This window comes from Pan troglodytes, chromosome 13 (genome assembly GCF_028858775.2).
Source record: "Pan troglodytes isolate AG18354 chromosome 13, NHGRI_mPanTro3-v2.0_pri, whole genome shotgun sequence".
Taxonomy (NCBI): Eukaryota; Metazoa; Chordata; class Mammalia; order Primates; family Hominidae; genus Pan; species Pan troglodytes.
This window is the reverse complement of record NC_072411.2, coordinates 81,136,454-81,424,811: the sequence shown is the minus strand read 5'-3', so window position 1 is coordinate 81,424,811 and position 288,358 is coordinate 81,136,454. Positions and strand designations below refer to the sequence as shown.

The 288,358-nt window shown below is 37.6% G+C and overlaps 1 protein-coding gene, 1 long non-coding RNA gene and 1 other non-coding gene across 7 annotated transcripts; 2 read left to right on the top strand and 1 right to left on the bottom strand.

Annotated features, from left to right (window-relative positions):
- Positions 1 to 39,358: 39,358 nt before the first annotated feature.
- LOC107973719 (uncharacterized) lies at positions 39,359 to 55,751 on the bottom strand. The gene is made up of 3 exons (XR_001716112.4): positions 55,631 to 55,751; positions 49,101 to 49,160; positions 39,359 to 39,977 (listed from the first exon to the last, which is right to left on the bottom strand). It is a non-coding gene; the product is annotated as an uncharacterized LOC107973719 (long non-coding RNA).
- Positions 55,752 to 125,460: 69,709 nt separating this feature from the next.
- SESTD1 (SEC14 and spectrin domain containing 1) lies at positions 125,461 to 288,116 on the top strand. Of its 5 annotated transcripts, none has more exons than XM_016949355.4 (18): positions 125,461 to 126,116; positions 198,756 to 198,835; positions 207,452 to 207,560; positions 214,091 to 214,181; positions 218,391 to 218,504; positions 239,247 to 239,360; positions 241,251 to 241,348; positions 244,176 to 244,231; positions 246,825 to 247,036; positions 258,224 to 258,346; positions 266,084 to 266,278; positions 266,812 to 266,926; positions 268,715 to 268,874; positions 273,026 to 273,107; positions 273,845 to 273,967; positions 275,377 to 275,568; positions 277,803 to 277,924; positions 280,616 to 288,116. In XM_016949355.4, exons 2-18 carry the CDS (start codon positions 198,781 to 198,783, stop codon positions 280,743 to 280,745), a joined length of 2,091 nt encoding a protein of 696 aa, XP_016804844.1. In that variant the 5' UTR covers positions 125,461 to 126,116; positions 198,756 to 198,780; the 3' UTR covers positions 280,746 to 288,116. The 5 variants fall into 5 exon arrangements, 4 of the variants coding, with proteins under 4 accessions (XP_016804844.1, XP_016804845.1, XP_024210462.1 ...); XR_010149676.1 differs by having other exon boundaries at positions 125,829 to 126,116; positions 273,845 to 274,061; positions 280,616 to 281,838; XM_016949356.3 differs by having other exon boundaries at positions 125,931 to 126,116; positions 207,452 to 207,572; positions 280,616 to 281,338.
- LOC112208523 (small nucleolar RNA U13) lies at positions 265,005 to 265,106 on the top strand. Its single transcript, XR_002942998.1, has one exon. It is a non-coding gene; the product is annotated as a small nucleolar RNA U13 (small nucleolar RNA).
- Positions 288,117 to 288,358: the final 242 nt, after the last annotated feature.

Sequence of the window (288,358 nt, the reverse complement as noted above, 5' to 3'; positions counted from 1 at the left end):
TTGTTCAATTCCCATCTATGAGTGAGAACATGTGGTGTTTGGTTTTTTGTCCTTGCGATAGTTTACTGAGAATGATGATTACCAATTTCATCCATGTCCCTACAAAGGATATGAACTCATCATTTTTTATGGCTGCATAGTATTCCATGGTGTATATGTGCCACATTTTCTTAATCCAGTCTATCATTGTTGCACATTTAGGTTGGTTCCAAGTCTTTGCTATTGTGAATAGTGCCGCAATAAACATACGTGTGCATGTGTCTTTATAGCAGCATGATTTATAGCCCTTCGGGTATATACCCAGTAATGGGATGGCTGGGTCAAATGGTATTTCTAGCTCTAGATCCCTGAGGAATCGCCACACTGACTTCCACAATGGTTGAACTAGTTTACAGTCCCACCAACAGTGTAAAAGTGTTCCTATTTCTCCACATCCTCTCCAGCACCTGTTGTTTCCTGACTTTTTAATGATTGCCATTCTAACTGGTGTGAGATGGTATCTCATTGTGGTTTTGATTGGCATTTCTCTGATGTCCAGTGATGATGAGCATTTTTTCATTTGTCTTTTCGCTGCATAAATGTCTTCTTTTGAGAAGTGTCTGTTCATATCCTTTGCCCACTTTTTGATGGGGTTGTTTGTTTTTTTCTTGTAAATTTGTTTGAGTTCATTGTAGATTCTGGATATTAGCCCTTTGTCAGATGAGTAGGTTGTGAAAATTTTCTCCCATTTTGTAGGTTGCCTGTTCACTCTGATGGTAGTTTCTTTTGCTGTGCAGAAGCTCTTTAGTTTAATTAGATCCCATTTGTCAATTTTGGCTTTTGTTGCCATTGCTTTTGCTGTTTTAGTCATGCAGTCCTTGCCCATGCCTATGCCTGAATGGTAATGCCTAGGTTTTCTTCCAGGGTTTTTATGGTTTTAGGCCAAAGTTTAAGTCTTTAATCCATCTTGAATTGATTTTTGTATAAGGTGTAAGGAAGGGATCCAGTTTCAGCTTTCTACATATGGCTAGCTAGTTTTCCCAGCACATTTATTAAATAGGGAATCCTTTCCCCATTGCTTGTTTTTCTCAGGTTTCTCAAAGATCAGATCATTGTAGATACGTGACGTTATTTCTGAGGGCTCTGTTCTGTTCCATTGATCTATATCTCTGTTTTGGTACGAGTACCACGCTGTTTTGGTTACTGTAGCCTTGTAGTATAGTTTGAAGTCAGGTGGCGTGATGCCTCCAGCTTTGTTCTTTTGGCTTAGGATTGACTTGGCGATGCGGGCTCTTTTTTGGTTCCATATGAACTTTAAAGTAGTTTTTTCCAATTCTGTGAAGAAAGTCATTGGTAGCTTGATGGGGATGGCATTGAATCTATAAGTTACCTTGGGCAATATGGCCATTTTCACGATATTGATTCTTCCTACCCATGAGCATGGAATGTTCTTCCATTTGTTTGTGTCCTCTTTTATTTCATTGAGCCGTGGTTTGTAGTTCTCCTTGAAGAGGTCCTTCACATCCCTTTTAAGTTGGATTCCTAAGTATTTTATTCTCTTTGAAGCAACTGTGAATGGGAGTTCACTCATGATTTGGCTTTCTGTTTGTCTGTTATTGGTGTATAAGAATGCTTGTGATTTTTGTACATTGATTTTGTATCCTGAGACTTTGCTGAAGTTACTTATCAGCTTAAGGAGATTTTGGGCTGAGACAATGGGGTTTTCTAGATATACAATCATGTCATCTGCAAACAGGGACAACTTGACTTCCTCTTTTCCTAATTGAATACCATTTATTTCCTTCTCCTGCCTAATTGCCCTGGCCAGAATTTCCAACACTATGTTGAATAGGAGTGGTGAGAGAGGGCATCCCTGTCTTGTGCCAGTTTTCAAAGGGAATGCTTCCAGTTTTTGCCCATTCAGTATGATATTGGCTGTGGGTTTGTCATAGATAGCTCTTATTATTTTGAGATACGTCCCATCAATACCTAATTTATTGAGAGTTTTTAGCATGAAGGGTTGTTGAATTTTGTCAAAGGCCTTTTCTGCATCTATTGAGATAATCATGTGGTTTTTGTCTTTGGTTCTGTTTATATGCTGGATTACATTTATTGATTTGCATATATTGAACCAGCCTTGCATCCCAGGGATGAAGCCCACTTGATCATGGTGGATAAGCTTTTTGATGTGCTGCTGGATTCAGTTTGCCAGCATTTTATTGAGGATTTTTGCATCAATGTTCATCAAGGATATTGGTCTAAAATTCTCTTGTTTGGTTGTGTCTTTGCCCGGCTTTGGTATCAGGATGATGCTGGTCTCATAAAATGAGTTAGGGAGGATTCCCTCTTTTTCTATTGATTGGAATAGTTTCAGAAGGAATGGTACCAGTTCCTCGTTGTACCTCTGGTAGAATTCGGCTGTGAATCCATCTGGTCCTGCACTCTTTTTGGTTGGTAAGCTATTGATTATTGCCACAATTTCAGATCCTCTTATTGGTCTATTCAGAGATTCAACTTCTTCCTGGTTTAGTCTTGGGAGAGTGTATGTGTTGAGGAATTTATCCATTTCTTCTAGATTTTCTAGTTTATTTGCATAGAGGTGTTTGTAGTATACTCTGATGGTAGTTTGTATTTCTGTGGGATCGGTGGTGATATCCCCTTTATCATTTTTTATTGCGTCTATTTCATTCTTCTCTTTTTTTCTTTATTAGTCTTGCTAGCGGTCTATCAATTTTGTTGATCCTTTCAAAAAACCAGCTTCTGGATTCATTAATTTTTGAAGGGTTTTTTTGTCTCTATTTCCTTCAGTTCTGCTCTGATTTTAGTTATTTCTTGCCTTCTGCTAGCTTTTGAATGTGTTTGCTCTTGCTTTTCTAGTTCTTTTAATTGTGATGTTAGGGTGTCAATTTTGGATCTTTCCTGCTTTCTCTTGTGGGCATTTAGTACTATAAATTTCCCTCTACACACTGCTTTGAATGTGTCCCAGAGATTCTGTTATGTTGTGTCTTTGTTCTCGTTGGTTTCAAAGAACATCTTTATTTCTGCCTTCATTTCATTATGTACCCAGTAGTCATTCAGGAGCAGGTTGTTCAGTTTCCATGTAGTTGAGTGGTTTTGAGTGAGTTTCTTAATCCTGAGTTCTAGTTTGATTGCACTGTGGTCTGAGAGACAGTTTGTTATAATTTCTGTTCTTTTACATTTGCTGAGGAGAGCTGTACTTCCAACTATGTGGTCAATTTGGAATAGGTGTGGTATAGTGCTGAAAAAAATGTATATTCTGTTGATTTGGGGTGGAGAGTTCTGCAGATGTCTATTAGGTCCACTTGATGCAGAGCTGAGTTCAATTCCTGGATATCCTTGTTAACTTTCTCTCTCGTTGATCTGTCTAATGTTGACAGTGGGGTGTTAAAGTCTCCCATTATTATGGTGTGGGAGTCTAAGTCCCTTTGTAGGTCACTCAGTACTTGCTTTATGAATCTGGGTTCTCCTGTATTGGGTGCATATATATTTAGGATAGTTAGCTCTTCTTGTTGAATTGATCCCTTTACCATTATGTAATGGCCTTCTTTGTCTCTTTTGATCTTTGTTGGTTTAAAGTCTGTTTTATCAGAGACTAGGATTGCAACCCCTGCCTTTCTTTGTTTCCCATTTGCTTGGTAGATCTTCCTCCATCCTTTTATTTTGAGCCTATGTGTGTCTCTGCATGTGAGATGGGTCTCCTGAATACAGCACACTGATGGGTCTTGACTCTTTATCCAATTTGCCAGTCTGTGTCTTTTAATTGGAGCATTTAGTCCATTTACATTTAAAGTTAATATTGTTATGTGTGAATTTGATCCTGTCATTATGATGTTAGCTGGTTATTTTGCTCGTTAGTTGATGCAGTTTCTCCCTAGTCTCGATGGTCATTACATTTTGGCATGATTTTGCAGCGGCTGGTACCAGTTTTGCCTTTCCATGTTTAGCGCTTCCTTCAGGAGCTCTTTTAGGGCAGGCCTGGTGGTGACAAAATCTCTCTGCATTTGCTTGTCTGTAAAGTATTTTATTTCTCCTTCACTTAGGAAGATTTGGCTGGATATGAAATTCTGGGTTGAAAGTTCTTTTCTTTAAGAATGTTGAGTATTGTCCCCCACTCTCTTCTGACTTGTAGAGTTTCTGCAGAGAGATCCGCTGTTAGTCTGATGGGCTTCCCTTTGCGGGTAACCTGACCTTTCTGTCTGGCTGCCCTTAACATTTTTTCCTTCATTTCAACTTTGGTGAATCTGACAATTATGTGTCTTGGAGTTGCTCTTCTCGAGGAGTATCTTTGTGGTGTTCTCTGTATTTCCTGAATCTGAATGTTGGCCTGCCTTGCTACACTGGGGAAGTTCTCCTGGATAATATCCTGCAGAGTGTTTTCCAACTTGGTTCCATTCTCCCCGTCACTTTCAGGTACACCAATCAGATGCAGATTTGGTCTTTTCACATAGTCCCATATTTCTTGAAGGCTTTGTCCGTTTATTTTTATTCTTTTTTCTCTAAACTTCCCTTCTCACTTGATTTCATTCATTTCATCTTCCATCACTGATACCCTTTCTTCCAGTTGATCGCATTGGCTCCTGAGGCTTCTGCATTCTTCACGTAGTTCTCAAGCCTTGGCTTTCAGCTCCATCAGCTCCTTTAAGCACTTCTCTATATTGGTTATTCTAGTTATACATTCGTCTAAATTTTTTTCAAAGTTTTTAACTTCTTTGCCTTTGGTTTGAATTTCCTCCTGTAGCTCGGAGTTTGATCATCTGAAGCCTTCTTCTCTCAACTGGTCAAAGTCATTCTCTGTCCAGCTTTGTTCCATTGCTGGTGAGGAACTGCGTTCCTTTGGAGGCGGAGAGGTGCTCTGCTTTTTAGAGTTTCCAGTTTTTCTGCTCTGTTTTTTCCCCATCTTTGTGGTTTTATCTACTTTTGGTCTTTGACGATGGTGATGTACAGATGGGTTTTTGGTGTGGATGTCCTTTCTGTTTGTTAGTTTTCCTTCTAACAGACAGGACCCTCAGCTGCAGGTCTGTTGGAGTTTGTTAGAGGTCCACTCCAGACCCTGTTTGCCTGGGTATCAGCAGCGGTGTCTGCAGAACGGCGGAATTTCGTGATCCGCGAAAGCTGCTGTCTGATTGTTCCTCTGGAAGTTTTGTCTCAGAGGAGTACCCAGCCGTGTGAGGTGTCAGTCTGCCCCTACTGGGGGGTGCCTCCCAGTTAGGCTGCTCGGGTGTCAGGGGTCAGGGACCCACTTGAGGAGGCAGTCTGCCCATTCTCAGATCTCCAGCTGTGTGCTGGGAGAACCACTGCTCTCCTCAAAGCTGTCAGACAGGGACATTTAAGTCTGCAGAGGTTACTGCTGTCTTTTTGTTTGTCTGTGCCCTGCCCCCAGAGGTGGAGCCTACAGAGGCAGGCAGGCCTCCTTGAGCTGTGGTGGGCTCCACCCAGTTTGAGCTTCCTGGCTGCTTTGTTTACCTAAGTGAGCCTGAGCAATGGCGGGCACCCTTCTCCCAGCCTCGCTGCTGCCTTGCAGTTTGATCTTGGACTGCTGTGCTAGCAATCAGCAAGACTCCGTCAGTGTAGGACCCTCTGATCTAGGTGCGGGGTATAATCTCCTGGTGTGCCTTTTCCTGAGCCCGTCGGAAAAGCGCAGTATTCAGGTGGGAGTGGCCCGATTTTCCAGGTGCCGTCTGTCACCCCTTTCCTTGATCAGGAAAGGGAACTCCCTGATCCCTTTTGCTTCCCAAGTGAGGCAATGCCTCGCCCTGCTTCGGCTGGCGCACGGTGCGCTGCACCTACTGTCCTGCACCCACTGTCTGGCACTGCCTAGTGAGATGAACCCAGTATCTCAGATGGAAATGCAGAAATCACCCGTCTTCTCCATCGCTCACGCTGGGAGCTGTAGACCACAGCTCTTCCTATTCGGCCATCTTGGCTCCTCCCCCTCTGGCCTGAAGTTTTCATATGTATATATATATGAAATATATATAAAATCTGCCAGATTTTGGTATCAGGATGATGCTGGCCTCATAGAATAAGTTAGGGAGGAGTCCCTCCTCCTCAATTTTTTGGAATAGTTTTAGTAGGAATGGTACCAGTTCTTTTTTACATGTCTGATAGAATTCAGCTATGAATCTGTCTGATCCTGGGCTTTTTCTGATTGGCAGGCTTCTTATTACTCAACTTTGAAGCTTGTTACTGGTCTGTTCAGATTTTCACTGTCTTTCTGGTTAATCTTGAGAGGTCATGTTTCCAGAAATTTATCTATTTCTTCTAGTTTTCCAGTGTGTGTGCATAGCAGTGTTCATAGTAGTCTCCGAGGGTTTTTTTTATTTCTGTGGGGTCAATGGTAATGTGCCCTTTGTGATTTCTGATTGTGTTTATTTGGATTTTCTCTCCTTTTTTTTTTTCTTTATTAGTCTAGCCTTTTTTTTTTTTTAGAAAAAGTCTTGGCCTGTCACCCAGGCTGGAGTTCAGGGGTGCGATCTCGGCTCACTGCAACCTCCACCTCCCATGTTCAAGCAATTCTCGTGCCTCAGCCTCCTGCTAGCTGGGATTACAGGTGTGCACCACCAAGCCCAGCTAAATTTTTTTGTATTTTTTAGTAGAGATGGAGTTTCACCATGTTGGCCAGGCTGGTCTTAAACTACTGGCCTCAAGTGATCCTCCCTCCTCAGCCTCCCAAAATGCTAGGATTACAAGCATGAGCCACTGCACCTGGCCTATCAGTCTTATTTAATCTTTCAAAGTACCAGCTTCTGGTTTTGTCGATCTTTCTGTATGACTTTTTGCATCTAAATTTCATGCAGTACAGCTCTGGTTTTGGTTATTTCTTGTCTTTTGATAGCTTTGGGGTTGGTTTGCTCTTGTTTCTCTAGTTCCTCTAATTGTGATATCATATTGTTAATTTTAGATCTTTTTAAACTTTTGATGTCAGCATTTAACACTATAAACTTTTAACACTGCTTATCTGTGTCCCAGAGATTCTGGCATGTTGTATCTTTGTTCTCATTAGGCTCAAAGAATTTATTGGTTTCTGCCTTAATTTTATTATTTACCCAGAAGTCCTTTAGGCGGACTTCGGAATGTAATTGTGTGATTTTGTGTGACCTTCTTGGTATTTATTTCTACTTTTATTGCACTGTAGTCTGAGAGCATTGTTAATATGATTTGGTTTGTTTTTTTTTTTAATTTGCTGGGAATTATTTTCTGGCCAATTTTGTGTTCAATTTTGGAGTATGTGCCATGTGCAGATAAGAAGAATGTATTTACTGTTGTTCTGGGATGAAGAGTTCTGAGGGTGTCTATTGTGTACACTTGGTCAAGTGTTGAGTTCAGGTCCTAAATATCTATGTTAGTTTTCTGCCTCAGTCATCTGTCTAATACTGTCAGTGGGGTGTTGAAGACTCCCACTATTATTATGTGGTTATCTAAGTCTCTTCATAGGTCTCTAAGAACTTATTTTATAAATCTGACTGTTCTTCTGTTAGGTGCACCTTGAATTCCTCATGGACAAGTCATTCCCACCACACCCTTACACCCATCCCCTCTGCCCCAAGATTTGGCCAAAGGACCTTCTTTTGTTAAAACAGAGGGGAAAAAAAACACAGGTTTTCTAGTCAATAGGTTATTTCCTCTAAATCTTCAGCACAATATCCAGTTATGAAACTGATACACCAAAATGTTTATAGGGAGTAATAACTGGTTGGTGAAAATTCAGGAGTTTTTTGGGTTTTGGTTTGGTTGTTTTGCTTATTTATGTCTGTCTCATTGTTTTAATTCCTTTTTACAATCAACACAAATTATTTTATAAGAGAAAATAACTTTAAAGCTTTCTAATACTATTAAGACAAAGAATAGAAGGGAGATAGAAAATGGTAAACTTAGACTCAGGAAATCTAACTCCATTATTGCTAAAATAATGCTTTTAATTAATAGGGAAGGTATTAAAATATATTGACTTTATTATAAACCTTCACAACTTTAGGATTGTTCTTTGGCATCTTATTTTGAGGTTGTATTTCCCTGAACATTCTTGGTCCTTCAGAAGTGTGCCAATGCCTGCACAATGAGTAATCAGATATTTATTTTAGCTTTGCAGTCTGGTTTTGTGTGTGCCTATCCTTCTTCACAGGGCCTTCCAGGGATTGTAAGCTAACTCACTACTGTGTTACCTGAGTCTGTGATCACTGCAGCCATCTCAGCACAAGGGGATACTATAAGCCTAGGCTTACCATGAGTGTTGAGAGGGCTCTGAGGTTGATGCAACTTTCTAGCCCAAATGATCCTGGGGAAGACATAAAGGGGATATTGAGACTATGTAGGAACACTGGCCAAGGACCTGAGTCAACAAGAGTGTCCCAGTGTCCCAGATGAGCATGCTTCCCAGCAGTTCTCTGCATAGGTGGGATGGGTCCCCAATTCCAGTGAGAGGAGCTGCATTTGAGACTGGGCCCCATTGGGATTTGCTGTGGGAAAGAGGCTGTTGTGCTTGTCTGACTCAGGTGGGCATGTATCACCATAAGGTCTCTGCACAAGTCAGATAGCTCCTTAACTGGTACAGAAAGGGCCAGAGCTGAGACTGAGCCTTCTGGGACCTGCTGTGGGATGAAGCTTGACAAGACTATCACATTTGCTTGGATAGGTATGAATCTCCTAGCAGGTCCCCACACAAATGGGATAGTGCCCCAACTGCAGCAGGAAGGGCTAGTACTAAGACTTGGCCCCCTTGAGATCTGCTGTGGGACAAAGGCTGGAGAGCCCAGTCTTGGCTTTGATGGGTGCATGTCATCCAGTAAGTTCCCACATAGAAGAATAGCCCACCAATTGTAGCAGGAGGGGCTGGAATTGAGACTGCCCTCCCCCCACCTCTCCAGGATCTGCTAAGAAACAAACGCTAGAGAGCCCATCTTGTTTGCCCAGATGGGTACATGTCTTCCAGCAGGTCTCAGCACAGATGGGATAGCTCCCTGACTACAACAAGAGGGGCCGGAGCTGAGACTGGGGCCTCTTAGCATCTGCTGTAAGGCAGAGCATCTCTGAGCTGGGACCTCAGCTGAGGAGAGCTGGAGCAGCCCACAAGGAAACTTTCAGGTTCACTGTGGAAACCAATATCAATGGGTAGCCAGCCTGTCCACCAAGGTAGCAGTGTGCATAATTCTTTCTGGACCCTTTCACAGATGGTTTTGGTTGCAAGCTCAATGCCAAACAGGGCTGTAGCCTAGCCCTTTGAGGGACTCGACTGTTTCCAGGTTTGAACCTGGAAGCAAACTCAGCAAGGCAGATCAGCCAACTGGGTGTTGGTCTGCACTCTCAAAACAACCCTCTTGTAGATCTTGAGTTCTACTAGGACTTCACCAACTCCCACCTGAATTCTGAGGCTCCTGCACAAAGACTTTTAACTGTGGATGGATGCAGAATTCTTATTGTTGTGGGGGTATATGAACAGGTTAGCTTCTAACCCGCCATCTTAATGACATCAGTCATGTATTTAAAAATAAAATATTGGTGTGATAATAGACAAAGAGTGTGGAAATATTCCAGATTAAAGGAGATTAAAGAGATAAAACTAAATGCAGTTCTGGACTGTTATAGAACCCTGTTCTGAAGAGGAAAAAGTTTTATAAAAGACATTATTGGGTCCATTGGCAAAATTAGAATATGGATCATATATTAGGTAAAAGTATTATATCAATGTTAAATTTACTGATGCTGATAACAATACTGTAGTTATGAAGGAGAATACCTCTAAGAAAATAGACTCTGAAATATTTGAAGGCAAAGAACCATGAGGTAAGCATCTTATTCTTGAATGATTCCAGAAAAAAAGTACATGTACACACATAAACACATACAGTTCTTCCAAGCATACATTATTTTAACATCTCACAATTTATGTAATTATTATTACATAATAACTGTAACGTCAAAAATTTTTGTACGTCTATTTACATGATCTCATGGGTTTTCTTTTTTTAGTTTATTAATATGATAGCTAATCAACATTCAATAATTGATTTTTTGAATGTCAAACCCATATTGCATTCTTGGAATAAGCCTCACTTCATCCTGATGTTTTATCCTTTTTTGTATGTTGGTACAGTTAATTTCTAAAATTTGCTTTAGCATTTTTGCATCTATGTTCTTGAGGGCTATCAATTCATAATTTTTTTCTTGTAATGTCTTGGTATACTTTTAGTCTGAGAATAATGTTGTCCTTAGTGAATGGGTTGGAAAATATTCCTTCTTCAACTTTCTGGAAGAGTTTGGGCAGAATTGGTATTAATTTTTCTTAAATATTTGGAAGAATCTGTGAACAAAGCTATCTTGGCCTGGAGTTTTTCATTTTAGATATGTTTTTAACAAAATATTCTATTTCTTTAATTTATAGAAGGTTTTTCAGGTTATCTATTTTTTTCTTAAGCAAGCTTTCATAGTCTGTGACTTTTGAGAAATGTGCCTATTTCACATAAGTTGTTACATTTATAGGTATGATGTTGTTCATAACATTCCCTCGCCATCCTTTTGCTGTTTGTAAATACTGTAGTGATGTCACATTTCTCTTTCACAAATATTGGTCATTCATTACTTCTCTCTTTTTTCCTAATCAGTGTGGCAGGAATTTTATCAACTTTTTTGACTATCTTTAAGAACCACCTTTGGTTTCATTGATTTTCTCTATTTTTCTGTCTTTTATTTTATTATTTCCACTTTACTCTTTCTATACCTTTTATTTTCTTCCTCCTCTTCTGATTTTCTTAATTCTCTAACTTCAGATTTCATTCACTCTTCCTTCTCTAGTTTCATAAGGTGGAAGCAGAGGTTGATTTGAGACCTTTTTTCTTTTCTAAAATAAGCATATATATATATTTTTTTTTTTTTTTTTTGAGATGGAGTCTCGCTCTGTCACCCAGGCTGGAGTGCAGTGGCACGATCTCGGCTCACTGCAAGCTCCACCTCCCGGGTTCACGCCATTCTCCTGCCTCAGTCTCCCGAGTAGCTGGGACTACAGGCGCCCGCCACCACACCTGGCTAATTTTTTTTTTTTGCATTTTTAGTAGAGACAGGGTTTCACCATGTTAGCCAGGATAGTCTCGATCTCTTGACTTCATGATCTGCCCGCCTTGGCCTCCCAAAGTGCTGAGATTACAGGCGTGAGCCACCGTGCCCGGCCTAAATATATATTATTTTTTAAAGGCCCTATTTAGGTCGAGCATGGTGGCTCATTCCTGTAATCCCAGCACTTTGGGAGCCCGAGGTGGGCAAATCACCTGAGGTCAGGAGTTCGAGACCAAATTAGCTGGCCGTGGTGGCGCACGCCTGTAATCCCAGCTACTCAGGAGGATGAGGCAGGAGAATCGCTTGAACCCGGGAGGCAGAGATGGCAGTGAGCCGAGATCACAGGATTGCACTCCAGCCTGGGCAGCAGAGCAAGACTCCATCTCAAAAAAATAAAATAAAATAGCCATATTTAAAGTATGCTTTAGCAAATTCTGATACATTATATGTACATTTTTATTCAGTTTAAATAATTTCTATTTTCCCTTTTGGTGTTTTAATTCACCTATGTGTTATTTAAAAGTGTTTTCGTTTCTCCCTGTGCCACAGCCCAGAAACTCCCTGGGCAGTAAAACTGGAAGAATTATAAGACTGACTTCTTTTGTTTCCTATCTCTTAAGGACTACTCACTTTCAATGCCTGATGTCCAGTGTCTTAAAAACTGAAAACTATTTTGAATAGATTCTGTTTAGTTTTCTTTCTTTTGCCCTTTTTTCTTTGTTAGTTTGTTTTAGGCAGAAGGTAAATCTGGCAGAAGGTAAAACATAATTCCTCCTTGTCTTTTTGCTTAGGTTTAAATGTCTTATAAGAGATCTCATCAGAATGAGGCGAAGAGCATGTAAGAATAAAAGACTAAGACTGGTAGAATTCTGGGACAATTTACCTGTTCTACATAAACGAAAATGATGCATGCAGTCTTGTGTTTATTAAGTCATCACCCTCTTGGGCTATTTTATCAAGTTATATATAATATAAAATAACCCTGGGTTACAGGCAAGACCCACGTGACTTTAAACTATTTACTCATTCAACAATGAACAATTCACTGAATAAATATGTATTAATCACCTATTATATGATAGGTACCTGGGATAGGGCAAAAAAATAAGGTAGTCTTTGTTCCAGTGTTAGTCAACATTTAAATAAGGAGATACACAGAAAAGAAACACATCAAGAAACAAACAAGATCACTTCAAATAATTTTAAATATCACAGAGAAAACAAAACAGCATCTAGAGGAAGTGGTAAGGAAGAAAGGATGTTCTAGTTTACCTAGCTCCTTAATGGAGTTTTCTCTATAGATCTGGCATTGTGTTTAGACTTGAATAAAGCAAAGAAGAAATGGTATGATAGTATGGGATGGGATGAGGTGGTAGGGAGACAATCCAAGCCAAGGAAATAGCAAATGCAAATATACCAAGAAGAGATAGAGTTTTCTGTAATTGTGGGTTATACAAAAAATCAGAGTGGTTGGAGACTAAAGAAGGTGGAATACTGGTATGGGATGTGGTCTGAGAGCTAGCAGGAACCCCATTATGTAGTCCCTGTTGGACATGGCAAGGCACTTGGAATTTCAATGGGAAACCAGTAGAAATTTGTGCAATGAACTGTTATGATAAGATTTCTGCTTCGAAAAAATAACTCTGCCTGCTATGTAGGATGCATGGGTCTGAGTAAGATAGGATGGAAGTTTGAGCTAGAATTATAGCAGTAGAGTTGATGAGAAGTGATCATGCTTAGAATATAGAGTTGACAGTACTTAATAAAGGATGGATTGTGGAGTATGAAAGAAAGCAAGGAATCAAGGATGTTTGTAGCCTGAGATACTTGCATGGTGGATATAGCATTTTCTTAGAGGAGAAAATCTGGTGGATGAGCAGATTTTTGAAAGTTGTCTGATGCCTGCGTGAGTATGTCAGTCTGGCAGTCAGATACACAAATCTGGAGCTGAGGAGAGGGGCCCAAGCTTGAGACAGAATTTGGGGATCAACTAGCTTATTACAAGATTCACCTAGTGGGTAATAACATAGGATAAGACCTAAGTCATTTAAATTTAGAAATCAAGTAGTTTTTTCTAGTTCTGTGAAAAATGATATTGATAGTTTGATACGAATAGCACTGAATCTGTATATTACTTTGGATAGTATGGATGATTTAACAGTGTTGATTCTTCCAATCCATGAGCATGGAATGTTTTTCCATTTGTGTCATCTATGATTTTTTCAGCAGTGTTTTGCAATTTCTCCTTGTAGAGATATTTCACCTCCCTGGCTAGATATATTCCTAGGTATTTCATTTTTGTATGTATGGCTATTTTAAATAGGATTGCATTCTTTATTTGGCTCCTATATAGAACCAAAAAAGAGCCCAGGTCAGGCACGGGGACTCATGCCTATAATCCTAGCACTTTGGGAGGCCAAGGCGGGTGGATAGCTTGAGGCCAGGAGTTTGAGACCAGCCTGGGCAACATGGTGAAACCCCATCTCTACAAAAAAAGAGAAAAAAAACAATTTGCCGGGCATGGTGGCACGTGCCTGTAGTCCCACCTACACAGGGAGGCTGAAGTCAAGGCTGCAGTGAGCCCAGGAGGCTGAGGCTGCAGTGAGCTATGATCATGCCACTGCACTCTGGCAGGGGTGATAGAGCAAGACCCTGTCTCAAATAAAAAATAAAAAAGCCCAAATTTCCAAAGCAATCCTAAGCAAAAAGAACAAAGCCAGAGGCATCACATTACCCAACTTCAAACTATACTATCAGGCTGCAATAACAAAAATAGCACAGTACTGGTACAAAAACAGACACATAGACCAACGGAACAGAATAGAGAACCCAGAAAGAAAGCCACACACCTACAGCCATCAGACCTTCAAATTCAACAAATTCAACAAAAAATGAGCAATGGGGAAAGGACTCCCTATTCAATAAATGGTGCTGGCATAGCTGGCTAGCCATATTCAGAAGAAAGTAACTGTATCCCCCTATTTCACCATATAAAAATCAATTCAAGATATATTAAAGGTTAAAATGCAAAACCTCAAGGATAAGAATCTTAGAAGAAAACCTAGGAAATATTTGGACATTGGCCTCTGCAAAGAATTTATGACTAAGCTCTCAAAAGCATTTGCAACTAAAACAAAAATTGACAAATGGGATCTAAGAAAACGAAAGAGTGTCTGCACAGCCAAAGAAACTATCAACAGAGTAAACAGACAACCAACAGAATGGGACAAAATATTTGCAAACTATGCATCTGACAAAAGTCTGATATCCAGAATCTATCAGAAATTTAAATAATTGAATGAGCAAAAAACAAATAACCCCATTTAAAAATGGGCAAATGACATGAACAGACACTTCTCAAAGAAGACATGCAACTGGCCAACAAACATATGAAAAAATCCTGCACATCACTGATCATCAGAGAAATGCAAATCAAATCCACAATGAGATACCATCTCACACCAGTCAGAATGGCTATTATTGAAAAGTCAAAAAACCACAGATGCTGTTGAGGCTGTGGAGGAAAGAGAATGTTTATATACTGTTGGTGGGAATGTAAGCTAGTTCAGCCACTGTGGAAAGCAGTTTGGGGATTTCCCAAACCACTTAGAACTACCATTCCACCCCCCAATCCGATTACAGCTATATATCCAAAAGAAAACAAACTGTTCTACCAAAAAGACACATGCACTCACATGTTCATCGCAGGACTATTCACCATAGCATAGACATGGAGTCAACCTAGGTGCCCATTAACGGTGGCCTAGATAAAGAAAATATGATGCATATATACCATAGAGTACTACATAGCCATAAAAAATGAAACCATGTCCTTTGCAGCAACATAAATGCAGCTGGAGATCATTATACTAAGCAAATTAACACAGGAACAGAAAACCAAACACTGCATGTTCTCATTTATGAATGAGAGTTAAATATTGAGTACATACGGACATAAAAATGGCAATAATAGAAACTGGGGACCACTATATAGGGGAGGGAGGAGGGAGGTTAAGGATTAAAAAACTATTCAGTACTGTGCTCAGTGCCTGGGTGACAAGATCATTCATACCCCAAACCTTAGCATCACGCAATATAACTTTGTATATTGTATGCACATGAACCTACTGAATCTAAAGTAAAAGTTATAAACAAATGAATAAATATTTTTTAAAAAAAGAAAAAGAAAATTAGAGGAGAGGTCAGGCTACCAAAGGATACTCAGAAACAGCAGCAGATGAAATAGAAAAAAAATACCCACAAATATGAGAACAAAGTGTTTCCAGAAAGAAGGAGTATTTATGATAAAAACTGCTGAGAAGATAAGATTGAATAACCACTGGACTTGGTAAGATGGAAGTCATTTGTGATATTGATAAAAGCTACTTATTGGAGTAGTGGAAAATCAAGTCCAAGAAGACAGAATGGAAGGGTGAGAAAGCAGAAACAGTAAGTGTAGGAATTCTGTGCTTATAGTATCTGTATTCCTGTACATGAGGATATAGTTGTAGGTACATTTTGTGTTTCTAATAAAGTGCCCTCAAGAAAGTTAAATTAGGCTGTGCCAACCAAGGTCTTTCTCATGTTACTCTGTGCAACCTCTTCGATATGTGTTAAGCTAGAGAAGATTCTAACTTAGATACACGAAGTTGTAGAATTGAGCTGAATCATTTTGCTCTTCCCAACGCCCTTTATTCAATGCACTAGAGTATTTTTCCAAAGGAACTTATTTTATTATTATCCTGTATTTTATTAGGTAATATTTAATATATTCAAAAGGTTATATATTATGAAGGATAATAAGTTATGGGAGAAATAATACCTATGAATCCTCTACCTAACCTAAGAACTATTAATTATTAATATTATTTTGCATCTCACTGTGGGATCCTTCCCTCTGTCATCCTCTTGACTCCAGCTCTCCCCAAGGGTAAAAACTACCCTAAATTTTACTTTCCCCTAGATTAAGAAATAAGTTTTATAATATACATATATATTCCTAAACAACATATTATTTCCTTGTTAGTCAACCTTCGCAGCATATGTGTTACAAGCCTTTTTTCTTTGTAGAAATAGAAACTTAGGTGATTATGATTTACCAAAGGCCAAGAAACCAACTAAAACCAGAGCCAGATGTAGTTATTCCTTCTTTGTTCGGATCATAACTCATGCTAATACTCACAAGAGCTAGTACTAGAAAATAAAGTCACTGTGGAAAAGGCAGTCTTTCCAGCTTAACTCAAACACAATCTCAAATCCTTTATAACAATGCACCAAGCAGTTATTACCCATTGCTTGGCTCTTCTAGAGACATGAACTGGATTTGATGAGAAAGCCCTGTTGGTTGAATAACATGGAATACAGTTGTTATCCCAGTGCTTTTTCTTAAGGATGACAAGATTTCTTTCTCATTTTAATGTTGAAAATGCTTTTTAATAACCTCTACTGTTCGATGTTGGAAAACTCATATTGAGAAACACCAGGAATGATTTCTTTCTACAATTTGAAAATCAGTAGTAACATTTCATATTTTTGTACCAGGAGTTTATGCACCAGGAGCATTTCACTAATGAAAGCACTATTTTAATATTACGTTGTAATAGAATTATAGAATCTCAATATTAAATGTATAAATGTATTACCTCTGCCCTGATATTATCTTCTTTTCATAGATGAGATTACCTGACTCCAGTTAGTAGTCCAGATAGTAGTAGACTTCACCAAACCCAATATTCTTTGACCAATCTGTCCTTCATTTAGAGACAGATTTAGCCCTTCATTTAATAGCTTCATTTAATAGCTCATTTAGAGATTTAGCCCTTCATTTAATAGCTCAGCTGACACATTCATGTTGAACTAAGTCCTTTATTTTGTATATAAACAAAATGTTTCCAGAAAGAAGGAATGTTTATGGTAAAAGCTGCTGAAAAGTCAAATACAATCAGATCGGATAACCACTAGACTTGAGATGATGGAGGTCATTTGTGACTTCCATCAAATATGGTACTGAGTTTCTGCATTATTCTTGAAATTAAGCTGCCACTTTATATCCCAAGTGTAATATGTGCATCCCTGTCTTGCACAGGGACTCATCTTCTTCTTCTGATAATAGTACCCCACTTTCCTATAAATAACCCATTTCATATGATTTAGGTAGAGCACATAATCAGCCATGGTCAATAAGAGAGCCTCTTGCCCCAAGCCAGAGTGATTAGTTCTAAACTGGCTATATGATCCAAGCCTGGCCAACCTGATCTAACCTGAGGACTTTTCTTTGGGGAGGTTTAAACTCATAAGATATATGTCTTGAAGAAGTTAACTGCTTGGATGTAAGTCCTGTAGTGCCAACAGCAATCTTGCCTGCCATTTGAGAGTACATTTTTAAGAAATAATGACATAGAACCTTCGTAATTACTTGGTACACCACCCCCGCCCCCCCGCAATTTTATCCACACATAAAACAATTTATATTAAATGGACTAACAGAAATTGTTAGTCCTGAACTTTTAGTTAAATAAGCTAAAAATAATTTTCCCTTAGGCAGGGCATGGTGGCTCATGCTTGTAATCCCAGCACTATGGGAGACCAAGGCAGGCAGATCACATGATGTCAGGGGTTTGGGACCAGCTGGCCAGCATGGTGAAACCCCATCTCTACTAAAAATACAAAGAAAAAAAATAGCCGGGCATGGTGTCAGATGCCCATAATCCCAGCTACTCGGGAGGCTGAGGCTGGAGAATCAATTGAAAATGGGAGGCGGAGGTTGCAGTGAACAGAGATCATGACACTACACTCCAGCCTGGGCGACAGAGCATCTCCAAAAATAATAATAATAATAATAATAAAAAATTTCCCTTAAATAGTTTGAGTAGAATTTTTAAGATTTCAACTGAAAGAGCCATGGCTAACACATAAATGAGTATATGAAAATGGGATATGGCAGGCAATAAACCTTAAAATGAGGTGTAGGCTGAGTCCAGGTGGAATTTATGTGGTCATGAGACAGCTAATTAAACTATGTGTATTGTGTTTCAGGATACAAATCATGTGCTTACTCAGGCCGTAGCGTTAGTAACTTAGTAAAAAGACATTCAGAGACTTCTGCTTTCAACCAAGGTGGGGCAACAGAGACTAGAATTGCCCTCCTGCCACAAACAACTAAATAATAGGAAAAATATGTAAAAAACAGTGATTTTCAGATTTCGGACAGCAGGCATCACAGGACACTGATTCCTGAAAAAGAAAACTAATGAGGTGAACTCTGGAAACTGCCTGGAGACAGTTTCTAGGATACAGTGCAAAGAGAATGAACCCAGACAGAACCCCACAGTCTCCTGAGTTGGAAAGGTAGAATTAAGGGTTTGCAGAGGCCAAGGAAACTAGAATTTGGGCGAAGAATCAGAGAGGAGGGAACTTCTGGTCTAGAGAGTTCTGGAGGTCTTCAGAGGTCCCCTTTCCCTCAGCATCTCTTCACCTGAGTCCTGATCATTGCATGTATATGAGAAAACAACCCTAGGCCATGGAAAGAACCATCTGAAAGGGGCAGATAGAACAATCCCTGGAGGTCCCACAAGGCCAGTAATAGTTACTGTTTCCCTTTGTCAGAGTAGAAAAATGGCATTATATACGGGGCATTAGGTGGAGCACTCTGAAGGGTATTGACTCACGAGTGGGCAAAATTAGCCCTAAAGGCTAATCTGGTCCCACCTAACAAAAATCTGTTTTGTTAAACTGTTATAAAGTAATTTAACTATGTCCTAGAATAAAGCTCCAGAATATTGTTTTAAATACATGAATATCCAGTAACAGACAAAGTAAAATTATCAATATCTGGCGTGTAATAAAAAATTATTAGGCCTTCAAAGAAGCAGGAAAATAAGACCCTTAGTAAGTAGAAAAATCAATCAAAATAGAAACAGATGATGGAACTAGTAAACATAAACATGCAAGAAGTTATTATAAATTATTCCATATGTTCACAAATGTGGAGCGAAACATGAGCATGATAAGGAGAGACATAAAATATGTAAAAATGATCCAGACTGGTCATCCAGATATGAACAATACAATGTCAGAGATTTAAAATACACCAAAACAAACTGCAACACAAAGGCACCTGACAAATAATGCCTTTGTTTGGAATCAAATTCTGTTCTAGGTGATCCAACTGAGCTCCATTTCATTTGTGAAATGGTGATAATAATAGTATCCATCATACTGGGATATTATAAGGCTTAAATGAGCTAACAAGTACAATTCAGAACAGACCTTGGCACATAAAGAGAATTCATTAATTTAGCTAATAATATTAGCAATATATCTTATTTACACATTTCACCCAGTTTCTCTGCTGTGCTCCAACTCCCTTTTGATTTCCCAGCTGTTAGCTATCTGCTTAGAAGAACCAATTTTCACTATTTTTGTCAACACATCCAGTTTGACTGAACTTTCTTTTGCCATACTCTGCTGACTATGATCCCTCCCCAGAGCCAGCCTAGTTTCTGCTTCTTTTCCCACTTGGTTTAGTCTGTCCTGATGTTTATCAAATTCGCTATTCTCTTTCTGACAACAGGGAACCTTGAAAGTCATCCAGTCCAATCACTAAAACTCCAACAGTGATAGATATTATAAAGAGTTTATTTTGTTTTCCTAGGCTAGAAGTTTATTTCAGACAAGACATAATACACAAACCAGTTTTGCAAAGTTTTTATTACTGAAATAATGAGTTTGACTAAATCTTATTACATAAACTATTCTATTTTAGTTTATATTATATAATATATATGGAATATTATATACCATCATAATATGTAAAATAATAGTGTATTATGTAAGGTAACATTGCATAGTATTCTACCCTGTATTTATAAATGCAATTTCTATACAAATGAAAAGTAGCTAATTATAGCTATAATTCATTTTAGCAACTTTTGTGCCAAGGAAAGTTTTTATATACTATCTCATTTCACTTCACTGCAACTCTATAGGGTATTTACTATTGATATCCCTACTTTACAAATGAGAAAATTGAGCTTCAGAAAGGTCAAGTGACAGAAAGTTGGTGATACTGGATTCTATTCCATGTCCTTCTGAGTTAAAAACCTAAGTTCTTAACTACTCTGCTATACTGGATAAAAATGAGATAAGTGCCTTGAATAGATCTAGCATTTGTTATTCTATTTCAAACAGTAGGTTACTAAAGCACAAAACAGGAAGATTCATAATATTAATGCTGAGAAGCCTCTGGAAATCTACAGATAGAAATAATTCCCGGAGAGAGAGGGCAACCATACTATACTATACCTTGAATCACCCATGAAGTCAAAACAAGTATGATATCTAGCTGTAGTCAGAAATCAATTTTCTTTCTAGCTTTTCATAGCTTCTCTTTCCCCACTCTTTAAACTGTCCTAATCAGCTTTCCTACATGGCTTATTTCCGGTAATGTATAGTTTGGATCACAGCATCCACACACCTGGTGGGCTCTACATAGCTATCCACGCTGTGAATGTTAAGGATTCTAGGAAACTGGGAGGTACAATACAAGCCCTCCTAACTTCAAAATGAAGACGTGAGCTCTGCAGATGATGGGAACTGGCCAAAGACAATAGCATCAAAACCATAGGTGAGCACTCTCACATGCAAAAGCAAAACTCAATCAGAAGCCAAATAGCAGAGCATTTTGATGAAAAGTAACATGTTTTATTATATTCAGTTTCATCTATTTGTTGAACTGTATGCCTTTTATCATAAAATACACATGTATTAACATATCCTGTAAACAGTACTCATTATGGTCAGACACTACATTTGGTATAGGGAATACAAAAAAAAAAAAAGTCCCAGATGTCAAAGTCTTCATATTCACGTAGAAAAATCAAATATGTGAATATGTTGATGCCCACCAGCCAAGCCACCATCAATATACCTGTATTCAAAGTTGGGTTTATTATTTGCTGCAACAAGGGAGACTCCAGGCCATGAGGAACAAAGAGGAGTCTCAGAGGGTTATAGCGAGGACTTGTAGGGTTTGAGTTTGGGTTTGCATTAGGTAATTTAAGAGAAGGTTTAAGGAAAGAGTGGTTTTTGTCCACATCAGGTGCTGTCAGAAAGTGGGAGCAATTCTATGATTGGCTATCTTAAATTTTATTGAGGAGGAGGAAAGAATAAAACGGGGTTAAACTTGCAATTTGTAAGGCAGCAGGAGCTATTAACTGGGAACGGGGCGTATGTGGCCACTATTATGGTTAGCACTGTGTTCTTGTTTTTTTCTGGGCTCTGATGTTAATTATAGAAGGTTCCTGTTTTTGTTTTGATCCATTATGTGGTTTATGCACCCAGTAACATCATATGATTTTGTTTTTCTATAAAATGTATGTTCAGCTATGTTCAGCAGGATAACTATGGCTTGCTTGGGAGCAAAATTGTTTTTTCTTCCTCAGTTGTGAGCTACACTATACCTTGATACGTGCTAAACTACAAGAATACACACAAGTTTGAAAAACTAATAAATTCTGCTTATGAATAGGTGTTCTTTAGAAAAAAGGTTTATGTGAATAGTGTATTGAAGAAACAGAATTTACTGGGCTCAGGAGAGGTCAGAGGACATTTCCAAGCAAAAGCAAAGTGTGCAAGCACACACAGCATCATGGGGAACTTTGAGCGGAGCAGCACTGCTAGAATGAATGAGGGAGCTGAATTGGTGAGGCTGAGGCTGAGTCAGCAGGTCATGGTCAAGTCATGAAGGAGTTTGGACTTCATTCAGCTGGTAAATATGAATCCATCAAAAATAATTTGAATCAGAGTCCATGCACGGTGGTTCATACCTGTAACCCCAGCACTTTGGGAGGCCGAGGCGGGCAGATCACCAGAGAGGTTAGGAGTTCAAGACCAGCATGGCCAACATGGTGAAACCCCATCTCCACTAAAAACACAAAAATTAGCCAGGCATGGTGGACACATGCCTGTAATCCCATCTACTCGGGAGGCTGAGGCAGGAGAATCGCTTGAACTTGGGAGGCAGAGGTTGCAGTGAGCCGAGATCACATCATTGCATTGCACCCTGCACTCCAGCCTGGGCGACAGAGTGTGACTCCATCTCAAAAAAAAAAACAAAAAAAAAAACAAAAAACATTGAATCAGAGAATAACATAATCAAATCAATGTTTTAGAAAGCAGACCTTGGCAACAATATGGAGAAAAAACTAGTCTAAGGAGATTTTTTAAAAAGAGACCAGTTAGTAAATTACTTTAGCCAAGAGACAATTCATGTTTAAACTGAATCAGTAGCAGTGGGGATGGAGGACCGAGGGATGTAAGAGATGCTGCTGGTATGCAATTGACCAGAGTTAGAGATTATATCCTACATTTAAATGTAAGCTGCATCGGGGTAAAATCAGGTGCATTTGCTCACATTGTACACCTAACAAGTACAGTGTCTGGCGTGTGGCAGTTGCTCAATGAATGTTTGTTAAATTAAAAAGTAAATTATGAGGGATGGGTTGAAGAAGATGTGAATGAAGTAGAAATAGTAGATATTTCTAGGTCATGATGCTGGGTGAATGGTGACTAAATAAACTGGGATAAGGGAGCATATTTGTGGAGGAAGAAGTTAGTTTGATTTCAGACAAACCCACAAAACAAAATAGATATTTTTGGCTTTATATATTTAAAATTTTCAGGGGATATTTTTAAAAGACAATATGACAACAACCTGAACTGTGTTGATTAACCAAATAAAAACTCAGAGTCCTGAAATTATTCACATATGTTAAAAGAGGTTAATAAGTTCCTTCAATGCTGAAAACTATCCTATGATAGATAAAAGGCATAGACTTATTAATTATATTTGGTGACTAAAGAGACAGGGCTAAAAACTAAAGTTCTGGAAAATATAATTGGCATATGAAATGAAAAGTTTTCTTGTCTTCACCATAATTTGTTCAGCTTTATTGAGGTATAAGCAACATATAATAAACTGTGTATACTTAAAACATATAATGTGATGAGTTTTGATGTACTTACGCACCTCTGAAATAGTCACCACAATCAAGGTAATGAATATATCCATCAACCCTAAAAGTTTCCTTATGGCTCTTTGAAATCCCTTTCTCCCTCCCTTCCTTTATCACTCTATCGCCCAGCCCCAGTCCCAAGCAACCACTGATCTGGGTTCTATATGTATAGTTTAATGTGTGGCTATATAATTTTATATAAACAAAATCCTACAGTATGTCTTCTTTTTTGTCTGACTTCTTTCACTTGGCATAATTATTTTGAGAATCATCCATGTTATTGCATGTATCAAAACTTTATTCCTTTTTATTGATGAATAGTATTCCATTGTATGAACATGCAAGCAATTTCTTTATGGATTCTCCTATTGATGGACATTTAGGTTGTGTGGCTGTTTCAAAATATGTCCAAGAATATTATTTTGATACTACTTTGACACTTAAGAAATGGAGGCTAATTTCCCTCTCCTTTCCAGTATGGACTGGCTTAGCAACTCATTCCTAATGAATGGAATAAAGTAGAAATGATGATATGCAACTTGTGAAGCTAAGTCATATAAAGATTTTGGATTTCCTCCCTGCTCTTTCGGGTCATCCACTCTGGAGGAGGCCCACTGCCATGCTGTGAGGAAACTCAAATAGCCTCATGTAGAAGGCCATGTAGTGAGAAACCGAGGTCTTCTGTTAGCAGTCATGTGAGTGAGCCAAGTTGAAAGCAGATCTTCTAACATCAGTCCAGACATCAGATGACCACAGGCCCTTGACAGCTTGACTGCAACTTTATGGGAAACCCAGAGCCAGAACCACCTGACTAAGCTGTTCCAGGATTCCCAATCCACAGAAATTATGAGATAATAAATGTTTGCTGTTTTGTCACTAAATTTTGGGTTCGTGTGTTACACAGAAAGAGAAAACTAATATGGGTTATTTCAGATTCAGAGTTATTACAAATAAAGCTGATATTAACATCTGTAAACAAATCTTTGTATGAATATATGCTTTCATTTCTTTAGGTTTACTATATATTTTGACTAAATTTTTATTTTGCCTTATTTTTTTTCCATTCAAGTGTGAAGTTGACCCGACAAGTTTATACGATCCAGGTACTTACTTAATATTCCACACAATGCTCATCCCCATGCTAATTGACTAGTAGATAATCAACATTTTGAATTGAGATAAATTGAGAACAATAATAAGTAGCCAAATGACTTTCAGTAGGCAGCCAAGAGAAGGGAGAAGGTGATTCGGTGTTGCTGTTGAACACACTGACTGACTTCCCCTAGCCCTATCCTGTGAAAAACAATTTGATTTGCTTTAGGCTCAGGAGAGCAATGTAGTTTGGAGTTCATAAAGAAAGTTTTACCCCCAGGTGATGTGAGTTCTCATTTGAACACCACACATAAATGGGTAGAATTAATCCAGCTCCATCGTGGTGAAAATCTGAAGTGACATGCTCCTCAAAATAGAAATAATAGGTATTTGATCACGTCGCCAGACTGGGTCCTCTCTCTTTCAGCTGCTTTTTAACCAATTTAAGCTGTGCTTAGGGGAACAAACTATGGCACTGAGAATTTGAGTGAAATTTCTCTTTCAGCTCTCAGATGTGATTGGAGAGAGCAGGTAGAGAGCATACCGACTGCTTTGCTCAAAGAGTTTCTACTGATTTAGTTCCTTTATCTGGCAGGGGGGACACTGAGCTTTCTAAAGGGATAGAACTATATTAAAGAAGCATTCTGAGCAAAGGGGGTTTACCAAACTGATCCACAATGTACTGAATTTATGTTAAACATAATTATATCCATTAGTATGAGATAGGAATCACTCCATAGCAGTTCTTGAGAGGTAGTAATAACATGAAATTTTCTAAAATATTAATGAAGTTTTCTGTTTTACATTTTCTTATGCTAATCTTGCTTCTATTCTACCAAAAAATGTGCCTAGGGAAGATTTAGCATTGTTAAAACAGGAATGTAAAGAGGAAAAAAAAACAGTGTTAATATTCAGCTCTTGCTATCTGAAATGCAGCAACTTGTTTTAGAGAAAAAGAGAGCAGAAGGATTTTGGAGACTCTTTTATTGCTTCCTTTAGTGAGCCAAGATTTGTAATCTTAGTCATAATGTTTTTTATATAAGGAAGATCCTATCAATTTAGGAAGACTAAGCAAACAAATTCATCCTCAGCCCAGTTAATAGGAAGTGAATAAGGCAGAGTAGAAGGGAGCAGAGGCAGTGAGTAGAGGAAACATCAAGACCGTTGATCCCTTTCATGCCTCCAGTGCCCAATGTGAAAGCACACAGGGGCTTTAGAAATATCCTAATAAATATATTGGCACTTGATTACCTCAGCGCTGTTGGTATGCATCTCTCACTGCAAGCCTAGGAGAAGGCCTGCACCCAACCACTTTCAGTGTAGGAAAGAGCAAAATACTGGAGGTGGAGGCAGAAAGCAAGTAGATATGGAAGCTTGAATATTCATGTCAGAAATCCAGAAAACCCTCCACATCTTGATAAAGGTACGGAGAGGCAGTGAAGACTGCTGAACCAACAGAGAGCTTCAGGTCCAGAACAAATGGCCAAGGCCATAGATGCCAGTGGGAGAGATATCACAAATAATCCCCAAGAGGCCAGTGAGATCTGTGGAGTCCCAACAGTGACCAGATTTAGCAGGTGACTACCGGTCTGACTACTGACCAGGTAAGTGCAGTGTTATACACCCTCTTCTGCCCCTCTTTAAGATGGGATGTGAAGAAAGAGAAAGGATTGTATCTTATGTAGTGTTATGGGGTTTGTTAGAACAGTGCTTGGAAAAATATAGTATCTTCTGAATCATTTTATTTATTTATTTATTTATTTATTTATTTATTTATTTTAATGAGATGGAGTCCTGCTCTGTCACCCAGGCTGGAGTGCAGCGGCATGATCTTGGCTCACTGTGACCTCCGCCTCCTGGGTTCAAGCAATTCTCTGACCTCAGCCTCCCGAGTAGCTGGGATTACAAGCACACACCACCATGCGGGCTAATGTTTTTTTTGTATTTTTAGTAGATACAGGGTTTTGCCATGTTGGCCAGGCTGGTCTGGAACTCCTGACCTCAGGTAATTCACCCACCTCCGCCTCCCAGAGTGCTAGGATTACAGGCGTAAGCCACCATGCCCAGCCATCTTCTGGATTGTTTTAGAGTGACTGGGCAATCCTAGAAAAATACAGGAGCTACTCTTAATTTCTCCATGACAGTTGTGATGACAATACATTTTTGAATGTGCTATAGTAGTTTGTAACTGCATTAGTTTGCTAGGGCTGCTATAACAAAGTACCAGAGACTCGGTAGCTTAAATAACAGAAATTCATTTTGTCACACTTCTGCAGGCTAGAAAGCCAAGATCAAGGTAGTGGCAGTGTTATTTTCTTCTGAGGATTTTCTCTTTGGCTTAGAGAGGGCCATTTTCTTCCTGCCTTTACATGGTCTTTCCTCTCTGCCTGTGTTTATCCTAATCTCCTGTTCTTATCAAGACACCAGTCATATTAACTTAGGGCCTACCCCCAATGACCTCATTTGATCTTAATTACCTCTTTAAAGGCCCTATCTCAAATAGAGTCACATTCTGAGGTACTGGGTTAGGACTTTAACATATGAACTTGGTGGAGGAGTAGGGGACACAATTCAGACCATAATAGTAAACAATCAGAAATTAGTGACTAGGGGCCTGGTGCGGTGGCTCATGCCTATAATCCTAGCACTTTGGAAGGCCGAGGTGGGTGGATCACCTGAGGTCAGGAGTTCAAGACCAGCCTGACCAACATGGTGAAACCCCATTGCTACTAAAAATGCAAAAAAATTAGCTGGGCATGGTGGCAGATGCCTGTAATCCCAGCTCCTTGGGAGGCTGAGGCAAGAGAATTGTTTGAACCCAGTAGGCAGAGGTTGCAGTGAGCTGAGATCACGCCACTGCACTCCAGCCTGGGCAACAAGAGCAAAACTCCATCAGAAAAAAAAAAAAAAAAAGTAGGTGTGATGGCTCATGCCTATAATCCCAACACTTGCGGGAGACCTAGGCGGGAGGATAGCTTGAGGCCGGGAGGATAGCTTGAGGCCAGGAGTTTGAGAGCAGCCTGGGCAACATGGCGAGACACTGTTTCTACAAATAAAAAATAAAAAAAATTAGCTGGTGGCAAATGCCTGTAGTCCTAACTACTGAAGAGACTAAGGTGGGAGGATGACTTGAGTCCAGGAATTCAAAGCTGCAGTGAGTTATGATCACACTCCTGCACTCCGGCCTGGGTGATAAGAGTGAGACTATCTCTAAAAAGAAATACAAATAAGAATTAAAATGTTATAATTCTTAATTATTTTCTAATACAAATAGTCAAGAATATAATTTTAGAGTTTAATAATTCTGCTTCAGAAGTTTTTATGCATAAAAATTTTTATTCTTTGTTACCCTGGTTGATTATTTATTACCCCCAGCTGGAGAGACTTTAAAAAAACAAATTCCCAAACCCCATCCCAGACCTACTGAGTCTGCTCTCTGTGTGGTGGAATTCTCTGTGGCACCAAATAGCAAGAGCTATTCAAAGAAGAAGATATGTTTTCACTGTTCACTATAGGGGATGTATGTTATTTTTTGCTACCCTAGTCTCTATTTTCTTGGTGTCTTTTGGAAAATTACTGACTCCAATGTGCGCAATCCTGGACCCATAAAACAAGATTGTCTGTCTTTCCCTAGCTCAGGGGTGGACCAGGAACCAAAGATGGCTACTTGGCGTCTCTCCTCCAAGACTTTGAACTTTAAGTGGAAGAAAGGAGAATGGTTGGAACAGTATCCTGAAACAATGTGGTATCCTCAGTGCTATCTGATTCCTGGGGATAGCTGTTGCTGTTACTTTTTAAGCCTGGTTCTCTACCTTCTTACTATTATCTTTCCATAGATTGCTTTTCTGTTTTTGTTAGCCAAAGTTGATTCCTCTTGCTTGGACCTCAAGACCTGCAACTAATGTAAACACTTGGAAAGTAAGAGGAATAGCTACTTGGAATAGACAAGGAGATAGGTACAGCCCAGCTTCAGATAAATTATGGTAATTTCTAATTAATGTCTTTTAATTAGTAACTTTTAACAAATTTCTTAGATGTACAATAACTGGTAAGACATTAACTACAGTTTACTAAGAGACTTAACCCTGAGGAACCATGTGTGAATTAACAGACAGTATCTGCCAGAAAAACATTTCTCTTTCTCTAGAAATAGGGGAGCCAGCTGTGAAATCTGATTACCAGAATTTTGGCCATTCCCAATGTTCTGGTTCTCAAAGCCCACATCTAGATGTAAAGACTATATTTAGCCTCAAAATTTTAGAGCTTTAACCTGAGAATCTAAAAATCCATGGAAATAAGCAAAAAGTCTTTGAGGAAGCTAATAAATAGAACATGCTTGGATGCTGAGTTAGTAATTACTGTCAATCTACAGACAACAGCAAGACAGACACCATAGATACCTCAGAAGCGAGATGGAAATTAAATAGAAGAGAAATAGACCAGAGTCTATATGTATCCTCCCTCTTCTAGAGGTTACAGTATGGGAGGTCAGCAGTCTGGAATAAAAACTTGCAATATCCCCACATTCATACTCTTAGTTGGAGCCATATCAGTGTCAAAAATTGTGAAGGGTTAAATTTTTACCCTACTTGCAAGCTGATGAATAAACCTTCCACAGTTTCACAGATACTGGCAGAATACACCAAACTCCTGGGTCAAAAACCAAAGGATTTTATTAATCATAGCAATAGCAGTAGCCACAGGGACAGCATTTGCATAGGTTTCTCAAGCCTGAATTCCCACAGGGTGACATAAAGAAAGCTACTTCACTCCTTTATACATAGTTGATTTCATTGTAAGAGAAACTTTGAGCTTAGGAAACCTGGATCTTTTATGATGGGCAGTGAGTCTACCTGACATTTGTTCCAGAGGCAGACATTGTCTTATTACCCTGGTCAGGAAAAAAAATGTGCTTTCTGTCCCAGAGAGAGTCACTATCTTCCAAGTCTTTCACTGTATACTCAACCTTGAAAAGATAGTCTGGAACAAAGGCATTCAGGGACTCTGTTTACAAGATGTGCAAAAACATGAGACCTATAGAGGACTGTGTTCCAACAATCAATACCTACTAAAAACCTTCAAGGTAGGGATTTTACTTGCTTTTCAGAAAAGGAAAATGAGAGTAAAAGAAGTTAAGGAACTCATACTAGGCCCCACAGTGGTGCAGCTGGAATTTATACCCAAGACTTTGTTTTTCCATGGCCTCTCCCCACTAAACCACTGCCAAGACCCATCCATGTTTATGGTTTATGTTTATGACAAGCCAAAAATCATGACAGACCATTCTAGGAGGAAAATTTCTGTCAGCTTATTATGCCCCCCAGGGTGGCAAATGCTATTTCCTGAAAGATATCCTAGAAAAACTAGAACAAAACTTTATAAACAAGCTTAACATGCCTCCTGCAAAGTGAGATTTGTCTACAGTAGGCCACCAAATTCTAATTGTCAACAAAAGGGGGAGGGGAGAGAAGGAACTATTGTCCAAAGTGAAGGAATAGCCTAGGAACCTGAACGGAGTATCTGTCCTCTTTTGTCCATTTCCAGAAATTGGGCTTCCAGAAACCTGGGAGGGGTGTTGAAATCTATCATAGCAGGGTGGAAAAGAAGAGGGAGAATCTTGTTTAAACCTAGGAAGATTTGGTAGCTTGTTTCCAAGATGGCCACCACCAATTTTCTTCCTTCTTGTATGTACATTTAATCCCCTAAAGAGAGGTAGGGTCTAATCCTCTCCTTCCACCTCCCACACCCCTCACCCCTCACCCCTTGAATCTAGGCTGGATTTGGTAAACTTCTTAAATAACAAAATAAACAGAATTGGTGTTCTGGGACTTGCAGACTTTAAGTCATAAGAAGCCTTGCAGATTTTGTTCAAGTTACTTGAAATGCTTGGCCTGGGGAGAGTATAAAAAGTCTGACTACCAAAACTGCCATGCTGTAAGGAAGCACAAGCTGGCCATATGGAAAGAGATAGATGTCCAACAGCCCCACACTTCCAGCCATCTCAACCCATGCACCAGTCACATAAGCTAAAGAGCCATATTGGACATTCCTGTATCAGCAGATGCCACATGAAAAACAACAACAAAAAAGAAAAGAAAAGAAACTCAACCCATAGGGAGAACAAAGGCCCCATACATATGGCTCAGTGTTGAGCTGTCCTAAGTATCTCAAGCCACCTCTGCTATGCCTTATCCAAATTCCTGACTCACAAAATCATGTATATAATAAAATTGTTGTTCTATGCCCTAAATTTTGAGGTGGTTTGTTAAGAAGCAATAGATAAGAGCAAAAATAGGTATAATTGAAATACATGTTGAGAGAGTGGTTAAAAAATCAGACTGGGACAAATATTAAACAGAAATTGTAAATTCACATTGTGAGCTAATTAGAAGTTTAACAAGCAATTAAAACTTAAAAATAAATGTTTCACAGAGTTAACAGGATAAGATTTTAAAATGATGTTTGAAATCTCTTTCAGATACTGACTGATTGACCCAAAATTGGAAAAGGTATCATTCTGGGGTAGTATATCTCAACCAAGAGCAATTTTGTCCTTCAAGGTACATTTGGCAATGTCCAGAGACATGTTTGGTTACCACATTTGGGGCAGGGGGAGCTGCTGGTATATACTGGAAGTTGCTAAATGTCTTATAATGCAGAAAGCAGCCTCCCATAACAAAGAATTATCCAGCCTAAATTGTCAGTAGTGCCAAGGTTGGGAAACCCTATCCTAGAGTAACTGAGGCAACCATATTAAAGGGATTTGGCAAAGTCATAACTTCTTCCATTTGGAGAGAAGCTTTCGTTATTCAAACTTTCTGCTCCGTAATACAATGTTAAATGTTTATGTGGATCGCAACATGTGGGTTTCAGTCTAAAATATAAAGAAACATTTCTTGAGGTATTTATTTGGTATTTTATTAGCAGTAGGCAATTCACTGGCACTGTGGATTTCACAAGTTTCCTGACTTCTGTGAGCTGTTATGTAACGTGGAGATTGACATGTCAACGATTATAGTACTATGGGATAACAGCAGTACTAGAGACTGGAAAATAGGACAAAGAATACTAAAGTAGGCAGGGGATTTTCAGGAAAGACTTCAAAACGGAGAGGCACTGAATTGAAACTATATGAATAGGTAGATATGTTTCAGACTGGAAGCTGGAGAAAAATAGGCTTGACTGGTATGTAAGCCCAATTAGTTTTATAAAATAAATTGTGCTTTCCTTTAATAGTATATGAAGCAATTAGGAGTTGAATCAGATGTGGAATCATTGGAGGCTTCTGAAAATTTCATTGGAAAAAGTACAATGGCTGGCAATTTAAATCTCCAAAGGAAATGTCAGGAAAACTAAACAAGTTTTCAGAATGTAACTTCTTCATGGTCCAAAGATTAAAAATATAAAACACATGAAACACAAAAACAAATTTGGCCATGGCTGAGAATAAAAGATTTAAAGCCGATAACAGCTTTTTAAGGATACATGGCCAGCATTAAATGTACAGATAAAGAATAAAGAGGCTTTATCACCAGCATATGATGAAAAAACATAAGTTAAACTTTGGAAAATAAGTTTTGCCTTTGTTGTTTTCTAAAATCTTTTTCAGATTGAAACAATCATTTTTTGAAATTCCAGGAGGTCCTTATGATAAACAACTGAAAGTCTCTTATGCTATCACATGCATTCAATTTTCCTACATTTTCCCTGTAGAGACACACAAAAAATCCCGTGGGCTTCAGAATATCTTAAGTACCTTAGTCACACAATGTTCAATTTGAACTGCTATCACTTATAAGCTTTTATGATTCAAACATCATATAGTATGACATTTTCAAATAGCCCAAAGACTATCATAGAATTTCTACAATCATTTGCCACAGTTGTGTGTTCTAACACTCAAGAAAATATACCTGATTTCAAAAGACATGTTTCCCTTGGCAAAACTGCTGTTTCGAAATGGAGCAAATCTTCTTACTTCACAGAATACTCCGAAAGCACAGAACATCACTAAAGCCATGTATGTTAACAGAATGTTGTCAACCAGCAGAAGACCAACACCAGATTCCACTGCACTAGGCCGGCCTGGTTATGCTCAACTAGGTAGAGGCCAGGCTCTCTCCCTGGACATTGGGCAACTCTGGTTTCTAAAAATGAGTTCTTATGTAATTATTTCCAAGTAGGTAAGTGGGACTTACGCTAGCATAGCTAGTGAATGAATGCCCAAATATAAAGTGCATGATGTGATGATTCCTATGCAAAAAGCAAAAACCAGGTTATCCCCAGGGAGGTCATTTAGATTGTTTTCATCCATACATAGCACTTTTCTCAAAATGTAGTTCTTAGACCACTTGCATCAACATAATCTGGGTGTTTACTAAAGAGGCAGTTTCCTGTGTACCCTCAGACCTACTGGAAAAGAATTTTTAGTTTGATTTTTTTAGGCATGCTATAATTTATGAACTGTGTCTTTATGTTAAAAGTCCAGCAAAATTTCGCATAAGAAAATTACTTATTTTTGTGGAATTCACTCCAGTATATAAAATCATACTGAAAAGATAGCTTTTAATTTCTTTAATGGTTTTGAGTGTTCCTGGCCTATGTCTACATGACAGGATATCAACATTTGGGGGTGGGGGAAATCAATTATTGATTCCTTGCTTAAGAAATAAGATATTTCATCACAACATTTGTCAAAGTCAGTGAGCCATCATAGTAAGTGTTGAAACTGTTTCCTCTGTTCCCACTTTAGAAGGATTTGATGGGGTTGTTTCTCCAGATAAAGGAGCCTGACTTAACAGAGCAAATTTCTCTGCAGAAATAATAATAATAAGTTTTAAAGTATGAATATGGCTTAGCCCAGGGAAGGAGAGTTGATTTAACTTGAGAGCCAAGAAAACCTGAGGTAACAATTAGCATTCAAAAGAATAAAGTGTATTGTACTGAAAGGGCATTTTTCTTTTATATTACATGTCATGTAAACACCCCAATCTTAAAACCATATATTCTTATAGGTCTTTAGTCTGCCCCACAACCCCTAGCAAGGTGTTACTAATACTTTGGGAGGGACGGTTGGGCAGTGGAAGAGGTTGACACGCTCATGACTGAATGAATGAAGTGCACTTTCTCTCCACTCAATGTTCTAGGGTGCCAACAGCTCATTCTTTCTGAAGTGCATTCCCAGAGGAGCTTATCTGTTGATTAGCCAGAGACCTTAGACTCCATGAAAATGTATAAGTTGGGATAGATTCCTCTTACTGCCATTTTGGGGTCATGAGCAAGATGACAGAGCAGAGGAAATTGTGATGAGACTGAGCCACAGGAGAGTAGAAACAGGACAGAGACAGAGAAGAGATCACGAAGCCTCTGAAAGACTGAAGTTGGTCTTCTGGTCCTAGTTGACATAAGACCTACTTAGATGCCATTGGGTGTCCTTATAGTTCACAAGACTTCCAAGCACCTGTAATAGCCCTCCTTTCCTTTGATTTGGCTTATTTTAGTGGCACTCTGTTCTTGCATCTTGAAACATACAGTTTCTAAGATAATATGATTAATAATCATGTAAACTTCCATACAAAGCATTTACAATGGGTATCTGCCTTCTCGCTTGGTTTCATCAATAGCCTGGCCTTTCTGAAATAGCTTCTGTATCTTTTATCAGCATTTTAGGTCATATTGTGTGGATAAGAATTACACAGAGAAGAAGGTATTTGGACTCACTTCACCCTGTCTTGACTTAGGTAAACAGAGTCTTTAATCAGCTAAACTCCCTTCTAGGGATTAAAAACTAACATTTATTAAAAGTATTGCGCAGGCAAAGATGTTTATGGTCATTAGCCCTTTAATCTTCACAGCTTTGTAAGATTCAGACTCAGAAAGGTTAATTAACTTGCTCAATGATCAGAGCTAGAAAATAGTAATGTTTATACCATAATCCTGGTCTCTACTTCCTAGTTCGGAACTCTTTCTACTAGGCCAGTATCTCTCAAAATATAGTACATATATCAAATATGGTACCAAAGAGTATTTTAAATAGATTACGAAAAAATGTTTAAAGTTACACATTTATTTAATATACTGGAAATACAATTAAATCCAATTTTATGAATATATATAGTAAATAATAGTACAGATGGCATATAGATACGGTAAAAATATTGAAGATAAATGATTAAAGTTTGAAAAACCCTCACCACACCAAATTCACAACTTGACAATATGTTCAAAAGTGATCCAATGGCCATATTAAGTTTAAAATTTGGATGTAGATAAGGTATTTTGAGGGAAGAATACACCTGTAGTATTTGATCTCCATATTATTTTGAAATTATTCATGTGCAGAAGACATTATTACATTTTAAAATAATCTTATTGTCATTAATATTCAATATAAAAATAATCTTATTGTCATCAATATTCAATATAAAAGTATAATAAATATTTTTCTAGTTTAATACATGTACATTAAAATTGCTGAGTAACAATATAGGTAAACTCTTTTTTTGTTTTGTTTTGTGTTTTTGTTTTTGTTTTCTGAGATAGGGTCTTGCTCTGTTGCCCAGGCTAGTGTGCAGTGGTATGATGTCTGCTCACTGCAACCTCCACCCACCAGGCTCAGGCTGTTCTCCCACCTCAGCCTCCCAAGTAGCTGGGACCACAGGTGGACACCACCATGCCTGATATGGTTTGGCTCTGTGTCCCCACCCAAAATCTCATCTTGAATTGTAATTCCACATGTCAAGGGGGACCAGGTGGAGATAATTGAATCACGTTCTCATGATAGTGAATTCTCACAAGATCTGAGGGTTTTATAAAAGGCTTCCCCCTTCACTCGGCACTCATTCTCTCTCCTGCTGCCCTGTTGAAGAGGTGCTTTCCACCATGATTGTAAGTTTCCTGAGGCCTCCTCAGACATGCTGAACTGTGATCAATTAAACCTCTTTCCTTTATATATTACCCAGTCTTTATTAGCAGCATGAGAACAGACTAACGCCCAACTACTTTTTTTCTATTTTATTACACTCAGGGTCTCACCATGTTGCCCAGGCTGGTCTTGAACTCAGCTCAAGTGATCCGCCCACCTTGGCCTCCCAAAGCTCTGGGATTACAGGCATGAGCCACTGCACCTTGACCAACTCTGTAAACTACTCTAATGCTTTAACAAATGCTAAAAAGGTTTAAGCATGCGCTTGGGAACTTTGTACATCTTGAGAAAGTTTTCCAGGTAATCAGAATAAGACAGGGTAATGTTATAATGAAGGCCAAGAAACTTCAACCACCAAAGAAATATAATGAGCCTTTAGTAATGTACTGCCTTGAGTTTCACACCCATATAATGAAATGGATGTGAGAAAGGAAAATGACCAAGAAATCAAAACTAGGGATGACCGGACACTCTGGGCATAAGTACCAGAACACTCACAGCCAAATAAAAAATCCTTCACATATTAATTCTGAGGTTCTTTCAGAGAGATGTAAATGTGCAATATTTAGGGGATTTCTGACGCTGAATCATCTCTGTTGCATGGGAGCCAGAGAATAGCAGCAATAAGACTACATTAGGAAGGAATCCAAAGCTTCATTCTCCTAGCTCTGTCCTCTATTAACTGGGAGAATTTCGGGAAGGCTTTTTACTTCTCCAAGTCTCTGTTTCCTCACTCAGAAAATATGAATAAAAATACCTACCTGACTAGATTAAAAGAATATTATAAAGGTATATCATAAATTGCTAAGTACTCTGTACCTGTTAAGCAATATTATGCCTAGAAAAATAGTTAATGAAAGGATTAATTTTTTCTCCTTATCATGAGATTTGCTTGCCTTATTTTCTCCTATAGTGCGAAGCTTGGTGTATTTCTTTTAAGAAGTGTAATATTTCTGTAATATAATACATAATAGTATTTGAAAGTTAAAGGTTGGATGCATTTTTATAGTGAGATATGGGAGAAATCCTATATTAAAGAAAGATTTTTTTCATCCAGAAACATTACAGTGGATTCAGTAGCATATTGGATGAGATGCTCCAATTTAAATACACAAAAAAACTGCTCTTTTTAGGATTGGAAGGAAGGACGAATGTGTTTATTTTGCACAACATGGGATCCACTAGTCTGGAGATGTATCTGAAGTAAAGAATTCATGCCCTCTGCATCTGACTCATGCCAATGTCACTGCTGGTTTGAGAATGTTGTCTTTTTCTTTTACTGCCAACTTGGATCTTATTGAGGTTCTAAAATCCTATGTCATCATTTTGTTTTCTAAGACCTTGTTAAGTTTGACTTTTCAGAATAAAATCACTCTAGAAGCAGCTTTAATCAACAGGCTTAATGAGGGAGATGGTTACAGAGTTCCATGTATGTATAAAAGGCTTATTTTTTTGTTTGTTTAATTACTTCAGAAACATTTCTGTATTCCTAGATAAATTCACTTTACTTTTACCCAAGACACACATTGCCCTTGAAAATCACTTGATATCCTTTGCCTTGGCTAGATGTCAAATACGTTGACCATTTCTGAAAGCCATTTCTCTTTCAGATCACCTATTGAGGTTGTTGCAAGTACTGTGATCCTGTATTGCCTTTTATTTCTTGGTAATATTCTTCTGCTCAAATATCTGGAAGAAAGGTTGCTTACTGTACCCTCTAGTGGTGATTGTGACATTCTCTTAGAAATATATGTTTATTTCCATCTTTGGCCTTTTACTAAAAATTTAATGTACAGTATGAAAGAATTGCATCAATCTTTAAGGAGATACAAATGATGAAATTACACCGTGATGGTGTTTGCAATTGCATCACAAATTGTTTCATAGAAAACATCTTATTTTCCTCAAAATTTGTTAACCCAAATTTTATTCAATTAAAATCAAAGTGTTTAAATTCTTTCATTTTAGCGTATTGTCAGTGCTCAGTTATTCACACTCCTGGAGGAAGTATACATAGCACTATGCATCTCCCAAAATATCATTTATATTTGAATTTACAGGACCTTTTCATTCATGTTTAGTCATAGTACATTTCACTTTCTAAGAATTCACAACATTGGAAATAAAACAAAGAGGCCACACATGGAATTTCTGACTCTACAAGAACTAAGAATTTATCCACATGATTCCTCCTCTGGTCTTCTGCCATTTCTTCTTCTCTTTCTCTGCCTTCCCTGCTCTCCATTTTCTCCCCACCCCAAGGTGGATCAAGGCAAGTCTTTAAAATGAGAGGAAGCATGTGCTTTGGAGGAGCTGCTGCCAAGAGTACAGCTGTCGCTCTGTGTCCTTTTTTCTCAGGTAGAAATTTAATTCGATATTTTTATTCTAAAGTTCTTGCTTCCAAACTCTAATGAGTGATAGTTCATATGTAGAGGATGAGAATAAATGCAGTTAAGAAACACAAAGGAGATAATCAAGCTGAACAGGTGGTTCTCAACAAAAACTTTAAATTAAGATTTGTCTTCTACTGAGAATAATCAAGAGATAACCATAAATTAAAATGACTTTAATAAATACATAAAATGTCTTGTTCCTGAATAAGAAGACTGCATATTTTCAGTTGTCAATTTTCCTAAATTAATCTGTAAATTCAATGGCATCCTAATGGAATTTTAATAAACTTGAACAAATGTTTCTGAAGTTTATCTGAGAGAATATTCAAGTGAGAATAGCCAAGAACAACAACAATTTTAATAAGAGTTATAGAGAGAAGGATTAGATTTAATATATGTTTAAAGGTGATACCAAGCCACAATAAATAAAATGACATGTTCTCAGCTCAGTAAAAGAGATGTATTCCAATGGAACAGAAAAAAACAAAAGTAATATACAGTATCTTGTTTCATTTTATTTATTTTTAGAGAAAGGGTCTCACTGTGTTGCCTAGGCTGGAGTACAGTGGTGCTATCATAGCTCACTGTAACCTTTAACTACTGGGCTCAAGCAATCCTCCTGCTTCGGCCTCCTGAGTAGCTAGAACTGTAGGCACACACCATCATACCTAGCTAACTTTTTATTTTTTGTACAGACCGGGTCTCATTATGTTGACCAGGCTAGTCTTGAACACCTGGCCTCAAACTATCCTTCCCCCTCGACTTCCCAAAGTGCTGGGATTACAAGCGTGAGCCACTGTTCCCAGCCCTATCCTACAGATATCTGTACCTTTATGTAAAGCATTTCTGTAGGATATGGCCATTTATATATGGCTATTTTTATATATATATATATATATAGCTATTTTTATATATAGCTATTTATATATATAAATATATATATAGCTATTTTTATATATAGCTATTTATATATATAAATATATATAATACAGATATATAAATATATATAATACAGATATATAAATATATAATACAGATATATATAAATAAAAATATATATATGTATGGCTTTTATTTTATTAAAAATGACTCAAATGCTACTATGGGTAACAATATAGCAGTTCCTTAAAAAATTAAACAGAATCACCATATGATCCAATAATTTCACTTCTGAATATAAACCCCAAAAAATTGAAAGCAGGAATTCAAACAGATATTTGTATACCTACATTCATAGCAGCATCATTCACAATAGTCAAAAGCAACCCAAGTTCCATCAACCAATAAATAAACAAAATGTGGTATATACACATAGTGAAATATTATCAGCCTTAAAAAGGAAGGAAATTATGATACATGCTTACAACATCAGTGGACCTTGAAGAAATCATATGCTAAGTGAAATAAGGCAGTCACAAAAGGAAAAACACTGTATTATTCCACTTATATGAGGTACCTAGCAGCATAAAGTTCTTTGAGACAGAAAATAGAAGAGTGGTTGCAAGGGGCTGCAATGAAGTGGGAATGCAGAGTTAGTCTTTAAGGGTACAAAGTTTCAGCTGGGGAAGATGAAAAAGTCCTGAAGATGAATGGTAGTGATTGTTGCACACAATGTGAATGTACTTAATACCTCAAAACTCTATACTTTAAAATTGTTAAAATCATAAATTTTATGTTACATATATATTTAACCACAATTTAAAAAGTGTTGTATGGTAAATGTTGGGATACTCACTAGATTTACATCATCTATAAAAGTATTTTGAAATAAATACTTGTGGCAGTATTTGTTTAAACAACCAAAATGTTCATCAACAAACTATAGTATAACCATGCAACTATGGAACAGCATGCAGCTATTAAAAAGCATAAAGTTGACATACATGGAATGATATACAAAATGTATTGTCAAGTGAAAGAGGAAATGGAAAATTGTATTTGAGTTACTTTACATATTTCTTTTGTAAAAACAATATTACATCAAGTTGCCCAAGGGTAAGGCAACTTACCCACATGATAGAAAAAGCATCATCTTTGTTATTTTCTTCTTGGGATCACAGAGCCAGTCTCACTCTTTTATATATTAGTTGGGTTTCCCTATAACAGATAGAAGTTCTCCACTGTCCATTATACTAGGAAGATATTCATCCTGGGACAAAAAATGAGGACTTAGTGAGTAGAAATTAGTCTGAGGTGAGGAGAAATTTTTTCTTTTTTCTCTGGGTTTGAGACTCGGTGACCGTGAGGAGCCAGGTGTCCTGACCTGGGCCTGACAACACAGAGAAAAGCTGATGACAAGTCAGGAAGGTGGCTGGGCCCATAGGTGACCTACAGCAAAATGGACTTGAACTGCAGAAGCAATGTATCTTCCGTGTTGGACTCTCCTTCCATTAGTCTTTGTTCTTCTGTAAGGGGAAATTATGGTAGAGCCCACATCCATATTTGTGGGCAGCGGTCACTGCCAGAGAGCAGCCATGTCCTCCGGAGTAGAGATGGTGAGAGTCATCACTGGAACAAGAGGGATACTAACATGAAGACAGGACCAGAGGAGAGGAATGCCAGGGATGTGTTCCTTAGCACATATTAGGTACCAAAATCCATTAGAAATATCTGAGACACATTCTCTAGAGCAGATTGCATCTTAATCAATAAGACTGGGGGAGCAGTCTCACCATCATGGTTTGGATTAGCGTAATTATAAACAAGATATCTTCTAGGGTCTTTCTGACCCTTAAAGGTAGAAGTGGTTCAACACTGCCAATTCCAGGTCCTATAGAGTCTAAAACGTTTCCAAGTGTTCTGTGAATTTAGGGGGAATCAGGCAGCAAAGAAGTAAGGGGCTGTATCTCCTGGCCACCTCTGTCTCTCAGCCCATGGGCGCCTGCTTCCACACATATGGGCTTTTTTTCCACACCGCTTCAATATGGTCTTGACACTCACCCCTGTTCCCACAGGAAAAGCTCACTCACACCAACTATTCTGTAGATATAAAAGTCTTTACTAAGCCATTAGGGGAATCACGGCACTGCCTGCTGCACTGCTAATGCCATGATGCCCCCATAAGAAATTGCTGGTCTCCAAATGTTTCCTGGGCACCCCAGCACCATGAATTCTTCTCTTTACTCCTCCTCCATACAGTTCCTAGTCTCACAGCCTCCTTTGGCTCCCCTTCCCTCCCTCTCATTTACTTCTCCCTGGATTATTTGTTCTCTACTCTTCTCTGCCCTTTTTTGGAAGGAAAAAAAAAAAAAAAGAACTCTCCTTTTCTCATGCAGAGCAATTCTACCCTGTTCTCTGAAGTTTGTGCATCAACCAATATCTTTTCAACATCTTTAAGGTTTTTCTTTTAACTCAATCATGTATTAGCTTTCCAAACAAAAACTGGCCTCAATCTATAATAAATTTTCAGACCAGTGGTTGAGATAACAAAAAATATTTCCACCTTGATATCTAATATAGATGGATAAATGATAGAAAGAGATTAACCCCCAAAAGTAATTTGGTTTAGTAAATCAAATGCTGATTTACCAAAGAGCCAACAATAAATTACCTATAAGGGAGTGGACCGAATTATTTTCATTTTCTTTATTGAGTATTTTCAATGATTTTTGAATTTTGATAATAAGCATATATCATTTTCCACTGGAACATCAAAGGTGAGACAGACGAAGCCCCTGCCCTCGGAGCACTCCTAGTCCAGTACACACAGCCCAGGCATCATGCCTGGTATGATATGGTTGGTCAGTATGGCTAGTCCCTGGCCATCCAAAGAACTGAAACATCTAATTGCATTATCATTGTCTGTACTTTGTGGAACTCATTTTATATTGTTTTAAAACATTTTCTAAGTGGCAATAGACCCACTTTCTGTCTCCCAGAACCATAAGGTCCCATCAGTTCCTGGTTTTAATGTGTTTCCCTAATGAGTTCCTTCTAATAAAATCAGCATTTGATTTTTCTGTCATTCACACAGCAATTTATCTTTTGTCAGGTTTTAATTGAAAACATCCAAATAATTCCTCTGGACCTCCAATGCCAAGGAGCCAGATTAGGCATACTTTTCTGCTCGTCCTGATAAGAAAGCCAGAGAATTCTAATTCTACCAGTTTTTTTTTCTAGGCTTAGAATTTAAATTATTTCAATATATTTATGAAATGAGACAAGTTTTCAGCAAAAGCAGTACTCAGTAATTGGAAAGTCAGTTACCTTTTATCTCTTGGTTAAAAAGAGGAAGTAGGTCAGTTCCTTGTTAATATTATTAGCAAATACTATTTATAGTATGATATAAATTACTGAGAAAAGACATCCTAATTTTTACTTTTAAGCAGAAGGCAGTAGTTAACTCATTCTTATTCTTAAACATATTAAGGATACAGTGGACTAATTTTTCAGGAAGAGAGAGTGTGTCTTTGCCACCTTACAAACAACAACTAACTAAGACAATTTTCACTACTCATATCATGTATCTGCTGGAAAGATTTGTCACTCATGCACATCTCAGCCACATATCACAGGTCTATGTGATGGAGAGAAAAATATGAACTTGAGAATAAAATATTTATGATATGGAGTTACTCATGCCCCTGTATTTATAGACTTTTCTGTGTGTATTTATATCTCAACTATAAAACTAAAATTCTGGTAGATATATTTGCATTTGAATCTTCTGGTGAGGAGATTTAAATTGCCCAACCACTAAATTGGGTGCATCTGAAATAAATCATGAAGTATTTATAAATACCATCATTTCAAAGGCAAGAAAAGGATATTTATGCATTTGGCTTATTCCTAAACTGAGAATAAGGTTGTCTTGGAGGCAACAAGATTATCAAACAGCCTCTGTGTTTGCACACACCAGAATAAATGACAATCTGGACATAGAATACAAAAGCAAATATTTCTCAGGAAGAACCATGATTTGCTGCTTTTCATCAAAGTCTGGGTGAAATCATTACCAAATATCTACTTTACTGCCTTGTTCCTAAATGACTTGGAAGGATGGTGACATCATCCTTTGATGCTTAGAAAAGAAGGAAACCATATTTCAGCTAGAAAGGATAGGAATATTAAAACTCTTCAGACAGGAAATTTTTGCATCTGACAACACACCAAAAGCCATTGGGATAAATGTGCTCTCAAGGGCTGTCCTACTTTCAGTTTCCTCTCCTTTCTAAAGATTCTTCAGTTCTCAGCTCTGCTTCTGGAGGGATGCTGGCCAGAGTTCCAGCATAAACGATTCCCTGAGAAATGTTTCATGTTGAAGTCCTGCACAAGGCCAGGGAGCTGTGATGAACGGCAGCTCCAAGGGAAGTCGGAAATCTAATCACAGGAGGAGCCTTTGGATCTTTCACATTCATTGACTTCACAGGATTAGTTTTGAGCCTGTAGACTGCGGATTAAAGCAGGAAGACTATAGCTTGTGTCCCTGCCTGGTATCACTTGCAAAATTTAGAACAATCTTCAAAGACGCCAAGAAATGAGATCTGAATTATAATTCTGTCAATTGTTCTTTGCTTGCCGCTTTCCCATTTAGTGCCTCTTCAAGTTCTGCAAATCCCTGGATCATTTTGGTAACTTGAATCATGATTCTGTACTTGGTATTTGGGAAGAATGACCATGAATAGGCTAACCCATCCACCTCCCAAGGGTTTTTGCTCTTAGTTATTGCTGATCAGTTGGGTTTCCATTGCCTTGAAACCCCAGTCTTATATATTCCTGAGGTATTTGAGTTATTTGTATGATCTATTTCTAGAACACTTATTTTCTTCAGCCAATTAAGTCTACAGGTACATATTGGTTTATTATTTTAGTTTTGAAGAGTAGAAAAGAAAGCATTTTCTTCATGATTTCCCCTTCTCCTATCTGTTGAAGCCATTTTGGGGTCACATCAGAAGTTCAATTTTGTTCTCTGATTTTTATCAAGGCAGTGAGGTCCCTTCAGATTTACCCTCTGAGATGCTACCATGCATGTCTTTTAAAATGTTCATGTAGTGCTCAAGAATATAATGAACACCTCACTCATGAAAGAATTGCTTGAGGCTGGGCATGGTGGCTCATGCCTATAATCCCAGCAATTTGGGAGGCCGAGGAGGCCAGATCACTTGAGGTCAGGAGTTCGAGGCTAGCCTGGCCAACATGATGGAACCCCATCTCTACCAAAAATACAAAAATTAGCCAGGCGCAGTGGCGGGCACTTGTAATCCCAGCTATTCAGGGGGCTGAGGCAGGAGAATCGCTTGAACCCAGGAGGCAGAGGTTGCAGTGAGCCGAGATCGCACCACTGCACTCCAGCCTGGGTGACAGAGCAAGACTCTGTCTCAAAAAAAAGAACTGCTTGATAAAGAGACAGACAATTTGAATGGGAGAATTTGAGAGAGAGGCCCTGAAGTCTTCTTTATTATCTAATTTAAGATTTTTTTCCCCACATCTACCTCCTTCACCAGCTACTATGGCTGTCGTAGAGAGCTTACATTGGGCACACATAGTTTTGATGCTATCGTGGGCTATAAAAAAGTTAGAACTAGTATGAATCTTGTCTTTCTTGGTAAAGTGATTTTTCTCCAAAGCATAAAATAAACTAAAACTCACTTTGGATTACATTATGAGTTGAAGTGTGTCGTCCCCACTGCCCCCAAATTCATTAATATATCAAAGTCCTATGAGTGTGACCTTAGTAGGAGATAGAGTCTTTACAGAGATAATCAAGTTAAAATGAAGTCATTAGGGAAGACCTTCATCTACCACAAATGGTGTCCTTATAAAAAGGGAAATTTGGACACAGACACACATAGCAGGATGATGATGTAAAGAGACAAAGGGAGACGGTAGCCATCTACAACCAAAGAGAGAGGCCTGGCACAGATCCTTCCCTTAGGACCCCCAGAAGGAACCAACCCTGCAGACACATTTTGCATTTTGGACTTCTCATCCTTCAGAACTATGAGACCATCAATTTCTGTTGTGAAAGCCATGCATTTTGTGGTCCTTTGTTGCAACAACTCTAGCAAACTAGTACAGAGCCCAGTCGTCGTTATTGTTTAAATAGAAATGGGGATTCCTTATGTTAACCAGGTTGGCCTCATACTCCCAGCCTTGAGCAATCCTTCTGCTTCAGCCTCCCAAAACACTGGGATTACAGGTGTGAGCCACCACTTCACAACCAGTGAGCAACCAGCCCCAGTTATATTTAATTGTTTTCCTCTTTACCTTTCACCCAATATCTTTGTTTTCTATACTGAAGTGTTCATTGGGATAGCCCCCTCCTTCCCTTCTTCCGTGAAGCTTGAGTTGTGAGATGATAACTGTCTTAGAAGCAGGCTGCAACGCTTGGGGTTTGGCACTCAAGATCTAAATTTGGATTGTTGACTGCACAAACTTTGAATTTACACCCCTGGAATATAATTATGACAACAGCTATCACGTGGTATGCCTTTTTTATGTGGTAGCTCTTTAACAAACATCACTTGTCACAAAAACTCTAGGAGAGATGCACCAATATTATACCCACTTGACAGAAGAAACTGATAATCAGCAAAGTTAAATAACTTTACCAATGTCACACAATAGTTTAACTGAGATTTGGACCCAAGCAGTCCAACTGCAGAGAATATCTTTGCAGAAACCAAATGAGGTAGTCCCCTAACCAGAATGTCTACAAAAAAAAAAACCGAAATGCCCAAAATAGTGGAGTGACTAAATAAGTTATGACTTACACATGCAATGAAATATAAAATATAGTATATAAACAGTATAAACAAATCAACATATAACAAATATAACAAAATCATGACTATAAATTATTTTTCATATATTTAATGATATGGAAAAATGTTTATAATATAATATTAAATGAAACAAAGTATATAAAAGCTGTCTGCATAGTAAAACCCCAATTCTGTAGTTAAAAATTAGAAAATGCCAATACTGATTGTCTCCAGTGATTGGATAAAAAGGTGATTTTAATTTTTTTCTTTATGTTTCTATTTTCAATTTGTATGACTATATTCCACCTTTAAAATCCAAAAGTTAAGACACAGTAATGCATAAAAATTCCTAAAGTGAATGCTCTCTAATTTCTAGCATTGAAGAAAAAGTAGTCTGTTTTGTTTTTATTTTCTTCTATAATAATCACAGCCCCCTCTATCTAAAGGTAAGGTAGCCTCCCATCCTGGCCTTGTCTGGATTCGATTCCTTCGTTTTCATATGAAAATGTCAGTTCTACCACCAGCTCAAATGGATGTGTCCTTCATTAACATCACAGATTATCTATACTTGAGCAGCTCTCCAGAGAGGATAACCTTGAACTCAGATGCTCAAAGGAGTTAAAAAGCTTCTTGTAACAAAAAAAAAAGAAAAGAAAGAAAAAAAATCAGGAAAAATTCCCAGATACCCATACAGTAAATCTGTTTCTATGGGACTTAACATTTTTTTACCACCAAATCTTACAGCTAGTATCCTACAACCACACTGTCGAGCTCCTTGCAGGATTACCTTTTCTGAGCTAAATTTGGCCATGAAACCATCAGCTTGCATTGCTGGACCTTATAAGTAACAACCGTATGAAACCCATTACTGCATTATATGTGCAGTGCTACTGAACAGTTGTCCACCACATCATTACACTTTAGGAGGGAATTTCTCTCAGGTCAAAAACTGTTATGATTCTTCTAAAAAACAGATTTGTTTTCTTCTTATGGACACTTCAATTGTATTATCCATTTACAAATTAGAGATCTCGCACACACATCTGTATTAGCTGCTGCAAAGCTCTGGACCAAATATGAGGTGCGCCTCTAGCAAATGTCCAGGTGTATGCATGGTGTGCTAGGCCCAGATTTCCCCCTAGCACTCATTTTCTCCTCTTTAAAATTTTACTATGCTCCTTCAAAGCCTTTGTACAAGAAGAAGGAGGAAGGGAGGAAATGAATGAATTAATGAAGAAAGAAATTTGTGGTGGGAACTTATGGTTATGATTTCAAGTCAACACAATATGAAAGAGGGTTTTATTGCTTTGTCTGTGTTTCTAGAACAATCTACAGTGATTCAGGAGGAGCTGCCCTGAGGAAAACATGACAAATGGAAGATTTTTCTCTACTACTTGGCTTCAAGAAGAATGACAGTGTCCAAGTCCCAAGTACACATACAGCTCTGACAAGACCCACTGTGACCATAGAAACTACCTAAAACAGACTATTTTCTTAGGAAATACGCCAGGTGCATTGGATCCAAATGAACAAGTGAGAGAGGCAGTGAAGAGTGATTTTTCCTTGGTTCCTTTGCAATTTTCTAAGTTCAAATTCTATACTGCATCTTTACACACAAACTTCCAACTTCAGAAAAGTGAGGATAAAGCAGGCATCAGAACAAGGGAGAGTAGGCTCTACCTACCAGCCACAGCAGTGTGATCACCTGATTAGGGCCTCTTTGCTCACGGATACTGAGAGATTTACACACAGCTTTTCAGAACCTGCCCTGTTCATACCTAGGAGAACTTCTGCTCTTCCCTTCTTTAACTTGCCTCACGGGGTTTTCATCATCTGTTGGTTGTTTTTTGTCGTCGTCGTTGTTGTTGTTGTTATTGTTTCCATTTAGCATTTAAGTTTGGTGTTTCAGCTTTCCCTGTAGGCAGGATTTGATCTCTTTCTTTCCTGTAAGCGGCTATGTGGCCTGCCCTAACATTCCCTCCGGAACAATTTTTCTCTGTAAGGTGCTGAGTCACTGAAGAGAGCTACAGACCCTCTGTGAGCAGCCATAGTCAATTGAGAAAACAGAATCATTTTCCAGGATTTAAAAGGTTACTTTTAAGAGAGCAAACTCAGGAGGATCAGGAAAGAGGGTGAGAAGTTCATGCAGGGTAAAAAGCACAAAGTCTATTTCAGAGTTTGAGGAAGATCATATTTCATAAATTAAAATGGTATGAATGGAAAATTCCCTATTTAGCAGCAAGGAGGTAGCTCATCAGCCTTGGGCTGGGACTGCAGAGAGTTCTGTTTGTTCTCATCCTTTCCTACTGGTCTCCACCTTTGAGTTTTTCACCAGTTAAATGGGAAGATGACCTTTGCTCCTCCTGTAATAGAAGGGTACTGAAAGGATGAATGTGTGAAGTTCTGAGCCTCTGAATGCCTTGATTTAGCTCTTGATCTTCAAACAGCTATTGCTTCAAAACCAAAGTCTGGGATTCAAACTTTCCATTTTAAATTTCCCAAAGGTCAATGAATTAAAAGTAAACTTTTTAAGTAAAAGAATGAAGCAGGCTGGACACAGGTGTTCATGCCTGTAATCCCAGAACTTTGGGAGGCCAAGGCAGGAGAATCACCTGCCAGGAGTTCAAGACCAGCCTGGGCAACATAGTGATGAGGCAAGAAAATTGGGTCTGGAGGCAGGGAACAGAAGGCCAATTCACACTTGAGCTATAACAGGAAATATCCTCTCCATAGGGCATACGCCATAAATGACTTTGTAACTTTACTTCATCCTTTTCATTTACATAGGGCGTACCCCAAGTAGAGGGTATTTAAACTCACAAAAACTCTGTAACAGGGCCTTTGAGCCCCTATTCTCAGGCCTACTCCCACACTATGGAGTGTACTTTCATTTTCAATAAATCCCTTCATTCCTTCCTTGCTTTGTTTGTGCGTTTTGCCCAGTTCTTTGCTCAAGACGCCAAGAACCTGGACACCCTCCACTGTTAACAGTGAGACTTTATCTCTACAAAAAAAGTTTAAAATTAGCCAGGCATGGTAGCACATGCCTATCTATAGTCCTAGCTATTTGGGAGGATAAGGTGGGTGGATCGCTTGAGCCCAGGCGGTAGAGGCTATGTGAGGTCAAGGTATTGAGCTATGATCACACCACTGCACTCCAGCCTGGGCAACAGAGCGAGACTCTGTCTCTTGAAAAAAAAAAGAAGAAGTATGGCAGGATATACAGCAAAAGTTTGATACTATAAGCCTTTAAAAATGGGTATTGGTGAAAACTTCCTGTGAATAAACAATATTTCAAAATAAAAAAGGTTTAAAAATGAGTATTCGTCCTACTAAAACACAGGGAGCCTTCCCATAAAATAATGTGTGACTGTGATACATGACAAGACCCTCCTCAAATCCTTGTATTGCAATAATCACACCATCTATCATTCCAATAATATGGTCTCATTATAAATATATAATCTTACCCATCCTGGCAAGAATCATGTGAAGTAAGTATAATTGTCTCTCTCTTTTTTTTTTTTTTTTTTGAGACAGAGTCTCGCTCTGTCGCCCAGGCTGAAGTGCAGTGGCACAATCTCGGCTCACTGCAAATTCCACCAGGTTCAAAGGATTGTCCTGCCTCAGCCTCTCAAGTAGCTAAGATTATAGGCACCCACCACCACACCCAGCTAATTTTTGTATTTTTAGTAGAGACGGGGTTTCACCGTGTTGGCCAGCCTGGTCTCAAACTCCTAACCTCAAGTGATCTGCCCACCTCAGCCTCCCAAAGTGTTGGAATTACAGGCATGAGCCACCACACCTGGCCTAATTATCTCATATTTTAAATAAGAAAACTGAGGTTCAGAGAAATTAAGTAATTTGTCTTATATTATAGTAAGAAGCAAATACTTGGTCTATCTGAACACAAAGCCACTCTACTCACACTTTTCAGCTGATCACTCTGCTACACTGACTTCTATTGAGCTTCATGCTCCCAGCAACTCTATGGAAAAAGCATAAAATTTAGAATCACACTTCTGCTCACTCACCATGAAACTGGACAGGTACACAGCTGTCTGAATCTTAATTTCCTCAGCTCTAAAATTGGGATAATGATGTCCACCAACTGTGTTGGAACATACATGAGATAATGTAGGTAAAACATGGGGTACAGTGCCTGGCTCATACTAGGTGCTTAATAAGTATCAGAACAAAACCATACCATTCTTAACTTACACTGAAATGCACTGATATTTAGCTTTTTTAAAGTGTGTTATGGTTCCCCCAACTAGATTAAAAATCTTTTATATCCTCCTTGTATCTGTTAGAATGCTATTGATTACAAGTTCTGGAAACCAGACTTATGCTGGATTAAACAGAATTAAATCAATCACCTCACATAGGAGGATGACTAGAGCAGGCTTAAGAAGTGGTTGATTCAGCAATCAGCAATGCCATTAAGGACCTAGATTCATTCTCTCTGATCCACCACCTACAGGCTCTGCTTCACCCTAAGGCTTGTTACCCTCCAAGGTAAAGGAGGGCTATGGTGGCCTACAGTAACTATTAGCCATCACACTTCCTTCATGTCTGAGAGGAGAGGAAGGCTACCTCCCTCTGGTTCTAAGGATAAGAAAGCTTATTTCCCACACAGCTATTCAGTCTCCCCTTGCATCTCATTGGCCTGCACTAACTTTAGCTTGCGCATCCTAAACCACTCACTGGTAAAGGGAGATGGATTTTCAGGATTAATTTGATTAATCATCTGAAGAGAAGCAGAATTTGTCCACTACCCTGCTCAAAGCTTTATATATTAGGGCCCAATTCCTACTCCATGAATGGCTGAATGGATTAGAACAAGCTTATTTAAGAATACAAATGGAAACTCTTGCAACACCCAGAAAGTTGACAGTAAATTGGCATAGAAATAAACCCAGTTTGTCCAGTTTCCAAGTGCACAATGCCTCATGTCCAGTGTTTATGCAGAAAGGGGTGGTAAGGGAACCCATGCTTACACACACTTTCACCTTAGACCAATCCTGTTGTGACACTAATTAACTTACATCTATAAATACAATTCTCAAGTACAGATGACATGAATGTGCAGAAGGAAAACAAGACTCTTAACACATTATCTACAGCAGGTTCCTCAAGAGATAATTTAGAGGGTGCATATTCACTGCCTTAAATGACATTAAATTATGTAAGAGTTAATCTCTATTCAGCCCCTTTTCAGTCCTCACGATACTATGAAAATGAAAGCCAGTTCACTGCTGAGTGTTTACTACCCTCTCACACTTGTTAATCTCCCTTTGGAGCTTTGAAGAGCATATATCTGGACTTTTAAACATTGTTTTGCTTGCCTTCAATTATTTTTACACTTATCTTGTATTTGTGATAAGCAGTATTGGTCTTTCCATTTGAAATATCAATATGAAGTTTCATTTGAAAATATATCAATTTAAGAAAAAGAAAGCCAATTAAAATAATTAATTTAGAGAAGAGATTGTACAGGGATATGTTAAAAGTTATGATGGTAATATGTACTGATACGTGAATATGGCAAAAATATGAAAGAAAGTATTATGAGAAGACTACAGTCTGAAAGGCATTTAACTGGGATAATTAAAGAATGCTTTCTGATATTTAAGGATAAGGAAAATGCTAACGCATAGGGCAATTATTTCAGGAACCACATGAGGGCAGCGAATCAGTAACTGTAAAGACAATTTGGGCAGCACAAGGTCTTCTTACTTAATACCATTGTTGCTCAAAATGTGTTCCACAGACCAGCAGCATAAGTATCATTCCAGCAAGATTTCCTAAGCAATTCTCATGCACATTAAAGTTTGAAAAGCTAAAGTTAGTGCCTCAGCCTGCTGAGTAGCTGGGACTAAAGGGCATGCACCACCACACCTGGCTTCATTCAACAAATATTTTTGAGCACCGTCTAAATGCTAGGGATATAGAAGGAACAAGACAAACAAGGTCTCTGCTCTGGGGGAAGTGACTTCTAAAATGTGAGAGAAGACATATACAAACAAACAACAACAACAAAAAGACAAAACAGAATAATATGATTGTGAGTGTGGAAAGTGAACAACCTTAGAGCAAGTCATCAGGGAAAGGCTCTCTGAGAATGAGACATTTGCTCCAAGACCTGAGAATGTGACATTTGCTCAGGGCCTTGCAGGAAGAAACTTCCAATTAGAGGACAGCTAGCAAAAAGACCCCAAAACAAGATCAAGTTTGGCATGCTTGAGGAACAAAAAGAATCAGTGCACCTATATCAAACTAATCAAGGTAGTGATTACTATGTATAAAACTATGTTGGCAAAGATTCGGTGAATGAATGTGTTTCTGTGTGGTGCAGGTCAAGGTGATGTGACAGCACAATGTGATGAGCCCAGAGGCTCCAAGCTCTGCTGTGATATTTGTACATATTTCTACTGCCTGGAGTTACCTAATGGTTGTAGGGGAAGAGAAATGCTTTGCATATTGGGGCTGGGTTGACTTGAGATTCCTGTTGATGCTCAGAAATGGACCTATTTGAATGATTTTTGTCACGGACAGAAATGTATCTGATCCCATCACTTAATGTTGTATATTGCACATTGAGTTATTTTGGAGTGCTTTATCACGGTGGCTCTGGAAGAGAGGCAGAAATCGAACGCACTCATGAAAGAGTCCTGGATATTAAAAAATTTAGACCTATCCGTAACTTTTATAAGAACCTTCTGTTGAGAATCTATTTTTTCCAAAGCATCATCGCTCTTCATAATTAGTTCTATAATTTCCCATAGAATATGATCCATTTCATTTGAAGTGCTAAAACCAAGCACTAGTAGTTTATCACTGTCTGTCTATAATTTGCATTGTTCTTCATCCAGGAAAATATTAGTTCTTATTAGCCAGATAGAGATCTATTATGAATGTCAATGTAACTTAATTAAAGCATAATATTAATCATAATACTATCTTCCGACTCAAATACTTCCCCAATGATGTTTACTTATGTAGATCTTTCCTGAGGAAATACAAAAATAAATTAGATGAAAGCATTTTGGATGAATAGAGAGATTTAACCAAAGCCTTTCTTAATGAAAAAATAATGTACTAGAAAGTATAGAAAGAATTGTATCTGCTAAGTCATATTCAAAAGAGGATCCCAATAAAATAAGAAATGTATTTTACCAACTTTATATCTAAACATTAAGTAATATTTTTTAAACTTCTGAGTGTTTCATGCACTGTGTGTTATAAATATTAGCCAAAAAATCAAGCGCATAACCTCTACTAGTTTCCCAAATTTTATTTATTACTATTTAAAATGCACAATAAAATCTTAGGCCTTAGAAAAAGTTTAGCCACAATCACAGTTTTCTTGTTTAGTATCTACATATATAATAACATTGAAAACCAAAGTGTCCTCTTCATTATTGAGGATGACTGTAATTTCTTTGGGGAAAGTTGCTCATTATTTTGGGAAAATATTCTAATAAATTTTTGGTTAGGCAAGATAAGGCCCAAAACTTGGCACTGGAACAGTGTTTGGGGATGGTGGAGCAGTGGGCAGTGAATACTGAGTCAAAAAGGTGGCAATGGAGGAAAAAGAGGTTCTAAAGTCCAGCCAAAAAATCATGGATTTTTGGAGAGTGGTTTAACTCTCCAAAGTTAAGCGACTCTCCATAAAAGGCTGTCTTCCTCAGTGTAGAGAATGTTGCAATAACTTGTTTAGAACTTTCTGATTGGGGTTGTAGTTGCCCCAGAAACAGCTGAGTTGTCATACAGGAATTAAAGAGGAAAAGAGAATGAGGACTTAGATCTGTATAAGAGTGACCCTAGCCACAAGAGAAAAGGTGAAAGGAGAAAATAAAAAATCCCTCCTTAGCGATCCTCAGAGGACTTGGAACAAGCACCACAGTACTTGCAGCAGTCTCCTGGGATAAGGGCCTTGAATTACAGTACTAAAAGAAAAGAGTCATCCCAGGAGGCTGGGGAAATTTATGGATATTCAGTTTCCACCTTAATTTATTCTGTTGAAATTCTTTTGGATGCAAGTAGCAAAAAAGTATCCTGATTAGATTAAACAATAAATGGGAATTTTTAGTTCAATAGATTAAAAAGTCCAAACATTTTATGGGAGTTAAGGTGAGATGTGGTCAGGTACAGCTCCTTTGGGACATGGGTCTTTGAATCTTCTTCCTGGCGTACATCAGCTTTGCCCTCAGGCTGTCTTCATAAGGTGACTGCAGCATCAACTGAGACCACCTGCACCTCAGTCACATCCAAAAGAAGAGGCTGGATTCCTCCAACCAATGAACAAGGGAAATGTCATGTGTCGATTACTAGGCCTACATTACCTGAGCTAATAAAGGTGTCGAGGGGACTGGGCTACCTGGGTTGGTTTTGATATGTCAGGGCTAAGGACTGCCATAGAAATGGAGTCAAGCATTATGAGGGAAGAAGGGAGAATGCTTGGAAGACAACTTTGATGTCCTTTATGAAAATCTTACTATCGTCCGGGCACGGTGGCTCAGGCCTGTAATTCCAGCACTTTGGGAGCCTGAGGCGGGCAGATTGCCTGAGCTCAGGAGTTCGAGACCAGCCTGGGCAACATGGCGAAACCCCCTCTTTACTAAACATACAAAAAATTAGCCGGGCGCAGTGGTGGGCGCCTGTAATCCCAGCTACTCAGGAGGGTGAGGCAGGAGAATCAATTGAACCCGGGAGGCGTAGGTTGCAGTGAGCCGAGATCGTGCTACTGCACTCCAGCCTGGGCGACAGAGTGAGACTCTTGCTGAACTTTTACATTGGGAAGAGTCTTAGGAATAAGTTTACGGTCCACTAAAATTTCAGTTAACTGCTCAAGAAACTCCAAATTTAATTTTCTTTCCATAGCTGCTACATAATAAAATTATCTTAAATTTAGCAATGCTATTTTTTCAGAGTTAGCCAAAACCCATTTAATCTATAGTATTTTTAGTGAAACTTACCGTACTGAGAACTGAACATTTTAATAAACTGATAGCAATTTGAAAGCTTTTAAGACTCATGCAACTCAAGACTTCTTCTCATGAAGGCAGAAGCTGGATACTGGAGGAACTTGCAGTTCTTGAGACCGCAGAGGGGGATTGGCCTCTGCAACCCCATAGTCAGAAGCCAAGGAAGGCATGCTGCCCAAATATAATGCCAGCTGTGCAGCCTGAAAAAGGAGCCCAGCTGTGAAACTCAAAAGGATTTTTAGGACTCCCTCTGGGCATCCTTGCACCAGCATACGGGGGCTCTCCCAATAAATACCAAAAGTCTGAGTAGCAGGAATTCCTGCCAGCAGCCGCACAGTTGGAGTGATCCTTTAAGCAGCAAACAATATTTTCCAGATGTACAGACTCAGTGTGCTGGGAGATCAGCTTGGGGAAAACAGGCTAGATGTTTATTCCTGCTGACTGAAGAGGGTGTGTGGCTGGTGCCCTTCTAGACATGAATTAAAGAATTCAGTTGTATCTGTTTTACCACAGTGAAGAAAGAACTAAAGAATAATGAAGGTGATGGTTCTAGGAATCAGGAGACCCTGGGGCTCAGCTGCAGGCTAAAGGTTAGAGTACCTCCCTCACTTCCTGAAGGATTTGTCCATTGCTTATTTCTACTTTGCCAGTATGCAACCGTTGAATATTTGTATGGCACTTTCAAAGATCCTGGAGTACTCTGAAGATATGGGAGTCATTTCCTTTTTTATCTCTTTTTGACTCACACTAAATTGATCTGGCAAATGCTTTCCTTCTAAAGGCTTTCGTGAACTTACCAGGTAGAACTTTATCTATTGTCTATTTAGCAAGATCTTTAAAGATTAAAAACAAGACTATTTGCATTTTTAAAAATATTAACTCTTTTGATTATGAACCCAGCCAGGAAAACAGAACAAAGTTGGATGGCAAATGCATTATTTATGTGAGATTTTTTAATTAATTGATTTGAATAATTTTCATCATGCTGGTTTGGATTGACAGATAACGTACGCTGTTCTGTAGCTGCTTCAGACCATGTTAGCTTCTTCTAAAGGAGGACAGTTTTTCATCTGGGCACACTGACCTTGAACAGAACAGATTGTGTGCTATAAACCCCTCTCAGCTGCTACAAAGATTCTCTACTTCAAAAATACCTGCCTTGCAGGTGCTGAAATCCCTACCCCTGTACCTTATAGCTTGGAAGAAGGCACTTCCAGGAGCCCCCTCTTAAAATGTAAATATTACTTGGAAAAGTCATATACTTTGCCAACTCACATCTGGTTTATATAGAATGTCTCCTTGAATTTATAATTCTTTTTCTTGCACATTCCAGTTAGGGGTGGTACCTAACATTTTCTTCCATACTATCTGAATTCTTTATATTTGAATTTTCTTTATTCCTATAGGCTTGACTATGAAATTATTATATACATACACACACACACACACACACACACACACACCCCACCTGTTTATGTAAGCAATTCCCTGAAGCATGTGCCACCAAACAGCATCATACACTGATGTTTCTATGAATGTAATTCTAACCTCATTGATAAGTCATGTATTTCAGCCCTCCTGAGCTCAACGTTGTATTGTATTCTTACTATTCCATTTGCCATTTTCTAACAATGGTAAAAGCTACCCTGTTGCTAGGTAACCTCAGCAATATTACACATAGCCCTCTACTTTCTACATTCTTCTGGATTCCTTCTTGTGGTCTAATTATAATTGTTTTTCTTCTGAAGTCTCTCTCCCCATTCGTGGTTGCCATTGTCATCGGATAGCTGTCAGTGCATTATTGTCACTCTTGAATTCACTGATGATAAGCCACAATTTGCTCACCCTTCACAGAATAGAAAATTGACATGTTCTTATGATACATCTGCATGCTTTCAGAGAAATAGTTCCTCTCTTAGAGGTTACATTCCCAAAGAAGATTTTCAGTATGTGGCAACCCTCCCCCTCTCATTTGCCTCACCTTTCCAACCCCTACAGTAATTCCTTTTCTTCAAAAACCAGGCTTGTATCTTGATGGTAGTCATGTTTTTTGTGCAATGATAAAATTCTTACATAAAGTAAACGATAAACAATGCTCAGCCTATGAACTGGTAAACACCAACAGCCGTAAAAATGACAATAACTGCATTTAGCTGTGGACCTTTCATATGCCAGGCACTGCTAAGTGATTTGCACACATTATCTCATTTGATCTTCATAAACTCTATGAGGTATCATCACTCCAATTTTGTAAATGAGGAATCTGAGGTGAGACCCAGAGAGCCCAGATTATATGGTGAGTGAGTAGCAGAACCAAGATTTCTTCGTTTATGATGTCACTGATTATAAAAAGTAATATCAATTTAATAACAGCTTTACATTAAATGTAAACTTGTAAGATAAAGCTTGAATTCAGAAATATTAAAACAAGGAAAAACAGGTACCTTAGAAACAAAAAAATTACTCTATGTATATAACCTAGTACCATTCTCTTGCTTATGAATAAGAATTGTTCTCTAACATTATTTCTGGTAAATAATGTCATTGGATAAATGCCTTCTAATTCCATTGTTTCCCTCCCCCACACCCCAACTCCTATCTTATCACTACCATTTAATGGGATTCTTTCTAATGCATAAATGGCTATTTTGTAAGTTATGAAGAGGTGCCTTTGAAATCAGAAAGCCTGGAGTCAAAGCTTACCTCCACTGCTTACCAGATAAATCATCTTGAGCCAGATAATTCACTGACTTTGCTTCTCTGGTCATACTTTGTTTATTTTTATTACATTTTTTGATGGAGAGACAGATTTCTAAAAATACCTAAGTTCTCCACTAGCCTGTGACTTCTTTGATAGTAAAGTTAGTCTTTTGTTTATCCTGATATTTCTCTATGGTACTTATAATACCTTGACATACTGAGGTACGTGTTCAGTAAATATCTCTTTAATCAGATTTGTTAATACATGTTTTTTTCCAAATAGCTACAGTGTGCTGGTATTATGAGAACCAATAAAGTAATGTGTGGAGACCTCATTTACATCTGTTCCCTAAGAAATATCATCTCAGAGTTGTGCTTTTACCTACTCTCTGGTGCTTTGCTTAAAGAGGCTAAGATTCTACTCTTTCCACAAGAATGTAACTTCTCAAATACTAAATATGTGCCTTCTTCTTTGAAGAAGAAAGAACTTCCTGTTCTGATGTATAGGTTTCTTCAAAGAAGAAGGCACAAATGAATGGCAGGGAGAAGGGTGAGCACAGAGTTAATTTTACTAGGCTTTAATACAGAATGAATAGAAAAATTTTTGCCCTAGAGATGATTTTAAACTTTTATTTCAACATGTATGGTATAATATGCATGTACTTTTATCATCTCTCCCTCTTGAGAAAATAGCCAGAAATTAGGTGCAGAAATTAAGCCAGAAAACACTGTAAGAACATCTATTTTCTGAACACTTTCACTTGGGTAGTTGTGAAATAAATAGATTAAGCTTAATTGTGGTGCTATTGTGTTGCACCACACTGAACTCTTCATAAATGCATAGATAACCAACTGGAAGAAGAGTAGAGACAGAAGATAAGCCTCTAATTTAATTGGGTGATTAGTCATTTAATTTCCTTTGTCTTTTCTTTCTTTCCTGTTACACTTCATCTCAGAAGTGTTTTATAAAAGAAACTACATTAGAAAGATCTCAGAAGTGTTTTATAAAAGAAACTAAATTAGAAAGAGAGAGGGAGAAAAAGATTCTGATTGGTGAGTTGTGGGTAAAAAGCTCTACTTCGAATCAGCATAAAAACAAAAGAGAAAACGGAAAAGAAGTCTGAACGTTAGATACCTGTTTAAACACTGGGCTTATACTGTTTTTCTCATTCAAGATTCTGAATCTTGGATTTAATGAAAGTTATCCATGTCGTTTGGGTTGCATATGTCTGGATAATAACAATGTGAACTTTTGCTGTTTTTTTAAATGTTATTTTGTTTTAGTTATTTATTTTTTGAGATGGGGTCTCACTAATGTTCTCCAGGCTGATCTTGAACTCCTAGGCTCAAGGGATTGTCCTGCCTCAGCCTCCCGCGTAGCTGGGATTACAGGCATGCACCACCATGCCTGGCAACGTTCCCTGTTTTGATTTATAGGTTTTTCATTACTTATTTGATGATAAGCCTCTTGTATCATCCTATTTCAACTATATCAAAGTACACAAATTCCAAATAATACTAGAGTATGGAATTTGTTTCAAGTGCTATTAATTATCTCTTTCAAGACCAGATTTTATCTTTTATCTAACCAATGCTTTACATATTTTGTGGAGGCCATGAAATTGATATTTCCTTTCATGTTCAGAATTCTTAATTATGTCTTCTCTCCACATGCTTTTTCAGCATTACAGTCACACTGTTACACTCGGGTCAGCAAATACACTGTGTGAGGGCTATCATTCCCCAATTCTACACCCAAGGCAAATATTACTCATTGATCTTTCCTGTTTAGCCTGCGGTTGTACTTGGAATCCTTCTCAATGCCACACACCAGACATCCACTGCTAATGCAAACTCAGCATAAAAGCTTTTTGCCAAACTATGCCAGAGATTAATTCATCCCCTTCATTTTCTTTAATTATTATAACCAAATTGTTTCAGGATGCTTTTCTACCTGATTGGATGTTCTCCTACCTTAACAGATTTTTCTTGTGAATCAGAAAGTGATATTCATTCACTGTGACAAGGGTTCCTTTATAGAGGAAAAAGCTCTCCCAATAGGAATTCTAGTCCTGAGGTTTAGTTTACACATTGTCTGACAAAAATGGACAAAAATTTAATCTAGGCATTTTCTGGGTGAAGACGTGGAATCAAAATCACAAGATAAACATGCAGTCTTACATTTTTATATCTTTATATGCACCTGCCTCATGCATTCTTAGAATATTTTTAAACCAATCAAATCTGAAGTACAGTATTTGTTATCTTTCATGTCCAGAATATATGCTTTCTCTCCCATGTTGCTTAAAATAGATTCAGCTGGTCAGAAGTGATCAGCCTCCAGACACAAATATGAATTTTGGATTCTATTTACAACAGAATGGCATTATCCCTCTGATATATTTTTCTAATGGGTTTATTTGCTTCAGGTTGAAATGTGGAAACTTCTTCAGCATTTGTTCAGCAACAATGTAGACTACATCAATTAATGCATAATAAATTACAGTGATAAAAAGACAAATATTTTTCTTTCTCTTTTCTTTCTTTCTTTCTTTCTTTCTTCTTTCTTTCTTTCTTTCTTTCTTCCTTCCTTTCTTTCTTTCTTTCTATCTTTTTTTTTGTGGGGTGTGTGTGTTTTTTTTGTTTGTTTGTTTTGACAAGGTCTCATTATGTTGCCCAGGCTGGTTTCAATCTCTTGAGCAACTCAAGCAAACCTCCCATCTCAGCCTCCCAAGTAGCTAAGATTACAGGCACACACCACCACACCTGGTTTAGAACATACATCTCTAACATTTAATTAGAAGTCATATGCCTATATGCTATTTTTCTTTAGATTCATTTCACCAAAGTTCTAATTGATGAAACTAATTCTAGTTTCATCGAAGTCAAGCAGACCTTGCTACAATTATTGGAAGCAGCAGATAAAGGATTTAGCACAATGCCTTGACAGTTGTAGATTCTTTGTTGCTTTATTTTGTTTCTTTTCCATTTTATTTTATTTTTCAACTTTTGTTTTAGATTTTGGAGGTACATGTGCAGGTTTGTTATCTGGGCATGTGGCTTGAGGCTGAAGTTTGGGGTATAAATAATCCTATCACCCAGGTACCGAGCATAGTACCCAAAAGATTTTCAACCCTTGACCCTCCCCTCTCTCCCCTCTCTAGTAGTCCCCATTGTCTACTGTTGCCATCTTTATGTCTATGAGTACCCAATGTTCCCACTTATAAGTGAGAAGATGAGGTATTTGGTTTTCTGTTTCTGTGTTAATTCACTTGGGATAATGGCCTTCAACTGCATCCATGTTGCTGCAAAGGACATGATTTCCTTCTTTTTAGGGCTGTGTTGTACTCCATGGTGCATATGTACCATATTTTTTAATCCAGTCCACCGTTGATGGGTACCTAGGTTAAGTCTATGTCTTTGCTATTGTGGTAGTGCTGTGATGCACATGCAAGCCCATGTGTCTTTTTAGCAGAACGATTTGTTTTCTTTTGGATATATACCCAGTAATCGGATTGTTGCGTCAAAAGGTAGTTCTGTTTTAAGTTCTTTCAGAAATCTCCAAACTGCTTTCCACAGTGGTTGAATGAATTTACATTCTAACAACAGTGTGTAAGCATTCCTTTTTCTCCACAGCCTCATCAGTATCTGTTTTTTTTTTTTAATAATAGACATTCTGACTGGTGTGAAATGGTATCTCATTGTGGTTTTGATTTGCATTTTTCTGATGATTAGTGACGTGGAGCATTTTGTTCATGTGTTTTTTTGGCCAATTGTATGTCTCCTTTTGAGAAATGTCTGTTCATGTCCTTTGCCCATTTTTTAAAATTTGGTTGTTTGTTTTTTGCTTGTTAAATTGCTTAAATTGTTTATAGATTCTGGATAGTAGACCTTTGTTGGATGCACAGTTTCTGAATATTTTCTCCCATTCTGTAGGTTGTCTGTTTAGTCTGTTGATAGTTTCTTTTGCTGTGCAGAAGTTCTCTAGTTTAATTAGGTCCCATTTGTCAATTTTTGTTTTTGTTGCAGTTGAGAATTCAGTCAAGAATTACTTGCCAAGGCTGATGTCCGAAATGGTATTTACTAGGTTTTCTTCTAGGAGTTTTATAGTTGTAGGTCTTATATTTAAATCTTTAATCCATGTTGAGTTTTTTTTTTTTTATGGTGATAGTGAAAGGTAGGAGTCCAGTTTCATTCTTCTGTGCATGGCTAGACAGTTATCCCAGCACCATTTATTGAATAGGAAGTCCTTTCCTCATTGCTTGTTTTGTCAAAGATCAGGTGGTTGCAGGTGTGCAGCTTCATTTTAGGGGCCTCTATTCTGTTCCATTAGTCTGTGTGTCTGTTTTTGTACCAGGTTTTGTAACAGTACCATGCTGTTTTGGTTACTTTAGCCTTATAGTATAGTTTGAAGTCAGGTAATGTGATGTCTCTGGTTTTGTTCTTTTGATTGGGATTGCTTTGGCTATTTGAGTTCTTTTTTGGTTCCATGTGGATTTTAGAATCATTTATTTTAGTTCTGTGAAAAATGGCATTGATAGTTTGATAGGAAAAGCATTGAATCTGTAGATTGCTTCAGGCAGTATGGCCATTTTAACAAGGTTGAGTCTTCCAGTTTATGAACTTGGAATGTGTTTCCGTTTGTTTTTGTCACCTGCAACTTCTTTTAGCAGTGTTTTATAGTTCTCCTTGTAGAGATCATTCACTTCCTGGTTATGTGTATTCCTAGTATTTTATTTTTCTTGTGGCTATTTTAAATGGGAATTGCATTCTTGATTTGGCTCTCAGCTTGAATGTTATTGGTGTATAGAGATGCTACTAATTTTTGCACATTGACTTTGTATCCTGAAACTTTACTGAAGTTTTCTGTTGTTGCTGTTGTTTGTTTTTGTTTTTTATTTAGAGGAGGCTGCAAGTACAGTGTGGGGAAAGCTAGAGAAACCAAGGCAGTTTCTCAGCCTTCATGTATTATTCTTAAGAGTCTGGCTTTTGGCCCAAAATTGCACTCCCCAATCAGCAAAACAAAAGCCTAGAATTAAATAATCCATCCTCCTAGAATATAGCTTATCCTGCCAGCTGTTACCCATCACATCACAAACATTACCATCTTATATTCTACTCTCCTTAAGACAAAGTGTGGTAAGTATAATTTTTGACACACATACTTCTCCAACAGAGGTAGCTTCTTCATACGTATCTGCTAATGCGTTTGATGGCAGTGATTGAAAACTGATGTCTGCAGGCAAACCTTGGTGAGGTGTGGTATGAAAATGTTGGTTTGGCCACCCCATCGCCATGTGGTAAGCAGATCGCTCTAATAACCAGGTCTAGTTAGAAACATAAATATGAAGGCCAGGGCTGGACGCGATGGCTCACACCTGTAATCCCAGCACTTTGGGAGACCGAGGCAGGCGGATCATGAGGTCAGGAGATCAAGACCATCCTGGCTGACATGGTGAAACCCAGTCTCTGCTAAAAATACAATAAAAATTAGCTAGGCATGGTGGCAGGTGCCTGTAGTCCCAGCTACTCGGGAGGCTGAGGCAGGAGAATGGCATGAACTTGGGAGGCGGAGGTTGCAGTGAGCCGAGATCGCGCCACTGCACTCCAGTCTGGGCGACAGTGTGAGAATCCGTCTCAAAAAACAGAGAGAAAAAAAAAAAAAAAAGAAGGTCAGATAAAATATGCAAGCTGAAGATATAGTAGTTTCACATCCCCACTAGATATATGGATCACACCTATATAGTGTGATCATACCTATACACACATATAGGTATTATGCAAAGATATGGAATAAATGGGGTTTCCCCAAAGAGAAAGGGTTAAACATTAGAAAAGGCCTAGGATGAAACTCCAGAGTGAAACACAGTTTAAGTAGTAGATAAGCTCAGTGAAGGAGTGTGAGAGAGGTACAAAGAAAACCAGGAGGTAATGGTGATAAAGAACTCAAGAGAAAACATAGTTCCAAGAAGGAGGAACAGCTCTGCTCATTCAACTTTTCTTTTTTTTTTTTTAATAAAATTTAATTTAGCTGGGCATGGTGGCTCAAGCCTGTAATCCCAACACTTTGAGAAGTCAAGCTGGGTGGATCGCTTGAAGCTAGGAGTTCTAGACCAGCCTGGGCAACAAAGCAAGACCCTGTCTCTAGAAAAAATTAAAAATTGGCCAGGAATGGTGGCACGCACTGTAGTTCCAGCTGGGCTGAGGTGGGAGAATCACTTCAGCCCAGAAGTCTGAAGCTGCAGTCAGCCATAATCATGCCATTGCCCTCCAGTGTGGGCAACTGAGTGAGACTTTGTCTCTAAAAAAATATAAAAATTTAAAAAGTTTTACATTATAGTAGATTCCAATTGAGATGACAGAAGAGGGAAGTGTAAGGCAGGTGAAGGAAAGTTTAGAGATAGGATGGTGGGAAGTTGAGGAACTATTTACCAGATAACTTCTGTTTCCATGGCAAGTTGAAGGTAAATTTATTCAATAAATATGAATGGGGTGAGTTATAAAAGTTTGGGCATCTGTTGAGCAAAAATGGAAAAGAGAGGCAACTAAGAAAAGGCAAAAATATTTAGGAGGGCTTGAAAACCCAAGTGAGGCTGGAAGATACACATTGTAATGATATAGTTTATATCACTGCACAAGTTCCTCCAGCAGCCCATGAGCAACTGGAGGCAGGGGAAGATTAGAATGAATTCATTCTTATCCGTCACACAATGACTACAAAAGATGCATCAGAAATCAATGACAGCAAAAATCATACCTGATGTCTGATTCAAAAATATCAAAGTAGTGTGGAATATATTTTAAAACTTGAACTGAGATTCTGGTGATCTGAGTTGCATCTCTGGCTCTGCCCCTAACTAGCTATGTAACTAGATTAAGTGACCAGTTTACCTGTTTTCACTTTTCTGACACTCAGCTCATTTAAGTTATTTCTAAGGTAGGAAAGCCCGAGTGAGAAACAGCTTTCCTAGTGATGGTGGTGGAGGATTGTTTCCAGTATTCTCTTTAGATATGTTGAGTTCAATATGCTTATTGACATCCAAGGGAAGATAGCAGGTGTTCAGTGAACACTACAAATCTGGAACTTGAGGCATAGAGATACATATTTGGAAGTCATCTTCACATAAATGCATTTTAAAGCCATGGAGTAAATGAGATCAAGAGACAGAGAGTAGTGTAGCTAGGGAAGAGAAGACTGAATTCTATCACATTGCAATATTTAGAGAAGAGGCATAGGAGGAGGAACCAGAGGCAGGAACTGTAGAGTTATCAGTGAGGTAGGCATAAATCAGGAAAGTTGGGCTAAAGAGGACAAAAAAAGAGAAGGTTATTGAGTGTGTCAGTCCTGCTGAGAGAAGAGGAGGACAAAGAAGTAATCACTGAATTTGGCGACATGGGGAGCACTGGTAACTTAAAAAGCCATTTTAGTGGAGAAAAAGTCAAAAACCCAATGGCAATGAGATTATGGAGCTAGAAAGTGAGGCATGTCTTTTCAATGTATTTGCTGTGAATCTGAAGCAAAGAAGTGAGGTTGAGGAAGGAAGGGAATATGTAGTCAAAAGAGTTTTATTTTGTTAAGGTGCATGCTCTACAAACTCAACTCGAGCATGCTCCAGCCAAGTTGTTATGAATTGTTATTAATGTTTCTGTCCAGCTCCCAGTCCTCAGGAAAAAATGTTCTTATTTTCTATGTTATTTCCTTTCTTTTTGCTTATCATGGTTTCTTGGTCATTTCAGCCATAGAGCCTGTAGTTGTTTAGTTCATATCAGTTCTGGTACATGATGAATAAACCAACTTCTTCCCATTTTTTAACTCTTGAAGTATATTGTATTATATTCTAGAAAGGATTTTAGAGATTAAAGTCCTTACTTTATAGAGATAAAAATCATCTTATTTTATAGGTGAGAAAACCAAAGCATTGAAAGGATAAGAAAATGCTTCAGTGATGGATCCAGAAATATAATCTAGGAATCGATATATTTGCTATCTGACAAAACACGTTTCTCTCCCTCAGATTTACCTCAATATGTCTGAGCACTTTCCTCATCCCAGAGATAGCTCTCTGCACATCTGAATCCAATAAAGCATCTTACCCTTAACCATTGAGAACCAAAAGTTAGGCCATTTCATACCACACCCAGAGCAATTTCTGTGAACATTCAATACACTTTTACTAATACATTTAAGAAATCCTTTGAAATTTTGAATTGGGCAATGAGAGGTCTTTCATTACAAATGGTAGAAAATGCTTTGTTCTTATGGACTAGGTACTTTGCCCATTAGATCATGAGATCATAGAGGGCAAGAGTCTTTGAATTTTCAGAACATAAAACAACACCTTGCTTATAGTAGATGTCGAAAAAAATCCTTACCTATTGATGGAAAGAATGAACAGAATAGTAGCTGCTTGGTCTACTTCTCAGAAAACTACATTGTAAGTAGCATTCATAATTTTGGTTCTGGAACAGGCCATAGCCTGCCTTTATTTGGTTTAGTCTTCTGATTAACAATTATCATCATATTCTAGGTTATTTTGCTCATCTCCAGTTTCTAGGTTATGTTGTTCATCATCGGTTTCTATATAACAATAGTTTTCTTTCTTCCCTAAGAATTTGTAAAACTAGGTGTCTACTGTATTATCTTCTCTGTTCCTTGACCTAGTAAGAGTCTCAATATCTAATCATTATATGAACCTGGAGACATATGTAGGATGTTAATACTAGTGATAACTTCTGAATTAAAAATTGAAAACCTAGTCTTTCTTATGAGCATTATAGAAACATAGAAAAGTATTCACATAAAGAAAATGATGTTACTATGTACATCATTTTCTATATGCCTTACAGACATTGTATGATTCAATGGTCTAAGCCCTGAATATAAGGAGAACCAACTTTTACGCTGATTTCCAAAGCTCACTCTGAAAAAGTGACTTCATCTGGAAAATGAAAAGTGAGTCCTTTTGAATAGTCAATGGAATAGTGAACCTTTCCAACATCCATCAGAAATGTCATTTTAAATAGATGATAAAGGGGAAAAAAAGTTAAATTCCAATTAGGGAGTATACTTAAAGGGCTATTTTATGTTTTAAGGTTAAAAGTGAAATTGAGTATAAAAACTATAACAGGAAAAAAATTGTGTTATTTCTAATAATGTTTCTTGGAACACTTTATAATGTCCAAAGAGATTTGACTCAACCATAAGAAAATTCTATTTAACGCAAAAGTAGTTTAAGGTGTTTTGTAAAATCTAAGCTGGGAAGCAGCTCAAAAGGATAAGAAAAATATTATAATTCAAGGAACCCAGAATTTCCTGACAATTTTTAGACAAGTGACTTCATTTGCCTGTGGCACTTTCCACATCTGTGAAGTTACTTGCCAGTAAGGATTTTAATAACAGCAAGCCTTACTATCAGATAAAGTGCTGGATGGAAAACTATAGAAATCTGGAATTTGTTCCTTTAGAAAGTAAATTAATATCCCACTTGAGACTATGTGAGTATCATGTTGATATAATCAACATGAAAAAGAAGAATAAAAGGGTCAGACTCAGCAGAGCAAACACAAAATATCTCATTAAAAATGCTTCTAATTTGAATATTGAGATTTATGAAGCTTGAGATTTTTCCACCAGAATAAAACCCTTGAGATATGTGGCAGGCTTTCACTCCAGAACCGCCAAGTCATACCTACTGGCTCCTCTACCACATAAGAACAAGTGGAAGCTGGCCCAAATTCAGACTAGTCACTTCATACTCACGCTCAAAATGTGTAGGAATTTCCACTTTACAATTCGCATTAAAAACATAAAGCAAGAGCAAAGATTTTACCACCACTGAGAAAGCATCTAGTTCCTAGCAAGCACCAACATATGGCATCAAGCAACTGCTGCAACCCTTCTGTTCCCAAAGGCAAAGGGAGCAGATCCATAGCTAGAAGTTCAGTCCCTGGTTGTAATTCGAGCCATGCTCTAAAGGCTTTAAGTTAAAAAGTGGCCGCGGCAGAGTAGAAAGGATAGGAAAGGCTGGTCAAGAAAGCAGACTTAGCAAGTGATGAGAGTAAAAGGATTTTTTAGCATTTTGGAATTTTCTAAATGCAAAAATGCAATATACAAATAAACTATGCTTCATGTATACCAATGGCTTCTTTGATGCATGTCGAAAAATCTTTGTACAGTGACAGCTAGAGGACTTCCAGGGCTCCATTGATCATTCTGAAGTGAGAATGAGATGATACATTCATTGAGGGAACCTTTCATAGATATTTTTGTATCATTTTGCAGTTCTTCACTATATTTAATAGACAAATTGTGGGAAAGCTGTGTGCAAGCCAAATTATATTTTAAATGCATTCATTGAGCTTGCTGAATAGAGAGATGCAATTGTGTATTGTCTGGTAAAGTCAGCAATCACCCTGCAGTCTCCTTTGTGTGTAAATCTAGACATTTATAATTGGGTTTGATGAAAGCCAAGTTCACATGCCTTGTTAAATTCCATACTTATATAGCAATTTTACTTCTTATATGATGTAAAAATCACTAATCACTTCTTCCAATTCCTCTTTGAGGATGAAAGGGAAGAATTATTAATCCAATTTTATTTCTATATACGATTAACTAAACCACTTTGACTCAAATGAAACCTAGTTATTATCTATCATTCTGGTATACAGTATTGGAACATATAAATAAGTGAATTCACTTATTACCTATGAAAATGAATTTCTGGCTCCCACTAACACTGTAATGTTTATTTCTTACCAGCAAAAGTAGGTAGAAGCATCATGTTGAAAATATTTGTGTATATATGAATCTAGCATAGTAGATGGGTTGGCAAACTGGCCCAGTGATCAGATCCAGCCCACCATCTGTTTTTGTATGACCCACAAATGTAGCTTTTAAATTTTTAAATGGTTGAAAACATTCAACAGAGGAACAATATTTTGTGAAGCAAAAAAATGTGAAATTTAAATTCAGTGAACATAAATAAAGGTATATTGGAACATAGCCACACATTCGTTTATATATTATCCACCACTGTTTTCATGCTTTAAAGGCAGAGTTGAATACTTTTGACGGAAACTGTATCACCTGAAAAACCTAAAATATTTACTATCTGGCCCTTTACAGAAAATGTTTACTGATGTTTGGTATATAAGGTATAAGAGAGTTTATATCTTCATAATAAATAGCCTAGCAATAAAGAATAGTATTCATATTTTATTAAAATGAAATACCAAAATATTATAAAGTTGTCTGAGATTGAAATAATGTATAAATTATGTGGACACATAAGGTCTAATATTTGAAATGGAAACTAGTCCTGTTGACATGGTGAATACATCAGTGATTTTTTAAATAAAGTGACATTATTCTTTCAATAAAAGAGAAAAAAATTATAAATAGATGTGGAAACAAATCTATATATCATTTTCATTCTGGAGCACTGTTGTGTATGATACAAAAGTTCTTTTGGCTGTAACTCAAAAAACCAAGGAATAGAAAATAATGAGTAAAGCAGCTGGGCACAGTGGCTCAAGCCTGTAATCCCAGCACTTTGAGGGTCTGAAGTAGAGGATTGCTTCAGTCTAGGACTTCAAGACCTGCCTGGGCAACAGGAGAGACTTCAACTCAAAAAAAAAAAAAAAGAGTAAATTAATAACTAAATTCCGATTATAGAGAGATAAATAGCATAATTAGTAGCACAATTGAGTTATAATTGAAGAAACATGCTTGGTGAAGTTGTGAAACACTTCCTGAATTCCACACACCTGCACCATTTCCAATGGTTAGTTCTAATTTGGAAATGTTGGCATTCCTTCTGATCACAACTTCAGACTGAAGAAATAATTTTGTATTATAGTAGTAAACAATGTAGTAGGTATTTTACAGTTCACAGTGCTACCTGGATAATCAGCATGATTCATTAGCCTGTTTAATAATTCTGACATCAGACTGAAGCCAGACAGACACAGGCTTCTGAGGTAGTTCAGGCTTCTGAAATAGTAGAACCTAGGATTAAATCATATTTTAATGTAAATAAAGCTATTTAATTAGGAGGCAAAATAAAACCACTTCTTGTTCATTAATTATATCTACTTGAAAACAAATCCTAATGCTTTTCAGTCACACCCTGATTGATCCTTCAATTTTAAATTTCTGTACATATTAGCGTCTTCTTTTCTGTCTTTTTTTTTTCTTTCTTTTTTTATACAGGGTCTCACTGTCTTGCCTGGCCTGGAGTGCAGTGGCATAATCACAGCTCACTGCAGCCTTGACCTCTGGGGCTCAAGCACTCCTCCCACCTTTGCCTCTTGAGTAGCTGAGACCACAGGCACACGCCACCATGTCTGGCTAATTTGTTATTTTTCCAGAGATGGGATCTCACCATGCTGCCCAGGCTACATGTTAGGGCTTTTTGCCATACTCAGGTTACCTCCAATAATTTACAGTATGGTACAATGTGGCGATAAAGAAAGCAGAATTCTCTTGGAAGGAATAAGAATTCCATTGCAGATGAGCCTCAAGAACAGAAGAAAGCGGCTTGGGACTAGATCACTGGACAACTCTCAGCATAAGGCAGGATTCATTAGCAAGACCAATTAGCAAGAGTCGCTCCACCTCCCACCTTGGTAGTGGCTTATTTCTCCCCGTCATTGCTTCTGTGGTTCTTACCATGACCTACTAAATTCCCAACAGATATTACTCTTCAAGATTCAGAAACACAAAAAATAAGAATTTCCGAAAATTCTCAGCAATTCCCCAAATTATAAGTAATCTATATTTTTCATAACACTTTCTGTATTGTTAAGAATATATTATCATAGTAATAAGCAGTAAGTCATTTTTCTGTGATAGGCTTATACTAAACCTCTCAGAGTTTTTCTGTAAAAATGTTATAATAATAAATTATGGTTTGTTATTATTATGACCCTAATATATTAGCATGTTATTTTAATAATATGTAAAAAAAACTCTACCTGATAATTTTTTAAAACACTAAAAGAAGGCAAGAATAACACAAATAACATGCAATAAAATAATTTTAAAATTAAAAAATAATACCATAAATATTTAATATTTTAAATTATCGTTCTTACAGTAAAACTTTAAAACACATCTAGAATTAACTGTCTTGTTCAACAGAAAATATTTTTTCCTTTTGCATTGACAGTCAGATTTTTAAGTAGATCCAAAAAAGCATCCTCAAGTCGGGCAGTGAGTACATGTAGCTTCTTATAAGTTTATCTCATTTTTTTTTAATACTTTAAGTTCTAGGGTACATGTGCACAACGTGCAGGTTTGTTGCATACGTATACATGTGCCATGTTGGTGTGCTGCACCTGTTAACTCATTATTTACATTAGGTGTATCTCCTAATGCTATACCTCCTCTGTCCCCTCACCCCACGGCAGGCCTTGGTGTGTGATGTTTCCCACCCTGTCTCCAAGTGTTCTAATTGTTCAATTCCTACCTATGAGTGAGAACATGCAGTGTTTAGTTATCTGTCCTTGTGATTGTTTGCTCAGAATGATGTTTTCCAGTTTCATCCATGTCCCTACAAAGGACATTAACTCATCCTTTTTTATGGCTGCATAGTATTCCATGGTGTGTATGTGCCACATTTTCTTAATCCAATCTATCATTGATGGACATTTTGGTTGGTTCCAAGTCTTTGCTATTGTGAATAGTGCTGCAATAAATATACGTGTGCATGTGTCTTTATAGCAGCATGATTAATAATCCTTTTGGTATATACCTAGTAATGGGATGGCTGGGTCAAATGGTATTTCTAGTTCTAGATCCTTGAGGAATTGCCACACTGACTTCCACAATGGTTGAACTAGTTTACAGTCCCACCAACAGTGTAAAAGTGTTCCTATTTCTCCACATCCTTTCCAGCACCTGTTGTTTCCTGACTTTTTAATGATTGCCATTCTAATTGGTGTCAGATGGTATCTCATTGTGGTTTTGATTTGCATTTCTCTGATGGCCAGTGATGATGAGAATTTTTTCATGTGATACTTGGCTGCATAAATGTCTTCTTTTGAGAAGTGTCTGTTCATATCCTTCACCCACTTTTTGATGGGGTTGTTTGTTTTTTTCTTGTAAATTTGTTTGAGTTCATTGTAGATTCTGGATATTAGCTCTTTGTCAGATGAGTAGATTGTAAAAATTTTCTCCCATTCTGTAGGTTGCCGGTTCACTCTGATGGTAGTTTCTTTTGCTGTGCAGAAGCTCTTTAGTTTAATTAGATCCCATTTGTCAATTTTGGCTTTTGTTGCCATTGCTTTTGGTGTTTTAGTCATGAAGTCCTTGCCCATGCCTATGTCCTGAATGGCATTGCCTAGGTTTTCTTCTGGGGTTTTTATGCTTTTAGATATAACATTTGAGTCTTTAATCCATCTTGAATTAATTTTTGTATAAGGTTTAAGGAAGGGATCCAGTTTCAGCTTTCTACATATGGCCAGCCAGTTTTCCCAGCACCATTTATTAAATAGGGAATCCTTTCCCCATTTCTTGTTTTTGTCAGGTTTGTCAAAGATCTGATGGTTGTAGATGTGTGGTGTTATTTCTGAGGCATCTGTTCTATTCCATTGGTCTATATTTCTCTTTAGCTACCAGTACCATGCTGTTTTGGTTACTATAGACTTGTAGTATAGTTTGAAGTCAGATAGCATGATGCCTCCAGCTTTGTTCTTTCGGCTTAGGATTGTCTTGGCAATGTGGACTCTTTTTTGGTTCCATATGAACTTTAAAGTAGTTTTTTCCAATTCCGTGAAGAAAGTCATTGGTAGCTTGATGGGGATGGCATTGAATCTATAAATTACCTTGGGCAGTATGGCCATTTTCATGATATTGATTCTTCCTATCCATGAGCATGGAATGTTCTTCCATTTGTTTGTGTCCTCTTTTATTTCATTGAGCAGTGGTTTGTAGTTCTCCTTGAAGAGGTCCTTCACATCCCTTGTAAGTTGAATTCCTAGGTATTTTATTCTCTTTGAAACAATTGTGAATGGGAGTTCACTCATGATTTGGCTCTCTGTTTGTCTGTTACTAATGTATAGGAATGCTTATGATTTTTACACATTGATTTTGTATCCTGAGACTTTGCTGAAATTGCTTATCAGCTTAAGGAGATTTTGGGCTCAGACGATGGGGTTTTCTAAAGATACAATCATGTCATCTGCAAACAGGGACAATTTGACTTCCTCTTTTCCTAATTGAATACCCTTTATTTCTTTCTCCTGCCTGATTGCCCTGGCCAGAACTTCCAACACTATGTTGAATAGGAGTGGTGAGAGAGGGCATCCCTGTCTTGTGCCAGTTTTTAAAGGGAATGCTTCCAGTTTTTGCCCATTCAGTATGACATTGGTTGTGGGTTTGTCATAAATAGCTCTTATTGTTTTGAGATACATCCCATCAGTACCTAGTTTATTGAGAGTTTTTAGCATGAAGGGCTGTTGAATTTTGTCGAAGGCCTTTTCCTTATCTATTGAGATAATTATGTGGTTTTTGTCTTTGGTTCTGTTTATACGATGGATTATGTTTTTTGATTTGCATATGTTGAACCAGCCTTGCATCCCAGGGATGAAGCTGATTTGATCATGGTGGATAAGCTTTTTGATGTGCTGCTGGATTCAGTTTGCCAGTATTTTATTGAGGATTTTTGCATCAATGTTCATCAGGGATATTGGTCTAAAATTCTCTTTTTTGGTTGCGTCTCTGCCAGGTTTTGGTATCAGGATGATGCTGGCCTCACAGAATGCGTTAAGGAGGATTCCCTCTTTTTCTATTGATTGGAATAGTTTCAGAAGGAACAGTACCAGCTCCTCTTTGTATCTCTGGTAGAATTCGGCTGTGAATCCATCTGGTCCTGGACTTTCTTTGGATGGTAGGGTATTAATTATTGCCTCAATTTCAGAGCCTGTTATTGGTCTATTCAGGGATTCAACTTCTTCCTGGTTTAGTCTTGGGAGGGTGTATATGTCCAGGAATTTATCCTTTCTTCTAGATTTTCTAGTTTATTTGCATAGAGGTGTTTATAGTATTCTCTGATGGCAGTTTGTATTTCTGTGGGATCAGTGGTGATATCCCCTTTATCACTTTTTATTGCATCTATTTGATTCTTCTCTTTTCTTCTTTATTAGTCTTGCTAGTGGTCTATCAATTTTGTTGATCTTTTAAAAAAAACAGCTCCTGGATTCATTAATTTTTTGAAGGGTTTTGTGTGTCTCTATCTCCTTCAGTTCTGCTCTGATCTTAGTTATTTCTTGCCTTCTGCTAGCTTTTGAACGTGTTTGCTCTTGCTTCTCTAGTTCTTTTAATTGTGATGTTAGGGTGTCAATTTTAGATCTTTCCTGCTTTCTCTTGTGGGCATTTAGTGCTACAAATTTCCCTCTACACACTGCTTTAAATGTGTCCCAGAGATTCTGGTATGTGGTGTCTTTGTTCTCATTGGTTTCAAAGAACATCCTTATTTCTGCCTTCATTTTGTTATGTACCCAGTAGTCATTCCGGAGCAGATTGTTCAGTTTCCATGTAGTTGAGCAGTTTTGAGTGAGTTTCTTCATCCTGAGTTCTAGTTTGATTGCACTGTGGTCTGAGAGACAGTTTGTTGTGTTTTCTATTCTTTTACATTTGCTGCAGAGTGCTTCACTTCCAACTATGTGGTCAATTTTGGAATAAGTGCAATGTGGTGCTGAGAAGAATGTATATTCTGTTGATTTGGGGAGGAGAGTTCTGTAGATGTCTATTAGGTCTGCTTGGTGCAGAGCTGAGTTCAATTCCTGGATATCCTTGTTAACTTTCTGTCTCATTGATCTGTCTAATGTTGACAGTGGGGTGTTAAAGTCTCCCATTATTATTGTGTGGGAGTCTAAGTCTCTTTGTGGGTCTCTAAGGACTTGCTTTATGAATCTGGATGCTCCTGTATTGGGTGCATATATATTTAGGATAGTTAGCTCTTCTTGTTGAATTGACCCCTTTACCATTATGTAATGGCCTTCTTTGTCTGTTTTGATCTTTGTTGGTTTAAAGTCTGTTTTATCAGAGACTAGGATTGCAACCCCTGCTTTTTTTTGCTTTCCATTTGCTTGGTATATCTTCCTCCATCCTTTTATTTTGAGCCTATGTGTGTCTCTGCATGTGAGATGGGTCTCCTGAATACAGCACACTGATGGGTCTTGACTCTTTATCCAATTTGCCAGTCTGTGTCTTTTAATTGGAGCATTTAGTCCATTTACATTTAAAGTTAATATTGTTATGTGTGAATTTGATCCTGTCATTATGATGTTAGCTGGTTATTTTGCTCGTTATTTGATGCAATTTCTTCCCAGCATCAGTGTTCTTTACAATTTGTTATGTTTTTGCAGTAGCTGGTATGAGTTGTTCCTTTCCATGTTTAGTGCTTCCTTCAGGAGCTCTTGTAAGGCAGGCCTGGTGGTGACAAAATCTCTCAGCATTTGCTTGTCTGTAAAGGATTTTATTTCTCCTTCACTTATGAAGCTTAGTTTGGCTGGATATGAAATTCTGGGTTGAAAATTCTTTTCTTTAAGAATGTCGAATATTGGCCCCTACTCTCTTCTGGCTTGTAGAGTTTCTGCCAAGAGATCTGCTGTTAGTCTGATGGGCTTCTCTTTGTGGATAACCCGACCTTTCTCTCTAGCTGCCCTTAATATTTTTTCCTTCATTTCAACTTTGGTGAATCTGACAATTACGTGTCTTGGGGTTGCTCTTCTCAAGGAGTATCTTTGTGGCTTTCTCTGTATTTCCTGAATTTGAATGTTGGCCTGCCTTGCTAGGTTGGGGAAGTTCTTCTGGATAATATCCTGAAGAGTGTTTTCCAACTTGGTTCCATTCTCCCTGTCATTTTCAAGTACACCAATCAGACGTAGATTTGGTCTTTTCACATAGTCTCATATTTCTTGGAGGATCGTTCATTTCTTTTTACTCTTTTTTCTCTAAACTTCTCTTCTTGCTTCATTTCATTCATTTGATCTTCAATCACTGATACCCTTTCTTTCACTGAATCAAATCAGCTGCTGAAGCTTGTGCATGTGTCATGTAGTTCTTGTGCCATGATTTTCAGCTCCATCAGGTCATTTAAGGTCTTCTCTACATTGTTTATTCTAGTTAGCCATTCATCTAATCTTTCTTCAAGGTTTTTAGCTTCTTTGCGATGGGTTCAAACATCCTCTTTTAGCTAGGAGAAGTTTGTTATTACCGATCATCTGAAGCCTTCTTCTCTGAAGTCGTCAAAGTCATTCTCCATCTAGCTTTGTTCTGTTGCTGGTGAGGAGCTGTGTTCCTTTGGAGGAGAAGAGGCACTCTGATTTTTAGAATTTTCAGCTTTTCTGCTATGGTTTCTCCCCATCTTTTTGGTTTTATCTAACTTTGGTCTTTGATGATGGTGACATACAGATGGGGTTTTGGTGAGGTTGTCCTTTCTGTTTGTTAGTTTTCCTTCTAACAGTCAGGACCCTCAGCTGCAGGTCTGTTGGAGTTTGCTGGAGGTCCACTCCAGACCCTGTTTGCCAGTGTATCACCAGCGGAGGCTGCAGAACAGTAAATATTGCAGAACGGCAAATGTTGCTGCCTGATCCTTCCTCTGGAAGCTTTGTCTCAGAGGGGCACCCAGCTGTATGAGGTGTCAGGCGGCCCCTACTGGGAGGTGTCTCCCAGTTAGGCTACTCGGGGGTCAGGGACCCACTTGAGGAAGCAGTCTGTCCGTTCTCAGATCTCAAACTCCGTGCTGGGAGAACCATTACTCTCTTCAAAGCTGTGAGACAGGGACGTTTAAGTCTGCAGAAGTTTCTGCTGCCTTTTGTTCAGCTATGCCCTGCCCCCAGAGGTGGAGTCTACAGAGGCAGGCAGGCCTCTTTGAGCTGTGGTGAGCTCCACCCAGTTCGAGCTTCCTGGCCACTTTGTTTACCTACTCAAGCTTCAGCAATGGCGGATGCCCCTCCCCGAGCCTCACTGCCACCTTGCAGTTCAATCTCAGACTGCTGTCCTAGCAGTGAGCGAGGCTCTGTGGGTGTGGGACCCTCTGAGCTAGGTGCAGGATATAATCTCCTGGTGTGCCATTTGCTAAGACTGTTCGAAACGCACAGTATTAGGGTGGGAGTGTTTTGATTTTCCAGGTACCATCTGTCACGGCTTCCCTTGGCTAGAAAAGGGAATTCCCTGACCCCTTGTGCTTCCTGGGTGAGGTGATGCCTCACTCTGCTTCAGCTCACCGTCCATGGGCTGTACCCACTGTCCTGCACTTACTGTCCAACAAGCCCCAGTGAGATGAACCCGTAACCTCAGTTGGAAATGCAGAAATCACGCATCTTCTGCGTCACTCACACTGGTAGCTGTAGACTGGAGCTGTTCCTACTTGGCCATCTTGGAACCTCCTCATTAAGTTTATGTCATTGTTTAATGATGAAAATATTTTGTCTGTTTGCTCTGGTTTTGGTTTTGCAGCTGAAATCAATATTGCTTTTGATAATTCAGATTTTGGATCTGTTTCCCATTTTATATAGGGAGCATTCACATTTTTTCTCTCTGCCTTTTCCTATTACAGTATTTACAGAGATCTATAGCCTGCAGTGAATATTTAAATGTTGAAAACACCAGCAAACATTATTGGATAATATTCAAGTAATTTCATTCAGTTCTCCTAGCAAGGTTTATAGGATTTTACCAATTTGGCAATTTAAGAACTTATTTTGCTTCCAAAACTTATTTCACTTCCAAAACTTATTTCTTGGAACACCACTCATAAGATTTGTATTAAGTATACTAAGCATATAAACTTTTTTTTTTTTTTTTGCAAGGATAACTCACCATCAAAAAGAGATGGGACCATGAAAATACACTTGTAACATTAACAAATACACTTGTAACAGCGGCAAGCAAGACTGATGGACTGGATTGTGACCACTTCTTTTCCATGTGCTCTTGTCCCATTCCCGGAAATGTCAACTTTAACCTTTGACTCGACATGTCAATGTTTCCTGTTCTTGCTTTAGACTTGACATTAGTGATTTCCATGGATCAATAATGTTTCTATGCTGATTGTTATGCTTTAATTTTCACAGGATAATTTGAATACTTTCCCTGTTTTCCTGATTTCTCAACTGAGTTTTCTAGAGATTCAGCATTCAGGAAAACATAAATTTCCTGAGAAATGGTAGGAAGGAATTTCCATATGAAAATATTATGACCAACCAATCCTCTAATCCCTCTCTCTACCAATGCCACTTTTTAAAAAACCTGTTGCTCAGGCTGGAGTGCAGTGGCACAATCATAGCTTACTGCAGCCCCAAACTCCTGGGCTCAAGTGATCCTCCCTCCTTGGTCTTACAGGTGTGTGCCACCATACCAGGCTAATTTTTTAATTTTTTCTTGGAGACAGGGTCTCACTATGTTGCCCAGGCTGGTCTTACAGGTGTGAGCCACCATACCCGGCCCCACTGATGCATCTTTATTGGGCCTTACAACTCTTCTCACTCAAAGGTTTCTGCTTGCCTTCAGCATATGTCCTCCAGTTGGCCCAGTTCACCTCCATTATCACCTCTTTGGCCTATACTATTCTTTCCAGACAATTCTTGGGCCAGGTACTTATCTCTGGTCCAACCAGCTGTGGTCTGCAGGAAATGGGGGTCAAAGTTCTCTAGGCTGCTCCCTCAGGTCCAGTTTAGGGATAAGGCAGCTTTCCTCAAATGGAGTTTGTGGGCAAGCTGGGCACAATGATTAACTAGTGTAATCCTTTCTCTGTGAGTTGCTAATGCTTCCTTCCAGGGAAAATAATGCCCATAAGTGAAGGTAACAAAATATCATTGCCATTTGAAGAGTGATTGCCCTGTAGGTCTTTTTGTTGTTGAGCACCTGGGTACATACTGATCCCTAAAACAGGCAGAACTGAAAAGAGGGGAGGAGGCATAGAGGGTTTGGGTATTTGGGGAAAGTAACCCAAAAGACAGGAGCTATGGACGGTAAGGACAATGTGAAGAGAAGAGGCCAGGGCAAAGAAACTCCTTTTGGTGGCACTGCCAAGGAAGGGACTTTAGAAACAAACATGAACAAAAGTACAAGATGAGTGTCTTTCCTTCCAATGACATGTCCTCTTTCACTGGTTTATTTATTTCCTTTCTTTCCCCTCTTTCCTTTTTTACATAGTTGTAAAATGATGTTATAATGGAGACTTTTGTTGTCCCCTCAAATCCCTTCTCCCTTCTTCTTTGGTAATGGAGCTCCTGACTTTCGTCTGCACACATGACCATCCAGATTAGAGACTGCCTTTCCTAGTTTGCAGCCATGAGTGGCCACTTGACTGAATTCGGGCCAGAGGGCTCAAAGCAGAAGGGTCATGTGGCAACTTCTGGGAATCATCCTTCAGAGACAGCACATAGACCCTTTGTCTTTATTCCTTCATCCTATGCTGCCTGGAACACAGAAATGCTTCCATCTTCAGCTTCAATGTTCAGTCTGTGCATAGTGGATCAACAAGGTTAATGTCTACGCGCCATCAGCATCCCGGCCCTGGATTGCCAAATGAACTTTCATTTAACAGGGAAATAAGCTTCTATCTACTTTAAGCCATTGTTATTTAGGGCTTTCTTCACACATATGTGAATTTAATCTTTTTTTTTTTTAGAGACAAGGGTCTCGCTGTGTTGCCCAGGCTGTTCTTGAACTCCTGACCTCAAACAATCCTCCCACCTCAGCCTCCCAAATTGTTAATTGTTGAGATTACAGGCATGAGCCACCACACCTGAGTGAACTTAATCTTAAGTAATATAGGTGCATGAATTTTGCTAAAGTCTATCATTTTAACTTATTAGATCATACTTTCAATTGCCAAATAATCTTTGTAACTACAAGTTTTAACGGCAGTTTACAACTTCATCTCATAAATATGCCACAGTTTACAAAAGCAATTCCCTATTATTGAGTGTTTGTGAGTATTTATTTAATTAGCTCTAAATGCTCCCTGGTTTTAATATACCCATCCTTACTAGAATAACTACAATAAAATAATTATTTTTGTGTCTATTCAATTGCCATGACACTATTTATTCAATAACTTTTATTCCTTTTCGATTTGTGCTACTGCCTTTATCTGATTTTAAAGTTTTACACAGTTAATTTCTGGGTTACTTATTATATTTCACTAACCTATCAATTCTTAGGCCAATATTTTGTTTATTTTAATTACCATACCTATAAAATAACCTAACTACAAATATATGTTAAAATACTTATGATTTTAATGTTTTTAACATGGGTCAGTTTATTTTACTCATATATCTTATAACCACAGTTTGGTTTTTAGAGCTGGGTCTGTCGTTTGAAAATAATGCCAATAATAATGATACCCTGCTTTCTCTCTAAACAGTATTTATTTCACAGCTCCATCAAATGTATTGTTTTATTTGAGTCCTAAATGGGGCTATTATGACATTCTTCAGATTAGCCCCATTCAACTACTCAGTCTTCCAAAATTCAAAACCAGAGAATTCTAAAAAGAAGTTACAATCAGGCTCACTAAAATTGCTGTGAAATGCTCTTAAGAAGACAGCTGTCAACTCCTTTGGCTGCAGCCCCAGCATTTCCTTCAGATTATTGATGGAGTTCCGCAGTCAGGTCAAAGCTGGTTAGCCTCTTGCTAACTTTGGTTGCAGCTGTCTGCAGTCATGCTGAGCATGAGAGGTCCAGTAGCACAGGCCATCAAAACACTGTTCTTTGCCTGCTTTAAAAATAAATCCCTATAAAGTAGGACAAGTAATTGAAGCTTTGTAATTTTTGGGCTTGAGGCATCAACTCTGTTCTTAAGATGATGAAGCATTAGCAGATCTGTTTAGAAAAGAGGTGAGAAGCTGCTTGAATAATAAAACATGAGAGAGACATTTTACAGATTTTCAGTTTGTACTGCCGACAACAGAATGATATACCAGTCTCGGTATTCAACTGGCTTCTCAGAATAGAATAATATCTATTTTGTGCAAAGGAATATGGAAAAGATATATTATTCTGTATTTTAAGTGTTTTAACTATCAATAAAGTATAGTTCAAGTGTGATAGGACAAAAATTCAAGTCATTTCCAAGATAATGTATTTTTTTTTTTTTAGAAAAGCTTAAATCCCAACTAGATCAGCTAGAAATTTTCTGTAACGATATATCTATACAAATGTTTTAAAATGTTGTACAGAAAAAGTTATAGCCACTTTAATCAGTAGCAAGAAAGTGAAACGGAAGTCTTCTAAGGTGGTATATAGATACATTTAAGAAATTCCATACAAATTAACTTTGACATGAAGACAGACCAAGACAGAAAAATGAAATAGGTAGAGATCATGATCAGGTTGGAAAGGAATCATCGAGGGCACTTACCAGGCCATGAAACTGTCCTATCTTAAGTCAACCTGCTCATAGGACAAGGAACTTATTTTTTTTTTTAGATGGAGTCTTGCTCTATCACCAGGCTGGAGTGCACTGGTGCAATCTCGGCTCACTGCAATCTCGGCTCAGTGCAACCTCTGCCTCCCAGGTTCAAGCGATTCTCCTGCATCAGCCTCCCAAGTAGCTGGGACTACAGGTGTCTGCCACCATGCCCAGCTAATTTTGGTATTTTTAGTAGAGACGGGGTTTCACCATGTTGTCCAGAATGGTCTCAATCTCTTGACCTCGTGATCCACCTGCCTTGGCCTCCCAAAGTGCTAGGATTACAAGCGTGAGCCACCACTCCTGGCCAGTACAAGGAACTTTAATGAAACAAAAAACTAAAAGGAACAGTTGCTCTAAATCAACTGTTGTCTAAATCAACTGGCTGCTCTAAATCAGCATTTCTCAAACTGGTACCAAAAGAAGAAATTGCCCCAGGATGCAAACATGTGTGCCAAGAGAAAAGTGTTCCGTGTTCACACTGGTTAGGGAGATGCTGGATTAAGCACATTTCTATACTGCAGGACTTCTCTGAGGCTTCTGTGGGCCAAAATAGATTGTGGACCTCCAAGAAAGGCAATCTTCCAAACTTACTTGACCTCTAATGTGGCCACCTATTTCTAGTTCCTGAAACACTGATTTAGAGAACACAGCTCAAAATAAACATGTAGTTATTTAGACGTTTGTTGTTAAAAAGTCAGGTGTGCCAACAGAGCAAATGAATGTTCTCTGATATACTGTGTGCAGAAAGTTTGGGAGCTCTGCTGTGGTACCACCCTGAGGCATTAAACTGGTTCTAGAAAACTATGGCATAGCTTCTTAACATCTAGAGTATATAAAAATTAAGTATTAGAACAGAACAAGAGAATTCAGAGTTCTATTATAAAGCTGTTAATTTGTTCCATTTATGATATGGTTTGGTTCTGTGTCCCCTCTCAAATCTCATCTCCAGCTGTGATCCTCAGTGATGGAGGAGGGGCCTGGTGGGCGGTGATTGGATCATGGGTGCAGACTTCCCCCTTGCTATTCTCATGACAGTGAATATGTTTTCACAAAATCTGGTTGTTTGAAAGTGTGTAGCAGCTCCCCCTTCTCTCTCTCTCTCTCTCTGTCTCTCTGTTTCTCTCTCTCTCTCTCTCTGTCTCTCTCTCTCTCTCCCTCTCCCCTGCTCTGCCATGGTAAGATGTGCCTCCTTCCCCTTCACCTTCTGCCATGATTGTAGTTTCCTGAGGCTTCTCAACCATGCTTCCTGTACAGCCTGTGGAACTAAGTCAATTAAACCTCTTTTCTTTATAAATTACCCAGTCGCAGGTTGTTCTTTATAACAGCGTGAGAATGGACAAATACAATTTAAAAAATAGTAAAATTTTAAACTTTGGAAAGATCTTAATAGAACTTCTCGTTTCATCAATTCTCTAACTTTATAGATGGGGAAATTAAGGCCCAAATCACTTAAGTGGTTTGTGCAAGGTTATTCAATTAGTTAGGAGCCTAATGAGCCCAGTTCTGATCATGCTCATGGCATACTCTCATAATTCCCATATAACAGGCCAGTTGTTTTTCCTTTTTTTTGAGCCAGAGTCTCGCTCTGTCACCCAGGCTGGAGCGCAGTGGTACAATTTCGGCTCACTGCATCCTCTGCCTCCCAGGTTCAAGCAATTCTCCTGCCTCAGCCTCCTGAGTAGCTGGGATTACAGGCATGCACCACCTCGCCCGGCTATTTTTTTTTTTTTTTTTTTTGTATTTTTAGTAGAGACAGGGTTTTACCATGTTGGCCATGCTGGTCTCGAACTCCTGACCTTGCGATCTGCCCGCCTTGGCCTCCCAAAGTGCTGGGATTACAGGCGTGAGCTACTGCGCCCAGCCTTTTAATTTCATTTTATTATTTTATCTTTTTTCTGTAGACATGGAGTTATGTTATGTTGCCCAGGCTGGTTTTGAACTCCTGGCCTTCAGCGATCCTCTTGCCCCAGCTTCCCAAAGTGCTGGCATTACAGGCATGAGCCACTGAGCCTGGCCTCTGTTGTTTTTCTTTTTTTTAAATTAAACACATAAAGAGAAAAATGAAAATTCTTCCCTCACTCAACCCTTTATCTCACAATATTCTCCAGAGTTAAGTTTTTATGTTGCATTTTTATTTTGTGCTCAATATCTGTACCTCTCTAATTTTATTTGAAATTGTATTATTCATCTATTAATTTATACAACAATCATTCAGTGAGCATTGCTCATGTGCCAGCCATCAGAATCTGAGTCTCTGCCCTAAAATTGCTCTGTCTCGTGGGAGAGATAGCATACTCTGTGATAAGTGTTGTGACAGAAATTAGACAGGAAACTCAGGGGCCACATTTCTTGAATTGTGAGAAATCAAAGGAAGTTTCCAGAAAGAATAGAACCTTAACTGACTCTCTCAAAGAGCAAACAGGACAAAGGCAGATGCATAATGGCTTGACATCATGAGAGCAGCACAGCAAATGTCTAGAAGTAGGGGAGGTGTATAGCATTGTGTGGCTTTGATCGGAACAAGGCAGGGAAATACATTTGGAGTCAAAGAGACACACCAGATCATGAAAGGACTTCAATACAGTGCTAAAGATTCTAGATCTCACATGTTAAAAAGACCCAACTGGCAGCAATATAGCAAAGGGATTAGAATGAAAGAAGACAAGAGGCTATGGCAGTGGTCCAAAGGAAAAGTGATGAGGACCCGAAATATGATATGGGAGATGGACAGGGAATCCTAGGGTCAAGAGCTCATAAGGAGCAAGAATAGAAGCAGGGAACCCCCCTCTGGAGAGAGATAAATGCAGCCTGGAACTAAACGAGGAAAATGAGAATGGAGAGTGGGTTGGTTTGAGATGTATTTTGGAAGTAATATCATAGGACTTGCTATTAGACTAGATAGTCTGGGTGTAGACAGGGAGAGAAAGGAATTGAGCACAATGCCAGGTTTCTGGCTTAAACATCTGGGCAGATGATGGTGCTCTTTTCTGTTCTTGCAGAGCTAAAAGACAAGCAGGATTAGGAGAAAACATGTTTTGGACTTGTTCAGTGAGACATTCAAGAGAATGGCACATCGATGATTGGACATACAAGTGTTGAGTGCCAAGGAGAAGTTTGGGCTAGAGATATTAATCTGGAAATGCTCAGCATATAACACAGATGCTGTGTTTAAAGTCAGAAGAGAAGGCTTAAAACACAGAATATCAAGGGCAGGAAACAAAGCAGCAACTAACTAAGGAGAATCTGGAATGGTCCAAGAGGTAGGAGTTAAGTAAGATGAGAACTGAAACGTCTATCTAAGTTATCAGCAACGAGGGCCAGAAACAGGGATTTTTTTATTCTTCTTCAAAAGCCATTTTTTTCTCTATAAAATAGAGGCAAGTTGTTTTCTGAGACAAAGAGGGAGGTAGAGTATTTCAGGGGAGTTAACAAGACTAGTGAAGATTTGCCAACAAATGCTGTGCAGAATAAGTGAGCAAGCCACCAACAGCAGACTCATAATGACTATTGCACGTCATTGATGCCCCAGCTACAATCGGCTCCAAGATGTTGAGGGGGCCTGGTCCATAATGTATGTATTTAAATAGAGTGCTAATTTTTATAGACATTTGATAAGCTTCTGTCTTCCGTCTTAGCTCAGGCTGTTATAACAAAGTACCATAGACTGGGTGGCTTATAAACAACAGCAATGTATTTCTTACAGTTCTGAAGGCTGGGAAGTCCAAGATCAGGGTGCTGGCATGGTTGTGTTCTAGTGAAGACCCTCTTCCAGGTTGCAGACTACCAACTTCTTGTTGTATCTTCACATAGCAAAAAGAGAACAAGTTAGCTCTCTGGCCTCTTCTTGTAAGGGCACTAATCCCATTCATGAAGGTGGCGCTCATGACCTAATTACCTCCCCAAAGGCCTCATATAAAAATACCATCACCTTGCATATTAGATTTCAACATATAAATTTTGGAGGATACAAATATTCAGTGCACAGCATCTTCCTTTTGGTCAATCATTCATTCCTTAAATAATCATGTTCAGTAGAGTTAAGCAATCATAATTTAAAACACCACTATTCACCTAGTTCTATTGACACCTAGATTGCAGTCTGGGTGCAGAGGAGGAAATAAATCATCCCAATCCTTCAAGTCTAAAGATCAAAGTTACCCAAGAGTCATAGTCTCAAGATAATATATTTAATTGCCTTTTGACTTTATCAGATTAAGTGACTGAGATTTTTTACCTCCTTGTTGAATACCATTAACCTAAAATTTACTCATGTGAATATTATTTTCTGATATTTAAGAAAAGTTTCTGTTTGTTTTTTAGCTAAAACTGCCCTCCAAAATATAAAATGGAGACATCAAAGAATGTGATAATGCTATTAGGCATGCCTGACTGCTTCTAGAAGAAAAAAAAGTAATTCAGAGTGAGAAAGCAACTTAAGGGAGAAATTTGATACCAAGTAAAAGGAATCTTTAAAAGAAGAAATTTAATTATATTCCCATTAAAATCAGAATTTATAGTTTATTACTTATTTACATAAACTATATACAAATATATATATGTATATATGCTTATACTTCCTATTACAACTTTGAAAATCATTTTTAATTTTTTTTTTTTTTTTTGAGACAAGAGTCTCACTCTGTCGCCCAGCTGGAGTGCAGTGGTGCGATCTCGGTTCACTGCAATATCTGTCCCCTGGGCTCAGGTGACCCTCCCACCTCAGCCCCCTGAGTAATTGGGATTACAGGTGTGTGCCACCATGCCCCGCTATTTTTTTTTTTGTAGAAACAGGGTTTTCCCATGTTGCCCAGGCTGGTCTCAAACTCCTGGGCTCAAGCGATCCTCTTGCCTGGCTTCCCAAAGTGCTGGGGTTACAGACATGAGCCACTGTACCTGGCCTGAGAATCTTAAGAGTTGGTACTGGAGGTCCACAGCACATAGGGTTATAACACACAGACTTGAAAATCAATAATATCCCTGTACCAGGCGGTATAATATAGCGGTTATAAGCCTAGACTTCTGGATTGCCTGGGTTTAGATTCTGTTCCATCATTCCTAACACAAGAACCTTGAACAAGTTATTAAACATTTTTATTATTTTGTTTTCCAATCTGTAAAATGGGAGTCATTTTAATAGTAATATATCTCTTTTTTATTAGAATTAAATATTAAATATTATTGAAATTAAATATTATATTTAATATTTAAATATATAATTATAAAATTCTATATATAAAACTTATATATAAAAGTAATATTTTCTAAGTGCTCAATAAATGCTGGAATAGATCTTTGAATTTTTTCCCAATTTCTGGATTAAACAATACATAAATTACTATGGGAGAAGCCATGTATTTTGAAACAAAACAGACTGAATTAATTTGAGGAAATGCATTGTGTTGATCAAAGAAAATACATTTTCACTTAGGAACACAGGCAAGTATTCTATGTCAGTTACTCATTCACTAGCCAATGAATATTTGTTGAGCAGCTACTATAAGCCAAACACTATTCCAGGTGCTTGGCACAGAGAATATACCAGGGAACAGAAAAAGACAACAATCTCTACCCTTCTGGAGTTCAAATTCTATCAAGGAAAGATAGATAATAAAAAATAAACAATAAGTAATTTTAGAGTGTGTTAGACAGTGATAAACGCTGTTGTGAAAAAAAGTAGAATGTAGTAAAGGGAAATGGGAGAAGTCGAGATGTTGAGAATGGGGGAGGTTGTAATTTTAAGTGGGACAATCCTGGTAGTATTTTTGAGAAGGTAACATTTTCAAAAACACTTGAAGGAGGTGAGAAGTGAGCTTTGGGGGTTGTGTTAGTTTCCTAAGGCTGCTGCAACAAAGCAGACGTTTATTTTCTCACTCTTCTGGAGGCTAGAAGTCTAAGGTCAAGGTATCAGCAGGATTGATATTTCTGAGACCCCCTCTCGCTTGCATGTGGCCCTCTTCCCCCTATGTCTTTACACAGTCTTTCCTCTGTGTCTGTGACCAGCTTTCCTGTTCTTTTTAAGGACACAATCATATTGGATTAGGGCCCATGTTAATGATCTCATTTTAATACAATACCTCTTTAAAGGCCCTATGTCCAACTAGTCACATTCTGAGGTACTGGGGTTAGGACTTCAGCATATGAATTTTGGGGGAACACAATTCAGCCCATAGCAAGGATATCATATTCCATGTAAAAGGAAAAACTAGTACAAAGGCTCTAAAATGGAAACTAGAGGGCTGGAGAACAGCAGGGAGGTGGGTAAGGTGGAGTGAGTGGGACTGTGGAGAAAGGCAGATTACTAGAGCCTTGTGGGCCATTGTAAGATCTTGGTGTGTTACTGAGTAAAATGGAGAACTGCGTTTGGACTTTCGGGAGAGAGTAACACATTTGCCTTATGTTTTAAAAGAACCATTGGTTACTGTGTTGTGAACAGACTGCCAGGAACAAGGGGAATAGGGAGACCAGTTAGGGGTCCCCTGACTATGATACAAGAGAGATAATGAGGCTCAGATGTGGGCCACAGCTGGGGATAGCAATAGGTGGAAAATGTCAAGATGCATTTTGGTATTTACATATTCATCTGTCAAGCAATTATTGTGTGCCTACTATTTACCAAGCCATGACTTTTAATGAGGGGGAAATAGAAATGTAAATAGATTTGAAGCAAAAATTAGGGATATAGACATAGGGAAATGAGTGAATTGTTTTTCTTCAGAGAAAATAAGATAAAGGCTTACAAAGGTAGTGAAATGTAAAATCATTAAATGACTTAGAAGTAATTTAATTAGAAATCCGTTCACATGTTAAGAACTTTGTTTCTAAGATGAGGAAGAATGCCATCCTAATTTTTTTCAGGTCTAGTACCATCTATTTCCCCTTACCTTTCAGTTTCTCTCTATTGTTTCCATTTGGAATAGACTGACATTTGTTCCCCTTTCATACATTTAAAGACATCTGGTTGCAGCATGTGGATCACTTCCGAAGCCCTGGAAGGGAAAGAGCTGAAGTGAACCAAAGGACAAAATACAAAGCAGGGAGAATGGGTAAGGAGGAAGGAAGCAAGAAATGCTTGGTGAGGGTTCCAGGCAGATAAAATTCACCCAGCCCCCATGCCAAGGTCCACAAAACAAACAGACAAAAACACTTAAATAGCACTTTAATTGGGGACTAAAAGATGATCTGGTCCACAACAGACCACATACAAGAAGGTAGTCCCATAAGATTATGATACCACATTGTTTACTGTACCTCTTCTATGTTTACATATGTTTATATACACACATACTCTTACTATCGTGTTCCAGCTGCTACAGTATTTAGTACAGTGACATACTGTATGGGTGTGTAGCCTAGGAGCAATGGGCTAAAACATATACCTAGGTGTGCAGTAGGCTGTACCATCTAGGTGTGTGTAAGTACAGTCTATGACATTCACACAACTACAAAAAGGCTAACTACAAATTTCTCAGAATGTATCCCTGTGAGTAAGTGATGCATGACTATACCACAGACTGGTGGTTGGAACAGCAAAAATGTATTTTCTCGCACTTCTGGAGGCTGGAAGTTTGAGATCAATGTGTCGGCAGCTGGTTTCTCCTGAGGTCTCTCTCCTCGGCTTGTAGATGGCCACCTTCTCACTGCAGCCTCACACGGTCTTCCCTCTGTACTCAGGAAACCCGGGTGTCTCTCTTTGTGTCCAAATTTCCTTTTCAGATAACGACACCAGTCAGATTGGATTAGAGCCCTTCCTAATGACCTCATTTTAATTAACTACCTCTTTAATGACCCATTCTCCAAATACAGTCACATTCGGAGGTACTGGAGGTTAGGGCTTCAAAATACTAATTTGAGGATGGAGGTAGGACACGGTTTAACCCCTAACAGTGGGTTAACCAGCTTCATTTAATTTTTTTAAAACTCTTCATATTTTCTTTGACTCCATGTTGGAGTTTAATTTATAACTTGTATTAGTCCGTTTTCATGCTGCTGATAAAGACATACCCAACACTAGGCAGTTTACAAAACAGAGAGGTTTAATGGATTTACAGTTCCTCATGGCTGAGGAGGCCTCACAATCATGGTGGAAAGCAAGGAGAAGCAAGTCACATCTTACATGGATGGCAACAGGCAAAAGGAGAGCTTGTGCAGGGAAACTCCTGTTTTTAAAACCATCAGATCTCAGGAAACTCATTCACTACCACGAGAAGAGCACAGGAAGACCCATTTCCATAATTCAGCCACCTCCCATGGGTTCCTCCCATGACACACGGGGATTGTGGGAGTTACAATTCAAGATGAGATTTGGGTGGGGACACAGCCAAACCGTATCATAACTTTAAAGAGAATGCAAACTAACTAATTAAGCATAAAGTAAAATACTTTAGTCTTTAGTAGAATTACTATATGTGTTACAACTATAGGCTTTTTCAGATAAAGTATTTAGATGAATTAACTTCTTCTACTGTTTTATACACAGAACAAAGATATGTGACCTATTTTAACTCAACCATATTGTGTGTGAATCTATGTATAAATCATGGGAAACTAATACTAACTTCTGTCATAATGCAATGTGTTTAATTGGATTTCATTTATTATATTTTCCTTCCTTCCTTCCTTCCTTCCTTCCTTCCTTCCTTCCTCCCTTCCTCCCTTCCTCCCTTCCTTCCTTCTTTCTTTTTCTTCCTTTCTTTCTTTCCTTTCTTTCTTTCAACAGGGTATAGGTCTGTCACCCAGGTTGGAGTGCAACGATGTGATCATGGCTCACTGCAGCCTCAAACTTCTGGGCTCAAATGATCCTCCCACCTCAGCCTCCCAAGTACCTAGGACTACAGGCAGGTGCCACCATGCCTGGCTAATTTTTCTATTTTTTCTTGATACAAGGTTTTGCCATGTTGCCCAAGCTGGTCTTGAACTCCTTGGCTTAAGTGATCTGCTGCCTCAGCCTCCCAAAGTGCTGGGATTATAGGTGTGTGCCACCACGTCTGGCCTACATTTTCTTGGGATAAAATATTTCAGAAATAAAATTAAAGAAAAATTTTCCTCATTCTTTGTTTTAAAAATTCTCCATGGCTGGACAATAATTGTTTGTCCATACTATGGGTTGGCTGATAAAGGGGTTTGAAGGTATATTAATTCTCTGCTAAGCTGGGCGTGGTGGCTCACGCCTGTAATCCCAGCACTTTGGGAGGCTAAGGCGGGCGAATCACGAGATCAAGAGATCGAGACCATCCTGGCCAACTTGGTGAAACTCTGTCTCTACTAAAAATACAAAAATTAGCTGGGTGTGTTGGTGGGCACCTGTAATCCCAGTTACTCAGGAGGCTAAGGCAGGAGAATCAACTGAAGCCGGGAGGCGGAGGTTGTAGTGAGCCAAGATTGTGCCACTGTACTCCAGCCTGTATGACAGAGTGAGACTCCATCTCAAAAAAAAAAAAAAATTATCTACTAAAACCCAAAGCAAAAAAGTTCATTTCAGATACTGTGAGAGACCACTTCATATTTATTATCATACTTTCCTGTTTGTGGAGCACAGCGAACTATAGTTTGAGCTAAGTTCTTAGAAATAGGAGTCAAAGCATCTACTACATTCTATGGAAATGAAAATGTGTGTTTGAGTATCCATTTTATTTTCTAAAAACTTTTCTTTCAAGTGCAAATAAATATTTATCTCTCCAAATGATACTTGTTTCTCTTTCTCTGCCCTTCTATTCAAGAAAATATGGACCACTGAAGATAAAGCAATATCTAATGCTTTGACTTCATAGCTGTTGGAATTTCATTCTCAGAGCTGTCCTGTGTTGCCATTTAAACATTTGCTTATAAAGATGTGTTTAAGATATGGCCGCTACCGTGTATTAAGTTCACAATGCTGTCAGTCAGTTAGATTGCCCCATTTTTTCTAGCCTATTTTTTTCAAGTTGCAAATTCTAAATAAGTAATCTGTTACATTATTTCACATAATATAAAAATAGCACATCATTACCATCAGCCACCAAGTAGAATGATTTAATTTTAAAGTCTTTCTTCACTCTCTTACTGAAGAAATGGTTCTGTGATCAATTTGACCTTTTGCCAGCATAATTGCCAAATAATTAACAATGATAAATGATTATGATCTGGAATATATTTAACTAATTATTAAAGGACAACATATGCTTGAGAACAGGAAGTATGTATTTTCTATAAAATATTAGATATACTCATTTATTTTATCCATTCAACACATACTATGTACCAGAAACTGTCATCATGGAATTTATATTCCTAAAGTAAAGAAAGCAAAGCTGGGCACGGTGGCTCATGCCTGTAATCCCAGAACTTTGGGAGGCTAAGGCAGGCGGATTGCCTGAGCTCAGGAGTTCACGACCAGCCTGGACAACACGATGAAACCCCATCTCTATACTAAAATACAAAAAATTAGCTGAACGTGGCAGCATGCTCCTGTAGTCCCAGCTACTTAGGAGGCTGAGGCAGGAGAATTGCTTGAACCCAGGAGGCAGAGGTTGCAGTGAGCCAAGATTGCACCATTGCACTCCAGCCTGGGTGACAGAACGAGACTCTGTCTCAAAAAAAAAAAGAAAAAGAAAATAAATATATGATATCTATATGATATCCTACATTAGAAGGTACTAATGCTATGGATAAAAATAAAAGCAGGGAAAGAGAGTTGGGATTCTGCATGTGAGGGAAAAGGGGTGCAGTTTTCAAAAGGATGGTCAAGGAAGATAACATCTATGCCAAATGTGGGTATCTGGAAGAGGTGTAGGTGGCCAACCATCCTGGCTTGTTGGGGACTAAGGGGTTTCCTTGGTTGCAAGACTTTCAGTGCTGAAACCAGGGCAGTCTTGGCCCAAGCAAACCGGGACAGTTGGTCACCTGACAAGTGTTCCAGATAGAGGAAACAGGAAGAACAAAGGCTCTGAGGTGGGAGCATGCCTAGCAGTTTCAGGAACTAGTAAGGAGGCCAGTGCAGCTGTAGAGAGGATGAGGTCAGAGATATGAGGGGGTCACATCATGTACGGCCTCATAGTGCATACAATGGAACTCCACCCAAATCCTCTCCCCAGGGCTGATGATCTCTCCTGCGTGCCGCTAGGCTTGCATTATGTCTTGCAGTGGTGCTCGCTCTTGACTTCAGGGAACTTCCTGCTCCAAGATAGCCTAGAAATATGGAAAAAAAATAAGAAAAACTTAGATATGTCATGATGCATAAAATATAGGTAGATATTAGTCTATTATTTTATCATTTACTACCACAAAATATACACAAATCTATTATAAAAAGTTAAAATTTATCAAAACCTACACAAATATTTACAGACCATGCATGGTGCCATGAGGGGCCAAGAGAAATGTAAGCAACCAAAAAGATGCTATTAAGTTATAACTGCAAAAAAGTAACTGTAGTACATACTGCACAACTGTAATTATTTTATAGCTACCTCCTGTTGCTACTGCAGCAAGTTCAAGTGATGCAAGTATCCACTTATAGCACTGTATGAGGCTAATTATCTCTGCATAAGCAGTTCATCTCTCTAGTAAATTGGTTATTGTAGTAAAAGTGATCTCTCCTGGTTCTCACGTATTTTTCATCACATGTAGTGCAATACTGTAAACCTCGAATAACACCATGGGACCCACAGGAAGTGCCACTAGGCACTTGGCGCTGAAACTGCGCCCAAGAAGCAGAGAAGTCATAACATTACAAGAAAAAGTTGAATAGCTTGATATATTCGGTAGATTGAGGTCTACAGCTGTGGTTGCCTACCATGTTAGAGAGATGATTTATCTTGTAAACAGATGATGCAAGCTTACGGTATCAAGAAATATAGTACAGTACTGTAAAGATATTTTCTTTTCCTTATGATTTTATCAATAACATTTTCTTTACTCTAGGTTACTTTATTGTAATAATACAGTATATAATACAGCTAACATACAAAACATGAGTAATTGACTGTTTACGTTATCATTAAGGCTTTTAGTCAGCAGTAGGCTATTAGTAGTTAAGTGTTTGGGGAGAAAGTGGCCCTAACCCCGACGTTGTCCATGGGTCAACTGTGCTCCACACCTCCCTTTTGTGCACACACACACATAGAAATACAGAAATTTCTTAATTGCTTACTTCAGATTGTTTTTCTGAGCTTCATTGCTACTATTGCACAGGTTGGGAGAACTAGGCTATAATCCAACCAGAAAATTTTAGGTCTGCTGAAGAGTTGGCATTTCCCTTTGTGTCTCCAAATGTGGGGAGTAGGTGGACCAACTCTTCAGCTAATTCAAGAAGTTCCTAGGTCTTGGATGGATTATATCATACATCGAATTCCATTGTGTTATTGGGACACCAGTTGTTTTAAATAAAGTAGGTACATCAAAGAGCAACAAGCAAAAGGGAAGTTCTTGCCCTCAAGGGTTTTATTCTACTTGTCTATGAGTCATTTTCCAGAAAATATTCAGTAATAAATGGCTTACTCCAGCATACCTCAGAATCTTAATTTCCAGTGGAGCCAGCATTTGTAGGCAGTGATAAGGGGGTTAAGAAAACATCAAATGGGGAAACAACTATCTCCTTTCTAGTCACACACACCAACCTAAATGTCCAGCTGCCCGGGAAATATACTAACTGCATTTAGTATGTCCAGAATTTTTATATTTCAGGCTTCACTGAAGAGTTTCCAGGAAGACAGTAGACTCCAAATTCATATTCCGTAGGAAAATGATGAATAGGAAAATATTAAGTAGGTGGCAGCTCCACTCTATCATGTGCATGAAGAGGCTCTTTATCCCTCAGTTCTAACTGTTGTTTTTGTTTGTTTGTTTTTTGAGACAGGGTCTCACTCTTTCACCCAGGCTGCAGTGCAGTGCTGTGATTTTGGCTCATTGCAGCCTCAACCTCCTAGGCTCAAGGATCCTCCCACCTCAGCATCCCGAGTAGCTGGGACTACTGGTGTGCACCACCAGGCCTGGCTAATTGTTTGCAGAGACAGGGTTTCACCATGTTGCCCAGGCTGGCCTCAACCTCCTGGACTCAAGTGATTCTCCCATCTCAGCCTCCCAAAGTGCTGGGATTACAAACATGATCTACCACACCCATCCTAAATGTTGTTTTTAGCCAACTCTTTCAATATAAGTTTCCCTGACATATGAGTTTTTTCTGAGTATATATGAATTTTTATGTAATTAAACACCTTTATGTTTATTTATTTATTGAGACAAGGTCTTGGTCTGTTACCCAGGCTTGAGTACAGTGGTGCAATCATAGCTCACTGCAGCATCCCAGACTCAAGTGATGCTCCCACCTCAGCCTCCCAAGTAGCTGGGACCACAGGTGTATCCCACAACACCCAGCTAATTATTTTAACTTTTGTAGCAGCAGAGTCTCACTATGTTGCCCAGGCTGTTCTTGAACTCCTGGGTTCAAATGATTCTCCCACCTCAGCCCCTCAAAATGTTGGGATTATAGGTGTGAGCCATTGCACCTGGCCTCATTAAAAATGTTTGGAAACTAATAAGGTTAGTTGTATTTGTAGTCTACACTGCAACAATGTTAGCTGTACAGAGTCAGAAATGGCATAAAAGGATCCTTTTGTTTTGTAACATGTGGAACGTACAGTGGTTTGAGAGTAAGCAGATCTGAATTTATTCTTGACTCTAAAATTGATTCATGTGTAGACTAGCATGATGGACCTTGGAAGGAATAGATCCTATAACATGATAAGTTTCTAAAAGAGAAGCAAGTTTTGAAAGGTTTTTCTACATAGACTTAATTTAGAAAATGGAAAATGGTGGGGACCTAACTCTGGCCTCCAGGGCTCATTGAGTGGTTTCACAGCCTTCAGTAAATCTCTTAATCTTCAGAGCCTTGGCTTTTTTTTTTTTTTTAATCTATTAGATGGAATTATACCTACTTTGTCTCAGAGAACTGGTTACATGCATTAATAGATGTTGGAGCCAGGCACAGTGGCTCACACCTGTAATTCCAACACTTTGGGAGGCTGAAGAGGGAGAATCACTTGAGGCCAGAAGTTTGAGACCAGCCTGGGGAACATAGCGAGACCCTGTCTCTACAAAAAAATTTAAAAATTAGCCAGGCATGGTGGTTGGAGGCTGAGGCATGTGGATCCCTTGAACCCGGGAGTTTGAGGTTGCCGTGAGCTATGATCACGACACTGTATGCCAGCCTAGGTGACAGAGCGAGACCCTGTCTCTAAAATTAAATAAATAAAAAAGATGGGAGCATGATTTGAGAACTAAAAAGAAAAACAAGGTACTGTTTTTTATTTCTTTTATTTGTAAGTGCAAGTAAAAGCTACATCTTCTCTCTGCACATTAGAACATGGTTTTGAAATTAACTGATGCAATATGTATGTAAAGTCCTTTTAGCTCTGTAGAAAACATTTTATATTCATATAAACCCAAATGCAAATACACACACACATAAATATATCAGCTAACAGAACCCTGTAATGTGCAGAGTATAGCACATTTTGGGTACTTAATCAGTTTTCATTGAAGGAATGAATAAAGCTAAAAGCAACAGAGGATCAACTTCTATTATACTAAATCATGTTTTTAAAAATATATTAAAGCCAGTAATGTCTACAAATGATAAATAAATTTTAAATTTTCATAGTTATATTTAAATTTCAAAGATGTATAGTTTCACAAACAAAAATATAAACTCATCAAGTGATTTCAACCAAATATATTAGTTACTATTTAAATTATCAGATGATAATCTTTTAAAAAGAATTAAAATAATTACTAAATATTAGAATTGCACATTACTTTTGCAATGTAAAAAAACACCCAGTTATGGAATCTGTCATTTTCCTTTTGTTTCAGAGATTATATTTTATGGTTGTCCTTTTACCTATACAAAACCAGACAGGCCTCTGCCTGTGAACTTCAAAATGTATCACAGTTTCCTCTTGCACCTGGGCCATTATCAGACAAGTTCCACTTTATCTTGATTATAAGAACATGTATTCAGTTAATATTTCTGCATTTTATTAAGTATTTTAGGAAATAAAAAATTATGTCAGAGTTGCTTTACATAGTAATAGCTGTTAAAGAACCTTACTATGTACCAGACACTAGTCCAAGAACTTTATATGCAATTAACTTAATATCCACAACAATCCTATCAGATATGTATGATGATTATCCTCATTATACAGACAAGAACATGAGATACAAAGAAGTTTAAAATCTTGCCTAAGGTCACACAGCTAATAAATGATAGAGCCAGGATTTGAACTCAGGCAGGCTAGCTCCAGAGCTAATGCTAAGCAATAGGCTTTATTGCTTCTCATCTAAAGGGCCGCATCTTCTTATTTGAATGTGTCATTCTTCACTTGCTTGGAGCCCCACCCTACAAGGCTGGAATAAAAATCACATTTTACCAAACGCACATTTGGAGACATTCTATACCAGGGGCTGGCAAACTTTTTCTGTAAAGGACCAGACAGTGAATATTTTAGGCCTTGCAGGCCACTAAGTCTCTGTTGCAAGCTCAAATACAGTGTTTTAGCACAAAAGTAGCCATAGACAAAGTAAACAAATGAACGTGGCTTTATTCCAATTAAAACTTTATTTACAAAAGCAGGCCCTGGGTCAGACTTGTTCCATGGACCATAGTTTGCTAACTCCCATTCCACAGTCTTACTCCTTTTTTATTCATCCGAGTTATTTGGAGCTGTTCTGTGCACAGCTTTAGTTTAGCAGGAAATGGCTCCTATTCTTGCCTGCATGCACAGACAACTCTTAGAAGAAAAGACTCCTTTTTGGTATGTTACTTATTCTATAGCTTTTTATTTGCCTTTCTACCCAATTCTCAGACCTGGGTTTAAACCTTGGGTGCCAATTTCTCGTTCTTTTTAGCAAGATCAATACTTTTTTTTGTTACTGGAGCCTCTAAAAGAAATATTTAGATTTTTGTCATACATTTTTGTTTTCCAAATGTGAAACACTGCCATTTGACTACCCTCAGTGTAACAATAATGATTCAGAAAATGATCATTAATTGGACATTAAACCCATCAAATAAAAAGAGATTGGAAAAGAGGATATTCACTGGTCCTGAAGTATGACCCACAAATTAATCTACTTACTACAAAGAGAAAATATACCTGTCAGTAGTAAGAGCTGGAGGACACCACTTTAATGAAATGGTCAAAAGCAAAGTCATCAATAATGGAATAAACTGGAATTATATGCCTCCATTTGTAATATAATGGGAAGGACATGACATGACCTATGTAATATTTTTGCCTGAAATCTTTAAACTAAATCCAATCATGAGGAAATAATCTGACAAATTCAAATTATAGGACATTCTGTCATATAATTGGACCTAGACTTTGAACAAAAAAAAGAAACAAGGTAAAGCCTGTTCTAGATTATAGGAGAAAAATATATGACACCAAAATGAAATGGATGAACCTTAATTGGATCTTGGACCTAAAAAAATTGAAAGATATTTTTGGTACTTGGAATGAATATTAGATAATATTATTGAATCAATATGAAATTTTTTTTGGTGATTACAGAAAACTGAATTGACTATTTCTGCCCTCAAAGAACTCATCATCCTTGGGGAAAAACAGACCGATAAGCAAAGAGTTAAACTAGAACATCTTTGACTTTCTCTCTCTAGATAACAATTATTTAAATTGATACATAAAAACAGACTTCACAGTGAGTTCACACAGTTATTAGACTCCACAATGAGGCACGTAGTTCCCAAAACCCAAGTTTGGACCCAGCTACTATCCATATGAAATAAATATTGTAATAGGAAAGATAAGAAAAATACCAAAATCATACTCTGCCCTGAATTTTACTTAAATTCTATATGGGATTGGAAATGAAATACCAAGGAGATTCCTCCCTGTCACCAAAAATGAACAGAGATAACACAGTTTGATAAAGCTTCAAGGAAGAAAAGACATTTAGAAACAGACCTTGAATAAAAGGAAGGAGGATTTCAATAGGCAGAGATGGAAGGAGAAGAGTTCCAAAAACACAGAGGCAGGAAAGAGGAGACCTGTTCGTGAAAGCATGAGCAATGCAATTTTCTTGAGGCACAAAAGACAGAAAAGTAGGTAAAAGCCACTTATGTGGAGGTCTTTGAATGCCAGGCTGAGAAGCAAACATTCAATTCAATCACCAATGTTTTTAAATGGGGTAATACTTTGAGTTATAAGTTTAAGATAATTAATCTAGAGAAAGTATACTGATGGAAGCAGATAAAAACTAAAAATAGGGGAAAAGTATTAGGCGATGGATTAGTCTTTCTCCTGCTACCATAACAAAATAACCCAGATTGGGCTGCGCAGATTGGCTCATGCCTGCAATCCCAGCAATTTGGGAGGCCAAGGTGGGCAGATCGCTTAAGGTCAGGAGTTCAAGACCAGCTTGGCCAATATGGTGAAACCCCATGCTTCTACTAAAAATACAAAAATTAGACGGGTGTAGTGGCGTGAGCCTGTAATCCCAGCTACTCAGGAGGCTGAGGCAGAAGAATTGCTTGAATCCAGGAGGCAAAGGTTGCTGTAAGCCGAGATTGCACCACTGCATTCCAGCTTGGGTGACAGAGCAAGACTCCATCTCAAAATAAAATAATAAAATAAAATAACCCAGAGTGGGTAGTTTAAAAAAGAGAAATTTATTTTCTCAAAGTTTGGGAGCCTAGAAGTCTGAGATGAGAGTGCCAGCATGGTTGGGTTCTGGCAAGGGCTCTCTTCTTGGCTTGCAAATGGTTGTCTTCTGGCTGTTTCCTCACATGGTGGAAACAGAGCGCTTCTGGTCCTTTTCCTATAAGGACACCAGCCCTACTGGATTAGGGTTTCATCCTTATGACCTCATTTAACTTTAATTGCCCTCATCTTAGTAAAGACTCTACTTCCAACACAGTCACATAGGGGAGTAAGGTTCAACATGTGAACTTTGAGGGGACATAATTTAGTCCATAGCAAGTGGTTACTTTTACTAAATACTACAGAGAAATAAGATTATTCAAATTTGGATGATAACAGTGGGAATAGAAAGAAAAGGCAGATGCTAGAGATAGATTTAAGCCATAGGATTTAGTAAATAGAAGTGAGAGAAGAGGGTGGAACAGCAAGGAAAAGAAGAAAAAGCCAAAACTAACTTCAAAATTCTAAGTTAGCATGACCCCTTGCTACTGGAAACTGAGAATGAAGTAGGAAGAAAGCGAAGCTGGGTGTGTGTAGGGCTGGCTTCATAGGCATAAGACCTGTTCAGTCCAACTGCACCCTGCTCCCAGAAGGGAGCCATGTGTGGTTTAATGCTCTGCTGTCCCTGTCTTGAAATTCTTAATAATTGTATCCTTTAACTTATGTTTTGTAAGTGAAGCTCAATGAGACAATGGAGCATGTGAATGGGCAGACGAGATATGTACAAATATGTGCCTGCTGTTCTTTGCTGCCCTATGTGCCCTTAGCATTCATATGGCCCATGAGCACAGAATTCTGGTGGACCTACAACATGTGAAGGTCAATGAGACTTGAAGCAAGAAAAAGGCAAGCAAATGGCCTGGCGCAGTGGCTCACGCCTGTAATCCCAGCACTTTGGGAGGCCAAGGTGGACGGATCACTTGAGGTCTGGAGTTTGAGACCAGCCTGGCCAGCATGGTGAAACCCCATCTCTACTAAAAATACAAAAAACAAAACAAAAAAAAATTAGCCCGGGTGTGGTGGTGGGCTCCTGTAATCCCAGCTGCTTGGGAGGCTGAGGCAGGAGAATCACTTGAATCCGGCAGGCGGAGGTTGCAGTGAGGAAAGATCGCACCGCTGCATTCCAGACAGAGTGAGGCTCCGTCTCAAAAAAAAAAAAGTCAAGCATATTATGTCTATGCTTGAGTAAGAGAAGGGGCTGACAGCTCTAAGAGGCCAAACCTTCCCTTTGAACCAGAACTTACTTCAAACACAGAAAAAAGACAATGGCATTCTAAGAAACATGAATGACCAAGGAACGCTGTTATATCATTTCCTGTTCATGTTAATTTTCTTACTAGTCACCCACTTAAGCTGAAAATATGAACATAAAAGAAAAGGAGATTATAGAAGCTACTTACAAACAAAAGAAAAAGGGAAAACAGGTAACCCGTAGTTCTTTTTCTTTTCAATCCTTCCTAACTAATCAGCAAGTCAAAGGCACACAGTGCAGGCGGGATGTATGTGTATTAAGAAGTGAAATAGTCCAGGCGCGGTGGCTCACACCTGTAATCTCAGCACTTTGAGAGGCTGAGGCAGGTGGATCACTTGAGGTCAGGAGCTAAGACCAGCTTGGCCAACATGGTGAAACCCCAGTACAAAAATTAGCTGTGCATGGTGGCGTGCACCTGTAATTCCAGCTACTCAGGAGGCTGAGACACGAGAATTGCTTGAACCCAGAAGCCGGGAGGCGGAGGTGGCAGTGAGCAACGATGGTGCCACTGCACTCCAGCCTAAGTGACAGAGTGAGACTCTGTCTCAAAAAAAAAAAAAAAAGTGAAATCAAAATTGAGTTAGGTTTGTGTAATGTTTTCACTGTTCTGGTAATAACAAAGTACATATGTATGTACACTGAAATCGCAAAATTTTTGTGATTCTGCATACATTAAATGTTCTATTTGTGTTTGAAACTGGCACTGCACTCATAAAAGTCAGTGGCAAAATGCTAATCATTAAACATTTTAATTTGTCTTTACCTGGGATGACATTAAATATCAAATTAAAATACCATGACAAGTAGAAAGAGAGACCACAGGAAAAAGGAAAAAGCTTTTTATTTCGATACCTTGAATGGCACTTTTTCCTTGCTTTTCAGCAAGGGTCTCCTCACTTTTCATTTATGTGAGGTTCCACAAATTATGTACCTGGCCCTCAGTGTGTGTATGTCTATGTGAAAGAGAAAAAGAGAGGAGTAGAAAGGGAAGGCACACATGCAAGTGTTTCAACTCAGAAGACATATGTCAACATACCATGTGCCAGGCATGTGGCCCTGTACCAGACCCTGGCAAGATACAAAACTGAAGAAGACAGATTGCACTTTGGCTAGTGGAGAATGATGAATCAAATATGGGATTTGCCGAGTTTAAAATAACAGCAGAACTTTCAGATGAAAATATCTAAAAAATAGCTGAACATGTGTGTGTGGTACATCTAAAAGAAATTTGAAAGTGAATTGCACAGAACTATAATAGTAAATATTTCAATAGCAACAAAAATATGAAAAACATGAGAATGAACTTTAAAATAAATATGCATCATTCATATGAGGAAAATGAAAAGAACTTCTGAAGGACATCAAAGAAGGCTTGAACAAATCAAAAGCATATTATGTTCTTAGACTGGAAGATTCAGCATCATAAGAATGTCAATTCTTCCTAAATTATTCTGTAAATTTAACCTGATCCCCATAAACATAACAATAAGAATTTTTAAAATTTGGAAGTAGACAAGCTGATTCTAAAGTTCATATGTAAAAATATATAAATAATAATCATAAATTTCAAAGGAGAGATGAGGGACTTCCTATTCTATAACAGAAAGGCTACAGTCATTAAAATAGTTTGGAGCATGTTCATTAATAAAACAGAATGTCCAGTAGAAGACCACAAAACATACAAGGAGATGATACAAGTGCTGCTTTTACAGCACTTCAAATTGAGGAAGAAGTAAAATTATTCAGCAAATGATATTCAGACAAGCTGGAAAAAAATTGGATTCCTATGTTACACTTTACATATAAATAAATTCCAGATGGATCAAAGATTTAGACAAAAAAATGAATCCAAAGTACCAGAAAAAAATATAGAATAATTTTATATTAAATCATATCAGCATGGGAAGGGCTTCTAAGGATAACATAAAACTCAGAAGCTATTAAAGATTGGTAAATTTGACTACATAATAATCATAAAAATTCTGCAGGCAAATTAGTGAAATAAAACCATCCTATATAAACTAAAAACTAAGAAATAATATATACACCAAATATCAGAAGCAAATTGCTATAAATTTTATTTTTTGAGATGGAGTCTTGTGCTTATCACCCAGGCTGGAGGGCAATGGCACGATCTCAGCTCACTGCAACCTCTGCCTCCCAGGTCCAAACGATTCTCCTGTCTCAGCCTCCCGAGTAGCTGGGATTACAGGCACCTGCCACCAGGCCTGGCTAATTTTTTGTATTTTTAGTAGAGATGGGGTTTCGCCATGTTGGCCAGGCTGGTCTCAAACTCCTGACCTCAGGTGATCCACCTCCCAAAGTGCTGGGATTACAGGCATGAGCCACCACGCCGGGCCTATAAATTATTTTTAAAAGACCAACTATTCAATGTAAAATATGAGTGAGGAGCTAAAGAATATTTTGAAAATAGTTTATTAAAAAGGAAGTACAGGTGGCTTTTAAACATATATATGAAGATATCAGTCCTCACTATACTACACTGAGATGCTATCTTTCACCTATCAGACTGGCAAAAACTAAAACATTTTATACCACAGTAATCAAGTATTACTGGAGAGGTTGTAAATTGGTACAACCTAAACAAAAGGCAATTTCAAAATAACCAATCAAAATAACAAATGCTCATACTTTTTGAACTAGTAATTCTAGTCCTAAGTACTTATCCTGTAAGTACAAAATGATTGTTTATGATAGATTATAAGAGACTTGAAGCAGAGTAGATGTTTATCATTAGAAGACTGGTTAAAAAAATATGACATGTTCAAACAATGAAATACAATACTAGTAGGAAAAGATCTCCAAAATCTATTGTTTTTCTGGGGTGTTTTGATTTTATTTTTGTGTTTGCTTTTTTTTAAATTGTTTTTTATTTTTGAGACAGAATTTTGCTCTTTTGCCCAGGCTGGAGTGCAGTGGCATGATCATGGCTCACTGTGGCCTCAACCTCTCAGACTCAAGCCATCCTACAACGTCACCCTCTCAAGTAGCTGGGACTAAAAGCACATGCCACCACGCCTGGCTAATTTTTTTTTTTTTCATTTTTTGTAGAGACAAGGTCTCACTACGTTGCCCAGGCTGGTCTTGAACTCCTAGGCTCAAGCGATCCTCCCACCTCAGGCTCCCAAAGTGCTGGGATTATAAGCATGAGCCACCATGCCTGGCCCAAAATCTATTGTTGAGTAAAAAAAGGTAGTGTGTAGAATAGTACATAGTATGGTAATATTTGTGTGGGGAAATTATACACATATACATACTTATGTATGTACTCAGATGTTTGTAAATGGATAGAATATTCTTTTGAAGATTTGGTCTTTATTTTAAAATTGCCAGGAGGGGTAAAATATGTAGACACAGAATTGAAAGAGAGAAAAACAAATTGTTTATGTGATTGCCATAAAAATCAGGGGGTGTTATCTATGGCCATTACAATAATTTATTTCTAGATGTATCCTGCTTTTAAAATACTTCTAATTCTGTTAAATAATATCCTATCTTTTTCAGATGCCATTAATTGAGGATCCAAATATTTTCATTTTACTTTGTAGGTCAATTCGTATTTTCAAACTTGACAATTTAACACATTTTAAACTTAAGAGCTTTTGAAAGAAGGGATTGACTAAATACCTTAAATTTTTTTTTTTTTTTTCTGAGACAAGAGTCTCTCTCTGTTATCCAGGCTGGAGTTCAGTGGTGCGATCTTGGCTCACTGCAACCCCCGCCTCCCAGGTTCAAGTGATCCTCCTGCCTCAGCTTCCTGAGTAGTTGGGATTACAGGCTTGCACAACCTTGCCTGGCTAATTTTTGTATTTTTAGTAGAGACAGAGTTTCATCATGTTGGCCAGAATGGTCTCAAACTCCTGACCTCAAATGATTCACCTGCCTCAGCTTCCCGAAGTGCTGGGATTACAGGCGTGAGCCACTGCACCCGGCCAATATCAGTATTTTCATTTAAGTTAAAGATTAACAAGGTAACAATAAACGTTTTCCATTTTTGTTGGTAGATTCAATGTGGCTCAGAATTTGTATTGTAAAAATTTATTTTTTTAAGTTCAGGGGTTCATGCGCAGGTTTGTTATATAGGTAAACTTTTGTCATGGGGGTTTCTTGTACAGATTATTTCATCACCAAGGTATTAAGTCTAATAGCAATTAGTTATTTATCCTGATTATCCTGATCCTCTCCTTACTCCCACCCTCCACCCTCCACTAGGCCCCGGTGTCTGTTGTTCCCCTCTATGTGCCCATGTGTTCTCATCATTTAGCTCCCACTTCTAAGTGAAAACATGTGGTATTTGGTTTTCTGTCCCTGCATTAGTTTGCTAAGGATAAAGGCCTCCAGCTTCATCCATGTTCCTGCAAAGGACAGGATCTTGTTCTTTTTTATGGCTACATAGTATTCCACAGTGTGTATGTATTATATTTTCTTTATCCAGTCTACCATTGCTGGGCATTTAGGTTGATTCCATGTCTTTGCTATTGTGAATAGTTGTAAATGCATAACTTATTCTTAGATGGTTCCACAAAAGATTGTTACTAATAGTGGTGGTTAGCTCCTAGGAGAGAAACTGGATGGCCCAGGGTCAGGGAGAAAAAAGAGCTTATTTTTCACTGTATATTATTTTTTGGTTTTGAATTTAATATTATGTACATATAGTACTCAAAACAATTAGATTAAGAGACTCAGTATTTAAAAACACTGAGGCATTGAGATAGATTAGGTCTCTGAGTATAAGGATATTGGCAGAAAAGGGCCAAGGACTGACAAATGTCTCTATCTGAAGAAGGAAAAAATGTCAGCTAGACACCATTAACAGGGAAATAGACTGAGAAGTGAAAAACAGGATAAAACAGTGTCATGGACATTGAAAGGAAGAATTTTGAGAAGAAAATCAAGGGTTCCAAAAGAAAAGATAAATACCATTATCTGTAAAATAATTATAAAACTTTGTATATCAATATCTGCAAAAAAGTATGGCAGAATTTTAAAAAAGTCAATCTACTTAGTATAAAAACAACTAATATAAATCAAGGGAAAAAACCCAACATTCTAATAGAAAAATTATCTATGAATAATGAAGGGACAATTCACCAAGAAAATACAATTGCCAATAAACATATTATTTTATCATTCAGGAAATGCAAATTTAAAAAGAAGAAATCTTTGCTTATATATTTAGTAAAAAAAAATTGTAATGAAGTTCTCAATGCCAATGGGAACATGAATTGGGACATATATTTGGAAATTAGTTTGTTAGCATGTATCAAGAGACCTTATAATTGTTCTTTCTTAAACTTTTTTTTTTTTGAGACAGAGTCTCACTCTGTCACCCAGGCTTAAGTGCAGTGGTGCCATCTTGGCTCACTGCAACCATTGCTGGCTGGGTTCAAGCAATTCTCGTGCCTCAGACTTCGCAGTAGCTGAGATTACAGGTGTGTGCCACCACGCCTAGCTAATTTTTGTATTTTTAGTAGAGATGGGGTTTTATTTACTGTGTTGACCAGGCTGGTCTCGAACTCCTGGCCTTAAGTGATCCACCCGTCTCAGCCTCCCAAAGTGCTGGGATCACAGGTGTGAGCCACCGTGCCTGACATGTTTTTTCTTAAATTTGACACTGTATTTTTTATTTCCAGGAATTTGTACCGAGGAAATAATCAAAATTGTCTAATATTATATGCAAAATGTTCATTATAGCATTATATCTGAGAGCAAAACATAAGTCAATTGCAATGTTAATCAATAGGTTAAAAAAAGGTGGTTCATTCATAGGATAAAACACTATATAGTCATTAAAATGATATATCCAAAGATTATCTTATGATGCAGAACGGTGCTCATGGTGCAGATTAAATGTTAAAAGCAGGCTATAACATTCTACATAGGGTAAGAAACAATTTTCTAAAAATGTACATATGTGCATAGTGCACACCTTTTTTTGGTTTTTGTTTTTATAGTCAGAGTCTTGCTCTTTGACCCAGGTTGGAGTGCAGTGGTGTGATCTTTTCAAATATTCCAAAATGTCTGTATTATGAGATCACTGGTGGTTTTTCTTTTCCTTATACTTTTCAGAATGGCTGAAATCATCTGCAATGAAAGGTATGTATTTTATAATGAAGAAAGTGATAAATATTATAGCAACAAAAGGGCAGAAAGAAATACATGGTCACCAATTGGATTAGCCCCCTTTTGGGATGCCCAGTTAGCCCACACTCCTCATCCCTGAGAACATTCTCCCAAACCCTGCTCCTTTGCCTTGTATACCCTCTCTCCTAATGGGACTGTCATTCACTCAGTCCACCACCTCTCACATCTGTCTGCTCCTTCTTAGTTCAGATGCTTATCCTTTCTCACTCAGAAGTTCAAGTTTCCCACATGGTCTTCTACCTTCAGTCTTATAGCCTTCCAATCCAGCTTCCATCTACTTGCAAGTAAGTGTGTTATTTGCAAAATACTAGTGTATTAAGGACAAAAAGGAGAAGGAGAACTTTGTTAGCACCTTGTGTAGTGCCTATAGGTTTAAGTCCAAATTCCTTCGATAAGTTCAATGTCTTCTGTTATTTTGCATTGCCTTTCATTCTAGCTGTGAAGCCCAGCTTGGTTCCTATGTTCTAGACATACTGAGCTATTTGCAGTGCCCTCAGCAGACCTGGATGCTTTATGACCTTTGGTCATGTACTTCCTCTGCCACTAATGATGCCATAGCCTGTTTCCATCCACCTGGTCAACACACACTGTCTTTCTAGAAGACTCAAGTGTAAAGCCATTCATGACTTCCCTGGGTAGAGGTAATTTCTCCCTCATTTGTGGTTCTACTTTTTTCCTTTAGTGCTTTATATCACATGGTTTGTGCACATCTTCTTTGATAAATAGACTGAACAACATTTGACATCAGAGAATGTCCTTTTCATCCCCAGATCCTAGTTTAGAGACTGGTGAAAACCTAATAACTATTTGTTGATTAAAAGAAAAAGGGAATGAGTGGTTAACAGTATCAAGTACTATAAAGAGGGAAGAGAGGGAAAAAATCACTGAATATGATAATTAAGTAGTCATTGTTAACTTTGAAAGAACTATGTCAGTTGATTTAGTGGGGAGGCTGCGAGTAGTGAATGAATGGTGAACAAGTAATCATTTCAATTCTGGATATTTTTCACGCACAAGAAAGCTGTCACTGAATGGAAGGAAAAAGAAGATAATGGCTTGAAAGAATATTTGAATTTTGGTTTTTATAAATAACAGAAACATAAATATTTTGTAGCTACAGAAAAAGAAATTACTCACAGGAGAATTCTGATGTCACATGGCAAGATTAATTTTACAGGAAGATCTTAAAGCATGCACATTGCAAGTGCTTCCACAATTTATGCATTTCATTTATTATTAATAACTAGGATGAGAAACTCCTGCTGGCTCTGCATTTTCCCACCCCCTCCTCCACAGCCCCCAAAGGAAAAAATATTAGTCGGATCAACCTCAGATTTTCTGGTTCAGTATTAGTGTGCATGAGCCTATGGATTTTATCTTCTGCCCACCTGCTTGGTGAGCTGCTGGGCCTTTGAAGCAAATGGGCTTTCTCTTTCTCTCTTCCTATTAATTTGATAAGACTGTTTGCATATTTCTTAACATTTCATATATTTTATCTGCTTGTGTTCTGGGCTGCACTTTGTATCATTTCTTCAGATGGGTCCTCGAATTTGCCAATATTTTTATTTAGCTCTGCCTAATGTGTGCTTTAACCAATCAATTGAAATTTTTTACCTCAGCAATTCTATTTTTTTAACTTCTAAGAGCTTTATTTGGTTTGTCTTCAAATTTGCCTGGTCTTATAGAAGAGCCTCTTATTGCTTACTTAATTTTTGTGTTTCTATCTTTTAAAACATTAAACATTTCATATAATTTGTTTCATATTCTTTGTCTGATCATTCCAGTATGTGAAACTCCGATTGAACTAAATGTGATGTTGGTTATTTCTGATACTTTCATGAATTTGCTTGTTTATATTTTTTATAACCCTTGATTATGAACTCCCATTTAATTGATTTTAATCTGTGGGAATCCTGGAGTCCTAATCTGAAGATGTGTTTCTCCAAAACTCATCTTCTGTGTGGAGCCACATGCCCCACTAGTAATCTGGAACCACCGTAACTCCTCTCCAGGTTTCTGGCTTTGTGAGAGCTGCTCTTCATCAGTTCTCCAACTTGCCCCAGGACTCTTCCTCTGGGTCAGTCTGACCTGGTGACTTATAGCCCACTGCTTTGCTTCATTCCCCCAAATCGTGTAAGCCTAGAAGTGCATGGCATTATCGTTTTGTAGCAAAATAAGACCTTTCTCCCATTTTCTTGTGAACCCCTTTCAATCAAACTTCCTCTCCCATCATTCCATCAAAACTGCTTTTCCTAAGGTCACCAATAATCTCCAAGTGCAAGGGTCACTTTTGCACCTCATCTTACTTCTTGTCTCAGTCTCTTTGTTCTGCCATAATAGAATACCTGACACGGAGTAATTTATAAGTAACAGAAATTTATTTCTCATGGTCCTGGAGACTGGGAAGTCCGAGATCAAGGCACTGACGGGTTCAGTGCCTGATGAAGGCTTATTTCTCATAGGTGACACCAACTATGCCCTTATGCCCTCACAAGGTCAAAGTATGGAAGCACAAAACAGACCAAATTCCCTCCCTTGAGCCCTTTTATAAGGACACTAATCCATTCATGAAGGCAGAGCCCTCATGGGCTGATCGCTTCCTAAAAGTCCCTCCTCTTAATAATGTTGCATAGGAGATTCACTTTCAACATGAGTTTTGGGAGGAACACAAATATTCAAACTATATAGTCCTTGCTGTGATGATATTTTTAATTTTTTTATTTTTAATTTTTGTGGGTACATATAGGTGTATATATTTATGGGGTTCATGAGATGTTTTGATCAAGCATGCAATGCATAATAATCACATAATGAAAAATGGTGTATCTATCCCCTCAAGTATTTATTCTTTGTGTTATAAACCATGCAATTATGCTCTGCTAGTTATTTTAAAATGTAAAACTATTATTGACTGTGCTCACCCTGTTGTGTTATCAAATACTAGGTCTTATTTATTCATTCTATTTTTTTGTATCCATTAACAATCCCCACCTCCCCCCAACCACCCCACTACCCTTCCCAAACTCTGGTAACCATCCTTCTACTCTCTATCTCTATGGATTCAACTATTTTGATTTTTGGATCCCACAAATAAATGAGGACATGCAATGTTTGTCTTTCTGTACTTGGCTTATTTCACTTAACATAATGACCTCCAGTTCCATCCATGTTGCTGCAAATGACTGAATCTCTTTCTTTATATGGCTGAATAGTACTCCATTGTGTATAAATACTACATTTTCTTTATCTATTCATCTGTTGATGGGACACTTCGGTTGCTTCCAAATCTTGGCTATTGTGGACAGTGCCTCAACAAACATGGGAGTGCAGATATCTCTTCAATATACTGAGTCCTTTTCTTATGGGTATATATAGCAGTGGGATTGCTAGATAGTATAGTAGCTCTATTTTTAGTTTTTTGAGGAACCTCCAAACTGTTTTCCATAGTGGTTGTACGAATTTACATTCCCACCAACAGTATACGAGGGTTTCCTTTTCTCCACATCCTCACCAGCATTTGTTATTGCCTATCTTTGGATATAAGCCATTTTAACTGGGACGGGATAACATCTCATTATAGTTTTGATTTGCATTTCTCTGATGATTAATGATGTTGAGCATCTTTTCATATGTCTGTTTGCCATTTGCATGTCTTCTGTTTTACTTAGCTAATCTGGCTAAGGGTTTATCAATTTTGTTTAACTTTTCAAGAAACCAAGTTTTTGTTTCATTAATTTTTTGTGTTGTTTTCTGCATTTTAATTTCATTTATTCTGCTCTGATCTTTATTATTTCTTTTCTTTTGCTTTTTGGGGTTTTGGTTTGTTTTACTTTTCTATTTCTTTAATATGTACCATTCTATTGTTTATTTGAAGTTTTTCTTATTTTTTATGTAGGCATTTATAGCTATAAACTTTCCTCTTAGTAGTGCTTTTGCTGTACCCATAGGTGTTGGTATGTTATGTCTTCATTATCATTTGTCTTAAGAAATGTTTTGATTTCCTTCTTAATTTCTTCATTGACCCACTGGTCATTCAGGCACATACTGTTTAATTTCCATGGAATTGTACAGTTTCCAAATTCATTTTGTTATTGATTTCTAGTTTTATTCCATTGTGATGAGAAAAGGTGCTTGATGTTATTTCAGTGTTATTGAATGTTTTAAGACTTGTTTTGTGATCTATCCTTGAGAATAATCCATGTGCTGAGGAAAAGAATGTGTACTCTGTAGCCATCGGGTGAAATGCTCTGTAAATATCTATTAAGTCCATTTGGTCTGTAGTGCTGATTAAGTCCAATGTTTCTTTGTTGATTTTCTGTCTGGAAGATATGTTCAATGCTGAAAGTGGGGTGTTGAAGTCTCCAGTTATTATTGTATTGGGGTCTATTTGTCTCTTTAGCTCTAATAATATTTGCTTTATATAGCTGGGTGCTTCAGTATTGGGTGCATGTATATTTAAAATGGTTATATCCTCTTGCTGAAGTGACCCTTTTATCATTATACAGTGACCTTCTTTGTCTCTTCTGATAATTTTTGTCTTGAAATCTGTTTTGTCTGATATAAGTATAGTTATTTTATTGGTTTACTGCTCTTTTTTGGTTTCCATTGGCATGGAGTATCTTTTTCTATCCCTTTATTTTCAGTCTGTGTGTGTCTTTATGGGTGAAGTGTGTTTATTATGGATAACAGATCATTGATCTTGTTTTTTAAAAATCCATTCAGCTCATCTATGTCTTTTGATTGGAGAGTTTAATCCATTTACATTCAATGTTATTATTGATAAGTAAGTGATTTGTTTTCTGCTAGTTTCGTGGTCTTCTCTTCCTTCTTTCTTTCCTTTCCGTCTTCCTTTTAGTGAAGGTGATACTCTTTGGTTATATGATTTAGTTTCTTGCTTTTTACTTTTTGTGTATCTGTTGTATGATTTTGGTTTGAAGTTACCATGAGGCTTGCAAATACTATCTTATAACCTATTATTTTAAGCTAACAACAACTTAACACTGTGATATGGTTTGGCTGTGTCCCCACCCAAATCTTATCTTGAACTGTAGGTCCCATAATCCCCACATGTCTTGGGAGGGACCTGGTGGGAGGTAATTGAATCATGGGGGTGGGTTTTTTCGTGCTGTTCTCATGATAGTGAATAAGTCTCATGAGATCTAATGGCGTGCACCATGTAAGATGTGACTTTGCTCCTCCTTCACCTTCCACTATAATTGTGAGGATTCTCCAGCCATGTTTAACTGTGAGTCCATTAAACTTCTTTTTCTCTATAAATTACCCAGTCTCAGGTATTTCTTTACAGCAGTATGAAAATGGACCAATACACAATGTTTGCATAAAAAAACAAACAAAGGAGCAAGCAAAAAGAAGACAACACTCTACACATTAACTTTGTCCCTGCTTTTTAACTTTTTGTTGTTACTGTTTATATCTTATTGTACTCTCTATGTCTTGAAAAGTTGCGGCAGCTCTTATTTTTCACTGGTTCATTGTTTAGTCTTTTTACCTATGATAAAAATATTTTACAGGCCAGACGCGGTGGCTCACGCCTGTAATCCCAGCACTTTGGGAGGCCGAGGCGGGTGGATCACGAGGCCAGGAGATCGAGACCATCCTGAGTAACACAGTGAAACCCTGTCTCTACTAAAAATACAAAAAATTAGCTGAGCGTGGTGGTGGGCGCCTATAGTCCCAGCTACTCAGGAGGCTGAGGCAAGAATGCCGTGAACCCGGGAGGCAGAGCTTGCAGTGAGCCAAGATTGTGCCACTGCATTCCAGCCTGGGCAACAGAGCGAGATTCTGTCTCAAAAAAAAAAAAAAAAAAAAAAAAAAAATTTACACACCACAGTTACAGTGTTACAGTATTTTGTACTTTTCTGTGTACTTACTATTACCACTGAGTTTTGTACTTTCAGATGATTTCTTCTTGCTCATTATTGTCTTTTTCTTTCTGATTAAAAAGCTCCCTTTAGCATTGTTTACAGGACAGGTCTGGTGTTGATGAAATCCCTCAGCTTTTGTTTGTCTGGGAAAGTGTTTATTTCTTCTTCATGTTTGAAGGGTAATTTCAGCAGATGTACTATTCTAGGTTAAAGGATTTTTCCTTTAGCACTTTAAACATGTCATGCCACTCTCTCCTGGCTTATAAGGTTTCCACTGAAAAGTCTGCTGCCAGATATATTGGACCTCCATTGTATGTGATTTGTTTAGTTTCTCTTGTGCCTTTTCGGATCCTTTCTTTATCCTTGACCTTTGGGAGCTTATTTATTAAATGCCTTGAGGTTAAATCTGCTTGGTGTTCTATAACTTCCTTGTGCTTGAATATTGATATCTTTCTCTAGGTTTGAGTTCTCTGTTATTATCCCTTTGAATGAACTTTCTATCCCATCTCTTTTTCTACCTCCTCTTCAAGACCAATACCTCTTAGATTTGCCCTTTTGAGGCTATTTTCTAGATCTTGTAGGTGTGCTTCATTGTTTTGTATTTTTTGTTTGTTTTTGTTTTGAGATGGAGTCTTGCTCTGTCGCCAGGCTGGAGTGCAGTGGCACCATCTCTGCTCACTGCAACCTCTGCCTCCCGGGTTCAAACAATTCTCCTGCCTCAGCTTCCTGAATAGCTGGGACTGCAGGCACATGCCATCACTCCCCGCTAATTTTTTTTTTGTCTTGTATTTTAGTAGAGACAGGGTTTCACCATGTTGCCTAGGCTGGTCTTGAACTCCTGACTCAGGTAATCTGCCTACCTCAGCCTCCCAGGCATGAGCCACCTTACAGGCATGAGCCACCGCACCTGGCCTGTTTTTAATTTTTTATTTTGTCTCCTCTGACTGTGTATTTTCAAATAGCCTGTTTCTAAGCTCATTAATTCTTTCTTCTGCTTGATCAATTCTGCTGTTAAAAGACCCTGATGCATTCTTCAGTATGCCAATTGCATTTTTCAGCTTCAGGATTTCTGTTTGATTCTCTTTAATTATTTTAATCTCTTTGTTAAATTTATCTGTTAGAATTCTGAATTCCTTCTCTGTGTTATCTTGAATTTCTTCTGAGTTTCCTCAAAATAGCTATTTTGAATTCTCTGTCTGAAAGGTCACATATCTCTGTTTCTCCAGGATCGATCCCTGGTGCCTTATTTAGTTCATTTAGTGAGTTCGTGTTTTCCTGGATTGCCTTGATACTTGTAGATGTTCGCTGGTGTCTGGGGACTGAAGAGTTAGGTATTTATGGCAGTATTTGCAGTCTGGGCTTGTTCATACCTGTCTTTCTTTGGAAAGCTTTCCAGCTATTTGAAAGAATGCGGGTACTGCAATTTAAGCTGTATCTGCTTTAAGGGGAACCCCAAGCACCATAGTTCTTGCAGACTCACAGATGTACCATCTTCATGGTCTTGGACAAGGTCTGGAAGAATTCTCTGGATTACAAGGTAGAAACTCTTGTTCTCTGTCCTTACTTTCTCCCAAGCAAATGGAGTTTCTTTTCTGCTCTGAGCCACCTGGAGCTGGAGGTGGAGTGACACAAGCACCCCTATGGCCACTACCCCTATGACTGCACTGGGTCAAACCTGAAGCCAGCACAGCACTGGGTCTTGCCCAAAACCTGCTGTAATCACTTCCTGGCTACACCTATGTTCATGCAAAGCCCCAGGGCTCTACAGTCAGCCAGTGCAAAGCCAGCCAGTCCTATGTTCCTCCCTTCAGGGTGGCAAGTTCCCCCAGGTCCTGGGACAATCCATAGAGGCCATGTGGGAGTAAGGGTCTAAAGTCAAAAACTTTTGAAGTCTACCTGGTGTTCAATTTTTCTGTGGCTGAGCTGGCACTCAAACCACAAGTCACAGTCCTTCCAACTCTTCCTTCTCCTCTCCAAAGGTGGAGGGGCCTCACCCCATGGCCACTGCTACCTCAGGCCCACAAAGAGTACTGCTAGACCACCACTGATGTTTCCTAAGGCCTGAGGGCTCTTAGGTCAGCTTATGGTGATTGCCGCCTGACCTGAGACTCACCCTTCAGGGCAACAGGCTCCCCTCTGGCCCAGAGCCAATCCAAAAATGCCACCCAAAAGCCAAGTACTAGCACTGGGGACCCCAGGAACCCACTTGGTGCTCTACCCACCTGTGGCCGAGCTGGTACCTAAGGTGCAAGACAAAGTCCCCTTCACTTGTCCCTTCACTTTTCTCAAACAGATGGAGTCTCAATCTGTAGCCAACACAACTGGGAATGTGCTGAAGCCAGGAAGTCTCAGAGTCTCACCCAAAGTTCTCTGATGTACCTGGGAATCACTGCTGGTTATTCAGGGCCCAAGGACTCTTCAGTTAGCAGATCATAAATCCTTCCACACAGAATCCCTCTTTTCAAGGCAGTCAGTTCCCTTCTGGCCCAGGATGTATCTAGAAATGTCATCTGGGAGCTAAGGCCTGGAACAGGAGCCTCACAACTCTGACTGGTGCCCTATTCTGCTCTGGCTGAGCTGCTATCCAAAGGGTAAGACAAAGTCCTCCCTACTTTTCTGTCTTCTCTCCTCAAGCAGAAAGAAGAGGTCTCTTTAGAAGCCACAAGCTGTGCAACCTGGGGTTAAGGGAGGGGTGATGCTCGCATTCCCTTAGCTGTCCCAGATGATGTCCCAGTAGCTTGCATGGCCCCCAACCCTCTGCCCCACCAAGTTCACTGGCTCTGGCCCAGTTAAGCACTAGGGCTGTCCTAGGTGTTGCAGTCCTTGTGGCCTACACTGTCTTTCAAGTTTATCTGAAGCACCAGAGCACTTTAGCCTGCAGTGGCAAGCCTTGCAGGAACTCAAGTTCCGACTGCCAGCGTTGCTGAATCTACTCTGGCTAGAGCTATTTTAAATGCACCCTCCATGGGCGGATGTCAGCTGAGTTTGGCCTGATTTTGCTGCTACAGTAAGGGCAACACTGAGTTCAATGCCTCATAGATGCTGGCTCTCCCTCTCCCTAGTGCATAGAAATGTCCTCTGCACCATGCCACTGGTGCCCGGGGGATGGGGGAGGGGTGGCATCAGTGATTCAAAACTGTTTTTCTTACCTCTTCAGTGCCTCTTTCTGCGATATGAAGTTAAAATCAGGTACTATCAGTGCTCACCTAATTTTTGGTTCTTATGAAGGTTCTTAAATGGGTATCCTTGTAGCGGGAAGATTGGTGGAGGCTTGTATTCCACCATCTTGTTCCACCCCTCCTTTATGTGATAAGTATTTTCATGTGTCAACTTGGCTGGGCCATATTGTCCAAATATTTGGACAAACACTTTTTGGATGTTTCTGTGAGCATGGTTTGGTATGAGATTTACACTTAAAACAGTCAATTTTGAGGAAAGCAGATTGCCCTCTGTAACATGGGCGGGCCTCATCCAATCAATTGAAGGCCTCAATAAAACAAAAGACTGACCTTCCTTGAGCAAGAAGGAATTGTGTAGCAGATGACCTTTGGACTTGAATTACATCATGAGCTCTTCCTGGATATCTAGCCTGTCCACCTACCCTATAGATTTTGGACTTGCTAGCCTCCATAATTGCATGAGCTAATTTCCTTTAAAAAAATCTCTATACACACATCCTATTGGTTCTATTTCAGAAAAAGTCTGACTAAAACAGTTGCCCTATTAGTTGCATTTGACCGAGTTGTTCATTCCCTCCTCCTTTGAAAACTTTATTTGCTTGGTTTCCAGGATAACACACTGTCCTGGTTTTTCTCCAACCTCACTGGCTGTTTCTCCTCAGTCTCCTTTGCTGATTCCTCCTCATTTTCCCTGCTTCTAAATGTTAGAGTACTCCAGAGCTGAGCCATTAGACCTCTTCTCTATTCTAGTTAATCTCACCAAGTCTCATGGTTTTAACATTATATATACACTGCTACACCAACACATTCCAAATGTATATTTATAGTCCAGACCTCCTTCTTTAACTCCAGGCTCATCTGTCCAGCTGCTTATTCTAAATGTGTGCTTACTGTCTGATAGGCATCCCAAAGTTAACATTTTCAAAGCCAAATTATTGAGCTCTGCCTCTTTCCCAAACTGTTCCTCCTCATAATCTTCTCCATAGTAAATATAATATTATCATTCTAATAACTCAGGCCAAACACCTCAGAGTTATCCCTGGATTTCTGTTTTAGTGACACCTCCCATCCAATCTGTCAGGAAATTCTGGTGCTCTATCTTTAACATATAACCAGAATCTAACCACTTCCTACTACCCTTGCTGCCACCACACTGGGCCAAGCCACCATCATGTCTGCCCTGTGTAGTAGCTCTCACCTTGCAGCTGGTCTCTGTACTTCCACCCTTCCCCCAAGGGATTCATTCTGGTTGCACGCAGCAGCCAGAGTGAGTCTTTAAAAATACAAACCCCACTTATCACTCCTCTGCTCAAAAGTATTTCAACTTGCTCAGAGCTGAAGCCTTAGTCCTTACAATTCCCTAAAAGGCTCTATACAATCTCTCTTCCCTCCTCCCATTCCCTTTTCCCCCTTGCCCTGGCAGATATGACATCACCTCAGGTCCTTTCATATGCTATTTCCTCTGCTTGAAATGTTCTTCCTACAGATGAACATTCCCATAGTTCCCTCCCCTCACCTTCTCCAGTCTTTGTTCAGTGGCTACCTTCCTGGTGAGACCTTCCAGGTCATCCAATCTAAAACCCAAACTATCTCCCATTCCTTATTACTTCTCCCTCCTTAATTTTTCTCCATAACATTTCTTTGACAAATGCACATTTTACTTCTTTTTCTGTCTCCTCTCTCATTACAATGTAAGTTCCATAAGATAGGAATTTTTGTTTTATTTGCTGTAGCATCCTCAATTCCCAATATAATACTTTAACATAAAAGGCACTCAATAAATGTTTGTTGAATGAATGAATGAAAAAAAAACTGTAAATACTCATTTTTGGAAAGAGTATGGGGAAAAAGACAATCTCTCACATTGTGGGGGGAAAATATAATTTATGCACTATTTTTAGAGGTTTTTGTGTCCTACAGTGAGCTATCAGCTCTGACACACACAGCAAATACATTTTGTGCCTAAAGCTGCTTAACTTACGTCATTTACATTACCTGCCTGGCCTCTGCAGCCTGTTGAGTTTTCCACCCGTGGCCCACAGGTACTTCCCATTTTGATCCTTCTCTTAAATGATCCTCATGCAGCCACAGCAAGAATACTCTAAATTCTCCTCCAAACAGCATGTTGTTTGGTGCTTCTCAACCACTGTATACTTTTTCTTCTGCTTTTTCCCCCCTTTCTCTGCTGAGTTAATGACTTTCTTCTAGACTCAGTTCAAATGTCAAAGGCTCAGTGAACCCTTCACTAAACACCCTGGCAGTGACTCCTATTTGGGTCCTGCTAACGTTTTGTGTAGAATTTAATTACAACTGTGGTATATATCATGTTGCATTGAGTGTTTGCTTGGGTTCTTGTCTCCCAGTTACAATGAGAGCAAACACATGACATCCCCGTCTTTGTCTCCAGGTCTCTAACACAGTGCTGGCCTGACGTTTTTGGTTGCATGAACAAAGAAGTCATTGAATGTCTTTTCCTATGTTTCTTCATGCTTATCTTTTTTCCAAGTAAAATGTTTAAAAGTTGGCCATGTAACATTAGAATGATACATCTTCCCAGATACAACCAAGCTGATGCCTGCACACAGCATCTCTAAATACTTCCAGAGTCAGATACTCTTGCTTGGAAGCATCAAGGCACAGTTTCTGTACAGACAAGACACCCAGGATTGGTAGTCAGGAGGGGAAGCTAAACAGCAGCAATAGCTTCTGCCCCAAATTTGCTACTACTTTAAGTGGAGAAGTCTAGATGACAAATTTTTCCATCATTAGAAATGATGATAGAATATATTCATTGAGTTGTCTACCTTTTTTATACAAAAAGTTATGATTTCATTATAAAATGGTTAACTAGGTAAGATGGTTAACTCGGTGGCTCCCCTTCTTCCAGACCCCAAAGAGAAACCTACTCTTCATTCCTTTTTTCCCCCTAAATCTAAGACAATATTAATGAGGCATAAAGCTAGCTGGTGTCAGATGTTTTGAGCACACTGATCCACAGTGCCGGAATCAAGTAACTCCACACCCTAAGAAGTGGCTTTAACCCAGGATGACACAATCTGTAGTTGTCAAATCGCCAACTTAAGAAAGAAAGAAATTGTTTAAAAGCCCTTTGTTACACAATAATGTTTTATTCAGAAGGAGAGGAAAAGTTAGACTGATACAAAAGGCAATTCTTTCCATTTTCTACTTTATCCCACAACCAAATCAACTCTGCTTCTGTGTTGCTAGTGCCTCCTCCGACTTTATGCAATGGGACTTCTCACGAGCTGCCATTAAGCTGCTCGTTAACAGAAGAGTTGTACACACCTCTCCAGTGCAGCTGGAAGGAGTGACAGAGTGGAAGGAGCCTGGGCATGGGTAGAGATTATTTTTAAATGTGGTTTGTCCCTATTTTGTCCAAAAACACAGGATTAAAAGAAAACAAAAAACTGTAGATAAACAAGAGAACCATTTCTTACCACCAGAGAATTGAAGCTAGGAGGAAAACACTTTAGTCCCTGGCCTAGAGTGTTAGAGTCCAGAGCAGAACACATTACTTGATGGCTAAGATAAATATTGACCTTTGTATTCAATCTGATAACTGGCACACATTAGAAAAACAACAGAGAACCTTATGACTTGGACCAAGCTTGTTTTTAACATTCTTTTCTGTCTTACTAATATCTAGGACCCAGCCCCATATTGAAATATCATGTAACAGAAACCAAAGAGCTTTCTCTGTAACTTAACTAATACTTTTTCAATGAGATCTGAATATTTCACTATGCAGATTGAATTTGACAATCAAGTATTTTTACCTCTTTGGCTCTGAATACCATATTTTTAGATTCAAATTTTCTAATGCAAGCAATAAGTAAAAATGTTCTGATCAAATAAAATTGTGTTTTTCTACCATCATCATGAATAAATTGAAGGATTTTTTCTAGGCTAGGATTTTAAAGGAACATTCACAAACCAGAAAAACGTAATTAAGTATAGGTTTTTAATATAAAATGATGAGACTAGAAGTAATTTACATTATAATTTTAACATTTGAGTGGGTAATAAAATATTTCACAAAAATCACCTTTCCAGTGTGAGGCTTTGAAAAGCACACAACTTGCAATGAATATATTTTTTTTTTTATCTACCTGGTATCCCTTTCTCTCCTTCTTTGGTAATGCCCCATCTTCTTTGGGATAAACTTTCTCCCAAGATTAGAGCTGCCAGTTAGGATACCCAGCTCCCCACATGCCAGGCCAATCTTGTTCTACTGGCCACAGTGTTTGAAATTTCACCTGACACGAAATATCAGCCATTCCTGATATTTTTCTGCATGAGCTATTCAAGCTGGGGGATGTATGTACAGCCAGTGCTATTTGGGCCTCTGCTCCTTGTAGTCTAAAACAGACTGATTTCCTGTTGGACAGATTGAAGACAAGTCCGAGAGGAATGGATTTGATAGAAGGGGCAAAAAGAAAGATGCTAACTTTGCTAGGTCCTCTGATGCTGGTCTCTGAGGTCCCCAGAAATGCAATTCTTCCTCAATGCTCTGAGTTACCTCAGTATTAATCCAGAAAAGCCATCATACCTCCACCTCGATCCAGTTCAAACTGGCTTTGGCACTTGCAACCAAAGAGTTCTGACTCAGGAACGCTCATTTGAGCATATATTGTAGCATTTAAGGGTTCTTATGGAAAAAAAAAATGATTGAAGAGAACTATAAAAATTGGCATAGCCTGTTTACTGTATTCCACTATGTAATATATTGTATATTGCCAGGAGCATTTGAAATGATTTGCCTGAACAATTTGCTTTTCACTTGGCCTCCTTTGTTGACCTCTCTCACAGCGTTCATATTAATTAAGAGTGACAGTAAATTGATCACTGAAATTAGAAGCTTTTCCCTTGTCTGAAATGCTATTTTATTTTCTATAATTCACAATACTTTTAAAGCACATTTAATGCTTAAGACATAAACTTGTATTTTGCCTAAATTATGCACCACATCTATGTACCACACACATACAGATAATACTGCAAATATTCTAATATTTTCCAAGGCTTATATCAACAAGTAGTCAAGAGGCCTGAATTATAGTGTTTGATATTTTGTTAACTAATTCTAGGGCTGGGTATGTTGCTTAACTTCTCTGAGTCTCAGGGAGAAGAGGATGAAATAGATGGGTGTCTTCCAGTTTTAAGATCCTAATTTTACAGCTAGAAAAGAAAATCAGTTTTGTTAAAAAAAAGTTTTGCTGATTTTACAAAAAAGATCAAACACTGCTCTTTATTTTTCCCTTTGGACAGTTTACCAAAAACATTTCTTGAAAGTGTGATCGGGGGGAAGAAAGCCACCTGACCCAAGTGAATGCAAACTCTCTTGGTCTTAGAAAAGGTTCTATTGCCTAAAGCAAGGGTTCCCAACCCCTGGGCTGTGGACAGGTACTGGTCCGTGGCTTGTTAGGAACCGGGTGCACAGCAGGAGGTGAGTGGCTGGCCAGCAAGCATTACCCCCTGAGCTCTGCCTCTGGTCAGATCAGTGGTGGCATCAGATTCCCAGAGGAGCACAAACCCTATTGTGAACTGCACATGCGAGCGATCTAGGTTGCACACTCCAACGGGAATCTAGTGCCTGATGATTTGAGGTGGAACAGTTTCATCTCGCAACCATCCCCCATCCCCTCATCCCATGGAAAAAAATTGTCTTCCATGAATCTGGTCCCTGGAGCCAATAAGGTTGGGGACGGCTGACCTAAAGGATTCAGAATACACTGGCCTAGATAATGAACTAACAGGAGACTAAAACTAAAACAAAAATACTTAAAAATATCATTTGTATAATTTCAGAATCATGAAAGTTTTTTTTTTTTTTTTTTAGGAAACACAAGATCTTTTTAACGGCCTCAGTGAAAGAGAGAAATTTTGAGCTGGGAATTAAAATGTCAAACCAGTCAAAACTGATAAATTGGACACTCAGATTAATTAAATGTACATTATTAAAATAAATGTTATATACCTTTATATAATATGTCAACAATTTTCAAAAATTTATTTTGAAATGTTAAAGAGATAGCCCCAAATTTCAGTTTTGCCCCTAAAGATATGAGTTATAGGATGCTACAGTTTTGGCATCACCATCTCAAGGCTTTGTGACTTTGGTATGTTAGGTGATTGCGGTTGCAAGATATAGAACTCAACCATGTTACTTTGGGGATTAGGGTATTGGTTTCTTTTCATTTAGTTTATAAAGAATACCTATGAAATCTCAGCCATGAAATCAAGTGTTCCATGAACAACAGAAAAGTTGAACAATCAAAGACCCTGATATAGTTTGGCTCTGTGTCCCCACCCAAATCTCATCTGGAATTGTAATCCCCACATGTTGAGGGAGTGAAGTGATTGGATTACGGGCGTGGTTTCCCCCATGCTGTTCTTGTGATAGTGAGTGAATGCTCATGAGATTTGATGGTTTTATAAATGGTAGGTTTTCCTGCACTCACACACGCTCACTCTTCTCTTGCCTGACACCATGTAAGACGTGGCTGCTTCCCCTTCCGCTGCGATTATAAGTTTCCTGAGACCACCACAGCCATGTGGAACTGTGAGTCAATTAAACCTCCTTTGTTTATAAATTACCCAGTCTCAGGTATTATCTATACAGCAGTGTGAGAATGGACTAATATAGACCCTAAGAGGAGAGGAATGCAAATTAAATTGTGCATTCTGGAAGACAGAATTTAACGGGTGTTCAGAACCCAAGGCATCAGTGAGAGTTTGCAGTCTTTTCTTAAGAGCAGGGATTCTCATCCTGGTGGAATGTCCTAATCATCTCAGGAGTGTTTGAAAATACAGACTTTTGAGGTCCCATCTACAAAGTTTCTGGTCTAGTTGACCTGGGGGAAAAGCTCCCAGCTAGATTGTCAATGTCCTGCTCTGTGTATAGTTTGATGTTGTGGCTCCTTATCCTGGTGCCTGCTGCGTGATGACCCGGCCACTAACTGGCTCCCTCAGCTTCTCCCCTACCTTTTTTTCACAGCCTCACTGCCTTGGATCCTTCAAGCCTTATCTGTGACTTCACCTTCTTAGCAAGGCCTTCCCTGATAGTAAAAATTGCACCCCAAACCCCAGCACTCTCTAGTCCCCTTCCCTGCATTATTTTTATCCAGCACTTATCACCTAATACATGATTTAACTTACTTATTTTGTGTTTATTGCCTGTCCCACCCACCAGAATGCAAGATTCATGAGGCAGAATTTTTGTGTATTTTGTCCCAACTCTATCCCCAGCACCTAAATCACAGGAGATGCTTAATCAATACTTGTTGAATGAATATATGAATGGATATTTTCTGCTCAGTCATTGTTTGGTAGACATTAGCTTCTGCTTACTGGTGATCTGTCAGGGCCCTTCCTGCCCATGAACACCCTCTGTGAGTCCTTCTGGATTTCAGCTTCCTCAATTGATTGCCTGATTGGATCAGGGTTTTTTTTTTTTTGGACTGATTTTTTCCCCCCAGGTCATTTTTTGAATGAGTATGACTTGCCTGTGTCTAGGTCAGTGCCCACCCAGGGGCAATCAACAGTGATTCAGGGATTACACACACAACACAAAAGAGTATATTGCCTGGGGCCACCCTTCAGCAAGGGCTGGAGGAGGGGCAGTTTCTCCAAGCCAACTTTGGTGCAGGATGACTGTGTAGCAAATTACCTAACCGAGCTGAGTTTCAGGAAATTGGCAGTAACAATACCAGTTTGAGACAGACTGAGAATTCTTCAGTGGTTCAAGCGAACAATGTATGGAACACACTCATAGAAGGCGTTTTCACTATTAATTTATGATATAAATAAAACAAGATGAGTATGGGAAGTTATCTAATTTTAGATGACATTCAAATGTGGCTTAAAAAAAAAAGCTTGCTGGTATGGTAGCTCACTCCCGTAGTTCCAGCTACTCGGGAGGCTAAGGTGGGAGAATCGCTTGAGGCCTCGAGTTTGAGACCAGCCTCGTCAATACAGGAAGACCTCATCTCTTAAAAATAAATAAATTAGGCCAGGTGCGGTTGTTCATGCCTGTAATCCTAGCACTTTGAGAGGCTGAGGAGGGTGGATCACAAGGTCAAGAGTTCGATACCAGCCTGGCCAACATGGTGAAACCCCGTCTCTACTAAAAATACAAAAATTAGCTGGGCAAGGTGGCACATGCTTGTAGTCCCAACTACTAGGGAGGCTGAGGCAGGAGGATGGTTTGAACCTGGGAGGTGGAGGTTGCAGTGGGCCAAGATCGTGCTGCTGCACTCCAGTCTGGGCGACACGGTGAGACTCCCTCTAAAATAATTAATAATAATAATAATTAATAAATCTAAGAGAAGTAGTAGAGGAGAAATTAAGAATTTAGAAACTTGTTGCTTGAGGTACCTTTGGATTCTTTTTCTCCACCCTTTAATGTTTTTAAAATGTTACTCTCACTTCACATTGATTTCTAGTTGGCAGGGGCTTCTGTACATAACTTCCAAAGTGATATTTAAGAGGAATAAATGCCAAGATCTGCACAGTTTCCAAAAACAAATTGCAAAATACAGGTTGGAGAAGATATGGTTTTATAGCTGTATATATGTTAAAGACTTAAAAAAGATTTGGGGGTAATTTTTGCTTGTTTTTAGTTGGCAATAACATGATATTTATGAACGGTATGGGGTGGTAGAAAAATAATGTGATATCAAACTGAATTTTGAAATATCATCATTAGGATGCAGAAAATTGTACTCCTCTACTCCTTCCTTTATACCTGGAATATTGTATTCAGTTCTAGGTGCCACATTTTAAGAGACACTGGAGAATGTTTAGATAAATGCGTATGGAGACGAATGAGATGTGAATAAAAAGTGGGTGGAGAAGGCACACATTGTGACTGCTGACTTCAAATGTTTACAAGGCTGCATATGGAGAGGGAACCATGCTGTTCTGTATTAAACAATGTTAGTACTAGGTTCAGACTCACTGGACACATTCATACGCATTGCATTCATATTTACAATAATGATTTAAGGTGCTATTATTATCATTTTCTCCTTTTAGAATGGAGCAAACTCATACTTGGAGCAGTTTTGTGCTTTTCTAAGGTCACACAATTAGGAAGTTATAAACCCAGGATTTGACCAACTTCTTTGGAGTCTAAGTCCAGTGGTGTTTCTACCAATACTGTAGCTACTTACCAAATGTATACAGAGACACATTTTAGTTGAACATAGAAACTAGCGGGACTGTTTAAAAATGAAAACTGTTGTGAGGTCATGAATGGTTTCCTATCACTTGGAGTTCAAACATATGCTGGATAGCTACATTGCAAGGATCTAGCATATATATATTTACTTTTATAATAAAATATTAAAAACAAATGCTAATCATAGAGCCAAAGAAACTCCAGAAGTAAAGCCTCATGACTATAAGTGATTGAGCTAAGCTCATTCAGTAGTTACTGGAAAATGTAGCATCCAAATTTCATTCTCTGAATTTACAGTTTAATGTTTTTTCCATTATAGCAGTTACCTCTTATCTAACACCTAGGTAATACAATGTGGAACCAGAAGTACGTAAAGAGGAAGGGCAGGGATATTTTGTGAATTATTATAATGGATTGCTTGGCATGCTCTTGTTTTACTAGGATAAGCAAAGAATGTGAATGGTAGTTGGAGAGAGTTTAAAATGATAAGCAGAGAATGCCACATAGTAGAGAAGGGAAAAACAGAATACCACGGAAGGCTAAAAAAGGCTGGGACTGTGTACTTCCCTGTATTTTCTTTTCGTTGAGTAGATGCTCAACATCTATTTGTTGGGATGGAAAATTATTTCAACGCTTCAGCAAACAGTTAAAGAGAACCTTTTTTGTGCTGATCACTGTGCTATGTTCTGGGGAGCAAAAAAAATGAACTAGACAAAATCCCTGTCCTTTTAAGGAACACACAGTCTAGGAAGAAAAGGCCACCAAGCAAAGCAACAGGAAAAAAGCAAGTATTAAAGATTATCATAGGGAATACTGTAGATAGACGATTTTATGAAAGCAGAGAGAAAAAGAGTATTTAATTCATTGTAAATGTGTGGGGTAAGGATACAGATGTGGTGAAAGGAGACGATGTCAGGGAAGATTCCAAGGAGGAAGGGATACATTATCTTCATTATCTTGAAGGACAATAGGAGTTCAACTGGTTAAATGAGGGATGGATTTCAGGTGGGGGAAAACTACAAGGGCACAAATACAAAGTCTGTTGAATTTGTGTGATACGTAGATACATTAGGAGTTGAAGCTGGAGCCAAGGAGGTCAAGAGATCAGATTTTAAATGGCTTTGTAAACCATAGTAATGAGTTTGAACCTGATTCAACCAGGTGGAGAGACTCTGAATGATTTTAAAGAGGGACGTTTCATGCTTAGCTCTGTCTTTTTGGAGCATTCTCTCTGGCAGTTATATGGAACTGAAGCAGCAGTGAAGTTAAAGGCTTGACCTAGAGTGGCAAAGAGGTGGAAGTCATGGAGACAGACTGATATTCACAGAATTAAGAGGAAGAATTAATCCACGGGATTTTAAGTCAGAAAACTTTAGTGGAGAGAAATTTGGTTGCTTAGTTGTTGGAATAGGAAGATTTTATAAACGGAATTAGGTGATACTGAAGTGAGTGGCTGGGTGAATAATATGGAAGTCTTGAAATTGGGACCACACAGCTGCTCTGATCTGGTGTGAATTTGCTGATGACTCTTTTGAACTGAATTCAGGAAATGACATAAAAATGATTTGCGCAATAAAATGAAAACAAGGACTCTTAAGTCAGTATACTTGGAGAAAAATAACTAGGTTGGTAAAAATGGGGAAGTAGCCATTATCAGGGAGCCCCATTGTGGATTAATTTTGGACTGTCCAATGGAAAGATCCTCAAAGCAAAACAAACGCCCTGAATCCAGCCCTTCCTCACCGCAACCCTTTCCCTTTCATCTGCCTTCATCCTTCAGCCACACCACCGCTTGGCAGTGAGTACTTGGGAGCAGCTCTTGGAGACTTTGTACTCGAACCTTCGAACTCCAGCATGAGGCCAGAGGAAATAAATGACCTGCCAAGGTGTCAAGTAACGGACCCTCTCTTAAGCCCAGACTTCTGACTCCAGATCTAGGTACCCTTCCACTCTCCAAGACTGCCTCCCGCCTGGGGAGCCTGGGCCTCGGCTAGGGGTGGGGACGGCAGGGTCCGTCCGGAGCGCCAGAGTCCCACTCGCGCCCAGCCCTCAGCCCCAGGCCCGGTTGGACGCCCCGCCCCGCCCCGCCTCCTTCCTCCTTCCCGGGCCGGGCGGGTTGCTGTACCGCCGTCACCCGGGCGCGCGCGGGGTCGCGCGGACGCGGCTCGGGCCGCGGGTGCCGAGAGGTCGCCGGGCCACCCGCACCCCCGCTCCCCGCCTGACGCACGGAGGGGCCGGGACGCGATTTGCCGCGAGTGACTGGAGCCGCCGCCGTCGCCGCTGCCGCCGCCGCCGCCGCCGCCGCCCGGGCCCGCTCCGCCCCCAGCCCGCCTTCCTCCCGCCGCGCCCTCCGCCTCCGCCCGCACCTCGCTAGCGTTCCCCTGTCTTCCCCAACGCCCCGGAGCCGCCGGCCGCTAGCGTCAGCGCCAGCCAGGTGAGTGTGGCCGCCGCTCGGCCCGGGCGGGAGAAGCGCGCAGGCCCCGCGGCCGGGTGGCCGGCTTGGGCCGGTGCAGTCGGCGGCGGCGGCGGCGGTAGCGGGCCCGGCTTTCTTCCCCTGCGCGGGCCGCGGGGCGGAGGGGCTACGCAGTGAAGGAGGGGCGCCCCCGCCCCGCCACCGCCTCTGCTCCCAGCGCCCCGACCGCCCCCACCGCCTCTGCCGCCACAGACAAAGCGCCGGAGGTGGGAGCCCCGCGGGCCGCCTTTGCCTCCGTGCCGTCTGCCGGGTGCGGCCGCGGCCCGCAGAGACCGGGCCGCGCGCTTTTCCGTTCCTGAGCGCCCTTGTTCATTTCTGGGTGAAAGGGACCCGAATTGTGCAACAGGTTTGGGCGTTAGTCCTTATTTTCCAGCGGGTCTCTTTTGCCAGCGTGCAGGAACCAGATGTGGCTCCCTGCTCTCGGGCGAGTCCCGCGTCCAGCGCCCGCGGCTGGCTCCTTTGTGTGACCGGTGACCGGCCCTGTCGGGTGGGTGGAGGACACGGGCTTGAGGCCCCAGGGCTGCGCCGAGGCTCCTGGACGCCTCCTCAGGTCGCGGGGCTTGGCTTCCACGGGCCTGCCAGAGGTTAACATCCCTCCAGCGTTTGGGAGAGTCACAAAGGGGAGGAGAGAGAGGGTTGGCCAGGGTCTGTGGTTGTGTTTATTTTTCTATTTTAGGTAGACTCATATTAGAAAAGAGCCGCAGTCTGACCAGCTCTTGAGGGTACGGGTGGGATTTCACCCTGGGATGCACGGTTTGGACTTGGCTGTTGCTCTGACAGCCCCCGTGGTTTTCTTGGTGCTTTGACATCTTTCTCTTATACACAGACATCGCGGGAGAAGTTGGGAGTGCTGCGGAGGGAGTAACTAGATAGCAGCTGTTTGACAGGTCGTCTCTTACTTCACGTTTTGCTTGTGTCAAGCATGCCCACTATGTATCCCAGCATAGCTTGGCAAACCGTCAAATTTAAATTGCCACTCAAAATCCTAATCCTTATACATACCTACATACACAGACACACATATATCTATATACTTTTTCTGTTTTGGCTGGCTAAATCTTATTAATGTGAGAATTTTTCCCCCCAAGGAAGAATGCATAATAAGGTACAATTTATCTTTGTTTACATACCTTGGTTAAGTTATGCCAATACCTAGCCGGTTTCATTGGTATGCTATTTTAGTTTAACAATACTAATTCCTTTAGCTTTGAGCAGTAAAATACGTCTTTGTTCTAGGACCAGGAAGCTTTTATACGTAATACTTTGCCCCATGACTAAATACGTGAAAAAATTCCCGAAGGACCTAGAAAGCATTTCACAACTCTATAGGCTGTTTTTATGTTCCAAATTCCAGGAAATCGTTTTGTTGAATATTTATTCAAACATTCTGGACTAAATTTAACCTTAAAAATTGGGCCCACTCTAGTTTTTCCCCAGCATTAGAAAAATGAATTGATTGCATTTACCAAACATTTTAGCCCCTGTGAATAAGAATTGAATGGAATAATTGATGTAAGAGATTAGGAGCTAGTGATGGACTAGGAATCTGACAACAGAACGCAGAATGTAGAAAGTTGTAAGTAGAGGTCACAAAGTTGCATTTACTTGGGTTTTAATTCATTGCTAGGCATTTAATGACATTTTAAACAGGTAATCTACTAATGATATATCTGAAAATGAAATGTCCAATAATTAAGAAAACAAAGTATTGCATTTTGACCTTTTTAAAAAATGTATTTTTATAAGGACTTGTTGAAGCTTTTCCACTCTCTAAAAATGAACTTGGTATTAATGACATTTCTTTTGAAAAAATGAAATTGTACCAAACTAATCCGATTTTTAGAAAGTTTCTCTGTTATAGTAGTTTTACTTTACTAAAAATACCATTCATCTGTATAGTAGCTAACTTCAAAGATCTTTTAAAGCTGTTACAAGCAACATGAGCAACCTCTTGAGGAAAGTAGAATATTTACTAATAAAAAGTAGCAAGCAGAGAAGTGAGCCATGATTGGACCACTGCATTCCATCCTGGGTGACAGCCAGACTTTGTCTCAAAAGAAAAAAAAGCAGAGACTTAAATTTTTATAATAGTTTTCTTTGAGATATAATTCATATGCCATAGAATTCACTTTTTTAAAGTATGCAATTCAGTGGTTTTAATATATTCACAAAATTATGCAAATGTCGGCACTAATCCAAGAACGTTATTACCCTAAAAAGAACCTTGTACCTGGTAGCTTTTGTTACTATTCCCCCTTCCCCATATTTGACAACCACTAATTTACTTTATGTCTCTATGGATTTGCCTATTTTGGACGTTGCATGTGAATAGAATCATAATATGTGGCTTTTAGTGTCTTTCACTTAGCATAATGCTTTCAGGGTTTATTCATATTATACCATGTATCAATATTTCATTCCTTTTATGGCAGAATATTATTTTGTTATATGGCTATGCCACATTTTGTTTATCCAGTCTTCAACTGATGGGCATTTGGGTTGTTTCTACTTTTTGGCCATAATAAATAATGTTGTGGATACACATTTACAAGTTTTTGTATGGTATATATGCTTTCAGTTTTCTTGGATGTATACCTAGATGTGTAATTGCTGGGTTATATGGTAATTCTGTTTACTTTCTGAGGAACTGCTTGACTGTTTTCCATAGCTGCTGCACTGTTTTACATTCCTTCTAGCAATGTAGGGTTCCATTTTCTAGGGTAACCCTTCTACATTGCTAGAAGGGTTACATTCCTTCTAGCAATGTAGGGTTCTAGCAATGTAGCAATGAGGGTTCCATTTTCTCCACATCCTTGCCAACACTTGTTAATGTTTGTCTTTTTGATGATAGCCATCCTAGTGGCTGTGAAGTGATATCGCATTGTGATTTTCATTTGTATTTCATCTTAACATGTTTTTATTGGCCATTTGTATATAATTTTCTCATTTAATGTTTTAAATGATGCTGTAAGGTAGGTTTATTCCTATTTTACTGCCAGGAAACTAAAGTGCAAAGTTGTTTAATCATTTGCTTGTTTTTTTAACCTTACAGTTAATAAGAGGCAAGGTCTGAATGTAAACTCAGGTCTTCTGACTCTACTTCCTGCACTCAATGAGGCATACAGAAATTAAATTGTGTTTGTGAATGTCTGGTTGATTAGTGACAAAGTGAGGGAAAAATAAAAAAAATCAAACCAAACAATAACAAACCATAAGGTGTTGTGGCAACACTGCCACATATTCATCAGATTTTATTACGCATTTTCAAATAAATTCCTTTTCTTCTGTCATAGGTAGGTCTGCTTTCCACATTTCCAATGGGGAAACAGAGTCAGAGTGATTCAACCTAGTAACAGCTTCTTAATAGCATAGCCGATCCTAGAACCCACTGTTTCAGAATTTGAATAGTATGTATGTGTATATATGTAGAGAGAGTAAAAGCTGAAAATCTCCCTTCACTTTTTGTCTTTTTCCCCTTCTTCACTCCTAAGACCACTTCCATCTTGGAGAAACCGCTGTTGACAGTTTGAGGTTTATATTTCCAAACCTGTATCTTTGCATTTATGTGTGTATTTATCTATAAATACACATTTCCATATTTTACCATACATACAGACATGTTTCTTTTCATAATGTTTTTTCTTTTACAAATGGGATTATACTACACATATTCCTTTGTTTTTCACTTAAATATGTTAAACTTTTCCATCTGTAATTACAAAGGATAAATCTAATATTATGTTTTCATTTAAGTTTGCTATCCATGCCTGGCTTCGGTGTCAAGATGAAGTCAGGATTAAGAATGATTAGGAAACGTTTCACTTTTTTCTGTGCTCTGGAACAGTTTAAAATATCTGCCCTTTAAACGTTTACTAGAAATCATCTGACAACTGTGGGGGCAGAGAGAGATCTGAGATGACCTTTCTAATTTTTTTTTTTCTTTTGAGACAGGGTCTCACTCTGTGGCCCAGGCTGAAGTGCAGTGGTGTGATCACACCTCACTGCAACCTCAACTGCCTGGGCTCAAGTGATTCACCCACCTCAACCTCCCAGGTGGCTGAGAGTATAGGCATATGCCACCATGCCCAGCTAATTTTTGCATTTTTTGTAGAGATGAAGTTTCTCAATGTTGCCAAGGCTGGTCTCAAACTCCTGAGCTCAAGCAATCTGCCTACCTTGGCCTTCTTAAATGCTGGGATTACAGACATGAGCCATTGCACCTGGCCCGTTTTCTTATTTGTCAAATGACAATAACTCCTACCTCATAAGAGTCCTGAAATATTAAATGATATGTGAGCTAATATATGAAAAGGCTCAGTAGTTGCATCTAACAAAAATGAAAAAAATGTAATGAACTGTAACGTGCTATACAAATGTAAATTTGTTACTACAGTTATTATAATTATGTTTTAACCTAATAGGAACAGATTTTTAAGTAGATAGGATGGTGGAGCTAGGGACAGTTTCCACTAATAAATCACAAGTATCTATAAAAATTCACAGGCCATTTGGGATTTGATTCTGGTAGACAATGGTATCTAAATACACTCTTTAAGAAGGATGGTAGGTAAAATCATTGACTAAACAGATCTGGATGAATCTTGTGTTGTCACTTGTTAGCCTTGTGACTGTGGACAAGTTAATTTCTTAGTAACATGAGATAACACTTATAGGGCAGTTATGAAGAAAGACATTAGTTTCTAGCATGTAATAGATGTTCAAAATAGTCAATTTTTTTTTTCTTTGCATGTAGTGAATACCCAACAGTGACAAACCTGAGATGTTGAGTTCTATTAATTTAAGGCTGCTTGGTGAGGTGGAAAGAACATTAAGCCCTAAGTCAGAAGTTTTGTTCTGTCCTATGTTTATTAGCCATTGGCTGTGGATGAGTCGCCTAAGTGCTTAGATCCTTCTGTTTTCCTTACCTATAAAAAAGCTAGAGAACTAAGGCTGGGTGCGGTGGCTCACACCTGTAATCCCAGCACTTTGAGAGGCTGAGGCAGGTGGATCACGAGGCCAGGAGTTCAAGACCAGCCTGGCCAAGATGGTGAAACCCTGTCTCTACTAAAAATACAAAAATTAGTCAGGTGTCGTGGGGGCACCTGTAATCCCAGCTACTCAGGAGGCTGAGGCAGAAAATTGCTTGAACCCAGGAGGTGGAGGTTGCAGTGAGCCGAGATCGCGCCACTGCACTCCAGCCTGGGCGACAGAGTGAGACTCTGTCTCAAAAACAAACAAACAAAAAGCTAGAGAACTAACACTAGGCACTTTACAACCTTATCTCATTTAATCTTTCCAATAATCCTATCAGATAGAGATGATTTCCATTTCCCTTTCTAATAGATAAAGAAACAAAGGTGCAGGAATTGGATTTTCCAAGGTCTACTTGGTGGACTCCCCCAGTCTTGGGAATATTCTTTGGCTCATTACAAGTATTCACTCCTGGGATGATAGGGCGTGCCCCTATGTACAGGGAATACCAAGGGGGGAACCTACTATAAACTGAAATACTAAGTGTATGAATGAACTAAGCCAGTGTTGGATGAGACTACTTATTTATTAATGACTTCCATTAATAAAATACAAATAGAGGATTGTTAATGTGTCCCAATGCCAGTGCTTAAGAGTAGTAATTTAAGATGATACTTCATTTTCCCATAATCACCTTATCTAAATAATTTATTACCTACTCCTAATTTCATTTTCAGTTTGACCAGGTAAAGCACAGAAGTAAATTAGTAAGTTAGTGGTCAGAGCTGGTTTGATAGTGGTGTGTGTGTGTGTGCATGCATGCACGTGCGTGTGCATGTGTGTGTGAGAGCTGAGAAGTACAGTTCTTCAGCAGCTTGGCATATGCAGAAACTGCACATTCTTGGAAAGAAGTAATCTGCGTTATAATTTAATTGCCTTCTAGTAGATTTGCAGAATCATTTAGAAAATGAACCTGCGTTTGTCAATTGGTTTGTAAAGACCTATTGATTATATTCTTGAAAGATAGTAATATTGTCTTTCCTTTAGTGGGTATTGCCAGAGCTTTTGCTTATGAGTTTCATTTTATTTGATCAGGTTCAGTGATATTGATTTGGTATCCTTGCAGGCTTTGTGCTAGGGATGTATGAAACAAAATGCTTTTGAGAGGTCATGAATTGTGATTCAGTAATAGTTTAGAAAGTTTAGGAGTTCTATCTATTGGGGCTTCAGTTAGCATGTTTTTGTAGTAGAAGTGGGAATTACTGAGTTTAGGTTAGATAATTTTTATCAGAAAAGTCTTGAATTGCACTGTGTAAATTCTCACTGACGTTGCGTCTTTTCTGCAGAATACAAAATACTTTGGAGCTATATATAAGAATTAGAAAACATGGTTCTGTTTTCAAAGAGTTTATAATCTGATTAGGGAGGCAATGAAGGAAGAAACTGAGTAAAAGAATAAAGAGCTCTTAAAGCTTGTGTCTTGTCTTTGTAAAATCAATTTTGCCACATTGGGCTTTGGTAAGGTGTCATAGGTCTCTCCTGAGGGACAATATGAGAAACATCTAACCCTTTGAAGACTGGTGGTTAAGTGTCTCCTATATTTTGATCATTCTATGGGGTTCTTTTTGCTATACAAAATTACTGTTTGGTTTAACTACCAAGGTAGCTCCCCTTCTGAGTACTTCTCTGTGTATCTCTTAGATTGCCTGGGTTTTCCTTTTTGTTATGGCTACTAGAAAGCCAGAACTAGATTTGTGGCCCACTCCATACTGTAAATAGGTTTTTATATTATACAATTTTTAGCCTTTTTCTTGGCACCATTTTTGGTTCTTTTCTCTATTCTTTGCCTTTATCTTTAATTTGTTAACTTGTTATAGTTCATTTATTGTGTCTTTAATCCTTTGCAGAACAAAATGGGGTATATACAAATGTAGGCATACCTCTAAGATATTGCCAGTTCAGTTTCAGACCACCACAGTAAAGCAAATATCTCAATAAAGCAAGTCACACAATTTTTTGTTTCTCAGTGCATATAAAAGTTACGTTCACACTGTAGTTTACAAAATGTGTAATAGAATTATGTCTAAAAAATGATCTACGTATATCTTCATTTAAAAATACTTTATTGCTTAACAGTGCTACGGATCCTCTGAGCCTAAGTGAGTTGTAATCTTTTTGCTGGTGGAAGGTCTTACCTTAGTGTTTATAGCTACTGATCAGGATGGTTGTTGCTTGAAGTTTGGGGTAGCTATGGTAATTACTTTCTTGCCTTTTTCTTTTTTTTTTCATAAGGGCAGCCCCCTGAACCAGAATAGGTTCAAGATAGACTCCCTGAGATGTGTCCTGATTTTAAATAAAATTGAAAAAAAAAAAAACAACCCACCAATGAAGTATGCCACATTGATGGACTCTTCTTCTCATGAAAGATTTCTCTGTGGCATGAGATGCTGGGTGGTAGCGTTTGAGCCATAGTAGAACTTTCACAATTTGAGTCAGTCCTCTCAAACCCTGCCACTGCTTTATCAACTAAGTTTATGTAACATTCTAAATCCTTTGTTGTCATTTGAACAATGTTTATGGCACGTTCACTAGGAGTAGATTCCATCTCAAGAAACTACTTTCTTTGCTCCTCTGTAAGAAGCGACTGCTCATCTGTCAGTTTTTTTTTTTTTTTTTTGAGGTGGAGTCTCGCTCTGTCGCCTAGGCTGGAGTTCAGTGGCAGGATCTCAGCTCACTGCAACCTCTGCCTCCTGGGTTCAAGTGATTCTCCTGTCTCAGCTTCCCGAGTAGCTGGGACTACAGGCTCCTGCCACCATGCCCGGCTCATTTTTTGTATTTTGAGTAGAGATGGGGTTTCACCGTGTTAGCCAGGTTGGTCTCGATCTCCTGACCTCGTGATCTGCCTGCCTTGGCCTCCCAAAGTGCTGGGATTACAGGCGTAAGACACTGTGCCCGGCCCCATCTGTTAAAGTTTTATCTTGAGATTGCAGCAGTTCAGTCACATCTTCAGGCTCCACTTCTAATTCTAGTTCTGTTGTTATTTCTACCACATCTGCAGTTACTTCCTACACTGAAATTTTGAACCCCTTAAAGTTATCTATGGAAGTTGGGATCAACTTCTTCCAAACTCCTATTCATGTCAGTATATTTTGACCTCCTGCCATGAATCACAAATGTTCTTAATGGAGTCTAGATTGATGAATCTTTTCTAGAATGTTCTCAATTTACTTTGCCCAAATCCATCAGAGAAATCACTATCTATGGCAGCTATAGCCTTTGAAATGTATTTCTAAAATAATAAGACTTGAAAGTCAAACTTACTCCTTGATCTGTGGGCTACAGAATGACTTTTGTGTCAGCAGGTGTGGAAACATTAATCTCCTTGTACATCTCCATCAGAGTTCTTGGATGACCAGGTGCATTGCCAATGAGCAGCAATATTTTGAAAGGAATCTTTTTTTTTTTTTTTTGTCTGAGCAGCAGGTCTTAATAGTAGGCTTAAAAGATTCAGTAAACCATGCTGTAAGCACATATGCTGTTATCCAGGCTTTGTTATTCCATTTATAGAGAACAGACTGAGTAGATTTCAGTCAGTTCAGAATGGTAAACGAGCATCGGCTTTCACTTAAGGTCACCAGCTGCATTAGCCCCTAACAAGAGAGTTAGCCTGTCCTTTGAAATTTTGAAGCCATTTACTTCTCTCTTGCTATGAAAGTCCTAGATGACATCTTTGTCTAATAGAAGGCTGTTTCATCTACATTGAAAATCTGTTGTTTAATGTAGCCACCTTCATCAATTATCTTAGCTAGATTTTTTTGATAACATACTGTAGCTTCTACATCAGCACTTGCTGCTTCATCTTGCACATTTATGTTATGGAGATGGCTTCTTTCGTTAAACCTCATGAACCAACTCCTACTAGCTTCAAACTTGCCTTCTGGAGCTTCCTCACCTCTCAGCCTTCATAGAATGGACTGGAACTAGTGTCTTGCTCTGAATTAGGCTTTGGCTTAAGGGAATGTTATGGCTGGTTTGGTCTTCTATCCAGACCACTGGACCTTTCTCCATATTAACAATGAGGTTGTTTCACTTTCTTATCATTCGTATGTTTTCTGGAGTGGCACTTTTACTTTCCTTCAATAACTTTTCCTTTGCATTTACAGCTTGACTAACTGTCACAAGAAACCTAGCTTTTGACCTCTGTTGTCTTTAGACATACCTTCCTGAGTAAGCTTAATCATTTCTAGCTTTTCATTTAAAGTGAGAAATGTGACTCGTCCTTTCACTTTAATATTTAGAGGCCATTGTAGGATTATTGATTGGCCTAATTTCAGTATTATTGTGTCTCCTGGGATAGAGAGGCCTGAGGAGAAGGAGAGAGACAGGAGAAGCCCCAGTCAGCGGAGCAGTCAGAATACACACAATATGTATTGATTAAGTTCGCCATCTTATATGGGTTTGATTCATGGTGCCCCCAAACAATTACAGTAGTAACATCAAAGATCACTGATCACAGATCACCATAACAGATATAATAATAATGAAAAAGCTTGAAATGTTGTGAGAATTACCAAAATGTGACACAGAAACACAAAATGAACACATGCTGTTGGAAAAATGAGCTGACAAACTTGCTCCACTTAGGATTATCACCAACCTTCAATCTATGAAAAATACAATATCTGCAAAGCACAATAAAGTGTATTAAAGTGAGATATGCATGTAAATATACCTAAAATTCATGGCAAATATATCGAGGCAAACAGATTAATATAGTGGGGACTAGATATGGCAAGTAGGTTTTATTTCATGGGCTAGCTTTGATTGATAGTGAAGACTGCCTGGAAGACTGCATTGAGAAGTTAGTTGGACGCAGCTTCTGGATTAGTGGGAAAGGATACTGTGATCATTGAGCAGTGTTTATTGTTATGAGTAGGAGTAGTGATGGCGTTAGTGCCTGTATTTGCTGTCCCTGGTGTAGACAGAATATTCAGAATGCTAAATAGCACATAGGTGGGTGGCTTTTAAGTTTAAAGTTAGGTTTTGCAGGGAGAGATGTGGATTTGAGGAAAAATGGCTGGTGACTCTTTGGAATTAGCAGTCAGATTGGTTCAGCTAGACTAAAAAGTCTGTAGTGCGTTAAGGAGAAAGGAGGTTGGTGGAAAAAGTGAGGAAGGGGTTGTAGAAAGCCTTAATGGATACATGGAGTAGATTAGATTTTCTTTTTTAGCTCCTAAATTTTTTTTCTCATTAATCCTCTACATTATTTCCATAGTCTTTGTCTTAGTTCAGTTCCTGGTCATCCTTTTTATTTTAAAAGTTAATTATTTTTTGAATAGATAATACATTAATATGTTTCAAATTTTATTTTTTATTATTTTATTATTTTTTCGAGACAAGGTCTCACTCTGCCACCCAGGCTGAAGTGCAGTGGTACAGTCAGGGTTCTCTGCAGCCTCAACCTTCTGGGCTCAGGTGATCCTCCTGCCTCAGCCTCCTGAGTAGCTGGGACTATAGGTGCATGCCACCACACCTGGTTAATTTTTGTATTTTTTATAGAGTCAGGGTTTTGCCATGTTGCCCAGGCTGGTCTCAAACTCCTGAGCTCAAGCAGATCCGCTTGCTTCAGCCTTCTAAAGTGCTGGGGTTACAGGTGTGAGCCACTGTGCCTGGCCTCAAAATTTAAAAGGTGTAAGAGGACACATTACAAATTCTTCGTTTCGTTCCTACTCAGCTGCTGAGTTCTCTCCTCCACAAAGTCAGTGTCATCAGATTCTTATGTATTCTTTCAGAAATATTTTATATATATGCATATGATTTCCCATCCTTTTTATACAAACAATACTTCAGTACCTATTCCTATATTGCTGCTTCTGTATCACATAGTGTTCTGTACCTTACTTTTTTTACTTCTTGGAAAATTACATTAAAAGCTTTCATCTTTTCTATTTTTAAATATACTTTTTGTTTTAGAATAATTTTGGATTTGCAGAACAGTTGCAAAGTAGTACAACGTCCCAATATACACCTCACCCAGTTTCAGTTTCCACTAACAGTATCCTACTGTGGTTCATTTGTCAAAACTAAGAAACCAGCATCAGTATGTTACTGTTAACTGGAGACTTGCTTTGGATATCACCAGGGTTTCCATTAAAGTTCTTTTCTGGTTCAGGAACCATCTAGAAAACAAGATTGCATTTAGTTGTCATTTCTCCTTAGCCTCCTCTGACAGTTTCTCAGAGGTGTTTTTTTTGTTTGTTTGTTTGTTTTTAATGATAGTTTTAAGAAGTGCTGGTGATTTATTTTAAGACACACACACTAAAAAACAAAAGTGTTGAACCTTACTTTTTGTCAGCTGGATGGGGGTAGTAGTGGTGGTGGTCCTTTGCTCTTTTCCCATGTTTGAGTTTTATGTTTGGAAGTCTGTGAGGTCAGCCTAGCCACCTATGTATTTTATGCCTCTCTTCTCCCCAGACTTTTATAATTCATTTACTTCTCACAGGATGGAGGCTGTATGAACTTTGGGATGGAGAACAGATTCCTGGGGGTTGGAAGGGAGGAAGATATACAAAAATGGTCACCACACTGAAAGAAAGAAAGGGGTATCAAACCAGGAGAGGAAAGGAGACACTATGAAAATAACATCTGGATCTTTGCAGCTTGAGTCTTGGGTTATGAATAATTAAGTTTAAAAGGTGGCAGGGACAAAAGAGAGGTCAAGTCACCTATTAACTTTTTGGGCCAGATTCTCCCAGGTGTGGTATCTGTACTAAAACAATTTTTCTAGTGGACCCAGCAAAATAAAAAGCAAAGCCCCTACTTCCTCAATTTAACCAAGTCAAACCAAAAGGTAAAAATACCTCTTAGCTGCCTTGAAGTGCAAGACAAGCATTTAAAAAGACAGTTCAGTCCTTGTTTAAATCTTTTTCTGATTTGATAGAGGAAGGTGGAAGATAGTGGACTCCTGAGGCAGGAGATAGGAAGGATACTATAGAGAACTTAAGACAAGAGAAAAGGGAGCTTACAGGCAGCTCAGAAGACAAACAGCGATTTTTATAGTTTTTACTAGATCTTGAATTACCTTTACTCACAGCCAGATGAAAGCTCAATACCAGAGATTTCTCCTAGTAGGACAGGCAGCTAACCAGATAATGCTTCTTGAGTTATGGTGAGGCGTAAGCCACTACTACTTTATAATTTAGGATTTATATCCCATTTACTTTCAAAATACCTAAGAACTCCAAGATTAGAAATAGAGCGAGTGGATGCATTAGGGCCTCTGAATTAAGCAGGTGATAGCACTTGGACTACAGTTTAATTCTGTTCTGAACATAACAGTTTCTGTTAAAATGTCATTTGAGCTAAACTGCTTTTGAACCTTGAGAGAATATTTAAGCCTATCAGTTACTCATACCTTAGTGTGAATCATTTAAGCAAATTATTGCTGCTATTCTCCGTAATACTTTGCTGACATCAGATACTGTGGAAATAAGAATGTTGATAGGACAGAGAATTTTATAATTTACATCTGGTCTTAGTCCATTCAGGGTGCTATAACAGAATACCATATTCTGGGTGGCTTATGAGCAACAAAAATTTATTTCTTACAGTTTTGGAGGCTGGGAAATCTAGGATCCAAGCACGGCAGATTTTGTATCTGGTGAGGGCCAGCTTCTTGGTTTGTAGTTGACCATCTTCTTGCTGTGTCTTTATATGGGAAAACGGGCAAGGGAACTCTCCAGATCTCTTTTATAAGGATACTAATCTCATTGATTAGGTCTCTGCCCTCATGAACTAATCACCTACCAAAGGCTTCATCTCCTAATACCCTCACATTAGATGTTAGAATTTTAACGTATGATTTTGTGGGGGAGGACACAAACATTCAGTCTATAGTGCATCTCTTGTGCGGGATCATGCTGGACACTGCAGTTGTTGCTTTGGGTGACATTTAAACATTGAGCATAGACTGGTGATTGGAAGCACTGGTGTTGGAGCAAGGACAGGTCTGGATTAGACAGAACCTGGCCCTCCTTAATCATTCCACATATGGTAACTAATAAATCTTCATCCACCCCTATGTGACCATTGTTATTCTTGTACTTTATTTTAGAACACAGCATTCAAATATTAGAAAGTACAAAAAAGGTTTCAGGTAAGTTTCCCACCCATGTGTAGCAAGATATAAAGAGTTTCTTTCTGTGGCCACACCCAGTTCCTTCTCACCCACTGCTTCCTCCTTAATACCTGGCAGCCATTATTCTCCAATTTCTATAGTTTTGTCATTTCAAGAGTGCTATATAAATGGGATCTTATTGTATATATATTTTTGGGATTGGTTTTTTTAATTCAGCATAATTCATTGGAGATTCATACACAGGTTACTCTGTTTCCATAGTTCCTTTTTAATTGCTGAGTAGTATTCTGTGGTATGGATGTACCACAGTTTATTCACCCATTGAAGGATATCTAGGCTGTTTCTAGCTTTTGACTCTTATGAGTAAAGCTGCTGTAAATGTTCATGTATAGGTTTTTGTGTGAACATGAGTCTTCATTTCTCTGGAATGAATGCCTAAGTGTGCAGTTGCCAAGATGTATGGTAGTTGCATGTTTAGGTTTTTAAAGAGATTACCAAACTGTCTCCCATAGTGTCTGTACTGTTAATATTTTAAATTGCCACTAACTATATGAATGTTAAAGGTGGAATTATATCCCCACAAATTTCATAGGTTGTGTGAAGCTCTAACCCCTAGTACCTCAGAGTGTGATTGTATTTGGAAACAGGTCTTTCCAAAAAGTGATTTTAGTTGAAATTGGGTCTTTAGAGTGGCCCCTAATCCATCTGACTGATGTCCTTAAAAGAAGAAATTTGGACACAGAGAGACACCAGGGATATGTGCACACAAAGGAAAGACCATGAAAGGGCACAGAGAAAAGGCAGTACCTGCAAGCCAAAGTAAGAGGCCTCAGAAGAAACCAAACCTGCTGACACCTTAATCGTGGACTTCTAACCTCCAGAACTGTAAGAAAAGACATTTTGCTGTTTAAACTACCCAGTCTGTAGTATTTTGTTATGATTGCTCTAGGAGAATAATACAATGAGTGATCCAGTGTTTTTGCAATTTGGTTCTTCACTGTTTTTATTTTAGCCATTGTGATAGGTTTGTAGTGATGTCTCACCGTGGTTTTAATTTGCATTTTCCTGGTGGCTGATGATGTTGAACATCTTTTCATGTGCTTGTCATCGGTATATCCTCTTTGATGAGTTGTCTGTTTGTGACTTCTGCCCTTCTGCCCATTTTCTATTTGGATTTTTTTTTAACTGTTGGATTTCAAGCCTTCTCTATGTATTCTAGAAACTAGTTCTTTATTGAATATGTGGTTTGTTAAGTAATTTATTCCACTCTGTAGCTTGTCTTTTCATTGTTTTAACATGGTTGTTCACAGAGCAAATATTTTTAATTTTGATGAAATTTCAGCTCTAGATCCTGAAAATTTTAGAAAACTTTTATTCTAAAAGTTTTACAGTTTTTCACTTTTCATTTAAGTCCATGATCGATTTTGTGTAAGGTGTGAGACTTAGGTCAAGGTTCTTTTTTTTTTTTTTTTTTTTTTTGCCTGTGGATATTCAGTTGCTCTACCACCATTTGTAGGAAAGGCAGTCTTTCTCCATCGAGTTGTTTTTGTACCTTTGTCAAAAAGCAGTTGGGCATATTTGTGTGTTTCTATTTCTGAGTTCTCTCTTCTGTTTTATTCATTTATTGGGTTAACTGATTCCTTCTACTGCATTATTTTCCAAAATTGTTTTAGGTATTCTTTTTTTGCCTCTGTACGTAACTTTTAGGATAATTTTTTTCTGTATTTACAAAGAATTTTGATAGAATTATGCTAGGAATTGCATTTAACTCATATAAATTCAGAGAGAATTGACATGTTTCTATAGTGAGTCTGCAAATCCATGAACATGTTATGTCTCTCAGTGTTTTATAGCTCTTTGATTTCTCTCATCAGTATTTTGTAGTTTCCAGCATACAAGTATTATACATGTTTTGTTAGATTTATAACTAAGTATTTAATTTTTTGGAGTGATTATAAATGGTATTGTTTTTTAAATTTCATTGTTCATATGTTCGTCGCTAGTATGTAGAAATACAATAGGGTTTTATATGTTTGTCTTATATCCTGCAGCCATACAGAACTCACTAGTTCTAGGAATTTTTGCTAGATTTCTTGGGATTTCCTACATAGGCAATTATTTGCAAATAGGGGTAGTCTTCTTCTTCTTTTTTTTTTTTATCTGTATGCCTTTTATTTCCTTTCCTTGTTATTGCACTGATTAGAACTTCCAAAACTGTACTGAAAAGATTGGTGAAAGTAGACATACTTGCCATGCTTTTTTTTTTTTTTTTTTTTCTTAAAGACAGGATCTCACTCTGTCACCCAGGCTGGAGTGCAGTGATGCGATCATGGCTCAGTGCAGCCTTGACCTCCTGGGCTCAAGTGATCCTTCCACCTCAGCCTCCTGAGTAGCTAGGACCACAGGTGGGCACCACCACACCCAGCTAATTTTTTTGTTCTTTTTTTTTTTGTACAGACAGGGTTTCCCTACGTTGACCAGGTTGGTCTTGAACTCCTGGGCTAAAGCAATTTTCCCACCTTGGCTTCCCAAAGTGCTGAGATTATAAGTCTGAGCCACTGTGCCTGGCTGCCATATTCTTTATCTTAGGAAAAAGTATTCAGTCTTTCACAATTGAGTATAATATTAGCTTTAAGTTTTTAATGCAAACTCTTCATCAAGTTGATGAAGTCTCCTTTATTCATATTTTTCTAAGAGGTTTCTTAGGTACTGAATTTTGCCTATTGCTTTTTTTTTTTTTTTTGCAAGAGTTCATGATTATGTGATTGTTACCTCCTTTAGCTTGTTGACATGATTTTCTAATATTCAATCAACTTGCCATCCCTGCAATAAACCCCCCTTGATTACTTTGTATAATCTTGCTGTATATTGCTGAATACTATTTGCTAATATTTAGTTTAGGATTCTTAGGTTTATATTCATGTCTTTGCCTAGTTTTGGCATCGGGGTAATACTAACTTAATAAAATGAAATGGAAAGTGTTTCCTCCTCTTCTGTTTCTGGTGTAGAATTGGTGTTAATTCCTTTTAAAGTATTTTGTTGACTTCTCCACCTGGGCTTGGAGATTTCTTTTTTTCTTTTTTCTTTTCGAGTTTTATAAACTGTGAATTTATTTTACTTGATAACTAAAGAACTATTCAAATTATCTATTTTATATTAGATGGGTTGTGATAGTTTGAGGAAGTGGCCCATTTAGTCTAAAAATGTGTAGAGGTGTTCATAGTACTCTATTTTGCTGTCTGCAGAGTCTGCCATGAGATCTCTGTTGCATTCCAGATACTGGTAATCTGTGTCGTCTCTGTTTTTCTTTGCCTTTTTTCCGCCTTCTGCTTGCTTTGGGTTTATTTTGCTCTTGAGATGGGAGCTTAAATTATTGGTTTGAGATTTTTTCTCTTTTCTAATGTATGCATTTAGTGCTATAAATTTCCCTTCAGCATTGTCTTAGCTATGTTCCATATATTTGGATATATTGTAGTTTCATTTTTCATTCAGTTCAATGTATTTTTTTATTTTCCTTGAGACTTCCTGTTTGGCTCTTAGGTAGTGTAAATTTCTGTTTATTCCTGTATCTGCCGTACATTTAAGTCATTGCTAATTATTTACCATCCTAAATAATATTGTCAGAAATAACATCCTTTAATCAGGCACGGTGGTTCATGCCTATAACCCTAGCCCTTTGGGAGACCAAGGCAGGAGGATCCCTTGAGCCTAGGACTTCAAGACCTGCCTAGGCAACATAATGAGATCTTGTCTCTACAAAAAAAGAAAAAAAAAAAAATTAACAAATTAGCCAGGTGTGGTGGTACATGCCTGTAGTCCTAGCTACTTAGGAGCTGATGTGGGAGGGATTGTGTGAGACAAAGAGTTCTAGGCTGCAGTTAACTAAGAAGGTGCCACTGCATTCCTGCCTGGGTGACAGAGCAAGAAAGACCCTGTCTCTTAAAACAAAAACAAAAACAAACAAAATATTTGGGCAGCTTCCATCTTCTAAAGCTGAGTTTTCTAGATTTTTGTAAATGTTATAAGAACTTATGCTTCATTTATTTATTTTTTAATATGCTTATCCCTCATGCAGCATCTAGACTTAGGCTTTTATTAGATAAAATGGTCTTATATAATGTAAACAACGTTGGAATTAAAAAAAAAAAAAAACTACCCCGATCTGATCAGCATGCATTATATATCAAAACATTACTATGTACTACATGAATATGTACAATTATTTGTCAATTAGAAAAATCAGTAAAATTAATACTTTAAAAATATGTGCCCAGCCTTCACCACTATTGTAGTTATAAATATTACCTGGGTAGGTAATAAAAGAATATATGCCCAAGTGGAATCTGAAAGTGGGAGACCATCCTCAACATGGACAAAGCAGAGAAAAAAATAAAAAATATATATAATGGGAGAATAATTCCTATTTCATAAACTCCTCAAAGTTGGATTTGGTCAGACTGCTGAGTAGATCTTTCCAACAAGTTTTTACCATTAACCTACTTTCACTCTGCCACCGTCTCATGAGATTTTTTAGAAATGTTACTTGGTTACTAAGTGGTTGAAGATTGTTCTTTTATCTTCCTGTTATTGATTTCTAGTTTGAGTCCATATTGGTCGGAGAAGAGATTCTGTATGATTTTGTTATTTTAAATTTGTTGAGATTTGCTTTATTGCTCAGGTCTATCTTGGTATGATCTATCTTAGTCTGTGATCCATGTGCATTTGGGGAGAAATTTATATTCTGCTGTTTTGTGGTAGACTGTTTTATAAATGTTGATTAGATCTGGTTGGTTGATGTAGTGTTGAGTTCTTCTGTATCCTTGTTGATTTTCTGTGTAGTTGTTCGATAGACACTTGTGTGATAAACACTTGAGAGAGAGAGAAAGAGAGCGAGAGATACTGAAGAGATATCTGCAGTTATAACTGTGCATTTGTCTTTTTAGTTCTTTAGTTTTTGCTTCACATATTTTTCAACTTTGTTATTTGGTGCGTACACATTTAGGATTGCTATGTCTTCTTGATGAATTGGCCCTTTTATCATTATAAAATGTACATCTCTGTCTCTGGTATAGCCATTCTCACTTTTCTTTGGTTAATTTTTTTTTTTTTTTTTTGAGCTGGAGTCTCACTCTATCACCCAGGCCGCAGTGCAGTGGCATGATCTTGACTCACTGCAACCTCTGCCTCTTGTGTTCAAGCAATTCTCCTGCCTCAGCCTCCTGAGTATCTGGGATTACAGGCGCACGCCACCACACCCAGCTAATTTTTGTATTTTTAGTAGAGACGGGGTTTCGACACATTGACCAGGCTGGTCTCGAACTCCTGGCCTCATGGTCCGCCCGCCTTGGCCACCCAAAGTGTTGCGATTATAGGCGTGAGCCACTGTGCCCAGCCTGGTTAATGTTTACATGATTTATTTTTTCCATCCTTTTACTTTGAGGTTGCCTTTTTAGTATATTTGAAGTAAGTTTCTTGTAGGGAGCAATTAGTTGGGTCATGTTTTTTAATCTACTCTATTAACATGTTTTTTAATGAATATATTTAGACTAATATATTTACTGTAGTTGTTGCTATGTTAGGGCTTACATCTGCCATTTTATTTTCTGTTCATCCCTGTTTCTCTTTTGTCTGTTTTCTTTTTCCTCCCTTTTTATGGGTTATTTGAGCATATTTTATTTTTTTGAGACAGGGTCTCACTCTGTTGCCCAGGCTGGAGTGCACTGGTGCCATCACAACTCACTGCAGCCTCTGGGCTTGAGTGATCCTCCCACCTCAGCCCCCCCCAAGTAGCTAGGACCATAGGTGTGTGCCACCATATCTGGCTAATTTTTTTTTTTTTTTTTTGAGACAGAGTCTCGCTCTGTCGCCCAGGCTAAAGTGCTGTGGCACAATCTCGGCTCACTGCAACCTCCATCTCCCGGGTTCAAGTGATTCTTCTGCCTTAGCCTCCTGAGTAGCTGGGACTACAGGCATGTGCCACCACACCTGGCTAATTTTTGTATTTTCAATAGAGACAGGGTTTCACCATATTGGCCAGGCTGGTCTCGAACTCCTAACCTCATGATCCGTCCGCCTCAGCCTCCTAAAGTGCTGGGATTACAGGCGTGAGCCAACGTGCCCAGCTCATCTGGCTAATTTTTTAAAATATTTTGTAGAGACAGGGTCTTGCTATGTTGCCAACATGCTGTGTTGCCCAGGCTGGTCTCAAACTCCTGGACAGAAGCAATACTCCTGCCTTAACCTCCCAAAATGCTGGATTACAGGCATGAGCCACCATACCCAGCAAGCGATGTTAGAATTCTATTTTGATTCATGTGTTTCGTTTTTGAGTGTATCTCTTTGTGTATCTTTTTTGGTGGTTGCTCTAGCTATTAATTGTATATACATAATTTATTACAGTCTACTGTTGTCATCATTTAACCAGTTTGAGTGAAGTGTAGAAGCCTTACCTCCTTTATGGCTCTTTACCCCATTTGTAATATAATCATCTTACAGTGTTTCCTGTACACACATTTAGAATCATGTCAGACAGCTATATCCTTGCTTCAGGTGTCAAACATAATTTAGACAACTCAAGACAAGGGAAGCCTATTGTATTTTCCCATATTTTTGCTTAACTACCTTTTTTTGTTTGTTCCTGCTCTTCTGTGGTTTCCTCTTTTACCATTATCTTTCTATTTAGAAAATTTCTTTTAGCCATTCTTTTGAGGTATATATGTTGGACAAAGTTTTGCTTAGTTTTTCTTCATTTGAGAATGTTTTGATTTCTCCCTCTAGCCTATAATATATTTTTACTGAGTAGAGGATTCTGGGTTGATAGTCTTGCTTCATCACTTGAAAAATATTGTACCACTCCCTTCTGGCCTCCATGTTTTTTTTTTTGTTTGTTTTTGTTTTTTTGTTTGTTTGTTTTTTTTGAGACAGTCTCACTGTATCTCCCAGGCTGTAGTGCAGTGGTGTGATCTCGGCTCACTGCAGCCTCCACCTCTTGGGTTCAAGTGATTCTCCTGTCTCAGCCTCCCGAGTAGCTAGGACTACAGGCGTGGGCCATCATGCCTGGCTAATTTTTTGTATTTTTAGTAAGAGACGGGGTTTCACCATGTTGGCCAGGCTGGTTTTGAACTCCTGATCTCAAGCAATTCACCTGCCTTGGCCTCACAAAGTGCTGGGATTACAGGTGTGAGCCACTATATCCAGCTGGTTTTGTTTTATTTAAAAATTAATTAATTCATTCAGTTTTTTAGAGATTTAGAGACAGAGTTTTGTACTGTCACCCAGGCTGTAATGTAGTGGCAAGATCATAGCTCACTGCAGCCCCAAGGTCCTGGGCTTAGTGAGGCTCCTGCTGGAGCCTCCCAAGTAGCTAGGATACAAGTGTACACCACCTCATATGTGTGTGTGTGTGTGTGTGTGTGTGTGTGTGTGTGTGTGTGTGTGTATATACACACACACACACACATATATATATTTTTAATAATTTAAACTTTTATTTTAGATTCATGGGGTACATATGTAGTTTGTTACATGGGTGTAGTGCATGATGCTGAAGTTTGGGGTATGAATGGTCCTGTCACCCAGGTAGTGAGTAAAGTACCCAATAGGTTGTTTTTCAGCCCTTAGCCCCCACCCACCCTCTCCCCTCTAGTAGCCCCAGTGTCTCTTGTTATCTTTATGTCCATGTGTACCCGTAGTTTAGCTCCCACTTACAAGTGAGAACATGCGGTATTTGGTTTTCTGTTTCTTTGTTAATTCACTTACGATGATGTCCTCTAGCTGCATCCATATTGCTGCAAAGGACTTGATTTCCTTCTTTTTTATGGCTACATAGTATTCCATGGTATATTTGTACCACATTTTCTTTATCCAGTCCACCATTGATGGGCGCCTAGATTGATTCCATGTCTTTGCTATTGTGAATAGTGTTGCAATGAACATAAAAGTGCATGTGTCTTTTTGGTAGAACAATTTATTTTCTTTTGGATATATACCCAGTAATGGGATTGCTGGGTCGAATGGTAGTCCTGTTTTAAGTTATTTGAGAAATCTCCAAACTGCTTTCCCCACTGGCTGAACCAGTTTACATTCCCACTAACAGTATATAAACGTTTCCCTTTCTCTGCAGCCTTGCCAGCATCTGTCATTTTTTTTTTGACTTTTTAATAATAGCCATTCTGACAGGTATGTTTGCATTTCTCTGATGACTAGTGATATTGAGCATTTTTTTCAAGTTTGTTGGCTGCTTGTATGTCTGTTCATGTCTATTGCCCACTTTTTAATAGGGTTGTTTTTTGCTTGTTGAATTGATTAAGTTCCTTATAGATTCTGGATATTAGACCTTTGTCAGATACATAATTTGTGAATGTTTTCTTCCATTTTGTAGGTTGTCTGTTTACTGTGTTGATAGTTTCTTTTGCTGTGCAGAAGCTCTTTAGTTTAATTAGGTACCACTTGTCAATTTTTGTTTTTGTTGCAGTTGCTTTTTAGGACTTAGTCATGAATTGTTTGCCAAGGCTGATGTCTAGAATGGTATTTCCTAGGTTTTCTTTTAGGATTTCTATGCTTTTAGGTCTTACATTTAAGTCTTTAATTCATCTTGAGTTAATTTTTGTATGTGGTAAAAGGTACTGTCCGGTTTCATTCTTCTGCACGTGGCTAGCCAATTATCCCAGCACCATTTATTTGAATAGGGAGTCCTTTCCCATTGCTTGTATTGTTGAAGAGCAGATGGCTGAGGTTTGTCTTTATTTTGGGGTTCACTTTTCTGTTCCATTTGTCCATGTGTCTGTTTTTGTACCAGTACCATGCTGTGTTGGTTACTGTAGCCTTATAGTGTTGTTTGAAGTTGAGTAATGTAATACCTCTGGCTTTGTTCTTTTTGCTTAGAATTGCTTTGGGTACTTGGGTCGTTTTTTGGTTCCAGATGAATTTTAGAATAGTTTTTTCTAATTCGGTGAAAAATGACATTGGTTGTTTGATAGGAATTGCATTAAATCTGTAGATTGCTTTGGGCAGTATGGCCATTTTAATGATGTTGATTCTTCCAATTCATGAACATGTAATGTTTTTCCATTAGTTCTCTATAACTTGTTTAAGTAGTGTTTTGTAGTTCTTTTTGTAGGGATCTTTTACCTCCTTGGTTAGATGTATTCCTAGGTATTTTATTTGTGTGTGTGTGGCTATTGTAAATGGGATAGTATTTTTGATTTGGCTCTCACCTGGAATGTTATTGGCATATAGAAGTGCTACTGATTTTTGTACATTGATTTTGTATCCTGAAACTCTACTGAGCCCATTTATCAGTTCTAGGAGCCTTTTGATGAAGGCTTTAGTGTTTTCTAGGTATACAATCATATTATAATGAAAACAGATAATTTGACTTCTTTTCTTACATATATGCCTCTTATTTCTTCCTCTTGCTCAATTGCTCCCTCTAGGCCTTCCTGCCTGTTCTTAATTTTTTTTTTTTTTTTTTTTTTTATGAGACAGAGTCTCGCTCTTTCACCCAGGCTGGAGTGCAATGGCATGATCTCAGCTCACTGCAGGCTCCACCTCCTGGGTTCATGCCATTCTCCTGCCTCAGCCTCTCCAGTAGCTGGGACTACAGGTGCCCACCACCATGCCTGACTAATTTTTTGTATTTTTAGTAGAGACAGGGTTTCACCATGTTAGCCAGGATGGTCTCGATCTCCTGACCTCGTGATCTGCCTGCCTTGGCCTCCCAAAGTGCTGGGATTACATGCGTGAGCCACTGTGCCCGGCCCTAAATTTTTTTTTTAAAAGATGAGAGTCTTGCTATATTGCCAAGACTGGTGTTGAACTGGCCCGAGCAATCTTCCTGCTTGAGCCCCCATCATGAGCCACTTCATTTGGTGGCTTTTGATGAGCAATCTGCTTTCATTTGAATTATTTTTGTTTTCTCTTGTAGATAAGATTTCATTTATTTTCTGAATGCTTTCTTTGTCCTTAGTTTTCAAAAGTTTAATTAGGGTGTAACTTGGCACAGATTTTTTGTGTGTGTGTCCCTCCTCTTTCCACTTCATTCACCTTCTTTATGTTTGGGTTCTTTGCCAAATTGGGGAAGTTTTTAGCCCTTAATTTCTTCAAGTACTTTTTCAGTCCTCCCCTCCCTTTCTCCTCTGCTTCTGGGACTCCAGTGAAACAAATGTTTGATCTTTCATATAGTCTCACTGGTCCTTGAGGATCTGTTCATTTGTTCTTCCACCTGTGTTCTTGATATTATCATGCAACTTCTACTATATTCTATTTTATTGATTTCCTTTGTTTGTGCCCTCATTCTGCTTTTGATCCCATTTACTGCACTTTTATTTAATTATTGTATTTTTTGGTTCTAAAGTTTCCATTTGGTTCACTTATATTTTCTGTTTGTTTGCCAAGATTGTCTGTTTTCTTAGTGAGGGTTTCTGTTGTTTTGTTTTAAACATGTTCATAATTCCTTGTGGAAGCATTTTCATCATGGCTGCTTTAAAATCATTGTCAGATCATTCTAACAGCGCCCCATGTGGGCTCCACTGGACTCCACTCACACAACAGGGATGGGGGATGTTGGAGGTGGGAGATCATTACTAGATGAATGTGTTGGATCCCTACTTGGCTTTCTCTCACTTCACACTCCTGAGGGGTGTTATATGCCTCCTTACAGACTTTCAAGAATGGAAGTCTAGGCCCTCCACTTGACCTTCTGGCATGGGTGAGGGTGAGGCCAGTGTTTTGTGTATTTTGGGCTAGAGTAGCACTTTTTTTGTCTAAAGTTTTTTTTCTTGCTGGACTGCTCCTTCCTGGTCTTTTGACTGGCGGCTTTTGTTGGGGCTTTATTTTTGTCTTCTCCTACTGTTATTTCCAGGTTGCCAGTTTTACAGCTGCAAGTCTGAGATGTAATTAGGCAAAAAGAAAACTCAAGGGAAACTTAATCTTAGGTCCTGAGGCGCCTAGTCAGTCTGCGTTCCTTTCTCTACCGTTCACAGACTTCTTAGGCTTGTTTTATACGTAATGTGTAGCACTTTTATTTGTACTTAGTGAGAGGAATAGGAAAAATTGTATCTACTCCGTCTTCCAGGAAGTAGAACACCAAGTCACTCCTTTTAGAAAACCTCCAGTGACTCTCTGTTGCCTGTAGATCATCATCTAAGTTTCTTCGTCTGTTATTCAGAGAGCTTCTTAATCTGTGAAGAATCTTAGCTTTTCTCTCCTCTTCCAGCTACTCCTGTGTGTCTCTGTTACACCATTTGATGTTCTATAGAATTCTATTCTATAGGATTCTGCGTTTCTACTGTCTGTATACCATGACCTTGATCAATTTGTTCTTCTGTCTGAAATGCCCCAATCGTTCATCTCAAGGCCATGTATCTCATCACCTTGTAATCTGCAAGCTGTTAGGTATTTGACTGGATCATCAGTTGTTTCAGAAGATGTGAAGCTGGAACTATTGAAAAATGTCAAAATAATATGTTCTGCACCAGAATAGTTTGATTGTCCTTCTAAAGTAAGGTAATGATTGTAAATTTGGTTGTTAATATATCGATATCACCAGTCACTGATTGTGGAGCATCTACTCTTTGTTGAGTATTGGACTTAAACATTGGAATAGTAGATAATTTAAGGTTTGCATGTAGTTAAATGGCATTTCTTTAAGAATAAAGCGTTAGTAGTGCTAAATGATGCCTTATTGTTTTAATCTTTCTTAATGATAAAGACTTGGCCAGTGGTTTTGAATCCTAGCTGCATATGTTGTTTACCTGGGGAGCTCTGAAATAATTCCTGTGCCTAGGTCTAAACCCAGAGATTGTCATTCAGTTGATTTGAACTGGGGCTCTCACATTTATATTTTTTAAAAGCTCACCACATGATTCTAATATGTAGCTGGGTTAAAATATAAGTGAATACCAGTGGTTTCAGTCACTTTTAAAGTTCTTTCCCAGAATGCTTCCAGCTGTGCAGCTTTTAACTTTATACTTCAAAGTTTTTACCTTAGCAGATTAAAAAAAAAAACCCTTGTACTTCCTGCAGATGACTCATCCAGGAGAGTCATTATATGAACTATGAGCTGGTTTGCAAAAAGAAGAAAACATTTTGTGGCAATAATTAAATTTCTGTAGACAATATGAAATAACAGAATTCAGGATTATTCTCTCAAAGATTTAAAAAAAATTCTCTATTCATTTTTTTAAAAGGTGGTTGCAGGAACAGTACAGAGCTTATAGCATCCTATATAATCCATTGATACTGTAGAATTTTTTGTTGAATTAATAGTCTTAATCTCACTTCAAGTGTTTACTTTTGTCAGATACTAAGATACATAGTTGGCACAAATATAGATAATAATTTACTGCTACAGCAGAGAAATCAAACATTAGTCGTGATTAATAAATGAGACACTCTTAAATTTCTTATGATAAAACTGGTGTAAACATTTGGCATGTAAGTAGTTAATGTATTTAATTTAAGAGACTGACAGACTTTTAGTTTCTAATAATAAAAGCAGTTAGGGATAAGGAAACAAGGGCAAGGCAGAGGAAGAAAAGAAGGAGAAAAGAGGTCAGTTAATAAAGAACATAGAGAAAAAATAGACTCAAAGATAAGAATTCAATTAACTTTGTGACAACAAGCCTTTCCTCTGAGGAAGAAGAAATTAGGTGCTCTAGTTCATTATTTATTTTAGGGCCATATACTCAATTTGGTTTATTATATTATGACTCCAAAGCACAGAAAGAATTATAAAATAACACTGACCTTTTTCCCTACACATAGTAATTTATTGAGCAATAAGTTTCTAGTTTCTTACAGAAACTGGCATGACTGAGGGGACTACTTTAAAGGGGCTGATGCTTCATATTAGGTTAATCTCTAGGAATGGTAATAAGAACATTATTAGATAATTGTCAAAGTATTTGTCAAATTTTGTTTTTCTAAATGTATAAGCTGTAACTTTTATTTAATATATATTTTTATGGAATCTAAGAATTTTGAAGAAATTTGATCATGACAGGATTTCTAAGGCCATGAGAAGGCGTTAATTTTATTATGCCAACAGTTTTCTGTGGACTTACTAGTATGATTGTACAGTTGATCCTTGAACAATAGGTTTGAACCAGATGGGTTCACTTTATGTGGCTTTTCTTCTATATCTGTCACCCCTGAGACAGCAAGGCCAACCTATCCTCTTCCTCCACTTTCTCAACTGACTCAATGTAAGGACAACAAGGATGATGACATTTTTGATGATCCACTTCCAGTTAATGAATAGTAAATATATGTTCTCTTCTTTTGATTTTCTTAATAAGATTTTATTTTCTCTAGCTTTATTGTAAGAATATTGTATATAGTACATATACAAAATATATGTTAATTGCTTTTATGTTATTGGTAAGGCTCTGGTCAGCAGTAGGCTCTTAGTAGCTGAGTTTTTGGGGAGTCTAAAGTTACATGTGGATTTTTGACTATGTGGAGGGCAGGTGCCCATAATCCCTGTATTGCTCAAAGGTCCACTTACAATTAATACTTACAGTTTCATTTCCAAATTTGTATGCCATGACTGGATCTCCGTTATTCTGGCAAGAGATAAAGATACTGACTCCCATGGAGTCTCTGATGAGCAGGGGTGGGGCAAGTCTCTGTACTCAAACATTGAGGGCAGATTTTGAAGTTACCCTTTATGCTTCTATATTTGGCATATGTGTCATATTACAAGTTTGGAAAATGAGCTTACTGACAGAAGGGACCATGGAAAAAAATCACTTTCCTTATTTCAAAAGAAAATAAATCTTTTAAAAATTAGCCCTTAAAATTATCTCCAAACTTAGCCATTTGTCTTATGTTCACTGACAGTATGCTTGGGACTTGTAGGGAAGGGACACACACACAATGGTAAATAAAAACTGGCTCAGTGCCTGACTTTGTAAAGCACATGTTTTTAATAGATGCTAAATTTTATGCCTGGAAATGTAGGCTACAATGGAAATGTGGGAAGGGCCAGGTAAACAAGGATCAAATTACGCCAAGTCCCCCAAAAAGTCTAACACAAAGTGAACATCAGAAGGTCATCGGAAAAACCAGGAGAATGGGGTATTAAAACACAAGAAGACAGGAAAAGCAGTGCTAATTTCTGTAAGTATGGTTGTGGATATTTGTGTGTCATGGTATTTTTTTTTCACAGAAGCTTTCATATAGATTATCATGTCTTTACTGATTTAAGGATCTCTGTTTTAGGATTAGAAAATAATTTCATTTGTCCCTGTAATAATGTAAATTATTAGAAAATAATTTCATTTGTCCCTTAGAAAGGAGGGCAAGTGCAACATTTGCAATGTTTTCTTTTAAACATTTTTCTGATAGAAGATTATATAATCAGTTTGGTTTTAGATCAAGAAAATACGATTAAGACCTAATTAGATATTTTTATAGACTTGATTTTAAATCAGGAATTACTGCTTTTAAAATGCTTTGACCAAAAAGATGATCCTTGTAATTAAATATAACCAAGTAAAACTACTTGGTAAAATATGGTTTTATATTATTCTATTTACATACATTTATTTTGGTCCCAACTCATGATTGTAAAGCCTGTGAACCACAAAGTGTTCTGGATCATCAAACGATAGCAAATAAAAATTAAAAAAAAAAAACTGCATCAGATTTTTTTTCAAACATGAGTGTAAAATAATTAAGTCTAAGACTTGTTCTTACATATTAAATTACAAGTAAGAGCACGGGTCATCTCCCCTATTTAAATATTTTTCAGACTGAAATTTATTTTTTCATTTTCGTAGATTTTACTTGTCAACATACAGATTGAGGCTTTCTTAACATCTACCCTTTGCTATATGCTCAGGTCATGTGTATGTATATGTACATATAATTTTAAAAAATTACTTTTTAGATACAGGATCTCTCTGTGTTGCCCGGGTTAGAGTGCAGTGGCACGATTGTAGCTAATTGTAACCTCAAACTCCTGGGCTCAAGTGGTCCTCCCACCTCAGCCTCGCAAGTAGCTAGGGCTGTAGACATGTGCTACCATGCCCAGCTTTTTTTTTTTTTTTTTTTTTTTTTTGAGAGATGAGGTCTCACTATTTTGCCCAGGCTGGTCTTGAACTCTTGGGGTCAAGCAATCCTCCTGCCTTAGCTTCCCAAAGTGCTGGGATTACAGGTGTGAGCCACCACACCTGGCTACATATAATTACTCATTGTAATAAACGCTATTTGAGTTCATATTATATCTTAAGTAATTCAACAAGTAAAAATGACATGGTTCCTTCTGTCAGTGAGCTCTTGTGAGAAGGGGAGATGGATAATGATGAATGATAATCATAATAGAGTGGAAGGTAAATGGTAGCACTGAGGAGGGAGAGAATGGGTACTCATCCTCACCTTGAGTGTTGTGTCAGGGAAGGTTTCACAGAGAAGGTGAATCTAAGATAGGGTTAAAGCATGAGTAGGAATTTCATGGACAAAGGATTGTAGTAATGATATTTCAGCGAAGATGACATCATAGGCCAGGGCTCAAACCGTGAAACAGTATTGCAAGTTCAGAGAGTTGCACTTGGTTTCTTGCTAATGAGAAAAACATGAAGTGGAGAGAGAGGCAGGAGGATGATCTGGAAAAGACTTAAGTCTTGTAAAAGAATTGGCTGTGGAGTACCAGTCGGGATTTTCAAATGGAGTGAAAGAATTAATTTTGCAAGTGGGTAAAGGCGGGTGAGTCTGGAGTCAGGAAATGTTTCCAAGGTAATATGGTAATTGAGGCAATAGTGCTGTTGAGAAGAGGGTAGAATCAGCAGGCTACGTGCCATTGCATGTAGAGGGTACAGGAAAAGAATAACTTGAGGGTTTTCTTAAGTGTTTGCCTTTGGTTTTTATAATACGTATGTGGGTTTGGACATATGTTGAGAAATAACGTAGAAAAGCTTGTCACAGATGACTGTAATTTTACCTAAATTTATTTTATTTTGAAATAATTTCAGACTTATAGAAAAATTGCAAAGATAATTCAAAGAATTACTGTATAGGTTTCACTCCACATTCTCCTAATATTAACTTTTTACCATATTTGGTTTCATATTTTCATGAGACAGTATTTGTTTCTGAACCATTTGGGAGTAATTTGTAGACATTATGCCCCTTAGCCCCTAAATACTTATGTCCCTTTATTCCTAAGTATGTCTCCCTAAATAAGGATTTTTAAAAAATATATAACCACAATATAATCGTCAATATCAGGAAGTTAACATTGATGCAGTACTCTATAGACTTTATTTAAATTTTGCAGTATTTCCTAATTTCCTTTTAAGTGAAAGAGAAACTGTTTCCCCTGGTTTAGGTTCCAGTTCAGGATTATATGTGTTACTTTTGGTTTTTCATGTCTCTTTAGATTCCTTAATACAGAACACTTCCTCAGTCTTCCTTTGTGTTTCATAATATGACTTTTTTTTTTTTTTTTTTTTTAAAGAGATGAGATCTCACTATGTTGCCAAGGCTGGCCTTGAACTCCTGGCCTCAAGCAGTCCTCCCACCTCAGCCTTCCAAAGTGCTGGGATTACAGACAAAAGCCACGTGCCCAGCTGATAAACGACATTTTTTAAAGAATTCCAGTCAGTTATTTTTTAGAAATATTTTTGCCATTTGAGTTTGTCTGCTATTTCCTCATGATTAGATTCAGGTTATGCATTTCTGGCTGGAATACTACAGAAGTGATGTGTCTTCAGAATCTCTTGTCAGGACACCCATACTATTGTTTTGTTCCTTTACTGGTGATGTATACTCATACTATTTTTAGTAGAGACGGGGTTTCACCATGTTGACCAGGCTGGTCTCAAACTCCTGACCCCAAGTGATCTACCCGCCTCAGCCCCACAAAGTGCTGGGATTGCAGGTGTGAGCCACTGCGTCCGGCCTGAGCCTTTTCTTATATTCTGGCAACAAGTGTTTCAGAATCATCTTGTACTTACCTTATCCAGCCTTGAAATCTGTCATATTTTCAAGCAGCCCTAATTCTTTTTAGTGCGAATGTTATTTAGAAATCAAGATCTGGGCACTCATGTTACTGAGAGATGTCTATTTATTTATTTATTTAAAGGGATTTGCTTACATGATCATGGAGGCTGGTAAGTCTAATCTGCAGAGTCAGCAAGCAGGCTGGAGACCCAGAGAGAGCCGATGTTCTAGTTTGAAGGCCATCAGGCAGGAAGAGCTGATGTTGTGGAAGAGCTGATGTTGTAAATGAAGTCTGAAGGCAGTCCTGCTGGAGGAATGCCTCTTACTGAGAGTCAGTCTTTTTGTTCTATTCATGCTTTCAACTGATTTGATGAGGCCCACCTACATTACGGAGGGCAAACTGATTTACTCTACCAGTTAAAATGTAAATCTTATCCAGAACACCCTTACAGAAAACAAGAAAATGTTTAACCAAATATCTGGACACACTGTGGCCCAGTCAAGTCAACACCTGAAATTACTGAAATTAACCATCAGAGCCCTCCAAGTGTACAGAGCCAGGGTATGCATACACACATGCACACATGCCAGGCCATGTGCACACACACGCATGCATGCATGCATGTATCCCTGTATCTATCTCTGTATAAAAACTATGAATACGCTGGATGTGGTGGCTCATGCCTGTGATCCCAGCACTTTCAGATGCTGAGGCAGGTGGAGTAGTTGAGGTCAAGAGTTTGAGACCAGCCTGGCCAACATGGTGAAACCCTGTCTCTACTAAAAATACAAAAATTAGCTGGGCACTGTGGTATGCGCCTCTAACCCCAGCTACTTGGGAGACTGAGGCAGGAGAATTGCTTGAATCCAGGAGGCAGAGGTTGCTGTGAGCTGAGATCCTGCCACTGCACTCCAGCCTGGGTGACAGAGCAAGACTCCATCTTAAAAAACAAAAGCAAAAGCAAAAAAAAACTATGAAGACATATTCCTGTGCCAGCCATCATTACCGGTTTCATTCTAGCCTCCTTCTGCACTTTCTGTATTTGTAACTACCTTTAACAGTAGGAAGTCTGGTTTCTGTTGTTCACAGTATACTTACTTATTTGCTCAATCTTAGAATATACAAAAAGTAGTTTAGAATTGCTAATCCTTAACACTATAAAAAGCAAACCCACTTACTGGAACTCAGTGTTTACTTACGGTTCTCTTTTGTTTACGTCCTGAGAATACGTAGTAAAAATACTGTGTTCAAAAGTTACTTTGGTGGTTAGGTCTTCCTTTCTTCCTAAATTTTCCCTGAGTCATTTGAAATACCAATAGAGACATTTGTTTTGTTTGATTTCCATCTTAGAATTTTTTTGCTTTCTCATCTTTGTGGATCTCCATATTTCTTTGAGTATATTAAGCATTAACATGGTTCCAAAAGTCAGAACCATACAGAAAGCTATACACAGAAAAGTGTTGATCATACCTCCCATCTTTTCTACCACTTCTCCACTCATCTTCTCCATCCCTTATCCTCTGCTTCCTAGGCGATTACCCTGATTAGTTTCTCATGTATATAGTTCTTTTGGTTCTCTGTACACAAAATGGACAGATAAATGTATATCTTCTTTCCTATACAAAAAGTAGAACACTGCATATATTCTTTTGTATTTTGTTTTTCCCACTTAACAGTATATACTGGATATCTATATTTTATAATGATATGGAGATCTCTTTATTAATTTTTAGAGCTGCATAGTACTCCATTGTGTGGATCTACAGCTTGTTTATTCAATCACTTTCCCATTTGTGGACATTCAGGTTATTTGATTGTATTTTCCAATTATAAATAACACTGCAATAAATACTCTTTGTAATACGTGTTTTTATATTGTTGAAATGTGTCGTCTCCCTTGTCGCTTCTTATTTTGAATTTGTGCTTTCTCCTTTTTTTTTTCTGGATTAACCTTGTTCATTTACTTAAAAAAATTCCAGGATTTTGATTTATGATGTGATTTTTCAAATTCTCCACCCAGCTGATTTATTTTGTCTTTATTATTTCTAGTCTCTGTTTTAGTTTAGTTTGTTCTTTTTGAATTATGAATTTACTATTGATATAAATATTCAAGGCTACAGATTTTCCTCTGTTCAGGTTATTAAATGTATAATTTTGTATCTTTTTTTTGGAAAATGTATAATTTTGAGGTAGAATGCCATTTTTGTTTTTGGTTTTGTTAATATCTAGTTTTGTTAGAATTATGATCAGAGTGTTTGCATTATTACTACTTCATAAAATATACTGTTGCTTTTTAAATTACCTAATATGTGTGCACTTTTTTTGGTCAATATTGATGTCCATTTGAGAAGGAGGTACAGTTTTTATTATCAGGGTATGTAGTTTTCAGTTAAGTTTATAAGTGTTTTCAGTCTTACGTATTATTAAAGTTATGTTCCTATGTCTGTACATCCCTGTAGTTTCTGCTTTTTAAAAGTAGTTGCTATGTGATGATAGGCATACACAATGGTTATGTCTTCATGTGAATTGCAGCTTCTAACGTTAAACAGTGTTTCTCTGTGTCATATTTAAGGCTTTTTGACTTGAGTCTTCTTTAGTATCAAGATCATTACTCTTGCTTCCTTACTGTTTCTATTTGCTTTGTATGCCTTTGCTTATCCCTTTTTTTTAAAATTAAAAAAAATTTTTTTTTTTTTAGCTTTTTGGTCTATACTGTTTTAGGTTATCTCTTGAGTAAGCATTTATTAGGTATTTTTTAATAGCCAAATGAAAAAAATTTTTAATGACTTATGTTTGATTTCAACTCTTATGTTATAAATACTGTGTACATTGTTCCATTTTTCTTTATTTCTCTATGATGTGCTTTCTTTGCCTTTTCATCTTTAAATTATTTTTTTTTTTGGATATTTAGGCTTTGCTGTTTGTTGTTGTAGCAGCTACTTGTGTGTTTATGCCTTTTTTAAATGTCCTCATTTCTTTGTTTTCTTATTTAAGTTTATACTATCTATTATGTTGTTTTTAATGGTGTCCTATAATTCTTATCTATTGCTATTTCAACAAAAGTTTATTTTACATTTTTCTTTTTCTCTTTTTCCATTTTCTTCAGTTGCATTATGTTTGTTTCATCCTCAATCCTTAATTGCAACTTCGTTTTGCTCTTAGATCTACAATTAAATATATTAAAATTTCACCACCTGTTCTTTTGCTGAAGTTTACCTATTGGTTAGATATAGCTCAGCTTTTAGTGGATTTCTTAAGAAGAACTCATGGTGACCACAATTTTCCTTGAGTTCCTGCATATTAAAAATTGTTCTCCTGTAGGCTTAATATTGGTAGTACAGGTTGGGTGGAAATAAGTCCTTGGTTCACATTTTCCCTTTTTATAATGTGGCCTTGCTTTCTATATGTTTTGTTGTTTTGAGAAGTCTGATGCCAGTCTTAATTTTCTTGCCCCTGTAAGTTGCTTGAATCTTTTGTTTGGAATTCTTGGATCTTTTCCTTCTCATATTTTTAAAGTCTAATAGTTTTACTATAATGTATTTTAGAATTGATTTTAACAGGTCAATTTTCCTTGCTACATTAGTGGGTTCTCTTAATATGTAGAATCAGATTTTTTTTTTGTTTCTGCAAATTTTGTTTTTGGATTATAGTTTTAAATATTAATTCTGTTCTAATATTTTCTTTTTCTTCTGCAGGGACTTCAGTTACTCATATAATTATACCTTCTCTGTTTAGCTTCCATTTTACCAACTGTTCCTGTGATTATTTTTTTTACCGCGTTATCTCATTTTCATTCTCTTGGTTCTTTTCCTGTTTTCCTCAGTGCCTTTTATTAAGGTTTTACTCTATTTTTGAGCAGGAATTTAGTCCTCACCTTTTCTCTTATTTATTTATTTATTTTTGCCCATTCTATTTTTAGGTTTACATTTCTGATTTATGATGGTTTTCATACTCCTAAGCGCTTGTTTAAAGAGATACAATTCAGGCCGGGTGCAGTGGCTCATGTCTGTAATGCCAGAACTTTGGGAGGCTGAGGTGGGCAGATGACTTGAGCCCAGGGGTTTGAGACCAGCCTGGGCAACATGACAAAACTCATTCTCTACAAAAAATACAAAAATTAGCCGGATATGGTGGTGTGTGCCTGTAGCCCCAGCTACTGAGGAGGTTGAGGTGGGAGGATCACTTGAGAGCCCAGGAGGTGGAGGTTGGGGTGAGCTGAGATCGCGCTACCGCATTCCACCCTGGGTGACAGAGTGAGACCCTGTCTCAAAAAAAAAAAAAAAAAAAAAAAGAGATACAATCCAGTTTGGAATATTTATTAAAATCTTCTACTTTGTTGTTGGTTTTTTGGGGGTGCTTTTCATTAGCTTAATTGTCCTAACGTTATTTTTTATTTTAGAAATTTTATATAGATGAAGATTGCAACAACTATGTGTGACTATGAGCAGGGCTGTTGTTTTAGGGGGTTTTATGAGATTACTAATTCAAGAATGTCCTCCTCTGTCAGTGTAGCACAGTATGGTTTGTTTGTTGGATGGCTTTTTTTCACCTTTTGAGGGAGAGGATTTTGTGTTTCTCAAGTAGGGTTGTGTGTGTGTGTGTGTGTGTGTGTGTATGTATTTGAGTATATATATATATATAAGTTCTTACAAAATCTTAAATTTCTTTATGTATATAAGAACCTTACAGAATCTGAAACTTTCTTTTTCGTTTCTTTTTTCATCATCTAATTTCCAAAAACACACATTCTTTTCTTTTTACCGCCGTCCTTGTTTGTATTACTCAGGGCTCTCCAGAGAAATAGAAACAAAAGGATGGAGAGTTACATAGATATATATCTAAATACATATGTATATCTATATCTAGAACGAGATTTTTTTGTAAGAAACTGGCTCATGTAATCACGGAGGCTGAGAAGTCCCACCATCTGCAAACTGGAGACCTGGGAAGACCTGTGGTGTAAATTCCAGTCAGTCTGAAGGCCTGAGGACTAGGAGCAACAATGGTGTAAGTTCCAGCCCAAGGGTAGGAGAAAACTGATGTTTCAAGCTGTAAGGCAGATAGAGAGAATTCAGTCTTTTTCCCTCCTTTTGTTCTGTTTGGGCTCTTAACAAGTTGAATGATGCTCACTTACATTGGGGAAAGTAATGGCTTTACCTATTCCACAAATTCAAATGCTCGTCTTTTCCATAAACACTGTAATGGACATAACCAGACATAATGTTTAACCAGATATTTGGGCATCTCATGGCCCAGTCAAGTTAACATGTGAAATTTACCATCACACCTTTGATGCATTACCTTATCAAGACTACCTTCTTGAATCCTCCCTGCACTTTTAAATCCCTTCCCTATAATTTTCTCTCATCTATGAGTGGTCTTCTTGAGGATTTTTTCACGTAGACTGGGCTTTCTTTTTCTGTGGATGATTTTAGTTTAATTTTAGGCTTTCTGTCCTCGCCGCCAGCCCCCACTTTCTTTTTGCAAAATTTTTCTCCCCCTAGATCTATCTGTCCTCTCTAATAGGTTAGGGGAAGAGCTTGATTAATATCTCCACTAGAATGGAGTTTATGTTTTCTACTTTACATAATTTGAAGTTAGTTTGTCTTGTATTAAAAGCGTGAAATTTGTATGGTTTTATTTGTTCTTCTTGTTAGTCTTTTTAGCTTTTGAAGGTTATATTGGAGGATTTGTATTTACATGGCCACTAATACCTTGATTAACCCATGAGTTATGAAACTTCATTTCAGTTGATAATTTTTTCCCTACTGAAACTAGAGTAGGTTACTTAGTGTGTCCGTATAATGCCAACGGCCTGGGTTAGCATTCAAGATGAAGCCTGTGTTCTTTCCTGATGTAGGATGAGTCCCTAGTTCTACAGTATGTGCCTTCATTAAAGACAGACCCCATTCCCACCACAGGCTTGTATCTTAAGGCAAAGTCATTGCAACATCATTTCTGCCACTGTATTTGCAAGCCCTAAGATGGAACTCCTTTAACCTTCCATTACACACATGGACATATTTGTTAAAAAGGAGATATATAACTCCCCAAAATGTAAAATGTGTAATCGCGGTAAGAGGTATAATATTCAGGCCGGGAGTAGTGTTGAGGAACTTCCTCATCTGCAACACACACACATACACACATGCATGCACAGACACAGACACATACATCCGTGACATATTTGATGTCTGTCATGTTATAGAGGCCGCCAGGTAACACACTAAATGACACTATACTTACACAGTGTGAGGGTCTGGGGACTCTATACATAGATTATTGTCTCAGTGATTGATAGATGGTAGATTCCTACGAGGGAAGGGATCATAAGGAGGCTGTTCAGGAAGGATGATTGTCTCACTTCTAGTTCTTTAAGCAGTGAGACCAATGTGAGTGGGCTTAAGCTAAAAGGGGGATTTAATGGAATAATTTTGGCATATCACCCCATACCAAATGGCAGCCAGGTCCTCTTAAGGTACTGAAGCCAGGGTGAGTGGTAAAGTAGCTTGCTTAAGGTCACACACCTAATAAGCGGCAGAGTTCACATTTGATCCCAGTTCAGCCTGGTGCTAGCCTTAATCATGACACCCTGCTGCCTCTGCTCATTTTCCCCCAAAAATTTCTAGTAATGTCAAGAGCTCCACAGGCAGTGCAGAAGTCATTGAAAACCGGGAAGCGCTACTTTGGTGCCTCCTACCTAAGCTTTGTACTAAAAGCAGTGAGACTTTAAGAAAGCTCTTTTAACCTTAAATCATTTTTTGTAAAGGAAACAATTATCATAGTTCCGTATTTTTAAATATTAGATTTTGTGTTGTGCTTTTTCTTTCAAAAAATACTATTTGTTCAAATAGCTGTTTTAGAGTAAAGTGATAGTGGATGGCAAAAATTTTGTTACCTTAATTCTTAGAAATACTTGCTAGCAAAAACTCTTATTTTTGACTGTCCAGAGGAATCCCAAAATTTTCTCTGTGCTTCTTTTGTGGATGGTATCAGATAATCTGCCAAGTGAGAGGTTAGTGGCAGTCAGGAGCCATCTAAATATTTTGAGAATGTACTAGGAACTGAAAAGGTTTCATAGATACTAAAGTGAGAAAGTGAGGTGGGGGGTAATAGTGAATATTGTAATAAAAGTTAAGATGTACTTTTATAAAATGGAAACATCTGCATGTTAAATAGTGACTTTTTCCAAGTTTTGAAATATAGATAATGAAAACTCACTTAGGCTGTAAAAGTAGTAAAGTCAAGTAAGCCATTTCTGAGGCCAGAAGTTGGAGTTGACTCAGCATAAAGAAGGCTTTATAAAGTGCCCCTCTTCATTCATGATCCTAATGGGCCAGGTCTCAGAATATTTCAGTAAATGTCCCTGAACTATGTAATTTAACATTCTGCTCAAAGTAGATAATGCTCTATTCATAGTTCTTTGGCAAGTTGAAAATTATCTAAGCTTGTTTTCTCCTTCCTTTTTCTCCTGCTTCCTCTGTATTCTGCTAAGTGGCACCTAACTGAGAAAGCTGGCAGGATCATTATTCAACAAATATTTATTGCGCATTGGCTATCTGCCAGGCGCTGTCCTAGGCAAACAAATAGACACATTCAAATGACATAGCCAACATCTATTTTAGATTTCAGAAATAACTATTTTGGTTTTATTGACTATATATGTAAAATAGATTGTTATTAAATTTGGATATGCTCTTTAGTGTTAATATGCATCATGCCCAAAATCTTTGGAATCTGTTTCTTTTCTGAGTCAAGCAATATGACATTTATTGATTATTAACCTGGAGATCTGCCTGGTCTTCTGACTAACCACTTCTATGCACATATCAGCGTGAGTGGATATTGTGGACATAAATTGTTGTTTTTCATAGTAATTTAATCACTTAACAAAAAGTATAATAATGGTGATAGTGATAGTGAGAAGGAGACTGCTGGGAAAATGACTGCGGTCACAAAAGTGAGAAAGGCCTAACAAGACAAGGAATAAATGTCTCCATTGCCAACAGAGTGGCAGAAGTTGGAGTTCTGCCGGCATGCCTGCCTGCCTCTTTCTATCTTACGGCTGTTGCAGTGATCAGAACTGGTCTCCTGTCTTCTCAGCAGTCTTAAATGGGGTCCAGATACTCAGATTTTTCCCCACACTGGGCTTTAGAATATGTTGGTGAATATGAGAATATTTTAAGAGTATGTGTAGCTTATTTTCTGCCTTTCCTTGAGATTTTGAAATAAAAATATTGCTAAAATGAAAAACTGTTTTAAGAATTATAGCTCCCTCTTATACATTTTTGATATGTTTAGGGATTTAGTTTTCCTAAATTTTTATGGACCTTTTCAAACATACAGAAACATAGGAAATAATAAAAGGTACCACTGTTTACCCATCATCCATTTTTAACAATTATCAATAAGTGGCCAATCCTGTTTTATGCATATTCTTCCTTCTCCATTATTGAAGCAAATCTTAATGGTATGGTCTGAATGTCCCCCAAAATTCATGTGTTGGAACTTAGTTCCAACTGTGGTTGCATTAAGAGGTATATAGCCTTTCGGAGGTGATTGAGTCAGAAGGGCTATGCTCTCGTGAATGGGACTAGCACCCTTATAAAAGGGCTCAAGATTGAAGGGAATGCTCTCTTGCTCTCCCACTTTTCTGTCACATGAAGACACACTATTTGCACCCTTTTTGCCCTCCCATCTTTCTGCAATGTGAGGACGCCTAGACGATACCATCTATGAGGAACAGGGCTTCACCAGGCACTGAACCTGGTGGTGCCTTGATCATGGACTTCTTAACTTCCAGAATTGTGAGAAGTAAATTTCTATTATTTATAAATTACCCAGTCTCAGGTTTTTTTGTTACAGTAGCATGAACAGATTAAAATACCCAGACATATTTCATTAAAGTATATGTCATTTAAAATATAAAGATCTCTTTTTAAAAAATATAACCTTAATGTCATATCTTTAAAAAAATGAATAATTATATTTAAGGGATGTCAAAGACTTTTCTTATTTATATTACAGTAAAGGTTACTACATTAATTACCACGAGCATGAGAATTAATATAACTTAGAGCTTAAGAGTAGGGCTTCTGTAGGAGATACGGGAAAAAAACCCTAAGTTGTTTTTTTCATCTCTGACACAGTCAACATAGAACGCGTCACTTCTGGTCACCAAAATGTGTGGAAATTTTCCCCCACCAGCAACCAATCAGTTTGCCAGCTGACACCAACTGGGTATCCTGTAATTTAACTCAATTCTAACACTGCCTACCTGGAGACAGCATCAGATCCCTCAGGTTGAGGGTGAGTCCCACAAGACTACCCTTCTACTTCAGATACTGATTGCAAGCCCCAGGTTGTGACCTGTGTTACTGACTGACTGGCTATAAATTGGGGTTCCCGTGACCCCCTCCTCAGTTTTGATTTGCTAGGATGGCTCACAGAACTCAGGGAAACATGTACATTTACCCATTTATTACAGAGGATATTACAAAACATACAGATGAACAGCCACATGGAAGAGATACACAGGGCAAGGTGTATGGGAAGGGGCATAGAGCTTCTATGACCTCTGGTCGACATTCCGCCCTCCAGAAACCTCCATGTGTTCAACAATATGGAAGATCCCTGAATCCAGTCCTGTAGGGTTTTTGTGGAGGTTCCATTATATAAGCATGATTGATTACATCATTGGCCATTGGTGATCAACACAACCTTCAGCTCTTCTTTCCTTCTCAGAGTTAGTGGGGGTAGGGGGAGGTTGGACTGAAAGTTCCAACTCTTTATTCACAGGGTTGATTTCCCTGGCAACCAGCCCCCATCCTTCAAAAGAGCCTTCAGCAATCAGTCATTTCATTAGCATACAAAAGACACTTAGCACTTTAGAGATTGCAAGAGTTGTATGAGCTTTGTGCCAAGAATCAGGAGCAGAGACAAAATACAGAGTATATTTCTTATGTCACAATATTGTATCCTTGGACTTAGCCTTAGGTTTAAATACCAGTTTTGCTGCATAACGTTGGGCAGGTTAACCTCTCTCCATCTCACTAGGCTGCTGTTTTCCTCTGCTGTTAAATGGTGACAGTAATAGTTTTAACTAAGTAGGATAGTTGTGAGTTATAAATGAAACAATGCACAGAAAGCGATTAGGATCGTGTTTATATGTAAAACATGCTCAATAATGTTAGCATTATTGTTGTTTTTATTTGGAGGTGTGAGGAAATACACATAATTAATTTGAGATCCCATTTTTTAGATTAGGCCATGTTTCAAAGTGATTTGTGTTTAATCATGCTCTTCAGAGTTTATTTTTAGGGAATACAAAATAATATCATTTTAATCCATAGGCACATTTATCCTTTTCTCAAAAGCAAATTTGATTTGTTTTAAAACATGTAATAGCATTGAAAGAAATAAATTTAACCTTTACTCAAACCTTGGATGTCTTTATGTGTGTTGATGTGAAAACTTTGAGATACCCTAAGATATAAGACCTTTATAATTTTCCCTTGAGATTAAAAATAAAATGCAAATCTTAGTTCCTTTTGTAGTTCCAATATAGAGTAATAGATAGTTTGGACAATCTATGAACATAAATGTTATCAACAATACTGCTTATACTCTCCTTTCTTCCCTTCATTTAATCCATTTAGTCTTTTATTGTCATTGTTTTATACCATCCAGAATGTACAATGTTGGAAGAAATTTGTCTTTGCAAAAGTGAAGTTTCTCATGGCAATATGTTCTGATTATAGTACCACTTGGGGATAAATTGCTTACCATATGCAGTTCATTTTACAGACTTTCTAGAGAATATTGCTTACTTTTTTTTTTTTTTAGTTTTTATATCTTAATAAAGTGTACATCATTTTCATCCAGATTATCCTGATTTACAAAATGACCAATTCAGTTGTTTATTTTTTAAATTATTTTTGATGGCTTTACTAAGGTGAAATTTACGTATCATGAATTTCACCTATTTTAATTATACAGATTGATTTTTAGTAGATTTCAGAGCTGTGCAGCCATTACCACAATTTAATTTTACACTATTTCCATCACCCCAAAAAGAAACTTAGTGTCTATTACCAGTCACTCTCCATACCCACCCCAGCCCTAGGCAACCACTGGCCTACTACTTTCTTTCTGTTTGGATTTGCCTATTCTGAATTTTTTTTATACAAAAGGAATCATACAATATATGTTTGTTTCTGGCTTTTTTCACTTAGTATGTTTTCTAAGTTTATCCTCGTTATATCGTATATCAGCGTTTTCATTCATTTGTATTGCCTAATGATATCCTATTATATGGATGTGTCATGTTTTGTTTATCCATATAGAATTGATGAACATTTGGGTTGCTTTCATGTCTTGGCTGTTATATGAACAGTGCTGCTGTGAACATTCGTGTACAAGTCTTTGGGTGGATATATTTTTTGTTTATTTAAAATTAATGAATAGAATAATAGTTATCTGCTATTTATGTATTTTTAATTTTGATTTTATTATGTGACAATGTAATATAGTGGAGAGAAGCACTGGACAGAGTTGCAGGAGCCTAGGTTTCACAGGCTACTTTCTTGTTTTGTGGCCTTAGGATGGCAAATCTGTGTCTCCAGATTTTAGTTTCCTTATCTACAACATGGAAAGGTTAGACTAAATGATCTCTTACGATTTATAAATCTGTTAATTTCTATATTATTTTGAGCAGATTACTTCTCTGTGCCTCAGCTTTTTCATGTGAAAACATTGGGTTATTAATAGAATCATATATAAGTATTAATATGAGGATGAAAGAATATTCTTGGAATATAAAAAAGTATCAGGATAAGGCTGGGACTGTTATTTTTCTGGATCAAGAATGCCTTAGTGGGAATGCTTTCACTGTGGCCTCAGTGGAATTACTGGTAGTAAACTGGTAAACCAGTAATTAGTGGAGGAAGGAAGATTTAGCTGCTAGTAATAAATGCCATTTATTGGGTGCTTATCCTGAGTATACTAAACTATATATACAAATTTGCTCACTTAAGTCCCAGTCCTGTGAGTTAGGTTCAGTGATTTGCTCATAAAAGAAATTAAAGGAATTGCCAAAACCACATAGCTAGTAAGTGGCTGGCCGGGAGTCACACCCTGGCTCCAAGGCCATGTTTTTTGCCACTGCACTAAACTTTATTTCAGGGAGAACAACTCTTTGGAACAGAATCCCATAGTAGAGAGATCTTTGGTGGGGGAAGTCTTTTTTTGGGATAGATAGCTAATATCGCTTACAGTCCTTATGAGAGAGAAAAGAGGTGGTCACTCTATAAATACTTGGTTTTCCATGTGTCCTATGTTTGTTCCAAAATGACATTTTAATAATTGAACAAGTTTAATAGTTGACCAGATTGAAAATTTGCAGAATGTTCTATTGTTTCAGTAGTTTTACTACAAAAAATACAGTATATGTTGTTTTTTGTTTTTTAATTTTTTTTTTTTTGAGACAGGGTCTAACTCCGTCACCCAGGCTGGAGTACAGTAGCACAATCATGGCTCACTGCAGCCTTGACCTCCTGGGCTCAAGGGATCCTCTCACCTCAGACTCCTGAGTAGCTGGGACCACACAGGTGCACACCACCATGCCTGGCTAATTTTTTTATTTTTTGTGGAGATGGGGTCACACTGTGTTGCCCAGGCTGGTCTCAAACTCGTAGGCTCATACAGTCCTCTCACCTTGGTCTTCCGAAGTGCTGAGATTACAGGCATGAGCCACCATGCCTGGGGCATTTTTTTTTTTTTCCTTAACAGTCTCACTCTGTCACCCAGGCTGGAGTGCAGTGGCGCAATCTTGGCTCACTGCAACCTCTGCCTTTGCCTCCCGGCTTCAAGCGATTCTCCTGCCTCAGCCTCCCGAGTAGCTGGGGTTACAGGCATGCACCTCCACGCCTGGCTAATTTTTGTATTTTTAGTAGAGATGGGGTTTCACTATGTTGGCCAGGCTGGTCTTGAACGCCTGACCTCAGGTGATCCACCTGCCTCGGCCTCCCAAAGTGCTAGGATTACAGGTGTGAGCCACTGCACCCAGCCCCATTTTTTTTTTTAAATGGGACTTTCACTCTGATGAAAGCAACTCATACATCTCACTGGCTTTTTTCTGCCTTGGTAACACTATTATAATTTCCATTTTAAAGCAATATTCCATTTTTTAAGTTAAAACTTTTTTAACCTTTTTTAAAAACTATTTTGACATTTCCTCCCCTCCCCAATGTAGTGTTTGGTACATACCAAATATTTACATTATACAAACAAAAAAATTTAGTGCCAAAATCTCAATTCATGATACAGGTATATTATTTCATTTGAACAAAAGTATTATTTTATGTATTTGTGGTATTGAACATATAAACATTTGGGCACTAAAAATTAATTTGTTATGCCAATTATGTGGAATTAGGGGCCCTGTAATACATCTGAACCTCTGTTCCAAATGCATTTAAATCTTATATATCTGGAATATTACATTTAGTCTTAACTCAATGGAAGGCATGTGTGTTTTTAACCAAGGAGAGAGGAAGAACACTTCTTTCTAGGAGGAAGATTGGGAGAGAATGAGGTTTTGTAATGACCCAGAGAAATTCTGAGTTGAAGAAGAGGAGAGGAAACACCTACAGTAGGTGAAGAGGGGTTGGAATCTGGAAATTAGATGCTGGAATTTGTGAAGTTATTGTGGCTGTATCCATTTCCTCTTCTGGTGATGGAAGGAGACCTCACCCAGCTAGGTGAATTTAGTGGACACATGCATGCCTTGGAAAAGGAAATGGTTCAGGTTTCTAGAGCTCAACACAAGGCTTAGATGCAGAAAATGTACAGGTAGAGAGCTCATCTAAGGGAACTGTGGCAGTAGATAATGAGGTCCTAGCCATAGGGGATACTCTAAAGCTGGGGGTTCCAGGAATATCTTGACCCTCCTGGAATTCCACAAGTGTGATTTGCTCCTCTAGTGCAATGTTCCTTTTTCCTTTTGCTGCTCCTATTTTGGTGAAGAAGCAGTCAAACTAAGGATTTATCTGTAAATTAAGAAGAGCCAAAGATTTTAAATTTTTATCATATATTAATATGAAAGTTAAGGAACTTTAAATCTGGACCTTCAAAAATGGAGGTTTGCTGTTGATAAGGGTTTGGTAGAATGCCTAGAGGGGTGGAGAAGGGACAGAGTGAGGAGGATGGTCTAGGGGTAGTGGCTTATATTGTAGTTTTTGAAAAGGGTTTTTAAGTGGTGGGCTGTCATTACCATTTTCAGTAGACTTTTGAATTTTAAATATAGTATAGGACTTTTAATGTTCCACTAGACTTCTTAATGTAGATTTTTTTGTCTCTTAAGGTGGATTAGCAGTAGTTTTATAGAAAACTTGAAATCTCAGAGGCTTTCTTTTCCTTTTCTCCATTTCTTACTGAATAAACTAGTTCTTGATTCATATGGTAAAAATGATATTATTTGGTGAAACTTTAACTTTCAAATTAATTTAGAGGAGCTATACATTTGGATAAATCTGTATTTTGGTGAAAGCCCTTTTAAAAAATAACTTTCATTTTAGGTCTACTCAAAGGATTGTTGTTCTTTCCTGTACAACTGTCAATATTGTTGCAAAACCAGATTAGTAATCATGCACTGGCACCTGCAATAACACACAAATTACATAAAATTTCCATTGTTGACTTGCTTCACCAATTTATTATCCTAAAGTTGAATAATGTTTATTTCTGTATAATTTTATATATGAATATGTGGAATGATAGAGCACTGAGTACTTGTATGTGTTAATTTCTAAAATTGCTCTTACTTTGTAACAACAGTTGAAAATATTTCTAATCTCAACTTAAGGATAGTTATAACTATAGTATTTCCTCTGGAAATGCAAGGCCAAAGAGCCTGCATTCTAATTTTGTTCATTGCCATTTTGTGTCTACGTGATGTAGACTTACTAGAGATGATTTAGTTACCCCTACGCTATCCTAATGGGTTTTCACTGGTTGTTAAGAAATGCTCCTTGAAGAATTTAACTAAATTTTCCAAATAAACTGGTTGATTTATATTTATTGAGAGGGGAGTTCTAGTGTACCCACTCACATCATCAATTACAGTCTCTCATAAAGTGCAGTTTGCCCGGTCTTGATTAAAAGGCCTGCAATTCTGTTTTCTGCTGCTGAATACATCCTCTGCTGCCCTCTAATGGCAGCTCATTGATGGCACCCACTGATGTCCATCTTAACCACCAAGAACTTGCTGTTCTTGGCATCCAGCAACTTATGTAGCTGCGGGATCTTGGGTGGCTCTCCCAGTAGATAGACAGCTGGTGGGAGCTCCTTTGAAGGAAAAGCATGCACATGTGAATCCTGTGATTTCCCCTCAAGGTGTTGGCATTCAGGTAGTTGTGACAATGTTAGGATTCTTAGAGTAAGTGTTTTGCTTTACCATTTGTTCATTTTATTGTTCATTTATCCATTAATTCATCAGATGTTTGGGAATGCCAGAAATGTCCACCACCTGGACTTCTGTCAGTCTGTTAGGTTCTAAGTATAGATTTGTTGAGTGAGCAAATAAATACAAAAATAAATGACGTGGTCTCTGCCCTTGGGGAGACAAAATACAAACTTAAATACACCTTGGTTGCCTTTATTTTCCTCTTTAAATCTCCACAATACTGGGAAAGATAGTTAAACTAGGAAATGGATACAAATATCCATGGGAACCTAGTCTCCCTGTATTTCTAGTTCTCAGAATTCATTGTCCCTAACTGTAGGAGGGCTTTGTTCTAAGAAGTACTTATTTTGCACCTAGAAATGATATTAGTTTTTTTTGGTGCTTCTTGCTTTTGGTTGAAGGTAACACAAAATCATGGTTGCATTTTCCTTTATATTTACCAGTCTCTAAGGCATTTAATTTGTCATAAAGTGTGGCTTTCTGCCTCTTTTCTATTTAATGAACTATGACTTAAAATAGGTGCTGCTTTAAATGACCATATAAATAGGATAAGTGAAGTGCTGTGTATTTTTTTGGTTACGAATGTTGTGAATTACTTAATTCTTTCATTTCTTAGCCTGCTTTACAAGACAAGTTTTTTTTTTAAGGTATTTTCCTTTCTACTCTTTATTATTTCATATTAGGTGAATGTCTGTTATTGGCTTCATTCCTTGTTTGAGAGTATAATCCACTCAGATGTTTTAGGTCAGATATCCCATTGTAGAAGAATGTGGACTAGTATGTTTATGTTATTTTTTAAATTTATTTTTAAATTATACTTTAAGTTCTAGGGTACATGTGCACAACGTGCAGGTTTGTTACATAGGTATACATGTGCCATATTGGTTTGCTGCACCCATCAACTCGTCATTTACATTAGGTATTTCTCCTAATGCCATCCCTCCCCCAGCCCCGCAACCCCCAACAGGCCCCAGTGTGTGACGTTCCCCGCCCTGTGTCCAAGTGTTCTCGTTGTTCAGTTCCCACCTATGAGTGAGAACATGTGGTGTTTGGTTCTCTGTCCTTGTGGTAGTTTGCTGAGAATGATGGTTTCCAGCTTCATCCATGTTTCTGCAAAGGACATGAACTCATCCTTTTTTATGGCTGCATAGTATTCCATGGTGTATATGTGCCACATTTTCTTAATCCAGTCTATCATTGATGGACATTTGGGTTGGTTCCAAGTCTTTGCTATTGTGAATAGTGCCGCAGTAAACATACGTGTGCATGTGTCTTTATAGTACCATGATTTATAATCCTTTTGGTATATAACCAGGATATAATAGGATCATGGGTCAGATGGTATTTCTAGTTCTAGATCCTTGAGGAATCACCACACTGTCTTCCACAATGGTTAAACTAATTTACACTCCCACCAACAGTGTAAAACAGTTTTTATTTCTCCACATCCTCTCCAGCATGTTTTTTCCTGATTTTTAATAATCGCCATTCTAACTGGCGTGAGATGGTATCTCACTGTGGTTTTGATTTGCATTTCTCTGATGGCCAGTGATGATGAGCATATTTTCATATGTCTGTTGGCTGCGTAAATGTCTTCTTTTGAGAAGTGTCTATTTATATCCTTTGCCCACTTTTTGATGGGGTTTTTTTTTCTTGTAAATTTGTTGGAGTTCATTGTAGATTCTGGTTATTAGCCCTTTGTCAAATGAGTAGGTTGCGAAAATTTTCTCCCATTCTGTAGGTTGCCTGTTCACTCTGATGGTAGTTTCTTTTGCCATGCAGAAGCTCTTTAGTTTAATTAGATCCCATTTGTCAATTTTGGCTTTTGTTGCCATTGCTTTTGGTGTTTTAGTCATGAAGTCCTTGCCCATGCCTATGTCCTGAATGGTATTGCCTAGGTTTTCTTCTAGGGTTTTTATGGTTTTAGATCTAACATTTAAGTCTTTAATCCATCTTGAATTAATTTTTATATAAGGTTTAAGGAAGGGATCCAGTTTCAGCTTTCAACATATGGCTAGTCAGTTTTCCCAGCACCATTTATTAAATAGAGAATCCTTTCCCCATTTCTTGTTTTTGTCAGGTTTGTCAAAGATCAGATGGTTGTAGATGTGTGGTGTTATTTCTGAGGCCTCTGTTCTGTTCCACTGGTCTATATATCTGTTTTGGTACCAGTACCATGCTGTTTGGTTACTGTAGACTTGTAGTATAGTTTGAAGTCTGGTAACATGATGCCTACAGCCTTGTTCTTTTTGCGTAGGATTGTCTTGGCAATGTGGACTCCTTTTTTGGTTCCATATGAACTTTAAAGTAGTTTTTTCCAATTCTGTGAAGAAAGTCATTGGTAGCTTGATGGGGATGGCATTGAATCTATAAATTACCTTGGGCAGTATGGCCATTTTCACAATATTGATTCTTCCTATCCATGAGCATGGAATATTCTTCCATTTGTTTGTGTCCTCTTTTATTTCATTGAGCAGTGGTTGGTAGTTCTCCTTGAAGAGGTCCTTCACATCCATTGTAAGTTGGATTCCTAGGTATTTTATTCTCTGAAGCAATTGTGAATTGGGAGTTCACTCATGATTTGGCTCTCTGTCTGTTATTGTTGTATAGAAATGCTTGTGGTTTTGCACATTGATTTTGTATCCTGAGACTTTGCTGAAGTTGCTTATCAGCTTAAGGAGATTTTGGGCTGAGACAATGGGGTTTTCTAAATACACAATCATGTCGTCTGCAGACAGGGGCAATTTGACTTCCTCTTTTCCTAGTTGAATACCCTTTATTTCTTTCTCCTGCCTGATTGCCCTGGCCAGAACTTCCAACACTGTGTTGAATAGGAGTGGTGAGAGAGGGCATCCTTGTCTTGTGCAGGTTTTCAAAGGGGATGCTTCCAGTTTTTGCCCATTCACTATGATATTGGCTGTGCATTTGTCATATATAGTTCTTACTATTTTGAGTTATGTTTCATCAATACCTAGTTTATTGAGAGTTTTTAGCATAAAGGGCTACTGAATTTTATTGAAGGCCTTTTCTGCATCTGTTGATATAATCATGTGGTTTTTGTTGTTGGTACTGTTTATGTGATGGATTACGTTTATTGATTTGCATATGATGAACCAGCCTTGCATCTCAGGGATGAAGCCAACTTGATAGTGGTGGATTAGCTATTGATGTGCTGCTGGATTTGGTTTGCCAGTATTTTATTGAGGATTTTTGCATCAGTGTTCATCGGGGATATTGGTCTAAAATTATCTTTTTTTTATTGTGTCTCTGCCAGGCTTTGGTATCAGGATGATGCTGGCCTCATAAAATGAGTTAGGGAGGATTCCCTGTTTTTCTATTGATTGGATTGGTTTGAGAAGGAATGGTACCAGCTCCTCTTTGTACCCCTGTTAGAATTCGGCTGTGAATCGTCTGGTCCTGGACTTTTTTTGGTTGGTAGGGTATTAATTATTGCCTCAATTTCAGAGCCTGTTATTGGTCTATTCAGAGATTCAACTTCTCCCTGGTTTAATCTTGGGAGGGTGTATGTGTCCCGGAATTTATTCATTTCTTCTAGATTTTCTAGTTTATTTGCATAGAGGTGTTTATAGTATTCTCTGATGGTGGTTTGTTTTTCTGTTAGATTAGTGGTGATATCCCGTTTATCATTTTTTATTGCATCTGTTTGATTCTTCTCTCTTTTCTTATTTATTAATCTTGCTAGTGGTCTATCAATTTTGTTGATCTTTTCAAAAAACGAGCTCCTGCATTCATTGATTTTTTTGAAGGTTTTTTTGTGTCTCTATCTCCTTCAGTTCTGCTCTGATCTTACTTATTTCTTGCCTTCTGCTAGCTTTTGAATGTGTTTGCTCTTGCATCTCTAGTTCTTTTAATTGTGATGTTAGGGTGTTGATTTTGGATCTTTCCTGCTTTCTCTTGTGGGCATTTAGTGCTATAAATTTCCATCTACATGCTGCTTTAAATGTGTCTCGGAGATTCTGGTACATTGTGTCTTTGTTCTCATTGGTTTCAAAGAACATCTTTATTTCTGCCTTCATTTCCTTATTTACCCAGTAGTCATTCAGGAGCAGGATGTTCAGTTTCCATGTAGTTGAGTGGTTTTGAGTGAGTTTCTTAATCCTGAATTCTAATTTGTTTGCACTGTGGTCTGAGAGACAGTTTGTTGTGATTTCTGTTCTTTTACATTTGCTCAGAAGTGCTTTACTTCCTAATTACGTGGTCAATTTTAGAATAAGTGTGATGTGGTGCTGAGAAGAATGTGTGTTCTGTTGATTTGGGATGGAGAGTTCTGTAGACGTCTATTAGGTCTGCTTGGTGCAGAGCTGAGTTCAAGTCCTGGATATCCTTGTTAACTTTCTGTCTCGTTGATCCGTCCAGTATTGACAGTGGAGTGTTAAATTCTACCATTATTGTGTGGGAGTCTAAGTCTCTTTGTAGGTCTCTAAGGATTTGCTTTATGTATCTGGGTGCTCCTGTATTGGGTGCATATATATTTAGGATAGTTAGCTCTTCTTGTTGAAGAAGAGCTTTACCATTCCTTTACCATTACGTAGTGGCCTTTGTCTGTTTTGATCTTTGTTGGTTTAAAGTCTGTTTTATCAGAGACTAGGATTTCAACCCTTGCTTTTTTTTGCTTTCCATTTGCTTAGTAGATCTTCCTCCATCCCTTTATTTTGAGCCTATGTGTGCCTCTACATGTGAGATGGGTCTCCTGAATACAGCACACTGATGGGTCTTGACTCTTTATCCAATTTGCCAGTCTGTGTCTTTTAATTGGAGCATTTAGCCCATTTACATTTAAGGTTAATATTGTTATGTGTGAATTTGATCCTGTCATTATGATGTTAGCTGGTTGTTTTGCCCATTAATTGATGCAGTTTCTTTGTAGCATCAATGGTCTTTACACATTGGCACGTTTTTGCAGTGGCTGGTACCGGTTGTTCCTTCCCATGTTGAATGCTTCCTTCAGGAGCTCTTGTAAGGCAGGCCTGGTGGTGACAAAATCTCTCAGCATTTGCTTGTCTGTGAAGGATTTTATTTCTCCTTCACTTATGAAGCTTAGTTTGGCTGGATATGAAATTCTGGGTTGAAAATTCTTTTCTTTAAGAATGGTGAATATTGTCCCCCACTCTTTTCTGGCTTGTAGGGTTTCTGCCAGGAGATTCCATCCTTTGTGGGTAACCCAACCTTTCTCTATGGTTGTCTTTAACATTTTTTCCTTCATTTCAACCTTGGTGAATCTGACAGTTATGTGTCTTTGGGTTGCTCTTGTTGAGGAGTATCTTTGTGGTATTCTTTGTATTTCCTAAATTTGAATATTGGCCTCCTTGCCAGGTTGGGGAAGTTCTTCTGGATAATATCCTGAAGAGTGTTTTCCAACTTGGTTCCATTCTCCTTGTCACTTTCAGGTACACCAATCAAACGTAGATTTGGTCTTTTCACATGGTTCCATATTTCTTGGAGGCTTTGTTCGTTTCTTTTTACTCTTTTTTCTTTAAGCTTGTCTTTCTGCTTTATTTCATTAATTTGATCTTCAATCACTGATATCCTTTCTTCCACTTGATCGAATCGGCTATTGAAGCTTGTGCCTGCGTCTTGAAGTTCTTGTGCCATGGTTTTCAGCTCCATCAGGTCACTTAAGGTCTTCTCTATACTGTTTATTCTAATTAGCCATTTGTCTAACGTTTTTTCAAGAATTTTAGCTTCCTTGCGATGGGTTAGAACATGCCCCTTTAGCTCGGAGAACTTTGTTATTACTGACCTTCTAAAGCCTACTTCTGTCAATTCGTTACAGTCATTCTCCATCCAGCTTTGTTCCTTTGCTGGCTAGGAGCTGTGATCCTTTGTAGGAGAAGAGGTGATCTGGTTTTTAGAATTTTCAGCTTTTCTGCTCTGGTTTCTCCCCATCTTTGTGGTTTTATCTACCTTTGGTCTTTGATGTTGGTGACCTACAGATGGAGTTTTGGTGTAGATGTCCTTTTTGTTGATGTTGATGCTATTCCTTTCTGTTTGTTAGTTTTCCTTCTAACAGTCAGGTCCCTCAGCTGCAGGTCTGTTGGAGTTTGCTGGAGGTCCACTCCAGACCCTGTTTGCCTGGGTATCACCAGCGGAGGCTGCAGAACAGCAAATATTGCTGCCTGATCCTTCCTCCGGAAGCTTCGTCCCAGAGGAACACCCACCTGTACAAGATGTCTTTGGGCTGCTACTGGGAGGTGTCTCCCAGTTAGGTACACGGGGGTCAGGGACCCACTTGAAGAGGCAATCTGTCCATTCTCAGAGCTCAAACGCCATGTTGGGAGAACCACTGTTCTCTTCAGAGCTGTCAGACAGGGACTTGTAAGTCTGCAGAAGTTGTCTGATGCGTCTTGTTCAGCTATGCCCTGCCCACAGAGGTGGAGTCTATAGAGGCAATAGGCCTTGTTGAGCTGTGGTGGGCTCCGCAGCTTCCCAGCTGCTTTGTTTACCTACTTAAGCTTCAGCAATGGTGGACACCCCTCCCCCAGCCAGGCTGCTGCCTCGCAGTTTGATCTCAGATTGCTGCGCTAGCAGTGAGCAAGCTCCATGGGCATGGGACCTGCTGAACCACGCATAGGAGAGAATTTCCTTGTCTGCCAGTTGCTAAGACCTTGGGAAAAGTGAAGTATTTGGGTGGGAGTGTCTTGTTTTTCCAGGTACAGTCTGTCATGGCTTCCCTTGGCTAGGAAAGGGAAATCCCCCGGCCCCTTGCGCTTCCTAGGTGAAGCAACTTCCCACCCTGCTTCGGCTTGCCCTCCATGTGCTACACTGACTGTCCAGCCAGTCCCAGTGAGATGAACCAGGTACCTCTGTTGGAAATGCAGAAATCACGTGTCTTCTGCATCAATCACACTGGGGGCTGCAGACTGTAGCTGTTCCTATTCAGCCATCTTGGAACGGAAGATATTTTTTAATTATTTCCATAGTTTTTGGGGATCAAGTGGTGTTTGGTTACATGAATACGTTCTTTAGTGGTGATTTCTGAGACTTTGGTACATCCATCACTTGATCAATGTGCACTCAACCCAGTGTGTAGTCTTTTATTTCTCATCCCCCTCCCACCCTTCCCCCTGAGTCCCCAGAGTCCATTATATCATTCTCCTGCCTTCGTATCCTCATATCTTAGCTCCCACTTATAAGTGAGAACATATGTTGTTTGGTTTTCCATTCCTGAGTTACATCACTTGGAATAATGGTGTCCATCTGCATCCAGGTTGCTGTAAATGCCATTATTTCATTCGTTTTTATGGCTGAAGAGTAGTATTCCATGATGTGTTTGTGTGTGTGTGTGTGCATGTGTGTGTGACGTTTCTTGCCAATTATCCCAGCACCATTTGTTTAGTAGGGTAGTAGGGTGTCCTTTCTCCATTTTATGTTTTTGTTTGCTTTGTCAAAGTTCAGTTGGCTGTAAATATTTGCCATATTTCTGGGTTCTCTATTTTGTTCCACTGGTCTGTGTGCCAGTTTTTATACTAGTTCCCTGCGGTTTTGGTAACTATAGTCTTGTAGTATAGTTTGTAGTTGGGTAATGTGATGCCCCCAGATTTGTTCTTTTTGCTTAGTCTTCTTTGGCTATGCAGGCTCTTTTTTTTTGTTGTTCCATATGAATTTTAGGATTTTTTTTCTAATTCTATGAAGAATGATGATGGTATTTTGATGGGAATTGCATTGAATTTATAGATTGCTTTTGGCAGTATGATCATTTTCACAATATTGATTCTATCCATCCATGAGCATGGGATGTGTTTCCATTTGTTTGTGTCTATGATTTCTTTTAGCAGTGTTTTGTAGTTTTCCTTGTAGAGATCTTTCACTTCCTTGGTTAGGTATATTCCTTTTTTTTTTTTTTTTTTTTGCAGCTGTTGTTAAAAGGGTCTGAGTTCTTGATTTGATTCTCAGCTTCGTTGCTGTTGGTGTGTAGCAGTGCTACTGATTTTTGTGCATTGATTTTGTATCCTGAAACTTTATTGAATTCATTGATCAGATCTAGGAGTTTTTTAGTGTTGTATTGGTATACAATCATGTCATCAACAAACAGTGACAGTTTGTCTTCTTTACCAATTTAGATGCCGTTTATTTCTTTCTCTTGTCTGATTGCTCTGGCTAGGACTTCCAGTATTATGTTGAATGGAAATGGTTAAACTGGGCATCCACATCTTGTTCCAATTCTCAGGGGGAATGCTTTCATGTTTTCCCCGTTCAGTATAATGTTGGCTGTGGGTTTATCATAGAAGGCTTTTATTACCTTAAGATATGTCTGTTCTGTGCTGATTTTGCTGAGGGTTTTAATCATAAAGTGATGCTGGATTTTGTCAAAATGCTTTTTCAGCATCTATTGAGATGATTATATGATTTTTGTTTTTAATTGTTTTGTTTATGTGGTTATCACATATATCGACTGGTGTATGTTAAACCAACCCTGCATCCCTAGTATGAAACCCACTTGGTCATGGTGTATTATCTTTTTGATATGCTATTGGGTTCAGTTAGTTAGTATTTTGTTGAGGATTTTTGCATGTATCTTAATCAGGGATATTGGTCTGTAGTTTTCTTTTTTTGTTATGTCCTTTTCTGGTTTTGGTATTAGGGGAATACTGGCTTCACAGAATGATTTAGGGAGGATTCCCTGTTTATCTTGGAATACTTTCAGTAGTATTGATACCAATTCTTCTTTGAATGTTTGATAGAATTCAGCTGTGAATCCATCTAGTCCTCAACTTCTTTCGTTGGAATTTTTAAATTACTGTTTCAATCTTAATACTTGTTATTGGTCTTTTTAGAGTTTTTCTTTCTTCCTGGTTTAATCTAGGAGGGTTGTATATTTCCAGGAATTTACCCATCTCCTCTGGGTTTTCTAGTTTGTGTGCATAATGGTGTTCATGGCAGCCTTGAATGATCTCGGTTATAATATCTCCCATTTGATTTCTAATTGAGCTTATTTGGATCTTCTCTCTACTTTTCGTGGTTAATTTCATTAATGGTCTATTGATTTTTGTTTATCTCTTCAAAGAACCAGCTTTTTTTTCATTTATCTTTTTTTGTTGTTGTTTCAGTTTCATTTAGTTCTGCTCTGGTCTTTATTTCTTTTCTTCTGCTGGGTTTGGGTTTCATTTGTTCTTGTTTCTCTAGTTCTTTGAGGTGTGAACTTAGATTGTCAATTTGTGCACTTTCCGACTTTTTGATGTAATAGGCATTTAATGCTATGAACTTTCCTCTTAGCACCATTGTTGCTGTATCTCAGAGGTGTTGATAGGTTGTGTCGCTATTATTGTTCAGTTCAAAGAAATTTTTTCTATCTTGATTTTATTGTTGCCCAAAAGATCATTCAGGAGCAGATTGTTTTAATGTATTTGTATAGTTTTGAGTATTCCTTTTGGAATTAATTTCCAATTTTATTCTACTGTAGTATAAGAGAGAGTACTTGATATAATTTCAATTTGCTTAAATGTATTAGACTTGTTTTTTGGCTTATCGTATGATCTGTCTTGGAGAATGTTCCATATGCTGATGAAAAGAATCTATATTCTTCATTTGTTGGGTAGAATGTTCTGTAAATATCTGTTAAGTCCATTTGTTCTAGGGTGTAGTTTAAGTCCATTGTTTCTTTGTTGCCTTGCCATTTTGATGACCTGTCTAGTGCTGTCAGGAGAGTATTGTATTTCCCCAGTATTATTGTGTTGCCATGTGTCTCATTTCTTAGGTCTAGTAGTAATTGTTTTATAAATTTGGGAGCACCACTGTTAGGTGCATATATATTTAGGATGGTGATATTTTCCTGTTGAACTAGTCCTGTATCATTATATAATGCCCCTCTTTGTCTTTTTAAAGTGCTGATGCTTTAGTTTTGTCTGATAGAGGAATAGCTACGCTACGCCTGCTCACTTTTGGTGTCCATTTGCATGGACTGTCTTTTTCCACCTGTTTACCTTAAGTTTATGTGAGTCCTTATGTGTCAGTTGAATCTCTTGAAGACAACAGATACTTGGTTGGTGAATTCTCATTCATTCTGCCATTCTGTATCTTTTAATTGGAGCATTTAGGCCATTTATATTCAACATTAGTGTTGAGATGTGAGGTACTATTCTATTCATCATGCTATTTGTTGACCGAATACCTTGGTTTGTTTTCATTGTGTTGTTGTTTTACAGGTCCTGTGAGATGAATGCTTTAAGGAGATTCTATTTTGGTGTATTTCGAGGATTTGTTTCAAGATTTAGAGGTCCTTTTAGCAGTTCTTGTAGTGCTTGCTTGGTATTGGCAAATTCAACATTTGTTTGTCTAAAAAATACTTTATCTCTCCTTCATTTATGAAGCTTAGTTTTGCTTGATACAGAATCATCGGCTGATAATTATTTTGATTAAGGAGGCTAAAGATAGGACCCCAATCCCTTCTGGCTTGCAGGGTTTCTGCTGAGAAATCTGCTGTTAATCTGATAGGTTTTCCGTTATAGGTTACCTGATGCTTTTGCCTCACAGCTTTAAGATTCTTTCCTTTGTCTTGACTTTAGATATCCTGAAAACTATGTGCCTAGGTGATTATCTTTTTGCAATGAATTTCCTGGGTGTTCTTTGAACTTCTTGTAAGTGGATGTCTAGGTCTCTAGCAAGACCAGGGAAGTTTTCCTCGATTATTCCCTCAAATAAGTTTCCCAAGCTTTTAGATTTCTCTTCTTCCTCAGGAACACCAATTATTTTTATGTTTGGTTGTTTTAACATAATCTCAAATTCCTTTGAGGCTTGTTCATTTTGAAAAATTCTTTTTTGTCGTTTTTGGATTTCATTAATTCAAAAGCCTTGTCTTTGAGCTCTGAAGTCCTTTCTTCTACTTGTTCAATTCTATTGTTGGAACTTTCCAGTGTGTTTTGCATTTCTCTAAGTGGGTCTTTTATTTCTAGGTGTTGTGATTGTCTTTTCTTTATGATATCTATTTCTCTGGAGACATTTTCGTTAATATCCTGTATTTTTAAAAATTTCTTTAAGTTGGTTTTCACCTTTCTCTGGTGCCTCCTTGAATAGCTTAATAATCAACCTTCTGATTCTTTATCTGGCAATTCAGAGATTTCTTGTTGGTTTGGATCTGTTGCCAGAGAGGAGCTAGTGTGATCTTTTGGGGGTGTTATAGAACCTCATTTTGTCGTGTTACCAGAATTACTTTTCTGGTTCATTCTCATTTTGTTAGACTGTTTCAGTGGAAAGATCTGGAACTCAGGGGCTGCTGTTCAGATTCTTTTGTCCTACAGGGTGATCCCTTGGTGTGGTGCTAGGGATGGGGCTTCCTGAGAGCCAAACTGCAGTGATTGTTATTGCCCTTCTAAGTCTAGCCACCCATTGGGGTTACCAGGCTCCAGGCTGGTGCTGGGGAATGTCTGCAAAGAGTCCTGTGATGTCATCTGTCTTTAGGTCTCCCCTCTGTGGTTATCAGCACCTGCTCAGGTGGAGGTGGCAGGGGAGTAAATAAGGTAGACTCTGTGGGAGTCCTTGATTTTAGTTTTGTTTGGTGCTGGTTTTCCTGAATGCTGGTTATGCTGGTAGTGAAGTTGTCATGTGGACAGAATCAGGACCTCGGTTTAGCCAGAGTGTTGCAGGTGGTGGAATTAGCTGTTGTTTTCTCCTTTTTTGGAGCAGGGTTATTCTGTTGAGTTACTGTAATGGCTTGACTTGGTTGGCCTCCAGCCAGGAGGTGGCACTTTCAAGAGAGTGCCAGCTGCAGTGGTAGGAGGTGGATATAATCTTGCCCCACATTGGCCAGGATGAGTACTTTGGTTTCTCCGGTTTGGTTGTGGCCATAGAGCTCCCAAGAGCTTTATCTTTTGTCTTTGGCTACCAGGGCAGATAGAGCAAAACCATCGGCAGGGTTAGACTAGTCTGAGCTCCGACTCTCTTTGGGTGAGGGTTTCTGTGGTCACTTTGGGGGATGGTGGGTGGTTCTCAGGCCAATGGAGTTATGTTCCAGGGTGATTATGGCTGCCTCTGCTGCGTCATATAGATCACCAGGGAAGTGGAAAAGCCAGCAGTGACAGGCCTCACCCAGCTCCCATAGAGTCAGCAAGGCCAGTCTCACTCCCACCTTGCCCCCACCAACCACACTGAGTTTGTATCCAGACAGCCAGAGAGCAGGGCTAGGGTCTTGCCCTCAGGTACAAGCCTTCACATTGAGAAAACAAGCAGGGCTCTCAGGTCTCTCACCTCCCTGCGTGCCCACCTGCATGGTCAGCTGTGGCTTCTGTGCTTGTATCTGCACTTCCCATTTGCCCCCTACTCCCTGGATTCTGCTTAGGAAAGTTTGTGCTCAGATGAAATTATTACAGAGTTCAGCTAGGAGCATCCTTCACCCTGTGGCCCTTTACGCAATTTCACCAGCTGCCTTACCTTCCCTAAGGGACCTCTGTGAAATGAGGTCAGGAATGGCTTCCCTGGGCTCATCCTGGGGACCAGGAGTGCCTACAGGGCTCTTCCAGCTGCTGCTTCTCCTTTTATATTTCACACAGCTCCCTAAATCCATTTCAGCTCTATGTAAGATTAAATTCTTCTCCCATGATCTGGATTTTTGGGTTCCCCAGTGGGGATGTGTGTTCAGAGGCTGACTTTCCCCCCTCTCAGACTTCATTGATTCACAGTTTTTTAGCTGTTTTGTGGTGTTTGCAGCAGCAAGCCACTTCTTTCGAAGGCTCTGTGAACTCTAGTTTTCCTGTTATGTTCCTGTGGTCATTCTTGGAACAAAAGTTAACAATATGCGTCTCCAGATGCTGTACTGTCTGTCCAAGTGGGAGCTGCACGTTAGTCCTGTCTCCTATTTGCCATTTTCCACCTTTATGTTATTTAACATTTTATTGTGGAAATGGTGGTGGTGTTGGTTGTATTTTGCAAGATTTTTCCTTTGTTTATTTTGTACATTATCTATTTAAATTTTTCTATTAGATACTAAGATAACCAGAAAGAGAAAGATTTTTGTTTTTTTTTAATGACTGTGCTAAACACTTGAAAAACTGGAGCAAATAACTTGAAAAATTAAATTAAATTTGACCTAGTGGTACAGTAATAATTATTTTTTATTAGCCATCTCTTTTGTGACAACAGTGAAAGAGATTGATGGAAAGGAGACTCTAGAAGGGAGGAAGAGATACAGAGTAAATACAATTGTTTTCATCTCTTGACTGCTTTACTTTTTATCTGTCAGTTCATTTGATCTTGGCTTATACACCCACAAAACTGTATTTCTCTTTAGTATTACTTTAAGCTGCATTTTTATCACTTTCAAGTTATTCTTAAAACAATTTTTAAAAGCTGTTTAATTTTTTTAAAACCCAGCATTTTACCATGCTAAAGTGGTTGTGTAAAGGAAAGGTTGGATAAAGCACCCATCTCTCAGGAGATAGTGATGAAATGGAAGATTGCTTCTGGATATCATAGTTTGCCAAAGTAAATCTAGACCGAGAAACTAAAACCATTTTCCTTTTCCCTTTTAGAGATGTGGAGAATGCAGTTGTGAAAAATTAAATTTTAGCATTTGATGGTGTAAGATCAATAATTTGACTTGGAAATCTTCAATAATATTAATAGATTTTATCCATGAATCACCTGCATCTATCATTTCTTATGCCTTGTCTTAGGGATTCCAGATGTTCCTGTTTCTTGGATGCTGTTTAATTAGGTTTGACTATGGCAAGGGTTAAAATCTCAATGTATTGATGTGCATTTTTATTCAAATTAAATGGCAACAGAGTAAAAAAAAAAAAAAAGCCTTAAGTGTGGTTGGAGACTGTCTACTAAACTCTCAATTTTAGTTTTGCTGCTTCTACCAACTTTCTCCACTGATTAAAAGAGGAGCCTATTTTAGCCAACTTAAGGAGAAAAGGGATTTATTTTGTATAATTTACAGAATTGATGAGAAGGATGGAGAAATAAGTTCAAAAAAATAGGAAGGAATTAAAGGCAGCTGAGAATTTGTCTCTGCTCATATACCATAAGGAAAATCTGGTTAGGAAGCCAGTTCTGTTTCTGTGACTGTTGTCTCTGTATCTGCATTTCTTCCTCAAGGTTGAATTTTTTTTTTTTCTGGGGGAACATCCCATGGACAACTGAGATCAGTAGTTCTCTTGTTTCTAGCTTTCAGGAGTCCCTGAGGTCAAAACTGTTTTTTATAATTCTTAGGTTTTATTTGCCCTGTTTACTGTGTTGACATTTGTGCTGATGGTGTAAAAGCATTGGTGGGAAAAAGTGCTGGTGCCTTAGCATGAATCAAGGCAGTGGCATGTCTGTATGCATGTCAACCTAAAAGGAAGAAGCTGAGGCAAAATTAATATAAGTAGAGAGGTTTTTTTGGCTAAGCTCAAGGACTGCAACCTGGGAGCATAGATTCAAATTGTCCTGAACATGCACTTTGATTAGTAGCAGTTAGAAGTAGATTTTTAAGGGCAAAAAAAGTTGTTTGTCAGGAATTCTCATTGGTTCACAGAAATAACATTGATTAGTGATTGGCTCTACGTTGTTAAGCTATAAGGTATGGGTTATGGCAAAAAAGTTGTCAGAAATTCTCATTGGTTCACAGAAATAACATTGATTAGTGATTGGCTCTACATTGTTAAGCTATAGGGTGTGGGTTATAATGTCTGGTGGGGCATTATTAGATTTATTTATAGCTACTTATGGCAATAGCAGGCAATTTCAGAAGATGAATACACAGCTCAAGACGTGGAGTAGGGCATGATTGTGGTCTCATTTTAGTGTCTCTCTTGGTCTGATAATTAAAAGGACTTGCATTCCTCAGATAAAAGTTCTTTCTTTTTTCATCTGTACACACGTGTATGTGTATGTATATATATATATATATATGAAACTTTTCATTGACAATATTTCTCACATCAAATGTGTGAGTTTTTTCTTCACACCAGTCAATTCTCCAGCTCTCCAGATACCACCTGGGTGTCCTACAACCCAATTCAATTCTAGCAGTAAGTGCCTGGAGTTATCAGATCCAGGGTTTAAGGGCTCAATCCCACAAGACTGTCCTCACTTTATTTATTTGTTTCTTTTTATTTTTTATAGACAAGGATCTTGCTATGTTGCCCAGGTTGGACTCAAACTCTAGGGCCCAAGCAATCCTCCCACCACAGCCTCCTTAGTAGCTGGGACTACAGGCTCAGGCTGTCTTCACTTTAGCTGCCATTGCTGGGCTGTCCTCTCTTTAGATGCCAGGCACAAGTATTGGGTCCGCAGGTTACCCACACTTCTGTCTGACTTGGCTGCAAATCAAGGTTCTCATCACCCACAACCCCTTCAGGTTCGATAATTCACTAAAACAGCTCACAGACTTCAGTAAGACAATTTACTTATGATTACTGGACTATTATAAAGGATACAACTCAGGAGCAGCCTATAGAAGAGATGTTTAATGCAAGGTATCGGGGGAGGAGGCATGGGGACCTTCCATGGCCTCTCTGGGTGTGCTACCGTCTCAGCACCTTGATGTGTTTACCCACCTGGAAGCTCTCTGAACTGTTCCCCTCCCCCTTTTTAAAAAATAGAGTGGGGTTCTTGCCATGTTGCCCAGGTTGGTCTTGAACTCCTGGGTGTCATGGGTGGTACTGCCTGGGGCCGGCTTTGCAGTTTTTAAAGGGATTTACCAAGACAGTTGTAGGTAAAGAAAGGCAGATTTATTAGCGAAAGTATAAAAATATGCTGCAAGGTTGCAGTGGGCAGCACAGCAGAGAAAGGGTTGTCTGCCAAGAGGTGGGGGCTGGAGGGAAATTGTATAGAGTCATGCTGCAAGGGGGCTATCTGCAAGGGGAATAAGGTCATTGTGCCTGCAGGTTGTTTGTGATTAACCATCTGTCAGAACAGTTGTTCATTGTTTCCCATCTGGGATCACCCCTTCCTTGTTGTTGCTTACTTATCAGGACTCCACATCTCCCCCACCCCCTCTGACAGAACAGCAGTGACAAATCTTTGGCAATGAGGTGGAGGTCTCATCTTCCAACTGCTGTCTGGCATGCCTAGGGCATGGAGTAGGCCCTACCTATGGTTGTTGGTTTGTCAGGAGACCCTGTGGGTCATTGTTCCAGATTGTGGGATTTAGGATATTGGATCTTTCTGGAGGAAGGCACTCATCAGAGAGGGGAAGCATGTCAAGATGAAACTGGTGACCAGCTGAATGCAGGGGAGATTCGTGAAGGTAGCAGGCATCTTTGGGGAGAGAATGATTCCATTCACAGTATCATTTGAAAGTGAAACTGTTGAATTCTAGAAGATAAAGTTTTGTTTGTTAAAGCCGTTGGCCAAAAAGGGAGACAAACCTCTTGCTTTGTGACTGTTTTTCCTTATTGGAAACCCATTTAGGTAACCTGAAAATTAAACTCAAGGAAAAAGTGTTTGAATTTAATTAGACACAGAAAGTATGTGTTCAGCAGGGGAATACATGACTCTTAGGAACAGCATAAGTTGTTTTTTTGATTACATTGAGAATTTAGACATATCAAGAAAAGCCAAGGGTCCGAATTAAATTATGTTCGAGGAAAACATTGCTTAAGTTTTTTGACTTAAAGTTGAAACATTAAAATATTATGCTAATGTTAACATTAGGCCATAATAACAGTTAGAATTGGAGGAAAATGTGACAGGAGCTGACAAAAACTGGGGAGTGTTATTTTATTAGGCGTTCTTTAGGGGAGAAAAAGCAGAAAGTAGCGGGACACAGCAAAAGTTAAACTGAGATGATTCTGAGAAGTTTTAAAAATAAACGTTACAAAATGAAAAGTAAAACTTGCAGTTTTATTAAGAACAGATTAATACCGTAAGAAAACCTTGTTTTAACATGGGGAGAGGCAGTGTTAGAAAGACTATCCTGAATAATTCCCTTTCATTTATAACCAACTTAATCACATACAAAATTCCTTTCCTAAATTTCCCTTTACAAACCTTCTTATGACTTACACAGACTATTTTTGACATGCTTGGACTTTGTGACTTGTCCTAAGCATTCCTCTTTCTTTATTATTATTATTATTATTATTACTATACTTTAAGTTTTAGGGTACATGTGCACAATGTGCAGGTTAGTTACATATGTATACATGTGCCATGCTGGTGCGCTGCACCCACTAACTCATCATCTAGCATTAGGTATGTTGCCCAATGCTATCCCTCCCCCCTACCCCCACCCCACAACAGTCCCCAGAGTGTGATGTTCCCCTTCCTGTGTCCATGTATTCTCATTGTTCAATTCCCACCTATGAGTGAGAATATGCGGTGTTTGGTTTTTTGTTCTTGCGATAGTTTACTGAGAATGATGATTTCTAATTTCATCCATGTCCCTACAAAGGACATGAACTCATCATTTTTTATGGCTGCATAGTATTCCATGGTGTATATGTGCCACATTTTGTTAATCCAGTCTATCATTGTTGGACATTTGGGTTGGTTCCAAGCCTTTGCTATTGTGAATAATGCCACAATAAACATATGTGTGCATGTGTCTTTATAGCAGCATGATTTATAGTTCTTTGGGTATATACCCAGTAATGGGATGGCTGGGTCAAATGGTATTTCCAGTTCTAGATCCCTGAGGAATCGCCACACTGACTTCCACAATGGTTGAACTAGTTTACAGTCCCACCAACAGTGTAAAAGTGTTCCTATTTCTCCACATCCTCTCCAGCACCTGTTGTTTCCTGACTTTTTAATGATTGCCATTCTGACTGGTGTGAGATGGTATCTCATTGTGGTTTTGATTTGCATTTCTCTGATGGCCAGTGATGGTGAGCATTTTTTCATGTGTTTTTTGGCTGCATTAATGTCTTGTTTTGAGAAGTGTCTGTTCATGTCCTTCGCCCACTTTTTGATGGGGTTGTTTGTTTTTTTCTTGTAAATTTGTTGGAGTTCATTGTAGATTCTGATTATTAGCCCTTTGTCAAATGAGTAGGTTGCGAAAATTTTCTCCCATTCTGTAGGTTGCCTGTTCACTCTGATGGTAGTTTCTTTTGCTGTGCAGAAGCTCTTTAGTTTAATTAGATCCCATTTGTCAATATTGGCTTTTGTTGCCATTACTTTTGGTGTTTTAGACATGAAGTCCTTGCCCATGCCTATGTCCTGAATGGTAATGCCTAGGTTTTCTTCTACAGTTTTTATGGTTTTCAGTCTAATGTTTAAGTCTTTAATCCATCTTGAATTGATTTTTGTATAAGGTGTAAGGAAGGGATCCAGTTTCAGCTTTCTACATATGTCTAGCCAGTTTTCCCAGCACCGTTTATTAAATAGTGAATCCTTTCCCCATTTCTTGTTTTTCTCAGGTTTGTCAGAGATCAGATAGTTGTAGATATGCAGCGTTATTTCTGAGGGCTCTATTCGGTTCATTGATCTATATCTCTGTTTTGGTACCAGTACTATGCTGTTTTGGTTACTGTAGCCTTGTAGTATAGTTTAAAGTCAGGTAATGTGATGCCTCCAGCTTTGTTCTTTTGGCTTAGGACTGACTTGGTGATGCGGGCTCTTTTTTGGTTCCATATGAACTTTAAAGTAGTTTTTTCCAATTCTGTGAAGAAAGTCATTGGTAGCTTGATGGGGATGGCATTGAATCTGTAAATTACCTTGGGCAGTATGGCCATTTTCACGATATTGATTCTTCCTACCCATGAGCATGGAATATTCTACCATTTGTTTGTATCCTCTTTTATTTCATTGAGCAGTGGTTTGTAGTTCTCCTTGAAGACATCCTTCGCATCCCTTGTAAGTTGGCTTCCTAGGTATTTTATTCTCTTTGAAGCAATTGTGAATGGGAGTTCACTCATGATTTGGCTCTCTGTTTGTCTGTTGTTGGTGTATAAGAATGCTTGTGATTTTTGCACATTGATTTTGTATCGTGAGACTTTGCTGAAGTTGCTTATCAGCTTAAGCAGATTTTGGGCTGAGACAGTGGGGTTTTCTAGGTATACAATCATGTCGTCTGCAAACAGGGAGAATTTGACTTCCCCTTTTCCTAATTGAATACCCTTTATTTCCTTCTCCTGCCTAATTGCCCTGGCCAGAACTTCCAACACTATGTTGAATAGGAGTGGTGAGAGAGGGCATCCCTGTCTTGTGCCAGTTTTCAAAGGGAATGCTTCCAGTTTTTGCCATAGATAGCTCTTATTATTTTGAAATATGTCCCATCAATACCTAATTTATTGAGAGTTTTTAGCATGAAGCGTTGTTGAATTTTGTCAAAGGCCTTTTCTGCATCTATTGAAATAATCATGTGGTTTTTGTCTTTGGTTCTGTTTATATGCTGGATTACATTTATTGATTTGTGTATATTGAACCAGCCTTGCATCCCAGGGATGAAGCCCACTTGATCATGGTGAATAAGCTTTTTGATGTGCTGCTGGATTCAGTTTGCCAGTATTTTATTGAGGATTTTTGCATCAATGTTTATCAAGGATATTTGTCTAAAATTCTCTTCTTTGATTTTGTCTCTGCCCGGCTTTGGTATCAGGATGATGCTGGCCTCATAAAATGAGTTAGGGAGGATTTCCTCTTTTTCTATTGATTGGAATAGTTTCAGAAGGAATGGTCCCAGTTCCTCCTTGTACCTCTGGTAGAATTCAGCTGTGAATCCATCTGGTCCTGGACTCTTTTTGGTTGGTAAGCTATTGAATATTGCCACAATTTCAGATCCTGTTATTGGTCTATTCAGAGATTCAACTTCTTCCTGGTTTAGTCTTGGGAGAGCGTATGTGTCGAGGAATTTATCCATTTCTTCTAGATGTTCTTGTTTATTTGCGTAGAAGTGTTTGTAGTATTCTCTGATGGTAGTTTGTATTTCTGTGGGATCGGTGGTGATTTCCCCTTTATCATTTTTTATTGCGTCTATTTGATTCTTCTCTCTTTTTTTCTTTATTGGTCTTGCTAGCCCTCTATCAATTTTGTTGATCCTTTCAAAAAACCAGGTCCTGGATTCTTTAATTTTTTGAAGGGTTTTTTGTGTCTCTATTTCCTTCAGTTTAACTCTGATTTTAGTTATTTCTTGCCTTCTGCTAGCTTTTGAATGTGTTTGCTCTTGCTTTTCTAGTTCTTTTAATTGTGATGTTAGGGTGTCAATTTTGGATCTTTCCTGCTTTCTCTTGTGGGCATTTAGTGCTATAAATTTCCCTCTACACACTGCTTTGAATGCGTCCCAGAGATTCTGGTATGTTGTGTCTTTGTTCTCGTTGGTTTCAAAGAACCTCTTTATTTCTGCCTTCATTTCGTTATGTACCCAGTAGTCATTCAGGAGCAGGTTGTTCAGTTTCCATGTAGTTGAGCGGTTTTGAGTGAGATTCTTAATCCTGAGTTCTAGTTTGATTGCACTGTGGTCTGAGAGATAGTTTGTTATAATTTCTGTTCTTTTACATTTACTGAGGAGAGCTGTACTTCCAAGTATGTGGTCAATTTTGGAATAGGTGTGGTGTGGTGCTGAAAAAAATGTATATTCTGTTGATTTGGGGTGGAGAGTTCTGTAGATGTCTATTAGGTCCGCTTGGTACAGAGCTGAGTTCAATTCCTGGGTATCCTTGTTGACTTTCTGTCTCATTGATCTGTCTAATGTTGACAATGGGGTGTTAAAATCTCCCATTATTAATGTGTGGGAGTCTAAGTCTCTTTGTAGGTCACTCAGGACTTGCTTTATGAATCTGGGTGCTCCTGTATTGGGTGCATATATATTTAGGATAGTTAGCTCTTCTTGTTGAATTGATCCCTTTACCATTATGTAATGGCCTTGTCTCTTTTGATCTTTGTTGGTTTAAAGTCTGTTTTATCAGAGACTAGGATTGCAACCCCTGCCTTTTTTTGTTTTCCATTTGCTTGGTAGATCTTCCTCCATCCTTTTATTTTGAGCCTATGTGTGTCTCTGCATGTGAGGTGGGATTCCTGAATACAGCACACTGATGGGTCTTGACTCTTTATCCAGTTTGCCATTGTGTGTCTTTTAATTGGAGCATTTAGTCCATTTACATTTAAAGTTAATATTGTTATGTGTGAATTTGATCCTGTCATTATGATGTTAGCTGGTTATTTTGCTCGTTAGTTGATGCAGTTTCTTCCTAGTCTCGATGGTCTTTACATTTTGGCATGATTTTGCAGTGGCTGGTACCGGTTGTTCCTTTCCATGTTTATCGCTTCCTTCAGGAGCTCTTCTAGGGCAGGCCTGGTGGTGACAAAATCTCTCAGCATTTGCTTGTCTGTAAAGGATTTTATTTCTCCTTCACTTATGAAGCTTAGTTTGGCTGGATATGAAATTCTGGGTTGAAAATGCTTTTCTTTAAGAATGTTGAATATTGGCCCCCACTCTCTTCTGGCTTGTAGAGTTCCTGCAGAGAGATCTGCTGTTAGTCTGATGGGCTTCCCTTTGAGGGTAACCCGACCTTTCTCTCTGGCTGCCCTTAACATTTTTTCCTTCATTTCAACTTTGGTGAATCTGACAATTACGTGTCTTGTGGTTGCTCTTCTCGAAGAGTATCTTTGTGGTGTTCTCTGTATTTCCTGAATGTGAATGTTGGCCTGCCTTGCTAGATTGGGGAAGTTCTCCTGGATAATATCCTGCAGAGTGTTTTCCAACTTGGTTCCATTCTCCCCGTCACTTTCAGTTACTCCAGTCAGATGTAGATTTGGTCTTTTCACATAGTCCCATATTTCTTGGAGGCTTTGCTCATTTCTTTTTATTCTTTTTTCTCTAAATTTCCCTTCTCGCTTCATTTCATTCATTTCATTTTCCATAGCTGATACCCTTTCTTCCAGTTGATTGCATCGGCTCCTGAGGCTTCTTCATTCTTCACGTAGTTCTCGAGCCTTGGTTTTCAGCTCCATCAGCTCCTTTAAGTACTTCTCTGTATTGGTTATTCTAGTTATACATTCTTCTAAATTTTTTTCAAAGTTTTCAATTTCTTTGCCTTTGGTTTGAATGTCCTCCCGTAGGTCAGAGTAATTTGATCGTCTGAAGCCTTCTTCTCTCAGCTCGTCAAAGTCATTCTCTGTCCAGCTTTGTTCCGTTGCTGGTGAGGAACTGCGTTCCTTTGGAGGAGGAGAGGCGCTCTGCTTTTCAGAGTTTCCCGTTTTTCTTCTCTGTTTTTTCCCCATCTTTGTGGTTTTATCTACTTTTGGTCTTTGATGATGGTGATGTACAGATGGGTTTTTGGTGTGGATGTCCTTTCTGTTTGTTAGTTTTCCTTCTAACAGACAGGACCCTCAGCTGCAGGTCTGTTGGAGTACCCAGCCGTGTGAGGTGTCAGTCTGCCCCTTCTGGGGGATGCCTCCCAGTTAGGCTACTCAGGGGTCAGGGGTCAGGGACCCACTTGAGGAGGCAGTCTGCCCGTTCTCAGATCTCTAGCTGCGTGCTGGGAGAACCACTGCTGTCTTCAAAGCTGTCAGACAGGGACATTTAAGTCTGCAGAGGTTACTGCTGTCTTTTTGTTTGTCTGTGCCCTGCCCCCAAGATGTGGAGCCTACAGAGGCAGGCAGACCTCCTTGAGCTGTGGTGGGCTCCACCCAGTTTGAGCTTCCTGGCTGCTTTGTTTACCTAAGCAAGCCTGGGCAATGGCTGGTGCCCCTCTCCCAGCCTCACTGCCGCCTTGCAATTTGATCTCAGACTGCTGTGCTAGCAATCAGCGAGACTCCGTGGGTGTAGGACCCTCCGAGCCAGGTGCGGTATATAATCTCCTGGTGCGCCGTTTTTTAAGCCCGTCGGAAAAGCGCAGGATTCGAGTGGGAGTGACCCGATTTTCCAGGTGCCGTCTGTCACCCCGTTCTTTGACTAGGAAAGGGAACTCCCTGACCCCTTGCGCTTCCTGTGTGAGGCTATGCCTCGCCCTGCTTTGTTTTGCGCATGGTGTGCGCACCCACTGACCTGCGCCTACTGTCTGGCCCTCCCTGGTGAGATGAACCCGGTACCTCAGATGGAAATGCAGAAATCACCCGTATTCTGTGTCGCTCACGCTGGGGGCTGTAGACCGGAGCTGTTCCTATTCGGCCATCTTGGCTCCTCCCACATTCCTCTGTCTTAAACAACCAGTCATTCTATTTTAGGACAAGAATTTACCATACGAGGTTTTTTTTCTCATACCAAGTCTTTTTTTTTTTTTTAAATAACCTTCCTTTCCCAAAATGCCTTTTTACCTTTCTAACTTTCTTCATGTCTCTCTTATTCCCTGGTTCCTTTTACCTTGTTTCGTATGTAACCTTTACGTAACCTGTGAATTAGGGAAAAATTATTTTCCTTTTGTTGGGAAGTTAAGGTTTCCATTTCATTTGCTGTGTGAGTTCTGTGAAGGAGGATCAAATGAGGAGGTAATTTACATACTGTAGAAGTTATCCCCTCTTAAGAGATTGTTGAATTAAGTTTCTTGCTGGGGCTTGTTTGAATAAGTGTGGGCTATATTTTAAACCCCTGAAGTATGACTATCTAAGTTGAAGTTTCTATTTAGTCTGTTTTCACACTGCTATAAAGAAATACCTGAGACTGGGTAATTTGTAAACAAAGGAGGTTTAATTCACTCAAAGTTCTGCATGGCTGGGGAGACCTCAGGAAACTTAACAGTCATGGTAGAAGAGGAATCAGACACCTTCTTCACAGGGTGGCAGGAGAGAGAAGTAAGGAGGGCAGGGGAAACTGCCATTTATGAAACCATTAGATCTCTTGAGAACTCACTATCACAAGAACAGCATGGGGGAACCACCCCCATGATCTAATCACTTCCCTCAATCTACATATGGAGATTACAATTCTCTTCCTCAAAACATGGGGATTGACGATGAGATTTGGGTGGGGACACAGAGTCAAACCATATCCAGTGGCCTGTCCTTCTGCATCAAGAACACTTACTTGGAGAAGTGTCCTTAGGACAATCTAGAGTGGGCTGGAAGCTTCTAAAGCAGCCAGCAGTTAAGCCTGTCTCTTGTCCTTGCGTTTTTCTTTCTCTGTAGCTCTGTTCCCCTTATTCTGTTCTCAATTACTGAAGAACTTGAAGGCTGTGTCCAGCAATGTTGGGAAAGTAGTTTGTGGTCTCTGATCTAGCTTTTGGAGTTCATGTCTGATGTATGGGGATGCCTGGCTGATAAACAGCTATGACAGTGAGGTCTTCTGGGCTCTGGGGGTTCATATTAGTATATTTTCTCGTAGCCTCAGCCAGCTTGGTATAAAATAGGGCTGGGTTTTAATTTGACCCCTGTCTTATTTCCCTTAGTTTGGCATAATTTACAAGTTTTATGTGGCCTTTTTCATGCTCTGAATCAGGCAAGTGATCATGTGATTATGATATTTCCTTCTGTGGTCTCCCTCTTGATAACCCCACCTAGGATCAGTGTAAGGCATTGCCGTTCTCCCAGGGCCGGACTCCTGGGGGTTTGGGGTATGCACTTCATCTGCTCACCTTTGAGCCAGAGACCATATGTGGGATTTTTCCTCATGGGTGCAATATGTGGTAAAAATAATATACATGTCCTGCCAAGTGAGGTAGAAGGAAGCAATAGTCCTTTAAATTCCTTCATGAAATGAGGAGGGCCCCTACTGAAAGAGCCAAAGCTTAGTTTTTATTTGGGGAAGATCAGACATTAGGAAGGGAACATGGACTCTGATGGTTCCTAGATCCCCATTTGCCACGTCCTGGAGCAGCAGAACTTTTTCTGAGGCCAAAATGAGATCATAGGTGGCCTCTGACCTAGTATGAGAAGGGAAGTAGAATCCCTGATAAGGAGGAGGCACTGGAAAACAACATCAAAGGTTGGGATGTTGAGGGGAAGGTGAGAGAGAGGGAGCAGATGGAGTAGGGGTAATTGAATGTGAAGGTGGTTTGTTAGGGGAAGAAGGTGTGGCCTCAACCCATCCAGCTAGTTGGGGAGAACGGGAGAGAGTAAAAGAAAGGCCATCCAAAATGTCAAAAGAGTCAGTGGGGCCAGAGAATATAGTCATGCACATTCAGCAGATTTGGTGGAGATCAGGATCCTGAGAGAGTGAGTTATGAAAGCCTGGAATAGGAACTTCATACCATTTAAAAGAGTTGCAATAGAAAAGGTCAAGCTGTAAAATAGTACTGGGGCAAGGGTCCCACCTGGTGGCCAGGAGGATTCCTGATCTGAAAGTTTATAAGGTGGCCATGTTGTATTACACAAGAAAATTAAACTTTGTTTTTGAGAGTCTGAGGGTCAGATTTATCCATTATTTTAGGATGCAACCCAGAGATGAGTCTGAAGGAATAGATGGGGTTTGTCCCATGATGGGACTGGAAAACAACAAGCTGTTTGGGGCTAATAAAATAATAGTAGCTACCTTGTAGAAATGTTGTGAAGACTAAGATAATAAAAAGAAATCGTTTAAAACAGTGCATAGTTTATAATAAACACTTAGTCAATGTTAATTATAATAATTATTATCACCCCTTTATCAAACTTTCAAATCAGGTCTTCAACAAGCTGGTACAAGACAGGAGATCTAAGATGTGAATCCAAGCTGTCTGGGTTCTTGTATAACTGGATAACAACCCATCATGAAGTGCTACTAGTTTTAGATTAAAGATGTAAATTGTGAGCTTTTTTCCTTCTACTTCCTACTAGTCTGTTTGCCGGGCTAATATAGAACAAACTTGAATAAACAAATCGCAAATTTTCAAGGGAACTTGAATATATCATCTAGATGGACAACTTGTTTTCTTTGAAGACAGATGCAAATGGTTGTGTTTTTTAAGTTGTAAACACAAAAGCTATAAAATTATATACTGGTTTAATTAGTCTTGTTTAATTAGCCATTATCTGACCAATGTTACAACTCCATCTTTTTTTTTCCTCAACATTTATTTTTTTGTTTGTTTTTTAAAGACTGCCTTTTTTTCCCACCCCCTAGAGCAGGGCTGTTTCTGGAGTTTTTAGCTCTAGCTGGTAGCACAGCCTTAGGTGGGATAGGTTAATAGCAGGTATTTGCTGAATAAGTAATATACTCATACAAAGAGTCATATTTTCTGCTGTTCTAGAAATGTCTTCAAGAGAATATGCTTTCACTAAATACAATAAAATTTCACAGTGTACTTCAAGGAACTGCTCTGTGTTGTGATGGTGGGTGGGTGTGAGATGGGACAGGGGAGGAAGGGATAAAATGTGATTGAGAATACTCTCTCAGACATGAGTATAAGAGGATAATAGAATTGAATCTGATTTTGTTCATTTTTGTTGTTGTTTTGTTTGAAAGGTCCTGCTCTCCTTAAAATCAAAATTTGATGGTATATTGGGCTGGCCAAGCCTGAATGCCTGCCATGGCAAAACCTCCATTTAAGGGAAACTATCTTGCTCTTAGCCGTTGCTATAAGGGTAGTCCCTTTTTGTATTTAGCTATAACCCCTGGCTATGGCGGAGTAGACCCTGGAAAACTGAATCAAAGAATAGTGAATTGTGGCCTGGTACAAAAAGATGAGCTGGCCTAATCAAATTTTTCCCTGGAAAATTAAAAACTGTAAAATGTAGAGAGATGGAGGCAGTTAACAATGGGGGCAAAAATTGAAACAATGTGTTAGAAAATGTAGTGAGATAAACAGGATAAGATGTGGTACCATGTGTTATAGAGGAGCAAAAATATGAGAAATCAGAAAAAGCCATTTAATAGTGAAACGGAAAGAATCAGATATTTGGCATTAAGCTGTGTAATTAATAAGGAACACAAAGGAAGATTGACTGCCTGTTTGATTGATTCATTTGTTTATTCAACAAATTAATTTTTTAGTTACTAGTATGTACCAGGCAGTGTTTTAGCCCGAGTATTGCTCTGAGAAAGAATTAAGCCAGTGATTCTCAACCACTTGTGATTTTGCCTACCAGAGGATATTTGGCCATGTCTAGAGACATTTTGGTTGTCACAGCTGGGAAAGGGAGGTGGTATTGGTTTTTAGTGAGTAGAGAGAGACCAGGGATGCTGCAAACTATTCTACAATGCACAGGATAACTCCCTACAAAAAAAGAATTATCTTGCTCAAAATGTCAGTAGTTCTCAGGTTTAGAAACTCTGGGATAAACTATCATTAGGATATATTTCGTGGAATAATTGTTGTCTTGTAGTTGACATTTGACTTTCTGTGTTTTCAGAATTAAGGAAGTTCACTGGAGTAAAATGGAGGCCTCAGTAATATTACCCATTCTGAAGAAAAAACTAGCCTTCCTTTCAGGTATGATTTCTTCTTAAAATGTGAAGTGTTTGATATACAAACTTTTTAATAGTTTCTTCTTTGTTAAGTATGACAAATGCATTTTTTTTTTTATGAAAGTTTTGTTTAAAAGGTATTTCTAAGACATCTTTAAATCAGAATGAAGAGCTAGGAGAGCTAACTCTGTACTGGTTCTTGGCAGGCCAATTTATTTTTCTAATTTCATTTTTTTAGATTCAGGGGGTACATGTGCCTGTCTGTTGCATGGGTATATTACATGATACTAAGGTTTGGGGTATAATTGATTCTCCTCACCCAGGTAGTGACCATAATACCCAGTAGGTAGTTTTTCAGCCCTTTTCCCCTTCTCTCCCTCCCATGCAGTAGTCTCCAGTGTCTGTTGCTCCCATCTTTATGTCCATGTGTGCCCAATGTTTGGCTCCCTCTTACAAATGAGAGTGTGCAATATTTGGTTTTCTGTTTCTGTGTCAATATTCACCTAGGATGATGGCCTCTGGCTGCATCCATGTTGTGGCAAAGGGCGTGATTTCCCTGTTTTTTTACAGCTGCATAGTACTCTGTGATGTATATGTACCACGTTTTCTTTATCCATTCCACTGTTGATGGGCACCTAAGTTGATTCTGTGTCTTTGCTATTATAAACAGTGCTGCAAGGAACGTATGAATGCATGTGTCTTTTTGACAGAGCAATTTATTTTCCGTTGGATATGTACACAGTAATGGGATTGCTGGACTGAATGGTAGCAATCCCATTACTGGGTATATACCCAAAGGAAAATACATTGTTTTGTAGATTCTCTGTTTTAAGTTCCCTGAGAAGTCTCCAAACTGCTTTCTCCAGTTACTGAACTAAATTTACATGACCACCAACAGTGTATACGCATTTCCTTTTCTCTGCAGCTTCACCAGCATCTGTTATTTTTTTGACTTCTTAATAATAGACATTCTGACTAGTATGAGATGATATTTCATTGTCAATTTGATTGCATTCCTGTGATTATCTGTGATGTGCATGCTTGTTGGCCACTTGTATGTCTTCTTTTGAGAAATGTCTGTTCATGTCCTTTGCCCACTTTTTAATGGGGTTGTTTTTTCCTTGTTGAATTGATTAAGTTCATTATGGATTTTTGGTATTAGGCCTTTGTTGGAGGCATAGTTTGTGAATATTTTCTCCCATTTTGTAGGTTGTCTGTTTATTGATAGTTTCTTTTGTTGTGCAGAAGCTCTTTAGTTTAATTACGTCCTACTTTTCAATTTTTGTGTTAGTTGCAGTTACTTTTGAGGACTTAGTCATAATTTTTTTTCTGAGGCCGATACTCAGAATTGTATTTCCTAGGTTTTCTTCTAGGATTTTTATAGTTTTAGGCCTTAGGTTTAAGTCTTTAATTCATCTTGAGTTAATTTTTGTATATGGTGAAAGGTATGGTTCAGTTTCATTCTTCTGCATATGGCTAGCAAGTTATCCCAGCATCATTTATTAAATAGGTAGTTCTTTCCCCATTGCATGTTTTGTTGAAGATCAGAAGGCTATAGGTATGTGACCTTATTTCTGGAATCTCTATTCTGTTCCATTGGTCCATGTGTCTGTTTCTGTACCAGTACCATGCTGTTTTGTTTACTGCAGCCTTGTAGTGTAGTTTGAAGACAGGTAATGTAATATCTCTGGCTTTTTTCTTTTTGCTTAGAATTGCTGTGGCTAGTTGGGCTTTTTTTTGTTTCCATATGAACTTTAGTTTTTTTCTATTCTGTGAAAATTGACATTGGTAGTTTGATATGAATAGCATTGAATTTGTAGATTGCTTTGGGCTGTATGGCCATTTTAACATTTTAAATATGACGATGGAATGTTTTTCCATTACTTTATGTCTTCTGTTATTTCTTTCAGCAGTGTTTTATAGCTCTCTTTGTAGGTATCTTTCACCTTTTTGCTTAGGTGTAGTTTTAGGTATTTTTTATGGCCGTTATAAATGGGAATATGTTCTTTATTTGGCTCTCAGTTTGAGTGTCATCGGTGTTTGGAAATGCAACTTAGTTTTGTATATTGATTTTTTTACCCTGACATTTTACTAATGTAATTTATCAGTTCTAGAAGCCTTTTGGTGGAGGCTTTAGGGTTGTCTAGGTATAGAAACATAAAGTCAACAAAGAGCAATAATTTGACTCCTCCTTTTTCTAATTCTATGCCTTTTATTTCTTTTTCTTGCCTGATGGTTCTTGCTAGGACTTTTAGTACTATGTTGAATACAAGTGGTGAGAGTAGCTATCCTTGTTTTTTTCCAGTTCTTAAGGGGAATACTTTTAGCATTTGCCTGTTCAGCATAATGTTGGCTGTGGGTTTGTCTATAGATAGCTTTTATTATTTTGAGATGTATTTCTTCAATGCATAGTTTATTGAGGGTTTTTATCATGAAAGGATGTTGGATTTTATCAAAGGCTTTTTCTGCATCTATTGAGATGATCATATGGTTTTTAATTCTGTTTATGTGGTGACTCACATTTATTGATTTGTGCATGTTGAACTGATCTTGCATCCCAGGAATAAAGCCTAATTGAATGTGGAGGATTAACTTTTTGGTTTGCTGTCAGATTCCATTTGCTAGTATTTTGTTGAGGATATTTGCATCTCTGTTCATCAGGGATATTGGCCTTTAGTTTTCTTTTTTTGTTGTTGTGACCTCACCAGGTTTTGGTGTCAGGATGATGCTGGCTTTACAGAGGAGGGAATCCCTCCTCTTTAATTTTTTGGAATAATTTCAGTAGGATTGGTACTAGCTCTTCTCTGTATGTCTGGTAGAATTTGGCTGTGAATCCATCTAGTCCAGGGGTTTTTTTGATTGGTAGATTTTTTTAAATTACCAATTCAGTTTTAGAACGCAATATTGGGCTGTTGAGGGCTTCAGTTTCTTTATGATTCAACCTTGGGAGGGTCTGTGTTTCTAGGAAGTTATCCATTTCTCTAGAGTTTCTAGTTAGTGTGCACAGAAGTCTTTTGTATTTCTGTAGGATCAGTTGTAATGTCACCTTGTCATTTCTAATTGTCCTTATTTGGATCTCCTCTCTTTTTTTTCTTTCTTAATCTAGCTAGTGGTCTGTTGATCTTGTGTATCATTTGGTGTTGTCAGCCCCCCACCCCTTTTTTTGAGACAGGATCTCACTTTGTCACTCAGTCTAGGGTGGAGAGCAGTAGTACGAACAAGGCTGGCTGCAGCTTTGACCTCCTGAGCTTAAGCGATCCTCCAGCCTCAGCCCTGACAATTAGCTGGGACTACAGGTGTGTACCACCATACCCAGCCAATTTTTGTATTTTTTGTAAAGATGGGGTTTTGCTGTGTTGCACAGGCTGATCTCAAATTCATGAGCTCAAGTGACTCACTCACTTTGATACGTTGTATCACTGTTTTCATTTATCTCAAAACAATTTTTTGATTTCTGCCTTAATTTTGTTTACACAACATTCATTCAAATGCAGGCTGTTTAATTTTCATGTAATTGTGTGGTTTTGAGAGATCTTCTTGGTATTGATTTCTATTTCTGTTACACTGTGATCTGAGAGTATGGTTGGTATGATTTCAAGTTTTTTTTATTTATCGAGTCTTGCATTATGGCTGAGCCTGTGGTTGGTCTTAGAGTATGTTTCATATGCAGATGAGAAGAATGTATATTCTGTGGTTGATGGGTAGACTGTTCTGTAGATGTCTATTAGGTCCAGTTCGTCAAGTGTCAAATTTAAGTTCAGAATATGTCTGTTTTCTCCCCGATGATCTGTCTAACTCTATCGGTGGAGTGTTGAAATCCCCTGCTATTATTGTGTGGCTGTCTAATTCATCTTGTAGGTCCAGAATTACTTTTTTTATGAATCTGGGTACTTCAATGTTGGGTGCATGTGTATATATTTAGAATGATTAAGTATTCATGTTGAATTGAACCCTTTATTATTATGTAATGCTCTTCTTTGTCCTATTTTATTATTGTTGGTTTAAAGTCTGTTTTTTCTGATATGAGAATAGTGATCCCTGCTCTTTTTTTGTATATGTGTAATAGGTCTTTCCCCAACCCTTTTCTTTGAACCTGTCATTGTCATTACATGTGAGATGGGCCTCTTGAAGACAGAAGATGGATGGGTCTTGTTTTTTGTTTGTTTGTTTGAGACAGGATCTCGTTCTGCCACCCAGGCTGGAGTGCAGTGGTGCGATCATAGCTCACTGTAGCCTTGACCTCCTGGGCCCAGGCAGTCCTCCCACCTCAGCCTTTCGACTAGCTGGGACCACAGGCATGTGCCATCATGCCCAGCTAATTTTCTCATTTTTAATTTTTTTGTAGAGACAGGTGTCCTTATATATTGCCCAGGCTAGTTTCAAACTCCTGGGCTCAAGTGATCCTTCTACCTCAGTCTCCCAAATTGCTGAGATTATAGGCATGAGCTACTGTGCTTGGCCAAATCTTTTTTTTGGATCCATCTTGCCATTTGGTGTCTTTTAAGTGGGGTGTTAGACCTTTTACATTCAAGGCTAATATTGATATGTGAGGTTATAATCCTATTTTGAAGTTGTTACCTGGTTGCTTTGTAGTCTCAATTGTGTAGTTGCTATATAGGGTCTGTGGGCTATGTAATTAAATGTGTTTTTGTAGTAGCAGGTGTTCTTTTGTTACCATATTTAGAACTCCCTTAAGGATCTCTTTGGTCTAGTGGTAATGAATTCCCTTAGGAATTACTTGTATGGAAAAGATTTTATTTCTCCTTCACTTATAAAGCTTAGTTTGGTGGCATGTGAAATTCTTGGTTGGAAATCTTTTTCTTTAAGAATGCTGAAAATAAGCCTCCAGTCTCTTTTGGCTTATAATGTTTCTCCTGAGAAGTCCACTGTTAGCCTGACAGGGTTCCCATTGTGTGTGATCTGACTCTTCTCTAGCCTCCTTTAAGATTTTTGATGCTCTACACATTCGGAGAAAGCTCTCTAGGAATGAACTGTAAAAATAATCCCTGAATGGCATGAACCTGGGAGGCAGAGCTTGCAGTGAGCCAAGATCGCGCCACTGCACTCCAGCCTGGGCGACAGAGCAAGACACCGTCTCAAAAAAAAAAAAAAAAAAAAAAAAAATCCCTGAAAATACAGTCTTCTGATACTTATTCTGTTCTGTAATTTCATTAAAATGACCTCTACAAGGTAGATGTCATGATGTCTCACTTCTGATATGAAAATGTAATAATAATTGACTAACTGGCATCCAAATAATTGTTTCTGAAATACAGAATAATTAGTTTTTATAACTGTCTTCTAGCTTTTTTCTTCCATCTTCCTCTGAGAAAGTTTCAGTACACTGAAGGAGTTAATATCCATTATTCTGTTTTCACTCTTTGGTGTTCAAAACTGCTTATATACACTTGAATTTATCTTCAGTTATCAACTTGAAGTGTGTATCAGCTAAGATGAGTCAAGGGGAAGCTATGAGTGGGACCATGTATGTATGGTACATTGGGTGTAGTGATCTTCTGGAGTTTAGATCGTTGAGTAAATCTCTACATGATTTAGTATAGATACTGTAGCTCTGCCAACTCAGAGTTATTTGGACTGCATTATCTTGCTTTCTCTGTGTTATTCTTTTTTATGTCCTGTCCTAATTGCCTTGATAATACTAATGTCCTTTTTTCAAAGTATGTTATGTCTCTGTATAATTGACATGTTTTCCTAGTATGTATTATATTATATATTGTATATAATATACTATATTGTATATGCTATATTATATACTGTATGTAATATACTATATTGTATATGCTGTATTATATATTGTATATAATATACTATATTGTATATGCTATATTATATATTGTATGTAATATACTATATTGTATATGCTATATTATATATTGTATATAATATACTATATTGTATATGCTATATTATATATTGTATATAACATACTATATTGTATATGCTACATTATATATTATATATAATATACTATATTGTATGTGCTATATTATATATAATATACTATATTGTATATGCTATATTATATATTATATACTATATTGTATATGCTATATTATATATTGTATGTAATATGCTATATTGTATTGCTATATTATATATTGTATATAATATGTTATATTGTATATGCTATATTATATATTGTATATAATATACTATATTATATATAATATGCTATATTATATATTGTATAATAGTAATATATGTATATAATATACAATATATAATATAGTATATTATATACATATATAACATATATACATATCATATATTACATATATACAATATATAATATACAAAAACGATATAATATATATTGTATATATAAGTAATATATAGTATATCATACTATATATTACTATTATACAATATACAATATACTATATTATGTACATTATATATACTATATATACAATATGTAATATATATTGAATTTATAATACTATACTATATTAATACAATATATAATATTAATATATGCTATATTATATATTATACTCTGATATGAATGATGATTTTGTTAATATTCTTATTCATAGCTTTGTGCATTTTTTTCTCTTTTATACCTGGAAAGTTTTGTCTATTTTGTACAAGTTCAGCAGTATGCATTTTTATAAGTAGAACTGGTATAAGGATAATATGCATTTATATTTGTGTTAGGTTTTGTCAGATTGCCCTCCAAGAAGATTGTTTCAATTTCTATTTTTTCCAATGGTGTGTGAAAATGCCTGTGTTCTCACACTCTTTTCAATAGTAGACACTATTATTCTCTTATAATCTTTACCATGACATTTTTGCATCTTGTGATGCTTGTCTCTGTGTAGCATTTGATGCTTTTGACCATAACTATCTTGAAAGTCTTTTTCCTGTTGGCTTTCACCCCTCTGGTACTTTTACACTGGTGATTATTTTATTGTCCCTGAATGAAAGCTGAGGGAATGGATTTAAATATAGCCCTGAATGTTAAATTTATCTTCTAAAGACAATTCTACAGTGAGTCAGAGTGCCATAGTCCAGGTGTGAGCCTTTTCTGGGGCTTGGCTTAATGCGTGGATAAAGCTTAGCAATTTTGAGGAGTAAATGAAAGACTTCTTAGCCTGTTCCTATTAACGCCCTCTCTTGACCATTGATGATTTAAGCCAGTAATTTCCAAACTTTTTTAGTAATAGAGAAAATTTTTTCAAACCAACAGAGTCATTCAGGGGATGCAGTTTGAAAACCACTTGTGTTAATCCATTTTTTTTTTTTTGAAAAATGACACATATTCTGAACAAAAAATAGGCAATTGAAGTTGTATTGATTGATTACTAAGTTGAATCACCTTAGATGATTATTTGTTGACATTGAACAAAGTGGTTGGATGGCAGTAATGGTTGACCTAATGGAGGACAGAGGTTCATTTATGGTTCATATGTTATGAATTGCATTTGTGTCACTAATATGAGTCTTTTTCTTCACACCTTTCAGTTTTTAGTGATAGATGTCTAGCGATCATGTGGAATTGTTTCTTTCAGTATTTGCTGCTTTTTAAGCTTCTAAAATTACCTCAAATGTCAGTTTGGTCAGAAGATGGGCTTCAGTATGAAATTCAGACATGTAGGAAACTTCCAAAGACATGATGTGGGCATAAAAGTATTTAAAAGTTACATTATACTTTTGGCACACTGAAAGGGACTTGAACATACATGGAATGTAACTGTATTCTACTACCTGGATTTCAGACTTCAATATCCAGTTCCCATGTACCCTTCTCAGCTGGGCAGGGTTTTATCTTTATTGTCTTATGAACAGTATATGCCTGTCTGACCTTTGTGAGTTAGATCATTCCTCATCACAGAATACTCTTTTGACTTGGTTTACAAATTCTACCCGTTTTCCTTTCCCTCCCTCCCTCCCTACCTCCCTTCCTCGTTTCCTCCTTTCCTTCCTTCCTCTCTGTCTCTCTTCCTCTCTCTCTTTCTCTCTCTCTCTCTCTCCCCTTTCTTTTCTTTTCTTTCTTTCCATGCAATCTTGCTATGTTGCCCCGGCTAGTACTGGACTCCTGGATTCAAGTGATACTCTCGCCCTCAGCCTCCTGAGTAGCTGGGACTTGAGACTACAGACACGCCAATACCCCCAGCTCTGTTTTTCTCAAGTCTTAACTTTTCAGTGAAACTTTTCACATTTACTGCAGCTCTTAATCATTTTCTAAATCCCTTTTTATAATTTTATATATCTTATAGAACATAACAAACTATCATATTTCTTATCTCCTAAATATTTTCTTCCTAGCTTGATTGGACATTTATTTTATTTTACTTGCAAATACTTACTGTGCTGGGCACGTGAGAGGTGTTTGATGAATTGATTACATTAAGCACAGTAAATGGAAGAAATTTAAATAAAGTGATATTTGCTATGTTTGGGTGAAGATTTCATGGGTGAATTTTTTTCCTTTTTTCTAAATTTTCTGTAATTCTTCTATACTATCATAAAAATTTACAATCTATAAGTAGCCATTAGATATTTTCCAAATTATATCTTAAACTTATCATTATTTTAGTAAGATTGGATTCAAATGTATATTATTCAGATTATGCCTTAATATGTATTACATGTTAAATTTAAATCTCTTTTTTAATAGGAGGAAAGGACAGACGGAGTGGCCTCATTTTGACAATTCCATTATGCCTTGAACAGACAAATATGGATGAGCTGAGTGTCACCTTAGACTACCTACTCAGCATTCCAAGGTGACTCTAAAGGTGTCTTTTCTTAAATCTCAGTATGTTTTCATTCAGTTACTAATGATTCTTTCTATTGTTGAATTATACTTTGCTATCTTATCTGCTTTTATTCGCAGTGAAATTATAATTATAGATACTAAAATCAATGACTTATAACATCATTGCAGATAAAATGCTTATTTTATGCTCTTGATGAATTTAAGGATATACAGATTTCCAAAATGTATGTATTGTCGACTTTTAAGGAACCCAGTAACTAAGCATCTATATCATATAACTTTAGGAAAATTGGAGAATTTAATCAGTAGAAAACATCTTTTATTTAGGTAAGCTGTTTCACCATATTGATATAAATACGTCTGCAGGTTTTAATGTATTAAGTGAGTGAAGGCTATTAGGAGTTTACAAATATTTTTATTTTAAAAAATGTCAAAAATGTTTGTTTATATTTTAATCTAAAGAGCCTTTAACTTTAATTTTCACATTTCTTCAGTGAAGACCCAACTTAACCCTCTTTATTTGTCCTAGTCTACCCATGACTTCAACAAAAAAAATAAAGCTTCCTCCCCATCTGCTTCTCCCATAATTGGGACTGAGGCACAACTGTGACTGCGTATTAGTCATCTGGAGATTTTTTTCAAAATTCTAATGATGGGGGGTTCACTTCCAGAGATTCTGATCCAATTGTTCTTGGGAAGCCTGCTTATCAGAATTTTTAAAAAGTCTTTTAAGCTTCCTGTGTATTTCTAATGTGCAACCAGATTTGTAAACCACTACAATTAAGCATGTAAATGAGGGCAGGTTTCTGTGTGTGTGTGTGTTTGTGTGTGTACAATGTAGAGGTAGAAAAAGGAACACGACTATCTCATATACTGCTCTTAAGTTCTAGCTAGTGAATTTTAAACATTTTCATCAGAGTAAACAATTCTTTGTATGTTTTTCCTGTATTTGTATTTTATTGACACAATAGCTTTTTTCCATTTAAACCACCTTGCAGAGTATGGGGTTAAAACAACTGATTTTAATCGCACCTGCATCCAATAGTGTTCTATAATTTAATGATTCTGTTGCTGTTTTTTTTTTTTTAATATTGTGGAAACATTGGTCTTCATGTGAAAATTTTCAATTTTTTCAGTTTCTGGGGGTGAAAATGATGAGAACCTGTAGTCAGTGCATTAGTATTAGCATTAGCTAATTGCATTAGCAGTAATCTTGCTAATCCCCCAAGCTGTGGATTGCTAACTTGTTCATCATTAGATAACAAACTGCTTTTTAGGTAACCATGGTTAGCCAGACTTATAGCTTACAAATTATGAAAAAAAATTCATAGATGGATTCATAGAAGGTTAAATATGTCAAGTGCCATCTGAGCCAAGTGCCTTATTTTGTAGTTGAGGAAATTGAAACTCTGAGGTTATGGTTACTTGCCCAAGATCTCACACCTAGTGAGTCGCACAGCTGGGATGAGAGTCCACGATTCCTGACACCAATTTAGAGCCTTTTTGTACTTCAGATGAGTAGAATTCAGTGTAGTTGCATCTCATGTGAAGTCCAATTCTGAGGTTCAAATGAAAAGCAAAAACTCCTAATTGTCAAAGTTACTCTTGAAAAATGCCTGAGGGTGGATCAGAGACTGTATTATCTTTCCATGAACATGTTAGGTTTTCCTTCAGCATTGGAGCAAGTTATTCACACTGAATTCCAGAAGACATAGTTGGCTTGTGATTAGGTTTGTTTTAAGAAAATGCATGTTTGTGTATACTGGAATCACATTCAGTTCAACAGGATGCTCACCCTGTCCGAGGCACTGGGTAACTGAGGGAGGCTAAAGGACCAGCAGATTCATTCACATCTCTGGGCTCATGTTCACTCTGGCGTGGATAAGCAGGAAGTCCAGTGGAAGGCAAAATAGCCTATACTATTTAAATTTTTTCTTTCTCTTTCTCATGTAAATGTGCATATGATGTTCCTCCAGTGTAAATGATGAATCAGTTTCTGCATATCTACACGTACCTGCCAACTAGCAGAGAAGGTGTAAGTTGAAGCAAGATGAAAGAACTCATTCTAGCAAGGCAAAATAGATACCTGGATACTTTATTTCTTATGATTGTTTTGCTAAAGTTTGGCCTTCTCAAATATTCATGAAAACTCTATCCGTCTGCTTTCTTGGATCAGCCTCCCATAATTTTGGGATTAACAAACATGGCTGTCAGCTTTTTATCCGTACTTGCCATTTCCTTAGAGAGCTAAGGTGTTTTTGATCTCTCCATTGCGATGCTAGAGAGCAGTTAACTAGATGTGTGATCTTAAAACCAATGTTTTTCATTCAGAATTTCCACCACTCAGGAGTGCTTTTAAAACGTAACCCCCCAACATTTTATTAAAATGTTCATATATGCAGGAAAGTTGAAGGAATTATACGGTGACACCCATATGTCCACCACTTAGAAAATCTAAAACTAATAGTGTACTTTGTTTTTATCACGTTATCTCCCATGTTTCACCCCTCTTTTTGTCCTAGGAATGTTTTTAAGTTTACCCTAGCAGATCAGGCCCAGCATGTGTCTAGAAAGGTTTTTTCATTTCTGGTATATCTACATTCTTTTGTGACCTGCTTTTGTCTCCCAGCTTCCAGCTGTTAATGTTTAACTACTTCCAGCTGTGAACATCTGCCAACATCTCCAGCAGTGTAGCTAGCTAAGGTAGCCTCTTCCTAATAGGAGATGTCCAAAATTGTTTTTTTCATGCAATGACTATCTTAACGTTTTGAATATAATAATAGCTTTTCAAAATTCTTGCAAAAATAAAAAAATTACTCAATTTCTTATACTTTGTGCTTATTTTTAATGAACACAGGGACAAAGTGTGATATATAGCTATTTTAAGTGGGTATCCTAGCGCAGTTGAGAATGGAAGCATTTCTTGACTCTTTTCTACACAGGTTGGCCCTAAGTTTGTTTTGTGTTTCAGATACTAAGTGTACAGTATTTTGGATATTCATGAGTGCTATGAAAACAAAGCATGAAAAGAGTCAGAGTGATAGAGTGGTGATACTTTACAAAATAAGAAGATATTTTACCAGAGATGATTGAAAGGAGAGGCAGACCCTACAGAATCTGATCCACGAGCATTGAAGACAGAGTGAGCAGGAAGTGCGAAGGCCCTGAGGCAGGAGCAGGTTTAACATGTTCTGGGAACATCAAGGAGGCTAGTGTGGCTGGAACAGTTTGAGAGAGGAGCACAGTGCTGGGAGGGGGATCAGAAGAGAGTCAGGAGTCAGGTCATGGAAGACCATGTAGGCAATGGCTTCCATTCTGAATGAGATGGAAAGCTATTGTCGTGTCTGAGGAGTGATGTGATGTGTGTCATCTAACATTATTAAAGGCACTCCATATTTAAAACATGGTGCTAGAAGCTGCCAGGACATTTGTAAGATAACATTCTTGCTTTCTGGAAGCATATTATCTAATGAAGATGAATTGTAAACAAGTAATTATAATAAAAGCATAAGTGAAATTAGTGCCATTATGTAAGTACCAGCAGAGCTGTATGAGTGGAAGAGAAGGAGCCTTTAGTTGTAATCAAAGAAATGAGTGAAGATCTGCAGGATGTTGGCCCCAGGAAATCCTCTAACATTGTCTTCTGTGTCAAAAGTGAGTGGACTGTTTAGACAGTTTCACCTTTACATAGCTGTTTTAACTCAGCTATGTCACCCTTAAAAGGCTCAACTGGACTAGGAACTAGGAGGCTGGGTCTTAGATTTTTTTTTCTATTACTGTTCTTAAAGTATAGTTATAAACATGCTAACAGTGGCTATAGGAATTTGTTATTAATGACACTTCAGGTCCTACAACAGGCCCTTTATAAAGGGTATAACATGCTTCTAAATTAAATATGTTGTTAAAAGCAGTTTAAGCCATCATTCCACTTACAGGGATGAAGCAAAAAACAAAACTATTTCCTTTCAAGTACCTGAAAGACCACTTGGTCTGGCAATTTTGAAATAGTTATCTTTGGATTCTGTGTATTTTCATTATCCATCTTAGTAAAATGTGAGAATGTGACAGAGTTAAGCGTGTTTCTAAGTACTCTGAAAGATAAATTTAGAGTATTTTATTCCTTTAAGATCACTACAGATGGTATTTGCAAGCTTCATTACTTTCTTAGTCTTAATGTACAGATTAATTTATAGTGTGCTTTGAAATATAAATGTATTGCTTGTATAAAATGTATTTAACAAAACGGTTGTATAACCTGCATCTCAGGGATACAGATGCCAATGTTGAGAAAGTATCACATTATGAGAATGGCACATGGCACATTTCTGTTGGTGGGAAGGCCCTCTCCTGGACTGCTGTGTCTTAGCTCTCCTTCCTAAAAAAGGCATTGGTAGAATCCCTGCATTGTTGCCACTACTCCAGACCGCTCAACAGCCAGCTACCCTGCCTAGCTGATCACTCTTGGGCTTGTATCCTCTCCTATGTCACGGTGGTCTTCTTAGATGTTTTGTTGGTGGAGAACTCCAGGAGTCCCCTCATTACTTGAGCCCACAGATAGTCATTGTGTGTCAGGTTTGCTTCTCTCCCCAAGTCTTTTATTTTTTTTAAAATAGAGATGGAGTCTTGCTGGTCTCCCGTGCTGGCCTCAAACTCCTTGGCTCAAGCCATCCTCTTGCTCTAGTCTCCCAAAGTGCTGGGATTAGAGACATGAGGCACCACGCCTAGCCCCTTCTGCAAGTCTTTTATTTTCTTTTGCTAACCCACAAGTGATCACTGTATTGGCCTTACCTTTAGTTTTTCCCAAGGAATATTTAGTGGATCCTTTATCTTGTGATGCACATCCAAAAATAGAGTACTTTTGTTTTATTGAGATATAATTCACATGTCACAAAAATCATCTTTTTAAAGTAGACAATTCGGTGATTTTTAGTATATTCACAGGTTGTGCATCCATTATGCTATCTAATTTCAGAACATTTTTATCAGCCCAAAATAAACTTTGTTCCCATTGGCACTCACTCTCCATTCTTCCCTCCTAACCCTTGTCAACCACTAATCTGCTTTCTGTCTCTAGATTTGCCTATTCTGGACATTTCATATAAATGGAATCATTCAATGTGTGTCCTTTTGTGTCTGGCGTGCTTTACTTAGCATAATGTTTTCAAGGTTTAGCCATGTTTTAGCAACTGTCAGTACTTCATTCTTTTTTTATGGCTGAATAATGTCTCATTGTTTGGTTATACTGTGTTTTGTTTTCCTCTTCATTAGTTGGTGGACATTTGGATTGTTTCTACTCTTCAGCTATTATGAATTATTCTGCTATGAATATTTACATGCAGGTTTTTGTGTGAACATATGCATCAGTTTGCCTTACCTCTTGAATACTCTTTTGTTTACTTTGGAAGCTCAGCTTCAGTCCTTGGCTGTTCCCTCCCACTCTAAACTTTTAGCAATATCATCCTCATTTCTTGTGGTCTTACTGTTTCTTGGTAGAACAGGGCATGACTTCTCCAAGAGTCTTCTTGGAACTAGTGTGCATGCTTGGAGGGAGAAGAGGAGGACTAGTAAAGTCCCCTGAACTGTTGGTGGATTTAAATCCCAGGAAAAGGTCTGTTTATTTTTCCCTGTAATGTATGTAACTGGGAACAGTTTGGATGGGGACAGGTTTCACTACCAAAATCTTGCTCTGATAAGCAAAGCTGTAGTTCCATTTACTGTATTGGAAGGAGAGCAATTGAGATCCTTACATTAAGTTGATAAGTAAACACAATAATAATAACAATGATAATGATAGGTATGTAGTTTTGGCCTTTAGAATGGAGTTTTTCCCTCCAGAAGTTGTTGCGTTTTACTAGGTTAGACTTCTGGGAAGTGTTTAGTTAATACTTAAATCACTCAATGTAATACAGGAATCCAACACTGAAGATAGTATTTTGCTGGTCCTGTGACTGAGAATGCAAAAGTGAGAGCATAAGTGGGTTAGACATGGTCTGTCCAAGCTTTTGAATCAGCAAGTTCTACCTCATCTCATTAAATTTCTCCAAAGGAACGCTAAGAAGCCCATTATTGTGGTTTATTAATAACTTACTTTATTTTCTATCTGTTTTGAACTATCACTTCACAAATCTTATACTTCTGGCAGGAAGGTGAGACAAGAAATATATAACACATTTGGCAATTAGTAACTTACTTCACTGTGATCCCATTTTACAGACGAAGAAATTGAGAGACTAGTAGGACTGTTTGAATGTTGCTTTGATGTCTTTACTTTTTAAGACATTGACTTTTATGCTTTTAGAATAATTTTCTTGCCACATTAGTTTGTAAGTTGTGAACATTTCCTAAAATGAGAAAAATAAATTGCTTGAGAAAATGAAAGGATACTCTCAAGAATTTTATTTATTGACAATGTAAACTAAACCAAGTGAGATTAATTCTACTCCATATGCGATTAAGTTTTAAACCTTCTTTATTTAGAATTATGAAGAACGAAATCTGGAGCTTGTTTTAATGCTTTGTAATTTTATTTTGTTTCAGTGAGAAGTGTAAGGCTAGAGGATTTACAGTGATTGTGGATGGCAGAAAATCACAGTGGAATGTGGTGAAAACAGTAGTCGTAATGCTACAGGTAATTTAGGTTTTGTCTATCAGGAAATGGTTTTTATTTTACAGCAACAGATCCTGGTGAAAATGGCAAATGCATTTAATTTATTGGACTGTGCCTGGCTTCCTAGCAGTGACTGAGTTGTGAAAATGCACTTATCACTATTGGATTGTTCAAATTCAACTCCTTAGGTTTGAATTTAAGCAGTTAAGTATATCTCACCTCTATTCTAATAGGTTTGTAAATGAAAATAATATGTCATGTTTAAGTAATTTAAGAAAGGAGGCCAGTGATTTTAAATGTGTGAGCACTGAAATGATGAGACTCACCTGGGAGCTTTGCATGCTCTGGTGTCTGTATCATTCTCCCTCTTGCACCCCATTCTGAAACTATAGGTGGGTGGTAGGCTTGGTTAAGTGTAGTTCGAAGAAACTTCTCAGGTGATTTTGGCATGTCTTTCTCTTCTGGTCCCCTATTTCCTACATAAAGCATCAGGATTCACGATGATCTTATTTATTTGTAGCCCAGAAGAAACTTAACAGCTGTGTCCTCAGGAATTTCAGCCCCTCACAAATTAACATTTAATAAACATCTACGATTACAAACTTTTTGAGATCTGATGCCAGTCTTGTGTTTTATGTTTCCTCATGTTCCACACAGAATGTTTATGTGATCCCCTGGCATGTAGTAGGCACCCAGTAGACATTTGTTGATTTATTTTAAGGGTATTGAAGATATGATTTGAAAAGGAAAAGGAAAACATTTGAGTGATGCGGAGGGCAGATTGCTCTCATGCACTTGGCCTTCTGTAGAAGGGCTTCTAGAGAGGTAAAATTTTAATTATCCAATTTAAATGAAAGTCAAGAGGGCCTTCCTCACAGGTACTCTGACTTACATATAGCTCATAATGAAGCAAATACAATGAGAGTAGTTGATGGCAGGCCAGTCTAGGGGAAACATAAGTTGGTAGTAACATGGAATCATAAGAATTCACTTAAGTGGATATCAGTGATATTGAAAGAAAGATCAAGAATTTTAAATGAATTCAACAAATAAGGTAGCTACTTTAAGGTTCTGTGGAAAGGCATATAATTTTAAAATTTAAATGATAACTAAGGAGAATGGCTTTTAACGTTTTATCATTTATTTAGGTTAATTGGGAGAAAGGGATTCAAGGGATAGGAACAAAGTGGTAATTTTAGGTTTTAGTTCTAGTTTTAGTGCTTATTATGTTTTTGGTACTGTGCTAAGCTTGCTATATAAATTTATCTCATTTAATTTTGGCCTCACAACCTTACAGAGGTCAACGAGGCTCAAGGATTTTAAATAACTTAAAATTGGAACTTAGTATAGTCTAAGTAAGCCCCAGGCCTTGACTTTATCCATTTTAAAATGTGTATTTACCAGTGGCATGTATCTGCTGAGGTGGTCTCTAAATTTTCTACCCATTGCCTCATTCTTCTTAAATGTTTGGCTTAAACTTTTCATCATGAGAATCCCCCCATCCCACCTTTTTTTTTTTTTTTTTTTTTAAATCAGGAACTCACTTTGTCACTCAGCCTGGAGTGAAGTTTCATGGCTTACTGAAGCCTCCAGCTCCTGGGCTCAGGCAATCCTCCTGCCTCAGCCACCTGAGTAGTTGGGACTGGAGGCGAGCGCCACCACACCTGGCTACTTTTTTTATTTTGTAGAGACTGTATTGCTCCAGCTGGTCTCAAACTCCTGAGCTCAGGTGATCCTTCTGCTTCAGCCTCCCAAATCGCTGAGATTACAGGCTAGAATCACTCTTTGGGTTAGAAAGGACATAGCCTCCGCAGGATCAGTTTAAGGGAGCACAAATTGGTGTCCTAAAATAACTTTTTCTTTGAAAAAAAAGTGCTTCCAGCACTTTTATATTTCAAACCTTGAGAATTAACTCTTCTCTGTGAAAGTTGTTAAAATAACTATTAGGAAGAAATCCATTAATTATGACCTTGTGTTCTTCCTTTCATCCTGTCATTTCAACTGTGTCACAGATGAGCTGTTTGGGACTTGCTGTTTGAACTGGACTTTGATCAGTGGCAGTTTTGAAGAACAATCAATGGATGATTTAATCCCCTCTTGCGATTTCTTTTCTGATAGGTATTTTAACAACTTTTGGATTTATTAATAGTTAACATTTTCAGAAGTTGCAGTGGCCTTTTTACTTCTAGTCAAACAGTTTCTACATATGAAGTCATTCATTGCTTTCATCTCCGAAGGTACTGGGACCAGCTGTTTGGGACCCCACAGTGCCTATAACTGGTATTCTCTAAAATGAGGGGTGTGGTTTCTCTTCTTTCTCACAGCTTTCATATTCAATGATTTTGAAATAATAATCTTCCACAAGGCAATATATGAATAAAGCTCAATTTTATCTTAAATTTTCCAGCCCCTCTGGTAAAAGTTTTGATATCATTGAATTTATTTTACTTACCTTAGTCACAATCCAGTTGTTGCAGAGGATGCTAGATTTATGATGTGTGCATGTTTACCTCCAAAGGTTTTCCATTTTTCCCTGAATAGTAATAATAGTAATTATTATTATAATTATTCAGTGCTGCAATTTATGGTCTAGAACAGAGGTTGGGCCCTTGAATTTATAAAGTTTTATTGGAGTTCAGCCATTCCCATTCATTTATATATTGTGTGTGGCTGCTTTCATACTATCCTGACAGAACCGAGTGGTAGCAATAGAGACATTATGGCCTGCAAAGCTTAGAATAACTTATTATCTGGACCTTTCGGAAAGAATGTATTGACCCCAGGTTCAGAGCATATGAAGTAGTGTAGTAGAACTTTAGAGTCAGACAGAGGTGGTTTCTATTCAGCTCAATGACTTTTTAACTCTGTTATCTTAGACAAGTGACTTTGTTTCTCTGAAGCTCAAATTACTCTCCTGTAAAATTAAGAGAATGAGATCTACTTAGTAATGAGGATTCATTTATTTAACAAATATTTATAGCATGTGTTCTATTATATATGTGAGACATTTGTCATAAACACTGGAAATATAGGGGTGACAGGATAGATAAGGTACCTGCCATTGGGAAGGTTTTATTATCTTTATTATTTTATATTCTACTTGAAGAGTTAGACAATAAGCAGTTAAGCAAACATAACAGCCCATGGTGATAAATGCTATGAAGAAAAATACAGCAGTGAAAGAGACTGAGTCAGATGATGCCACTTTAGGTAGGGTAGACAGGGAAGGCCTCTCTGAAGAGGGAATATTTGAATAGAATCTTAAATAAACTGAGGGAGCACTCCTAGGTATAAGGCAAAGGACATTCCAGATAGAGGAAATAGCACGGACAAAGACCTGAAGTGGAACAGACTTTTCATATTGCAGGAGCAGCGAGCTGTTGTGGAGGAGTGAGCTAGGAGGGGAAGGTGTAAGATGAGATCTGAGAGGCCAACAGGGGCCTGAGCTTGAAGGGCCTTGTAGGTCTTGGTAAGAGATTTGAATTTCATTCAGAGTGCAAGAGAAAGTCAAGCAAGGAGCCTTGTAATGATGATATTTCAGAAAGCTGGATAGTTTGGCGTTGTTAACAATGCAGGCGGTAGAACTTGTTGGATTTAAGATGCATTTTAAAGTTAGACTCTATAGGACTTGATAAAATATATGTGAAATATTTATTAATTCAATAAATGTTCATTTCAGTTCATTAGGTAGTATAAGTAACCATATCAAGTAAATGTGAAATTGTATTCGTCAAAGATTAGCTTTTTGTCCTCTTCTTCAAGTTAATAATCATGTAAAATCTTGGTCTCATTGTATAATGACTGATAAAAAACTTATTTTAGTGAGAAAATCGATTTTACGTCTTTTGAAGAAGTTCTCCAAGATGATTGTGTTAGAAAAAATTTTTCATACTGTAGAAAAATTAAATTTAATAATTTCCCAACTAAAAATTAACTCTTACAGTTTAAGCTAAACATATTCCTAGTACAGATTCAATAAAACAAAAAGTAATTCACATGTACAATTTATGCTGCATTTTTTATTTGAAGTATTTTCTGAATCACCTTGTCTTTCAAGTTCTTCTTTATTGTCATGTATGTTTTGAAGTCTAGAGAATTTCTTCTTTATTATTTTAATTCTTCTCCAAAAGTCTCTTATGTAGCATAATCTTGACTGTCTGGTAATTTATAAATTTAGTAAATTATTCATTTTACATGTGTAATTTGTAATTATTTTTCTGTATTTTATAGAATGTTGTTCCAGCTGAGGTGTCCCTTGTTTGTGTGGTAAAGCCAGATGAATTCTGGGATAAGAAAGTAACGCATTTTTGTTTTTGGAAGGAGAAGGATAGACTTGGCTTTGAGGTAAATGTAATCTCTTTTTTTAAAGTCCGTTATATCTTTAAAAATAGTATTTTACTGAAATTATTTTTGACGGTTCAGCATTGGTTACTAAGCAGTGCTTAAGGAATGCTTAATTAGTGCCTAAGTAATAATTAGTATATGGTCAGCATTTGGATACTTGCTGAATGAAGTATGATATTTTGTTAAAGATCATGAAAGCTTTCTTGTTTTCCATTTTCAATTGTATCATTCTTTGTTAACTTCTTTGAATAAGTAGAACCTTTGTATTTAAATTTTTTATTGCATTATGGAGAGGAAATTTAACAAATACTAGGAAATCCTGGACATTTTGGAGTTGAAATTATAGTCTATTTTTTGTGACATGTCATAATTATTTTTTAGTATCTGGCCAGTTTTAATACATGAACACAGTTATCCATTCTTTCCTACTGACTTTTTATTTCTCTCTTTCACTTTCCTTGTGTGATAGTGCATCTTATTGTAGGTTAGAAAACACTACGATGGAATGTAAATCTAAGCAGTTTGTCATATTCTTTCTTCCACACCTGTTAATTCTCAACTTCCCAGTAGGAGAGTTGATAAATAACAGACTTTACATTGTCTAAATAAAGTGTGGAAACTTTGAAGAATACAAAGACTAACTCCAACCTAGTATAATATAGGCCCTTGGAATGCTTACAGTCAGATAATAAAGATTCATTTTGGAACTTGCCATGCTATACACTCATTTTTATTTTTACCGAGGTCAATATCAGTGTATTTTTGGTATGGAGAAAAGGTTGTTAATGTATATTGGATAGAAAGATTTGAGAAAACTTAGTTTATTCTTAAAGGAGATGGCTTGAAATTTCTTAAAAATACATGGTTTTATTCTTTACTTAAAAAAATTAAGCTATAATTTACATGCAGTGAAATTAATTCATTTTAGTGTGTAGTTCTGAGAGTTCTGACAAAACATATAAAACCACAATCAAGAAATCAGGAAGTGTCTCCTCACCCCCAGAATTCCCCTATATGCTCCTATAGTTAACTTCTCCATTTCTAGCCCCTGACTGGTGGTAGGAAAACTGTTTCTGTACTCACAAGCCCCTTCTCAGGTTTAGTAATTTGGTATATTGATTCATAGAATTCAGGGAATCACTTTACTAACATTTACTGGCTTTATATAAAGAATACAGATGAACAACCCAGATGAAGTGATACACAAAGTGCAAGGTCTAGAATGATCCAGAGCGCAGGAGCTTCTAACCCTAGGGAGTTGGGGTGCACCACCCTCATGGCCTATGTACATGTTTATCAACCCAGAAACTCTCCAAATCATTGGCCATTAGTGATTAACTAACTCAGTCTCCAGCCTCTCTCCCTTCCCTGGAGGGAGAGGAGTGGCCATGAAAGTTTCAACTCTCTAATTATGCCTTGGTCTTTTTGGTGACAAGCCTTCATCTTGAATCTGTTTAGAGGCCCACAGCCACCACTCATCTTACTAACATCCAAAAAAACACTTATCACTCCAGAAATGCCAAGGATCTTGTAACTCTTGTGTTGATAACTGGGGACTGAGACCAAATACTGTAATAAAGGATGCTCCTGTCACCTAGGAATTACAAGGGTTTCAGGAGTTCTGTGCCAGGAACCGGGGACAAAGAGCAAATGCATATTTCTTATATCACAGTATCACAGATGGTATCAGTTTAAATCTTTTACCTATTTTTAAAAAAAAATAAATAAGGTCTTTTTTGTTACTGGATTTTGAGAGTTTTTTATGTATTTTGTATAGAAGTCATTTATGAGACACATAATTTACAAATATTACCTCCTAGTCTATTGTTTGCCTTGTCATTCTCTTAACAGTTTTCAAGAAATTTTTTTAACTATGATGAAGTCCTCTTTTTCAGTTTTTTTTTTTTTTTGCCTTCTGATTTCACAGGTGGAGAAACAGTTTTCTTTTATGAATCAGACTTTTGTTGTCATAATCTGAGAAATCTTTGCCTTACTCAAGGTCACAAAGATTGTCCTTGATATTTTCTTCTAAAAGTTGTATAGTTTTTAGTCATCAAATTTAGATCTGTGATCTATTTTGAGTTAATGTTTGTGAGCTATGGTCAAGAATATGTATTTTATGACTTCAGGTTTTTTTTCTTTTGAGATGGAGTTTCGCTTTTGTTACCCAGGCTGGAGTGCAGTGGTGCAACCTTGGCTCACTGCAACCTCCGCCTCCCAGGTTCAAGAGATTCTCCTGCCTCAGCCTCCCACGTAGCTGAGATTACAGGCATGCACCACCACACCCAGCTAATTTTGCATTTTTAGTAGAGACGGGGTTTCTCTACGTTAGTCATGCTGGTCTCAAACCTCAGGTGATCTGCCCACCTCAGCCTCCCAAAGTGCTGGGATTACAGGCATGAGGCACCGCACCCGGCTGACTTCAGTCACTTTAAGTTTAAGGTTTGGTTTGTGACACACTATGTGTTCTATCTTGGTGATTCCCAGAATAAGTATTCTGTTGTTGGATGGAGTATTCTGTAACTGTCAAGAGGATTCTTAATGTTTTTCAGGTCTTCTCTATCCATGGTAATGTTGTGTCTGCCTGTTTTTTTAATAATTGAAAGAGGAATATTGCAACCTCCAACTGTTATATGTGGAACTATTTCTATTTTATTTCTGCCAGTTTTTGTTTCATGTGTTTTGAAGCTCTATTGTTTATTGCATAAAGATTTAGGATAGCTATGTCTTCTTGGTGAGTAGGGCCCAATTTATCATTTTTGAATGTTTTTATTCCTGATGCTATATCTGGCTCTGAAATGTACATTGTCTGATATTAATATAACTACTCCAGCATTCTGTTGATTAGTGTTAGTGTGTTGTATCTTTTCCATTCTTTTACTTTTAACTTCTTTATATTTAAAATGAATTTTTTGTAGACACCATATAGTTGGATCTTGCTTTCATATCCAGTTTAACAATCTCTGTCTTTTCATGGGTAAGACTATTTATATTTAATGCAATTATCGATATAGTTTATAAAATCTACCATCTTGCTAGATTTTATGGGGCTTTTTGTTCTTTTTTGCCTTTGGACTAAGTATTTTTTATAATTACACCTCACTCCGTTATTGGCTTGTAATTTATGTCTCTTAATTATTTTAATGGTTACCTTACTGTTTACTGTATACATCTTTAATAATCAGAGTTTAACCTTCAATTATACCACTTCACATGAAATAGAAGGACCTTAAAACAGTATATCTCCAATACTTCCATCCCATTATTGTTATGCATTTCACTTTTACTGTGCTATAAACAAACACTACATTGCTGCATTTTTTTGCTACAGATAATCTGTTTTCTTTTACAGCAATTAAAAATTTTAAATTAATTTCATATTTACTTTCATTTATGCCATTTCTGGCATTCTTTGTTTCTTTTTGGAGATTCATCTTTTTGTCTGGTGTTACATTCCTTCTGCCTAAAGTACTTCTTTTAATGTATCTTGCAGTGCAGGTGTGTTGGCATTGATTGAATTGTCTCATTTTTTGTTTGCCTAAAGAAAATCTGTATGTCTATTTTAGTTTTGAAAATTATTTTCAAGTTTTTTTTTTTTTTGTCTTTCAGCACTTTAATCATGCCGTTGACCTGTGAACAATGCGGGGGTTAGGGCCAGCAACCTCCTGTGCAGTTGAAAATTTGTGTCTAACTTACTTTTGACTTTCTAAGAACTTAAATGCTAATAGCCTACTATTGACCAAAAGCCTTACTAATAACATAAGCAGTCAATTAACACAAATTTTGTATATGTATTATACATTGTATTCTTACAATAAAATAAGCTAGAGAAAAAATGTTAAGAAAATAATAAGGAAGAGAAAATATATTTACTGTTTATTAAGTAGAAGTGGATCATCATAAAGGTCTCCATTCTCATTGTCTTGAGGCTGAGGAGGAAGAGGAAGTGGAGGGGTTGGTCTTACTGTCTCAGGGGTAGCAGAGGCAGAAGAAAACTCCCTTATAAGTGGACCTGTGCAATTCAGTCCTGAGTTGTTCAAGGGTCAACTGTATTTAGAAGTGCTTTCTCACCGGGTGCGGTGGCTCTTGAAATCCCAGCACTTTGGGAGGCCAAGGCAGTGGATCACCTGAGGGTCAGGAGTTTGAGACTGGTCTGACCAATATGGTGAAACCCCGTGTCTACTAAAAATACATAAATTAGCCGGGCGTGGTGGCATGTGCCTGTAGTCCCAGCTACTCGGGAGGCTGAGACAGGAGAATTGCTTGAACCCAGGAGGCCCAGGTTGCAGTGAGCCGAGATCATGCCACTGCACTCCAGCCTGGGCAACAGAGTGAGACCCTGCCTCAAAAAAGAAAAAAAAGTAAAAATTAAATAAAATTAAAAGTGCTGTCTCATTGCCTTTGCCTTCTCATTGTAATGGTCACTGACAAGAAGGCCGCTGTTATTTATATCTTTGGTCCTCTGTGTATGTTATTTGCCTTTTTTTCCCCTTCAGCCACTTTCAAGATTTTTCATTTTGATTTTGGTTTTTAGCAGTTTTATTTTGCTGTATCTCTGTGTGTTCTATTTGGTATTTATTCCACTTAGTGTTCTCTGTACTTCTTAGATACCTGGTTTGATGTCTGTCATCAATTTTGGAAAATGCTTATACATTCTCTTTTCAAATATTTTATCTGCTCTTTTTCTGTTTCCTCTGGAACTCCATTTGGATGTATGATAAAATATTTGAAATTTTCTCACCATTTTCTTTGGTCTCCTGTTTTATTTTTGTCCCTGTGTCTTTCTCTTAGTGTTTCAGTTTAGGTATTTTCTCTTGATCCATTTTCAAGTTCACTCTTTGTTTCCTTGGTTGTGTTAAGTTTGTTGATGAGACCATTGAAAATTACCATGCTTTTGATTTGTAGCATTTCTATTTGACTTTTCTTTAGAGTTTCTATCTCTTTGCTGAAATTCCTCGTCTGTCCTTGCATGTTATTTTTCATTCTCTATAGCATCAGTATCTTGAATTTCCTATCTGATAGTCCTTATATCTGCATCTGTCTTACTCCACTTATGTTGTTTGCTTTGTTTCTTGACAGTGGGTCATTTTCCTTCCTTTTTTGTGTGTGCCTTGTTATTTTTTATTGAATGTTAGACATCTTGTTTAGGACAGTAAAGACTGAGGTGTAGGTAGTATTTGTGCCTGCACATGGGCTCATCTTGCCCTTTTCCTAGGCTTTTGATAGCATAAGAGAAGGGTTGAGTTCTAACCAGGAATTGAGTTGGCTTTGGATTTTGTTGTTGCTATTATTTTCCTCAGTGCACCACAGGCTTCTCATTTCTCTAGAGTTACTTTGTGTTGAAGATGGGGGCTGGTTTGCCAGAGAATTTTGCTTTTTCATTATTTGTTCTACCCTCTGCTCTAGGTCTTTCCTTTGTACCTGCGCCTCAGAGAAAGTCTTTCTGTATACAGTTGACCCTCAGCAATAGGCTGCTGTTACTTGTTATTCAGTATTTGTTAGAGAGGCATTCTCTGTTGTTCTTATTCAGCCTCAATCTTAGGCAGGCTCTGTGTCCCTCAGCCTAGTGGGTAATGTTGCCCCTCCCCCAGTTTTGGGAACCTATGATAGTTCGGGTTTATAATATATTCCTGGGTCTACTCCCTCCCCTGTGATAGTCTTTTCTTTTCCCTTCCTCCACCTGTGGTGGGACTTCAGTTGTCCTCTAAGGTCAGCAGGATTTTCAGTCCTTTCCGCAGCACTCTAAGATTTTTTTTTTCATAGGAGAGATAGCATTGAAGATTTTGGGCTGTGCTTCATGCCTTTCCATTAGTGGCTGCTCTTCCCCTCACCCAGGCTTGTGCTCCAAGAGAGGCTTTTTCAAATCTCTTATTCCTCTTATTTCCAGTCTTTCTCATGACTCCTGCAGAGATCTTTCCTCTAGAGATTCAGCCTCCAAGTGAGTATGAATTCTTGTGTCTATACTTCCCATGGGTTCTGTACTTTCACACTAGCCCACATTTGGCCTTAGTGATTCATTAAAAATTTTAACCTAAATTCCTGCCTGGCTGGCATCAGGTCTGGCATTTTTCCCAGGTAAGCAAGTACTCCAGTTCCATCTTCTTGAAGATGCAGATCTTTCCTTAGATTCCAGGTTAATTGGTTTCCTTGTGAATTTAGCTCTCCAGTGGCTTCAGAAAAGTTGTGGTTTTTCAGATTAACTTGCATTTTTTTTGGTCATTGTTATGTAAGAGTTGGAGCCATGCTCTTTCCAACTTTCTACATCCTAAGTAGGAGCCAGAATTTTTTCCCACTTTTCTCTTCAACTTTTGTCATTGGTAGACTTGACTATTACGTAGACTTTGTGGAAGGATGTGTGCCAGTAATGTAAGGGAAGATGACCAAGGCTGCTGGATCACATTAGGAAGGGTGTTGCCCTGGTAGTTGATTGGAAAACTGTGCCCCAACAAAAAGAGACAAAAGCATAGTGAGGGAAGAAAGTAAAAGCTGAAGCCAGGAGGTCTGAATGTTGCTTCAAGAGTCAGGAGCATGGTGAGTGAAGACTTCAGCCAGCTAGTAAGGTCTGCAGTTCATGGCCTGGGGCATGCAGGGAATGTTGCTCTGAGACAATGCAAAGTGAACCAGGGGCAAATAGCCGAAACTAAAGCTGTGAACACCCGGTACCACGGAAGATCCCTTTTATGAGGCACCTGTCACATCCTGCTTAAACTAAATAGGCATCTGCTCAGAGATGCTCTGGTATTTGGGTCTTATGTTATAGAAATTAATAGTGATTAAATACCCTGCATCTTGGAGGATAAAATAGAAGACAGAATTTCTGTCTACCTTGATGTGGTGTCATAGATTGTTGTTTTAAAACAGAAGCATTAAAACTTCTTATATCAATATGTTTTCTTAGACATTGAAGAGATTCAGCTAGGATATTTTCTCAAGAAAGCGCTAGGCACTTATTAAAAGCCCAATTTCCTAATGAGTTGAGAGTAATTTCAAATGCTGGTTAATACGCTGCCAGGCAAACCCGGCTTTAAGGGGGCAGTTCAACACTATCCATTAAATGAGACTTAGAGCTCTATATAATTAAATCCAACATAGATGCTCGTTTAATTGCAAATTATTTTTCTTGGTATTATTTTGGATAATTTAGGCTGTTGTAATTAAGCCTGTGTTTGTAAATATTTAAAAAAATATTTTAAAAACTTTGTTAAGAGTAGTGGTGATCCTGTAAGCATAAATGTATTTTTTACCTTAAAATTAAATTATCTGCAACAAAGATTTATTACCAGCTGTCCACAGTGCTCATCAAGTATACACCCAGTGGTCATTTTGGTGACACCTTGTTTCCACATGATTTCTTGTTTTCTTGCCCATGATACTTTCTAAATTTTTTCTTCTAGGTAACCTCCTTACTATTCACTCCTCCAATGTTTTTCATCAGCAATTGAATATTCATCTCTCATTGCTAACCTTAATATTTCTCTGTATATCCTTCCTATCTCTGACATAGATACCTACCTGTTCATTTTCCTTTTTAGCAACTCAGATATTATATTCAAGTACTTCGTATCCTTCAGCAGCATTGTACCTGGTGACTATGATAGGTTTTGCTGGTTTGATGATAGTGTCTATATTCTGTCTAATGACAAGATAAAATTGAGGTCATACTAGCATTAATCTTGTCCTCAAATGGAGAGATTAATTATCAAAGGGATCTCCACTCTCCTTTTTTGTCACTCATTAAAGTGTTGTTTATTTAATGTTAACCAGCACCCATTCTAAATTGCTTTATTCTCTTACCTGTTAATACTGGATCTAATCATGTTCTTTTTTGAGACTATACATAATTGTAGGATCCAGGACCAAAGACTTCCATGATGCTCTTCTTTCAAGAACACCCCTGGCTCCATTTATTCTGATTCTTTCCAGTTTTTATAGAAACCTATTTTCCTTGAGTGAGAAAAATATTCTTCAACAAACAGGTACAAGCAGACATACACATCAAAATAGTATGTGTATGAACATATATACACACATGAATCTTTACTAAGTGCAGAAATACATACAAAGGCAGATTTTCATTCTGGATCTTCCACGCACATTCTTAGCAATAGTGAAATAATAATAAACCATCTCAGTGCCTACAAAATGAACGTTTCAGTGGTAGGTTTTTGGGGAATGTTTTACTAGGAAAGGATAAGTATTATAGTTACAGAAGGAATAATGAGAGTAAAGGAGAAACAAGTTTTTAATCTTTCTGCAAGTTAAAATTTGAGATTAAAGAAAACCTGCACAAATGTTTTATTAAAGACCATATGGTAAATACCTTTCTCTTCAAACTTGTTGAACTATGATATGTGCTAGTTAATACAATATTGTGGTTTAGTCATTTAATTTGTCTTGTCTTAACTTCTCTAGCATGTATAAAATGAAGGGGAAAAGTAATATTTATGTAGGGCTTTATTATTTTTAAAACTTTATGTTTTGTATTGCCTTTGAAAGGACTTAGCAAAAGTTTGAAATGCTTGTGCAGGGTAGTGATCTTTTTTTTTCCTTCTTTTATATATATATATATATATATTTTTTATTCTTGTTCCCTTTATGCTGATTATTAGATTTCAGATTTCTTTGGTAATGTGAGGATAGATTTGAGATTTAGATTTCTGCTTAGTAAAATGATAGCTACTTTGAACGCAACTAGTAATGTTTTTCTTCATAAATTTAATGGTACGCATAAATATTAGAATGTTCATGGAGATGGCTATTTGAAAATAGTTGATGAAAGTCAGAATTTCATCCACTCCACATTCTTAAATTGATAAAGCATATGTTAAAGTGTCGTTTTCCTAAAGGTGAAATCATGACTCTAATGCAAATATAAAATGAGCATAAGTCAAATACATTATTCAATTCATTGATAAATGAGGTTACTAGTAATTTGTAAGCTGTGGTTCAAAGAGCATTTGAGGAATTCCAGGTTTTTATAGGAAAAGATTGCCAACCAAATTAGATACAAAACTAATTATTGTTCTATAGATCCATAAGTTATAAACTTTGAGGTTGTCTCTTATTCCGCTGGACGGAAATATATCAATCTCGTTAGACAACAATTATTTGCCTTTATTCTTTTTTTTTTTCTTTTTTTTTTTTGAGACGGAGTCTTGCTCTGTTGCCCAGGCTGTAGTGCAGTGGCGCAATCTTGGCTCACTGCAACCTCCGCCTCCCAGGTTCAAGCGATTCTCCTGCCTCAGCCTCCTGAGTAGCTGAGATTACAGGCATGCACCACCACGCCCAGCTAATTTTTTTTTTTTTTTTTTTTACTAGAGACGAGGTTTCACCATGTTGGCCAGGCTGATCTCGAACTCCTACCTTGTGATCCACCTGCCTCGGCCTCCCAAAGTGCTAGGATTACAGACGTGAGCCACCATGCCCAGCCTATTTGCCTTTGTTCTAAACAGAATCTACAAGTTAACTTCTACTCCTACAGAGCTTAATACCTACTGATCAGTCTATAGAGAGTCAATCAAAGATACAAACCCACCACTGCATGAAAGAACACTCAGTAATAATGTCTGCCTGTTTCTGAGATTTAGGTAGTTTTTCTTATAGATGAATTTTATTTTTTAATAGGAGGATATTTTGTAAAACTTGATTTTGGATATCAGTGACATACTGCATTGATCACTGCAAGATAATATAAGCTGTTTCTTGAAGTTTGATATTTTAGTATCAAAGTATCAGTCTCTCTTTAAACTTTGTATTCCAAGCCAAGAGCAACATTATTTAGCATTTTCCTACATCATTTTTTAAATTGTTCCAGAGGATTTATATCCTTAATGAAGGAATCATATTTTAATACTATCTTTTAAAAAATGTGTTTTTTTTTTTTTACTTAAAATATATTAATTGGAAAACTTTCAGATATTAGTTGACTAGTTTGGGAGATTTGTCAGTTGCTCAGATTTATCACTCAGCTGGAAATCATAATCAGTTTGGTGACTTTCTCTATTAAACAATTTCAAGTAAACCACTGGTGAATAACAAACCATAAGAGTCACTGATAATTGATACATGACAACTTAAGGAGAATAAGGATGATAATCCTATAAATTTGCCTCAAGACAATTATTACTAAATGTGTAAATTGTACTCGTTTCATAAAATTGTTATGTAGCATATCAAGATGTCTTTAGTACTCTAAAAATAATGGTAAAAAACATAGTATGCAGTGTGATGAAATCAAATTTGGTTCTTCATTTTTGGAGAATAAAAGACTTTACACATTCAAAGAGTTATCTACCAGTCCAGGACTGCAAACTTTTTCTCATATATAGTTGCTTAAAAAGAAATATGAAAATTACAAAAACAAGCCAGCTAGGTTTTTTAAAAGTATAAAAGTTAAAATTTCAAATATCAGGTCATGAAAATAGCTTTTCTGCTCTATTTTTGATGGCATAATACCTTTTTTTTTTTTTTTTGAGACGGAGTCTCACTCTGTTGCCAGGCTGGAATGCAGTGGTGTGATCTCGGCTCCCTGCAACCTCCACCTCCCGGGTTCAAGCGATTCTCCTGCCTCAGCCTCCTGAGTAGCTGGGACTGCAGGCATGTGCCACCACACCCAGCACATTTTTGCGTTTTTAGTAGAGACAGGGTTTCACCATGTTGGCCAGGATGGTCTGGATCTCTTGACCTCGTGATCCGCTCGCCTTGGCCTCCCAACATAATACCATTTTGAATGTGATGTATGTGTAATCTTAAAATTCAACATGAAAGGTAACTTTATAAATGATTTATGATGAATCATTGTATTTTACATAACTGTTTCTAAATTAACTGAAGATCCTTAATGTCATTTGTTAGGTGGGAAAAATACAAATTGGTCTTACATTTTTATCTTGGTATAATATGTTATTTAAGGCCAGGAGCAATGGCCCACACCTGTAATCCCAGCACTTTGGGAGGCTGAGATGGCAGGATTACTTGAGCCCAGGAGTTTGGAACCAGCCTGGGCAACATAATGAGAACCCTCCTCTACAAAAAATTAAAAAAAAAAAAAAAAAAAAGCTAGGTATGGTGGTGCACACCTGTATTCCTAGTTACTAGGAAGGCTGAGAAGGGAGGATCACTTGAGCTGAAGAGTCAAGGTGCAGTGGCCCTTCAGCCTGGGTGCCAGAGAGAGACCCTGTCTCTAAAAAAAAATAATTGTTTAAGGTGTGTTATTATGAAGTTTGCTTTAATTTAGTATTTTGTAATACTAATAAGTAAATCCTTTTTAAAAAAAATTAAAATGCGCTTATTATATATACTACTTCATTATGTTCTGCAAAAAAAAAGTAGAATGATATGGAGAGTGTATGAGATTTTCATAACTGGGAAATAGTGATTTAGAGAGTCACAATAGGCTAGTCTAAAGAAATGCTGGATACTTTTAGAAAATTTACTCTTTTAAATATTTTCTGAGAAATGAAAATGTTGAGTTTGTGGTTCCATCTTCTTCACAGGCAATGGATTGTTTGATTTTTAAAGAAGGTTTGTCTTTAGGTTAGAATATGATGTTTCTATCAATTGGTCACTTAATTAGAACAGGTGACAATGTCAATAAATATTTAAAAGAAGGTTTTGCAGAAAATAAAGAACCATATAATTTTTAAATTAATATAATCTAATATAATTATATATATTTGTGCCATTTTGTACTTTTAAATATTTGTGCTCTAATTCACGGTGTTATTTCTTACTCATTAATCACTTCACTGAAGATTTTCAAAGCTTTTTTTGTAGCTTTGGAAAATATTTCTTTAGAATTTTCAGCAATTGTGTCATTGTTTCTTCGTTTTCATATTTAGAATCATAGGATGAAAATGAATTATACGTAATACATGTGATCTCAATATGATTTTGAGGGGGAATCTTTTCTAATTTTGTTCTTACTTTTAGTTGATAATTGCTCTCTGAGGATGGACTTTAAAAAAATTTGATTATGGGCTGGGCACAGTGGCTCATGCCTGTAATCCCAGCACTTGGGGAGGCTGAGGCAGGTGGATGACCTGAAGCCAGGAGTTCAAGACCAGCCTGGCCAAAATGGTGAAACCTCATCTTTACTAAAAAAATAGAAAAACTAGTTGGGCGTGATGGTGGGCACCTGTAATCCCAGCTGCTCGGGAGGCTGAGGCAGGAAAATTGCTTGAACCTGGGAGTTGGAGGTTGCAGTGAACTGAGATCGTGCTATTGCACTCCAGTCTGGGTGACAAGAGCAAAACTCTCAAAAAAATTTTTTTTTCATTATGTTTCTTTCTTTGTTTTTTTCTTCTTTGCCAGGTCATAGATCATTTCCAATAAGATAAAACTGATCCTTTGATTTGCATTGCTTTATATTTAAACTTTCATATAGGTTTGCTATCTATGGAAATTAGTGGTCTCTTCAAGGGCTGTAACGGAAAGGAATATAGGAAGCCCTACCAGTATTTTGTAATTTAAAAAGCTGTAATGAAACAATTTATAGAAAATCACCTAGTCTGGGATTCCCAATCTTGTTTTGTTGCATTACCCTGAAATGTGTCAGTTTTCTCTGTTTTCTTCGAGTTTTTGCTTTTCAAACATCTAGAAATCTCTACACAGTTTTCCTTTTTCAGCATTCCAGTTCTACTTCAGGCCTAAATCCCGCCCTGCAAATGGTTTCTTACTTTTGCTTGCGCATTTGAATTTGGTCTTCACGAGCAAATTCACAGCAGTGAAATCACACCCTTCTGTGATGTTTGCCATCATTGGAGTGGAGTTGAATTGTCTGTTTATTCAAACTTGGTTTGTCCTCTGGGAAGCAGTTGTCTGTTATTTATATGTTGTATCCTGGTAAGTGGTGTAATTTTCCAAAAGCAGGTGGACAGTTTTTCACCTTTGTAAACAGAGTGTATTTTTGCAGTGCACTGGAAGGAGGGATTCTCTTTCCTCTTACACATGCTGATCCTGACCCACTTTATAAAGGTGATTGTTAGGCGAAAAACGTATGCATAGAATAAGATGTTTCCTACTATTGCACACTCTTAAATGTCTTTTCCCTTCATTCTTTTTCTAAAAGAATGTTTCTAGTAAAATGGAAACATTTATTGCTCTTTAGCCAGCCTACTCTGCCCTTTCTCCTCACCTTCACCCTCTTAAACAAAAATGAGATTATTGCAGTGGAAACTGAGATGTTTCATCACAGTAGGTAGTTCTGTAAGTTGTCAATTGGAAATTATTGTGATTGTGAGTCTGCCAATTGTTCAAACTGTTGCTTTCCCCCCACATACGTTATTTAACTTTGAGATACCTTTGGTGTTGATACAATTCTGTATGTCTACATGGCAGGGCTACTGTTTTAACTTTTAATAGCCACCAGTGAATTTTATAAGAATATGGATTGTATAAAATGTTTTATAATAATGGAGAAAATGAGTTTTCTGTAGCTCTCCATAATTGTGTCCTTCCCTTATTTAAAACTATTTTGCATAGGTAAAAACATAATAGCAGTAATCTTGGTCAATTTTTTTAAAAAAATTATTTTGATTAAAGGATAATATGCTCTTAAATATGTGTTATGTCATAAAAGAAGGTGAATCTGTACTGTTTACATTTAAGTTAATTTTAGGAAAAAGAGCTTTTAAGAGAATTATTCACATGGAAATAAACTTCTGTTATATGTAACTGCTAACTGGAAAATTTCCGTGTGGCTCATTAAACTTGAAACATGTTTATCAATGATTTTGGTGCATTTAGGAACTATAAAAGTAGAAAGGAATACATATGGTAAGGCTAACCAGTTGTGGATAGAAAAGTGACAAGAGCTCTTCATTGGACAAGATAGGTAATATAAGAGAGAGAATGGCCCAAATTAAATGTATCAGATAACAACTCATTAGAATTATGTCCTTTTAGAGCTTAAAGAAACATCATAGATAATTTAATGAAGGTGGCTTCTTCAAAAGATTGGGGAATAAGCTTGGAGTGGTGAATTCCTTTAGATTGTCTTCTACAAATTTAGTGAATTTGTGGCAGAACTAGGGCACAAACCTGGAATGAATGGCTGCTAGTTTTGTATGTTTTCAGTTGTAAAATAATGGTGTTTTTTCCCTAGTAAAAGAGTTTGGAAATCATTTGGGGTATTCTAGTAAAGCCTTTGGCCCTCTATGCTGTTATGACAAAAGCAGCAATGACATTTAGGGTATTTTCAACAAAGGCCTTAGAACAAAGCAGAAAACTTTATTCTACATCTTGTGCATTACACAACTGTCTCTGGAATATTGCAGAGAAATATTGCAAAGAAACAAATGAAAAGATAATTTCTTTGCCAGAAGCATATCTTATTCATCCTCATATTCCCAACACTAAAACACACGTCTTCTAATAAATAAATTTAGCTCCACTAAATAATGATTGTTAAGTGAATCAATAACACATTATTAAAAATTAACTTTAATATAAGGGACATCTGTCTGTAAGTGTTTGGATTTATTTCTGGGTTCTGTGCTGGTATGGTATAAAAATAGTCACATAGACCAATGGAACAGAATAGAGAACCCAGAAATAACTCATCCTGTGATTTATCATCTTACGATTTTAAATATGAAATAAATCATCCTATGATTCTAAATATGAAAACAAAGAAACAATGACACTGTTACTATGGCCTTATAGTATAGTTTGAAATCAGGTAGTGTGATGCCTCCAGATTTGTTCTTTTTGCTTAGTCTTGGTTTGGCTATACGGGCTCTTTTTTGGTTCCATATGAATTTTAGAATTGTGTTTTCTAATTCTGTGAAGAATGATGGTATTTTGGTGGGGATTGTGTTGAATTTGTAGATTGCTTTTGGCAGTATGGGCATTTTCACAATATTGATTCTACTCATCCATGAGCATGGGATTTGTTTCCATTTGTTTGTGTCATCTGTGATTTCTTTCAGCAGTGTTTTGTAGTTTGTCTTGTAGAGGTCTTTTGCCTCCTTGGTTTGGTATATCCCTAAGTATTTTATTTTTTTGCAGCTATTGTAAAAGGGGTAGCAAACAAAAACATAAAGTGGGGAAAGGACACCCTTTTCAACAAATGGTGCTGGGATAATTGGCTAGCCACATGTAGGAGAATGAAACTGGATCATCATCTCTCACCTTGTACAAAAATCAACTCAAGATGGATTAAGGACTTAAATCTAAGACCTGAAACTATAAAAATTATAAAAGATAACATTGGAAAAACCCTTTTAGACATTGGCTTAGGCAAAGATTTCATGACCAAGAATCCAAAAGCAAATGCAATAAAAACAAAGATAAATAGCTGGGACCTAATGAAATTAAAGAGCTTTTGTACGGCAAAACAAACAGTCAGCAGAGTAAACAGACAACCTACAGAGGGGGAGAAAATCTTCACAATCTATACATATGATAAAGGACAATACCCAGAATCTACAATGAACTCAAATCAGCAAGAAAAAAAGCAAACAATCCCATCAAAAAGTAGGCTAAGGACATGAATAGACAATTCTCAAAAGAAGATATACAAATGGCCAACAAACATATGAAAAAATGCTCAACATCACTAATGATTAGGGAAATGCAAATCAATACCACAATGTGATACCACCTTACTCCTGCAAGAATGGCCATAATCAAAAAACAGATGTTGGCGTGAATGCCGTGATCAGGGAACACTTCTGTACTGCTGGTGGGAATGTAAACTAGTACAGCCACTATGGAAAACAGTGTGGAGATACCTCAAAGAACTAAAAGTAGAACTACCATTTGATCCAGCAGTCCCACTACTGGGTATCTACCCAGAAGAAAAGAAGTCATTATATGAAAAAGATACTTACACATGCGTGTTTATAGCAGCACAATTCACAATTGCAAAATCATAGAGCCAACCCAAGTCCCCATCAATCAATGAGTGGATAAAGAAACTGTGATATATATATGTGATATATATATGTGTATATATACACACACATATACATATATACACATATATATACGTGTATACGTATATACACGTATATATATATACACGTATGATGGAATACTACTCAGCCATAAAAAGGAATGAATTAATGGCATTCACAGAGACCTACATGAAATTGGAGACTATTATTCTAAGTGAAGTAACTCAGGAATGGAAAACCAAACATCGTGTGTTCTCACTGATATGTGGGAGCTAAGCTATGAGGACACAAAAGCATAAGAATGATAAAATAGACTTTGGAGACTTGGGGGAAAGGGTGAGAGGGAAGCAAGGGATAAAAGACTACAAATATGCTGCAGTGTATACTGCTCGGGTGATGGGTGCACCAAAATCTCACAAATCACCACTAAAGAAATTACTCATGTAACTAAACACTGACTGTACCCCAGTAACCTATGGAAAATTAAAAATAAATAAGGGACATGATATTGGGATTTCTCAAAAGAGAGATTTTTGTCAGTATTTAAATAGAATATTACGTTAAATAAGATGCAATTGAAGAGCAAAAAGACCATCCTTACGTTTTGTTTTTTTTTTTTGAGACAGAATCTCACTCTGTTGCCTAGACTTGAGTGCAGTGGCACGATCATAGCTCACTGCAGTCTCGAAATCCTGGGCTCAAGCAGTCCTCTTACCTTGGCTGCCCAAATCGTTGGGATTACAAACATGAGCCACCATGCCTGGCCTGCATTTTCAGGAGAGAGTGCTCTGGGATTTTATCTTTTCAGATGTGAATTCATGCTCAATTTAGCAAGTAATTTATTTACTCATAGAATAAATGTATATTGCTTGGTTTCATTCTTAGTATATATAGTTATATATCTTATTAATATATTGCTTGACATTTTTGGAGAAAGGAAAAGTTCTTTTCTGGGATCTGATTGTGTTTAATTTCCCTAGTGTGAAAGCCTTTCTGTGGATCCCAAAAAAAGAGTTGTGGGCCAGATGCGATGGCTCACACCTGTAATCCTAGCACTTTAGGAGGCCAGGGCAGGTGGATCACTTGAGGTCAGGAATGTGAGACCAGCCTGGCCAACATGGTAAAACCTCGTCTCTACTAAAAAACAAAACAAAAAATGAGCCGAGCATGGTGGCACGCCCCTGTAGTCCAGCTACTTGGGAGGCTGAGACAGGAGAATCCTTTGAACCTGGGAGGCAGAGACTACAGTGAGCTAGAAATCAGTAATACGGATTGCTGATATGATTGATTATTGATTTCTAGCTTAATTTTGTGGTTATATTATATATTCCTTTGAAATTTGCTGAGGCTTTCTTATGCACTAATATACAGTCAAGTTTTAAAATATTTCATACTTGCTTGAAAAGAACATGTAATTCTCTTATTATTGGTTGTGAGATTCTGTATATGTCTATTAAATGCAGCTTTTTAATCTTAACTTCTCTCTCGTATACATTTTTTTTAAGAGACCAAATTGTTTGTCCTATAGAGTTTCCAGTAGTCTGCATATTTCTGAAAGTATCCCTGTGGTATAATTTACATGTGTTTTTATAAATTGATAGTTGGATTTAGACAGTGATTAGTTTTAGAGTTGATTTCATTTTTCTAAGGCTCTTCACAGGTGGTGATGTGTTCCTTGATCATGAGATTTGTAATAGTTGTCTTTTTTGTGACGTTAGCAGCCATTAATGTTCAGTGTCTAGATCTCTTACTTCATTAAAAATTATAAAATGATAATCTAGTTCTATTATTCCTTCTTCATTTACTAGCTGGAATCATTTTATAATGAGAAACTTATTATTTGTCTATCCAGTAATACAGTTTGTATATGAAAAGTGAAATAAATGCTTGTTTCTCTTTATTGCTGTTCTGTCTCCCTCTCTCCCTCCCTCCCTCTCTCTCTTCCTTCCTTCCTTCCCTTTCTTCCTTCCTTTCTTCTTTCCCTTCCCTTCCTTTCCTTCCGTTCTTTTCTTCGTGGGGTTCTCTGACCCCCAGGCTGGAGTGCAGTGGTGCAATAATAGCTCCCTGCAGCCTAACTCCTGGAAACAAGTGGTCCTTCTGCTTCAGCTTCCCAAGTAGCTGGGACTAGAAGTACACACCTTTTTTTTTTTTTTTTTGGTAGAGATTGGGTTTTCTTACATTGCCCAGGCTGGTCTTAAACTCCTGGTTTCAAGCAATCCTCTTGCCTCGGTCTCCCAAAGTGCCGAGATTATAGGCATGAGCCACCGTGCCCAGTCTCGTTTTCATTATAATAAGTGTGTTCTGTAGCTTAGTCCAATGGTGATTATTTCTTTTGTGTCAGTATGCACTCATTGATTTAAGCGTATTTAATGTTTCGATTCATGGCATTTATTATTCTTATTGATGTGTAACTTGTCACATCTTTGGTCAGTGGAAGCCTTTTCATGTCCTTTCGTTACAACCATAGTAGTCTTTGATAGCTTTTTTGGTGTCTGGGTAAGATGTTCCAAGCTCACTCATCATGGTGTGATTCCTTTTATTTTCTTTTAAAATTATTATTTTTTTGACTAATGCTATTTTAACAAAACCTGATTCTTTTTTATGAGAAATGGTACTCAGAGATCACAGTCTGGATGCTAGGAACATACATTTCTACAAAATTGGTCATTATTTCTAAACCTTCCATTGGACACAACTAGAAAATACACATACATATAAGTGTGTGTGAGAGAGCGAGAGTGTGTGTGTGTGTTCATTTAAAATGAAATATATTGTGGAGTTTAAACTGATACTTCCAATTTAAAACGAGCACCGTAAGGATGCTTTTTCTCTCCCACATCTTCCTTCCTCCCTTGCCAAAAATCCCATTTTCTTAAGGTTGTTGGGGATGGCAGAATTATAATATCCCATCTCACTCATTGGCTTTGTTCCTCATCAAGTGATTGCAGAATGGCAATACTAAAACTATCACTAACAGCATGATTACTGAAAACATAAAGAATCTAATGATTCACTTCATTGGTTGTAGGTATTGTTTTCTTATGTCAGTTTTGATAAGTTACACTTTTTAATAGGAATATGTCTATTCTTCTGAGTTTATAGGTATTGGCACAAAATTGTCTTGTGTCCTTAATGTCTTTTAAACCATTGCTGTCAACGAAATGGTATTCTCCTTTATGTTGTTACCATTATTTACTTGTACTTTGTTTTTCTTGCTTCCTCCTATCAGAAGTTTGTTGATTTCATTAGTCTTTTCAAGAAATAAGTTTCGGCTTTTTTGATCCCCTGTAATATCTTAATTTATATTTACTTCTGATTTTTCACCTCCTTTCTTCTATTTTCTTTGGACTTATTCTGTCTTTTTCCTCTCCTGACTTCTTAGATGGGTCACTTAGCTCATTATTCACTAGGCTTTGTTTCCTCATATAAATATTTAAGACTTAATTTCCATTTAATGTGTTGTTATCAATAGCAATTTGTTGTACACTCAAATTTGATAGAGTTCATAGTTCTATGAATTTTTCATGCAATGTTTTTGGTGTCTTCCTGAGGATGAAATTTTCCCTCTTCCGGCAAAGCAGTCTTGGTAATTTCTCCTTATTTATTGTTGATATTATAACTTCATATACAGTATGGATGTACCTTGTTTTACATTTTGTGTCTGTTTCTAAATTTTTCATTTGTCTCCTTCTGAGTTCTTCCACAAGTCCTCCTTAAGTTGTTTTTTAAATTTTTTTAAAGTCAGTTTTATGAGGTATAATTTATGTGAAGTAAAATTCATACTTTAGCATATAGTTTTATGAGATTCGACAAGCACATATAGTCACATAATTTTTGCCATAATCAAGATACAGAAGAGTTCCAAAAATTTCGCACATGCTCTCTGTGGTAGCCCCTTTCACCTTTCTCTCTGTGGTGCTTGCCTTCTCTTCAACTTCAAACTAGTTACAGGTTTCCCTGTAACCTCAGCTTTCTTAGGAGTTCCAGAAAAAGTTATAATTTTGCAGATTGTCTGGCTTTTGTTATTGTGAGAGTGGCAATGATGCTCTTTCCAGCCAGACACATTATTTTTCTTATCAAGTCATTTTTAATAAATTCACATTTCCATATGTCATTTAGTATTAACACTACCATTTGAATATCTTTCTTCCATAGATGTATTTTGTTTTTTATGCATGTGTATCTTCACTGAAGTTTTATTTAGTTCTGCAGTGGTCTCTTAGGTACTTATTTAATTTGTATTTGAAATCTTTTTAAGTTTAGAGTTAAAAGATTAGCATTTTAATATGTACATTTCAAGTTTATAAATACTCTGATCTTCTAATTTTTACTAAAAATTAAATATTGGCATACGTTATTGTGGGTTATACTCTACAACCGGAGGACTTGTTTTGTTTATATGTAATCAAAGGAACATTAGAAAAACTTTAAAATGGATAACTTTTTGATTGCCAGATTTACTCTTCATAGGGCTTATCATTTTAGTGTCCTTAGCTAATTTTAAGATGATGTGAAAATTTTTTATTACTTCATTGTATTAAGGAATTGATTATTGATTTTTATTACAAAGAAACAAGATAAAATATTTTTGAAAATATTTCATCTGAACTGCTGGTACCTGTTGTTTTTTAAAATGTGGTATTAGAAAAAGTTTTTGATGAATTTTTTTATCAGGTATCTATAACTTATTGAATTGGTTTTAAATATTGTATTAAGTAAATGATAATGTGTCATCATGTTGGAAACAATATTGCATATTTTAACCTAATTTTACCTCCTGGTTACTTTCATGGATTTTAATAGTGGGTTACTAAATGTTTCTTTTCTTTTAACCTTTTTATAGGTTATTTTAGTGTCCGCCAACAAATTGACTCGTTATATAGAACCATGCCAATTAACAGAAGATTTTGGTGGGAGTCTCACCTATGATCACATGGACTGGTTAAATAAGAGGCTGGTTGGTATATTACAATGAGATAAAATGTTATTGCATAGAAATAAGATATATTTTGATAACTTTATCATTTTAGTCTATTAAAATATAGATTATTTTTCTTTTTACAAAAATGGAGAAATATGTGCATACCACATTATAGCATAATAGACAAATACTGTGAAGTCAGACTTACTTGATTAGAATCCTGATTCTAGTTGCTAGGCCTTCAACAATGCGTTTAATCTTGCCTTGGCCTGATTCCCACATCTGTAATATGGTGATAGTAATAGTACCTACCTTTGTGTGATTATGGGTAAAATGAAATGAATATACATATAAAGCATTTAGAACAGCACCAGACATGATATAGTGGCACTGTATAAGTTTTAGCTATTACTGTTCTGTCATTAGTAGCATCAGTAAAGGTTGTAAAATTTTTAATTAGAATAACAGTAGCATAATTTTTTTTTTCTTTTTTTTTCTTTTTTTTGAGACAGTCTTGCTCTGTTGCCCAGGCTGGAGTGCTGTGGCGCAATCTCAGCTCACTGCAACCTCCGCCTCCGGGATTCAAGCAATTCTCCTGCCTCAGCCTCGTGACTAGCTGGGATTACAGGCACGCGCCACCACGCCCAGCTAATTTTTGTATTTTTAGCAGAGACGGGGTTTCACCATGTTGGTCAGGCTGATCTCAAACTCTTGACCTCGTGATCCACCTGCCTCGGCCTTCCAAAGTGCTGGGATTACAGGCGTGAGCCACTGCTCCCAGCCAACAGAAGCATAATTTCTTGAGGTGATCTAGTTGCTATACCATTTTCAGAGGATATTTAAACATTAATTTGAATTATCAACTTGAAGAGCAGTTTGACAGATTAAGCATTTTCATTTGTGAAAATGTATCGTCTTTGGCATTCTAGACTTCTGAAATCTGCAACTCTGTGTAATTTGATTTTTTTTTTATTGAACTACTGAAAACAAACGTCAGATTAACTCATTTTAGATTAATAATTTTATTGGAGAATGGTGAACTTTTGGTTATCTCTGAATGGATAACTAATTCTGTTTCCACCCAGTTTATTTATTTAGAGACAGGGTCTCGCCCCAGGCTGAAATGCAGTGGCATGATCACCACACACTGCAACCTTTAACTTCTGGGCTCAAGCAGTCCTTCCACCTCAGCCTCTCAAGTCGTTGGGACTGCAAGTGCATGCCACCATGCCTGACGAAGGTTTTATTTTTTGTAGAGATGGAGTCTCCATGTTGCCCAGGCCAGCCATGAACTCCTGGGCTCAAGCAACCCCTCTGCCTCGGCCTCCCAAAATGCTGGGATTACAGGCATGAGCTACTGCACCCAGCCTATTTCCACCATATTTAAAAAGTGGTGTTAGTCAAGTGATTGTCTACTTCATTACTTACGTTTAAACAGACTTGCCCAAATTCCTTTTCAGAAATATTTGAAGAAATCATTAAAATTATAACTAATTTTAAATGCTACATGCATGTATATAACAACTATTATGTGAAACCAACATGTGTTGGTGATAGAATAACATAAAGAAGTGTTCTGTAACTGTTATTAGAGACTTAGCGTGTTCTAAATTACATGTATGTAGTTAGAACTGTTATCAATGCAAATGTTTCTCAAATAAACACGTATCTGAATGGAGAATGAAGATAATTTATTGATGTATTTAAATTTTAAAAATTATTTATCCATGAAACTATTCATTGCTTTAGGAAACAGTTTTGTCTTGTCTTGGGTACATTGTTGTGCTCTGGTGGTAGAATTGCACGAACTGCTGGGGAAGGAAAACATATCCTAGCTGGCCAATTCTATTGCTCTTAACTGACAATCCTTATTACATATTAATTTTTAAGACTGTTCTTAGTATGTTAATAAAACTCATATTGTAGGTTTTTGAGAAGTTTACAAAGGAATCTACATCATTATTAGATGAACTTGCTTTGATTAACAATGGAAGTGATAAAGGAAATCAGCAAGAGAAAGAAAGGTAGGTGGCTAGTGGCATGCAATTATATCCTTGCAAAACTATAATTATTCTGATAAAAGATATCTCTATTGTTAATGCAAGCTAAAAGAACTACAGTAAACAAAGTCTTCATTCAATCAAAATTGACTTACAATATTCGTGAGAATTTGAATTTGCTTTACATGTAAAATGTATTGGTTTGAATCAGTTTCTTCACAAAAGCCTTTTTTTTTTTTTTTTGAGACGGAGTCTTGCTCTGTCACCCAGGCTGGAGTGCAGTGGCGCAATCTCGGCTTACTGCAAGCTCCGCCTCCTGGGTTCCCGCCATTCTCCTGCCTCAGCATCTCCAGTAGCTGGGACTACAGGCGCCCGCCACCTCGCCTGGCTAATTTTTTGTATTTTTAGTAAAGACGGGGTTTCACCATGTTAGCCAGAATGGTCTCGATCTCCTGACCTCGTGATCTGCCCGTCTCGGCCTCCCAAAGTGCTGGGATTACAGGCGTGAGCCACCGCACCCGGCCCATTTTTAAATTAATAGTAATGTATTTACTTTTTTCTGACACTATGTAAAATGTTTCAAGAACGTGTTTTCAAAAGAAACACTTTTCTACCTTTTTAGAGTTATCTTCTTTCCTGGTTAAGAATATGAAAAAAGTTGCAGTTTGAAATACAATTATTATAACCTTATTTGAATACATTAGCACTTAAATGTCTAGCTTATAGAACTTTTTCTGCTCTTGTAAAATATGTGATATTCATGAATTCAAATTGGGGAATTTAGTGTTTTATGATATGCAATGAAGTAATAGTTGAGTGGTATTATCTGAATGTAACTACCTAGATTTATCATGTTAACAGATTTCCCTTGAACTTTACAACCTTGTCAGCTTTCACTTTTCTGTTGGTAGACCAAGTCCTCCTCCTCAGATAAAAAGCACTTTAGCAAGCAAATGAACTATTCAGGCCACTTGATTATTACTGGTCACTAAAACAGTAATTTTTCATTAGGAAATGTGAAAGAATCCTGGTGTTCCCTGTCATCCGATCTGTCTCCTTTGAATCTGACCTTGAAGATACAGTGGAACCTTAATAAAATGCTTGTTGTTATTCCTTGAATCCAAATATAGTCACATATCAGGTTTTCAAGTGTAAGATCATAGTTTTAACACAAAATCTTGATTAAAACAAAGTCAAACTGTGAAAACAAATGGTTTGAATGTAAATCTGATTAAAGTCACCACAAGCAGTTAGGAATGTTTCCATCCTACAGATGCCATATAAAAATGTAAAATTATGAAATTTTGTATATGTATATAAATATGTGATTGTGTGTCTGTAGATATCACACACATATATGCTGTGGTTTAGGAAGTGAAAATATCATGAGTTACTTGATGAAAATTAGCTGGACTTCTTTGTTTTCTGAATAGTCCATCCGAGTAAGTTTGATGTTTCTTAGTTATATTCCTTGGGAAAGACATCCCATGTTGGTGACTATAGAAAATGAGTCCATGATCAAAGAGTTTGATGCTGTTGACTGTATTTCCCTCTTTGAGAATGACTGTGAATATTGCAGATTAAAGGTTCTGAAGAAGCAGTGCAGCAAAGAAACCTATTTAATTGCTTCCTTAAAACATATCTTGTTCAGGCTGGGCGCGGTGGCTCATGTCTGTAATCCCAGCACTTTAGGAGGACAAGGTGGGTGGATCACAAGGTCAGGAGATCAAGACCATCCTGGCCAACATGGTGAAACCCCATCTCTACTAAAAATACAAACATTAGCCAGGCGTGGTGGCACGCGCCTGTAGTCCCAGCTACTCAGGGGGCTGAGGCAGGAGAATCCCTTGAGCCTGGGAGGCGGAGGTTGTAGTGAGTCGAGATCACGCCACTGCACTCTAGCCTGGGTGACAGAGTGAGACTCCGTCTCAAAAAAAAACAAACAAACATATCTTGTTCAGTGTTTTGGGAAACACTTTGGGAAGTCCTGGTTTCCATGACTACATGAAATATCAAAATCTTATATTTGCCAGTTCCTCCTCAAGGAACTGACGTGTTATTGCTTAGTTTCCTTTAAACCCCAGATCCCAGATAATAGAGTCCCTCCTCTTGCAAATTTTTATCAACTTTTTTTTTTCAACTTTCTTTATGTCAATCCTCAGGAAGCATCTGAGGGCCTAGATCCATTGACAAAAAGTGAAAAATTTAGCACGAGACCAGTCAGTTACAGCAGCAAGGTCCTTGTCCCCTTTCTTTCCTTCATCTTTTCTTTCCTGTATGTGTTTAGGAAAATAAAGGCAGATGTCCAGCTGCACAAGAAGTATGATTAGGGAAGAGAGTACAACTGCTAGGACACACACACACACACACACACACACACACACACACACACACACCCACCCACCCCTGGAATATAAGACAGAATATTCACAGCTATCAAAGATTGCTGTAGGTAAATAAAGTTTTGTCTGGAGGATGGCTGCATGCATTTTTTAATGTTACATTTCTGGGTTACTATATGACAAACTTCATTTTGAAACAAATACTCATTGGATAAATACTAAATGGACTTCTTTGATATATTTGAAATAATATTATGACTAAAAACAGTAAACTATATTTTTCCAAGTAGTTATTTTATGATTTATTACGTTGGTATTTCTCTGGCTACTAGTATTTACTTTTCCTAATGGGCTTCCTTATGCTTGAGAGAAGTTAGCATGGTAGGATGGTATGCTTCAGATTTTCATACTTTTGTGCCCCTGTTCTGTTTTTTTATATGTAAAGGAATTTTTAAAGTTACATTGATAGAAATATGCCTTTTGAAAATTACTCCTTTGGTGTTTTCCAGGTCTGTGGATTTAAACTTTCTTCCATCGGTTGATCCTGAAACAGTTCTTCAGACAGGTAAGATTTAAAAAATATTTGTGATAATAATCCAATAAACCAATTGGATTGATTCGTTCATTAAATAAACATGAATTCAGCATGAATGTGGTACATGTGGAAGGAACTCAAGGGGAAATTTTTGAGGACCAGGGACTGGTTTTGTGGAAGACAGTTTTTCTGTGGACTGGGTGAGGGATGGTTTCAGGATAAAACTGTTCCACCTCAGATCATCAGGCATTAGGTTCTTATAAGGAGCACGCAACCTGGATCCCTCGCGTGCATAGTTCACAATAGAGTTTGTGCTCCTATGAGAATCTGATGCCGCCACTGATCTGACAGGTGGCAGAACTCAGGTAGTAATGCTTGCTGGCCTGCCGCTCACCTCCTGCTGTGTGGCCCGGGGTGGGGGAAACCCCAGCTTTATAATATTCTTAAAAATTAATAATAATCTCTCTCTTAATTTGGATTTAATTTATTATCTATAAAATGAAGATGAAAATTTTTATTTCACTGGGTTGCTGTGAGAATTATTGAACACTCCTTATGTGCCAGACATTGTGTTTATGTGTTTTTATTTTTCATTCTCCTAACAAGCCTTTGAGATAATTAGTATTATTTTATCTATTTTGTACTGGAGGAAGCCAAGGCTTAGCAATAGAAAATGACTTGCTGAAGATCAAGTAACTATTAAGCTCTCTCTCCATTGCTAAATCCAAAGCCAAAGCTCTACTGTTTTATAATCATCGATGTAAAAACACTTATCACCTTGCAAAGCCTTGCACATAGTGCAAGCACATAGTGCTGCCTGATATGTATATTCCAACCCAAATATCTCTGGTAGCAGTTTCACAAACTCTAGGAGAATCAAATTGTAATTTTTTCCAATTGAAATACCTCAATTTTATTTCTGATCTTTTTTTAAATAATAGCTCATAATTCTAATCCTACTGTGTGCCACATACTGTCTGAGCACTTTACATATGTTAACTCACTTCAGTCCTGTGAAATAGATACTACTGTCATTCCAATTTTAAGATGGGAAAGCTGAAGCATAAAAACGTTAAGTAACTTATATAGGTTACACAGCTAGTAAATGCTGGAGCTGGGACTTGGACCTAGGCAGTTTGATTTCAAAGCATGCTCTTTGAAATCATTATGCTATGCTGCTTCTCTAATGAAAATGATATCGACAAGGAAAATAAGGGTGACAATTGTCAAAGTAGAAAAAAATGTATTCTGATATTCATAGCTTTTATGAATATATATAAAAAGACTTTGCACAAACCTTTAGAACAATTATTTTTCCAATTATAAAATGTAATAAATAATAAAGAAGTAAATTCTGAATATATTTGTTGTATTGATTCAGGTGTCCTAAGTTCTTCCAGTATGATATACAGCTTATTTTGTTAGAGAACAAAGAAATACTTGTAATCTCTGAATTATTATATATTTAGCAGGTACAATAGACTGTCAGTAAAAATACTCCTCTAGATTTAAAACTTAATTCCATATATATGTTTAGCAGCTTGAAAGCTTATTTTAATTCATTGAATTAAGAAGCTTTTACAATTTCTATTGTAAATTTAATTTTATATGCTACTAGGTCCTATTTTATATGCTATTAACTTTTAAAGTAAGTATTGAAAGAGAGTATAAAATGAAGAGGTTTAGAACAATCGTGGATACTTTTAGAAATTAGAAATACCTCCAAACCATAATAAAAGTTCATTTGCTATATATTGAAAGCCATTTAAATTTAAGATATTATTCTAAATAAGGAAGAGAATTTAAATATGTGTATTGTTTTGATGCCTGAATATTAGTCACAAAACAATTTTTACCTTATTTACTTTTAAAATTATTTAATATCTACAGCTTTAGTTGTTGCACATTCTACAATTGTAGTTTCTCATGTATGAGTGGATTTTCTACATGAGTTTGCTGTAATTGAGTCACATTCATTGCAGTTCTAACACTAGTATGGCCCGTTATTATTCACAGTTAATATATTGTGAAGATTCTTATAAATAGAGATTATATAAATATTATTTTGTACTTGTAATAAAAACTTTTCTCCCTTTAATCATTCATTTGTTATACTGTCACCTTTTTTTTAAATGCTGTGATTGAGAATATGGATTAATACTGAAATCCTACAACATATTACTTGGATTAGTACCATCAGACAGAAATCCCACAGTATAATTTTGCTCTACAGGGAAATAGGATTGTTTGGCACAGTATCCTGAGTAATGAATTCACCAATAACAAAAATGTGATTGATAGAAAAAAATATATAAACCATATATATGCCATATTTAATAGGTAGTATAGTATTTCTATGGTGCGTATATTTATGATATATGATATAGCATTTTAATATACTATCTAGTTTACATAATATATATGTACACACACATACATATACATATTAATATGTACAGTTTTCCTACTTATTGTGATACATAAATTTTTAAATTCCATTTATAACCTGGTAGATATGTAGGTAGATAGGTTTTAAAAATAAGGGACTAGAATTGGGAATATTGAGAAGTGAGAATTACATTTCTTTAGAGATATTAATTTCAAGTATCTTTTATTTGTAAAGGGCATGAATTGTTATCCGAATTACAGCAGCGTCGATTTAATGGCTCAGACGGAGGGGTTTCATGGTCTCCTATGGATGATGAACTTCTTGCACAGCCACAGGTTATGAAATTATTAGATTCACTCCGAGAGCAATATACCCGCTACCAGGAAGTTTGTAGGCAACGTAGCAAGCGCACACAGTTAGAAGAGATTCAACAGAAGGTAATGCAGGTAGGTGTCTGATTTGAATATATTTAACTCTTTTTAATTCCTTATAATTTCTACTATGTGACTGACTATTAAGTCTTATATACACTATATAGAAAACCTTAGAACACATCAAACTGGATTCTAAAACTTTTAAATTATGTATTGTTTTACAAATAGTATTTGAATTAAAAGTTATGTTATTTTCACAGTGATGACATTGAGCATTCAGCTTAGTGTAACAATGAACTTCAAAAATAACTGGTTCTTGGAAATGTCATCAGTGGTCTCAGTGTATTTTTGCAATAAATAACATTTCATTATTGATACTTGATTTATTCTTAATTTCTAATAACTTAGTTTTTTGGTTAATTTAGGTATTACAAAGAGTATTTCTATCCTAACAAAATAACACATGTAATGCAAATGATTCTAATATCAAATTTTTTATAATACTGATAGAAAATATTAAATGTATTTAGTTATTAGGAATTTTAATTTCTTTTAAACTTTATTTTTATAAGAAAAGTAGGCTAAAATACTAAAAATACTAAAGGGAGACATTTCTGTTATTTAGATTACACTCTGGATTTTTATGTTGAATAATTAAGAAAATAAATCTTCGAATATTTTATTTAAAAATGCAAACTGGAAACGTCCTAATTTTTAAATCTAGGTTCATTTACTCATTAGATAAACATTTATTAAGTGATTCCTCTGTGGAAGGCATTGTGCTAGGTTTTTTACAGGATATAAAGGTAGACTTGGTTTTTACGATCAATAAGTTTAGGGAGAGAAAGTGTTAAGGGTCACAAGGACATGACTGAGAGGTTATGGGCAATTATAGGATGGATTATTTCTCTAGCTTCAGGTAATCTGGGAAGACTTAGTGGGGGAAGTAGCATTTGAGATTGTCCTCCCAGAATGTATCTGATTTCACCAGGCAGTGATAGGTTTTGAAAGAACTGGCATTTTGTGGAGGATGAAGAGTAGCATGGTAAATCATAGCAGCGTAGAATCCCAAGTTCTGTTGAGGAAAAAGGAAGCAGTAGGCACAGTGGGAAGTGGATGGCCTTTTTGAGTCATAGAGCATGATCCCAATCCCAGTTTCTTCACTTAGCTGTGTGACCATTCACGATACTTCACCCCTGAGCCTCGCTTGAACTGTCTTCTTTCTTTCCTCTTTTCCTCTCTTTCTTTCCCTCTCTGCCTTCTTTGCTTAATTGAAACAGGAATAATAATACCCCTTTTGAAAGGCTAGTGTTTGGAAAGAACCCAGCTCTCAATCAGTGGTAGTTATTATATGTATTTCTTTTGAACTAGACTCTACTCTAGAGGTCTAGTGTAGTTGCTGGCAAAATTCTGTAAAATTGCAGACATTTAGACTTTGTGGACCATACGGTCTTTCTTGCAGCTGTGGCTGCTTAACTCTGCCATTATAGTACAAGAGCAGATATAGACATTGTATAAACCAATATGTGTGGCCATTCTCCAATAAACTTTTATTTATTATACAAAAACAGGTGGTGGGCCAGAATTGGCCTGCACAATTGATCTAGTTCGTGACTTCTCAAATTAGAGCATCAAGATGTCATGGGAAAAAAAGATTTGAAAGGAAGGAAGGAAGGAGTTGGATCATGGAAGATGTTGAATTTCAGGCAAAAGGATTTAGAATTTATTCCATGATAACCACATATAAACTGGAGATTTCTGAGCATACGTTAATTGTATGTGGCTTTTTCCATGGACTTCATTCATAACTTAAAGGGTTTGTTTTAAATTCAGGTAAGTTTTAGCCCATTAGCTTGAGATTATCTTAGAAAACCACTAAGATAGAGTAGCAGAGCAGTACAAAAATCATATTCTGAACCCAAATAATCTGAATCTACCCTCTTCTACCACTTCCAAGCTGCTTGACCTTGGGGAAAAGGAAGGTCCTTATGTCATAGTCTCCTCTTCAGTAAGCAAAGGATAACAACAGTAACCACAACAACAGTAATACCTACTTAATAGGACTGTTACAAGAATTAAAGAAGGTAATTTTTATAAAATATTTAGTGTCTGGCACATAATGAGTCTTCTATTAATAACATCTATTAGTTCATCCATTCAAAAAAAACAAATGTCTGCAATAGTATGACATTGTCCTAGGCTCAGCAATGTGATGATGAGTAAAAATAGGGTTCTTGCTTCATGGGAGATAATTACATGATGACACAAACAGCTGTGAAATTGCAGCTATGCCAGGTGCCAACAAGGAAAGTGATGGGAGTAGGATTAGGATGAGTAAGAAGATATTAGAGACGAATCATATTTCTGACTTGTAAGACTTGGTGTCTTAGTTTGCAAGATAATGGTGTTGCCCACCTAGGGAACATTGGGCAAGATTTGGATATTACTGTGGATGCAAAATAGTGTGGAGAATCATGAGTTTGGTTTCAGACTTGTTAAGTTTGAGGTGACTGTGACTTCTAAGAGAATATGTAGAAGGGTAGTCCACAACAGGTCCAGACTTCGAAGTCTGGGCTGGGGTATATTTGTTTGTCATCTGTGCGTGAATGGTAATTAAAAGCATTGATGTGATTGAAAATTGTCCGAAGAGAAAGTTGAGAGAGGTAAGAAGAGTGCTTTAAACTGAACTTTGAGAAACTCTGACATTTCATGGCAAGGTAGAGGAGCATACACCTGAAAAGAAGGCAGTGAAGGACTGGCCAGAGATGAGAAAGTGTGAAGAGTTCTTTGTCATGGAAACCAAGGGAAGAAAGCATTTCAGGGAAGGAGTTACAACCCTGTCAAACGCTGTTGTAAGGTTGAATAAAAGGACTTAAAATGTCTGTTAGAAAGCACAAGATTGAGGTCACTGGTGACCACAGGGCATGGAGTGGCAAGGCCAAGAGCAACAGTAGAGTGAATTCAGGAATGAAAGGGAGGTGTGGTGAAGGAAGCAATGAGTATAGACAAGTCGTTGATAACTGTCTCTGAAGGAAAGATGAGAAATAGAGTAATGGCTATAAGTGGTGGAAGAGGGGTTGTATTGCTTTGCGAGGGCTGCCGTAGCAAACAGACTAAGTGATTTAACAACAGAAATTTATTTTCTTGCAGTTCTGAGATCAGGATGTCAGCAGGATTGGTTCCTTTGAGGGCCATGAGGGAATGCTGTGTTCCAGCCTCTCTCCTTGACTTGATGATGGCCATCTTCTGCCTGTCTTCACATTGTCTTCTCTCTGTATGTGTCTGTGTCCAGATTTTCCTCTCCTTATAAGGATACCAGTCATATATTTAGATTGGGCCCACCCTAAAGACCTTATTTTAGGTTAATTACCTCTTTAAAGACTGTCTCCTAATAAATATTGTTAGAATCTGAGGTACTGTGGGTCAGTACTTCAACAGATGTATTTTTGAGGGGAGGGACACAATTCAGCCTATAGGAGGGGTAAGGATAGTTGTTCTTTCTTTTCATGATATGAAAAACTTTAAAGATTGCTTGAAAGTGTTGAGGGGGAGAGGTTGAATACACAAGAGAGAAGGAATAATTAATACTATCGAGTTCCCAACAAGGTGGACGTAAACGGAATCAAAGCACAATAGAAGGGATTCGCTTTAGAATGTAAGAGCGAGAGCTCCTTCTGTGTCGCAGGAAGGATGGCTAGGATTACCATAGGACCATGAGGTTCCTATGACCTCTGGCCAGTAACAGACCAGTTACACAGACAGCAGGAATACAGCAAAGTTAATTATTGCAGGGCACCGAGCAAAGAAATGGGAGGAGACCCTCAAATCCATCTCTTCGAGGAGTTCTGAGCTGGAGTTTTTAAGGGGATCATGTAGGGTAAGGGGCTGGAAAATTGGGGTTGTTGATTGGTTGAGGCAAGGGAGATGAAGTCAGCAGGATGTGGAAACTGCATCATTGGTGAGTCGGTGTCTTGTGGGGCCCCTCAGACCAGCTGAGTCAGTGGGGTCCTTCAAACCAACTGGCACAGTAGTTTTGTCAGTATGCAGGACCTGAAGGAATGTCTCAAAGTGAAAACTTAACGATTCATAATGTTTAGGTTGTTATCTATACAACAGTTAAGGGGAACTATAATCTTGAAACAGGGTCCATGATTCTAGGTCAATAGGCACCAAACAACTATGAGGAAGCAGGTGAAACTGATCTGACCTAACAATTAATGTTCAACATGCTGCAAGCTTGGTATATTTTCATTTCTCCCCCTTCTTTCTTCCCTGATTAATTTTATAAAGTTTATAGGGGCGGTTTTAGATGAGTCCAGAGGTGCTCTGTGTGTAAATCAGGCATCAGGAAGTTTGAAGGAGTCACTGTGTGATGTGTCTTTTTTTTGTAAAGAGGAAAAGGCCATCTGCTTGATGGTACAAATTGCAGGGGTGATGGTTAAAGAGGATCAGTGGTTTGAATAGAGTGGAGGTGATTAAAAATTTTCTTTGTGGGGAATTGAAGAGTGAAATTATCACTGTCAACCTAAATAACAGTGAGGGGCTCTTTAAAAGGAAGAGATTATTTGTTTTAGAGAATAGAACATTACAATGGGAATATGCATGTCATAGTAAGCTGTGTGCATATTCAGAGAGGTAAAGGAAGACAAACATTTTTAAAGGAAAAAAATGAGGATTACGTAATTGTTTTGAAATAATTGTCTTTGGTTCTAAAGATCAATAACAAGGGCGATGAGCATCTGATATTGGACAGGCAATTGCTGGACAGATGTCCTTGTGGAAGGATTTTTTTTTTTTTTTTTTTTTTTTTGAGACAGGGTTTCAGTCTATTACCCAGGCTGGAGTGCAGAGACCTGATCATGGCTCATTGCAGCCTTGACCTCCCAGGCTCAGGTGACCCTCCCACCTCAGCCTCCTGAGTAGCTGGGACTACAGACACATGCCACCATGCCCAGCTGTTTTTTTGGCGTGTATTTTATGTAGAAATGGGGTTTCACCATGCCTCCCAGGCTGCAGAAGTATTTTTTGTGTGAAGTTGCAATGCCTTTGTGTATAGTTTTGATTTTTGCAGTCCTTTGTGATAGTTTTTGTTAGCAGGCATACAAGCCTGAGAACCTCTCACCATGGCTTTCTCTGGCACTATTTGTCAGGGTTCTTTATTTTTCCCCCAATATTAGTGACTCCATTTTGATTCGGACAACTTTCACATCACAAAAATGTAGCTGTATTTTGGGGTAGTGTTGATCTTGAATGTATTGCAGAACCTTTCTGGCTTTTTATGTAACCCTATCTGACAATTCATGGCTGGCTGTTGAGGTTCAGGCACCAAAAACATGGGTGACAGGATTTATCCAGCATTTTTACTTTGCTAAATGGGTTAAGTGATTATGACAGAAAGACAGAGGGGCAAAGGCGTTAATGTATTGGCAAACACATTTTTAAATGACGGACCAGCTCAACTGGGTAAGGAAGAAACTGGAGAAAGGAGATGACGATTATTATATTTATAATGATGGTGATGATGGTAACGAGATTACTGTTAAAAACTGGTAAACTTCATATTCAGTTTTCTTTATCAGGATAACAAGTGAATTTGTTTGAACAATAATATTCAGCATATAATGTTTTCTGTACTCTGTTTTTCACAGGTCACATTTTAAGGAAATATCCGTATCCCTTGGGAAAATGATTACTATATGATAATATATATTGAACTATATAGTAACATTGATCATATGTTGGTCACACAGAGCACAAATCATACTATTTTCAGTCTTACAAATTTGATGAAAATGTGAAAATTTTTTTGCTTGTTTAAAGATAATTATAAACTATCTGTTAAATCAGTGAAAATTGAATTGTTTCAAACTTCTTTTGTTTTTACTGACTCATCACTGAAAACAATGCAAGAGGAATCAATTGCTTTGATGGATAAATTATATAAGTAATAACCATGATATTTATCCGTGATTCCCCACAGTTCAAATTGGTAGCACAAGACTTCATGTGGTATGCAGAGATTCTCCATACTGCTGCTGCTGTTACAGTTAAAAATTAGATTTCACATGCTTCTGGGTAGCAGACAGTGCCACTTCACTGAAATGTGCTATCATTATGCTCATTATTTATTGTGGCAGTAATTACTGCCAGCACTGCAAATGTTATTTCTAGAATCATCCATGTGCTTTTCTTCCTCTGTAGAGAGGAATCATAGATGCCAAATAGAATACACTGCATTGCATAAGCATACAGCTGGAGGCTGTATTCTCAGTTCCCCATACTCTTTCTCCAGGTTAGATGGTTGACATTTGCTTGACATGCCCTTCTGCCTGGTTTGACTTTGCATACTTCTACATGTTCTGTCATGCAGTTTTTAAAAATGAGCCTAGCCATGCAAGAAGCATGGATAGTCACAAGCATTTTTGGCCAGTGTAAATATTTTTCATGGTGGATTCTAAAAGCATGGCTCCAAGGTTATACTTTGCATGTAAATGTAACCATTTGAAGGGTCACATTGATACGGATTGGGGATAGAACTGTTTTTCCAGTAAGTTAATATTCAGATTGATTGAGCAAGATGTCCTGGTTGAAATTAAGTTATAACCTAGTTTGGCAAACTGCCATTATTAATGCATTTAAATAGACTTGTTTACTGGGGCATCAACCTCAATTTGCATCATTTTTATTAGAAATAGACATATTTACTGTGTCTACATTACTGATGTTGTATACTAAGGGAAATTACTTTCAGCCTATATTAAGGCCATATATATATATATACATATATATGTCCATTACTGTGTAACTGGTTTTTTGAGGCAAAGAGATATCTTTGCTTTATTTAAGATTTATTTGTCAATTTACGGCATTTTAAAAGTTCCATGTTAATGAATTGTTTATCCCCAGCTATCACGATTTATATTAACCTGCTTCTTTTGTTTCTAGATTATTCTAAAATCAAAGTCTAAATGTTTGATGATGTCTTAAGTTTCTAAAAACTATACATTGTTAGTGAAATTTTTAATATGCATTTGTTCCACTTTTATTTTTAGAACTTAGATATTTCTAGTAAAATAATTACATTATTTAAAATACTTAAAAGTCATTTTATCACTATGTTTCTATATCTGTATTTGTAACACATAGTGATAAATGAGAAGCAATTGATTCCCAAAAAAGACATGGAAAATTGTTCTAAAATGTTTACCTATGTTTCCTTAAAACTCGTTCTTTTTATTTCTATTTCTTAAAGTGTCGGATACAGTAGTTCAGGGACTTTCTCAAGAAACTCAGGGTTGTTATTGTAAAATGCAGATGTGAAATAAACTCCATAAAGAGTTAGTGGACAGAGGGAACTAGGCTACAGAAAAAGTAAGAAAAGCATAGAGGCTAACAATTATTAGTATCATTAATGTGCTGTCTTACATATAATGAGTGACATAATCCTGACAACAGCCCTGTACTGTAGGTATCATTAACATCATTTAAAAGATGAGAAACCAAAGTCTTTCAACTAGAAGAAGCAGAGCCGGAATTCAGACCCACCAGTAGTGGCAGAATGAGAATTCAGAATTCAGAATCATGGCTAGGGCTTTCTTTATATCGCACTGCTTACCTGTCTCTTTCGTGAAAAAATGATACTTTCCCCAAGCTAGCAGAGAGAAACAGAATCCTAGTACCCTAGCCCTCCAAAGATAACTCATACAAAAGAGTAAAGCAGAAAAAGTGGATGTGTTGAGGAAAAAACCATTGCACTCTAAAGAGCATCTGATAATACAGTTTTGAAGATGAACTTAGCGCTGTGAAAACAGTGTTTAGCCAATAGAAAGTTATAGCACTTAGGCTGTTCCACTGAGTCAACAATAATACTTTGACTTTTTTGTTTTTGAGTTTTGCTCTCTAGATTTTTGGGTTTTGTTTTTCTTGAGACAGGGTCTCACTCTGTCACCCAGACTGGAGTGCAGTGGTGCAGTCTCAGCTTACTGCAACCTCCGCCTCCCAGGCTCAAACGATTCTCCAATCTCAGCCTCCTGAGCAGCTGGGACTATAGATGTGCATACCACGCCTGGCTAATTTTTGTATTTTTAGTAGAGACAGGGTCTCACTATGTTGCTCAGGCTGGTCTTGAACTCCTGAGCTCAAGCCATCTGCCCACCTCAGCCTCCCAAAGTGCTGGGATTACAGGTATGAGCCACTGTGCCTAGCCTTCTCTCTAGTATTAAGCCTTATAAAGAGAAGGGACAAGTTTATATATTAATTCTTTAAGACTCTAGAACATAAATGAACAAAGAACATGAAGAGATAAATCACAAAATATCACATACCTTGAATAAGCAAACATTTGCAATGTATTCAATCACTAATCTTTAAAAAATATGGAAAGATTTCTGTTTTTTCAATTGGCAGAAGTATTTTAAAAACAATAGTCAGTTTGGGCCGGGGGGCGGTGGCTCACACCTGTAATCCCAGCACTTTGGGAGGCCGAGGCAGGTGGATCACGAGGTCAGGAGTTTGAGACCAGCCTGGCCAAGATGGTGAAACCCCATCTCTACTAAAAATAGAAAAATTAGCCAGGTGTGGTGGCGGGCGCCTGTAATCCCAGCTACTCAGGAGGCTGAGACAGGAGAATCGCTTGAACCTGGGAGGCAGAGGTTGCAGTGAGCCGGGATCGTGCCACTGCACTCTAGCCTGGACAACAGAGCAAGACTCCGTCTCCAAAACAAACAAAAAACAACAACAAAAAAACCAATAGTTTGTATATGTTATAGAGGTTATTGTAGATCAAACTATCATTAATTGGTGGATGTTTCAGATAGAAACGAGTTTTAGAGAGCAATTTTATAAAGTATATTAACAGTCAATAGTTTGTATACCTTGTAGAGGTTATTTACAGTTCAAACTGTCATTAATTGGGTATTTCAGATAGAAACAAGAGCTTTAGAGAGCAATTTTGTAAAGTATATTAACAAGCATTAGTATTACATCATCATTGGACCCAAGAAGATCTCTATTGGAAAACCGTTCCAATCTCTATTGGAAACCTTTTCTGGGAAAATAAAACAGAGAAAAAAAAAACGTTATATATAACTGCTCTATATGTGTTAGTCATAGAATTACTTAGAATTGATGGAAATTGGAAACATCCTATGTTCCCGACAATAGAGAATTGAAGTATTGATAGCAGGTACAATAGTTATTTGAGGCAGTACGTTACTTAGCTCTTAATAAGAGTGGGTTGATTGGTTGCTTGGTTGGACAGATGGAAGAGATGGAGGCAGGCAGGCAACAGGATTGGCCTTCTGAAAAAAGGATTTGCAAAGTCATTGAAAATTAGGTTATAATAACAATAGCCAAGTGGAAAAATCATTAAAGTATTATAGTTTAATGCTAAGTGAAAAACGGGATGAAAACTACTTGTTATCTATGAGAATTGGCTATAACACTGAAATCTGGAGTAGCATATGAAAACCCTTATGCAGGTGAAAAATTAATGGAAGGAAATAGAATATGGTTGTCCCTTGGTATTTGTGGTGGATTGGTTCAAGGACGCCCTGCAGACTGTGGATACCAAGATCAAAGATGTTCAAGTCTCATATAAAATGGCATAATATTTGCATATAACCTATGGATACCCTTATATACATTAAATCATCTCTAGATTACTTATAATATCTACTACAATGCAGATGCTATGAAAATAGCTGTTATAGTGTACTGGCTTATTATTTGTATCTTTAAATTGTTGTATTGTTATTTTTTTGTGCTTGATTTTTTTTCCCAAATATATTCAATCTGTGATTGGTTGAATTCAGGCATGAAAATCTGTGGATATCCAAACAGGGCTGAGCGCGTATGTGATTTTTCTTTATGATGTGGTATTTTTATATAATTATAAAAAGATCCATGAACTTTTAGATTTAGAAATATATTTTTTTAACCTGGTAAAAGCAGAAATGTATATCTGCACTGCTCTTTTATAAATTTCTACGTTAAGCCTACCCACTGGGTCTATAATATTATGCTGCAGAGATATCCCCATTCACTTCTTGGGAGCTATCCTGAGTTTAGATTTAGGATATAACCATACATCTATTCTTAAATTCCTTTTTCTAATTTGGCAAAAGGTAAAGCTTGGTAATACCATTTTTTCCACTAAAATTACTCCACAATGTGTTTGTAGTTTCAGAGTGTATATGATTGTGGGTAGAGTGTCAGCACAATCCTCTCCTTCTGCATGAGAACTTGATCTTTGCTTAACCCTTTAGCTCTGTTCCCCTGAAGACCTGATTAAAAATTGGAATGTCAACTATGTTACTAGGCAATATTGCTTATAGTAAACATTATTCCAGATCTGGACTGGGAGAATTATTAATATATGATGGAAGGCATAACTTGGGGTGGGGATCCTTGAGTTTAGTGACTCATAATGGGCATAGTCCTGTGGGGTATCATGTTTTGATGCCAGAGTGTCTCCCATATCTGCCCCATACTGATCTCATCTCCTTATACCTGCTTGAGGGACTCAGCTGAAGAACTCCTGATGCTGTCATCCTGGCAAACTATAGTTCCCACCCTATATCCTTACTAGCAGACTGGTGCCAGTGGGGCCTTTTGTGGGTCTGAATGTTGGTTGATCCTAAGAAGAGTCCAAGAGGGTATTTATTACATTAGCATAATTCTAATTAGTTTTTAATTTTATTTTTGAAGTGATAAAGTGGTATATTAACTTTATAGTAGTTAATTCAGTCAGTTTTTTCAATGCTTGGGAAGAACATTAGACTATGAGTTAGAACATATGGCTGTTAGTCCAGTTTTTCAATAATGGATTATGTTATCTTGGGCAAGTCACTTAATCTGTTTGAAACTCAGTTTTCTTAAATGTTAGTTAAGAACTTTGACTGATATCATTTCTGATGTTTCTTCCAACTCTAAATCTTATGATTCTCTGATTCTCTTTTCGTAAGTTAATTTTTAATCCCCTTTTATAGAAGCATTCCAGATTTCTTTTAGCCTGGAAGATAATCAGATAGCTGAAAGCTTGTGGTGCTACAGTGTACATTCTTCCATATTTAAGTTTTGAAAATGTTGTCACATTATAGCTGTGTAGTTCCAAAAGAAACATTTACTGCCTATGTGATAGAATGTAAATAATTTACATTAAAAATAATTGGGGAACTTTGGGAGGGGAAAAATAAGTTAGAATGAAAGTTTGAAAAGTTTCTGATTCTTTAAAAATGTTATCTCAACTTCTGTTTATAGGTGGTGAACTGGCTAGAAGGGCCTGGATCAGAACAACTAAGAGCCCAGTGGGGCATTGGAGACTCCATTAGGGCCTCCCAGGCCCTACAGCAGAAACACGAAGAGATTGAGAGCCAGCACAGTGTGAGAGGCTTTTTCCTCTGCAAGTTACAATGATATTATGAACGTGGGTAATTAGTAGCATATGTGGTACTGAGTGATAAGTTGCTGCAAACTTTGGTATGGGGCATGAAGTACAGTTTGTTAAGTGCCTAGAGGTCATAAAGTACATTTTGATTACTTAGTACATGTTAATTAGAAGGTTGTTCTTGGTTTTGTCTCTAATGCAGTTTAATTATATTTTTATAGAAGCACAATTTGCATGAAATTTTAAAAGCTACAGTGACAGAAAAAAGAGTGATAATACAAAAATAGAGCTTTCATCTGTAGTCTCTGTGACAGAAACTTCTGTTTTCAAGTCCCCCTCACCCCCACTTTATTGGGAGTATATAGTACAATTAAATGCCTGAGAGTGATAACAGAATTGCTGCATTAAACACAACTGATGGAGAGTAAGTCCAGAGGGTGCAGAATATCTTTCCATTCTCTGAGCATTTAGGGGTCCCTTTTGTATTTGTGAAAGGGGTAATCAGACAAATCACAGGTATAAAATTGGGAAATAAATAGATTCTTAAGCAGATTATAGATAATAATTGTTAAAGATAATTTAAAATTTAACAACTTGTTATGTGAAAGAAGCTGGTGTTTGTTAAGCTCCTGCTCTGTTATAGTTAATTCTTCATTACTGAGAAAGAGATCATCCAGTTTGTGGACGGGGTAGCTCACCCCCCTCTCCCTAAGGTCATATTACTTTGGTAATTTAAAATAGATTAAATACAAAATTGGAAAAATAAAATTTGAATCCATTAATTCCCTTCTCCTTAGGTTGTCTTTAAAAAGTTGGTCAAAATGTTAAACTCTGGACCCAGATGAGCATTAAGTACCATCGGAACATTAATTTCTGCAACGTTTCTTCTTTCCTCTAATTATGTTGGATAGTATTAGGAAATGTCCATTTTTAACTAAACAAGATTAAAGAATAAGTAATATGGTTTGCTTGGGAATAAATTTGAATGAATGAGTAAATCTCATCTTTACTAGAATTTAACAATATCTGATTCTTATTTTTCTTCTAAATGTATTCCATTTTGCTTAGTTTCCTCATATTGCTTTCTTTGTAATATGCTGTAAATCAGGTATAGCGATTACTGGTATTGGCAGAAAATCTACTACTGTACCCTAAAGCAGTTGTAATCTAGCTGAAGGAATAATAAGAGATATTACAAGATTTGGAATTGTCTAAAGGCACTACATATATATTCCTTGCAATTTTTCTAATTAGTACTTGTAAAAAACTTGAAAATGAAATCTCATAATTGAAAATCGATTTATTTTATGCATTTCACAGGTTCCAACATAATGGTTCTTCCTTTTATACTAAAATAATCATATTACAAACCCTGTTCCTGAGGATATAATCTTTTAATTCTCTTGGTACTTTTAAAATAATGTTTTGATTTTTTTTAACATGGATTGTGATTTGTTTGAACCTGGTAGACCGTTCTAGAACATGTTACTATAGGTAGAGTCTACAATTTGTTCCTCTCTTTAGTTCCTAAAAAACTGTATTTACTCTAGAACATTCTAGACTTCACCTAAGGGGATTTAGTTATGAAAGTATTCCAAAAGTTCTTTTTAGGAAGGACACATGGCACATGAGGAGTCTAAAGACAGGATTTATCTATATTTTATTATTATTTTTAAATGCCAAGATAAATAATTACAGTTAGAAATTGGATTGTATACATACTGTACTGTACTCTAAGTTTACAAAAAGACTTCAAAAGCAAATTTCATATTGCGTATAGTATGGATGAAATTGCAGATGATGTACATAGAAATTGCTATGTTCAGATGTTGGTTTTGTGTTTTTAATATATTTATAAGGTTTTCAAAATCAGCTTAAAGAAACATCGCTTAAGGGTGGCCCTTCCCATGTGCTTAAGCTTACTTATAATGTGGAACCAATATATAAAACTTTTGAATTGCAAAATACCTTATAGATTATTCTAATATCTTCATCTTACTTTATAGATGAAAAAACTGGGAAGCTACATTTTTTGATCAATGAATAGTTGGACTATTGTTAAGACACAGATCTCTTGATACCCGGGGGGATCCTTTCTCTAGCTGTCTCTTAGAGAAAGCTACTAAATTTTACAGATATGGTTAAGCTACAGTAGTTTTTCATTCTTGTACTTTTAATACTTAGGAACGTACATATACATTGACATCTGCATTTATAGACATGACCTAAAGAAAAGAAACATTGATGGCTATCAGAGATTTTATTTCCTTAAATCATGTGTGATATTTGGGTTTTGTTTCAGAATTGGGAGGTAGGAACAGATTGAATGGATGGGAGTGTATGTGAAACAGAATTACCCATGAATTGATCATTATTGAAGCTGGATAGGAAGGAGTTCATTACACTATTCTTCCCACTTTTGACATATTTTTAAAAAGCCAGTTGTGCTGTTATAGCCAATAGGTGGCACTGCGTTGTCACCCTGAGAATAGGTTGGTTGATGCTGGATGAATATTTTAGCTTATGATGTTTAAGATATTCTAATATTTTATTAAAAGCTTTCTTTTCTCTCTGTAACTAAGAGTTAACAGATTAAAGCATTATTGGAATTGTTCAAGTCTTGTGAAAGTATGACTAATTTCTGGCATTGACAGCTGTTAACGGTAGAATTTGAGAAAACTTTTAACATACAATCTTGCATTACCAGCTCAATGTCATATATTAAATTTTATGTCATATATTAAATTTTAGAGTCCATATAAAAGCATAATGCAGAAATAAAGCTAAAAACCCCAAATTTGTTAGGATATTAAGTTTTAATACATAGAAAAATGAAATTTCTGCCAACCTGTAGTTCTAGTTCAAGGATTGGTAATTAGAAGTTAACTTGGTTTTTTAATAGAACACAACAAAAAAAATAAGGTACATGAAAATGGTTATAGTAACTGACAATAAATTTAAAAGCAGTTTAGTTCAAAAATCTAATTTTATGTTTTGGGTTGAAGGAAGTGTGTGGTAGGAAAAGCGTGTGTGATAGGAACATCGAGGAGCATAAATATCTGAAACTACTTCAGAATTTTGTCACTATCCCACCATCTCATAGTGCTGAGTTCTGGTCTACAAAGAAACCACTTTCTCTGGTGCATTATGCAGAACAGGTCTACCTGGCGAATCAAGACTCATTTCTCCTAATGTGTATAATCACCTTTTTAACCCGAGTTGGCATTGTTTCCTTCTGCCTACATATGGATTCACATTTCATGGTATAAAGTATAAATATCCATCATTTCACCAAGTATGCGTCACTGCCAACATGATTGCATTGTCAATCCTGACTGCTTGTGTCCTAAATGTGAACCTTCAAGCCCTTTTCTTACCATCTCAATCCAAATCCCATATATTGGTTTTTTTTATTTTGCTATAAAATAATCATTTTCTACACAGTTAAATATACATAAGAGACAGACCGGAGAATGGCTGTAAGTGAACAAAATACACCTAAGGTTCTAGGCAGTCTACATTCTACTGGTTTTTTTTTTTTCTTTTCTTTTCTTTTTTTGAGACAGTGTCTAGCTCTCTCGCCAGCCTGGAGTGCAGTGGTGCTATCTCAGCTCACTGCAACCTCTGCCTCCCAGGTTCAAGCGATTCTCCTGCCTCAGCCTCCAGAGTAGCTGGGATTACAGGCATGCGCCACCACACCCAGCTAATTTTTGTATTTTTAGTAGAGACGGGGCTTCACCCTGTTGGCCAGGATAGTCTCCATCTCCTGACCTCGTGATCTGCCCATCTTGACCTCCCAAAGTGCTGGGATTACAGGCATGAGCCACTGTGCCCGGCCGTACATTCCCGTTTTTTAGGAAGAAACATTTGGATGACTTTTTTTAAATACATGCAAATGTATCAGCCAGATTTTTTTGCTCTCCACATCCCAGAGAGACTATTTCTTTATGGCAACCTCAATCAGTAATATCAATGTCTCTAATTTCAGGTGTTAATTTCTTGAGACATACTAGTCCTCACAATGTATTTACATCCCTGGTCAGGTTGCTGGAGCCTATATTTTACAAATTCAAACCAGGAAATAATTAGCTCCACAGTGGTGATTCCTAAACCTTAACAGGCATAAGAGTCATCAGAGATGCTTGTTGAAATATATATTCCAGGGCCAACTCCAGATACTGATTTAGTAAGTCAGGAGTGAAGCTTAGACATTTTTAATAAACACCCCAAGTGGTCTAATGCTGGTAGCTCTGAAAAGTGCTATTCTAGGACTCTAATCCTTCACTGCTTTTCTCAGAATCGTTGCTATTACTTCTTCAAAGAGTTAAACCTATTTATTTAGAGCATTTAATGATATGTAAGTACTATGAATAAGGTATTGAAATCCTTTTATATTTTAGAGCATGACAGTGATAATTTTCTGAGGTAATATTTTCTACTTTAAAATAGTCTCTGTTAACCATTATAAACTATGTAGTTTAAAAATATTCTATGCTTGTTATTGAGTTAAATCCAAACAATAACTGATAAACAAGGTAAGACAGATATTATCATCACCATTGGATATAGGAGGATTTCTCATCCTCAGCCGACTCTTGAGACTTTGGGCCAGATAAATGTCTGTCGTAAGGGCTGTCCTGCACATGGTAGGGTATTTTGTAGCATCACTGGCGTCTACTTACTGCATGCAGTGGCATCCCCGTTCCTCAGTTGTGATAACCCAAAATGTTTCCAGACACTGCCACATGTTCCCTGAGTGACAAAATCACCCTCTGTTACCTACTTAATGTAATGTCAGTAAATCTACAGTGATTAATGTTTTATACCTTCAATCAATGAATGTTAATTGAGCACATACTATGTGTCATGTGTTGTTCTAGGCTTTTGCCATATAATACTGTCTTACTATATGGAATTTACATTCAAGTTGGGGAGCGGAAAGCAATATAGGTATAGATTTTAGGAAAGGCCTCTCTGAGGAGATGACATTTAATCAGAAACCTTGAAATGATGTCGAGAAGTAATCCAAACAAAGGGCAATTCAGATAGAGGACACAGCAGTAGAAACACCCCAGCACAGGAAGATGATTGAGGAACAGCAAGAATGTTGGTGTGGCTGGAGTACAGGGAGCAAAGGAGAGTCACAGAAAATAAAGTTTTAGAGGAAGTCAGGGGCCAAAACATGTAATGTCTTTTAGCCCATGAAAAGAAACTTGAAATTTATTTTAAATGTTATGTGAAGTTATTTGAAACTTTTGGACAGATAATTAATTTATGTTTTAAGCAAATCACCGGCTATTGTGTGGAAAATAGGGAACAGAGACTAGCAATGAAAATGGAAGGCGGGAGGCTGATAGATGGAGGCATTAGAAGTAATGAGAATTGATAGAAGTTGATGAGGTTGAACCAGCAAGACTTGCTGATGAAAGAATCAGGCTTTTGGCCTTAGCAGCTACTAAGGCAGGGAGGACTGCGAGAGGAACAGGTTGGGAGGATAGTGAATCAATGTCTTTGGTGGCAGGTTAGATTTTAGATATCTAGTAGTCATCCAGATGAAGGTGGTTAGTGGGCAGTTGGGTATCAGTATCTGGGGTTCATGGGAGGGGTCAATGTTGATGATTAATTTGGTAATTCTTAGCCTATAGATGTATTTAGAGCCTATATTAACTTGGTAGTTCTTAGCCTATAGATATATTTAAAGCCTATATTAATTTGGTAATTCTTAGCCTATAGATCTATTTAAAGGCATGGGACTAGGTGAAGTCATCCAAACCCAATGAGAAGAAAAGAGAGCCTCTGGAAAACTGAGCCTTGGGTCAACCTAAACTTTAAGTGCAAAAAGAGGGAGGAGAGCCAGCAAAGAAGGCTAAAAGGAGCTGTTGTGTCTCAGAAAACAAGAGAAAAGGCCATTTCAAGGAGGAGGAAGTGCTTACTTGTGCCAAATGCAGCTGTTCGTTGAGAGGGTCAATAAAATAAAGACTGAGAATTGACCATTGGATTTGTGGCAAGATGGAATTTTTTGGTGAATTTGACAATTGGTTTCAGAAGGGTGGGAAAACAAAATCCGGATTGGAATGGATTAAAAAAAGAATGAAAAATGAGAAAAGAGTAAATACAGAGAACTCCTTTAAGAAAATGTTTTTTTTTTTTAAACTGAGGTTTAATTTCAGCGTAGTAAAATGCACATATCTTAAATGTGTCTTTTATTGTTTAATATATTACAGCTTATTTATATGCTGGTGGAAATAATCCAGTTGAGACAGAAGAACTGATGGGAAACAGAGAAGATAACTGTGAGAGCAAAGCTTTGTGTAGGCAACAGAGATAGGCTGTAATGCACAAGTGGAGTGGTTGGCCTTAGAAGAAGAGACAGGCTGCTGATTATTACAGCTCTGAGGGCAGAGCATAGGGCTGTAGAAGAACCGGAGGGTTGGGGATTTGTTGGTGGGAAGATGAAAGAGTTTTCCGATTACTTCCCAGTGAATTAAGATCTTTGGCTGAGAATGAAGAAGTGAAAAGGGAATTGGAGACTGATAGTGAAAAAAACATAAATGATCATGAGAATGAGAAAGTGAATTTACTAGAGAAACATAAAAGGATTGGCAAAGACTCATTTGAGATTATTTAGTCATAACTTTAAAAAGAGATCTGTCAATCCTTTTGTAGTTTATAAGCATGATGATGGGTGCTCACACTCATCTGAGATGTGTCTCCCTCTAAGCCTTGTAACAACATCAGCACGTTACCCTTCTGATGTGAGGGAAAAGAGAGAGAGCGCTATCCACCTAGTTGTTTTTAGTCTACCCATGTTCGGCTACTCTGGTACAGGCACACATTAGGCAGAGAAAACAGATCTCAGGTTTCAACAGGTCATTCTGATGGAAGGAAAGAAAGCCAGGCAGGGGCATGGGTTATATGCTGGGAGGTGGTTATAGCCTTTGATCAAGGATGGAAGTGAGGACAGAGGTTCTCATGTGCTGGATGGTAGAGAGGTCAATAGATTGGTGGATTCCATGGGATTGTAGGTGTGAGCCTACAAACAGAGGTGAATGGGAGAGTCAATAGGTGGTCAGAAAATGGGTTTCATGAAACAGATTTTTGGAGCTACATAGTAGTATATGATGACACATTTTTATGGCCAGTGGAAGAGGTAGCTGAGTTGAGGTGAGGACAAGTTAGTTGGAGGTGAGGGAGGGAGTCAAGGAACTGGAGGTTCAGGATGGTGGTGGGTCCCTATGTAGTGGAAGTCACTAAGAAGGCTGATGCTGAGAGGAAGGCAGTGTGACCTTTGCTAAACCCTTCTGTGGATGAGGTGATACAACACAGAAAGCTGAAAAGATGTAATCTAACAGCATGCACTTCAAAGGGGATACGGTTTTTTGAAAGAAGAGGGAAAATAAATGGTCTGCAAGTAGTGAGGAACGAGGCACCCAAACCCACCTTCAGGCTTGCAGTATGTCAGACATGGAAACAGTAATCAGTTGAGAAGGCTGCAGGGGTGACTGAGGGCGGACAGGTTTCACTTAGAGCAAGGAAGAGAAGAGAACATTTAGAGGTCAGGGATTCAGTTCCAGGGATCACAGAATTAGGAACTTTCCACCCTCAATTTTAATAATTTTGCCTTAGAAAAAAAAAATCATGTATTACTTAGTTTATCTGGAGAAATTATAAAATGTAATCTCTTCCAGGAACTAATTTGAGCCTTAGTTTACTTTGTAACATCTTGATTACAGGAATGGTTTGCAGTGTATGTGGAACTTAATCAGCAAATTGCAGCACTCTTGAATGCTGGCGATGAGGAAGATCTTGTGGAACTAAAGTCACTGCAGCAACAACTTAGTGATGTTTGTTATCGACAGGCCAGTCAGCTGGAATTTAGGCAAAATCTCTTACAAGCAGCTCTTGAATTTCATGGTGTTGCCCAAGATGTAAGTGTCTACTCTGATTCTTTTCTTTTCTTCAAATTATCTGAACACTTATCTACATGTAATTTTTTTCAGGTTTGCATGCCTCCTAAATTATTTTTCTGAACCAATAAAATGAATTACTGGTGGGGGTAATGAGATACAATTCTTTGATTTTTTTAAAAAACAAGTATTTTTAAAGTCATTCTGCATGCAATTCAACCTTTTATTGTCTAACTAGAGTGTTCCAATCTAGTAGAATATTTTATTTTGACTCCTTCTCAATGTTTATGCTTTATAACTTAGATGGAAATGGAAGTCTCAATACTTTTTTGCATTCTGCTGACCTGAATGTACTTCTTTGTCTTCCTGGTGCATGCATCTGTGTGTTCTATCTCCAGATAATGCATATTCTAATGATTCGTCCTTGTCTTGTAACAGTGTAGTCTTTTCAAGTGTAATTGTGATAACCTCATTAGATATAAACCTCATTAATCATTAAACACTTTAGATGCTGATTACATCAGGGTTATCTCTTTGGTGTCCCTCTGCTTTAGTTGTCTCAGCAGTTGGATGGCTTATTAGGGATGTTGTGCGTAGATGTAGCACCAGCTGATGGAGCATCGATTCAGCAAACTTTAAAACTGCTTGAAGAGAAGCTGAAAAGTGTTGGTAAGCAGATTTTAAAAATGCTGAAACATAAGGTTTTTTTTTTTTTAAATATCATTACCATGGTTAGACAATTAAGTCAACTTACACTGAACTAATTAGTATTATTTTCAGGAAACAGAAAAATAGTATAAAAAGGTTTTATTCCCTTGAGGGGTTATAATTTATGCTGAAAATTTTATTTTTCATCGTTAGTCACTCCTCCCTTCACTGGGCCTTTACCCTTGCCTGTTTACCCAGCTATATCTACAGGTGCTGTGTCTTGCATATACTATGAACAATTATTTGTAGTGCATGCATGAACTGTAATTAGCTGTGAAATGTTCTGTGGTAAACCCTGTATGCCCAAAATTGTGTTTCATGCAATGATTTTTGTTGTTGCTTTATCCTAACCTTGTGAAAAAATAGTTGGTTTGGTTTTTTGGTTCTTGTCTCACCAAACTGGGAATATTGTCAGATTACCCATTCTCCAAGGAGTGGGGTACATTTACATTAAGGGGTCCAGTTACATTAAGCTGATGTAGGCTTGATGTCATTTGATATCAAGGCCTTTAGAATTTTTCTACAGCAGGAAGCACAGTGAACTTTCCTAAAAGGTCAGGATGTGACAATGGGAAGGTGGGGAGTCGTATCAAGGGGGGACAAAAGGGGAAATGGCAATGGAAGAGAGGAAACAGGAACTTAAGGCAGAGAACTAGTAAAAAGTGGTTGCACATGACTAAACCAAATTAATTATTGAAAACTGCCTTAGGGAATTGGTTTGAAAAATCACACTTGTACTGACATTTTACTTGCTTACAGCCTTTGTTATTTTATTTTTTTGAGATGGAGTCTTGCTGTGTTGCCCAGGCTGGAGTGCAGTGGTGGTGCCATCTTGGCTCACTGCAACCTCTGCCTCCCCGATTCAAGTGATTCTCCTGCCTCAGCTTCCTAAGTAGCTGGGATTACAGGCACCTGCCACCACGCCCGGCTAATTTTTGTATTGGTAGTTATAGTAGACATGGGGTTTTGCCATGTTGGCCAGGCTGGTCTCGAGCTCCTGACCTCGGGTGATCTGCCCACCTCAGCCTCCCAAAGTGCTGGGATTACAGGCATGAGCCAGCGCACCTGGCCAGCCTCTGTTATTTTAACAGATGGTATGCATAATACATATTTAGTGTTTAATATGACAAATGAATTTTCTTTTAAAATATTAGTTTTCTTGAGCCACAGTCTTTGTTTAAAAAAAAAAAGTTCCTTTACACATGTAATTTGGAGAATTGTAAATATACCCTAATTGTTGCTTCCTATGGTGTAGAAGCTAGACTGTACCTTTAGTCACAATGTTCAACATCCTTTGACATTGATGACACATTGCTGGAGTGTCTTAAAATTTTGCAAGGCTTATGCGCTTTTTTAAACAACATGTTTGCCTTGTTCTCCTATAAGTTGGACAGCATAAAAGCAGGAAGAAAAAACAGAAAATTGTTTTCTATTAGAAATAGGAATTTTCATATTTTTCTTCTGCTTTCATTTTTTAAAGGTAATTATTGTCTATGGAAACCCATGTTTTCAAAATTCCCTTTAGGGAGAATTTGGCATGAGAGAGAGCTCCAATTCGAGTTACATTTAAAGGGTTTTATTGCTTGAAATGTTCATAGGATGGAGTCTTGGGATTCCATCCCAAGATGGTTTACTGTACAAAGCTCCTATACTTGGGATCCAGGTACAATATCTGATGAGACGATTTGTTTGAGGGAGGGAAAGCGCCTTAGTTGTGTAAGAGATTAAATCTAGTAACTTTTGTTTTAGATGTGGGATTGCAAGGTTTGCGTGAAAAAGGTCAAGGTCTCCTGGATCAGATCTCCAATCAGGCATCCTGGGCCTATGGAAAGGATGTAACCATTGAAAATAAAGAAAATGTGGACCACATACAAGGAGTGATGGAAGATATGCAGCTTAGAAAACAAAGGCAAAGTTTGACCGTTAATTACTTTTTACTAAAATAATAACAATATTAGTTAAAATGAAGTTATATAACATTTTATATACAGACAAAACGTTCTTAACTGTTATATAGAAGACATATAGTAGGTTTTTGGTGAATGTGATAATTACTGTATATAATTTTACTAACAAATAGTAATAATTTATTCAATTATTAGGTACCATTTTCCTTTTTATTGGGTTGTAAAAATTTCAATTATACTCAACTATTTCAAATTCCATATCCCCAGTGTAGTCTATGACTCTTCTGCTTTAAAAAAAACTTATTGAAGAATAATTTTGCTTTTTAAATTTCATTTAGTTTAGAGTTGCCATTAAACTTGTCATCTACATTGATCTGTTTCTTCATCTAAACTTACAGAATGTCACACATTCATTGTTCTCCTATTTGCTGTAGGAGGATTAAACAGTGGACTAGTGATGTTTAGTTTCATTTTCTATAAAACTAGGAATTCAAAAGATTCTTTGAAAACTCAGTTTGCAATAGCAACTACAAAGTATTGCAAAGTAAAGGATTAAAATTATGCAATATACACAATCTAGCATGGTTATATGAAATTTTGCACACTTAAAAATTTTATGATCATCAACAAAACTTCACAGAAAGCTTCCTTCTGCATCACAGAGAAAACAGTCATGAGGCAGAAATTTCTTCCCTCATATCTGCAAACTTACTGTTATTCTGTCACCACAGAGGATGATAGAGCTCTCCATTTATATCAAAAAATATCAAAGCTGAGCTTCCATTTAGGCTCTGATGCTGATCACCCTCCTGACTCCTAACTCCATCAAATCCCATTCTCTACTCTGGTTCCTGCCCTCACTTAAATGCTTAAATTTCTCCTATTTTAAAAATAATAATCACACATATGGGTATGTCTTCCTCTTCAACTCTTTGTCTTTTAGCATTAGAACTCTTCCTCACAGCTAAGTCATTTGGATAGGTTTACGGTACATTCATACTACTTCCCCCACTACCTCCAATTTATTTTCAACTCTTTTCAGTCTGACTTCTACCCTCACTATTTCATTCAGTGTTGCTCTTACCAGCATTACCAACGTAATAAATGCTGTATCTTACTTAAAGTTCGGAGAATACTTTTAGTCCTGACTTGCTTAACTGTGATTAGCGTTAGGCACAACTGACTTTTCTTCGATTTCATCTTTCTTGAAAACACATTTATGATCCTTCTCTGTTTCTTCTTGGTTTTTGTCACTGATTTCTTGGCCACTAGCTAAAGTTACTGCCTCCAGGGTTTGTTCTGAGGCCAGATTCCCTTCTTTATATATTCTCCCTGGACATTCTCACTACTTGAATTACTTTCTTTAATAGATCATGGTTTAGTAGTTACAGCTCTCCCGTGCTGTAGACCCATAATTCCAATTGCCTACTTAGTGTCGCCTGCGGGATGCCCCATGTACTGCTGAAATCTAGTGTATTAGTCCATTCTTGCATTGCTATAAAAAACTACCTGAGACTGGGTAATTTTTCTTTTCTTTTTTTTTTGAAACAGAGTCTCGCTCTGTCACTAGGCTGGAGTGCAGTAGTATGATCAAGGCTCACTGCAACATCCACCTCCTGGGTTCAAGCGATTCTTCTGCCTCAGCCTTCCGAGTAGCTGGGACTATAGGCGCGTGCCACTGCACCTGGCTAATTTTTGTATTTTTAGTAGAGACGGTGTTTCACCATGTCAGCCAGGCTGGTTTCAAACTCCTGACCTCGTGATCCGCCCACTTTGGCCTCCCAAGGTGCTGGGATCACAGGCGTGAGCCACCGCGCCCGGCCGAGACTGGGTAATTTTTAAAGAAAAGAGGCTTAATGGGCTCACAGTCCCACAGGCTGTACAGGAAGTATGGCTGGGGAAACCTCAGGAAACTTCCACTCATGATGGAAGGTGAAGGGGAAACAGACACATCTTACTTGGATGGAGAAAGAGGAAAAGAGTGAAGGGGGAGGTGCGGCACACTTTTAAACAACCAGATCTCATGAGAACTCACTTACTGACATGAAAACAGCAAGGGGGATATGTGCCCCCATGATCCAGTCATCTCCCACCAGGCCCCTCGTATTTATTAGTCCATTCTCACGCTGCTGTAAGGATATACCTAAGACAGGATAATTTATAAAGGAAAGAAGTTTAATTGACTCACAGCTTTGCAGGGCTGGAGAGGCCTCAGGAAACAGAATCGTGGTGGAAGGGGAGGCATCTAATCACATCCCACCAGGCTCCTCCTCCAATACTGGGATTACACTTTGATGTTAGATTTAAGTGGGGACACAAATCCAAAACCCAGATCCAAACCAGATCACCTAGTATGTCCAGACTGGAATCATTTTCCTCTAAAACTTGCCCTCCTTTTTTAATTTCCTGCCTAGGTTAAAGTTACCATCAGCTACCAAACTTGAGATTTATCCTAAAATCCTTCATCTTTCTCATCCCTTATAGCTTAATCAAATGTCCAGGTTCTGCTGTCTCTGAATCTCAAACATTTATGGTCAAGATCTTAAACTCTTATCTGCCTCTGGCCTGGCTACTCTCCAGCTTTTCGTATATAAGTGTAATTTTCATAAAGTACAACAATTGTGTAAAACTTCCTTCAGTGACTTCCTGTTTGCTCAGATGGAGTTTGTCTTCTTGGAATAATGTAGGAGACCCTTCATAATCCAATTCTTGCGTAATTTTATCTTCTATAACATTCCCATAAAATCACACAGTTGTTTTTATCTCCCTGAAAGCATCATGCTGTTTCATGCATCCATGACTAAGAATACTTGTTTCCTTGTTTTCTGCTCAGTGAATTCCTACTTACTCTTCAAGACTCAGGGATACTTACTTTACTTTAGGAAGCCTTTTTGGACTTCTAAGGCAAGTTAGTCACTTGCTCCTCCCTACTGTTTTAAAACATTTTAAATAGCTTTATAATAGTACTTATTACATCTCTGCAAATGGGAGCATCTTGATAGTAGAGACCATATCTTATATTTTCCCCAGCACACGTTATCTAATTCCTGAATACAGTATATGTATGATACCATCTTCATCAAAGTGGCCTACATTGTTTTTTAGTTTCATATTTAAAAAATAATTATCACTTCCCTTCAGTCCATTGTAGAATTACTTTAACCAAGTTGAATTTTAATGTCATGTTATAGCTTTTATTCAGAGCATCTTTATTTTTTTTTTAAAAAAAGCCTTGTGATACCTACTTCTATATTGTTATTAAGCTTTCTTTAAGGACATCAAGTATAGTAGAGCGCAGTGTCTGGTAACATATTATCGGTATTTGAGACTGCAGTGGGAGTCCCCCATCCCACCTGCAGTACGCAGAATTTCATGGAAATGAAGGAAATGGACCAGAGTTGTTAGGTTAAGTTGCCTTAAAAATTTAAATGGTTATATTATCCAAAAAGACCACAATGAGATTAAAAAAATAATTTGAATTGTGTTTCTCTACACCCAGAGGTCAGTAGTTTTTTTGTTTTTTTAAGCCCGCCATCTAGTTTTTAAGAATGTAGATGGAGGGTTTAAAAAAAAATCAGAATTAAATATTATTTTAGGTACTATAATATAATGAAAAGCGTTAATTTTTAAATGTTTCTTTAGCTGGGCATAGTGGTGCACACCTGTAGTCTTAGCTACTTGGGAGGCTGGGATGTGAAGATCATTTAAGCCCAGGAGTTTGAGGTTATAGTGAGCTATGATGGTACCACTGCACTCCAGCCTAGGTGCTTGAGTGAGACCTTGTCTCAAAAAAATATCATTCTGTATTTGAGAAACATTACACTTTTATCCTTGAAACTTGTTTGATGCTAAACAGCAATGGAGATTTTTTTGGGTTTTAGTGTACTATTGTCCTTACATTTTGCTTTAATATTTTGCAGAATCCATGCTACCCTTAAGAGGGTTTGTCATTGAGTATCATTTGGGTATTTTGATGTAACATTGATATAAATATCCCTAAAATTCTTACAAATCAATACGAAATACTTGCATTCTCCATTGTGTAGGACTAAGTATTTTAGTGTACTATAAAATACATGTACCAAATGATGATGTTACAATAGTAATCAATAAAACAGAAATGATTAGTTAAATTTATGTTTGGGTTCATTAGATGTGAAGACATGGTAGATGTGCGAAGGTTAAAGATGCTTCAGATGGTGCAGTTGTTTAAATGTGAAGAAGATGCTGCCCAGGTAAGGAGCAGTCAGCTACATTATGTAGTTAACTTTTCTTAGAAGATTGATTTCATCTAACTACAAACAAAAGTGTACTTTTCATGGTCCTAAAAAAGTAAATTCTTGAAGTCAGGTTCTAGTTTATCTTGTTGAAGAATACACTTTGGTATTCCCAGCTAGTTGATTGATCTCATTTAACTTAATTTTCTCAATGAAATCCTCTATAATCCTCTATTGAGCTAGAGATTGGGATTGTTTATTATTTATTATTGTTGATTAGGTTGTCAGTTACATCCAGGATAAAATCTGGTGGAGCACACTGCATTTTGCTCTCTTGCATCTGCAAGAGAAATTTCAATACCAGATAAACAATTTGATATATTTTGTCGTTATCATCAGAGAACATCATTTCAGTTAGATATAGATAAAATTTTTGATTTTATGTAGTAACACAAATCTGTAATGCAATCCTGATGGATCTACATACAGAAATACATGATCTTTTATTATGTGATATTAATTTTAAAAGAATGCTTTTCTTCAGTATGTCTTGCCTTCAGATTTAAAGAATTTTGAGGAGTAGGAGAGGTCATTAATTCATGTAGCTTATCATTGAATGAAATAAGCTTTTAAGACTTTAGGTTATAATTAACGGATTCATTAATCACATGATAGTAATCTCTGTATAAATGACATTTTGATACAATAAGTAAAGAGTTCTGAATCCAGCTTCATTGTTATGTCTTTTTGTTTAGGCAGTAGAATGGCTAAGTGAACTTCTGGATGCTCTGCTTAAGACTCACATCAGATTGGGCGATGATGCTCAAGAAACGAAAGTTTTGCTGGAAAAGCATAGAAAATTTGTTGATGTTGCACAGGTGCAAAACTGGTTATCTTCCTTTTCCACAAGCTCAGTGTTTGAATAGCTTTCTGCATGATTATAATGTAACTTTACCTTCCAAGTACAAGAAGGTTAGTTTTGTTATTCCAGAAGTGTCACAGAATTAAGAAAATGTCAGCTGGTGCATCAAAACTAGCCTGCATAAACTTGAGAGGGCTTACGTTTCCCTGAATACATGTTCTGCATGGTCCCTCTGATTTATGCTATATATTATGGCATTTTTAAGGCAATCCAACTGTTCATCCACAGAAGTTAATATGAAATGGATGTTAATATCAGTAAATAAGAAACCTCACTTTCTGCATCACACTAGTGTTAGCATAATAATACAGAACTTTTTTGTGGTGAAAAGTATCTTTTTTTTTTTTTTTTAAGACACAGTCTTCCTCTGTTGTCCAGGCTGGAGTGCAATGATGCAATCTCAGCTCACTGCAACCTCTGCCTCCCAGGTTCAGGCGATTCTCATGCCTCAGCCACCCGTGTAGCTGGGATTACAGGCACCGGCCACCACGCCTGGCTAGTTTTTGTCTTTTTAGTAGAGATGGGGTTTCACCATGTTGGCCAGGCTGGTCTTAAACTCCTGACCTCAAGCGATCCACCCGCCTCGGCCTCCCAAAGTGCTGGGATTACAGGCGTGAGCCACCGCGCCAAGCCAAAAAGTATCTTATTTTCCCTAATAATGAGTTCACGTTTTAACAGATGTAGTTTCCTGTATGGAATATAAAGTGCCTAATTTCACCTACTTTTGAAAGTAGTTTTGATTAATTCATAAGCAGACATTCTTTCTGGCCAGTGAAATTTAAGCAGACTGCGATGGGGGAAACAGAATAAAGTGGGGAAGCCTAACAGAAGGAGACTTTTTTCTAATTAAAAATTTTTAAACAATTTTTGTTTTTTTGAGACAAGGCCTTGCTCTGTCAATTAGGATATGATGTTTCAGCACAGTCATAGCTCACTGCCTCCTCAAACTCCTGGGCTCAAGTGATCCTCCTGCCTCAGCCTCCAAGGTAGCTAGGACTACAGGCAAGTGTGGCCAAACTCAACTAATTTTTTTCATTTTTTTAGAGACAGGATCTTGCTATGTTGGCCAGGCTGGTCTTGAACTCCTAGCTTCAAGCGATCCACCCACCTCAGCCTCCCAAAGTGCTGGGATTACAGGCATGAATCACTGTGCCTGGCCATGAAACTTATTATAAACTAACAAAAACATAGCTTCCCCTTTATTACTTATACACACAGATGATTTGTAGTAATAAGTGCCACTAGATTTATTCAGTATTGATTTCTAGTAGTGTCACTTAATTGTAACGACAATCTTCCTGCACACTTTCCCCATCCTCTTAAGAATTCTTTTATTACAATTTTATGTTTCCTTTTCTTTTTTAGAGCACTTATGACTATGGCAGGCAGTTGCTACAGGCCACAGTTGTGTTATGCCAATCTTTGCGCTGCACTTCTCGGTCATCTGGGGATACACTTCCTCGACTGAACAGAGTATGGAAACAATTTACAATAGCATCTGAAGAGAGAGTACATAGATTGGAAATGGCTATTGCATTTCACTCAAATGCTGAAAAGGTTTGCTTGTGTTTTTGAAATGTTATTCTCAGTGGTATTGATTATATGTGTTTAAAATATGTTAATTTTAGTAATGTAACTATATGACTAATCTATTTTTCAATATTTATATGAGTTCCGTTGTTACGGTTTGTTTGTTTAGATATAATACATTGCCTTAGAGAGTTCAAATTAAATTTCCTTAATCCTTACCAGTGCTGGAGAGCCATGATTGGAGAAATCTAGAACCACCTGGTAGTCTTCTTCTCTTTACGCTTCTCTCCTCACCAAGCCTGGTGTCCAGAATATGCCCTCTGTTCTTTAGAGTATCATGAGTTCAGTCTCGTTCGTTATGCCTGGAAGGGAAACTTTTTGCTTTGGCAACTGCTATTAATTGTCACACATTTTTTTAAAGGCACCTTGTGATTTTATAAAGTCGGGACATTAAAAAAATAAGAATAAGGACAAAAGTAAAATGCTTTTTTATATGTGTTCTTTAAAGATTCTAGAATTCATTATTCAATGAATTAAGGTCATTAATTTCAGAAACAAAAAATAAAATATGCAGGGTTATTTGGACACATTTTCAATAGAACTTTTTTCTTACTCTTCATAGTAAGAATTTATTGTACCCAAGCCTTACATATCCATTCTGAAAAGGAACTTTATTATGTAGTTAATTTTGTTTTGATCTCTTACAATAAAAGTTTATATGTAGGGAATGTTCGATACACTTTGAGATATTAGCAAACCTAACTTGATCCATGGAACAGATGTTGCAAGGAACCTCAGGAATTAAACAGTTTCTATCTGAGTTATGAAGTACATCTGTTGGGAAGGGTCCATAGTTAACTCATTCTCAGCTGGTCATTGAACTCCGTAGATCAGTGTTTGATTAACATGGGCCTAATGATGATAAGTGGAAGTATACAAAATAGTGTAACTTGTTTATCTACTGATTGTTTCAATGAGAATTTTTTATTATTATGAAGTATACTATTAACATAGAAAACATACCACAAGTATTCTGTGCAGTGAGATTTCATAAAGTGAACACACCTGTGTACTCAGTGTACTGTTCAAAAAAACAGAACATTACCAGCACCCAGAAGCTCCCCCCACCCTCTGTAGTCACAGTACTGCTCCCCCAATCACCTCACTGTCAAAGGGTGACAATTGGCCCAATGTCTAGCACCACTGATAACTTTTTTTTTTTGTTTTTTTGAGACAGAGTCTCACTCTGTTGCCCAGGCTGGAGTGCAGTGGCATGATCTCGGCTCACTGCAGGCTCCGCCTCCTGGAGCTTGTTGTACAAACCTAAGTAAAGCCCTTTGTTATCAGATATTACTTTCCTCTTGACTGTATTCTATTTTATACCATTAAGCATAAATATAAATAACCACAACTATAAGCAAATTGTATAGTATAATGATTAGAAAAATATCTACATTTAACCTTGAGTTTTAAAATACAAAAATGTCCATTTATGAGTAATGCTGAAGTAAACATGATTAGATAAAGTGTAATGCAAAAAAAAGTTGTAAAAATGAATACTTCTTTTTATTCTCTCTCTCAAATTTTGCAGTTCTTGTGGTTTAATTTAAATGGTAATGGTTAGGGTGGAGTGAAGAACAGTATCTCATCAAGGACTATAGAGATTACCATATTTGAATTATAACCTAATCATTTTATGGCAGTTAATATGGCAGTTAACTCAAGCCAGCAGATCAGTTGTTAAATATTATCATCTAGCTGAGTTGTCACATCAGTTATTTATTTGTACTCTTTGTTGTTTTTTATTTATATAATTTTTCATTTGTAATGTCTATATGCTCTTTGAGAACACAGTCTATACCTCCTTCACCTTCCAGGCTGCTAAATAAACATAAACTGTTCAATAAATGGTTACTTAATAAATGAAAGAATACTTCTTAAGGACAGATTGAACTTATTTTCCAAATAGTAGTCTAGTTATTTTCTTTCTTGGAAATCACCATATTGTTAGTAGGAATTATGTATTTCATTTTGTTTGAATTTCTTGAAGAATTTTGCCAATAATAGATCAATCTTATATAGTGGTATACCTGAAGATGCTAAGAACAAGAAAATGCCTTTAATCTACCAAATTTGTATGAGCTTGATTCCATTTCTGTGTCTTTCTTTTCTCTCTTTTTTTTTTGTGGGGTGGGGTGATCCTCTGAAACTGCAGACCTGTCTGTGTCTCTTGATTGATGTTGCTCTTTTATTTGTTGCAGATTTTGCAGGACTGTCCAGAAGAGCCTGAAGCTATTAATGATGAGGAGCAATTTGATGAAATTGAAGCAGTTGGGAAATCACTTTTGGATAGATTAACTGTTCCAGTAGTTTATCCTGATGGGTATGGGGCATGTTCTTATAATTTTATTTTTTATTGGTGTGGTCTTAAAGTGAAATCATTAAAAAGAGGAAATCTATTCTTTAAAAAGCCAAGTAAATTAGGTTTGGTCCACATCTTTAACTCCTACGATGAATTAGTTTAAAATGAAAAGAAATCCACACCTCTTAGCCACAGTAATGGTACTTGCCAACAACAGATGTGTTACTTCTTGACAGCTTGTTGTAGAATGATCATTGACTAGATTAAGACACTGGGTTCTAGCCTTGGCTATGATGGTGGGGAATAGTGTGACTTGGGGCTTCATTCAGGAAAAGGAAGAGGGGACAAGGGACTGATGTTTAGTGAGTTCACAATGTATGCCAAGTACCAAGTGAAACATTTCACCTTCATTACTTTTGACCAAAGAGGACCAAACCAGTATGATTATTCCTGATTTACAAATGAAGAAACTGAGGCCCACAGAGATTAAGTAAGGCTCTCAGGATTTCACAGCTTCTAAGAGTTAGCATAAAGATACAATCTTAGGTATGTCTGTGTGGCTCCAAACCCATTCCCTTTGTACTGTGTTATATGGCATTCTAATTTCTTTATGTGTGAAGGAATGGGGTCCTGGGGTCCTGATTATCTTACACCTTTCCATTTCAAATAGTGATAAAAATATGAAATAATCTGATGCAAAATAAATGGATCAGGAAAAGAATCAGGAGGAGCTTCAGCCGGGCGTGGTGGCTCACGCCTGTAATCCCAGCAGTTTGGGAGGCCAAAGTGGGCGGATCACAAGGTCAGGAGATGGAGACCATCCTGGCTAACACGGTGAAAACCCATCTCTACTAAAAAGACAAAAAATTAGCTGGGCGTGGTGGCGGGTGCCTGTAGTCCCAGCTACTCAGGAGGCTGAGGCAGGAAAATGGCATGAACCTGGGAGGCGGAGCTTGCAGTGAGCCGAGATCACGCCACTGTGCTCCAGCCTGGGTGACAGAGCAAGACTCTGTCTCAAAAAAAAAAAAAAAAAAAAAAAAAAAGAATCAGGAGGAGCTTCATCCCTGGTGATTTAGACCTGATTCTTAGTGAAAATAATTTAGAGATAATCCAGAGGATATTTAATTCAAATGATAGAGTAACCAAACCAGTAAATAAAAATACAAGTACCTTTAACATTGTGGTATAGTGTGATGAGTCTGCACTGTGGAGCCAGAGGTCTCTCACTGTAACACCTTGGGCAAGCCACTTAACCTTTGTGCCTCAATTCCCTCATCTAAAAACTGCCGTGTAACACTCATACCTTCCTCAGGTTATGGGGGTGTGGGAATAACCTGAGCTAAATAAGTATAAAGTACTTAAAACAGATCTGACACATAATAAGCACTGCTACTACTGTGCCATGATCTTCCAGTGATTATTTGGGATTGATATTGAAAAGATGGCATTTTATTCCCTTGAAAGAATATTATTCATAGTCTATACTTACGTTATCTCAAGCCCCACCTAAACTTGAACAATCAGAGGTAGCCTAAAGTCACCTAAAGTTGTATTACACATCTGCAATAAAAGACAACGAAATTCAGCTAGTAGCAGAATTACAGGCGTGCTTCTGGTTGTTCCATTCCAGGATCCCTTACCCTCCCTGATTCCTACATTTCACAGCCAGTTGTCACACAGTCAGTCTCCTGTTCTACCCATGTCAGCCTAGGAACACCTCTCCCTGGTATGCTTGCTTCAGCTTCTCGTCTGTGTTTCACAGATAGTCTATGTGTCATTTCCTCATCCTTTTAAGATAAAAGAATGTTAGTACTATATATTCAAAGTTCACACCCACCTTTAATATTTTGGAATTGCTATTTTATTCCACTTTATATTCATATTAAAACTTATGTATATCTCTTTTAGGTATTTGGTGAATTAAATATTTCCCAAAGTTGTGTGTAGTGTTTTCCATAATTATTAATATAATGGTAATCTGTTTATGCCATGTATAGTTTGTTTGACAGGTTAGACAGATTTCTCTTTTATACCTTCTCCTGGTAAAATAAAAGAGATTGATGGTCTCTCTGGATTCACTGCGCAAAGACCTAGGTTCAAATTCTGGTTTTTCCCTGTGTGACCTTGCTTACATCATTTAACTTGCTAGGCTCCACTTTTCTGATCTGAAAAATAAAGAGATTAACCTGATAATTTCTAAGAAATCTTCCAGCTCTAAAAATATTCTGTGATTCTGAATACAGTATCTTTGAGAGTAGAATAAAATTAATAATTTTATCTGTTAATGTACCAAAAAATGTCATAACATTAAAAAGAATATTTATTTTGCTTGCCAGCTCTATAGACAAGTGGTGTCCCCAGCCGGTAGCACTCAAGTACCTGTATAAATTTTATGTTTGTGCATCCTTCTGGACCCACATATTTCCAGTGTTTCATTGTTCGGTTTGTTGCTATTATCATAACTACACATGATATAACCTTTATACCATCAATATATTTTTCTCATCATGTCTTAATGTATTTTATGCCATTTTAAAAAATGTTTTTCCTGCTGAATTTCCTGCTCAAACAGTATGATCACCGATGAACTGATATTTACACATAGGCTATCTCATGTAGATTTTTTATGGTAAATTTTTGCTTCTATTTGTATTCACTGCAGTTAATAGATTTGTATTAATCTGAGGTTTTTCTGTGTGTTTTGATTTTTAGAACCGAACAATATTTTGGGAGTCCAAGTGACATGGCTTCTACTGCAGAAAACATCAGAGACAGGATGAAACTAGTTAATCTCAAAAGGCAGCAGCTGAGACATCCTGAAATGGTGACCACAGAGAGCTAATAGCTACCAGCTACCTACAGATTTGCAGTTCATAATCCCGCATGTTGTCAACATACTACAGCATTAGCCACCACACCTTAAGATGCATTTCACAGCCAAAATAAGTCTCATTTCTTTTCATGACACATTTCTCTTTACATGTTAACACCTTGCTACTACCAAGGCATAATTACTTAACATGCTTCGAGGCTGTAGATTCCAAGTATCTTAAAAGAAGGAACTATAAACATTGCACTGAAAACTTGCTTTAAAGCTTTACCTGACCTGTCAGTTTGTAGACAAACAACTGATAATAAGCTTTGAATGGTGCTAATAAGAGTAGGAATTCTCTCTATTAAAAAGAAAAAAAAAAAGTTGCCCTTCCTCCACAGGTGATTTAGTAAATTTAGACAGTAAACTCTTGTTAGTAGACAGTGGTGTCCTCAAAATTTTACTTTGTAATTCTTCAGAATTGATTATTTTTATTGTGTCAATACAGAGAAAGCCTTTCAGATCTTTGATATATCATAGTCATTAAAAGACCTTTTCCTATTTGTATTGATAATGTATTAAAAGTTGTTTGTGCTTAATAAAAGACTTCTTTAAACATCTTATTTAATTTAGTAGTTACATCCTATTTCCAAACATGAGTGCCTTATTTAAAAGGGCATTCTTAGGACTGTGAGGATGGTTTAATATTTGTTTTTTCATGGTGGTTGCATGTATTTTAGACAGGAAATACATATGTAAGCATGTGTATATAATAAATAAGCATGTTTTATGAGAAATTATTGTGAACAATTTAGATCTTTAAGAACTTATTAATAATGGAATACTATTTCTAATTTTTCTCTTTTTCAACTTGAAAAATATTCTCAAAATTATTAACTACCCTGAAGATACTTTGTCTTTAGGGGAGGAGGGCTGATGAAGAAGGCATACATAATTACTTCAGTGTAATCCTTTATATCAGAGTAATCTTTCTGGAACTAAAATAGCAATTGTTAATAAAATTTAGTTTCTCATTATAGTCTAAAAGCAAAATAAATTCTGAAGTAGTCCAATAACAGAACTGTATGACTCCTTTAGAAATAAAATTTATCATGAAATGCTAGTTCTTTTAAGTTTGTATTAAGTTTAAATGGTAAAATGCATATAATTTAAATTTTATGTATTTTTATTTCAGAACATTTTTAAAATATTAAAAATTATTTTTTAGTCTTGTAGTCATTACAAAATTATAAACGAGTTGTATACTGGTTCCTTTTTGAGGTCTACAAACATGTTCATGTATCTTCCAATGCAAAAAAAAAAAAAACCCTCCCTTTTAACCTGCTAGTTTTTCCAGCCTTCTTCACTGACTGACAGACTTCTTGGAGAAATCCACATCCAGTGCCCCTACATCCTCATCACTCACTACTCAGCACCTTGCAGTCTGGTTTTACACAGCACTCTACTGAAACTGTTCTTTTGAAAGTCAGCAATGGCCTCCCAGTTACCAAACTGAATGGTTTTTTTCTCCATCTGAATCCCTTACCCTTTTCTCTGCAACATTTACACCATTGAGCAACCTTTCCTAGACAGTGTCTCCTTCCTTGAAGATGCTATCCTCTGAAATAACTGTGAGTACAGTCGCATAACCCTCATTTAAGATGTGCCTGCTGAACATGTGCTCTCTCAGATCCTGTCCTCAGAATGCTTTTGGCTCTTTTCTAGGTATCTCATCCTTAGAGTTTTTATTTTATACCAATGTTCTGGATTACATACCTGGTCCAGAAATCTAGACTTGTATTTCTTTTTAATTGCCTACTTGACGTTTCAACCTTGATTAAAGATTGACAATATTTATCACCTTTTCCTCCTGGAACAATTTAGGTTAATGGTGCAGCCTTTTTTCCTAGTCAAACATGCCAGGAAGTTCAGGGCAAAGTTCAACTGCTCCCTCTTGTCTTATGTGGTCACTGCTTCTGAGAACATCCAGGAAGTTCTTTCTATACTTGATAATCTTCTCAGTCCTTTGGGGCTTTACTGCTATGAGTATGAACTTTTGTGATTATTTATTTCAGTCTTCATGATGGTGCTATCACATTCTACAGTTGTTTATGTCTGTACCCACTAAGCTCTTTTGAGGGAAGGAATCTTGTCTTCTCCTATTCCCAGTCTTGCTCATGCATAACTGATGCCCATTCCTCGTAAATGTGAATGCTGTATTGTAGGCATTAGTAATAATCCCTGTTACATTGCAGTCTGAAGTATGTTTTAAACATACTTTTTTAAAGTTAGAACTGACTTACAAGTGAATCTATTCTTAGATTCTTAGATACTAACTACTTTAGATATTTAGTTATACTCAATAACTAAATATCAATACTCAATATGTTTCTTCTGAATTTCAGAGTAGTTAGAATGTTTTTCTTAAGACTTTGCTAGAAAGGAACTGGTTTGTTAGTAATTCTGCCATCAACTCATGGAGTTATAATTGCCAAATGAGTTAATTTTTATATACCTTAAGCTATCTTGCCTACAAAAAGTAAAATAAGGCAGGGTTCATAAATGTTACTTGTAAATTGAGTGTTTCACATGAGACCAAGTATGATTTTAACATAATGAATATCATTGCTCCTCATCTGTAAATTTGCTGCTGCTTTCATATGTGTATCTGTACATAGAGTTATGAATGAAAATCCAGTAATGCCCTAAAGCAACTTTTTTTCATAGGGTCAAAGCTCACTTAAGGTAAACGTGTGAAAAAAGTGACTGCAGTGTGTTTGAAACCACAAGCTGTTTCTATGTCATAAATTAACATCAGCTTGCAAGTCTCTGAAAGAACCACTCATTTGTAATTGGTATATGTCACAACCTCCCACATTCCTTTAGCCCATCTCAGGGAATTATTGAAACGCTGGCAGGGTTAGTTTCATTTTGTTTTGGTTTTTTGGGGTTTTTTTGTTTGTTTGAGGATTTTTTTTTCCTTTTATCATTTGTTTGCTCCTGTGTAAGCTTAATATATAATGGCAGTTTGTCATCTGTTCTTCGCACATGTCTAACCCAGCAGAGTTATGCAAAAATGATGACTTCATTTTAGGTCAAATTGGCTTTGTTCCCAGTCCTCATTGTTGGTCACTTTGTTCAGTTCTGGTGACTCATTGGTGATGTTGATGAAACTGCTCAGCCTGCCAGCTGGGATACTGATGGCAGGTCTAGGCTTCATTGCTAGGTAGAAGATTGAATACTTCTCACTTTATACAAATTTACATTGGCTATTGCTCCCATGTGTTAGCTAGTCTTAACATGTTTGTTATTTCATTATCTTATTAGCTGACATACGGAGTGGTATTATTAGTGTCGTACTCCTTAGTGTGAGCATGACAATTAAGTTACCTTACTAACAGTGATGAGTAAACCATACTCTGATCTAAACCCATTGTTACCAATGATGTGATTATGAAGTTAGCTGAATCTATGGTCTACATTTGAAGAAATAGTTCAGAATTCTCTACTACATTGTAAGTTACTTGCTAATAGAGATTGGGCATTATTATGTACTACTCCCCTTCTCACATCCTACCCAAAGTACACAAGGCCGTAGTAAAATACTGTTGCTACTAAAAACTAAACATACTGTGGTTGCTAATGTCCTTTACATCTTCAGCCTATAGGGAATGGTACAGGCAGAAACAAGCACCATTGAGTATATTATCATCAGTAGTGAGATCTGTATGATTAGGATATCTTTGCTTAAGCCCCCAAAGGAAAAATTCTCTAGCATTAAAAACATGGCTGGAACATAGCTAAGCAGTTAACCTAATTAGTAGACTTATTATTAACGTTCAGTCCTAAAAATGAAAAGCTTCAGTTGGGAGTAGAAAATATACTATGCTGGTATATAGAGCAACAAATACCCTGATGAGATAAAATGAAGTAGAAACTTACCATTTGACATTATTTGACTTTCATACATGCTACTGAAAAGTCTAGGTTTAGCTAAGAAGCATAAATAATGGCAGTACTTGTAGAGGAAAGAACATACCAGCTAAAACAAGAACTGTAATGAATATAATGGAAAGTGTTTGGAGCTTGAATACTTGGCTTCAAAAATCTGGCTTTGCCATTTACTGTTAAAAAAAATCTGAGAATTTATCTCAGGCTGTAAAATAGAGAAGTCATACCAATTTCAAGAATAAAATATGATATAAAGAATGGTTGAAGCCAAAATATCCAGAAATAAACAGAATGGAAGGTATCATTGCTATAATTATCTTTTCAGAATAAAAAATAGAGTATTCTTTATCCTTTCTGTTGTCTCACATGACAAGCATGGGATGGTGAGGAAATGGCATATTGCCTATGTTCGCCGCCCCACCCCCCTTAGTTCCACCACCCCTTCACCGTCACCCCCAGTTCACTAGTGTATCAGAATGCATCTTCAGAATTACACACTGAAGATACAAAAGGTCCAGTTGGTAAGCTCATCAGTAAATAACAAGGCTTTGAAATCTGACAAATTAGCTATTTTTGTAGGAAGATAATAGAACAGCAAGATGGAAGACAAGTGATGAGTATCATCTGTTTTGAGGTTGACAGGGTGTGACATAACCCTGTTAATAGACACAAGTAAAAGAAAATCATACTAGGATTGGATATTAGTGAGTGAGCACCGACCAGTAGAAACAACAACAGCATAAATCTGTTATTTATAAAGTATCCCAATAATGAGGTTAAAAAAAAAAAAGAACAAAGCATGAAAAGACCACAGTTAGTGCTGGTTATGCTTAGAGAGGAGCAGTCTCTTGGTAAACTCAGGCAGTGATGATGAACAGAAAATGGCCGAGTGATACTGTAATCGAGGCATAGAACTAAGGACACTCCGTGAGCTGGCATAAATACAGGGGAGTCTTTAAGACTGAAAAAAGTTCATGGGTATGACACTTAATATGACTCAACATTACTGCAGAATTTTAAAGCAAACATGAAAGCTTGAGAATAAACACTAGTCCCTCTACTTCAAGAAAAAGCAGAACCTGTACTAGAACATGAAGAACTTAGAGATCAAAAGACAGCCAGAACTATGATGAAATATTTTGAAAGCAGTGGGCACATTTTAAAAGATTTTTTTTTGGAGAACTTTATGAGGCTATATGTATAATTCCTATATGTAATTTTATAGGAATTCTTAACTGAAAGTAGTTATCAACTGCTACTTATCAGGAGCAGTGTTATTAGGGATTTTAAGTTAGGCATGTAGAAAACTTTCTGACAAAAGGGCTACTGAACTCCAGCCAGTTCCCAGTGAATCTCCAGGAGGCACCTTAGAAGTCTTCACAAGCTGAATACCATGTCTTTAGGGTGTCCAAATGCTTCTGTCTTGGGGGAGAGATGAGAGATGACTGGGTGCCTTTCCACTCAGAACACAGTAGACCACTCACTATTTAAGACCAAGCCTCACTTCTTTTCTATTACAGTTACAGATTCTTTTTTAGTCTGGAAGTTAGGGTAAATAAAATTTGTATGTTTGATTTTTCTCTTAGGAATGTTTTCTCATCTTAACTCTTATGTTATCTTTATGGCCAACAGATTTGCTCAGAATATATCATCAAAATATATGTATTGTATTTTGTAAAGGTGAAAGGATCGAAATACCACTTTGACAGTTATAAACCAGAGTAGATTTGAGAACTGATTGCTCACATCACACTTACGAATAGTCTCAGAAGCCTTTAAGAGAAACTTACTTCTAAATGGACACTTAGAAGAATTTGATGATCTTACTGTCATAAAATCAGTAATGAAATTCTCAGCAAAACTATTTGGTAAACATTGCACCCTGTATTTTTACCCAACATCTTGTTATGAAAATTATCAAATACATTAAAAAGTTAAAATAATTTTATAGTGTACTCACTACCTAGATGCTAATTAGCATTACCTATGCTTGCTTTGTCACATATCCATTCATCATTTCATATTATTATTTGATGCATTTTAAATTGCATATCATTAACTAGAGTTCATTGTTGGCTTTTTTACATAAAATTAGCATGCAATGAAGTGCATAGAACATATGTGTTCACTGAGGTTTGGCAAATGCATATAGTGCTATGGAAATAGGAAACGTTATCACCACCCTAGAAAGTTTCCACACTGCCCTTTCCAGTCAATTCCTGTCCCTACTTGACCCTCAAAGGCAACCACTGTTCCTTTTTCTACCATAAGATTTTTCTGTTCTAAAACTTTATATAAATAGAGTCACACAACATGTACGCTTTTCTACAAGGCTTCATTTTTTTATTGCTGTTCTTTTTTATTGCTGAGTAGTATTCCACTGTATGACAATATTACAGTTTGTTTACTTAATTTCCTATTATTGATAGATACCTGGGCTGTTTCCAGGATTGGCCATTATAAATAAAGCTGCTATGACCATTCTTATGTAAGTCTTTGTGAACATAGGTTTTCATTTCTTTGCAGTAAATTCCTTGGATTAGAATTGCTGGGTCACAGGGTAGTTTTAAAAGAAACTGCCATACCTTTTTCCAGTTCAGTTTTATTGTGCCCTGTATTTTGTATTTTGATGTGCATAAAGGTGTAAACTATTTTTATGATCCATATTGAAGTATTAGAAGAAGTGAGTTTGGAATAACAATGGCATTGTTCATGGTCAAGGATGACAATTGGAACTATCTGAGGAAAGCAAAGACCTGTCTGCCCCAAACAGCTCCTCAAGGGGTTCCTATGCCTGAAACTTTAGCAATATTTCACTCCTTGAAAGGTTAAAGCCCAACCATGGTGATATGTTAGCTAGAAGAAACAGCACTGGTTTGTTTATGTTACTAACTTTCACCACCCGTTTTCAGTAGGTAAAGTAAGACTGATCATTGAACAGAAAAGGTTATTTCTGTGATGAGGTTGAGGGGGTAGTGGAAAGCATGTATTGCTAGTAAGCCCCAGGTGCAGCTATGTGAGAGAGAGTCACCTGGACAGGGAAGTCCCCCAAATGGTGGCCAGAAGAGCAGAAAACGGGGTGGGAAAAATTCTACCTCACAGTTTTGCATAGGGGATAGCTATGCTTTTACGGGACATTTTAGCGTTTAAAAATATTTTCAATATTGTCTCTTTATTCAATACCACCCAGCTGTAGTTTTTTCACACTCTGATGACTCTCTTATCCACTCTTTTACCTCTCCCAGCTGTTCTATTACATACAGCATTCACCTGTATTAGTCTATAGAATTATAATCATCTGTGTGTTTCTAATGCTCATTTTCAAAAATATGTATGGTTTATTCGATTTTCCTATTAAAATTTTAAGGGCTGGGAAATTTGGCTTCTACTGTAAATCCTTATAATGTTCCACACATTGTAAATATGCAATAAAAATGTTAAAAACTCTAATGGCAGCAGGTTTTGGTATGTATTTCTTTGATATATTGTCACTTTGGACAATAAGTTTGATTTCTGTTAATAAAAGTTGTTCATAAAATCTAGGGAGAATTAAGTCACACTGGTCTCTATAAGATAATCTGATGAATTCTGCATCTTTGAATCAATTTGAGTTATTTTTTGTAAAGGTTTAAATTGTTTCTAACAGTGTTACCTAAAACCTTTCATTAAATCAAAAATGTAACTTGTATATT

Bases quoted from the DNA above. Each gene is read 5' to 3' on its own strand.
- SESTD1 (XM_016949355.4), top strand. From the start codon at position 198,781: ATGGAGGCCTCAGTAATATTACCCATTCTGAAGAAAAAACTAGCCTTC. The intron at 266,279-266,811 runs GTAAGTGTCTAC...CCTCTGCTTTAG, and splicing joins TTCATGGTGTTGCCCAAGAT to TTGTCTCAGCAGTTGGATGG. The intron at 275,569-277,802 runs GTTTGCTTGTGT...TATTTGTTGCAG, and splicing joins TTCACTCAAATGCTGAAAAG to ATTTTGCAGGACTGTCCAGA.